This window comes from Pongo pygmaeus, chromosome 14 (genome assembly GCF_028885625.2).
Source record: "Pongo pygmaeus isolate AG05252 chromosome 14, NHGRI_mPonPyg2-v2.0_pri, whole genome shotgun sequence".
Lineage (NCBI taxonomy): Eukaryota > Metazoa > Chordata > Mammalia > Primates > Hominidae > Pongo > Pongo pygmaeus.
The window spans coordinates 38930567-39213909 of NC_072387.2; the positions used below are offsets into that span (position 1 = coordinate 38930567).

The 283343-nt window shown below is 41.9% G+C and overlaps 3 protein-coding genes, 1 long non-coding RNA gene, 1 other non-coding gene and 4 pseudogenes across 13 annotated transcripts; 6 read left to right on the top strand and 3 right to left on the bottom strand.

Annotated features, from left to right (window-relative positions):
* The first annotated feature begins 3889 nt into the window (after window positions 1-3889).
* Window positions 3890-7221, top strand: UBE2L5 (ubiquitin conjugating enzyme E2 L5). The gene is made up of 2 exons (XM_054446943.2): window positions 3890-3943; window positions 4475-7221. Exon 2 carries the CDS (start codon window positions 5159-5161, stop codon window positions 5621-5623), a length of 465 nt encoding a protein of 154 aa, XP_054302918.1. The 5' UTR covers window positions 3890-3943; window positions 4475-5158; the 3' UTR covers window positions 5624-7221.
* Window positions 7222-22770: 15549 nt separating this feature from the next.
* Window positions 22771-27896, top strand: LOC129011547 (uncharacterized). 2 transcript variants are annotated; one of them, XR_008493355.2, is made up of 3 exons: window positions 22771-23312; window positions 23420-23572; window positions 26792-27896. It is a non-coding gene; the product is annotated as an uncharacterized LOC129011547 (long non-coding RNA). The 2 variants fall into 2 exon arrangements; XR_008493354.2 differs by lacking the exon at window positions 26792-27896 and adding an exon at window positions 26115-26781 and having other exon boundaries at window positions 22821-23312.
* Window positions 27897-36815: 8919 nt separating this feature from the next.
* On the bottom strand, window positions 36816-190374 carry HMGB1 (high mobility group box 1). Of its 2 annotated transcripts, none has more exons than XM_054445894.2 (5): window positions 190230-190374; window positions 40510-40673; window positions 40186-40331; window positions 39515-39689; window positions 36816-38503 (listed from the first exon to the last, which is right to left on the bottom strand). In XM_054445894.2, the coding sequence occupies exons 2-5, from the start codon at window positions 40657-40659 to the stop codon at window positions 38327-38329; spliced, it is 648 nt and encodes a 215-aa protein (XP_054301869.1). In that variant the 5' UTR covers window positions 40660-40673; window positions 190230-190374; the 3' UTR covers window positions 36816-38326. The 2 variants fall into 2 exon arrangements, with proteins under 2 accessions (XP_054301869.1, XP_054301870.1); XM_054445895.2 differs by lacking the exon at window positions 190230-190374 and adding an exon at window positions 42786-42978.
* On the bottom strand, window positions 114040-117359 carry LOC129011187 (pre-mRNA-splicing factor RBM22-like; annotated as a pseudogene).
* Window positions 115557-117546, top strand: LOC134738015 (zinc finger protein ENSP00000375192-like; annotated as a pseudogene).
* On the top strand, window positions 130327-131459 carry LOC129011188 (tyrosine-protein phosphatase non-receptor type 2-like; annotated as a pseudogene).
* Window positions 190375-190631: 257 nt separating the features above from the next.
* Window positions 190632-232435, top strand: USPL1 (ubiquitin specific peptidase like 1). 7 transcript variants are annotated; one of them, XM_063650737.1, is made up of 10 exons: window positions 190919-191070; window positions 191464-193139; window positions 194085-194233; window positions 194769-194897; window positions 203815-204454; window positions 210706-210819; window positions 215533-215662; window positions 219828-219953; window positions 226052-226209; window positions 230358-232435. In XM_063650737.1, exons 3-10 carry the CDS (start codon window positions 194153-194155, stop codon window positions 232241-232243), a joined length of 3264 nt encoding a protein of 1087 aa, XP_063506807.1. In that variant the 5' UTR covers window positions 190919-191070; window positions 191464-193139; window positions 194085-194152; the 3' UTR covers window positions 232244-232435. The 7 variants fall into 7 exon arrangements, with proteins under 7 accessions (XP_054301862.2, XP_063506807.1, XP_054301861.2 ...); XM_054445886.2 differs by having other exon boundaries at window positions 191464-191534; window positions 194085-194251; XM_054445887.2 differs by lacking the exon at window positions 191464-193139 and having other exon boundaries at window positions 190632-191070; window positions 194085-194251.
* LOC129011190 (small nuclear ribonucleoprotein G-like) lies at window positions 217369-218087 on the top strand (annotated as a pseudogene).
* Window positions 232436-246208: 13773 nt separating the features above from the next.
* Window positions 246209-246282, bottom strand: TRNAN-GUU (transfer RNA asparagine (anticodon GUU)). The gene has a single exon. It is a non-coding gene; the product is annotated as a tRNA-Asn (tRNA).
* Window positions 246283-283343: the final 37061 nt, after the last annotated feature.

The window sequence follows — 283343 nt, forward strand, 5'->3', positions numbered from 1 at the left end:
TTGCAAAAATTAGGACACAGGAGAGGCACCTTTTTAACTCTGCCAAAAAATAGATAAGAAAATCTCTTCTAAAGTGATGCCAATATTGGGAAAATGGTTTATTATTTAGACTGTGAAGATATTAAAAACCACAACAAAACCTAATTAATTATTCCATAGCCATTCTACATGAAGTAACATGATAAAATCATTAAATAATAGCAATGACAAAACTCAATTTGTTGTTCTAAACTTACTGTTTTAGAATGTTGTTTATCATGTCATATGTAGTAAATCACATATCTAGTTTTTGTGCATGTGTGTCGGAGAGAGACAGACAGACATCGATAACTTCTGCTCTGAAACACAGCAGGTTTAAGGCTTCAGTACAGAGAAGTTCCATCTGGAAAATCTCCAAATACAATTACAATAAAGCAGATACAATATGGAGTGTTATTAAACTGGAGATTCTTCCCCCAGAGAGTTTACTCTATTTTCCTTTAAAATAAACTAGGGCCGGGTGTGGTGGCTCAACTCCTGTAATCCCAGCACTTTGGGAGCCTGAGGCAAGGGGATCATTTGAGTCCAGGAGTTCAAGAGCAGCCTGGGCAACATAGCGAAACTCCATCTCTAAAAAAATACAATATTAGCTGGGCGTGGTGGTGCACACCTGTAGTCTCAGCTATTAGGGAGGCTGAGACAGGAGGATGACATGAGCCTGGGAAGTGGAGGTTGCAGTGAGCCAAGATAGCACCACTGCACTCCAGCCAGACCTTGTCTCAAAAAAATAAAATAAACTGAAAGGCCGGGGAATCATACATTTAAAATTGGCCAGTGCTCATTAAAGATCACTCAAAAACCAGAATGAGGCATCCTTACGGTGGGAAGGTAGGGTAATAGAAAGACGCAATTCCAGTTTACAAAAATTTGGCCTTCAGGCCACATCTGATACACTTGCATAAAATTGAAAGACGATGCAATGCATGTTTTCCTAAATTAAACCAGAAATAGTGGTAGGGATATACCTTCATGCCAGCAGATGCACAGACAGGTTCTGATAGAAACCATTTTCACTAAACCAGGTCCCAGTTACTTTATGTAGCTTAATGCCATGGGATTTATATGTTCCCAACCAGAGGGTGCATGCTGGAGCTCCATGGGCCTGAACTTGTCTTCCAGACCTGTTTGTTTGGCCTGTGGGGTGTAGTTTAAACTTTTGAATTAGTTGTGGATATTTTGAAATTGTTGTGTTTCACATAGAAAGCTGGACTTTGGGCTTCTCTGAAACATGAGAAGACCGGGCCACCCTGGGTGGGACTGTTGGCTGGAGCCAACAGCAGTGTTAGGTGTGAGGGTGACAGTCTGTACCCCTCCAGCTGTCTTCCCCCACCTCTGCCTTCACTCTGTTAAGGCACTTGTCTACTCTGCACATGTGAATTTTCTAAAAATTAGTCCTGGTTCAGACAAACCACTACACCCAGTGCTTGGTCATCTTATTAGGATTATTAAAGTCACAGATGACTTTGACACTCTAGGATCTAGAATTATGTAATGTTAAAACCTCAAATCTCGATTTCTGGAGATTCATTTAGGCAGATTCAACCAAACAGAGGTTGACTGTACATTTCCTGAAGGCAGGCACAACATGATGTCCTAGTTTCCTGGATTCTGCATTCCCCTAAGGTGCCATGAGATGTAGGAGAGTGTGTGGTCTCTGAAATTAAGCTCAGGAATTTGGATCCCCAATAGTTACTTGCCATTCAGTGTAAAGCAAGTTATATACTATCCCTGAGCTTGTTTCCTCAAACACAGATAGTTACAATCAAACTACCTCTGTGGATTATTGCATATTAAATTACTATATATATGTCTGCTCAGAGTTTACAGCAAATTTAAAACTAAATAAATAAATAAAATTACTATATGTGAAAGCATCTTGAACGGTACCTGGCCCACAGTGACCACCCAAAATAGTTGTTTCTCTTGCTCTTGGGATTTCAGTTTCTAGAGTGCAGTCAATCATAGCTCACTGCAGCCTTGACCTCCTGGGCTCAGTGATCTTCCCGGTCCAGCCTCCTGAGTAGCTAGGATTACAGGTGTGTGCTACCATGCCCACCTAATTTTTAATGTTTTATTTGTAGACACCAGGTCTCACTGTGTTGCCCAGGCTGGTCTTGAACTCCTGGCCTCAAGCAATCCCCCTACCTTAGCCTCCCAAAGCGCTAGGATTACAGGCGTGAGCCACAGTGCCCAGTTCTTGGATACCTGCTTTACATTCCAGTTTCTGTTCTCTCCCTCAGGATTTTGATTCAAGAAGTCCCAGTGGGGCCTGAGGGTTAACATTTTAACATTTAATCCTCAGGGAGGAGTTTTAGACCACACTCTGACAGTGCCCATCCTGGATTGGCCACAGTTGTTCAAGTAGATGAGACAGAGAACAAAGAAATAGGCCCTGGCTGATTCCCAGGCTGGTCCTGGCCAGCATGCTGATCCTGCAGCTCCATTGGATGCACTGCCTGGGTCCCAATTGTCTACTTATCACTTCATGGGCATTTATTGAGCACCTACTAGAAACACAGTGAGGCAGGCACTTGGCATTCAAAGGTAGGTGAAGTGGTTCCTGTTCTCAGGGAGATTGGGAATGGAATACAAAGCCCAGGGCCTGGCATTGGGCTCCAGTCCCTGCCTTTCCTACTACTCACCATTCAATACCATCTCTAATGCCTTCTTCCCAAAGACAGTTGCTCCTCCCCACCCAGTGCCATGCATTCTCATGCCATATTACTGAGTCTTGGATAATAGTTACTTTTGCATTACACGCGGACACTTAACATAGTACTGTTTAGGGGTTCATCACATACTTGTGGGACTTAATTTCCTTGGACAAATCTGTCTTCTGAAACTTCAGCTTATGTTTATTCACTCATCAAATATTTATGGGCCAGGCGCAGTGTTTCACACCTGTAATCCCAGCACTTTGGGAGTCCAAGGCGGGCAGATCACCTGAGGTCATGAGTTTGAGACCAGCCTGGCCAACATGGTGAAACCCCGTCTCTGCTAAAAATAACAAAAATTAGCCAGGCGTGCCTGTAATCCCAGCTACTCGGGAGGCCGAGGCAGGAGAATCGCTTGAACCTGGGAGGCGGATGTTGCAGTGAGCCAAGATTGGGCCATTGAACTCCAGCCTGGGCGATGAGAACGAAACTTCGTCTCAAAAAAAAAAAAAGGCCAGGCACAGTGGCTCACACTTGTAATCCCAGCACTTTGGGAGGCCAAGGCAGGTGGATCACCTGAGGTCAGGAGTTTGAGACCAGCCTGGCCAACATGGCGAAACCCCATCTCTACTAAAAATACAAAAATTAGCCAGGGGTGGTGGTGGGTGCCTGTAATCCTAGCTACTCGGGAGGCTAAGGCAGGAGAATCACTTGAACCTGGGAGGCGGAGGTTGCAGTGAGCTGAGATCACACCATTGAACTCTAGCTTGGGAGACAAGAGTGAAACTCCTTCTCAAAAAAAAAAAAAGTATGGATTCGAGTCGAGGCTTACACAAAAGTGAGGGGTCGGGAGAGGGAATGTATGGAGCACCTCCTATAAGCCAGACACTAGCCCAGAAGCTGGGGATACAGCAATGGACAAAATTACAATCCCTGCCCACATGGAGCTTTTAGTTGGGGAAGATAGGTGATATAAACATACTATTTTGCATTACTTGTTCAATTGTTTTTTGTACCCTGACATCTGCTGCAATCTTATTTGCTCTCTAAATCCTACCTTATTTTCCTGCCAGATGGACTTCTTTCCTAGTCCTGGTCTACACAGCCTATGCTCAGGTGGTGATTTTATTATCTATAGCTAGAGAGCTCTCTGCGTATAGTTACATTTTGATTCAAAATGTCTGTGTTTCTTCCAGGCTTTGATCAAAATCAACCATTCCTTTCCAAAATTCAGAAGCTTCCACAACAAGGTAACTTTTAAAAATGCAACCTGTATATTCTTTTCTTACAGAATATTGCAGAGAAGGCTTATTGAAGCCAAGTGACTGCTGTCCCATTTTTTGTTGTTCTAATATTGCTTTTCTTTTTAAGCTCCTTAGCTCTTATGCCAAATATAAAAATAACTCTACTTTGCATTCATATTCCATAACTTATTTTGAGTAGTGCCATTAATAATTTATTGTAAAAGATAATCTTACCTTTAAAAATGTGATTTTAAAATAAGTTTTGCTGCCTTCTTACTGAGCTTTTCATGTCATTCTGGGTATACTTGTTCTACAGAAATTCAAGTCCAATTGTATAATTAAAATGACAGGTTTCAATATATTAAATATTCTACAAAGTGAGTTATATCTGAAAATTCAGGTAAACAAGTATAATTTACATTTGTACTCTAAAGTGATAACTTTTTGTGAAAATGCCCCAAAATGTATTATTTCTATCCCTTTGCATGAGTGTATTTGTATATTTGACCTCTATTCATTGTCTTCTTTGGCTCTCAGTTGATGCATTTTATCATTTCCCATGTCTGAATTACTTCCTGTTAAGAACATGAACTGGATTAATAGAAATTCCTCAAAAAAAAAAAAAAAAAAAATTCAAACACCAAGGATCTCACTTTGTGCTGTGAAATGCAAGATGAGCGATCTGATCTGGACATAATATCAGTCTTCAGTCAGGCAACAGGTGAATATGCAGGTAGAATTACAATGTGTAAAGCCGGGTGCGGTGGCTCACGTCTATAATCTGAGCACTTTGGGAGACTAATGCGGGCAGATCACTTGAGGTCAGGAGTTCGAGACTAGCCAGGCCAACATGGTGAAACCTCGTCTCTACTAAAAATACAAAAAAAGTGAGTTGTGCATGGTGGCGTGTGCCTGTAATCCCAGCCACTTGGGAGGCCAAGGCAAGAGGATGGCTTGAACCCAGCAGGCTGAGGTTGCAGTGTGCCGAGATGGTGCCACTGCATTCCAGCCTGGGCAACAGAGAGAGACTCTGGCTAAAAAAAAAAAATTATTGTATAGGATTGTGGATGATCACTCCAACTAACCAGTGGGCAAGTTACTTTGCTCAGCGTAAAGTTCAAACTGCCACATCAGAACGTTATTTGAGTGTGTGTATACGCAACCATTAAAAGTGGCCGTTACCATGATGCATTCTGGGAAAGAAGCAGCACCAAATCCAAGATGGCGGCCAGCAGGAGGCTGATGAAGGAGCTTGAAGAAATCCGCAAATGTGGAATGGAAAACTTCCGTAACATCCAGGTTGATGAAGCTAATTTATTGACTTGGCAAGGGCTTATTGTTCCTGACAACCCTCCGTATAATAAGGGGGCCTTCAGAATCGAAATCAACTTTCCAGCAGAGTACCCATTCAAACCACCGAGGATCACATTTAAAACAAAGATCTATCACCCGAACATCGACGAAAAGGGGCAGGTCTGTCTGCCAGTAATTAGTGCTGAAAACTGGAAGCCAGCAACCAAAACCGACCAAGTAATCCAGTCCCTCATAGCACTGGTGAATGACCCGCAGCCCGAGCATCCGCTTCGGGCTGACCTAGCTGAAGAATACTCTAAAGACCGTAAAAAATTCTGTAAGAATGCTGAAGAGTTTACAAAGAAATATGGGGAAAAGCGACCTGTGGACTAAAATCTGCCACGATTGGTTCCAGCAAGTGTGAGCAGAGACCTCGTGCAGTACATTCAGACACCCCGCAACGCAGGACTCTGTGGAAATTGATACGTGCCACCGCCTGGCGTTCGCTTGCAGCAGTTACTAACTTTCTACAGTTTTCTTAATTCAAAGTGGTCTAGGTAACCTGTAAAGAAAGGATTAAAAATTTAAGATGTTCTAAAAAAAAAAAAAGTGGCCATTAATAGACGGAACTGTACATTGGACTAGTTGGTGTTTTAAAAACATAAAATCTGGCTACCCTAATGGGTTAAGAGTTCAGACATCAGGATGTTGACACAGGGTCCTACCAGAACCCAGGGTTTACTTAGAGAACACAAAAGAAAAGAGATTGTATGCTCTATTTCTTACTTTTTTTTTTTTTTTTTTTTTTTTTGGTGGATGTAGATAGGAGATGGGATGAGAGTGGCCACAAGAATTCGTACTGGTCGTAGGAAATCCATTTTTGTTTCAATTGATGTTTCCCGTTGAACTGACATTTAGATTGAAATACCTGCGAGCCAGGTTTGGTGGCTCACACCTGTAATCCCATCACTTTGGGAAGCTGAGGTGGGTGGATCACCTGAGGTCAGGAGTTCGAGACCAGCCTGGCCAACGTGGTGAAACTCCATCTCTACTAAAAATAAAATAAATAAATAAATAAAAGTAGCCGGGCGTGGTGGCAGGCTCCTGTAATCCCAGCTACTCAGGAGGCTGAGGCAGGATAATCGTTTGAACCCTGGAGGCAGAGGCTGCAGTGAGCCCAGATTGTGACATTGCACTCCAGCCTAGGCAACAAGAGCAAAACTCTGTCTCTCCCCCCCAAAAAAAATTGATTGAAATACCTGGAATTCACACCATAATTGGGGTGTCTTTAGGCTGAAATGGAGACAACAGAAGGTGAGGTGGCTTGGACTCAGATGGCATTGGTAAAGGAAATGAAACGCATGCAAATTTCACAGACAAAAAAGTAGCTTTGCCACCTCTCATTTTGGCTGGGCTGCTCTGAGGTGCTGCATCTTTATCGTGTCTAGGCTCTCATCCTTAATGATGTTTTCATGTTCTCCATCCCCCATCCCCCACCGCCTCTCCAGTAAGGCGTTTTTGACAAGCTGCACTTCCCTGCTTTAGTAATTGGTGATAAGATTTGTCCTGTAGAACATTTACATAGAGGATTGTTCACTCTCCTCCTTTTATGAAATAATTTTTAGAAATTGAGCTGTTAAAGGTTGTGTTTGCACACATTTTTTGGAACAAGAACTTTAATTAAAGGATCAAAAAGCCCAAGCTCTTGCTTTTGAATAACTGAAGCCAGTGTCTATAATTTCTCATATCTAAAATCTGTAGAAACTAGTTGTGTGATTCCAGGGGTGCATGGGGCCACTTGGGTGTCTGAACAGAAGGGCGTGGGAGGGAGAGCCGCACCTCTGCACTCTTGCTCTGCTGGTGTAGTGAGCAGCTGCCCACCCCCACCCCACCCTGCACTGCAGGCTCTGGAGTCAGCAGATTAAGCATTTTATAAATTATATTTTAAGTATATATTTTAAACTTGTCAAAAAGATAAATAAATCTATACAAACTATTATCAATCTATCTTCTTTTACCTTTAACTTGTAAAGAAAGTTTGCCTTCTTGAGTTCTCTTTGTCATGGGCAGTAGGAGTAGCTCGCGTGAGTATCATCAGTGAAGGGAAACCCACACATCTTGGTGAGCAACGAGAAATCACCATGTTAAGTAAGATTCCAGGGATTTTCTTCTCTGGTCATTGTCATAGCCAGTGTCTTCATGGAAGACATATTTTCATTTCATTACCATATTTGATGCCTAAGTATTTAATAATCAGTTTATGACTACTAAACTTTTGAGGATCTTAGAATTTAACTGGCTCTAGAAAGTGGCAGAGAAACTTACACATGATTCCATGTCCTAATCCATAAGACATGAGTGATACATGCTGAGGAGGGAAGGTGAGTCACTCCCCCTGTTAGTCTGAGGGAATGTGTATGAGTCATTTTGTGCTTCTTTTTTTTCTTTATTTTATTTTATTTTTAGCATAATAAAGTACCAAACCAAGAGTTGTCTGGTTTTTGTTTTGGAGAGTGAGGGCTACTGGTGAGGGTAGATTTCTGAACTACCCCAGAGAACGTAGTCAGGAACCTCCCAGCAGGAGATGAGAGAGGAGCGATCAGCTGGAAGGAGAGGGGAAAGGATCAGGAGAGGTAAGGGAACTAGGATTGCTTAACATGCAAAGGGTAAAGTAGAACCAAAGAGAATTTTTATGCCCCAACAGGAGCAGGAAAATCTGAGAAGATGCCAACCAACTTCTAAGATTATTTTATTGATTCAGAGAATGCAGATTTCAACCACAGCTAAACAATAAAAAGGGAAACTTTTCATTTAGAACCAATAGTTATCATGAGTTGATTAAAAACATGAGCTGGACTAAAGGTGGTATCCTAAACTTCTGGAGTGTGGAAAGTGATTGTTAAATTGCCTTAATTCTCTACCTAACATTTTTCTACAATGCAAGCATCTAAGAAAAGACTGAAAAAGTGGTGACCCAGATATTTGAAAAGTCAGCTTTCACCCAAATATGAGAAAATTTTTAAGTGTCAGGTGGGCAATGATGTTGGTCTTGCTCTTCCAGGGTGTTTATCTTGCAGGGACACTGTTGGGGTACAGGTGGGGTGGTCATGAGGACACAGACCTGCTCTATGAAATCAATTTCCAAAGCTTGAGCTCACTTCCAAAAACACTTCTCAAGCATGATGATAACCAACTGTAGATTTATCCTGAGGGAATAATCTTTCTACGAGCTTTTATGTTCACTGTGTTGGCTTGTGGTAGCTAGTGAAAACTGGGTGATTTCCTCCCTTAATGTAGAGGTTGACCATTTAGAAACACAGCAGAAGAGAATGAATAAATATCTCCTGCTGTTTGAAAAGCGAACCTTCTAACAGATGAAGAAACTGCCCAGGCAGGTATTCTGAATCACTGTGTGATTCTGGACATGCCACTCGACCTTTCTCCAGGCTTAAGTGAAGTTAATGTTTTTCCTCCCACTGACTCATGATGGTGCCTTGGGGACAGAAGAAATGAATGTTAGAAGTCCAGTACAAATTTCTAAAATGCCACAGGAAAAATCAGGTAAAAAACACTTTTTTGTGAAATGTAGCTGCTGTGTAAAAGACACGTGGCACACAGCCTTCCTGGCTCAGGGACAAAAATATTCATCTTTCTATAATTCAAAACCAAAAGTGGAACAACACCATGGAAGGTTTTAAGAAGGGAAGCAGAGTGTCCTTTTTAGACCAATGAGGTGAGTCATGTTCTTTTCTGATGTCTCTGGGAAAGATGTGATCAACATAAAGATGTTTTATTGCCAATGCCTAGGTAAAGCAATCTCAGTATTCATGTCTCAGAAACATGTCTTCAGATGCAGTTTCACCTCTCTGAAAAGGAGCTCTCCTATGGGAAGGTTTGGTTACTAGCATAATTACAGGCTTCTGAGGGTGCCCTGGCTGTGTCTTTTGTCCATTCCCAACTGTTGCTCCTTCTTTAAAATATACATATGTCACGCCTCTGCCTGATCTCTTGACAGTGCTGACTAGAATGCCTTTTCCTACTAGTGGGCCACATGCATAAAATAGTTTCACAACACATGGTTGTCAGAAGGGCCATCTCTGATGCAGCATATATACCAGCACTTAATGCTAGCATCTCTCACCACTTAGTGAACAAATTTAGTCATAAGTCATGCTGGGATTCTAATTCTTTTATTATTTATTTATTTATTTATTTATTTTACAGACAGAGTCTCTGTTGCCCAGGCTGGAGTGCAGTGCAGTGGCATGATCATAGCTCATTGTAACCTTGAGCTCCTGGGTTCAAATGATCCTTCTGCCTCAGCCTCCAGAGTAGCTGGGACTACAGGCATGTGCCACCATGCTGGCTAATTTATTTTAAACATTTTTTGTAGAGACAGGGTCTCACTATATTGTCCAGGCTGGTCTCGAGCTTCGGCCTCAAGTGATCATCCCGCCTCAGCCTCCCAAAGCACTAGGATTACAGATGTGAGCCACCGTGCCTACCCCAGGTTGGGATTCTAAAGACAGGCAGGCAAGGGCCTTTGTTAGAAGGAAATTGTCTAAAATTTCAGCAAGCAAACGTGTTTTTTCTTGATGAGGACACCATACAACACACATCTCCACTAATGCAAGACACTTGGAAATGGGCTTTGCCAGCGATATGTCCAGAAGAGGTGAGGCGCTAAGACAGCTAGTTTACTGGCCTCAGTAGTGAGCAAGAGAAATAGGTCAACATTTCAGAATCACATAGAATTCTGAGGAATTCATGAGGTACAGAGACTCATGCCCACATCACCCGCTAAAGTTCAAAGGATACGCCTTTACACGTGGGAAGATGCTATGCAGTGACTACTAGAAAAGGATAGAAAAATTTAAAAGGGTTTTTTGTTCTCTGTTTTTTTGTTTGGTTGATTTTTCGGACTCACCAAAGTAGCCACTAGACCATCAAGTTTGAGAGACACAACTCCATAAAACACAAATGTCTGTAATCCCAGCACTTTGAGAAGCCAAGGTGGATGGATCACTTGAGCGTAGGAGTTCAAGACCAGCCTGGGCAACATAGTGAGACCCTCATCTCTACAAAAAATACAAAAAAAAGTTTGCCAGCTATGGTGGCACATGCCTGTGATCCCAGCTGCTTGAGAGACTGAGGTGAGAAGATCACTTGAGCCTGGGAGGTTGAGGCTGCAGCAAACTATGATTATGCCACTATATCCCAGCCTGGATGACAGAGCAAGACCTTATCTCAAAAAAGAAGAAAAAAGAAAACACAAATGCCTGTTTCTGTGTTAAGATACTCTTCTATTCCCATGAAAAGCTTGGAGAGGCCAGGTGGCTCATGCCTGTAATCCCAGCACTTTGGAAGTCTGAGGCAGGTGGATCACGAGGTCAGTAGTTCAAGACCAGCTTGGCCAAGATGGTGAAACCCCGTCTCTATTAAAAATACAATAATTAGCTGGGCGTGGTGGTAGGCACCTGTAGTCCCATCTACTCAGGAGGCTGAGGTAGGAGAATTACTTGAACCAGGGAGGCAGAGGTTGCAGTGAGCCGAGATCGCGCCATTGCACTCCAGCCTGGGCGACAGAGCAAGACTCCGTCTCAGAAAAAAAAAAAAAAAAAAGAAAAGGAAAGCTTGGAGAACCAGAAATTTAATTTGTTTACTCTTTCATTAAGTTGTCCAACAAACTTTATTGAACACCTCCAATGACCAAAAGCTGCACTTGGGTCTGGAGATACAACTGTAAAGGGGACCTACACCCTGCCTTTGAGGAGCCTCCAACCCTTACCCCATTTTAGGCTCTGCATATGTAGTTTCAGGCTAATTTGCACAACTGGACCACCTATTTGGAACATGAGAATCAGAGACAAGTGGTTTCTTGAACTCATCAATAACCAATTATCACTAAAAAGTCTATGCCTAGATATGAGAAAGTATTCCGTGACCTATTTCATAAACCTCATTTAAAAATATACTTGGTGGCCAGGTGCAGTGGCTTACGCCTGTAATCCCAGCACTTTGGGAGGCTGAGGTGGGAGGACCACTTGAGGTCAGGAGTTCAAGACCAGCCTGGACAACACAGCAAAACCTCATCTTTAAAAAAATTAAAAAAAATAGTTAGTGAGGCATAGTGGTGCATGCCTATAGTCCCAGCTACTCAGGAGGCCAAGGCAGGAGCATCACCGGAGCCCAGGAATTTGAGGCTGCATTGAACTATGATGGCACCACTGCACTCCAGCCTAGGCAAAAGAGAAAGACCTTGTCTCTGGAAAAAAACAAAAACAAAAACCACCACCACCACCACCACCACCACTGCCACCACCAACAACAAAAAGTTCAGAAAACAAAAGTAAAACAATGGACTTTTTAATCCTAAAGTGAGGTAATATACCTGAACACCCATATATTTTTGGATATCCACAACAGCAGAGCAGAAAAGGTGAGGTGAAGGAGAGATGCTTGTTGGGGCCCCTTCTTTTCCATCATTTTAGAATCAACTTGTTTTCTCTGTATTTGAGAAGTATTCTAGGCCATCACCCCCAAGAGGCCAATCCAACTGTAATGGAGTCACACAGACTCACATGATCAGATAGACTTGACTTGGTTGTGTTTTTTGGGTTTGTTGTTGTTGTTTGTTTGTTTGTTTGTTTTTTCAGGACTGAGTCTTGCTCTGTCACCCAGGCTGGAGTGCAGTGGCACGATCTTGGCTCACTGCAACTTCCACCTCTCAAGTTCAAGCGATTCTTACCTCAGCCTCCTGAGTAGCTGGGATTACAGGCGTAAGCCACCATGCCCAGCTAATTTTTCTATTTTTAGTAGAGGTGGGGGTTTGCCATGTTGGCCAGGCTGGTCTCAACCTCCTGACCTCAAGTGATCCACCTGCCTCGGCCTCCCAAAGTGCCGAGATTACAGATGTGAGTCACCATACCCAGCCAGACTTAGTTTTTATAGAAGGGTAAAAAGCCTTACAGATAATGTGACTGGCCAGAGCCTGGATATGGAGACAAAAGTCCAGATTTGGAATGACCCATCTGACATGTCCCCTTACTTGTTCGGGCCCCAGTTTACTCACTTGTGAAATGAAGGCATTATGCTGGATGATGTCTGAAGTCCCTTCGCACATTCCACTATTACATGGTAACAGTGGCATTCTTAGCATGTTTTGCGATTTTAATTCATTGATTAGGTATTTCATCAATGACCAAAGTTGCTTCAATGCTAAGATTATAACAATTTTGGTGAGGCTTCAAAGCTAATAATTAATGCAAATAAATGAGCCATTTCACACCCCTGCTAGTATGCTCTCCTTTCTAACTCTCTGTACAGAAGAACAAATAATAGCAAACAGCAATGAATTAATTCACAAGCAGAGATTACTTCTGGCAATTAGGAAAGACAGACTCTTTTCTGTTTATATATGCCTATTCTGTACATAAATGTGTGTTCACATTTACAAATATATATGTACCATTTTTCATTAAATACAAATATTCCCAAATAATATTATGATGCTAACACCTATAATATTTGTTGAGCACATACTGTGTGCCAAGCACTGTTGAGGACTTCATAGACATTATCAATGAGTTCTTATTTTCATTTATTTCTTCTATTTCCAGTCTTAATGCCACAAATGATTTCTCAAAATATGGAGATTTGCAAAGTTTATTGTAAACATTTTATCTAGCAGGCACAACTGTTAACAGAGTGTGAGGAAATGATAATTCTTTAAAAATACTCTCAATTTATCTGAACTTTTGATCATGAACTTTCTGGAAATGTATTCATTTGAGCATGTTTATCTGGGGACAGGGATTTTGTCTCCACCAAAACCTTCCTCTTTTGGACAGAGAAAAAATCTTGGAGATTATGGAGGATGGGAGACATTGCCATCCCTAGAGAGATCAGAAAATTAAAAAAATCTCAGTCAGCCTCAAGGAAAATTTCCTGGCAATGAGGTTTATATTTGAAAAGTTGTGATATTTGAACCACATGCTCTGGAAACAGTTATAAAATGAATTTTCACATAACTGAGACAATTTAGGTGTGGTTCTTTCAATCTGGACCGTATCAGAATTCATGCTGGAACTGAAATATCTTAGAACCACTAATTTCCATCTCCTTTGTTAATGCAGAACTCCCAGAGCAGTGATGAAACACTTAATAGCATAAGGGATGTGTTTCATATTATGATGATTATAAGGCTACATGTTTTCCCAAAATGTACAAATACAATGTGCCGTGTTTTCTTTACTCATATGCCTGCATACGGAAAACAGAAATAAAAATTGTTTACTTTGGTAACAACAAATGCCATCCTCTTGCTTAGTGGCTTTTGATATCCTTCAGCCAAACATGCAGCCTCTCAAGATACCAGAATCTGGCCGGGCACGGTGGCTCACGCCTGTAGTCCCCGCACATTGGGAAGCCAAGGTGGGCAGATCACCTGAGGTCAGGAGTTCCAGACCAGCCTGGCCAACATGCTGAAACCCCGTATCTTCTAAAAAAATACAAAAATTAGCCAGGCATGGTGGTGGGCTCCTGTAATCCCAGCTGCTTGGGAGGCTGAGGCAGGAGAATGGCTTGAACCTGGGAAGCAGAGGTTGCAGTGAGTGGCGATTGCACTGCTGCCCTCCAGCCTGGGTAACTGAATGAGACTTCATCTCAAAAAAAAAAAAGATACCAGAATCTGTGTTAAATACAATGAGTTTCTCACTCCCAGCCTCCTTTTTCTCTTTCTTTCCTTTTTTAATGACTCCATTGTTAAATAAGAAATGGATAATGTCAGCTTTCCCAATGGCACTAGTAGTATTTGTTGCTGTTTCGTAAGTAATTTAGGAAAGCAACTGAAGCGTAAAGAAGCTAATTATTTATACTGTCTTCTCCTCTACTGGGTATCACTATAATCTTTAATATTAATGTCTTTCTTACAAGTGTAAGGTTGGAAAATTGAAGTCAGTGAGTTTCATTGATAAATTAAGCAGCTATGAAATGTTATCAGGTGACTAGCTGATCCTGATTTTATCATCAAACTAAAACAGTGCTTTGCTTAAAGCATGCGTTATCTAAATATATAATCTAAGTGTGTGTTGATGTATTCTTAATTGTCGTAGCACCTTCTTTAAGTGACTCTCTTTTAGGGTCATAAGCAGTTTGAGCTGGTTCTCATAAGTCAAGTGCAAGCTTACCAATCAACAGTTCGACAACCAGTGTGGTACGGACAAGACAGACCGAGCCGGGACAGAACAACAGCCTGAGTGATAGTAGCTGTGCTCAGAAGCCAGCCTAGCCAGAGCTGGCAATTCAGGCAATTCACAGGATAACTCAAACGCCACAATCTGGGAGACTAGAATCAGCAGAAGGGTGTCTGATGTGGATATTGTCGGAAGCGTGTACATTGTACAGCCAGAGTATGTCAGAAGAAACATGGTTCTAGTATGTTGCTTTTCCAACTCTACAGGGTGTAGGCAGAGATCATTAAGCAAACAGATGTCAGAAAGGACAGGAAGCTCCTTACCTGGTTCAGCTACCACCTCTCTGTAAAGAAGAGTGCATAAAACCCACACAGATAACCCACCTCTACCCACCCATAGAGCATCCTCACTCTAGGAGCATGAAAATACCTAAAGGTTTTCAAGTCTCTCGATGGCCGTGTGAAAATTAGCCTAAAATCACATGTGCACAGGCTAAAGATGCAAACCATTTTCTCAAATGAGCACCACATCTTTTCAATTGTTCTGGAATTGGTGACACTACCATCATCCTCTTGATTCCTGTGGAATCTTCTTGGACCCTGACCTTAATGTCCATTTTGCCTGCCCCATGCTGACCCAGCCCCAGTGAGTGTTTTACCTCCAATGGCTGGGACACCACGGAACATGCTGCCTAAAGCACCATTTATTTTTTATTGTTTGAGACAGGGTGTCACTGTGTTGCCCAGGCTGGAGTGCAGTGGCATGATCTCAGTTCACTGCAGCCTTCACCTCAGGCTCAAAGGATTCTCCCACCTAAGCCTCCTGAGTAGCTGGTACTATAGGCGCACCACCACGCCTGGCTGATTTTTTTTTTTATGTTTTGTAGAGATGAGGTTTTGGCATGTTGCTCAGGATGGTCTTGAACTCGTGGGCTCAAGCGGTCAATCTGCCTTGGCCTCCCAAAGTTCTGCGACTACAGACATGAGCCACAGCACCCGGCATTTTTTTTTTTTTTTTTTTTTGAGACAGGGTCTTGCTCTGTTGCCCAGGCTAGAGTACAGTGGTATGAACTCAGCTCACTACAGCCTTGACCTCCTGGTCTCAGGCAATCTTCCCACCTCTGCCTCCCAACTACAGGTGTGAGCCACCACACCTGGCTAACTTATCACAGATGTGAGCCACTGCACCTGGCCAGGCACCATTTTTGTCACTATCAGTTTCCTGCTTGAGAAATTACAGTGGCTTTTGCGTTACTTTAATAATTGTGTCCTCCTTCTGACCCTTTGCAGTCTCCAAAGGCTGGGCTCCTCTTCTGTTCCTGAGCTAATCTATTTATTCTCCCCCTCCTGCGCTTGGTTTATTCCTGGGCCCAAGCCTCACCACTTGCTACTCTCCCTCTAAATTTGGATTTCTTCCCCTCTCTCGTCCTCAAACCCACTGTCACTTTTGAATTTGGAGTCATGTTGCTTTGCACGCTGCTCCTCTTTTGGGTACATCTGTGAGCACCTGCACGTCTAAGAGGGAGAGCTCAGTGAGCACCCAGTGAATGATGAAGGTGTATGTGAACGATGATTGGATGGGAGAGGCTGCCCAAGTGGAAAAGCGGTATTGCTTTTCAGTACAGGAAAATTTCCGTGATATTTTTCTGGCACACAATAAAGAAAATGCTATATTGAAGCAAATTAATATATTTTAACTTTGTGTAGATGCAATGGGAATTACTTTTTAAATGCTGTATGGAAATAAAAGAACTGGTTGAAAAGAACAATTTTTCAAATGAATGTGTCTAATGTCTCCCAACAGATAAGGAAGGGAATAGAAATTTGTGAAGAGGATCACACACCATCACTTTTACACACTCACACACTATGTGATTTTGCGGTAAAATTAGAAAAGTCAAATTCCATAGTCCAAATGTAGAAAACAGTAGGAATTAGGGCTGGGTGTGGTGGCTCACGCGTGTACTACCAGCAATTTGGAAGACCGAGGTGGGCGGATTGCTTGAGTCTGGGAGTGAGAGACCAGGCTGGGCAACATGGTGAAACCCTGTCTCTACAAAAAATATAAAAATTAGCTAGGTGTGGTGGCCGGCACCTGTAGTCCCAGCTACTTGGGAGGCTGAGACAGGAGAATCGCTTGAGCCCGGGAGGTCAAGGCTGCAGTGGGTGGTAATGGTGCCACTGCACTCCAGCCTGGGTGATAAAGTGAGACCCTGTCTCAAAAAAAAAAGAAAAGAAAATAGTAGGAATGGCTAATTGATGAATAGGTTAGTTCAAAAGAGAGCTCCCAACTGCCCACTGGCCATACCCCAATTAAAGTAACTTCCAGAAATAATTCTTCTTCAAAAATACATTATCTATGCAAAGGATTCCTTATTAATAACATACATCAGGGTTTGGCAAACTATCTGTGGGCCAAATCCAGCCCGCCTCCAGTTTGGGTAACTATAAGTTGCTTAGAGTACAGCCAGGCTCGCTCTTTTTGGATTGCCGATGGCTGCTTCCAACTACAATGGTGAAGCTGAGTAGTTGTGATAGAGACCCTACAACTCACAACACTGAAGATCTAAGTTGCAGACTGAAAATGAACCTTACAGGAAAGGTTTGCTGACCTTTGACCTACATGATCTAAGGATATAGTGCGTAATTTGGCTGGAAGTGCCATTAACTTGCTTTCTCCAGTGGGAATGTAGCATGGTTGGGTACATTAATCATGAAATAAGTGAGAGATCCAGACCTCCCATGTGTCCTTCCCGTCAGACACCGACGTAGGGCCTGGAATCTCCCTAGCTTGCTAAGGAAGCAGTAACCTCTGGTTACCAAGTAGAGGGATCAAGTCCTCCTGGCTTTCCAGGACTGTCATGGTTTAAAAACAAAGTCTCACCTTCCGGGAAATCCTTCAGTCCTAGGCAAACCAGGATGGTTGGTCACCCTGAGATATAACGGATAGATCACAGGGCCCAGGGCAGACTAACTTGAGCTCAAATCCTACTTTTGTGACTTCACACCATGCAAACTTGGGCAAATTACTTTATCTCCCTGAACCTCAGTTATCTTGTCTATGAATTGGGACTGAATCTATTTGAGGAGTTGTAAGGATTAAAGGAGATTATGGGCCAGGCACAGTGGCTCATGCCTCTAATCCCAACACTTTGGGAGGCCAAGGTGGGAGGATCAGATCACTTGAGGCCAGGAGTTCGAGACCAGCCTGAGCAATATGGCAAGACCTTGTCTCTACAAAAAAAGAAAGAAAGAAAATTATGCACTGAAAGAGCTTACTTGCACATAATAGACATTGACTAAATACTAGTTCCCTTTCTACCTTTTTGACCACCATTAGCTAAAGTTTTAAAAAACTCAATCTTTAGCCAAAACTCCTTTTCTCATAAAAGGAGAAAATTAGGCCAGGCATGGTGGCTCACGCCTGTAATCCCAGCACTTTGGGAGGCCGAGGTGGGCAAATCACTTGAGGTAAGGAGTTCAAGACCAGCCTAGCCAACATGGTGAAACCCCATCTCTACTAAAAATACAAAAAAATTAGCCAGGCATGGTGGTGCACACCTGTAGTCCCAGCTGGAGGCTGAGGCACAAGAATCTCTTGAACTGGGAGGCGGAGGTTGCAGTGAGCCGAGAACACGCCACTGCACTACAGTCTGGATGACAGAGAAAGACTGTTACAAAAAAAAAAAAAAAAAGAGGAAATTAAAATAACTTTTATATGCTCCCCATGTTCTAATGATGTCATTTTTTTGCCCCTTATAAATACATACCTAACAAACAACTTATTCTGCAGTGGAGAAAATAAACCATACACATATAATTGCCTGATTACTGTTTTATATTTTAGAGTCTGGAGACAAGTGGTTGCTTCTGTTTTGTCCAACTATGGATACATCGCAGAAAGGTTTGCTCTGCTCAACTAGTTAAAGTGGCCTGATGCCCCAGGTCCATGGCCAGATGCAGAACTCTGGGCAATAAGGGCTGGAGCCTTTTTCTAATCTAGCATTTCATGCCTCTAATGGAAAATGTTGACAGGAAATTGATAGAGCCTGAGAGTGCTACCTCACTTGTGATTCATCTGATGGATCAGTGTGACCTGAAGCACTAAGTTAACCAACAGGCTCATTAATTTTTAAAAGAGGTGGTTAGTAATAAACCAACAGTGGTGTACAAATCCAATAGCAACCTACACACCTTCAAAAGTCCCCAGAATGAGATCAAAGGACAAGGCAGCATCAGTTTCATTCCAACAATAGCATTTTGATTTAACATCCACTTTGTTGGCAAATGTGCAGGAATAAAATAATGCGTATTCCTATAGTAATTTATATTCTAAATTGCACTGAAAAGCCTAGGTGGTCCCCAACAAATTCAATTTCCTTTAGACTGTAGCTATGTTAGTTTGAAGAATCAAGTTTTTACTGGATGAACTCATCAAATAAATCTAAAACTATCAGCATTTTAATGGAATATCCATTACCTAAGGCCAGGCGTGGTGGCTCACACCTGTAATCCCAGCACTTTGGGAGGCTGAGGTGGGCAGATCACGAGGTCAGGAGACCAGCCTGGCCAACATGGTGAAACCCCATCTCTACTAAAAATACAAAAATTAGCCAGGCGTGGTGGTGCGTGTCTGTAATCCCAGCTACTCAGGAAGCTAAGGCAGTGAGAATCACTTGAACTTGGGAGGCAGAGGTTGCAGTAAGCTGAGATCACGCCATTGCACTCCAGCCTGGGCAATAGAGTGAGACTCCATCTCAAAAATAAAAATAAAAATAAAATAAATAATGCGTACTTAATGTATCATAATGGTTCAAAATACCTACAATCATAGCTGGTTCCCAATGAATTAAATTTACTTGAGCTTGCAGCCATATGATTTTAAGGAATCAAACTTTTTGCTTAATTAATTAGTCAAATCAGCCAAAACTTATAAATTCAGTGAAAAAAATAGTTGTTTGGCTAATTTGAGTGGTTAATGCAGTAAAGTGAGTCAAATTATTAGCTCAAAATACATACTGCCTTAATTTGATCTAAACTATAAACATCTGCTTTGCCTTTTTGGTTAGGACGACACCAAAAAGCATTAGTTTCCAAACTTGGCTGAGCATTAAGAATCCCCAGGAATGCTTTTAAAACTTCCAAAGCACAAGCCACACCCAGACCAAGTCAATCAGAATCCACTGGGTGAACCCAGGCATCAATCCCCTGGATGATTCCAATGTTCAGAATTCAAGAAATTCCTTGAGATCAGGAATTCAAGACCAGCCTGGGCAACACAGCGAGATCCCATCTCAAAAAAAAAAAAAAGAAAAGAAAAGAAAGCAATAGCTAACAATTTATTAAGCTGTTACCAAATGCCAAGCATAATGGCAGGCATTTTCCATGGATTATTTTATTAAATTCTCACACATACCAGTGAAACCTTATAAAGTCAGTAGGATTGTTGTGCCCATTTGACAGATGGAGAAATTGAGGCACAGGAGGTTGGGTACTTGCCCAAGGATACCCATACTAGCAAGTGGTCAAGTGAGAGTCATCACAAATGCAGTGACTCCAGAGCTTTAACTTGAATTATTTTTTAAAACCAGTGACTTAAAACTCAGTGCTTCTTTAGGTCTTTGTACTTCGTTATCTTATCTCTTGAGGGCATTGGTTTGTATCACTTTTCTTTGTTTCTTGGTTTTCTTTGTTTCTGGACGCCAAGGCCTCTCCAAATAGCACACGAAAGCAATTTCTCACACCTCTGGGAGAGAAGTAGGCGTGGCTTTATGGATGTGACAGGCAGAGGACTTAATATTCTGCGTTAAGATCTCCTTCTCTCTCAAGGGAATTTCTGGCAGACTTAAAGCACTGTAGGCAACAGAAAGGAAACCTGAAATGCAACATCCACCTGGAAGACACATACATATTTGGTGAAGTGTGTGTCAAATTTAATTGAAAAAGAAGAAGAATACAATTGTGCTTCTCATTCACTGCAAATCTTGTGATTTCATAGTCTTCAGTGTTGACCTGTCAACCTGTATGGGTTGTTTGTTTAAAAAGGTTGTATTTTTGTTTTTTTTTAGGCAGACCACTTAAGTATCATGTGTTACTGAATACCAGCTGAATTATTTTATTGTTGTTTTGACAGTCTGGCTCTGTTGCCCAGGCTGCAGTGCGGTGGCCTGATCATAGCTCACTGCAACCTCGACCTCCTGAGCTCAAACGATCCTCCCACCTCAGCCTCCTGAGTAGCTGGGACTACAGGCGTGCACCATCATGCCCAGCTATCTTTCAAAAAAATTTTTTGTAGAGATGGAGATCTGACTTTGTTGCCCAGGCTGGTCTCAAACTCCTAGCCTCAAGCAATCCTCCCACCTCAGCCTCCCAAGGTTCTGGGATGATAGGTGTGAGCCATTGCATCTGGCCCACCAGCTAAATTCTTAACATTTAAACTATAAACATTACAATTTTTTGTTGCAGAACAAAAATGAAAAGAAGAAAGATTAAAATACACTACAACGTCACGGTCATTTGCACCAGTTTCCTGTGTACAGCTCTGCTGCTCTACACTCATTTCTTCATCAGGTTTTGTCTCTCTTTTTTGCATTAAAAGCTGAGAGAGGAGCTAAATAAAACTGCCCTGAGAAGCTCCCCCAGGACCCTGGCTGATCATCAGGGGAATGGGGCCTACCTCAGCAGTCTACTTTCTTCATTCAGCCCTATAGCCTCAGGAGAGAAGTTTGTCTCACTCAGAGGAAGCAGTGGCCGCTCTGTCCCATACCCTGTCAGGCCATTTCCCATAGGAGACTGGACCTAGGATGTGTGCTGAGGGTCCCAGTTTCTGCGGCGTTGAGCGGGTCCAGTACTCCTTTCCACACCAGGCTGAACCCCAAGGAAGTGAATCCATGTCCTCGTGGAAGAATAGGCCCCAAAGTGCCAAGCATCAGCCCTGTCAGTGCTGCCTGGAGAGCCGCCTGTGTCCTGCAGAACTTACACCCATGCAAGAGTGCACCCACTCAGCAAATGCGGGACACCGTCGGGAAGAACAAGACATCCCCGCTTCAGCTTCCCTCCTGTCACCTTTCCACTTCCCTTTGGGGAAGGTGTGCCTGGGTTTGCACACGGACCGGGGCCCCATCCCTGTTCCCCCCTGTGTGTGGCAGGGCAAGGGAATGCATTTTTAAATACCTTTCAGGCTAGGATTCCTTTTTTTTTTTTTGATAGCATACTCTAACTCCAACATTTCTTCTGTAAGTATCACCAGTTATTTTACTAAAATCTAGATTTCCCAGTCCAAGTGTTAGGAAGGTACTATGCCGCTGCTGCTTTGGAGCTTTTTGTCTGGCAACATCTATAAACAATGCAATAGTGACTGTAGTCAGTTTCACGGTCTCATGTCTGAACCTTTTTTTTTTTTTTTTGACAGAGTCCCACTCTTTGTCTTAGCCTCCCAAGTAGCTGGGATTACAGGCGCCTGCCACCACGCCCAAATAATTTTTTATTTTTAGTAGAGACGGGGTTTCACCATATTGGCCAGGCTGGTCTCGAACTCCTGAGCTCAGGTGATCTGCCCGCCTCGGCCTCCCAAAGTGCTGGGATTACAGGCGTGAGCCACCGCGCCCAGCCCTTTTTTTTTTTTTTTGAGACAGAGTCTCGCTCTGTCCCCCAGGCTGGAGTGCAGTGGGGCGATATCTCGGCTCACTGCAACCTCCGCCCCACCAGTTCAAGTGATTCTCCTGTCTCAGCCTCCCGAGTAACTGGGATTACAGGTGTGCATCACCACACCCAGCTAATTTTTGTATTTTTAGTAGAGACAGGGTTTCACCTTGTTGGCCAGGCTGGTCTGGAATTCCTGACCTCAGGAGATCCACCCACCTCGGCCTCCCAAAGTGCTGGGATTACAGGCGTGAGCTACGACACCCGGCCTAGGCTTCCTTCTTTAAAGACAAATTTCCAGTGGGACTCTGTAAGTAATCCTCATATTTTCGCGTTGAGGAGTGTGGCCAGAGAAGGTGAGTCTTGTGCACGTAGCAGGGGGAAAAATGGTCAGGAGATACCATAAAAGCACTAAGAAAACCGGAAGGAAAAGGCCAGGCTCCAGGAGCACAGAGGCTGGATGGATTCCTGCTTCCCTGTCACTCGGCTCTGTTCAGGCGGTGCAGTCACTTCCTTCACCTCAGTGTCCCTGTCTCTGCAAATGAGGTGACTATTGGTGCCGACCTACTTCCCAGGCAGTTTTGAAGAGAAGTGGCAAACACTGAAGGGCGCACACTCTCCTTCCCCAAGCTCCCTCCCTCCCCACGTGTGCACCCAGAAGGAAATAAAAGCCGTAATTTGCACTGACGAGTCGGCCCGCCTCGTCGAGGGTTCCGCTGAGCTGCTCACAAGAGCGTGCGGAGGCCCGCGGCCGGCCCTGGCCCCTGTGGTGGCAGCAACTGGCTGGCTTCCCGGGCGGCTACCTCCAGCTGCAGCTGTCGGTGCTATTTGCAGCTCTCCACATCCTGAGAGCTGGACGCCGAGGACCGCTCCCTGGAGGGCGTGCGTAAAATGCAGCAGCGGAGCGGTGAGGACGAGATTACCGGAAAAACTGGGAGCGGAGTCAGGCTCGTTCTGGAGCAGGGAGAGGCCTGGGAAGTTGCGAAACGTTGACCTGCAGGGTCTTGAGGAACTGTCGGCCTGGGCTGCCCCCGTGGGTCATTGAACATTAATCAGCCACCAGTCCTCGTCCAAGCCAACCGAAATAGAGTCAGCAGGCAGAATGACGAATACAGTTTGAAAGGGAACGAACTTCCTCCTATTCTCTCCTTGGAAAGGCCTTTCCAGACTCTCGAACTCATCCCTGTCACATTACCCTGTTGTGTTATCTTTGTGGGCCTGCGCAGCACCTGAAATGATCTGTCTTAGGTATGTGTGTGCTTGTTCATTGTTTTGTCTTCTCCATGAAAATCTAAGCTCCTAGAAACTTTGTGAGGGAGGCAATGGGTCTGTTTTGTTTACCTCTGCATCTCCAGGGCCGAGTACAATGCCCAGCTCGTTTGTAAATGAGTGAAGAGTCCCCTACTAGCAGGCTGCCTACTCATCAATCAAGTAGTTGTTGGGTTTCTCAATTTTACCTTTGGAGATATTGTCTTCGACCTACGGGAAGGAACTGGATCTATTTGAGGGTAAGGAAATTCATCCTCCCTGGGTTTATGTATTTTCCAACCCATTGCATAGAGTCTGACAAAATATTAATGGTCTTCACTATTTCTTTTGATGATGTCTGCCACTTGTCACTATTTAATGTAATCTCATGTCATTTAAAGAAAGTAAAATTAGGGGCTGGGTGCAGTGGCTCATGCCTCTAATCCCAGCACTTTGGGAGGCTGAAGCGGGCAGATCACCTGAGGTCAGGAGTTCGAGACCAGTCTGGCCAACATCGTGAAGCCCCGTCTCTACTAAAAATACAGAAATTAGCCAGGCATGGTGGCGGGCACCTGTAATCCCAGCTACTCGGGAGGCTGAGGCAGGAGAATCGCTTGAACCCGGGAGGTGGAGGTTGCAGTGAGCCGAGACTGCGCCATTGCACTCAGCCTGGGCCACAAGAGTGAAACTCCGTCTCAAAAAGAAAAAAAGAAAGAAAAAAAAAGAAAGTAAAATTATAGAGTAACTAGAAAGTTACAGTAGTATAACAAGCATAATCATTTAGAAGATTTTCACCTGTGACGTGGTTAAGATAAGTTTGAGACTCAGTTCAATTCAACACGTTTGACTTTCGGACAGATCCAACGTAGCCTGTTGTATTTAGAAAGAATTCAGACCTTTATAAGGACGATTTCATGACATTAATGAAATTTATGTGTTAATGGAACTGAAGGACTTCACTCTGAAAACAAGTGTTCTCTAAACCTAAATATTTTAAGAAGAAAATTAGTTGAAAATTTAAAAGCTTGTCAAAAGTGACAGTCATTTCATTTTCTTTTTTTAGAGATGGGGTCTCACTATGTTGCCCAGGATGGAGTACAGTGGCTATTCACAGGCACAGTCATTGTGCACTACATCCTGGAACTCTGGGGCTCAAGCAATTCTTCTGCTTCAGCCTCCCAAGTAGCTGGGACTATAGACACACACCACCACACTCAGCAAAAGTGACAATCGTTTCTAATACAGACATCCACACCTGGACATACTATGAAAATTATATTCATTGGACATATTAGTGTCCGTTCTTTCCAAGATCTGAGTTCATAATGTTTTCTTCTATAATTGTAATGAAATATCACCATTTCTTGCTAGCATTATACCAAATCCCTCTAGGCAGCTGGGTAGCAGGGTATATGCCAAGCTAGGTTTTTGGAGATGACTTGTATCTTGTTTGCTATTAGAGCCAACATGTTAGAATTTGTGATTTGTCACAGAATAGAAGATGAGTTCACTCAAGAAGCACTTATTTATGAGCACCTACACAGGTGATACAACAGTCAAAAGACAGGAGTTCTGGACCTTCTGGAACTGACAGTCTTACTAGAAAAATAAATGTTACCACATCACTTGAACAAAGGCACAATTATGCAATTTGAGTTGTGTTTTGACTCCCTCCCCACTACCTTGTTTTTTGTTTGTTTTGTTTTGTTTTATGCTGGAGGTGTTGTGGGAGATGGAGTTTTGCTCTTGTCACCCAGGCTGGAGTGCGATGGCACGATCTCAGCTCACTGCAACCTCTGCCTCCCAGGTTCAAGTGATTCTCCTGCCCCAGCCTCCTGAGTAGCTGGGATTACAGGCATGCGCCACCACGCCCGGCTAATTTTTTGTGTTTTTAGTAGAGATGGGGCTTCACCATGTTAGTCAGGCTGGTCTCGAACTCCTGACCTCAGGTGATCTGCCTGCCTCAGCTTCCCAAAGTGCTGGGATTACAGGTGTGAGCCACCGCACCCGGCCCCTCCTTGCTGTCTTCATAGAAAGTGGAAAATAGAAATCTTCTGCACAAGGCCTTTGGTTTGAATGCAACGTGCCTAGAGATAGGGAACTGGAATGCAACACCATTGTCTACAGATCTTTGGAGACTAAAGGGGAAAAAATCCAGGAGAGAAAAAAACCAAAAAACAGCTGCCATAGCTATTGGCCTCATTGGACAGGCCTGGGGGATGTGCACAGACCCTAAAGGTGGCCGGAGCTGACCAGCTTCCTACTGCACTCTTCTGGGTGGCCCAGGCACCCAGTTGCATTGGCTGTGGCCAGTGAGAAAGGATCGAGTCAGGCTGAGCCATGGGCAATGACAGAGCAGAGGGGATCAGCAGAGCCTACCTGAAAGCAAAGGAGAAATGGGTCGGTCACCTCATTGCAGAATTTACAGATGAAGGGGACAAACTTGTTACCTGAGGGGTTCCTTCATGCCTTGGAGTTTCTCTGAAAGAAAAGACAGCTGAGCATTTGCCCTGTTTTTGTTTTACCATTTTTACACTTTCGAAGTCATGTCATCAAGTTTTAAGCTAGTAAGAGGACCATATACCGAACAATACAATATCATGTAGTTCTTGTAGCAGCCACATTTTGATGAATAAAATTTATTTTAAAATCTGTTTTTTAAAAATGAAGAAACTTCTTCTACCAGGCAGCAAATGTTTCTTTCCTATGTAAACTTAGCTTGCAAACATAATTTTAAACAGCTTTATCATGACTATATATCTTGCTAATTTATTATCTTCTTTTTTTCTTTCTTTCTTTCAGAGTCATGGTCTTGCTATATCACCCAAGCTGGAGTGCAGTGGCATGATCATAGCTCACTGCAACCTTGAACTCCTGGGCTGGAGCAAGCCTCCCAACTTGGCCTTCCAAAATGCTGAGATTGATTACAGGTGTGAGCCACCTCACTGGGCCTCTTGCTAGTTTATTGTTTAAAAATCTTCCTCAGGGCCGGGTGCAGTGGCTCATGCCTGTAATCCCAGGCCTTTGGGAGGCCGAGATGGGAGGATCACTTGATCCCAGGAGTTTGAGACCAGCCCAGGCAACATGGAGAGAGCCTGTCTCTACAAAAAATCAGAAATCAGCTGGGCGTGGTGGTGTGCACCTGTAGTCCTGCTACTCAAGAGGCTGAGGAGGGAGGATCACTTGAACTCAGAGGGTTGAGGCTATAGTGAACCATGATTGAGTCATCGCACTCCAGCCTGGGCGATAGAGTGAGACTTTGTCTCAAAAAAGAAGAATAAATAAATAAATAAATAATAAAAGCCTTCCTTAGACTTTTTCCTGGCACTTTCTGAAGTGATGGCAGATGGGTTTTATTCTGGTTTTTATAATAGCTAAAATTGGGTCGCAGAAAGGAATCTAGATTAGATGACAAGATTATTATTTTCATCTGATAATTTCCATTACTTGCCTAACTGCTGTCTTTCCTGGAATTAAAGAGAGAAGAAACTATGGAGGCCGGGAGCGGTGGCTCATGTCTGTAATCCTAGCACTTTGGGAGTCCGAGGTGGGTGGATCGCCTAATGTCAAGAGTTCAAGACCAGCCTGACCAACATGGTAAAATCCCGGCTCTACTAAGAATACAAAAAAAAAACTAGCCGGGCATGGTGGCGGGTGCCTGTAATCCTAGCTACCTACTCACGAGGCTGAGGCAGGAGAAACGCTTGAACCTGGGAGGCAGAGGTTGCAGTGAGCCGAGATCGCACCATTGCACTCCAGCCTGGGCAACAAGAGTGAAACTCCATCTCAAAAACAATCAAAGAAACAAACAAAAAAAAAACTATGGAGACCCAAGTTCCAGGGCCCTTGGGTGGAGAATAAATTTTAGGAATTCCCTTGGATATCTGACAGTAGAAGCTACTCTTTGTAAGTCTGTTGCTGTGAAATCACAACATAGCTCATTTAGCAGCGGGACAGCCCATCTCTGGAAAAAAATGATGTGAGGGTGGAATTACGCCTTGGGAGGCCAAGGAGGGAGGATTGCTTGAGGCCAGGAATTCAAGACCAGCCTGGACAACATAGCAAGACTCTGTCTCTACAAAAAAATAATTAAAAAAAAATTAGGCATGGTGGTGCATGCCTGTAGTCCTAACCTACTTGAGAGGCTGAGGTAGGAGGACTGCTTGAACCCAGGAAGTTTAGACTATAGTGAGCCATGATTGTGCCACTGCACTCCAGCCTGGGTGACAGAGCAAGACTCTGTCTCATAAAAAAAAAAAAATACAAAAAGAGATATTCATAATAAAATAAAATGGAAATATTTTGATGATTTCTTAGTGAGATTTTAAGAATTGTTATTAATAGCCTACTAAGACCTAGAGGTAAGAACAAATTAGATTTCGCCTAAAAATGAAGATGTAGCAAAAAATAATAAAGAAAAAAATGGCATCTCTGTTTTTTGTTTTTTTTGTTTGTTTGTTTTTTTCAGACGGAGTCTTGCTCTTTTGCCCAGGCTGGAGTGCAGTGGCGTGATTTCAGCTCTCTGCAACCTCTGCCTCCTGGGTTCAAGCAATTTTCCTGCCTCAGCCTCCCGAGTAGCTGGGATCACAGGCATGCACCACCACGCACTGCTAATTTTTAGTATTTTTAGTAGAGACAGGGTTTCATCACGTTGGCCAGGCTGGTCTCAGACAACTGGCCTCAAGTGATCTGCCTGCCTCGGCCTCCCAAAGTGCTGGGATTACAGGCGTGAGCCACTGCGCCCTGCCAAAATCAATATTATTTTGGTTTTTTAGTAGAGACTGGCCTGGGTCAGTTGATTCTTAAGTACAGTTATTTAAAAACCTTTAGGACCTTAATAATTTTTTTAAAAACTTCCAAGTTTTATTTATTTATTTATTTATTTATTTATTTATTTATTTATTTTTGAGACAATTTCACTCTTTTGTCCAGCCTGGAATGTAGTGGTGTGATCTTGGCTCACTGCAACCTCTGCCTCCCGGGTTCAAGCGATTCTCCTGCCTAAGCCTCCCAAGTAGCTGGGACTACAGGCGCATGCCACCATGCCGAGCTAATTTTTATATTTTTAGTAGAGATGGGGGTTTCACCATGTTGGACAGGATGGTCTCGATATCCTGACCTCGTGATCCGCCTGCCTTGGCCTCCCCAAGTGCTGGGATTACAGGTGTGAGCCACTGCGCCTGGCCAAAATCAGTATTATTTCTAATGGTACGCTGTAATTATCTATAGAAGCTCAATATATATAAATTCAGACATGAAAGTTTGCAATGCTGCCTTCTAAAAGTTAAGTTCTTATAAGAAACATGAGGCCAGGCATAGTGGCTAACGCCCATAATCCCAGCACTCTGGGAGGCCGAGGCGGGCGGATCACTTGAGGTCAGGAGGTTGAGACCAGCCTGGCCAACATGGTGAAACCCCGTATCTACTAAAAAATACAAAAATTAGCTGGGAGTGGTGCAGGCGCCTGTAATCCCAGCTACTCAGGAGGCTGAGACCGGAGAATCGCTTGAACCTAGGAGGCGGAGGTTGCGGTGAGCTGAGATTGTGCCACTGCACTCCAGCCTGGGTGACAGAGCGAGACTCCATCTCAGAAAAAAAACAAACACAAAAAACCATGAAATTTACACTGCTTTTCAGTGACCTATGTAGGGTAAAATCGATTACTCATCAATGTATGAAAAAGATCCCTATGGGATTGTCTAGAGGATAAATTATACATAATTAATTCAGTTTCATGTTGGCCTATTGGCCACTGTTAAATGAAACGTGTATGCCTTGAAAGAATGTTGATCTACGTCTTGGTTTTAAAACAGTACGTGAAAATGTTGTTATTTAACCTTATTTAAAGAAAAAATCTGATACAGTTACGAATTAGTAAATTTTGGAGATTATGTAGGTTTTTACAAAGTACAGTGACACAATGAAGTAAAAAGCAAAAAAGCTCTAATGCTCTTGCAAAATTTTCAAAGTTTTTCTACCAATTCCAATTGATCTAGGCATTCACTTTTTGCAGTTCTGCAATTACTTGAATATAAAAGCTCTTTCTGTTAATCTCCAACCTGAAAAGTAGTAAGGTAACAGAAGTATAAAGGGGAATGGACATTTCAATCCAATGGTTTTCCAAGTTTTTCAGGCTTTTTATCTGCTTGCTTTTGAAGGTTTACTCCTTTCACGATTCCCCCCACTGTTGTAGGCTTGAACCTTTATAAAATCTTAGAAACCATGACCCTATTTTGTATCCCTTATACGTAAAATTGTCTGAATAGCCTTTTAAAAAGTTGTTACATTTAGGTGAAAACTTTCCAAAGGTAGCTTGGTAAAATTCACCAAATTTGGCTCATCTTTTGATTCAGTGATTTCACTTTGAGGAGTATATTTATATCCTAAGAAAATAATTATGGGCAAAGGTGTGAGCATAAAGAAAGGATAGTCATGTTAACCTTATATGTAACAGTAAAAAATCATAAACTAAATGTCTAATAATATAGAATTGATTGAATAATTTATGGTATTTTACATTCAGGCACTAAAAATAATGCCCAGCAGAATAAGAATATATGATGACATAGACTTTTTTAATATTTATATTTATTTATTTATTTATTTTGAGATGGAGTTTTACTCTTGTCGCCCAGACTAGAGTGCAATGGTGCGACCTCGGCTCACTGCAACCTCCGACTCCTGGGTTCAAGCAATTCTCCTGCCTCAGGCTCCCAAGTAGCTGGGATTACAGGCACCCACCACCATGCCCAGTTTATTTTTGTATTTTAGTAGAGACGGGGTTTCACCATGTTGGCCAGGCTGGTCTCGAACTCCTGACCTCAGGTGATCCACCCGCTTCGGCCTCCCAAAGTGCTGGGATTACAGGCGTGAGCCACCACGTCCGGCCGACTTTTTAAATTTTTTTAAAGACAGGGTCTCACTCTGTTGCCCAGGCTGAAGTGTAGTGGCACCATCTCAGTTCACTGCAACCTCCACCTCCCAGGTTCAAGCAATTCTTGTGCTTCAGTCACCTGAGTAGCTGGCACTATAGGCGCGTGCCACCATACCCGGCTAATTTTTGTATTTATAGTAAAGACAAGCTTTCACCATGTTGCCCAGGCTGGTCTCAAACTCCTGGCCTGAAGTGATGCACCTGCCTTGGCCTCCCAAAGTACTGGGATCATAGGTGTGTGCCACTGTGCCCAGCTGACAAAGACTTTTGTTCAAGATAGACTGTGAAGTAGAAAAAGCAGCTTACAAATGCAGTATTTTAAAATTATTAACATTTTTTAAAACATATATGTATGTATATCTATATGCACACAACACTACAAAAAGATAACTCAATTTAAATATCGGTGAAGAACTTGAATTAGTTCTCCAAAGAATATAAATGGCCAATAAACACATGAAAAGACACTCAGTATCATCAGTCATTAGGGAGACACAAATCGAATCACAATGAGATTCGACTTCACACCTACTAGGATGGCTATAATTTAAAAAAATAGAAAATAGGAAGTGCTGGCAAGGTTGTAGAGAAATTGAAACCCTCATACATCATTGGTGGGAATGTGGAGTGGTGCAGCTGCTGTGGAGAACAGTTTGGCAGTTCCTCAAAAAGTTAGACATAAAGTTACCATATGACCCGACAATTCCACTCCTAGATATATACCCAAAGTGTTGAAAACAAGAACTCAAACAAATACATGTACACGCACGTTCATAGCAGCATTATTCACAATAGCCACAAGGTGGAAACAGCCTAAGACCTTATCACTGGATGAATGAATAAGGAATTATGGTATATACACACAATAGAATATTATTCAGCCTTAAAAAGGAATGAATGGGCCGGGAGCGATGGCTCAGGCCTGTAATCCCAGCACTTTGGGAGGCCGAGGCGGGCGGATCACAAGGTCAGGAGATCGGGACCACAGTGAAACCCCGTCTCTACTAAAAATACAAAAAATTAGCTGGGCGCAGTGGTGGGCACCTGTAGTCCCAGCTACTCGGGAGGCTGAGGCAGGAGAATGGCATGAACCCAGATGGCGGAGCTTGCAGTGAGCCGAGATCGCGCCACTGCACTCCAGCCTGGGCGACAGAGCGAGATTCCATCTCAGAAAAAAAAAAAAAAAAAAAGGTTAATTTTATGTTATATGAGTCTCACCTCAATTTTTAAAATCTATATCTATATATCTGTATCTATATATATTACATGTTATATATAGAAACTGGAAGGGCACATAATATGGTAATAGTCTTGCTGACTGGTAGAATTACAGGTTTTTGTTTTCTTATTTATTTTGTTTCAATAATGTAAGTTTCATTCATAATAAGGGCAACCGATTTTTCAAAAGTTATTGTCGTGTGTAGCATATTGCATCTTGCTTCTACTTCCAGAAGATCAGGCTACAGTCCTAAGCAGCATCCATTATATTAGTGATTACCAGCCCTTTAGAATCAGATAGCCTATAACTTTCTACATGACTGGGAGTATTTTTGTTTGGTTTGGTTTGGTTCAGTTTAGAAATGTTCTGTCCAAGTAAATCATAGGAGAAAGCCAGAGAAGAACCTCAGTGATGGCAGAATGTACTGGCTATCCTAGCGTAGCAAAAACTGTAGCCATAGCAGGAGAATCCAGGCCTGGAAGTGAGGGGCAGTGAGGAAGCTTTCCAGCCTCTTTGTTGCTGTCCTTAAGGGAAGGGGAAAGAGCTCACATCTTTTTTGCACCTACTGTGAGCCTGGCGCTGCTAGAGTGTTTTGATACTGCCATTTGTCCTTGAGCAAGCCTCTGAATCCCTATGGGCCTCTGTCCACTACTCTGTAAAAATGCACAGATTAGACTACAGTAGCCCTTACAGCCCCTTTGCCTGTAATGTGCTAGGACCCTACACTAGTGCTATGCCTTATTCTGTCCCTCCCTGAAAAGAGGCTCTCTGGTCAGCCTCTCTGCTTCTGAGACTAAGTGTGCCTAGCCCCATTCCCTGTGACCAAGCCCCAACCAGGCTGATTCCAGGTGGCAGAACAAGGCCTGGGGAAGTGAGGCTTGGGGTGTAGGGGTGGGGGAGCTGCACTATCTTTGCTCTGAGTAGCCTCCAAGTTCTTACTCTTCATCTCTTCCAGGGATTACAGTGGCACCTGAGGCTGTGGCAACTGAGCATCTTGTTTTTCTTTATCTTTAGGAGCACTCTCCCACACTCAACAGATCCTTATTTTATTTTAGGGCTTTTTATTCTCTTGGTTATGTTCAGATCACTTTATAAAATAAGCTCTAATTGAAACCCAATAAACAAAACCAGGGTACAGTCAACACCTGTGAAAAGGAGAAAAAAACCCCAAAAAGCGAAAGCTAACAAACAAAATACGGTAAAGCCTCTTAATGAGAGATTCTATGTAACTCTAAGGCACAAAGCTTAATTTCACTTTTTTTTTGAGACGGAGTCTCGCTCTGTCACCCAGGCTGGAGTGCAGTGGCGCGATCTTGGCTCACTGCAAGCTCCACCTCCCAGGTTCACGCTATTCTCCTGCCTCAGCCTCCCAAGTAGCTGGGACTACAGGCGCCCGCCACTATGCCCGGCTGATTTTTTTGTATTTTTAGTAGAGACGGGGTTTCACCGTGTTAGCCAGGATGGTCTTGATCTCCTGACCTCATGATCCACCTGCCTCGGCCTCCCAAAGTGCTGGGATTACAGGCGTGAGCCACTGCCCCCGGCCAGCTTAATTTCACTTTAAGCATATAAATACAATTTCGTTTATAAGCACATTTGGAGTATGTCCTTTGCCATAAAGTATCATCTCCAGCAAGGAACTGGTGAACTTTATTCCATTTAAGGCAAATCCTCAGAATGCATTCTGCTTTTCCAAATGCCTGTCTCCTAAAGGCTAGTATCTGGGCCACACATTTCTCCTTTTGCTACACCTTATTGAACGACTTGCGTTTACAAAACTGTTGGCTGCAGCTTCTGTAAGATTGACATATAATCTCTGCTAGAAAAGACCCTCCCCAGAATAAAACAAACCAACCAAAAAACTACCACATACTTCCATTTAGGACAGAGTATATCAAAATGAGAAAGAACCTCCTCATTTTCACACAGTGGATTACTTATTTACTTAGTGCAGTAACTTTAGAGAAATAGTTTAGCAGTTTAGGCCAGGAACTGTGGCTCTCACGCCTGTAATCTCAGCAACAAGGCCAAGGAGGGAGGGAGGATAGTTTGAGGCCAGGAGTTTGAGAAATAGTTTAGCAGTTGAAATAAAGCAGTGGCTTGTCCTAAGAGTCTTTCAGTTGATTCTGCCTGTGTTTCTTATTCTGGTCAGGTAGCTCTGGACAAATGACAGTATTTCAGTATTTTAATTTCTCGTTTTTAAAAATTGAGTTATAGAGCCAAAGAAAAACCAGTAAAAATCTTGATTAATTGCAAAATCATTGTTAAAATGTTTCACAGCATAAATAACAGCTTTTGTGGGCGGGGGGCGGGGGGGGTGCGGGTGGTGGTGGTGCAATTTATCAACATCTTCCAAAATGTTAAATGCAAATGTCTTTTGACTCAGCAGTTCTACTTTTGAGGTATCTGAAGACCCACACATGCCTGAGAGAAATGTACAGATGTTCAGTGCAGTACTGTTAAACAGCAAAAAATAAGAAACAATCTAAATGTCCATCAGTGAGGGAATGATGAAAAATATTATGGATCATATACAAGTGAGATCGAAAAAAGAAAAAATATATATTATGGAGCACCATACCGTGGAATGTCACTTACATGACTGAATTATGTGACTAAAGAGAACAATGAATATGAGTACATAATTTACAAGGATCTCTCTAATCCCTTTTCCACTTATTTTTAGAATGGTATTTAGTATATCCACAAAATTATTTATTTCTAGTAGACAAGGTCTCACTATGTTGCCCAGGCTAGTGTCAAACTCCTGGCCTCAAGTGATCCTCCCACCTTGGCCTCCCAAAGTGCTGGGATTATAAGTGTGAGCCACTGTGCCTGGCTTTCCACTGATTTTCTATTTCTGGATTCCAGAGTCTGCATACCCTTGCCCACCATTGTTCATGCTCACTTACAGGTTTATTCATATTATTGCAGATTTTATTCCTACTTCCTTCTTTTCAGTGGATGCCCAATAAATTCAACTATTTAAGGTAAGCACAGTGGTGTGTCCCTGTAATCCCAGCTACTTGAGAAGCTGAGGCGGGAGGATTGTTTGAGCAGATTTGGAGACCAACCTGAGCAACATAGAGATTCTATGTAATCTCTCATGTCAAAATAAGTAAGTAAAAATTCAACTAATTAGAAGGTCCAAACCAATGGACATGTCTAAAGTCATCTAGCATTTCTTCCTGGTAGAGATTACCTTAGACTGAAACCCCCTGGAAGACAAGCATTACATATTCTGGAGTGTGGCATATTATGTTTGTGTCATTCCATGTTGTATGGTGTTTCTGTCATGACGTATCGTGAAACAAGCAATTCTGTAACAGAGCACCATTGCCTCATTACTCTGGGAGCAATGTGGCGTAGACCCATGGAATTTCCCAAGTTGTGGCAAGTGTTAGCACTGCCTTGGTATTAAAAGAGGACAAGAAAACGAACCACCTTCCACCTTTTGCTGGATAGACAATCAAATCACCTCTGGCTTTTATCTAGTTTTAAAATACATTTCAAGGGTCATTTGAAAATGACACAAAGCACAAATATGAAAAAGAAATTCAAATATTATCACACTCCCTAATAAAACAGCCTAATTACTAGTCAAAGGCTCACATTTTAGCAAGTTAATTCTAAGACTTAAGCTGTGTACGGCGTGTGCAAATTTGCAGATACCTTACCATCATATGCAGGTGTCTTACTGGTACTGAAAGGTATCAGACCCTTTCGGGAGGCATGTTGTACCAAGCAGACCTAAATGTGAACTTTCATCAAGGACTATGTGATGTCAAGCAAGGTAGTGCCCATGTATTTCATTCAAAAACCTGTTGTCTCTCCTGTGGTTTTCTTTTTTTTTTGAGATGGAGTCTTGCTCTCTCACCCAGGCTGGAGTGCAGTGGCACAATCTCGGCTCACTGCAAGATCCGCCTCCCGGGTTCACGCCATCCTCCTGCCTCAGCCTCCTGAGTTGCTGGGACTACAGGCGCCCGCCACCACGCCCGGCTAATTTTTTGTATATTTAGTAGAGGCGGGGTTTCACCATGTTAGCCAGGATGGTCTCCAATCTCCTGACTTCGTGATCCGCCCGCCTCGGCCTCCCAAAGTGCTGGGATTACAGGCGTGAGCCACTGCGCCCGGCCTCTCCTGTGGTTTTCAACATAGTTAAATCCTACAATGTCTGGGCAATGGTTACAATTCCTTAGGTAGTAAGGGAAATACCTGTTGAATGGCAGTTTGTGTCACATGGGCGCTTTTCATATCTTTATCATTTAATCATTACCCCTCGGGTACACAGGACACACAAATTTCATTTTTCAGATTCCACTTTAAGAAAATTAATAAATACAGCAAACATTAACAACACTGATGGGACGATCATCAGAACTGTGGTAACTAATCAGCAATAGCTCTCAACCTTTGCACAGCAAAGTTAGGAAATTTGACTCGTTAATCAATATGCCATATGCCTATCTTTAAAATGCAAAAAAACTAAGATTTATACATCTTAGTTCGTTTTAAAAAGCATCCTCATTTTAAAAGTTGGCCCAATTAATTATAAATTGTTTAGTCTTTTCTTGATGTCAACAAAGTCTTTAAACCCCACAGCACTGTAACTATCTTGGCATTAAAATAGTTTCTATACACTTTCTAAAAAAAATCATCTTCAGTTACAAGGCTTTACACTTAATTATCTAAATTGCCTCCCACTTCCAATTACTTGAGTTTTAGACATCTAACTTCTAGGGTATACCGTTAGAACACCAAACCATACCAATCTTCAGATTGAAGAGGGTTTTTGTCCATTTTCTTAAGCTCTGTGGTCAAGAATAAACCCTAAAAAAACTGTTCCCATTCTCAACATCTTAAAAAAATGGTAGTTGTCATGACGTACCTACTAAAGTTACAAAGTCTCCTTGAGCCAGAATTCATTTTAAATGGATCAGAATTATTAATGTTGACAATGGTGACTTCTATACAGTAGAAACTTCCATCTAAATCAGATTGAGTCATTTGCTCCTAACAAAAAATCTCATGTTGACACAATTGCAGCCTATCACTAACCCTGCTGTTCACTTGCATGTATCTTGTTTTTAAAAATCTTGTTTAAATCATTCTGAAAGTAAAACTAGTTTTTCCTCATTTATATATAGCACCGAGTACTTGCAATGTTTGACAAAACCTTTTATCAGCCCATTAACCTATTTATAAGCATAAAGTGAGTATTTTTAAAGGGAAAAACTTTGCCATCCCTTATACTTATTTAAAAGGTACTGCTAAGAGGTATTATTAGAAACAAGATTTAAAAATATGTAACAAAATCTTAAGTTCTTAAGTGAAAGCCATTTAACTAATATTTAAAACCTCTGCAATTATTAGTTTATTAGTATCATCCAGGACTCAGATGTTCAGTATTCCTCCTGAAATTACATAAACAAATGCAAATGGAAAGAATCCAAGTCAAAATTATATAACAAAACAGCACTCCATCACAAAAGCGTGTAAAATTACAAGAACGCTATTTTAAAATACTGGCACTTTAAGAAAACGATAATCTCGAAAACCACAAAATTGCCAAATTGTTCCCTAAACTGCTAAGCAGATAAACATGACTAATGAATGAGTTTGTTTGGTAAAGAAAAATCATTCAAATAAATTGAATAATTCATACTGAGATGCAAAGTTTAAAGTGTCTTCTTTCCTCCTATCTACTTGGATTCATAAAGGGGCAAACCATAATATAGGAAAATATACCCTATTTTGAATGTGGCATCTTTGTTTTAAAAGCTGGCCCAATTAATTAAAAATATTTGTAATGGAAAGTCTCGTTTCCTGAGCAGTCCATATTTAGATAAATGAGAAAAGACATCTATAGCCAGCATTTTCATAGTCTTCACTGAGACTAATGTCAACAAAAAATTTAATATGGCAGTCTTGTATTTTAAGCTCACGCTTTTGGGGATACATTCTCAGGTCTTCTTTAATGTGGGAACTGCAAAATATAACTGCCATTACATGGTAATGGGAGTTAAAGAATAGAGTCCTCATGTAAAGGTTAGAACATACTTTTCTATTAGTCCTTCAAGGACAGACTTTCAAAATGTTTGATTCTAATAATCCCATGCTTTGAGTAGATTGATTACTCTTCAGTTTGTAAATATAAGTGGGCTATGTGAAATTTCTTAACTGATCAAGATTTTGGATGTTCAGTTATGGATGAAAACTATCTCAACTTAACTTTACCCCCATTATGATATGCAGGGTGTGTAGACAAAAGCTTTTTATTAGCTAACTATATGAAAGGATAAACGCTGTAATAATTCATGTGATTCAAAATGGGCAAAAGCAAAAGACTAGCTTCCCCTCAAGAAGAAAAATTTCAGACCTATGAAAAGGACAACAATACTAATAAAAAAAATTGTATTTACTTAGAAGCATTCAGAATGTCAACAAAACAGCTGCAACTTTTTTTTTTTTTTTGCAATTACAGAGTGGTATTCAGTTAACAGAACAACAATTATTTCGTATAAGCTGCATCAGAGACAACTGAAGATGAAAAAACTACCATCCCCATATATAACTAATTTGTGCTGTGCACCAACAAGAACCTGCTTTAAATTTCCATGCCAATTTACAACCCCCATACTGTACCAGGCAAGGTTAGTGGCTATTGAAAATACCACCAGGACAGGGCTATCTAAAGACACATTCGGTAGTGTGTTAACTATACAAAAAAAGACACTGTACAGTTTAAAAACAAATCTTACACAGCCTTACATTTCAATTTTTTTCTTTAAAAGGAGTGAGTTGTGTACAGGGGGGTTAAATGCTTTATAGACAAGAAAAAAAAACTGCGCTAGAACCAACTTATTCATCATCATCATCTTCTTCTTCATCTTCATCTTCTTCATCTTCCTCCTCCTCCTCATCCTCTTCATCTTCCTCATCTTCCTCCTCTTCCTTCTTTTTCTTGCTTTTTTCAGCCTTGACAACTCCCTTTTTTGCTGCATCAGGCTTTCCTTTAGCTCGATATGCAGCAATATCCTTCCAAAGCAAAGGGAGGATAAAACAGTAGGGAAGAAAAAACCATTAAGGAAAGAAGTAGAACATGGCAGAACTTTATGAAAGAAATCAAGATTCTAGTTATACCAAAATATCACGTATCTGTAGATCCACAGCAACTCCAGAAATAACTAGAACTTCAATAAATGAACATAAAAATACAAGATCATTATAACAATCTATAACTCATGAAATGGCATAGTCTAATATTTGCAAAGTTATGCCTCATTGAGGTGCAATTATGTACCACATCCTAACTCTATTAAAACCAGAATGTAGAGACTCTGATTAAAGGGTAGACACTGCCACCTTCTGAATGCAAAAAAGCACTCTACAGGTTTACACTGTCAGACCCTAATCCTTAGTAGAAAATGTGGTCTTAAAAAAAAAAGTAATTTGTCAATAAACATGCAATTAGGTTAAGAAACATCTAGAAATAAACACTTTTCAGAATGACTAAAGAAGCTGAAAATTAAGTATTTAATATTTCAATTTACTGAACTATAAGAGTTACAGACTTCCTTAATCTTATTTACTGGACAAAGCAGTAAATTCAAAATTACTTGAAATTTAACTTAGTGATGTGGTTTTTTGAGTATCTAAATGAAAAGAACATAAATGTTTCAGGATATGACTAAGAAAAATATAGCCTATATTACTTTGTCTAGCCTATTTTTGTACTGTATGCCAAGCCATTTGAAAATACTCATTTTTGACTTGAAGTGACTACCAACATTTTCATAAACTTCAAGATACTGGGGAATAACAAAACCAACTTAAATGTACACAGCCTTTGTCTGAGTCTGATTATGTTTTAGTCAAAAAAAAAACTAATTTATTCGGTCCTCTGCATTCTTTGAAGGATGAGGACTTATATCAGCACCATACTTAATGTAACTGTAAGGTGTAAAAACTTATTACACCTCAAACTAACTACAATCATACATCTGGCGCACTCGTCATCATTTTACCAAGCAAACCCACACTTCTTACCTTTTCGTATTTTTCCTTCAGCTTCGCAGCCTTCTTTTCATAAGGCTGCTTGTCATCTGCAGCAGTGTTATTCCACATCTCTCCCAGTTTCTTCGCAACATCACCAATGGACAGGCCAGGATGTTCTCCTTTGATTTTTGGGCGATACTCAGAGCAGAACAGGAAGAAGGCCGAACTAAAAAAAAAAAAAATTTTAGGATTTTAAGTTAACAGATCACAAAAACAAATACTATCAAGTGTACACTGCATTGCTATTTAAAGCTGCCTGTGAATTTCTGTGCTGCATTGGACAGGGTGCAAATACTATAATATGCTAAATATCCTTCACAACCAAAGCTTAATTTACAACTATTTAATTTATACTAGCTAGAACCCTAGATGAACATTCTACAATTACACTATTTCAAAGAGATAGTATTTTTCAAGAAATAAAAAGATCAAAAGGAGATAACACTGGGCAAAGGAGACCAAGTGTCTAATTCAAATGCTCTGGGAACACTCCCACCCAACAGGAATTTTATACTATTTAAATATAACCAGTATGAACCAAGTATTAGCTAAGAAACTTTGACTGTACACTCACACTCTAAACTGACAAAGTAGCTTGCTAAATTTCTCTCAGATTCTACTGTAAAACGTGTCTGGGAAGTAAAAACAGGCAAGATACTCACGGAGGCCTCTTGGGTGCATTGGGATCCTTGAACTTCTTTTTTGTCTCCCCTTTGGGAGGGATATAGGTTTTCATTTCTCTTTCATAACGGGCCTTATCCGCCTTTGCCATATCTTCAAATTTTCCTTTCTCTTTAGCAGACATGGTCTACAAAACAATTATTTGTAAGTTTAAGTTGTAACATTTAAGTAAATTATCCTCAAAACCAATGTCTTTTGCTATGTAATAGCGTCCCACTATGAGAACGCCAACTAGGCTTTTTTTTGTATCCTCAATTGGAAACTGTCTTTTAATTACCTTGTTAGCATGTTTTAAGCCCTCTTACCTTCCACCTCTCTGAGCACTTCTTAGAAAACTCTGAGAAGTTGACTGAAGCATCTGGGTGCTTCTTCTTATGCTCCTCCCGACAAGTTTGCACAAAAAATGCATATGATGACATTTTGCCTCTCGGCTTCTTAGGATCTCCTTTGCCCATGTTTAGTTATTTTTCTAAAAAATAAAATAAATATTTGATGTTAGCAATAAAATTATGACATATAAGAGCTTAAAGTACTTGGGAAGGGGGAATGAAAACCAAGGTACTAGTTATTTAACACAGTAGCGACATCAACCTCCGTAAAATCAGACAAGAATATGGCCGAGAGATTAAATTCCTTGAAGGGGCTATGCCAAGCAAACAAAACAAAAACGGTCCTTCAGGGCGATCTCAAAAAGTCTAGACACAAAGATATACCCATACAGTATTCCCTATCTATCCGCCTGAGTCTGCTCTGAATGAGTATCTAACTGGTCACTTAAACGATTTTAAAATCTAGAACACCATTTTAAACCAACCAAACCAAAGGTCAGAAAACATGCTGCCAATTCGTGGCTTTGCGCTAGATAGGGAATAAACAAGGGCCTAAGCGAGTCGACTCTTCCTAATTATGGGACCTTAAAAAAAAAAATCACCGTGCACCGAAAGTTTTAAAAAACACCCTCTTTGCATAAAACTTTGCTCCGAAGAGGGAGCAGCAGCCAGCTCCGGTGCTCGGAACCCGGCTGGGGGGTGGCGGTGCCACCGCGAGGCAGCCTCGTTTCCTATCGGTTTGGCCCTGAGATGTATTTCTGTTCTGACTAAACACGTCCGGTCTGAAGTTTCTCCGAGTAAACAAGGATGAGGGACAAAAGCCACTCCTGCTCGTGGCTCGGTGGCCCCCTCCCCCTACTCGGGGAGTATTTTTTGGAGCCGTGAAAGTTGGGGTGACTCCTGCGCGGGGCGAGCCCCCGGCCCCAGAACTTCGCCGGTGGCCGCGCGGCCGAGGAGAGGGGACGCGGCCCGGCTCCCGGGCCCGAGGCCGCCACGTGCGCTCGGCAGGCCCCGCAGGCCCGCGCCGCCGCCGCCGCCCCCATTTTGTCAGGCTCAGCGCAGGGAGAAGCCCCGCTCGAAATGGGGGCTGGCTCCGCCCGCGGCCGCCGGGGCCGGCGCGCACGGAATGGCCGCTGCGCGTCTTCCCCGCCTGCGCCGCCGCCGCCGCGAGGGCGAGCGCGAGCGAGAATATGGCTCCTTCCCTTTGTGTGTGTGTGTGTGTGTGTGTGTCTGTGTGTGTATGAGAGAGTGTGTGAGTGCGAGGGTGCGGGTGCGGCGGCGGCGGCGGCGGGCGGGGTGCGCGCCGCGCTCTGGTGCACACACTCGGCCATTACGGCCGGGGGAGGGGCGGGGGGCGCGCGGCCGGGCCCTCCCCTCCGCGCCGCTCCCCTCCCCCCCGCCGCGGTGGGGGCCACCCGAGGGCCCACCCGCCCGCCACTCCCCGTCTCCCTCCGCGCGGGCCGCGCGCCCCGCCGCCCCCGCACGGAGAACGCGGGGCTGTGAAAAGAGAGAGGAAAAAAAAAGTTGCCTCGGAACTGCTGCGCCCAGCTCCCCCGCCCGCCCGCCTTGTTTTCTCTCCAGCCAGCAGCGCCGGGCCCGAGTCAGCCATGTTCCAGCGAGCGCAGCGGCGCCGCTCCCCCCGCCGCCCGGCCGCCGCCGCCGCCGCCGCGCCCGGGCCGAGGCCGGCCGGGCCCGCACTGCCGCCCCCGGGCCCCCGCGCCGCCCTCGCCCGCCGCGGCGCCCCGCCCGCCCTGCCGCCCGCCCGGCTGGCCGCGCTCCCCGCCGGCGCCCGGCTCGCTGCGGCGGCGGCCAATGCAGCCCGGGGAAGCGCCGCCGCTGCCCTCCCGCCGCCCGCCGAGCCGCGCCGGCCCCGCCGCCCCGGCCGCGCTCCGCGCACGCCGCCCGCCCGAACGCCCGGCCCGAGGGCCCAAAACACGTTCAAAATTTTTTTAATTAAAAAATTTTTTTTTTTTTTTGCGCCAGTCAGCGCGGACGCCGCCGGGGGTGGAAACTCGCGGGGCGCGGGGCTCCCGGCGCCTCAGGCTGCCTGAGGGCCGGGGCTCCGGCGCGGGGCAGCGTTCCCGGCGCCCGGGCAGAGGCTCGCTCCGTGCGCAGTTCCCCCCACGGTCCCCCCTCATTTGCCTTTGTGTGGATCCTGACCCGCCGGCTCCCGGCCGCGGGGATCCGGCCGCCGCGCGGGCTGGGGAGCTGCCGGAGGCGCTCTCCCCGCCGCGGCGCTGCCCCAGACTCACCCTCAGCGAGGCACAGAATCGCCCAGTGCCCGTCCGGCTCTCACTTGCCCCGGCGCTGTCTCTATGGAGCTCAATGTACTGCAATGGCTGTGAGAGCGGGAGCCAGACGCAGCCTCCTCACTCTCTCCGCTCTGTAACATTACTCTCCAGCCAGCGCGGCTCCTATTGGCTACCGCCAACTCACGGGGCTCGCTCATTGGCCCGATACCTCCCATTGTCCTGACCAGAGCCCGTTTGCTATTGGCTGTCTCCGGGGACACGTCATCACGGATTGAAACAGCGCGCAAATCTGAATGTGTGTGTATGCCGGGCAAAGAGGCTGAGGCGGGAGAGGCAGAGGCAGAGGCAGCAGCTGCTACGGGAAAGCAGAGCTCTATGGTGTATGTGTGCATGTGTCTAACCCAAGCCAGCCCCACACCGGAGCGGCCGCCGGAGCGAAAAGGTCCTGACTTTTCCACAAGTGTCTCCAACTCCTCAGGCAAAAGAGACACCCACAGGTCTCCCCCCCCTTCTTGCCCCACATTCACGCCCAAAGCCGTTGAGATAAGAGGCCCCGGGCTTTTAATGGCCCTTCAAAAGTGAGGGCGACACTATGGGATCATGTCCCCTGAAAACTGGGGTATCTGCTGGTGCCGAGGGGCGGCAGCCGCCGAGCTTCCAGCCCCTCAAAGGTCTCTGATTGCGTTACACTTTAGGTCTCTGGAAAGGCAGGGCTTCTGTAAGAAAGTGACATGATCCAGCCAGCCGGGTTTAAAATACCCCTTTTCTGGGCTCATAAGCCGTCACGTCAGGCTCGCTGAGCAGCTGAAATCTTGAGTCAGTGAGTAGGCATTCAGTTTCACCCCTTTTCTTGGTTTGATCGAGTTTCACAGCATGTCTAGAACTTTTTATTTAAATACAAAGCACTGTCTTAACTTCCTGGAAATCAAATAATTATTCCATGTAATTAAAGAACAGCCACTTCGTTTTGATATGGGGTACTCTAGCAGGAAATGTTTGTGAGGCCCTGGTAGAATTAGCAAATTCATTAGAGACCACATTCTAAACTGTTTGGCTATTTTATTTGACTTGGTGTGGATTACTGTTATAATCAAACGAATCCTTGTGATGCTATCTTTCCCTCCCATCACACCCCTTAGTGCATCCATGTAAGTGCTCTAGGATTACAGGAGTTGTAGGTATATGGTTACCCGAAGGATTAGATGCAGGCAGAGAGTGCATGTGCCCAAATCCACAGGCTGTGGTTTCTCTAACTCACCAAGCTGGCTGGTATTAATAGACATACTTATGTCTGTAGAGAAAATGTGCTGGCTGTAGTGGCCAGTTCTGAAGACTCTACAGTTATATCAGTCCTTTATGAAACTACTATCTATTCCTTTTAGCCTGAGCAGACCACGCCCCTGTTCAGTTATAACAGACTTCCCTTTTTTTCACTCTCTAATGGTATTTTGTACACTTCTAAATCCAACAACCAATTCTTCCAAATGTAACAGGTCAAAGTTGGAATAAATCACCTACATCATGTTAATTTGATTTTTTTATATCACTTATAAGCATCCATAACCTAATTTATTTCCTCAAATGTATTAAACTACTTGAGAGTAAGCTTAAATAATCTTTCCTGTTTTAATGTTGATTTCTTTTTAAAAGAAAATATACTATTGGACTCAGGGATTATAGTCTTGGTGAATGGACAATATATCACACATGCATATGAAAAAGACTATAATATTAAAAAGGATATAAATTGGTATACTGCACATGCAGCGTTTAAAGATAATATATCTAAAGTTAACTTTTATGTTGTTATTTTCAGACATATTTACTATCCTCTGCTTCCCTCTACTAATCATTCAAATTTTATATTTCATTTAAATCTATATATTTATTTCAATACTGTCTTATCTTCTCAATGTCTCATATTACAAAATATTCATGAGAATGATTAAGATACTTTCAGTGGCATCCATGATATTAAAATTTGACGATTGGTTGAATATGGCACTATCAATATTTTGCAGGAGCAGTGTTGGCTTTGCACTGGCACGGCCATACACTTTACTGGTTGTCTATACCAGCTTGCTCCTGCCAGGGTGCATTTATTGCCACAGGACATCTCGAGAGCACTGGGCCCACACAAGGTTTCTATTTTGACAGGATGATATGGTGAGTAATAGGCACTGGAATTGAATAGACTTGGGTGCAAATCCCAGCTCTGCTACTTACTAGCTGTATGATCTTGGGCATGTTTTTAAACCTCCATGCTTCAATTCTTTCAGCTATAAAATGGAGGGGACCACAGGGTTGTAAAGATTAAACTTTTGTTAATGTTTAAAATTATATAGACCCCTTCAATCCCATAATTTAGAAAACCTCAAGTACAGTTAACCTTGAGTTTTTCTTCATATTTTAATCTTATATGAAGGCAGTGATTGCAAATCTAGTGAATTTTTTGTTGTTGTTGTTATTGTTGTTGTTTGAGACGGAGTTTTGCTCTTACTGCCCAGGCTGGAGTGCAATGGTGCAGTCTCGGCTCACTGCAACCTACACCTCCCGGTTCAATCGATTCTTCTGCCTCAGCCTCTCGAGTAGCTGGGAATACAGGCATGCGCCACCATGCCTGGCTGATTTTTTATTTTTAGTAGAGACAGGGTTTCACCATGTTGGTCAGGCTGGTCTTGAACTCCTGACCTCAGGTGATCTGCCCGCCTCGGCCTCCCAAAGTGCTGGGATTACAGGCATGAGCCACTGCACCTGGCCTTGTTTTGCTTTTTTTAAATCCTAACCTCAAACAATGCTAATCTTCCCCTAGTCTGGTGATGGTGCCTTTATTTATTCCCAAGTTTAACAGAGACTATGTCAGAGAGAAGAGTTTAAAAACCACCACTTGCAGGCAATTCATTTCTTATATTTGATTTTCTGTGATATAGGCAGGGAAGAACATAAAAAAGAAAGAAATTTTAAAATAAAACCAACACCTTCTAGCTCTAACCCCACAATCTTGATGTTCATTTATGATATTAGACCCTTTTCTTCTTCCACATGAATCCTTAGTCACAAGTTGACGTATTTTACTTTACAGTTATTGGGTTTTTGTTGTTGTTGTTTTTGTTTTTATGAGACAGGGTCTCACTCTGTTGCCCAGGCTGGAGTGGAATGGCACGATCTCAGCTCACTGCAACCTCCACCTCCCGGGTTCAAGCAATTCTCGTGCCTCAGCCTCCCGAGTAGCTGGGACTATAGGCATGCACCACAATGCCCGGGTAATTTTGTATTTTTGATAGAGACAGGGTTTCACCATGTTGGTCAGGCTGGTCTTGAACTCCTGACCTCAAGTGATCTGCCCGCCTCGGCCTTCCAAAGTGCTAGGATTACAGTCATGAGCCACGGTACTCGGCCAAGTTATTGGGTGTTTTATCCCAAATTACAAAGTCATCCAGTTGAAAAGGCCTGAACACCCTCTCCCATGCTCAATTTAAACAACTGAATTACAGATCGTCATTAATATACTTTATGCCCTTCCTCCATCCCCTCTAGGATAGGGGAAGTACCTCTTTTCTGTAATCCTGTAATATTGTGTATATTAATTACTGCAATCACAATTGTGGTTCTCCAGTTGTATCTGCTTGTCTCACTGCACCGTACACCTTAAAGGCAAGAACTCTGTATTTTTTTTTTTCTGAGACAGGGTATGGCTGTATTGCCCAGACTGGAGTGCAGTGCAGTGGCATGATTACGGCTCACTGCAGCCTTGACTTTCTGGGACTGAAGCCATCTTACCACCTCAGCATCCTGGGAAGCCAGGACTACAGGTGAGCGCCACCATGCCTGGCTTATTTATTTATTTGTTTATTTATTTTTTGAGACAGAGTCTCCCTCTTTCGCCAGGCTGGAGTGCAGTGGCACGATCTTGGATCACTGCAACCTCTGCCTCCTTGGTTTAAGCGATTCCCCTGCCTCAGCCTCCTGAACAGCTGTGACTACAGGCGCGTGCCACCACGCCCAGCTTATTTTTGTATTTTTAGTGGAGACGGGGTTTCACCATATTGGCCAGGATGGTCTCCATCTCTTGACCTTTTGATCCACCCGCCTTGGCCTCCCAAAGTGCTGGGATTACAGGCATGAGCCACCGCACCCAGCCCCAGCTAATTTATTTTTATTTTTATTTTTGTAGAGACAAGGTCTCTCCATGTTGCCCAGGCTGGTCTCAAACTCATGGGCTCAAGTGATCCTCCCACCTTGGCCTCCCAAAGTGCTGGAATGACAGGCATGAACCACCATGCCCAGTGCTGGCTATTTTTTTTTTTGTAGAGGCAGGGTCTCTCCATGTTGCTCAGGCTGGTCTCAAACTCCTTGGCCTCCCAAAATGTTGGGATTACAGGCATGAGAAACTGAGCCCAGCTCCTATCTTTGAATCCCAAGCACCTAGCAGAGTACTTGGCATACAGCAGGCATTAAATAAAGCCTGTTGCATAAATGAATTAATAGCTGAAGGAGTACGTATTGCAAATTATTGTTTTAACCTTCCTCTTCTATCTTTAGATCTAAAAGCATTTAGGTCTTTCTAAATCAAAAGGCAGGAAAATAGAATAAGAAGCGAATGTTAGGATACTAAGATTGAGGATAGGTGCCAATTACATCTCATTTGATGTAACTTAAAAAGGGGGAGGCACAGTTGGAGGGTGAGAGGGGATCTCAAATGTAGAGAAACACATATAGTCTAAGCATTTACCAGTTTCCAATTAGGCCAAGATTATTCCTTGGTGGATACAGTGAACTATGGCAAGCCAAATTAGACTTTATCACAGAAAACTGCGAGATTGTCTGCCCAAAGATTGTTACCAATTGGCTTTTTATTGTTTTATTTTATTTTATTTTATTTTTGAGACAGAGTCTTAGTCATCCAGGTTGGAGGGCAGTGGCGTGATCTTGGCTCACTGCAACCTCTGCCTCCTAGGTTCAAGTGATTCTCCTGCCTCAGCCTCCCAAGTAGCTAGGATCACAGGCGTGTGCCACCATGCCCAGCTAATTTTTGTATTTTTAGTAGAGATGGGGTTTCACCATGTTGGCCAGGCTGGTCTTGAACTCCTGACCTTAGGTGTTCCACCCGCCTCGGCCTCCCAAAGTGCTGGGATTACAGGTGTGAGCCACCATGCCCAGACTTATTTATTTATTTATTTATATTTAATTAATTAATTAATTAATTTTTTGAGACAGAGGCTCGCTCTATTGCCCAGGCTGGAGTACAGTGGTGTGGTCTCATCTCACTGCAACCTCCACCTCCCAGGTTCAAGCGATTCTTCTGCCTCAGCCTCCCGAGTAGCTGGGACTACAGGCACGTGCCATGGCTAATTTTTGTATTTTTAGTAGAGACGGGGTTTCACTATATTGGCCAGGCTGGTCTTGGACTCCTGACCTCGTGATCCACCTGCCTTGGCCTCCCAAAGTGCTGAGATTACAGGTGTGAGCCAGCGCGCCTGGCCTATTTTATTTTATCTTTAATTTAATGTTTGTCTCCCATGTTCGACCAAACCAATGGTTGGTTTTTTTGTTTTTTTGTTTTTTGTTTTTGTTTTTGTTTTTTGAGACGGAGTTTCACTCTTGTTGCCTAGGTTGGAGTGCAGTGGTGCGATCTCGGCTCACTGCAACCTCTACCTCCCAGGTTCAAGTGATTCTCCTGCCTTAGCCTCCCAAGTAGCAGAGATTATAGGCATGGGCCACCTGCCTGGCTAATTTTTTTTTGTGTATTTTTAGTAGAGACAGGGTTTCACCATGTTAGCCAGGCTGGTCTCGAACTCCTAACATCAGGTGATCCACCCGCTTTCGCCTCCCAAAGTGCTGGGATTACAGGCATGAGCCACCATGCCCGGCCTTTGGTTTTGTTTTGTTTTTTGTTTTTTGTTTTTGAGATGGAGTTTCGCTCTTGTTGCCCAGGCTGGAGTGCAGTGGCGCCATCTCGGCTCACTGCAACCTCCACCTCCCGGGTTCAAGAGATTCTCCTGCCTCAGCCTTCGGAGTAGCTGGGATTACAGGCGCGCACCACCACGCCTGGCTAATTTTTTGTAATTTTAGTAGAGATGGGGTTTCATCATGGCCAGGCTGGTCTTGAACTCCTGACCTCAGGTGATCCGCCCGCCCAGGGCCTCCCAGAGTGCTGGGATTACAGGCGTGAGCCACCGCGGCTGGCCACCAATGGGCTTTTAAAACTTAAAAGGTGACCAGATGTGGCAGCTTATGCCTGTAATCCCACTACTTTGGGAGGCAGATGTGGGCGGATCACTTGAAGCCAGGAGTTCAAGGCCAGCATGGCCAACACGGCAAAACCCTGTCTCTACTAAAAAGACCAAAATGAGTCCGGGTGTGATGGCGCATGCCTGTAGTCCCAGCTACCTGGGAGGCTGAGGCACAAGAATCACTTGAACCCAGGAGGCGGAAGTTGCAGTGAGTGGAGACTACACCAGAGTGCCACAGAGCGAGACTGTCTCAAAACAAACATACAAATAAAAAACTCTGACATAAAAAAAAATACAACATGCAAGGCCAGGCACAGTGGCTCACGCTTGTAATCCCAGCACTTTGGGAGGCCGAGGCAGGTGGATAACTTAAGGTCAGGCGTTCGAGACCAGCCTGGCCAACGTGTCGAAACCGCATCTCTACTAAAAATACAAAAATTAGCCAGGCATGGTGGCGCACACCTGTACTCCCAGCTACTCCGGGGGCTGAGGCATGAGAATCGCTTGAACCTGGGAGACGGAGGTTGTAGTGAGCTGAGATGGTGCCACTGCACTCCAGCCTGGGCTACAGAGAAAGACTCCGTTTCAAAACAAAACAATACAGAAAACAACAACAACAAAAATGCAGACTGGGAGCTGTAAATTTTTCATTGGTTGAAGAGTATTGATCTCTCCCAATGCAATGAGTCCTAAAGTCAAGCTATATGAATTCTCTTGTCTGCTTTGCAAAACAGGCCAGTTTCGGAAAAGGAGAGGAAACACTAACCCAAAATGTCTGATGAGGTCAACCATACAACCATACAACCATACTAAGGATCACACATACTGAAAACTTTTTTTTTTTTTAGGGCACTGAAAATAAAGGAATGAGGCATTCAGGAAAATAAGAGAGCACAGGTTTGTGAACTCCAGACTAGAAGCAAGGATACTGACATCCAATCCCCTCAATTCACTATGCACGGACCTCTCATAGTCACCGAGGTCTATGCTCAATTTCCTCAACATTTCCTTAGGGCTGTCGCTACCTTAGTCTAACTTGAAAGGATGTTTCGTGACTAAATGGAGAGGCAAGAAGAAAGACCAGAGGCAAAAGAGAGGGAGGTGGTGCTATATGTCTTCATGTATGGAGAAGGAGAACCTCTTCCCCAGCTGCTTAAGTACCTCCTGCCTCAGCCTGAGTTTTCCGGGGGAAATCAGCGGCTTCTCCGTGGGCAGCATTGATGGCTATGGCACAGAAAATTGTACCAAAGCTAATTTATATCAATAATTTCTCTAGAATTGGATTATTTTACTGGTTAGTAAGGGGAAAATATCAGACCTTTCCTTAAGAGGCCTGTCCTCTGGTTAGTCAAAGAATGGTACACATGACGAGTGGAAAACGCAATAGTAAAAGTTCTTACAGAAAGGTGATCTAAGTTCAGAAAAGATCCCTATATTAGGTCTTGATCTCAATAATCACATCAAACATCAAATTCAGCTGCTCTATTAAAACTGCCTTACACCTTCAGAATAAATGCTTATCACACACCCACGCAGATGGCTATATCAAGGAGATAGACAGTAGCAAGCATGGGTGAGCATGTGGAGAAAGAAACTGGAACCCTTATGCACGCTTGTGGAAATGTAAATGGGCAGGTGTTTTGGAAAACAAGCTGACAGTTCTTCAAAAGGTTAAACACAGATAGATACCAGTTGACCCAGCAATTCCACTCCTAGGTATATACCCAAAAGAAACAAAAACATGTCCACACACACTTGTACATGAATCTTCATAGCAGCATTATTTTTAACAGTCAAAAAGTGGAAAAAACCCAAATGCCCATCAACTGATGAGATGATTAAATCGAATGTGGTATATCCATACACATACATATATATTTGACATTATGCTAAGTGAAAGAGCTCAGACATAAGAAGGCCACATATTGTATGATTCCATGTATATAAAATATACAGAACAGGAAATATTATAGACAGGGAAGTAGATTAGTGGCTGCCAGGGTTTGGGGAAAAAGAGAGTGCCTGCTAATGGGTATGGAGTTTCTTTTAGGGGTACAAAAATGTTCCAGATTAAATTATAGTAATGGCAGCATGACCTGGTGAATATGCCCAAAACCATTGTACACTGTAAGTGGGTAAATTATATGGTGTATGAATCATATTTTGATAAAGCTATTTTTTAAAAAGCAATAAATGCCTTATGAGTGGTTTTGGTTAACTAAGGAAAGACAGGAACAATGGAACACTCCCTCCTTGCCAACTTTGCCCATTTCTTTCCTGCTGTTCATGGTGTTTAACACCTTGTGAAAAAGATGGTCCTCTTCATTAGGTAGAATTTTCATCTATTATTGGAGTTACATATTCTGTGCTTAAAGTATATTTTTGCTGCAAAATATTATAGTAATTTTAAACAAGTGCTTTTATAGGGATACCGTGGGAGGCTTTTCTGGAGAGCCAGGGGTGACCGTAATAAGTATGCCCAGCCATGAAGGGTTAGGACCGACAGCGTAAACTGGCCCCTCTCTGGCCTTATCTGACTCACAGATGTTTCATTTGGTCAAAGCGGTGTTTTAAAAAGGTAGACATTGGGCAGGTATGGTGGCTCACACTTGTAATCTCAGCACTTTGGGAGGCCGAGGCAGAAGAGGAGTTTGAGGATGCAGTAAGCAGTGATCGAACGGAACCACTGCACTCCGGCCTGGGCGACAGAGCGAGACCGTCTCTCTTTTTTTTTTTTTTTTGAGATGGTTTCACTCTGTCGCCTAGGCTGGAGTGCAATGGTGCAACCTTGCCACTCTCTCTCTCTCTTTTTTTTTTTTTTTTTTTTTTTGAGACAGGGTCTCGCTCTTTTGCCTAGGCTGGAGTGCAACCTTGGCTCACTCTCTCTCTCTCTCTTTTTTTTTTTCTTTTTTTGTTTTTTTTGTGTGACAGGGTCTCCCTTAGGCTGGAGTGCAGTGATGCAACCTCAGCTCACTCTCTCTCTCTTTTTTTTTTTTTGAGATGGTCTTGCTCTGTCACCTAGGCTGGAGTGCAATGGTGCAACCTTGGCTCACTGTCTCTCTCTTTTTTTTTTTTTTTTTTTTGAGACAGGGTCTCACCTAGGCTGGAGTGCAGTGATGCGACTTCAGCTCACTGTCTCTCTCTCTCTTTTTTTTTTTTTTTTTAAGATAGGGTCTTGCCTAGGCTAGAGTGCAGTGGCGTGACCTCGACTCACTGCAGTCTCTTCTCCCATCTCTCCCCTCCCCTCACCCCACCCCAGGTAGCTGGGACTACAGGCGCGCACCACCATGCCTGGTTAATTATGTTTTTGTATTTTTTGTAGAGATGGGGGTCTCTCCATGTTGCCTGGGCTGGTCTTGAACTCCTGGGCTCAAGTGATCTGCCTGTCTCGGCCTCCCAAAGTGCTGGGATTACAAGTGTGAGCCAATGTGCCCGGTTTGAGACCGTCTCAAAAAATAATAATAATAATAATTCCCTGAGTGTGGTGGTGGCGCTCACCTGTAGTTCCACCTACTCACTCAGAAGGCTGAGATAGGAGGATTGTTTGAGCCTGGGAGTTTGAGGCTGCAGTGAGCTATGATCCTGCCATCGCACTCCATCCAGCCTGGGCGACAGAGAGAGACCCTGTCTGTAAACAAACAAACAAAACCCAGAACACAGTAGAAATCTTCACAATAAAAAATCCAGATATTTGGCTTCTTTTGAAAAGTGAGAGATCTGATGAGGTTGGGTTCACATTTCCACATGGGAGGATGGTTGGAATGAAGAGTAGCTGCCTCCCTCAAAGGGGTCAGGGTTCTCCAGTTTACCACAGTCCCTGCCATTCCCTAAGTGGTTAGCCTGACTTTTCACCCAATCACATCACCTCCCTGGCCCCTGTAGACATTTGAGTTGGGGCCTAAGCATTTCATATGATTGTAAACTGTAATTCTGAAATTTTCTTGATCAGAGATTCTTTTTATAGGAAACACTTATTGTCATCATACAAACCATAGAGTGGGAAACTGAGAAACAGAACTGTTGTGATATCGCAGGTGGCATGTACTTTTTTTTTTTTTTTTTTTTTTGAGACGCAGGTAGCATGTACTCTCTCTCAATTTTTTTATTTTGAGACAGAGTCTTACTCTTGCGCCCAGGCTGGAGTGCAGTCTCATTGCAACTTCAGCCTCTCAGGCTCAAGCTCAGCCTCCCGAGTAGCTGGGATTACAGGCGCGAGCCACCACACTCAGCTAATTTTTTGTATTTTCAGTAGAGATGGGGTTTCACCATGTTGGCCAGACTGGTCTCGAACTCCTGACCTCAAGTGTTCTGCCCACCTCAGCCTCCCAAAGTGCTGGGATTACAGGCCTGAGCCATCCTGCCCAGCCAGCATGTACTCTTGAGATGAGGAAAAGAGTGGCTGTGCTGCCAAGAGAGGATGTCTTATGGCCCAGACAAAAGACTAGACAACAAGCTTTATTTAGCATGTGTCTCCCATGTGCTAAGCACTATACATAGATTATTTTGTTTATGGCTGGCATGATGGCTCAAGCTTGTAATCCCAGCATTTTGGGAGGCAGAGGTGGGTGGATCACTTGAGCCCAGGAGTTCAAGACCAGCCTGGCCAACATGGCAAAACCCCAGCTCTACTAAAAATACAAAAATGTTAGCTGAGTGTGGTGGCGCGTGCCTGTGATCCCAGATACTAGGGAGGTTGAGGCACGAGAATCACTTGAACCCAGGAGGTGAAGGTTAGAGAGAGCCAAGATCATACCACTGTGCTCCAGCCTGGGCAAAAGAGCGAGATTCTGTCCCAAAAAAAAGATTTTGTTTAATCCTAACAGTAATCCTATAAGGCCAGGATGCTTATCTGTCTCTTACAGGCAATACTAAGGGAGGCTCAGAGAGATTCATTGAATTGTCCAAGGTCACACAGCTAGTTAGCAACAATATTGACCCAGTTCTGAGTCCAAAGCCTTGTGTTTTCTCCACTAAAGCCATATGATCTTGCAGTTATTAGCCTAGCTAATAAAATAAAAATGGTATCACATTTCCCCACCTAAATATGCATCACAGCCCCGTGGGAATACTGACATACGTTTGAAATGCACAGTTCACATTCTTGGCTTTCAAGGTCTTTGAATAGGACCCTTACAGTTTGCATATATAAAATCTGAAAAAAGTTTAATGAAACAATACCTACCATTATTGCGATGGACTCCGATTTTTTTTTCTTCACATTTTAAATTTACTTCCCAATCCATCCATAGGCCCTGCAGTTTGTGAAACATGGAATTAGAGCAACAGTAAAGAAGTTCCATTTCCCATCCAGGGTAACATCAGGCCTAACTGACAAGTGCAGGTGCTGAGGCTGATTGAATAGGACAGAGAGGAGCAGCCAGGGGAGATGCCGAGCACCCAGGGCCTGCAGCCAAGCTCCCCAGCAGACCAAATGAGGCTTGTGCCAACACAGTGGGCCTGTCCCAAGCCCAGAGAAAGGCTCTGAAGACAGAAAAGGGGACTGCCTTGCTCTGCCAGGGAGGCCCAAGACAAAAAACAGCATTCCAGGCCAGAGAATGCCAGGAAATGCAAAGATGCTTGCAAATTTCTGAGGCCTAGGAGAGAAATCCTAGCAGACCTGACAAATATCTTCCTCACCTGAGTGAGGCTCTCCCCTTGGATTGCCTCTAACTAAAATCACAGGCTGGAAATGCAGAAGTCCCTCTGCCAGTGAGGAGCTGGACCAGTTGGGACAGACAGCCTTACCATCCAAGTTACCAGGCCTTTTTGTTTAAAAAACACTGAGTGCCCAAAGTGGCTTGTAAGGGTAAACAGAGGGTGACTGCTAACCCATACCTGAAGGTGTTAAAGAAAAAAAAATCAACAACAAAAAATGTGTATGCTTTTTCTGAAAGGTTGCTGTTGATCCTTGTTGTAAGGTTTCCTTTTGACTTACAAGAATGGAAATGAGGAAGTAGGAAAGAGATAGCATGGTTCACTATAGTCTAACATAAGGACTACCAGCAAATTGATAGTCATGTTCAGAAATGAACCCTGCATTGAACACACTGATGGCATTTGACCAGTGATTTTGCTTCTAGGAAATATTCAGAAATAAGTAAAAAGTGGCCAGGCATGGTGGCTCACTCTTGTATTCCCAGTACTTTGGGAGGCCAAGGCGGGAGGATCACTTGGGCCCGGGAGTTCAAGGCTGCAGTGAGCTGTCATTGTACCTGTGAATAGACACACTCCAGCCTGGGGACAGAGTGAGACCCTGTCTCTAAAAAGAATTATTTTTATTTAAAAAAATTATGAATTGCAGCATTATTTATAATGTGGAAACAATCTAGATGTCCAATGAGAGGTTTGGCTAAATGCATTTTAATCTGCCTTTATGATGCATTGTTATTATTATAACACTATCAAATTCTTATGAATACTAAACTGAATGCCTTGCAAAAATATACACAATATCTTGTGAGAAAAACTATTTTCAGAAGGATCCCTGCTTGAAAAAGAGTACGTATGAATCCAGAAAAGACTGAAAGAATATACTAATAAATGTTAATCATATTTATTTCTGATGGAAGATAATCTTTGCTTTCTTTTTCTTTTCTTTTTTGAGACAGGGTCTTGCTCTGTCGCCCAGGCTGGAGTGCATTGGCACAATCATAGCTCACTGCAGCCTCAAACTCTTAGGCTCAAGTGATCTTCCCACCTCAGCCTCCCAAAGTGCTGGGATTACAGGCATGAGCCACATGGTGCCCAGCCCCCAAATCCCAATTTCTTTTTTCTTTTCTTTTCTTTTTTTTTTTGAGACAGAGTCTCCCTCTGTCACCTAGGCCGGAGTGCAGTGGCGTGATCTCAGCTCACAGCAACCTCTGCCTCCCGGGTTCAAGCGATTCTCGTGCCTCAGCTTCCCAAATAGCTGGGCCAAATCCCAATTTCTAAGAGAAGAAATGTGCTACTAGAGGACTCAAAGATTCAGATAATTTTACAAATTCAGCATTACTCTAGAAACTGTTCCCTATGGGGAAATATTGCCTATAGAGATAAATATGCACATTTATCATAGCTCTAAACTTTTACCTCTTGTCACTATTGATGTATCTTCTCTAATAGCTATTCATTCTTTCCCTATAATTTGGACCTTAGTCCGAATCTTTGCTTCTCTTCTGCTCTCTTTAAGACCTCAGTGACCAACTCTCCTTAGAGGCGTTTTAAACACTGTCATTATGTAAATGACCCTTGGTTTCCATTCCAGCCCCAGGCTGTATCCTGGACTTCAGACTCCTATTCCCACCACTCACCAGTTTTGCAAGCTCTCCAGTTTGCCCTCTAAACCTTACCTCTTTCCGATTTCACTACCTGCAGAATTCCCACACTGGCTCAAATTCTAGCAGTTGTTTTTGACTCCCCTTTCTCCTCTCCCCTCACACCAACTTCAATAACATTTAAGTCACAAGACATTTTGAATTCTTTTTTTCACTTCTTTTGTTCTGGCATTTATTGTTTTGTGGTTAAGAATGGAGGCTTTGGAACCGGACACCTCTAAGTTTAAAATCCTGGTCCTGGTGCTTACTAGCTGTGTCACCTTGGGCAAAGTGAATAAACCTCTCTGAGCCTCAGCTGCTTCCATAAAATGATGATATCACCTTTGCAAGAGGGTTGTGAGTTTCAATGAGCTCATATACCTAAAGAGCTCAGCCTACAGTGTAAATCGCTTAGAACACTGTAAATGATCAACAGATGTTGGATGTTATTATAATTTTCCTAATGCATACAGCTCCACTGCTTTAAAAACTTTTTATCTAATTACAATGTTTTCTTCCAAATTAACTACAAAATCCTCTTCTGGCCCTGAGGGCCCTCCCTAATCTGGCAGTTTCTCTCTTGCTTTCCCTCCTGCTGCCCTCCTGATTTCTAATCAAACTGGACCTTGTACTTCCCCACCTTCGAGATTCTGGTCACACTGTTTCTCTGGCCTGTAATGTCCTTCCCCCTCCTCTGCTGCTAAAACCCAATCTCTCCTTTTAAATGTTTACTGTGTGACAATAAAGATGCTTTCGGAAGTTAAAGCATGTGATTTTCTACATATAACCAGAAATCATAGACATTCATAAACTCCTTCAAAATGTATTGCCTTGTGTGGAATATTTACTTTGACACCAAAATGTGTATTCATTAAATTCAATGAATTCAGTCTATGTTTCATTTATTTATATATTTGTTCGTTTATTTTAATTTTAGAGATGTGTAGAATATTCATTTTGACAACAAAATGTGTATTCACTAAATTCAATGACTTCAGTCTAGGTTTTCTTTAAATATATATTTGTTTGTTTATTTTAATTTTAGAGATGGGGTCTCACTATGTTGCCCAGGCTCAAGGGATCCTCCTGCCTCAGGCTCCTGAATAGCTGGAACTACAGGAGACCACTGCACTCTGCTCTAGGTTTTACATTTGGATGAAACCTATTTAGATTTGCATGAAATTAGCCCAGTTTCACGGGAGCAGTGTGGGTGATGTTGATGCCCTGGGTGAAGCTGGTAGAACTCAGGGAAGGAGAGCCAGGCCTCAGTGAGGACCTACTCCTTTCTATGTCGGTTGCTCTCACGCAGTGCTATGGTTCCTCTGGCACCTAGTACCGCCACTTTCCCTCCTTCCCTCGCTCCTTTTTCTGTCTCCTCCCCTCCCCGCCCTTCTCTCTCATGCTTAGCAAACACAGTGCCTAAAGTACCTAGTTCCTGGGATTTATACGTGCCAAGTGGCTTTGGGGAACAAGTTTTTCTCAAGTCCAAGCATCAAAAGGCACTTATTTCAACACTTCAGGGAAAAGTAGTAACTAAGGAAATCAATAATCTCATCCCAAGCAGAAGAATGGATTTTTGTGAGACTCTCCCTATGGTTTCCTGCTCAGCTTTTTAAAGAGGTGTAATATTAGTCTCCTGAATCTTTTTCCTCTTGTGTGTTTTTTTTCTTTAACCTTACCTTAAGAAATAAATGTAAACTTGCAGGTAGAAACTATGTCCTGACCTAAGTATTATATGATAACAAGTTGTTTTCAAGAACTATATGTTTGTTAAAGACAATTAGAAGACTCAAAAAAACGCTTTCATGTAGCCATACATTCTTCAGTGGCTAGAACTGAACTTTGGATCTTTTTCAGAGGGATTTTTTGATGGAGAAAAAAAAAACACACAGATGAGATTAGAAGAGGATCTGCTACAGCAACAGAAAGAGAATGCCAAGAAGGGGAAGAGTGAAGGCTGGAGAGCGGAAGCCAGTGCCAAAACATTCCGAAGCTACCCAACATCTAAGAAAGGTGGCCTGAGGGAGATTGCAAGCGCTAACCGCTAAACGCTAAACGAAGGGTTAGATCTTATCTATGTCCAGAAGGAATAATAAGAAAGAATGCGTATCTCCAAAAGCTGAAAGATTTGGACAGGACCCAAGGCGGAGGCCTGGCATTTTTCTAAATTGAGATGCCAATCCCATCATACCTTAGGACTATAAGATTCAAGGATGAAGACTGGCTCCCCCAGTGGGGCAAAATCAGTGGATGGGACACAACACATCTGCCATCGTGATGAAAACAGTAAACCTCTACTGAGGCTCCACTCTTGAAGCGTGCCTCTGTCAGACCCTAGTTATCCAAGGCTGGTGCTCAAGGGAAAAAGGACTCAGTCTTGGAAGGCCAGGAAGCTTCTGTCTTACTCATTAGCCTGATATGCCAGCTCCATGTAGGTATTCTTAAGTCTTTTTTTTTTTTTTTTTTTTGAAATGGAGTCTCGCTCTGTCACCAGTGCAATGGTGCCTCTTGGCTCACCACAACCTCTGCCTCCCAGGTTCAAGCGGTTCTCCTGCCTCAGCCTCCTATCTGGGACTACAGGTGTGTGCCACCACGCCCAGCTAATTTTTGTATTTTTAGAGAAACGGGGTTTCACCATATTGGCCAGGCTGGTCTCAAACTCCTGATCTCAAGTGATCCGCCTGCCTCGAGGTATTCTTAGTCTTAAATGTGCTACTGTAGATACATATTATTGTCACATAGGTTAATATTTTTCTTGGAGAAAGAACTGAGGCAGGACACCTGAAGGTACTCTTTCAGGCAACATTTTCACTTAGGAAAGTTCTAAATTGAGTTTGTCTCATTCCCTGTCCCTCCTCCTCTCCCTTTCTCTTTTCTCTTCCCTTCTCTCCATTGTCCGAAAGATTAAATAAAACAAAAACATACACGCAAAAGCAACAGGCAGATCAAGATGGTAAAGACCAAGCTCATGTTTTATTAGTTAGCAGATAGTGGTGCTCAGGCCGCAAGCGTCTACGGTGGGGCCAGGAGGGGGCAGAAACTAATATTTATTGGGCATTCGCCATCTGCTAGGATCAGAAATGCTTTACCTCATTGTAATTCTCACATCAAGCCTTTGGAGTGGGTGTTATTTTCCTTATTTTACAGGTGAGGAAATTAAGGTTGCCTAAGCTTACCCGGCTAGTGATCCAAACCCATCTTTCTGGCTCTGAAGCCAAGTCTGACCTGACACTTTCCATGTATGTCTCTTTCCCATTCTGGCCTTTGTCATTAAAACCAACAGTATCAGAAAGATGCACTCCAAAGGTAGCTAATGACATTGGTAGTGACTTCAAGGGTCTTTGCGGGAAATAAAAAAAATAAAATAAAAAATGAGGTCTTTACGAATTTTGTTGTTGTTGTTGTTTAAATAGAGACAGAGTCTTATTCTGTTGCCCAGGTTGGAGTACAGTGGTGTGATCATAGCTCACTGTAGCCTTGACCTCCCGGGCTCAAGCCATCCTCATGCCTCAACCTCCTCGGTGTCTAGGACTACAGGTGCACACCACCAACTCCAGCTTTTTTTTTTTTTTTTTTTTTTTCGTAGAGACAGGGCATAGCTATGTTGCCCAGGCTGGTTCTGAACTTCTGGCCTTAAGCACTCCTCCTGCCTCAGCCTCCCAAAGTGCTGGAATTATAGTGTGAGCCACCATGGCTGGTCCTTTACCAATTATTGAGGAGCAATTGTCCTAATGTTAAGATGACAGGTCAGAGAATATAGCCAAGGGTTAGCAGCCCAGCACTCCTCACCCACAGGTGAGTGAGCAAAGCAAACACAAGACCCCACTCCATTCTGCATCCACCAGGGCTTGGAAGCCTGGCACGGCCATAAGAATCACCTTTGTGCTCATCATTAAAACTTCCTCTGGGGGTCCTCTCACTCAGTTGCCTGGCCCAGAAACCTGAGTATCATCATTAACTCCTCCCTTTCCCTCACTCCCCGCAACCAGCAAACCCTCCAGTCCTAGGGATCCTACCTCTTTAATGTGTGTCTCTGATCCCTGTCACTTCCCTTCATTTCTGAGGCCACCTTCTCCTGCTCACTCTACGCCAACCCTGGGCCTTAGTGTTAGGAAACTCCGAGTGATGTTTCTAAGGTAAATTATGACATTATGATCATGATGTTCCTCTGCTTAAATAATTCCTGCATGACTCCCTGTTGCCCACAAGAGAACGTGCAAATTTCTTTTTTTTTTTTTTTAGAGTCAGGGTGTCTGTCACCCAGGCTGGAGGGCAGTGGCATCATCTGGGCTCACTGCAGCCTCTGCCTCCTGTACTCAAGCGATCCTCCCTCCTCAGCCTCCTGAGTAGTTGGGGCCACAGACACGCACCACCACACCCAACTAATTTTTAAACTTTTTGTAGAGATGGTGTCTCACCATGTTGCCCAGGCTGGTCTCAAACTCTTGGGCTGAAGCAATCCTCCTGCCTCAGCCTCTCAAAGTGCTGGGATTATAGGTTTGAGCTACTGCACTCCGTCGAATGTTCAGCTCTTAGCAGAGCATCCTAGGCCACTCACAGTCAGGCCCTGCTTCTCTGTCCTGCCCATGCTCAAGCTCCCATCCTGAGCCACTGGGAGGTCCTGGGATGGTCATGCTCCCTCAGGCCTTGATGTCTTTCCAGCAGGATAACCTTACACCTGTCCAACTCATGCTTGTCTTTCAGCTCTGAGAAGCTGCCCCTGACCATCCCATTCAGAGCCTCCCTTGGTACCCCCCATCCCAGCCTGAGCTGCCCCTCCTTGGCAATGTCTCCAGGGCCAGGGTCTGTACTACCCAGGCGTCTGTGGCCTTCTCCTCTGTAAGCCCCTCCAGGGCAGGGCGTGCTTTCTTCCCCATTTTCCCCAGCATCTAACCGCCACTCAATTCATAATTAAATGTCTCAAATGATAAAGTGGGGAAAGTAATGAAGGAATAAGAGTCTATTACCGGCTTTGTTACCAACTACTCTATACCTGCTACTAAAACTCAGTGAAGCAGGATGCTATTTTGCCATCCCTGAAGTAGGATCTTCACCGTGTTCTTCACCCTCCATCCCCCAACAACCGCTACTCTGTCTCAGGGATTGGGATGGGTATAAGAGGTTATTACATTGTTTTGTTTTTTGTTTTTACCATTAAGAAAAAATGGGCCAGGCGCAGTGGTTCACGCCTGTAATCTCAGCACTTTGGGAGGCCAAGGCAGGAGGACTGCTTGAGCCCAGGAGTTCAAAACTAGCCTAGGTAACATTGTCAGACCCTGTCTCAAAAAAAAGAAAGAAAGAGAAAAAGAGAGAGAGAGAGAAAAGAAGAAGGAAGAGGAGGAGGAGGAGGAAAGAGGAGAGGAGAAGAGAGGAGAGGAGAGGAGAGGAAAGAAGAAGAGAAGGGAAGATGACATGGAAGTGGAAATACACAGTGCAATCTTTTATTCTATAGATTACTCTTCTTCCAGGAGACAAAGAGCCAAGGGGATAAACAGCCAAAGGACCTCTCACAGCTGGGTAAATGTGCAAAAAATGGGAGATAAGTATTAATATAGCAAAGAGTAAAGCATTTCATGGAAAACATTCTTTTTTTCTTTTCTTTCTTTTTTTTTTTTTTTGAGACAGAGTCTCACTCTGTTGCCCAGGCTGGAGTGCCATGGTGCAATCTCGGCTTACTGCAATCTCCACCTGCTGGGTTCAAGTGGTTCTCCTGGCTCAGCCTCCCAAGTAGCTGGGACTACAGGTATGAGCCACCATGCCCAGTTAATTTTTGTATTTTTAGTAGAGAAGGGGTTTCACCATGTTGGTCAGGCTGGTCTCGAACTCCTGACCTCAAGGGATCCACCCATATTGGCCTCCCAAAGTGCTGGGATTACAGGTGTGAACCACTGTGCCCAGCGGGAAAACATTTCAAATGTACTTTTAAGATGAGAGACCCTAACTCCCATTTATAACATAGGAAGGCAACTTGGGAGACACTGGGGGCAGCCCCCAAAGGGCACCAGCTCAGCGTGCCGCAGCCATCACAAAGCCACCAAACTGTGCGGTGTCACCGGGAAACACAGAAAACACCACTGTCCTGCCTTGAGTACCTATGACTTTTTTCAGAGCGAGGGTCTCTCTAGAGATGGGCAACAAAAATAATCAAGTGCATGCTGAGACTTATAAATAAAAGTATATTTATAAAGAGAAGAAAAGACAGCAGATCTGCAATCACTAACGTCAAAGGAAAAGCGGGAGTATGAGGAAGGTAAGTCATGAAAAGCACAGGTAGGGTGAACCTACAAGACTAGAAATAGTGGAATTCCTTAAAGTTTGACCAAAGTAACTTAGAGACACTTATGGGGAAAATATTACAGTATCTTACAATAGTATTTTAAATACTATTTGCTATTCATTAGACTAGTAAGTAGTAGTTTAAGGAAGATTTATGGAATTTTAGAACACAGTTATAATAAAAATCCAGCATCCCTATGTCTTAGATGAAAGAAATTGGGTCTAGAGAAAGTCAGTGCCTTGCCCGGGGCCATACATCACCTTACAGCAGAGCTGAAGCTCGAACCCTTGATTCCTATTAATGCTTTTTCTATTAGATTATTTAATATGAAAACACTATGACTGATGAGAGAGGCCCAAGATAAAGATGTTGGAGACAAGGCCAGATAAATAAGGTATTGTTAAGGAAAACCAGGAATGTTGTGTGGCACTACCCTAAAAGTTTGAGGCTGACATGGTACAGAAACAATGTTCTCTCACAGAATGGCCCTTTGCCTCATGGTCAGAGGCAGGCATATAGTCTGGTCTGCTGATCTGAACCCATTTCAATTTCTTACCCCCTCAAGCTCGAATCACCCATATGGTCCCACATGGGCAGTGCACTGGCTAGTTCACTTTGCTGCATTCCCTTAAAGGTTGGATGTTCAAGTCAATTCCAGCCACTCTAGGAATGCTGAGGTCAATGGAATTCCACCAACACTTGCCGGCTCTGGGGGAGAGGAGACAGCTGCCAATGGCAGTGGTATGGATGATGGGAGGGCCGTCCATCCTGGAAAATCTACTGCTGCCACAGCCCAGAATCTGGTAGTCTGAATGCTTAGTATCCAGGAACGCTGGGAGTGGAAAATATCTTAAGTATTCCTCGCCTCTTGGCACCAGGGAAGCAAGAGAAAAATAAAGCAGGGGAACCTGTTGGACAGGACTGTCAAGGCCACTCTTGCTGGAGGCTGCCTGCTGCTAGAAGGAGCTGGATGGTTCTTCCTCCCCAGCAGAGAAGAGGGTAGGACCAGAGAGACTGGAGTGAACGGGATTCCTATTTGCCAAGACCTCCAGGGAAGTGCTGGGAAATGCTCTATCTCTGAGAAAGAGCAAGCTTGAGCTTTGTTGCTCTCGGTTGGGGTGACGTTTACAAATGCCTAAACAACATGATCATGGGAAGAAAGGGAAGCTGCTCCAACAGATACAGTCTGCTGCAGAGGAGTGCTGCCCGAGGGACTGCACCGCATTCCAAATGTTGGGTGCGGGAGGGGAATAAAAACCTCATTTCACCTTTTTCTTCATGCCGGTCTTATTTCCTCTGGGTCATTTTATTTTTATGAAAGAATTGTAACAGGAGAAAAAAGGATACAAGGGACATGATAGGGAGAGACCTGAGCCAGGGAGCTGAACAGCAGAGATCGATGCAGGTGAGTGTGAGAATGCAGTGAGTGTGGTCTTGTGCTTTGGGAAGAGATCCTGGTATCCTTTTCTCCAACACTTTGTGGATGGAAGTGGCTTTTTCCAACTACCTACAACATCTACACAGTAACCACCTATACTCTTCAGAGGCCAGTGCCCCTAGCTTGCCAGGCCTGAGCACTGCACCTAGTGAGTTCTGCTTTCAACACTTGGTGCCTTCATCTGCAAGGAGCGCCATGAAATACTTGGCAAAGAGAAGACTAGGAAGGATGGCTTTGTTAAACAGGCTTCTTTATGTGGTGATCGAATGGGATGCTGTTTCACATATCCTTTCCTCAGGAAGGTTCTGGGACTCATTTGCATTTATGCAGAGGGTTGCAGAAAAAATAAGCACCTGAACTGAATTCTGACTTGATGATTTCTACCAACCTATATATAAACTTTGTGTAATTCAATATCCAAGACATACAGTATGTCTTTTCCTTGTAAGAGGGAAGCAAGCTAAATGACTTTTTTCCCCCCTTACCATTTCCTCCCCTTTTTCTTTCAAAAAGCTGCTATATCTATTTTATTTTATGGGCTAAAAAAGGTTGCACCACATTTGGTATTCCACAAAGGGGAAATGGAAAAATTATTAAATAGTGAAGGAAAACAGTATTGCTTGCTTAGAATATAAGACATATGAACCCTTAAGAATGGGAAAACACCAGCTACTATGGCAGGGAGAAGACATTTTGCCAAATTTAGAACCCACTTGAAAATCACGGGTTCTAAGTTTAGAACTGAACTAAAAACTTGAGCTCACATTGCATTTGGCATTGGTTTAAAAAAAATTCTAAGCTACTAATTAAAGGGAAAAAAATTATACTCTTAGTAGTTCTAGAGGCTGGGAATTATTTTCAAACAAATTCTTTATTGGCTCAATGGAGGGGCCTGCACTTAGTCAGAAAAGAAACAATTTTTTTTCTACTTAAAATTTCGTTAACAAAACAATGATTTAAAATTGAGGGGAGAAAACATTTGCCAAAGTCTTTAAAGAGTTACAGAATTGTTGTGTAACCTTCTTTGAACCCATCCAAATACACCAGGTGGTCATGCAAACTTTATATACTAAATAGCGTGTAAAACAGACACCATTAATTATAGCCAACCAGTAAACTTCAAATAATAAAAATTCAATAAAAATTGAAACTATCACTAAACAAAACAAAAACACTTACCAGCATTTTTATTTTCTAATTTGGATATTATGATAGTTATTGTAACATCACTAAGAAATGGATCTGAATTGCTGCTATGGCAATAATTACAAAAATTTTAGACCCAAAAGATTCAAAGTAGTAAACAGACATCCACTGGCTTAATGTGATTACAGGTAGCTATCAACTTTTTCTTTTCTTTTCTTTTCTTTTTGAGACAGGGTCTCTCTCTGTTGCCCAGGCTGGAGTGCAGTGGCCCAAACCCAGCTCACTGCAGCCTTGCCCTCCCGGGCTCAAGTGATCCTCCCATCTGAGCCTCCTGAGTAACTGGGGCTACAAGCCTGGCTAATTTTTAATTTAATTTTTTTTTTTTTTTTTTTAGATACAGGGTCTCACTATGTTGCCCAGGCTGGTTTTGAACTCCTGGGCTCAAGAGATCCTCCTGCCTCAGCCTTCCAAAGTGCCAGGATTACAGGTATGAGCCACTGTGCCCAGACAACTTTTCAATTATAGGAAACTTAAAGACATCTTATGCTGTCCTCCACACACCTAACATACATACACACATATAGAAATGCATACACATACATATATACATATAATAATAATGGCCTAAGAGGAGGACCTGAAATGAAATAATTAGCCAAAAGGTTAAACATGAACATTCAGGGCAAATATTCAGCACAGCAAGCATTCAGAAACACAAATGTTGGGAAAAATAATTTTTCCTTTCTGTTGATTGCCTTGGAGTCTAAACATATTTTTGAGTGACTTTAAGGGAGCAGGCTTAGCAACTGGTGGATTTGACACTCTTTCTTCAGAAACACCATTAACTCAACAGTACAAAACCCTAGAACTTTAATTTCTAGGCACTTCTAAAAACTCTCGTTGAAGCCTGGTGCAGTAGTACGTGCCTGTAGTCCCAGCTACTCAGTAGGTTGAGGCAGGAGAGTCACTTGAGCCCAGGAATTTGAGACCAGCCTGGGCAATATAGTGAGACCCCCATCTCAAACACATGAACAAACAAAAAACTCTTATTGAAGGATATAAAATTAATTCCTAAGTTAACTATTTTCTTAACAAGAAGATGCAGTTGTACTGGTGGGAAGAGGATAGAAATTTAAAGTTGTAAAAACAAAAAATACAGCATGTGTAAGTGGAAAAGGATTTGTTTGGAACATATTTTTAACTTGCTCATTTTAAATAAGCATAGTTAAACAGTAGCTATGTATTTGACCTAATAGCACGTGTAGCTCTCACTAGGAGGAGGAACAGAGGTTAACACTGTTAATATGTGTGCCAAAGTCAGGATACAAATAGATTCCTTGGCCCACTGGGTCATTCACTTCTGAATGCATGTTCCTCAGCACAGTCTTCTATCCTTTTAAATGACCAATTCAAATGGATTTTTTTTTTTTTTCCTGAGACGGAGTCTCTCTCTGTCACCCAGGCTGGAGTGCAATGGCAAGATCTCAGCTCACTGCAATCTCTGCCTTCTGAGTTCCAGCAATTCTCCTGCCTCAGCCTCCTGAGTAGCTGGGATTACAGGTGCACACCACCATGCTTGGCTAATTTTTGTAATTTTAGTAGAGACAGGGTTTCACCATGTTGGCCAGGCTGGTCTCGAACTCCTGACCCCAAGTGATCCACCCGCCCCAGCCTCCCAAAATGTTGGGATTACAGGCGTCAGCCACCGCGCTGGTCTCAAAAAAAAAAAAAAAAAAAAAAAAGCTGGAGAGTTTGCTGATGTCCAGATCCTGACTGTCTGCCCCAAAAGCCTCCAGATCCTTCAGCTATCTTCCAGGCATTTTCAATTCTTTGACCTGTAAATTTTTTTCACAGAAATAATAAATATGTTTAGTGTTGCCAAGAATCAGGTATCCCAAATACTTTTTGCCATTATGGCTTCACCAAGTCTGAACCCAGGTTTTAATATTTCCCCTTGCCTTATCACTGTAGGTCTTGGCTCTAAAAAGAGTCATATGAGATAAGTATTTCAATTAAGAATTTAGGAATTTGGGCTGGGCATGGTGGTTCATGCCTGTAATCCCAGCACTTTGGGAGGCCGAGGTGGGCAGATCACTTGGGGCCAGGAGTTTGAGACCAGCCTGGCCAACATGGCAAAACCCCGTCTCTAATAGAAATACAAAAATTAGTCGGCGTGGTGGTGCTTGCCTATAATCCCAGCTACTTGGGAGGCTGAGGCATAAGAATCACTTGAGCCTGGGAGGCAGAGGTTGCAGTGAGCTGACATTTTGCTACGGCACTCCAGCCTGGGCAACAGAGTGAGACTCTGTCTGAACAGAAAAAAAAAAAATTAGGAATTCGGCGAATAAAAAAGAATTTAGGAATTTGGGAGGCTGAGGTGGGAGGATCGCTTAAGCCCAAGAATTTGAGGCTGCAATGAGCTATGATCACACCACTGCATTCCAGCTTGGGCAACAGAACAAGACCCTGTCTCTTAAAAAAAAAATCAGGAAATGATATGCAAACTTGATGTTGGTAGGTAGGCTTTCCTGAAGACAGGTGCTTTTCTCTGTGTGTAGGCAAAGGTACACTGCTGGTATTCAGCAAAAAAGTAGCTCTAATTCCCTCTGTCACACATTCCACTAGATATCTCCACCTGGAACTGAATAGACACCAGAAATAGTCCCAGAAATATATGTTCAATTCATTTTCAACAAAGTTGGTAAGACATTCAGCACGAAAAGGAAATACTTTTTTTTTTTTTTTTGAGAAGGAGTTTCATTCTTGTTGCCCAAGCCAGAATGCAAAGGTGCAGTCTTGGCTCACTGCAACCTCCGCTTCCCAGGTTCAAGCAATTCTCCTGCCTCAGCCTCCCGAGTAGCTGGGAATACAGGCGTGTGGCACCACGCCTGGCTAATTTTTTGTATTTTTAGTAGAAACGGGGTTTCACCATGTTAGCCAGGCTGGTCTCGAGCTCCTGACCCTAGATGATCTGCCTGCCTCGGCCTCCCAAAGTGCTGAGATTACAGGTATGAGCCACCGCACCCGGCCCATAGGAAAGACTTTTCAACAAATTTTACTAAAACAACTGGGTAGTCATATGGAAAAAGAAACAAACCTTGAGGCTGGGTGCGGTGGCTCATGCCTGTAATTCCAACACTTCGGGAGGCTGAGGCAGGCGGATCGCCAGCCTGGGCAACATGGCAAAACCCCATCTCTACAAAAAATATAAAAATTAGCTGTGTGTGGTGGTGCATGCCTGTAGTCCCAGCTATTCAGGAGGCTGAGGTGGGAGGATCACCTAAGCCTGGGAGGCAGAGGTTGCAGTGAGCCATGATGATGCCACTGGTCTAGCCTGGGTGACAAAGCAAGACCCTATCTCAAAAAAAAAAAAAAAAAAAAAAAAAAGTAAAGAAAAAAAAAGAAATGAACTTTGACTTTTACATCATGCTACATACAGAAATCAACTCAAAATGAATGCGAGACCTAAGGGTACAATCTAGAAAACTCCCAGAGTTAAACAGGAGAAGTCTTAGGACAAAAAAAGCAAACTTTCGTAAAAGAGAAAACTGATAAACTAAACCTTGTCAACACTTAAAAATTTGCTCTTAGAAAGGTATCGTTGGCCAGGCGCGGTGGCTCATGCCTGTAATCCCAGCACTTTGGGAGGCTGAGGCGGGCAGATCACGAGGTCAGGGGATCAAGACCATCCTGGCTAACAAGGTGAAACCCCGTTTCTACTAAACATACAAAAAATTAGCCAGGTGTGGTGGTATGCACCTGTAGTCCCAGCTACTCGGGAGGCTGAGGCAGGAGGATCACTTGAAGCCAGGAGGCGGAGGTTGCAGTGAGCCAAGACTGCGCCACTGCACTCCAGCCTGGGCGACCAGCAAGACTCCCTCTAAAAAAATAAATAAATAAATAAATAAAGATACTGTTAAGTAAATGAAAGGGCCAGGCCCAGTGGTTCATGCCTGTAATTCCAGCACTTTGGGAGGCCGAGGTGGGAGGGTTGCTTGAGCTCAGGAGTTTGAGAACACCCTGGGCAACACAGTCAGACCTCATCTCAAAAAAAATTTATTAATACATTAAAAAAATGAAAAAAGATAAAGCATAGAATGAAAAAATATTTGAAATACATATAATGGACTGGTATCTAGAATGTATGAAGGGCTATTAGAACTCAATAAGAAAGCAATGCAATTTTTTCAGTAGGCAAAAGACAAACAGATGCTTTATAAAAAGAAGTTACATGAAAAGATGCTCAATATTGTTAGTTATCTGGAAAACACAAATTAAAACCACAATGAAATGCCACTACACACCAATGAGAATGGCTCAAGATAAAATGATGACAATACCAAGTATTGGTGAAGATGTACAACTGCTGATATGAATGTAAAATGGTACAAGCACTTTGGAAAACTGATAGCTTCTTTAAAAGTTAAACATGGCCGGGCATGCTGGCTGACGCCTGTAATCATAGCACTTTGGGAGGCTGAGGCAGGCAGATCACCTGAGGTCAGGAGTTCGAGACCAGCTAGGCCAACATGGTGAATCCCTGTCTCTACTAAAAATACAAAAATTAGCTGGGCATGGTAGCGTGGGCCTGTAATCCCAGCTACTCAGGAGCCTGAGGCAGGAGAATTGCTTGAACCTGGGAGGGGGAGGTTGCAGTGAGCCGAGGTCTTGCCACTGCACTCCAGCCTGGCCAGGTGACAAAGTGAGACTCCGTCTCAAAAAAAAAAGTTAAACATACACCTGCCATTCAACCTTGTCATTCCACCTCTGGGTATTCAGCCAGGAAAAATAAAAATATATGTTCACGGAAAGACTTGTACAGCAATGTTCGTTGTAGGTTTATTTGTAATAGTTAAAAACTAGAAGCAAACCAAATGCTCAACAACTGGCATAAACCAATTTGTTTATGTCATAAACAAATTGTGGCATAGTCAAAAGGTGTGACATGAGTCAGTAATAAACAGGAATGAACTACTAATGCTCACAACATGGATGGCTCTCAAAATCTTTATGCTTAGTGAAATAATTCAGACCTACTCACAAAACTACATATTATATGTTTTCATTTATAGAAAATGCAAACTAATCAGTAAGTGGCAGAAAGCTCAGTTGTTTTTCGGGACAGGCGTGGAGAAGGATAAAGGAAACGAGAAAATCTGGGGGATGACAGGAATGTTCTGAACCTTGGTTGTGGTGGGTTCACAGATGTGTGCATTGAACTGGCTGGGTGCGGTGGCTCACGCCTGTAATCCTAGCACTTTGGAGGCCAAAGCAGGAGGATTACTTGAGGCCAGGAGTTTGAGACCAGCCTGGGCAAGATAGCAAGACCTCATCTCTACAAAAATAAAAATGAAAAAATTAGCCGGGTGAGGTGCACATGCCTGTGGTCCCAGCTACTTGTGAGGCTGAAGTGGGAGGATCTTTTGAGCCCAGGAGTTTGAGGCTGCATTGAGCTATGATCACACCCCAGCACTCCAGCCTGGGCATCAAAGCAAGGCACTCATCTCTTACACAGAACAAAACAAAAACTCTTTGAATTGAGCCAGGTGTGGTTGTGTGCACCTGTAATCCCAGCTGCTCAGGAGGCTGAGGTGGGGGAGGGTTGCTGAGCCCAGGATTTCAAGACCAGATTGGGCAACACAGTGAAATGTCATTTAAAAAAAAAATTGGGAAAATGGCTGTAATAAGCATCTAATAAATGTTAGCCATTATTTAAAAAAAAAAAAAACTCTTTCAATGGCACACTTTAAATAGGTGCAATTTATTGTATACGACTCAGTAAAGTTGTTATTTTAAAAATCTCCCATTGAATGTGTGGCAGGCCACTCAAACTTCACATTTCTCCAACTGAGCTCCTAATCATCTGTTTGTCTTCTTGGTTAATGTTCTCTTCATTGGCTAATGGCCTCATCATCTACCTAGTCAGCTAAGCTAGATAGCTTGGCAATCACCTTTACTCTACTTTCATTTGTATCTTTAAACTCTCTCTCAAATTTATTTCTAACCTTGTTTGTTTTAAATTTAGAAGTGTTTTTTACTGTGGTAAAATATACATAACATAAAAGTTACCATTTTAACCACTTTTTTTTTGAGATGGAGTTTCGCTCTTGTTGCCCAGGCTGGAGTGCAATGGCGTGATATCGGCTCACTGCATCCTCCGCCTCCTAGGTTCAAGCGATTCTCCTGCCTCAGCCTCCCGTGTAGCTGGGATTACAGGCATGCACCACCAAGCCCGGCTAATTTTGTATTTTTAGTAGAGACAGGGTTTCTCCACGTTGGTCAGGCTGGTCTCGAACTCCCACCTCAGGTGATCCGTCCGCCTTGGCCTTCCAAAGTGCTGGAATTACAGGCGTGAGCCACCGCTCGCGGCCTTAACCACTTTTAAGTGTATAGTTCAATTGCATTAAGTAAATTCACATGATTGTGCAACCAATAGTACCATCCATCTCCAGAACTTTTTCATCTTCTCCAATTAAAACTCTATATCCATTAAATACTAACTCCCACTCCCCTTTCCCTCCCCCTAACCCCTGTGCCAACTAACATTCTACTTCCTGTCTCTATGAATTTGACTACTCTAGGTGGTAGAGTATGTAAGAGTATACATTCCACCACATATAAGAGGAATCATGCAGTATTTGTCCTTCTGTGATTGGTTTATTTTATTTAACACAATGTCCTCAATGTTCATCCATGTTGTAGCCTGTGTGAGCATTTCCTTCACCTTTAAGATGGAATCATATTCCATGGTATGCAGAGACTACATTTTGTTTCTCCATTTATCCATCGATGGACAATTGGGTCATCTCTAATTCATGATGCCGACTGCTACTACCCCAGTTTAAGGTCTCATCATCTTCTGGCTGGACTATTTCAATGGGCTATTCACTGCCATCCTTACGTGCTTTTCTCATGCACCTTCTAGCTTGCCACCAATATCGTTTTTCTAAAGCAATGATCCTGTCTCTCCACTGTTCAAAGACTTTTGTGTGCAATTTCAAAGTCAAATGGGATTATACTTCCAATGCTGTTCTGCAGTTTGCTTTTTTCCACTCTCCTTTTGAACAACTCTAAGTAGTAGAAATTTCTTTCTTATTTTAATCCAATATATATTTCCTGGTCACTCTCTCCCATTGGTCCTAGCTCTGTCCTCCAGAGCAACACTGAATATTTCCCTTTTCTTTCTTTTTTTTTTTTGGAGACGGAGTTTCGCTCTGTCGCCCAGGCTGGAGTGCAGTGGCACCATCTCGCCTCACTGCAAGCTCTGCCTCCCGGGTTCACACCATTCTCCTGCCTCAGACTCCCGAATAGTTGGGACTACAGGCACATGCCGCCACGCCCGGCTAATTTTTTGTATTTTTAATAGAGACGGGGTTTCACCGTCTTAGCCAGGATGGTCTTGATCTCCTCACCTCCTGATCCACCCGCCTTGGCCTCCCAAAGTGCCAGGATTACAGGTGTGAGCCACCACGCCTGGCCAATATTTCCCTTTTCTATGTGGCAGACAACCCTTTAATATATACAGATAACCATCGGTCTTCTTTTTCTAGGCCTTGAGTCATTTCTCAGATAATGTGGTTCCCAGACCCTAGCTGCTTTTCTCTGATTGTGGTCCAGTTGGTCAGTGTCCTTATCAAAACAGGATGCCTAAAACAGAATATAATCATCTAGACTCTACAACCATCTAGAGTGGGACCATCGTGTCCTTTGCTCTGCTGTTTTACTACTATAACCCAGCCTAATATGCCTTTAACTTTTTTAGTTTTAATGTTGATATATATTAACTTAGAGTCAACTCAAACATTTAGGGTTTTTTAAGAAATACATTTTTATGACACTATTGGACACCTGAAGATGGGGTGGCCAAAGGAAGGAAAAGGAAAAGAATTGAAGTTAGGAGAGCATTTTTTTTCCTTAGCAAATTTGCATATTTATTCAATGTTTCTTGCTCCTGATAGCAGATACAGATCATCTCCACACCATTCCTCCCTCCAGGCTTCATATCAGTAATGTACCAAACACCAAGGCCTAGTAAACAACAGCCTTTCCAACAACCTGCCTAGACTCACAGCCTGGCACATGGGCCTCCCCCCTGCACCATCAGTTGTACCCCTGATAGCTATGGGACACCTGTGTCAAGTGATTAGAAGAAATGGTAGCAATTGCCATAAAACGTACCCACCCAGGAAATGCATTTTTGCAAAAGGACATGGCAGTTCAGATACTGCGCATCAAATAAAAACCTTACCTAAAAGTGTATAGGGGAATGGACCAAGAAAGCAGTGTCCTAGCTTGCCTTTTTCTAGGCAGCTAAAAATCTAAGCCATCAAAGGGGGAGATTCTTTATTAAAAAGGTGTTGCATCTTTGTCGTTGGCTTTTCAAAAGTAAAATGCAGTATCTTCAATGGGTGAGGAAGAGGATTGCTTTTCCAGGCAAATTTTCTTGAAACTTGGAGTCATTTAAGAGGATAAGACTCAGCTGAATGTGTTTTGGGACCTTTTTTTAATGGTCAACTTCAGGCTGGTGGCTATTTACTCTTCCACACAGACATTCCTTCCATCAGATCAATGCCCGCTCCCTGCAACACACACACCACACACACCACCCACCAATATTCCCGTCATGCCCGGAGTCTCACAAGTAGTGTCTCTTTTATTCTTCTCTTCTTAGAAATTCAGTGCTCATATTCCTCTACACACGAAAGCCAGCCCCTCCCCAGCCTTCAGTCTTTCTCCCCTTCAATTATAAACTGAGACCTTGATCCTCAGTCATCTCTTCATTTTCCAAAATGATCCCCGATCTCTTTCCGCTGGCTCCTTCCTCTTCACCTTTCACTATAACCAGGACCCTTCAATGCAGAAGACGTACTTGTCAATACTACTGCACCAACCCTGCCCTCTCTTCACTTACACTGAACACTTCGAATGATTATGCCACACTCATTCCATTTTTGGATCTACCACTGATTTTCTGTCACCCGGGCTGGAGTGCAGTGGTGCGATCTCGGCTCACTGCAACCTCCGCCTCCTGGGTTCAAGCGATTCTCCTGCCTCAGCCTCCCGAGTAGCTGGGATTACAGGTGCCAGCCACTACACCCAGCTAATTTTTTTTTTTGTATTTTTAGTAGAGATGGGATTTCACCATGTTGGCCAGGCTGTTTTTTTTTTAACTTTCATTTTAGGTTCGGGGATACACGTGCAGGTTTGTTATATAGGTATCTTTTTGTGTCATGGGGGCTTGGTGTACAGATTATTTTATCACCCAGTTAATAAGCATGTGCCTGACAGGTAGTTTTTTGATCCTCACCCTCCTCTCAGCCTCCACCCTCAAGTAGGCCCCAGTGTCTATTGTTCTCCTCTTTGTATCCATGTGTACCCACTGTTTAGCTCCCACTTATAGATGGGAACATGCACTATCTGACTTTCTGTTCCTGCATTAGTTCCCTCAGGGTAATGACCTCCAGCTCTATCCATGTTGCTGCAAAGGACATGATCTTATTCTTTCTTATGGCTGGGTAGTATTCCATGGCATATATGTTCCACATTTTCTTTATCCGGTTTACCACTGATGGGCATTTAGGTTCATTCCATGTCTTATGCTATTGGGAAGAGTGCTGCAATGAACATACACATGTGTGTGTGTCTTTATGGTAGAATGATTTCTAGTCCTTTGGGTATATACCCAGTGATGGAATTGCTGGGTGGAATGGTAGTTCTGTTTTAAGTTCTTTGAGGAATTGCCAAACTGCTTTCCACAGTGGCTGGACTAATTTACATTCCTACCAGCAGTGTGTAAACATTCCCTTCTCTCCACAACCTCACCAGCATCTGTTATTTTTTGACTTTTTAGTAATGGCCATTCTGACTAGTGTGGGATAGTATCTCATTGGGGTTTTGATTTGCATTTCTCTTGCCAGCTACTCGGGAGGCTGAAGCAGGACAATCACTTAAACTCAGGAGGTGGAGGTTGTAGTGAGCCGAGATTGCACCACTGCACTCCAGCCTGGCGAACACAGCGAGACTCCATCTCAAAATATATCTTCCTAAGGTCAATTAAGACTTTTTGTTGGACAAGTTTGATGGTCTTCTCTTGGAATTTATCTTCTCATTGACTTTTCCTTGTCCCACTGGGATGTAGCAGGAGCGGGAGGGGCTGGAGAGGGATAAGAGCTGTGGTGGGTATCAGGAGAGATGGCTAGGCTTGCTTCCTTTGCAAGGTCTACATCACTCACTCTATCCCTTTATGCCCCCCACCACCCCACGTCTAGCTATAGAGTAGGACACAATTTCAATGATTCTTGCCCCAAATACACAAATCTAGAAAAATAATCAGCAAATTATTATTATTATTATTATTATTATTATTATTATTGAGATGCAGTCTTGCTTTGTGGCCCAGGCTGGAGTACAGTGGTGTGACCTGGGCTCGCTGCAACCTCTGCCTCCTGCGTTCAAGAGATTCTCCTGCCTCAGCCTCCCAAGTAGCTGGGACTACAGGCATGAACCACCATACCCGGCTAATTTTTGTATTTCAAGAGATTCTCCTGCCTCAGCCTCCCAAGTAGCTGGGACTACAGGCATGAACCACCATATCCGGCTAATTTCTGTATTTTTAGTAGAGACAGGGTTTCACCATGTTGGCCAGACTGGTCTCGAACTCCTGACCTCAAGTGATCCACCTGCCTCGGCCTCCTAAAGTGCTGGGATTACAAGTGTGAGCCACTGCGCCCAGCCTCTTTTTTTTTTTTTTTTTTTGAGATAGAGTCTTGCTCTGTCGCCCAGGCTGGAATACACTGGTGCAATCTCGGCTCACTCCAACCTCCGCCTCCTGGGTTCAAGTGATTTTCCTGCCTCAGTCTCTTGAGTAGCTGGGATTACAGGTGTGCACTACCATGCCCAGCTAATTTTTGTATTTTTAGTAGAGACAAGGTTTTGCCATGTTGGCTAGGCTGGTCTCAAACTCCTGACCTCAGGTGATCCATCCGCCTCGGCCTCCCAACCTGCTGGGATTACAGGCGTGAGCCAACGTGTCCAGCCTGGAATCAGCAAATTCTTCACCCTAAAGATGGGTTCAGAAATCATCCCAAACCCTTTGGGTTTTCCTACTAACTACAACTGAATGATAGGTGTGCTTTGGCCTGAGATGGGTCTGTTGAATCTCTGATCTCCAGATTGGGTGGCTCTTCACCAGAAAGTCTCTCGATCATTACTTCTCAAAAATTGCAGCTCTCACCCTTCCTTCATTTTGTCCTTCCCATTTCTCTTTTTTCTTGTTTCAAACTGAGTTTCTCTTTGTATCAGGCAGCCTCACAGTCTGACCCAACACTGATCTTTCCATTGTCATGAACATTTCCCAAACCACATTTAAAAACCACAATACCCTTTTCTTGTTCTCGCAGAGGCACAAAGTATGAGAAATAAACCTTCATTAATTGTAGATTCCCTCTTCTTTAAAAACCATATTTGCTAGTCTTGGACTTCTTAGGATCATAAGACCAAAAAGGAACCTTGAAAAGTCAATCCATTAGTTACATCACATTTAAATAATTATGTGACTTTGTTTGAAGAATTAAGAAAACTGCTGAATTCAATTAAACAAAACTAAACCCTGCCCCAAACCACTGGGATTTGGTTAAAGTGAATCTGAAGGCTGTCTGTCAATCATCCTAGAGCCACCTGAGTTCCTCGGGCCTGGGGGAATGTGTCTCCCCAAAGTTCCTGTCTTGGAAGCTTAATTGCCAATGTAACAGTATTAAGAGATGGGGCCTTTAAGAGATGATTGGGACATGAGGGTAGAGCCCTCAGGTATAAATTAATGCCATCAGGTGAAGTGAGTTCTCGAGGGAGTGAATTGGCTCTCACAGGAGTGAGCCCTCTCAAGAGCAGGTTGTTATAAAAGTTAGCTTGGCTCACTCTTGCAGTCTCTTTTGCATGTCCTGCTTGTCCTTCTGCTTTTCCACCATGTTAAGATACAGTACGAAAGCCCGCACCAGAAGCTGCTGCTATGTCCTTGGACTACCTGGCCTCCTGAACCATAAGCCAAACAAACTTCTTTAATTTATAAATTACCGAGTCTCAGGTATTCTGTCTTAGCAACAGAAAATGAACTAAGACACCAGGAGATGCAAGTTGAGTATGATATTCTTGTGTGTGTGTTTTGAGAGACAGGGTCCCATTCTGTTGCTCAGGCTGGAGTGCAGTGGTGCAATTATGGCTCACCTCAGCCCTGAATTCCTGGGCTCAAGCAATCCTCCCCACTCAGCCTCCCAAACAGCTGGGACTACATGTGTGTGCTGCCTCGCCTGTGGCTAATTTTTTTTTTTTTTTTTTTTTTTGAGACAGAGTCTCATTCTGTTGCCCAGGCTGGAGAGCAGTGGCATGATCTCAGCTCAATTCAACCTCTGCCTCCTGGGTTCAAGCGATTCTCCTGCCTCAGCCTCCCAAGTAGCTGGGATCACAGGTGTGCGGCACCACACCCAGCTAACTTCTGTTTTTTAATTTCTTTTTTTTTTTGAGATGGATTCTTGTTCTGTCACCCAGGCTGGAGTGCAATGGCATGATCTCAGTGCACTGCAAGCTCCACCTCCTGGGTTCAAGGAATTCTCCTGCCTCAGCCTCCTGAGAAGCTGGGATGGGGTTTCGCCATGTTAGCCAGGCTGGTCTAGAACTCCTGGCCTCAAGTGATCTTCTTGCCTTGACCTCCCAAAGTGCTGGGATTACAGGTGTGAGCCACTGCACCCAGCCCACAACTGGCTAATTTTTTAAAAAATTTTTTTGCAGACATGGGGTCTTGCAGTGTTGCCCAGACTAGTCTTGAACTCCTCCTGAAGTGATCCTCCCACCTTGGCCTCCCAAAATGTGGGATTACAGATGTGAGCCACTGTGCCTGAGTATAATATGCTGATAAATGAATTGGATACCCTGAAGAGCCAGAGGTTAAATGTGAAAGTCACCATCAATATAAAAAGCTAGGAACCTTGGTCAAATTACATACTTTTAAGCTATATATATATGTAAAACTGGATGTGGAAGTATCTATGGATAGCTCCATGCATTTGAATGATTTTGAACAAGAGTTATTAACCTGAGGTTTGGAACCATCCTCAACTGTGTACATCTAGTTTAGTTTAGTTTAGTTTAGAGACAGCGTCTTGCTCTGTTGCCTGGGCTGGAGTGCAGTGGCTGGAGTTCACTGTAACCTAACTGTGTACATTTTTACAGTGCAAAGGCTCAGTGCTTTTATCAGATCCTTAAGGATCTCCAAAAGGCTTAAAAACCCCTGTTTTAGAAGAAAGGTAAGATTAAAATCAACATATTATTTTATATATTTATAAATGCATTAAATAGAAATAAAAAACTTCCATTTTAGCAATAGCAAGATAAAAGATTGATTGTTGTAAATAATCATCACATAATTAGTAATCACATTTAAACACTAATAGACAATATTATTTCAGCATTTCAGATATGTATCAACAAGTATTTACCTTAATATACATGCAAGTACATCAGGGAAGGAGATGTTCAGATACAGATTTTAACCTGGATTGCAAACTACTGGTAAATTTACTTTCACTATTGTTTAAAAAAATCATCAATCAGATAATGTAAAGGCAATACCAAATACAAATCAAGTCACTATGGAACATAGTTACAGCTATGTTCAGTTACAACACCTCATTTTCTCATATTAGATAAGAAAAATAAATGATTGTACATGCTTTATAGCAGACTGATTAAAAGATATACTGGGGAAACTCCTTTCATAGCCAAATTTTACAGCCAAAAATCAAATTCAGTGCTTGGATTTTTTAAGCCAGGACCCATTCAGAGTATTCCAAGAATAGTTCTCAAATTGCTAAAAAGCATTGGTTCCATAAATCTATTTTAGAAATGAATTTTAAAAATTAGAAAGTTTGAGTCAGCCATACACAAACCAATCAAGTTATTATGTACTTCATTTGGGTTTTTTTACGTTTAAAGGATAATTCACTTATTTATTCATTTAACAATATTTATTGAGCCCCTGCTATGTGTAGGCACTGATCTGGGTGCTAGGATTATAGCAGTGAATCAAACAGACCAAAAATATACAAGTTAACACATATGCTCACTGGAAAACATTCAGATACAGAAGTGCACAGATAAAAAAATCAAACTTGTTCTCCTTAAGGCCCATCCCCCATCTCAGTTCCTTCCTTTCAATTAACAGTTATTCTAGACCTTTTTAGTTCATTTACATAGAAAACCTTACATAGGATTTTAAAACCAATTTTATTGAGATATAATGTACATACTGCATGGATGTACAGGCACATCATAAAATTCACTTGCGTAACATGTACAGTTACATGTTTTACTGTATTTGCAGTGTTGCATTATAATCTAGGTATGCAGATTTTACTTTATTTTATTTTATTTTATTTTGAGACAGGGTCTCACTCTGTCACCCAGGCTGGGATACAGTGGCACAATCCCGGCTCACTGCAACCTCCGCCTCACTGCAACCTCTGCCTCCTGGGTTCAAGTGATTCACCTGCCTCAGCCTCCCGAGTAGCTGGGATTACAGGTGCCTGCCACCATACCCGGCTAATTATTATATTTTTAGTAGAGATGGGGTTTCACCATGCTGGCCAGGCTGTTCTCAAACTCCTGGTGTCAAGCAATCCACCCGTCTCCCAAAGTGCTGGGATTACAGGCGTGAGCCATGGCACCCAGCCTTAGTCTCCACACTCTTAACAGAGTTGATGAGATATAAAGCAGGTGAAGGAGAGGGAGTACATACAAACAGATAAAAGTTTAGGATAGGCCAGGTGCAGTGGCTCATACCTGTAATCCCAGCACTTTGGGAGGCCGAGGCGAGGGATCATGAGGCCAGGAGATCGAGACCATCCTGGCTGACATAGTGAAATCCTGTGTCTACTAAAAATACAAAAAAAAGAAAATTAGCTAGGCGTGGTGCCACATGCCTGTAGTTCCAGCTACTCAGGAGGCTGAGGCAGGAGAATGGCGTGAACCCGGGAGGTGGAGCTTGCAGTGAGCTTGCAGTGAGATCGCGCCACTGCATTCCAGCCTGGGTGACAGAGCAAGACTCTGTCACAAAAAAAAAAAAAAAAAAGTTTAGGATAAATGCAAATGAGGTAATGTAGATAAAGTGTTTAGCATAGAGGCTGACTCCTTAGTAAGCACACAATAAAAATATATGAATAAATAATAAAATAAATAATTTTATTAAATAATAAATCGTTATTATAGTCTGTACTATATCTTTTATGGAGAAGGTTCCTCTTCTATTAGGAAAGTAACATTTCTGTTGCCAGCCTATGGGTTTGTTTAATTAGCCATCTTCATTTGTGGCTGCTGTAATACAATTCTAGTAGTAGGGTCACTGATCCTACTCAGCTTCCTTTTTGAGAAACTCCTAGGTGCTAAGCTTAGGAACTGCACAGGTCAACAAGATTGTCTGAGCTCAAAGAACTTGTAGCAGGGAAAACAATAATAAAGGTATTGTAGGGCTGGGTGATACCGTAGCGTCTGTAATTCCAGCTACTGGAGAGGGAGGCCATGGAGGGAGGACTGCTTGAACCCAGGAGTTTAAGGCTGCAGTGTGCTATGATCACACCTGTGAATAGCCACTGCACTGCAGCCTGGGCAACATAGCAAGACCCTGCCTCCAAAATAAATAAAGACATACATACATACCTACATACATACAGAAATGTATTGTGTATTTTGGTGCTTTGGGAGCACCCATGGAGAAATCACCATTTTTTTTTTTTTTTTTTTTAAGGGGAAGTCAAGAAAGGCTTCCAAGAAGGAAATTTTGAGATACAAGATGGGAGAGAGGTAGAGTCATCTTAGATTCCCTTTAAGAAATTCAGGTTTTATCTTGAAGCTAATGAGGAGCACTGAAGAAGGTGGAATGAGATGGGTTGGGCCTGGAGGGAAGGACAGTTAGAAGGCTGGATGTGAATTACTCCACCCCAGCCTGTGACAAAGGCTCCACCCAAAACATCTGCTATTCTTGCTAGTTGGTTTCTTATCTTTTGACTCATGAAGTTACTTTGTCTTCAAGTTTCTCAATCACAATGTGGTTTCAATCCAAGATAATCTTTCATATCTGAAATTTGTTTTTCATGCTTAATATGGCTAAGCATCTTTTCAGTGCTCTGATACTTCTTTTGGTTTTGTTTTGCTTTTTTCCCCCCAACAGTTCTCTGGTTGGTTATCTAGATACTTCTTTTCAAAACATCAGAGACCTTTATGATAAAGCTAGACAAAAAAAGATTATTTATCCAAGAGGGGTAATTTAAAAACAAGTATGACAACCAGCAACTCCCTATCACATCAAAGTCATAGCTGCAGTGGAAAGAAAAGCTTAGATCAGGGGAAGGTTTAGGTGAGGTTGAAATCGAAGTTCCTTACACTAGGATTACCCTTACAGATGAAAAACAGATAAAGAAAGGTAAGCATGCTCAGACAGGAGGAATGAAGTTGAAGGGTAACTCTGATTAAAACCAAGGACGGGTAATACCAGATAATACTGGCCAAAGACTGGAGCTGGAGGTGAGAGAAGGAAGGAGAGCTCTAAACCAGCAGTGTCCCTACAAAACAGCTCTTGCTTTTTTCCCCCTACATTGGTAAATAATACGTTTATCACATGACTGGCAAAAATGAAGTATTAGTGTCAATTCACAGCATTTTCAAAATACCAACAATTTATTTTTCTATTTTTTTTTTTCCTTTTGAGACAGAGTCTCACTCTGTCACCCAGGCTGGAGTGCAGTGGTGTGATCTCGGCTCACTGCAACCTCTGCCTCCCGGGTTCAAGCAATTCTCTTACCTCATCTTCCCAAGTAGCTGGGACTACAGGTGCTGCCACCATGCCCTAGCTAATTTTTATATATATATATATATTTTGTTGTTGTTGTTGTTGTTGTTGTTGTTTTTGAGATGGAGTCTTGCCCTTGCTGCCCAGGCTGGAGTACAGTGGCGCCATCTCGGCTCACTGCAACCTCCGCCTCCTGGGTTCAAACGATTCTCCTGCCTCAGCCTCCCTAGTAGCTGGGATTACAGGCACATGCCACCAGGCCTGGCTAATTTTTTGTATTTTTAGTAGAGACAGGGTTTCACCATGTTAGCCAGGATGGTCTCGATCTCCTGACCTCGTGATCAGCCCACCTTGGCCTCCCAAAGTGCTGGGATTACAGGTGTAAGCCACCACGCCCAACCATTTTTATATTTTTTAATAGAGATGGGTTTCACCATATTGGTTAGGTTGGTCTCGAACTCCTGACCTCAGGTGATCCACCCACCTTGGCCTCCCAAAGTGCTGGGATTACAGGTGTGAGCCACCATGCCCAACCTATTTTTCAACTTTTTATTATGGAAAATTGCAAAAGTAGAGTACAATGAAACCCCCTGTACCCGTTATTCAACCTCAACAGTTCTCAACACAGGGCCCATCCTGTTTCCATCTTACTCCTATCTAGTGGATTAGTGTGAAGCAATGATTTCATCTGCACTTACCTCAGTGCACACAATCACCTTAGAGCCAAGCATGCTTTTTGGATCCCCCCTTTGTCTTCACTCACTCCCATCCTCTCAGGGGGCAGTCTGAGGACATCAAGTAGACAGTTTTTTTGTTTTTTTCTTGTATTTTTAGTAGAGACAGGGTTTTGTCATGTTCGCCAGGCTGGTCTTGAACCCCTGGCCTCTGGTGATCCACCTGCCTCGGCCTCCCAAAGTGCTGAGATTACAGGTGTGAGCCACCGCACCTGGCCTGGAGACAGATTTGAGAAGAGAGGAAAAGAGTCCCCACAGAAAGACTAAACTGGCTGACCAAGGCAGAGAGCTAGACCTTTTGAATCAGGATCGGATTAGGGGGAGGTGCAGCCAGGCCCCAAGCCCTTTCCATCCCCTTCCCAGGTGGCAGCATCAGGGGACCTGAACAGGTATTAGTGGGGCCTTGCAGGGAGGAATGAGCTGTGTGGGCAGGGGCGGCGTCTTGGGTGGATGCATTTGAGATCTGCTGACGTTCTTTCTGGCTTCTGGACTGAAGGGCATATTCTCCTCAGTTGTGGAGAAGGCTACAGCCAGAGGAAGCAGGAATCTGGCTGAGGAAAGGTCAGCTGCGTTCCCAGATCCACCCAAGTGTAGCACGGAGGCTACCCTCTTAACCAATGACTGAGCCAACATTTATTGAACCCTTCTCTATCACTGACCCCTCTGTACCCCAGCCTGTAGTCCCATCTGCCCTCACACTTCTCCTTCCATCTCACACGAAGACCAGTCCTTGTTGTTTCTGGCCCACGTGTCCACCTCCACCTTCTGTCGGTCATTCCGCCTCTCCACGGGCACTTTCTCTGCAGCACACCTAGCTAGGTGCCATTGATCCACCCACACTCGAGCTGTCCCTGTTGGCCTCCCCTTCTCTCCAGCTCTCTTGGCCTGGCTGGTTTGGCATTCTCAAAGCCTCACCTGCTTTAGGAAAGTGCCAGTGACACACACCTTCCTGCTGAGTGGGGTGTGCTCCTGCGGGCTCTGGGGTTACCTGGCACTTCTGTCCCCAGGTTGCACAGCTGTGTGGGTATCACCCTCTCCCAGTGGCAGAGGCTGTCTTATTTCTCCCACACCCCTAGTTCTCATGGTGCTCACTCTGAAGGTGCTCAGGAAATGTGTGTCAGAAAATAATGGGGCTACAAAGATTAATAAGACCATCCCCACTCTGAAGGCGACTCAGTCTATAGGGAGGCGATCCCCCCAAAGCAAAGCGATCAGGGTGCTTGCCTCCTTGTTGTTCATATTCAGGGCAAAATTCCAAATTCATCAGAATGGCATTCAAGGCCCTCCTGAGCCTGACTACCATTCCAGCTCAATCTTCTGTCACTCACTTATAAAAGTGCAGTCTTCCACTATAGCTCAAATGCCTCAACCCTTCACTAAGCTCTCTCCCTGTTGCCTGGAATTCCAACTCCCAATCTAATTTGGCCACTTCCTGCTCATCCCATAAGACTCAGCTTCAGCGTCACAACCTGTGTGAAGGGCAACCTGGCCCTAACCCTGGGTGGGCATTGCACCTCACACACGTATTCAGATAATACTGGAACCCAGTATTATCTTCTCCACTGGACTGGAAGATTCCTAGGAGCAACTATTACTCCATCCACCCCTCTCCAGCAATCACCACACTCTCTGGCACAAACGTTTGATGAATGACTGAATGAGGGAATAAAGTATCTGGTTTCTTTAGCTTCTGTCACTGCAGAAAGACAGACTGACTCTTCACAGTCACTCCTGTGGTCTGAGGAAGACTAGCACAGCAGAATTACTATTTCAAGAAACTACCCCACCTTATTTTCCTGAGAGCAGAGTAGGCAAATCTCCAGTTCTGGGATACCATTCTTCTTCCTCTAGTTAACTTCTGAGATTTGGTTACCTACACAGAAGACATCCCTATGTACCCATCAGTTACAAGAGCCAGAGTTGGAATCCCAGCTGCTTGGGAGGCTGGGGTGGGAAGAACATTTGAGCCTAGGAGTTCATGACCAGCCTAGAAAACATAGTGAGACTCCACCTCTACATAAAATTTTAAAAAATTAGCCAGGTGTGGTGGTGTGCACCTGTAGTCCCAGCTATTAAGGAAGGCTGAATCAGGAGGATCGCTTGAGCCCCAGAATTCAAGGCTGCAGCGAGCTATGACGGCACCACTACATTCCAGCCTGGGCCACAGGGTGAGACTCCCTCTCTAAAAAAGAACAAATAATGAATGAGAGCCAGAAAATTAAATGGAGTGGCTGGCCATGGCCTTGAACTGTTACTCCCATATCATACTGGATGAAAAATTTAAAACTGAGTATAAATATGTTCCTTATTTCCCCAGGCAGGTTCTAATTCATGGAGTTAGAGTAACATCATTCAAAAAATAGATTAATCTAAGAAAGTCGTTTTTATACCATGTCTTATGGAATTGAAAATGACATGCCAGGCGGCGTGGCATGTAATCTCAGCACTTTGGGAGGCTGAAGCAGGCAGATCCGCTGAGGCCAGGAGTTCAAGACCAGCCTGGCCAACATGGTGAAACCCCGTCTCTAATAAAAATACAAAAATTAGCTGGGCATGGGGGTGTATGCCTGTAGTCCCAGCTACTCGGGAGGCTGAGGCAGGATAATTGGTCGAACCTGGGAGGCAGAGGTTGCAGTGAGCCAAGATCACACCATTGCACTCCAGTCTGGTGACAGAGCAAGACTCCCTCTCAAGAAAAAAAGAAAAGAAAAGAAAATGACAAAAAAAAGTAGGCCTTTGAAAACATTCCTCGGTCACCTGTTTGATCCTTGTACTCAGTTAAAACAGTGCTCCTAAACCTAGTCTCCACCAATTTGCTTCGAATATTTTCCTAAAGGTATCCTGGTTTTCTCATCGCCTTTCATTTTGACAATCAGGGAGTCTAATCATAACCTGAATTTTTCTCTCAAATTTCTCTAAATTTCCCCTCCCCTTCATTTTTCAAGGGTCAGACTACGTGAAAACACTTTTTCACATTAATCACTCATTAGCTGTGCTTTTGGAAATCAAACTCAAGAACAGCACCGCCGTTCTGCCTTGCATAATTATCTTTCTGCCCCAGTTCCTGATCAGATACACCTTTCATATCTAAAATATATTCATGAATTAATCTAATATTTTTGTTTTGTTTTGAGACAGGGTCTTGCTCTGTCATCCAGGCTGGAGTGCAGTGGTGCTATCACAGCACACTGTAGCCTTGACTTCCTGGGTTCAAGCCATCCTTCTGCCTCAGCTGCTGGAGCAGCTGGAACCACAGATGTGCCACCATGCCCTGCTAATTAAAAAAAGTTTTTTTGTAGAGATGGGGGTCCCACCATTTTGCCCAGCATGGTCTCTAGCTCTTGGGTTTAAGGCATCATCCCTCCTCGGCCTCTCAAAATGCTGGAATTATAGGCATGAGTCACTGCGCCCAGCACCAATATTCTTTTTTTTTTTTTTTTTTTTTTTGAGATGGACTCTCACTCTGTCTCCCAGGCTGGAGTTCGGTGGTGCCATCTTGGCTCACTGCAACCTCTGCCTCCTGGGTTCATACGATTATCCTGTCTCAGCCTCCTGAGTAGCTGGGACTACAGACGTGTACCACCACACCCAGCTAATTTTTGTATTTTTAGTTGAAACGGGGTTTCACAATGTTGGCCAGCTGGTCTTAAACTCCTGCCCTCAAATGATTCACCTGCCTCAGCCTCCCAAAGTGCTGGGATTACAGGTGTGAGCCACCGCGCCTGGCCATGCCCCAATATTCTTAATTTCAATTCCAAAGCCCAGATGTCAGGACCTATTCATGTTTAACTCTTGACCTTTGCCTGGGGATATGAAGATAATGAGATAATGCAGGAATATGAGTGCAAAACTTTGGTTTTTGAGGAATTTACTAAACTGATGGGCGAGACAAGATGCAGATACTATAGTGGTAAAATATTGGCAATAATATTTTCTACATATATAATGCACTGCTGTATTCAAGGTCCATGCACATTCACTGGATCTAAAATAAACCCGAGGTGTAGATACTATCTTCTTCATTTCCTGTAGCAAGAAACTGAAGCTCTGAATTGTTAAGTATCTTAACCAAGATCTCTGGAGGTTACCTAATCCACTCTCAGTTTTAACTCTTACCTATAGGCTAATTAATAGTCTATTTCATATCCCAGACCTCTGTCCAGAGAAAGCTAAGCCTTTCTGTAAAATTGCCTACTTGTCAATTTCACCTGTGTGTCCCATAGCCCTCCCAAATCCACAGGGTGGAAACCCAAATCCCCTGGAACCTGAACAACCACCTGCATCCCATACTCTTCCTCCACCACCTCCTGCTCAGGCCCGGCACTGTAATTGACCTCATAGCCTCAGCCAGGTATCTGCAAGCCCAGTACCAGTGGACAGACAGGACACACAATATATCCTCAACAAGTATTTGTTGTATGAGTGATTTTATGAGTGAATGAGTGAGTGGGGGTAGGCATCTTTGACTCTCCCTCACCCTTAACCAGAAGATTAATTGGTCATAAAATCCTGCTGTTTCTACATCATAAATCTCTCTCAAATCCTTTCCCCATTTTTAATCCCCACCTTGCCTCCCTTGCTGGATTGTGTCAAAGCTAAAATGAGATTAATACACATAAAAGTGTTTTGCAAAGAATAAACCTCTGGGAAAAAAAGAAAGGATAAATCCCTCTGGAATCTGTTACTAAACTTACCAGCCCCAGTTTGCCTACTCCTTTCAAGCTATGGTTTTTTTTCCCGTCCTTCTGACCTTGTTGTTTTCTCTTCCATGGCTTCCAGAGGTTCATCACTCAGTTTGTACGAAAATACCACTGGTCTCTATGCTCTGGCTTAGCGGCGCGGTTCCATTTCCTTTTATGTTGCTTGCTTCTGGTTATTTCTCAGAGTAAGATCTAACTCGCGAGGAGGCTATGAAGTTCCTCATGAAAAGAAGCTGTTACATGGCTTTTGTAGCCTCCACAGCATCTCGCACAATCTTGGGCATATAGTAAGTGCTTAATAAACGCTTACTAATTGAGAGATCAATTCTCCTCCAGCCCTCCTCAATCAGCCCAGTATCCTGAGTTTCTCTCCAAATTCTATTCCTTATTCTTCAAAATGTATTGTGCATATCAGGAACATCTCTTCCTAAGATGTTTGAGAAGAGAGTCTAGCCAATAGATAGTTTTTTACAAGTTGCTCATTCTTTTAAATGTAATAAGTGAACCAGAGTGGAGGAGCCAGACCCTATTACTCATCACACTGAAGTAATATGGTTTTACACATACACAGTGCTTATAAACACACACCTAAAACCAAGTATAATGGTAATTAAAGATATCTGAAATGCTGCCAGTAATTATCATAGAACTAAAGAAAAACAGGGCATCAATGTTTTCCTTTTCGTTATCCACTACAGCCCATCAGTCACCAAATGATATGGTTTGGATACTGGTTCTCTCCAAATTTCATGTTGAAATGTCATCCCCAACGCTGGAGGCAGGGCCTGGTGGGAGGTGTTTGGGCCATGGGGGTGGATCCCTCATGAATGGTTTGGTGCCCTCCCTGAGGTAATGAGTGAGAGCTGGATGTTTAAAGGAGCCTGGCACCTCCTCATCTCTCTCTTGCTCTATCTTGCCATGTGACGTGCCTGCTCCCCCTTCATCTTCTTCCACGAGTGAAAGCTTCCTGAGACTGAGCAGATGCTGGTGGCATGCTTTTTATACAGCCTGCAGAATCGTGAGCCAAATAAACCTCTTTTCTTTATAAATTACCAGCCCCAGGCATTCCTTTATGGCAATGGAAAACAGACTAATACAGCAAGTCTTCTTGCTTCTCTCTGTGAAATGTCTATTGAACGTAGTTTTTCCTTTTGGGATTTTGGCACCATCTTAGGCTGGGCCTTGCATGTCCCATCTACCTCCCTTGCCCTGGCTTCTTATCTGGGCTCTCAGCCTTTGGTTTCTCCTTACTCTAGTGCAGTTTACCTGCAGGCCCCAAACACTGATTTCATCAAGCTGTCCCACTGCCCCAAACACACACCTCTAGAGGTTCCCTACTACTCAGAGGACAAGGCATAATCTCCTTAGCTACATCTTCAAGGCCTTTTCAACCTCAGCCTACCCTCCCGGTCTAACCTCTCTGATTCTTCTTTGTGGGGGCAACTGTGGCCTACCCTTTAAGAGCTAAAGTTGTCACCTGAGATGCACCTGATTAAATCCACACACCATAGACATAATTGGGGCCAGGCATGGTGACTCATGCCTGTAATCCTAGCACTTGGGGAGGCTGAGGCAGGAGGATCACTTGAGCTCAGGAGTTCGAGACCAGACTAGGCAACATAGTGAGAGCTTGTCTCTTAAAAAAAAAAAAAAAAATTGATTGGCCAGAGTAAATCAAGAGGATGCCTGCTCTGTAAATGAGTGACTGAGGAGCTCAAGATAACCCAAAACTCCAATCAAAATCTGGGAGTAATATCAGGGAAGTAGGATTTGAAGGTGATTGTAATTTAGGGAGTAGAGGCAAACACTGAACATGCTTAGGGGAGGAGTGTGACTAGAAGGGTCAGAAAAGGGAGCCCAAGGAGTGAAAAGTAGGCAACACCCATCTGTTAAGTCAATGAGAATGTCTACCCACATCTCCTGAAGAATGAACGTGACAGTTCAGGCTCTGATGCGTGAACACTGAAATCACCTAACAATGCCCTTCACTAGTTTGATTCCACAGCAATCCTGAAGCAGCTTGTTTTTCATGGCATGGGCCCTGATCAGACAGACAGGCTGCCAGTTGCAGATCCCCCTGCAGACCAAATGCATTGGCCTTCAGCTGTATACATATGTGTGGATAATCAGTTTTGATGAGCTTGGCTAAAGTAAGGCCACTGCTGAGAAATGGAGCTGCTTCCACTCAGTAGTAATAATGATAATTAACAAATAAATCACATGTCTGAGCCTGAGGAACAGCTCCAGGACCACGGTAAACTGACCGAGGTAAATGTGCTCTAAGGGGCCTCTGTGTGGACAGTCCATGCACCTTTCGAGCCAGTCTCCTGCATCCCTCAATACTGAGTGCACCATTATAAAACCACATGACTAGGGCTGGGCACGGTGGCTCACACCTGTAATCCCAGCACTTTGGGAGGCCAAGGTAGGTGAATCATTTGAGGTCAGGAGTTCAAGACCAGCCTGGCCAACATGGTGAAACCCCATCTCTAATACAAATACAAAAATTAGCCAGGCATGATGGTGGGCACCTGTAGTCCCAGCTACTCAGGAGGCTGAGGCAGGAGAATTGCTTGAACCTGGGAGGCAGAGGTTGTAGTGAGCTGAGATCACACCACTGCACTGCACTCCAGCCTGGGCATCAGAGTGAGACTGCATCTCAAAAAGAAACAAAAACAAAAACAAAAAACAAAAACCCAAAAAACCCCACATGACTAAACAACACGATTTTAACCTGGATTCCGTTTTGTCTCTGGCCACCCCAGTTTTTGGCTCTTTAGTCACTTTTCATGTGGTCTGCAGAAGGTCTCTTCAATTTTTCCCTCCTGGTTTTACTCTCATCTGCCTGGAGTCCTCTGCTTCAGGAAGTCACCCCATGTGAATGCTCTCATTGTATGCTATGCATGTGCTCACTGTAACACCAAAACATCTGCACAGGTGTGTGTGAGTTTACATCTTCTCCACGGCACGATCTGTATCTTCATATCTGTATTCCTAGGGCCTAGCAGAAGGTAGTGGGAACTTAAATACAACAGCGCTGAAATCATTCCAGAGCACTGAGATTCCAAAAATCTGCCTCTTAGGGCAGACTTCTCTGCTGAGCCTCAGGCCTGTATGTCCAAGTTTCTACTGGTCATCTCTACTTGGATGTAATACAGATAACTCAACCTTAATTTGGCCAATGCCAAGTTTTCTTGACCCACTCTCTTGATAACTAATCCACTCTCATGATAACCCATTAATCCATGTATGGATTAACCCATTCACAAGGCTTCTCATGATCCAATCACCTCCCAAAGGGCCCACTTCTCAATACTGTTACAATGGGGATCAAGTTTCAACATGAGTTTTGGAGGTGACAAACATTCAAACCATAGCAATACCATACATCTAGTGAGTCACCAGATTTCTTTATTTCTTTGTAGAAATGGGGTCTACGGGGTCTCTCTATGTTGCCCAGGCTGGTCTCAAACTCCTGGCCTCAAGTGATCCTCTCGCCTCAGGCTCCCAAAGTGCCGGGATTACAGGTGTGAACCACTGCATCTGGCCTTCCCAAATTTCATCCATCCACTGTCTCTTCATATCGTCCACCTCTCACCTAAGGCCCTTGATAGCTCTCATCTGGACTGTTATGGAAGTCACCTAACTGGTTCTTATCTATAAAATGGGAGTAATTGTAGGACTTTTGTAATGATTGAATGAGGATGCACATTACCTCATGATAATAATAGCATGGCTAGCATTGATTGAGTTATAAACCCCTAGTACTGAGCTGTACTGAGCTGTACTAGGGGTTTAGAGCTCAATCAATGCTAGCCATTGCTATTATTATCCCTCAGGGTCTAGTTCAATCTTTTTTTTTTTTTTTTTTTTTTTAAGAGATAGGGTCTCACTATGTTACCCAGGTTGGACTCAAACTCCTGGACTCAAGTGATCCTCCCACCTCAGCCTCCCATGTAGTTAGGACTACAGGCATGTGCCACTGTACCTGGCAATTTTTAAAAACTCTACGTGACCTTTCTAATCAATCTTTTTCCATTGATAATCACCTTTTTATAAATGACTGCAGCATTGATTGTAGTATTCATTTTAAATTGTACATTCTGGTCATATTTGTATATCTATTTCTCACTTTTTGTTTAGTTTTTTTTTTGAGAGAGGGTCTGGCTATGTTGCTCAGGCTGGAGTACAGTGGCTATTCATCAGCACCATCATAGCTCACTGCAGCCTCAAACTCCTAGGCTCAAGCCATCCTCCCGCCTCAGACTCCCAAGTAGCTGGGACTACAGGTGTGTGTCACAATGCCTGACTATCATCTTTTAACTGTTAAACTTGGGAGTACTGGGATGTGTATTACACTTTGTGGTAGGCAGAACTCTAAGATGATCCTCGATGACCTCCCCTAAGCCTCATCTTTAGAAAATCCTTTCTCCTTTGAACACAGGCCGAATAAGTGAATATGACGAGAGTTGACTCCCATGATTAGGTTGCGTTAGATGGCACAGCTGAAGTTAATGCTACAGGAGATTACCCAGGTGAGCCTGACCCTCATCATATTAAATCATTAAAAGCAGAGAGCTAGAGGGAGATGGGGGATCAGAGATTCAAAGCACAAGAAGACTAGGACTCGCCCTTGCTGGCTTGAAGGTGTTGGGGGTCACAGGAAAAGGACCTGAAAGCAGCTTTTAGAACCAGACAGCAGTGCCCTACTACGGATCAGCAAGAAAGTGGGACCTCAGTTATAGAGCCACAAGGAAGTGGATTCTGCCAACAGAACCTGAATGAGCTTGGAAGTGGATGTGAGCTCAATTTGGCCAACACCTTCATTTGGGCTTGTGTTCCCTTGAGCAGAGAACCTGACTATGCCAAACTGAACTTCTGACCTACAGAACTGTGTGCTAATACGTGGGTGCTGTTCGAAGCCTCTGTTTGTGATCACTTTTGTCATGCAACAATAGAAGACTAATAGTACTTCTCTTCAGTGCCTTCACTATTGAACAGAACGTAATTTAACATTACATTCAATCAACACTCACTGAGAAAACATTAATAATTGAAATAACTTTATCTTATCGCCAGTAAGGTCATAATGCCAGCTGGCCTTTTCTGCCTATTATCAACATTAAAAACAATTTTAACAAAGATTTTAATTTGAACAATATCTGTCATGCTCATTTTATATTTATTGAATTGCTAAAAAAAAAAAACCCACATTATTCTAGAAGGGATGTTTTTAGAAAACATGAAAGGAATTATTTAAAGCAGAGATGTACCTCGAAACATTTAATACACCCAGGGGCTACATTGTAGTTTCAGGACACCAAAAACCAGCTAGTAGAATGTTTTACAAACTAAGGTAATCATCGAAAGAGTTTACAGGTAAAATTTCTTTGCATGAATTACCATTACAAAGAAAGATTCTATATAACAAATCTACTTCCGAGGTCCTTAGAAACAATGGTTTGTTGGTTTCTAAAAATTTTTATTTAAAAAAGTCTGGCAAATGCTACGTACAACACTCCACCTTCCCCCCACACCCCCAGAGATTTACAGTCCATATTATAGTATTAAAAACTCTATGAAGTCATGAAGTGAATCTACACATTAAATTTTTTTAATACAGCATCTCCCAAATATACTTACGACAGAATCTTTCTTTGAGAAATAATTTTTGACCTCTTGCAGAAATGCAATTTGGGAAATGCTGGCCTGAACAAATTACCCCCTCCTGACCAAGTATTAAATCAAAATAGTAGGACTACAAGGAATATTTCAGAAGTTAAATTGATTCAAGATACTCAAGAGCTGGTAAAGTGTCTTCCTCCTTTCCTTATGGACTATAGTAACTTTTCGCTAATTTTTTTTTTACTTGAGTCAACAAATTTGAAAAGTGATTTTTAACAACTGTATTAATTTTAACAAAATACCCATACAGCAAAGTAAATGTTCCAAGAAATTTTCTAGAATAGTTTCAGCCATACCATATATCTATTTGTGCATTATCACAGTGAGTTTTTTTTTACATAAGAGGCTGTTTTGTCATCTAATACTTTACAATTTAATGCAGAAAACACTTAAAACTGACAAACTTTTAAATATATTTTTAGTTGATGTTAAGGAGGAGGTAGAAAAATAGGATCAGGGCTGGGCATAGTGCCTCATGCCTATAATCCCAGCACTTTGGGAGGCCGAGGCAGGAGGACTGCCTGAGTCTATGAGTTTGAGACCAGCCTGACACCATAGTGAGACCCTGTCTATACAAAAAATAAAAAATTAGCCAGGAGTGGTGGTTTACTCCTGTAGCCCCAGCTACTTGGAAGGCTAAGGTGAGAGGATCACTTGAGACTGGGAGATCGAGGCTGCAATGAGCTGTGATCACACCACTGCCCTCCAGCCTGGGTGACAGAACGAGACCCAGTCTCAAAATAATAATAGTAAGGTTCAGAATTTTAGGCTAGGGTTCTTGTGCTTTTAAATACATAAATGCAAAAAAAACTTCCAAGTATATAAAACATGAAAATAAGTATTTTGAATGTGAAGAAATTGAATTTGAAATAGAGCTGTGATGTACTTCCAAAAAGAAGGAATGACCTTAGACTCCTATCCAAATTCTTGGTCTAGTTCAGTGGTTCTCAAACTTTAGCAGGTTTTAGAACCTCCTGGAAGGCTTGGTAAAGCACAGGTTGCTGGGCCCTACCACCAGAATTTCTGATCCAATGGTCTGGGGTGAGACCCCCAAAATAGGCATTTCTAACAAGTTCCCAGGTGATGTGAAGCTGCTGTCCAGGAAGCCTATTTTGAGAACTACTGAGAATGTAGTTCTTATACCAACCTGCTCTGAGATTCTCATTCAACAGCTGTCTGGGAAAAGCTGCATAGGTGGTTTTAATGTGTACCAATTTCTCAGAGCCTTTTTGTTTGTATTTTGAGATGGAGTCTCGCTCTGTCACCCAGACTGGAGTGCAGTGGCACAATCTCAGCTCACTGCAATCTCCACCTCCAGGGTTCAAGCGATTCTCCTGCCTCAGCCTCCAGAGCAGCTGGGACTACACCATGCCTGGCTAATTTTTGTATTTTTAGTAGAGATGGGGTTTCACCATGTTGGCCAGGCTCTAACTCCTGACCTCAAATGATCTGCCCGCCTTGGCCTCTCAAAGTATTGGGATTACAGGCATGAGCCACTGCGCCTGGCCTCTGAGAGCCTTCTGCTCTGAAGTTCTGTGATTTGGGATTTTGCTGTAGGTTATGCTTGTTCTGGTTCTGCATCTCAAATCCTCTGTAGTTCTCTCCACGGGTATTTCAGCATACAAAAACCAAAAATCAAAAAACAAAAAAACCCGGAATGGTGGGACAATAAATGTGAAAGAAACTTTATTTTATACCTCACCAGCAGAATTTACAGGAGAACACTGGAAACTATAACTGTAGATTCTCACTTGTGTCTGCTTTGACTTCCATCAAGTAACATGGAAAACCCAGAGCTGGCCAAGTTGACCGTTAGTGTAGTCAGAGAAAGACCAGAAGTCTGCAACTCCCTAATAATTCCTATATCTGGCTGGGTGTGGTGGCTCACGCCTGTAATCCCAACACTTATGGGAGGCTGAGGTGAGAGGATTGCTTGAGCCTAGGAATTTAAGACCAGCCTCGGCAAGATAGCGAGACTTCATCTCTACTAAAAATAAAAAAAAAAAAAATAGCTGGGTGTGGTGGCACATGCCCACAGTCCCAACTACTTGAGATGCCAGGGCAGGAAGGTTACTTGAGCCCAGGAATTCAAAGCTGCCGTGAGCCGTGTTCGCGCTACTGTACTCCAGCCTGGGCAACTGAGACCTTGTCTGAAACAAGCAAAACAAGACACTTCTATATCCAACTGTCTTTTCCTATTTCCCTTTGTATTGAATTGTCTGTGATTTTCAAGACCCAATTTAGATCAGCCATAAAGGTGTCCTGGCAGAACATCAAGGGCATGATCTTTTGGAGTCAGACAGATCCAGGTCCTAGCTCTGTCATTTAGTTGCTGAAGGACTCTGGGAAAGTTATTTAATATTCCTTAAACTCAGTTTCCTCTTCTGTAAAATAGGAGAAATTGTATTATACCTTCTGCTATTATTAGTGTTAGGTGCCAATGAGAAATGCATGAAGAGCATTTAGCACAGTGCCTGACACAGAGTAAGGGAGCAATAGATAGCACACAGCTTTTAACATTCACAGAAACCTTTTTTTTTTTTTTTTTTTTTTTTTTGCTTCAGGGTCTCACTTTCTTGCCTGGGATGGAGCACAGTGTCCACAAGCATGGCTCACTGCAGCCTCAACTTCCCAGGCTCAAGCAAGCCTCCCACCTCAGCCTCCCAAGTAGCTGGGACCACAAAAAAAAAAAAAAAAAAAAAAAAAAAAGGTACATGCCACCACACCCAGCTAATTTTTTATTTTATTTAATTTTAATTTTAATTTTTGTAGCGATGGGGGCTGGTCTTGAATTCCTGGGCTCAAATGATCCTCCTGCCTTGGCCTCCCAAAGGGTTGGGATTATGGGTGTGAGCCACCGCACCCAGCCCAAATAAACATCCTCTAGACAGTCCTGGAATAATTGTCAACTAATTTCAATGCTTGAGTAGTGAGAACTATCCTACAATAATTTTCAGGCTGGATGTGGTGGCTCATGCCTGTAATCCCAGCACTTTGGGAGGCCGAGGCGGGTGGATCATTTGAGGCTAGCAGTTCAAGACCAGCCTGGCCAACATGGTGAAACCCTGTCTCTATTAAAAATATGAAAATCAGGCAGACGTGGTGGCACACATCTGCAGTCCCAGCTACTCGGGAGGCTGAGGCAGGAGAATCGCTTGAACCCAGGAGATGGAGGTTGCAGTGAGCCAAGATCACACCACTGCACTCTAGCTGGGTGACAGAGTGAGACTCTGTCTCAAAAAAAAAATTGAAAAAAAAAAGGCCGGGCGCGGTGGTTCACGCCTGTAATCCTAGCACTTTTGGAGGCTGAAGCGGGCAGATCATGAGGTCAGGAGATCAAGACCATCCTGGCTAACACAGTGAAACCCTGTCTCTACTAAAAATACAAAAAAATAATTAGCCAGGCGTGGTGGCGGGCGCCTGTAGTCCCAGCTACTCAGGAGGCTGAGGCAGGAGAATGGCGTGAACCCAGGAGACGGAGCTTGCAGTGAGCCGAGATTGTACTACTGCACTCCAGCCTGGGCGACAGAGCAAGACTCCATCAAAAAAAAAAAAAAATCAACATAGCAGCTAGAGATGTCACATTGAACTTAGAAAACAGTTCCTGCCACCCTCAAGAACTATCTTTCACAATAAATACTAAATATGATCAAATGTAAGCCCATTGATGCAGCATTATGTTATGCAGTCCTTAGAAAGGAAAAATGCTTTAATTAAACTAAACTATGAGATGATGCTTCCTTGTCACTTACCATTTTATACTTTTTGAAATTGCTCTTTTAGACTTAGATTTTTAAAATATTTAACACTCTTTTGCATACATAAAAAGGAAAATATAGGCAAAATAAATGGATTTAAAATATCCCTAAATTGTCTTCTTGGCCAGGCACAGTGGCTCATGCCCATAATCCCAGCACTTTGGGAGGCCGAGGCAGGAGGATCACTTGAGCCCAGGAATTCGAGACCAGCCTGGCCAACACGGTGAAACCCCATCTCTACCAAAAATACAAAAACTAGCTGGGCATGGTGGCACATGCCTGTAATCCCAGCTACTCTGGAGGCTGAGGCACGAGAATCACTTGAACCTGGGAGGTGGAGGTTGCAGTGAGCCGAGATCGGGCCACTACACTCCAGCCTGGGCAACAGGGTGAGACTCCGTCTCAAAAAAAATAAAAATAGGCTGGGTGCAGTGGCTCACACCTGTAATCCCAGCACACTGGGAGGCCGAGGTGGGCGGCTCGCTTGAGGCCAGGAGTTTGGCACCAGTCTGGCCAACATGGTGAAACCCTGTTTCCACTAAAAATAGTGGAAAAAAATTAGTCGGGTGTGGTGGCGTATGCCTGTAATCCCAGCTACTTGGGTGGCTGAGGCACGAGAATCACTTAAAGCTGGGAGGCGGAGGTTGCAGTGAGCTGTGATCAGGCCACTGCACTTCAGCCTGGGCCACAGAGTGAGACTCCGTCTCAATAAACAAATAAATAAAATAAAATAAAATAAAATTCCTAAATTGTCTTCTCATTCAGAATCTCAGCCTTGTGAATCACTTGTTTGACTCAGAATCTGCTTCACTGCTTTGCTTATTCACTCAGTATCGTCCTCTGTGCCACCAAGGGCACTGGTGATGCAGCATTTCTTAAGAGAATCCAACAGTACTAAAAGCTCTTGGGGCTGGGCTCTTTGCTTGCCTATTTTTGATTCCTGCTTCAAGATTATTGCCAAGCACGTGATGATTTATCATTCTCCCCACCTCTTTTCCCATAAACATTTGTTTCCCAGGAAGGAAAGGAGTGCTTCATTCTTCCTTCTGGGATTTTATTCCAGGCAACTGATACCCATTTTCTAAGTTTGGACACTAGTGCTTTTGATGTTCATGGACATGACGACTGTGGCCTGGCAAGCAGACTGTGAGACATCTTCCATTAGAAGATGTGTCCTGAATTTCAGACATGTTGGTAACAGGTTAATCAAGCCCAGACCTGATCTTTGCTGGGGTTCAGTTCCATTTGGTCATTTGCTGAAAACCCAGTATTATTATCAATGGCCTTTGTGTTGCCCTTATTTTTTCCCATAACAGTGTTATTGAAATGAAATTCACATACCATACAATCTACCCACTTAAAATGAAAAATTCAATGGAGTTTAGTATGTTGAGAATATACTGATAAATCCATTTTAGTACAATTTCATTATCCCAAAAAGAAATCCTGGACCAATTAGTAGTTAGTACCCATTCCTCCCCTGACCTCCAAGCCCCTGGCCACCATTAATCTACTTTTTATCTCTACAGATTTGCCTATTCTGGATGTTTTGTATAAGTGCAATTGCAATATGTGGTCTTTTGTGACTGGCTTCCTTTCCTTAGCATAATGTTGTCAAGGTTCATCCATGTTGTAGTATATGAGCACTTCATATCCTTTTATTGTTGAATAATATCAGTTGCATGGATATACCACATTTTGTTTATTCACTCATCAGTTGATGGACACATGAGTGGTTTCTGCCTTTGGCTGTTATGAATAACGCTGCTATAAGCATTCATGTACAAGGTTTTGTGTAGATACATGTTTTCACGTCTCTTGGGTACATCCCTAGAAGTAGAACTGCTGGATCATAGGGTAAGTCAATATTTACCTGTTTGAAGAACAGCCACCTTGTATTCCAAAGCAGAGGAACCATTTTACAATCCTACCAGCAGTATATGAGTGTTTCAATTGCTCTACATACTTGCTCAACACTTCCTGCATTTTCTCGTTTGATCCTCGCAACATCTATCAACATTCCTTATACACAGTCAATGAAACAAACATTAAGAGTAATTCACTGACTTGCTCAAGATAGCTTAGTGACTGAATGTGAGTTAAAACATAATTATGATACTTTTTTTTTTTTTTTGGCAAGACAAGGTCTTGCTCTGTCACCCAGGCTGAAGTGCAGTGGTATGATCATAGCTCACTGCAGTCTTGAACTCCTGGACTCAAGTGATCCTCTCACCTCAGCCTCTTGAGTAGCTGGGACCACAGGTAGATGCCATCATGCCCAGCTAACTTCTTTATTTTTTGTAGAGACTGGGTCTTGACATGTTGGTCTCAAACTTTTGGGCTCAAGTGATCCTCCCACCTCAGCCTCTTAAAGTGTTGGGATTATAGGTGTGAGCCACTGTGCCTGGCCATAATCTCGCTTCTAGTTTCTGAGACCATTGCCTTTTCACCCCTCTGGGCTGTTCCAACCCCAGGATAGCTACCTAACTGTGAAAGAGTAAGGTCAAGAGTGTTGACAAATTAGAGGTAAACTGGGGAGGGGGAGGACTGGGTGCAGAAATGCTGTCAAGACATAGTATGACAACACCGCTTTAGGTGATATGGCATGGCTGCTGGCATCTGCAAGACAGCAATAGCTAGTGAAACCATATTTTTGGTTTGCAGCAGCTCAGTAAGATGGATCTGATATTGGCAAAAGGCTCAGTTATAGCTTGGGTTATGGAGGCAAACAAGTCTAAAAGTCTTTTTTTTTTTTTTTTTTTTGAGACAAGGTCTTGCTCTATTGCCCTGGCTTTAGTGCAGTGGTGCAACCTCCACTTCCCAGGCACAAGCATTCTTCCCACTTCTGCCTCCTGAGTAGCTGGGACTACAAGCATGCACTGCCGTGCCTGGCTCATTTTTGTATTTTTAGTAGAGACAGGGTTTTGCCATGTTGCCCAGGGTGGTCTAGAATTCCTGGGTTCAAGCGATCCACCCGCCTTGGCCTCCCAAAGTGTTGGGATTACAGGCGTGAGCCACTGTGTCTGGCCCAACTTGCAACAAACTCTGTAGTCTTGCCTTCACAGCCTACAGGAAATGGCTGTACCATCCAGGTTGGTCTACTTTTGGTACAACAGTTCTTGTAGTTATAACATTGGGGAAGAATAATTTTCTAGCTCTGCCTATCTCCCAGCAGGTATGGTAGACATCAGCCTCAGTTGGTTACAGGATTCATTACTTTTTGTGTTTATGAACTGAGAGAACTGAAAAAATTTTGCTTACGCTTACATTTTCTATTCATGAACTATCTCCTTTTTGTGCATAAAAATCAATATTTTATGAAATAATCTCCTTGGAGGTTAAGTGCTACAGCACCACTCCTTCCTAGTCAAAGAAACTCTGCACATTGCTCAACACCAGCTGAGCAAGGGAAAAGGCCTCTAAATAAAGCTTTCCTACTTCACTAGGAAAAGTCAGCTTCGAATCACTGGACCATAAAATCTTATTGGAGTTACAGATTGAGATAGGTTAATCAGCATGTGGTATATCTACCGAAGCCAAGTATTTTTTTTTTCAGGATTTGTCCGAAAGACGTTACCACTCTTTGTACAACAAAATGATATTAGGATAGGGCCTGCTCTCTGCATATGCTGGTGTGGTTGAAAGAACCAGTGTCCTTTTCACACGTAAGCCATGCCCAGACTATCTCCTCATCTTGCTTACAGCAGCTGCTACTTGTACCATCTGGTGCTGCATTTGGCATTTGTTTTTGTTGGGCCCTTTTTTTTTTTTTTTTGCTTTGAGATGGGGCCTCACTCTATTGCCCAGGCTGGAATGCAGTGGTGCCATCTTGGCTCACTGCAGCCCCAACCTCCCAGACTCAAGCAATCTTCCTGCTTCAGCTTCCCATGTAATTGGGACTACAGGAGAGTGCCACCATTCCCCCGCCATTTTTTTTTTGTATCTTTTGTAGAGAGGGGTTGTATTAGTCCATTTTCACACTGCTATAAAGAACTGCTGGACACATATACACCATGGAATACTATGCAGCCATAAAAAGGGATGAGTCCATGTCCTTTGCAGGGACATGGATGAAGCTGGAAACCATCATTCTCAGCAAACTAACACAGGAACAGAAAACCAAACACCACATGCTCTCACTCGTAAGGGGGAGTTGAACAATGAGAACACATGGACACAGGGAGGGGAACATCACACACCAGGGCCTGTCAGGGGGTGGGGAGCAAGGGGAGGGAGAGCATTAGGAGAAATACCTAATGTTGATGATGGGCTGATGGGTGCAGCAAACCACCATGGCACATGTATACCTATGTAATAAAACCTGCACGTTCTGCACATGTATCCTAGAGCTTGAAGTATATTAAAAAAAAAAAAAAAAAAAAAAAAAAGAAGAAGAAGAAGAAAAAAAAAAGAACTGCCCGAGACTGGGTGGAAAGAGGTTTAATCGACTCACAGTTGAGCACGGCTGGGAAGGCTTCAGGAAACTTACAATCATGGTGGACGGTGAAGGGGAAGCAAGGTACCTTCTTTACAAGGCGGCAGTAGAGGGAATGAATGCAGGAGGAACTACCAAACACTTATGAAACCACCATCAGGTACCTGTAATCCCAGCTACTTGGGAGGCTGAGGCAGGAGAATCATTTGAACCCAGGATGTGGAGGTTGCAGTGAACCAAGATCGTGCCATTGCACTCCAGCCTGGGTGACAAGAGCAAGACTCTGTCTCAAAAATAAAATAAATAACAATAATAATAATAATGTGGTGAAATTCTTCAATAGACTTGGCTAACTGAAACTGGTATAGGAAGTTACCAATATTTATGTCTGTAACCATCTGCAGTTTATACACTTGACAAGATATATAAAGATTTGGTCACATTGTATTTCACCATAGGCCCCTCCTAAGATTTATTTCTTAATTGGAACCTTGCCTGTGGTTATATATGCGTTGTTTTTTTTTTTTTTATCACATAGTAGATATCCAACAAATAAGTATTAAACAAACAAATACATTCTTATTTGTAGGCCAGACAGAACAAATCGGCATAGTAAAATGGTTACAGATATGGCTTTGAAGTCTAACAGGATTGAGTTTAAATCTGAACTCTGCTAACTATTAAAATAATAGAAGTTTCTTAATCTCTCTAAGCTCAGACTCCATGTATAAAATGGCAAAAATAAGAGTAGAAACCTCAGAGAGTAGGTGGAAGAATTGGATGATCACTGAAAGCATCTGATCATTTAAAGATAAATGATCATTCAGCACAGTGCTTTGACATTGTATGTTCCTGATAAATGACAGGTGTAATTTTGTTGTCATCACCATTGTTGTTATTTAGAAATGGCCTTTAGGGATGCACAAAACATTGCAGCAAAATGTCTCAGTATTCTTGTTCTTTGGTGTACTCCCAGCCCCCACTGGTTTTTGTGACATCAGATCTGAACCGCAGCAAAGGAAGAGGTGAAAGAATGAAGTATCTCTCAAGACAGACTCAAAGATCCTTGACAGTAGGGCTCTGTCCTATGACTCTTTAGCCCAGTTGTTAGCCCAGTTATTCTTGAACAAGAATACTGAGGTTCTTAATTCTGTAAAAAAATTCAACATACTTAAAAGCTACTAAATGGCAAACTAATAACTTTTTGCAAAAGGAAACTAATACTTCGTTGAAAATTCTTATAAAACAAGTTATATTTCACAAGATTGCACAGAAACAAAATATTAAACTCCATTATTAACATAAAAAAAAAAAACCATCAGGTCTCACGGGAAGTCACTCGCTACCAAGAGAATAGCATGGGGAAATGGCCCCTGTGATTCAATTACCTCCACCTGGTCTCTCCCTTGACAGGTGGGGATTACAATTCAAGATGAGATTTGGGTGGGGACACAAAGCCTAACCATATAATGGGGGTTTTGTCATGTTGCCCAGGCTGGTCTGGAGCTTCTGAGCTCAAGCGATCTGTCCGCTTTGGCCTCCCAAAGTGTTGGGATTATAGGCATGAACCACTGTGCTCAGCCTGGCAATTTTTTTTTTAATTGGAAGGCAATATGCAACATTAAATACCCCACACCTAACAACTTTTATTTCTTTTTTTTGAGACAGGGTCTTGCTCTGATGCCCAGGCTGGAAGGCAGTAGCATGATATTGGCTCAATGCAACCACCACCTTCCAGGTTCAAGTGATTCTCATGCCTCAGTCTCCTGAGTAGCTGGGATTACAGGCATGCACCACCATGTCTGGCTCATTTTTCTATTTTTAGTAGAGACGGGGTTGCACCATGTTGGCCAGGCTGGTCTCAAACTCCTGACCTCAAGTGATCCACCTGCCTCGGCCTCCCAAAGTGCTGGGTTTATAGGCGTGAGCCACTACGCCCGGCCCAAACACCTATTATATACCACAGGCTTGTGAATTATTCATTATTTCTCTAACTCTATGAGATCGTATTTTTTATTCCCATTTTGCAGATGATAAATGAAGGCTGAGGGACATTAAGACAGAGAACAGTGAGACTGGTTCTGCCTGCATATCATTTCACCTCTGAGTCTGAGATTCTTCATCTAAACAGAGAGATCTGCAACCTCACCAGATAACCTAAAAAAAATTAAAATCAAATTGCTATAATCATAGTACCTACCTCATAGGGCTATTGGGACATGATGTCTACAAGGAACCTGACAGTGCTTGGCACACAGCAAGACCTTGATATGGGGAGACAGCAAGACTGCCACCATGAGCCCTAGCTCCACCACCACTAAATGACTTGTCCCAAGACAACCAGAAAGGGGCCTCCACCCTCCGTCGCCAAAGCTCCTGCTTCCCTCCATACCACAGAGCCTTCCTGTGAGAGAGTCTGTGTGTCTTTATCTCTCTTGCTGTTGTCCACAAGTGTTCTAAAGATTTAGCAGCACTTGGCACTGTTTTGTCTCAGATCACAATCAGCCTGAGGTCCATGCTCCATTAGGAATGTCTGCTCATTCCTAACCGCAGTGTTTTCCACACATCCTTCTGATGGCCTTTGGCTTTACATCCTGCAGCTACGCAGGCTCCTTGGCCAGGAGGAGCCTGGAGGGGCCGAGCCGCCTTTTAACAAGTAGCATGGGTCATTCCCCGCTAGAGGCTCAAGAGTCCTCACAGAGCAGGGGCCGCAGTGGCTGTGCATCCGGTGCTGAACCTTCTCTCTCCAGGGAGGCAGGTGAGAAAGCTGAGAAGGAGCAGTGATTTCAAAAACGGAACGGGACCTGCCTGGGGAGGCAGTTGCTGGGCCTAGGATTTAGGTCCGTAGTCTGTTTGCCAGAACTGAAGCTTCAGTTGCAAGAAACTTCAGGGAGAAGCTGGCCTGTCAGCTCACCAAGGAAGGAACCTCTCGGGATGGTGGGCCCCCTGACCTTTGTCCCCACCCTGAGACTGCCATGTAGCTCGGTGAGTAACCCCCGAGCTGGGGTGGTAGCTCCTACCTCTGAGCCTCTTCCCACCTTCCTCAGATGTCAGTGGTCCACAGTGGCCGGGGACTTGCTTCTATGAATGACATATGATTGCCTGTGTCTATGCCACCACTTCCCCTGAGGAAGTGGGTTGTCACTTCCTCAGGGTCAGCATCACCACGACATCCAGCGCTGCCCTTAACTGCAGAAACAGAAGGCGCCGATACAGTGTGACACAAAAAGAGATGGAGAGGAGATGAGCAAGCTCACCTTTACTCAGCCCTGACCCCACACCCAGCCCTATGCTGTGCTGAAGTTATTATTCATAAATGTCCACAAGACTCCAAAGGAGTCTTATTCCTACTCCCAGAGAAGGGAATCAAAGCTTAAAAATAACCTTCCCAAGGTCATATAGCCAAATGTTTAGTGAAGTCAGGGTTCAAAGTCAAACGCTGAAAGATGTGTGCTCTTTCCCCCATAGTAGAATGCCTTCCATAGCCCCCCAATCTATACCCTCCTGCTGCCCTGTCTTTTTTAAAATTGAAATTTTAAAAAGGCAAACTCGGTGTTATTTCAAAATTTTATTTAAAGTTGAGAACAACTGTTTGAAGAGAGCTGTCAGTGGATTTACGCACTCTGGTGAACCTAAATTGGAAAAAGCAGGCACTTTTACAGCAGCACATCCTCATGCGGCCTTAACAACCTGACCCAGAGCAGGGAACTCGGTGTGCTGCAGCGCCAGTGACCAGGCAACCCGTCTCCTGGGCTGTTTTCTACATACAGGTTTTGACTCAGGGCTCCCATCACCAGCAAAATGTGAATGTGAAATGTCTTTTTTCAGGTGGGGGATGCGGTGCGTGATCTTGAGCCATTCTTTTTTCAGGTGGGGGATGAGGTGCGTGATCTCGAGCCATTTACCTCCTTTCATGGCCAACCACAACCAACTGGGACCATCAGAGGGATGGGATGAAGGAGATTTGTACCATTCAGAAGGGATAACTGAAGGGATAACTGAAGGGGTTCCCAGCCCAGGGCCCTTCCCCTTTTAGGAACAGAAAGATCACTACTGTGGTGGGGGGAGGGTGAGATCATATTAACCCATAAAAGGACTACCGTATTGCATTCCCTTGCTTTTGACTGAGTTTACTCAAACTTGTGAGGTCACGTTTGTTGCCTCTGGTTGACCAGACGCCCGCATATGCAGTTATATACATATTTGCTTAATTTTCTAAAAAGAGAAACAGTGAGTTAGTTGTGTATGCTGTGTGTTTGGAAGAAAACATCTCAAGGCATGACATCCATAGAGAACAGCTGATAGGTTAAAAACAGAGAACTACTGGGACGTGGAAGCTGCGAAAGAATCAGGGGAAACATCCTCAACTGAAGTTTGCATAAGATTGAATTTTGGGGCCGGTTGCGGTGGCTCACTCCTGTAATCCCAGCACTTTGGGAGGCCGAGGCGGGCGGATCACAAGGTCAGGAGATTGAGACCATCCTGGCTAACACGGTGAAACCTGTCTCTACTAAAAATACAAAAAAATTAGCCAGGCGTGGTGGCAGGTGCCTGTCCCAGATCCTTGGGAGGCTGATGCAGGAGAATGGCGTGAACCCGAGAGGCGGAGCTTGCAGTAAGCCGAGATTGCACTACTGCACTCCAGCCTGGGCGACAGGGTGAGACTACATCTCAAAAAAAAAAAAAAAAAAAAAAAAAAAGATTGAATTTTGGATGTCTTGGGTAGTCAGAAAGAATCACATCCTTTATAATTTGGTATTTCTGGATGGTGAAATGAACAAATCAGTAAAGACATCCTAAATGATGGAAAAGACAATGGTGTCTGTGAGTTTCTTTACCCATATCTCCATCACAATGTGACCCTGCACAGTCTCTCTGTGTGCCCCCTTTAGTGACATTCCCTGCTTAGAGAGGTTTCACATCTGCCAAGGCCACTCATTCTGAAAGGGAGAAATAATGTGTATTGGAACAAACTTTATGATTGACTTATGCTGGGTCATGGATGTCCTATGCACCAAGGACAACTAATGAGGCAAGAAGTAACTGAGCTATCACCAAAAAGCTGTTTGCAAAGTTATCTGAACATTCTTCCTACATTTAAGGCCCTGTCTACATTTTGCCACATTTTAAAGTTTCTTTATAGGTGTTTGAAACATGACCATTTCAAACTATGATTTTGAAATGAAGTTCCATGAAATCCCTTAGGCATACGAGGCACTGCTGGGTGATGAACGCAAACTTGATTCACTTGTATTGGCTCCTCCAGATGCTGAATCATTATGATGCCAGATTTCAGGGAGAAAAAGCACATAGAGAATACTGGACACGATTTCTATCGTTGTGAACAAAGGTGAATAGATAGATGGCCCATTTCAGCCAGGCGAGGGATTCAGGGATGCTGAAACAGCAGCCATACAGCTAACAGATTTCTATGCAAAAAATATGCCACTATCCAATCTGTCTCCCACACACATCTTCTCTCTCTACTTTTCCTCAACATTCTATCCAGGACCACGTTTCTAAGCATATTATTTCCCCGCCACCATCTAACCAAACTCTAGGCCAGACTTCCAATTGGATTTGCAGAACGTGCACAACATTTCCAAATGGATGGTGGCAATAAAGAAATGATGTCTTCAGTCTGATGAAAAAAATTTAAATTCAACAATGACACCCATTTTTTCACATACTGAATTGCCAAAGATTTAAAAATAATAACAAATAAAAGCAATAATAAGACAATAATATATAATACACAATACAGTTGAGCATCCCTCATCTGAAAACCCAAAATCCAAAATTTTCTAAAATTTCTAAAACACCTGACTTCTTGTGATGGGTCACAAAAATTACTAAGAATATTGCATAAAATTACCTTCAGGCTACCTGTATAGAGTGTATATGAAACCATAAATGAATTTCATGTTTAGATTTGGGTCCCATGCCCACGAAATCTCTCATTATGTATATGCAAATATTCCAAAATCCTAAAAAGTCTGAAGTCTGAAATATGTCTGGTACTGAGCATTCTGTGTAAAGAATACTCAACTTGTGCAGGTAAAAGTGTGTAGGGGAAAAGGAACTCATACATGTACTGCTGGGAATGTAAGTCAGTGCAACATGATAACAATTATCCACATGGATACCCTTTGACCAATACTAGTTCCCCTGCAGGAATTTATCTTACAGATCTGCTCACTGAAGTGTGCAAAGATATAGGTAAAAGAATATTTTTGTGGCTCTGCTAACAATAGTGAAAATTATGTCAATAAGGGAATGGTGAAATAAATTACATCTACAAAGTAGAATATTATGCAGTTCTTAAAAAAGACATAGTATATATAAATCTCTGTTGTGGAAAGAAATTTTATATGCTTCATGATCATACTTGTGCAACAAGAACACAAGTGCAAACTGGGCATGGTGGCTCATGCCTGTAATCCTAGCACTTTGGGAGGTGGAGGCAGGCAGATTGCTTGAGCCCAGGAGTTCAAGACCAGCCTGGCCAACATAACGAAATCTTGTCTCTACAAAAAATACAAAAATCAGCTGGGTGTGGTGGCACATGTTTGTAGTCCCAGCTACTCAGAAGGCTGAGGTGAGAGGGTCACCTGAGGCCAGAAGGTTGAGGCTGCAGTGAGCTGATATTGTGCCACTGCACTCCAGACTGGGCAAGAGTGAGACCCTGTCTCAAAAGACAAAAAAACAAGTGCACACACACATTTGCATATGTATAGAAGCTGTGAAGCCCATACACTGAACCACTGCCATCTTTGGGTAGTGGGACTGAAAGGCATGGTGAAATTGGTGACTTTAAGGTTTTACTTTACTAACTGCAGATTTGTTTTTCATGTTTAGGATGAGCTTAAATTGCTACTATAATTTTAAAAATTAAAATGAATGATGGCATCCCCTGTGACAGGTGCCCCGAGCCTGCTGATTAAAGCTAATGAAGGAAAGGAGAACAAGGCCTCAACTAAAATAATGAATCTATCAAGAATAAAAAAAGAGGGTATGTATTCACACAGAAACCCTAGGCACAGTGGCTATTCATTGCTACAGGAATATTTAAAGATGTAGCGCACCCACGCTGGAAGTGGAACTCTCATAACAACCACTAACTACTTGGAACTGCTCTGCTAGGTAACATATACGTGTGTGAGTGTGTGTGTGTGTGTGTGTTTTCAGCGAAATTTTTTTCCTGAATATGAAAGTCACATATGCTCATTGTAAAATATTTTACAGCCGGTGCAGTGGCTCACGCCTGTAATCCCAGCACTTTGGCAGGCCGAGGTGGGCGGATCACCTGAGGTCAGGAGTTCAAGACCAGCCTGACCAACATGGTGAAACTCTACTACTAAAAATACAAAAATTAGCTGGGTGTGGTGGTGGGCACCTGTAATCCCAACTACTCGGGAGGCTGAAGCAGGAGAATGGCTTGAACCCGGGAGGTGGAGGTTGCAGTGAGTCGAGATCTCACCATTGCACTCTAGCCTGGGCAATAGGGTGAGACTCTATCTCAAAAATAAATACATAAAAAAATAAAAAATAAATAAAATAAATAATAAAACATTTTACAAAACAGAAATCTAAAGTCCTTCATAATTCTACTTCCCAAAGATGGCCATGTTTATGGTATTATAGCATTTCTTTATGCATGTCCAATAATCTATGTATTTTTTAAAAATCAGGCCAGGCGCAGTGGTTCACACCTGTAATCCCAGCACTTTGGGAGGCCGAGGCGAGCAGATCACAAGGTCAGGAGTTCGAGACCAGCCTGATCAACACGGTGAAACCCGTCTCTACTAAAAGTACAAAAATTAGCCGGCATGGTGGTGTGCACCTGTAATCCCAGCTACTCAGGAGGCTGAGGCAGGAAAATCACTTGAACCCAGGAGGCGGAGGTTGCCGTGAGCTGAGATCTCACCACTGCACTCCAGCCTGGGCGACAGAGCAAGACTCCATCTCAAAAAAAAAAAAAAAAAAAAAAAATGGGGTCAGGATTTTGCAACTTGTTTTTTTTTCCACCAAGCAGTGAGGCAGGTATCTTTCCATATAAGTAGACCTAGGTATACTTCATTCTTTTAAATAGCTCCATAGTATTCCATTATATTGCTATGTCATAATTAAAAATAAATCAATCCTTTATTTTTTATATATATTTTTTGAGATGGAGTCTCACTCTGTCGCCCAGGCTGGAGTGCAGTAGCGCAATCTCAGCTCACTGCAACCTCCGCCTCCCAGGTTCAAGTGATTCTCCTGCCTCAACCTCCCAAGTAGCTGGGACTACAGGCATGCACCACCATGCCCAGCTAATTTTTATATTTTTAGTAGAGATGGGCTTTTGCCATGTTAACCAGGCTGGTCTCAAACTCCTGACCTCAAGTGATCCACCTGCCTCGGCTGGGAATACAGGGGTGAGCCACCATGCCTGCCCCTTATTAGATTTTTAATCTCCTTCCAGATGTTTGGTTTTATAAGACTGCAATCAACCATCCATGTATGGGAATCTGTGCACATGAGTACTTCCACAGATGAGCTCCTAGAAGTAGAATACAGCTTGATTGGAGGTGACATATATTCTTTAAATCCTCATTACAACCCTATGAAATAGGTATTATTTCCCCCACTATTACAGAAGAGGCAACAGAGTATCATAATGGCTCCATAACTTCACCTGTAAAGTGAGGGGCTGAACTAAGCTTCAGACCCAGGTCCAGCTGAGCCCAAAACACACATTTTTTCCACCATGAGACCCAGATTCACACGCAGCAGGGGAGACAGAAGGATTCAGCAGCAGTGGGCAGTGGGGCCAAGCAAAGGGCCCTTGAGCCAATGTACCATGCAGGGAGGCACTGGGATTGGAGCATGGGGACATTTGTGAAACCACAGCCCAGAGACTTCACATTCTGGTGCTGTTCTCCAACGTGACTCAGTTAGGGCTTCTGGGGTTCTCATCTATAACAGAACCATAACGCTTCCTCTATATCAGTGTCTTTCAAACTTTGTTTTTTGTTGTTTTTGAGACAGAGTCTCACTCTGTCACCCAGGCTGGAGTGCAGAGGTGTGATCTCGGGTCATTGCAACCTTCACCTCCTGGGTTCAAGTGATTCTCCTGCCTTAGCCTCCCGAGTAGCTGGGATTACAGGTGTGCACCACCAGGTCCAGCTAATTTTTGTATTTTTAGTGGAGACGAGATTTCACCACGTTGGCCAGGCTAATCTCGAACTCCTGACCTCGAGTGATCCACCAGCCTCGGCCTCCTGAAGTGCTAGGATTACAGGTATGAGCCACTGTACCCAGCCCAAATTTTGGATTACATGACACTCAGTAAGACCAATATTTGCCTTGTGACACAGGTATACACATGTATAAAACTGAAATAGAAATGTCATAAAATAATAATTCTATTAGCTAATTGCAATGTATTGTAAATTTTTCCCTTACATAATTAAAAAAAAAATCCCCAATTTGAAAATTCTGTAGTAAATCCTGGTAAAGACTATCTTTTTTTTTTTTTTTTTTTTTTTAGATGGAGTTTTGCTCTTGTTGCCCAGGCTGGAGTGCAATGGTGTGATCTTGGCTCACCGCAACCTCCGCCTCCCAGGTTCAAGCAATTCTCCTGCCTCAGCCTCCCAAGTAGCTGGGATTATAGGCATGCACCACCACATCCAGCTAATTTTGTATTTTTAGTGGAGACAGGGTTTCTCCATTGGTAAGGCTGGTCTCGAACTCCCAACCTCAGGTGATCCGCCTGCCTCGGCCTCCCAAAGTGCTGGGATTATAGGCGTGAGCCACCACGCCCGGCCCTGGGACTATCTTTATCTCCCCAGGTTGGTGAACATGTGACAAAGATGACCGTCCAAATTCCTCATTCTGATTCAAGTTCCTTCCTAAGCTGGTCCCATTTCCCCTGCTCACTCAGCCAGTTCGGTCATACTCCATGGCCCAGGCCAAACTCAGTCTCGTCTCTCACTTTAGCCTCCCATGGCTCCCTTCTTTGGGGGAAAGCTCTGTTCTACAAAAATGGATGCTAGCACAATATAATATGCTTCATGTTGGACTTGTATAGCTTGATCATTAAAATGGTCATTTTTTTCCCCACAAATATTTAAGGAGAGGCTTGTCAATTTTCTAAGGGCTGCCCTTAAATTTTTAAATATTCTTGTCATTCTTTTTGGAAGCACCTATTATGTTATCATCCTTATCTTACTCTTTTTTTCTATATTGTTTATTAGTCTAACTCTAGCCTATGGTTCAAGCTGTTTTTGTTTTTTTTTGACACCATCTTGGCTCATTGCAACCTCCGCCTCCAGGTTCGAACTATTCTCCCGCCTCAGCCTCCCGAGCAGCTGGAATTATGGGCATGCGCCACCACACCAGTTAACTTTTGTATTTTTAGTAGAGATGGGGTTTCACCATGTTGGCCAGGCTGGTCTTGAACTCCTGGCCTCAGGTGATCCGCCTGCCCTGGCCTCCCAAAGTGCTAGGATTACAGGTTTGAGCCACCATGCCCAGCCAGTTCAAGCTGTTTTCTAACATCACTTTCATAGGCTCCGTGACATTTTCCACCTTCTAGATTAGCATTTTCACTGTGCTATCCATTTGCTTTGCTTTAATGTTTACAGCACTGGAGAGACTGTTCAATGACTTAGAGATGCTAAGAGGAGAGAGATGCCTGAATGAGGACTAATTTCACAAGTTGGTATTAGATTATTTGTTAATCTTTTCTGCAGGGACTCTCATAATGCATCTTAAGATAAGGAGGGTCCTCTGTACAACCTTCCCCACTCAGCCTTTCTCTTTCTGCCCTATCATAGAATCGTAGCCTCTGTCTTGACAAGCCAGCCAGCAGCACTTGATGGAGTTCATCCAAAGCTGTGCTTTGCCAGCACTTTGAAAAGGAGGGAACTCCAGTGTTTGCTTAGTTCATTCTCAAGTTTCTTGTCAAGATTTGGAAACAACAAAAATAGTTATCATGAGAATGATTGAGAACTTCTGAAATTCAATATTTTGGGGAAAAAACTGTGTGTTTGCGTATGTATGTATTGCTACTTTCTCTAAGCTGGAAAAATGATTGATACTAGTAACTCACAAAAAAGGTAAACATCTTTTCCTCCATGCTTCTCTTTACCATTTGAAATTCTGGAAGTTTCTAGGATTAACTGCTTCAGTAGGAAAACTGCAAAGATACCATACGTATTGTATCTTACCATTCCACTTATTTGAATTAATGTGCACTTTTTAAAAATTGGCTGGGAACAGTGGCTCACGCCTGTAATCCCAGCACTTTGGGAAGCTGAGGAGGGCAGATCTCCTAAGGTCAGGAGTTTGAGACCAGCCTGGCCAACACGGCAAAACCACATCTCTACTAAAAATACAAAAATTAGCCAGGCGTGGTGCCACGCACCTGTAATCCCAGCTACTTGGGAGGCTGAGGCAGGAAAATCACTTGAATCCAGGAGGCGGAGTTTGCAGGGAGTTGAGATTGTGCACTCCAGCCTGGGCAACGAGAGCAAAACTCTGTCTCAAAACAAAAACTGAAACAAAAATAAACCTATTTTCGGCTCACAATTAAGACAGGAATATAGGCAAAAGCTAAGCAACACACTCAAATAATCTAAGTCCATTTTTGTAATTATTACCAATAACATAATTCAGAAAATTGAAGCATGTTTTAAATTTGATTTTCTTACCTTGTACACTACAGAACTAGATAAAAAATTAAAGTGTACTTAAAGGTTTCCTTCAGAAGGGATAGAAAAATGTTTTATTTTCTCAAATTAAATAGAAGTTACTGCAATAAATAATTCTGTGTTGCAGATGAACCAATTATTTTTCTCCTCATACTGTTTCTAAAATTATCAAAATAACATATATGCATCGTATATAAAACATAATATTGACTTCCTATGATAGGGTATTAGGATTCAGACTTTTTTTTAACTTTTTCCTCACAATGCAATGTACTTTCCCCCTTCTCCTCCTCCTAATTTCCCAATACGTACATTTTTAAAAACTAATTTTGTTTTTGAACTGGAGTGCAGTGGTGCGATCTCGGCTCACTGCAAGCTCTGTCTCCTGGGTTCAAGTGATTCTCCTGCTTCAGCCTCCAGAGTAGCTGGGACTACAGGCACATGCCACCACACCCAGCTAATTTTTGTACTTTTAGTGGAGAAAGGGTTTCACCATGTTGGCCAGGCTGGTCTCGAACTCCTGACTTCAGGTGATCTGCCCACCTCAGCCTCCCAAAGTGCTGGGATTACAGGCGTGAGCCACCATGCCCGGCCTAAAAATTAAATTAACATTCATATTATTCAACAACTGTGTAAATATTTTTCACTGTAGTGGACCCTCATTGCATTTCCTTTCTTGGACATCTTTTTGTTTTCTGGTAGCTAGTAATTATCTTTTTTGTTTCCATTTGCTTAGCTTTCTAGGTTCCTATCACTATTTGTCACCATACTCTCCAACAGAACTTTAAAACTTCCTCTCATACCACTTGGGCTACTGACTTCTTGGCAGCATCCTCGATCCTGCTCCACAGGGCCTGGATTCATCTCCAAGCCTGCAGCTCTACAGCTGCTTCCAACCATCATTTTGGAAATTATCTTCCCTTCTTCTCTGTTCCCTGGGTCCTCTGTCTTCCCTGTTCGTGTATTTGTGATGTCTTCTAGAAACTTCCTGAGAAAGGATGCATAGGCAGAAAATTTTTTGAGACTACGTTTTATGAAATGTCTTTATTTTACCTTCTCACTTGATTGACAGTTTGGACATAATTTCCCCTTAGAATGTTACAGGCATTTCTCCATTGTTGTTTAGTTCCCAGTAATACTTTTAAGAAGTCTTAAGTTATTCTGTCCTGATCCTTTTATCTCCCCACCGTCACCCAGCCACAACCAAAGCTTTTTGCATCTCCTCTTTATCCCCACAAATTTCACTATGGTGTGTTTTGATATGGAACTTAGAAAAACGTTGTTTTTACTGAAGTATAACATACGGAACAGTACAAATCGTTTTACAAAATGAACAAACATTTTGTGTAACTAATACCTAGATTAAGAAACAGCGCTACCAAGAGCCACTACCTGCCCCTCATGAGAACCGCTATTGTAATTTCCAGTACCGTAGATCAGTTTGCCTGTTTTTGAATTTTTACAGACATGAAATCATTATAAAATATGTATTTTTTTTTTAAATGTACTCTTTTGCTCCTGGTCTCTTTCATTCACCATTAATTTTGTCTGATTCACCCACGTCGCTGCATGTGGTAGCAATTCATTCATTCTTGTTCCAATATATATATAATTGATGTATCCAATTTTAATGAGGATGGACTTGTGACTACTTCCATTCTGGGGATACTAGAGATAGGGCTGTCATAAATGTTTCTGTACATGCCCTCTGCTGAATAGATATAGTTCTGTTGGATGGCATATGACATTTTTCATTTTCAATCTGAATTCTTTCTTCAGTTTGGTGAAAATTGCTGGAATTAATTCTTTCATGATTTCTCCCTTCTTCTCTTTTTTAAAATTTATTTTTTAACACAACATCAAGTTTCCTTTATCATCTATAATACAGTTATACCCAAACTTTCTAAGACCAAACAGACAGTCCCCTGCCCAGAGCAGGAAATTCCAATGAGCCCCTGAAGACACACAAAGGTGAATGTGGAAGATCACAGTTCCAGCTGCAGGTCACAAGTCTTCCATTCAAACAATCCATGCTTTTCATTTCCGTTTGTTAAAGAAAGCGTCTTACAGGACGTCGTTGAAAAGAATTTCATCCCAGACACCAGGTTTCTTCAATAATACACAGCTCCATGAAATTTGTGTTTCCATCCGACTGACAGGAATACAAAGTAATTTTTATTTTTTTATTTTATTTTTTGGTGGTATAGAGAAGTAAAACTATCAGTCCGATTCCCTTAGTAATAAAGAAAAGGAGAGGAAAGAAAGCATTTGGGCTTTGCTGGATGCTGGTTTCTACTTGTCTGAGGGTGTGACTTCAAAGGAGTTAAATCACCCTGACACCACTGCAGTGATTAGTACTAGCAATTTTTTCTTTCTTTCTCTTTTCTTTCTTTCCTTTCTCTTTTTTTTTCTTTCTTTCTCTCTTTCTTTCTTTCCCTCTCTCTTTCTATTTCTTTCCTTCTTTCTTTCTTTCATTCAAAGATGATACAAAGAAAAATACCCCCATGGACATAAAAATGGCCCAAAGGTGTTTTGTTTTGTTTTATTTGAGATATCGTCTCACTCTGTCATCCAGGCTGGAGTGCAGCGGCACGATCTCGGCTCACTGCAACCTCCACCTCCCGGGTTCAAGAGATTCTCCTGCCTCAGCCTCCCTAGTAGCTGGGATTACAGGCGCCTGCCACCATGCCCGGCTAAGTTTTGTATTTTTAGTAGAGATGCAGTTTCACCATGTTGGCCCAGCTGGCCTCAAATTCCTGACCTTAAGTGATCCACCCACCTCAGCCTCCCAAAGTGCTGGGATTATAGCTGTGAGCCACCATGCCCAGCCGGCCCAAAAGTTTTTTACTGAAGATCAATTCTCCCTCTGCCCACCCCCACCGAAAAGGTACAAAATGAACATGTAATTGAGATGGCAGCTCCATCGGGCATTCCAATTCACCCAGCCACTTATTCCCACAGAGGTGAGGGGATCAGGCATTAGGTTTTATTAGTCATGTATTTGTAACCAGATGTGTCCTCAGCAGCTTACTTGAAGGCCATTGTTCCTTTGAACACGTGTAGAGAAGCATGGCCGTCGTTCACCGACTGTCCGTATCTGAGCATATTCAGCTACCATGGAAACTACAAAGGAAGGAAAAATATATTTACTCCAAAATTCATTTACTGGGAGTTTTAAGTGCCCTCTCTTCCACAGAGCCCCAGAGTAGTGCTAATGTGCTCGGGGCTGCTGTATTTTCCAGCATGAGCTCCCATCCTCTGAGGGTCCTGAAAAGGATTGGTCCTAGAGTCTTCATGAAAGGAATGAGGTGGAACACGTGTGGCCCCAAACCTGATGGTACGGGGAGTGGTGGGGGTGGCAGGGCAATGTTCACCGCAGTGGTGGAGGATCACTTAGGGGTAGGCTGAAGTAGCTGGCCGCTGCATCCTCTGCTGCAACAGGAGGAAGAGCTCATGGCAGTTCTGGAAAAGGCTCTAGTTTCATCCCAGAGTACGTGGTTCCGTCTATTTTTTTCTTTTCCTCTGGCTGCTTGAGATCTTCTTGATTTCACGTTGAGTCTGTGGCCATTACAATCAACTTACTAAAGGACTTCTCAGCAGCCATGTCTGTAGCCTGCCTTGTGGAAAACTGGGTGAAAGCACCCTGCTGCTTCTGCATTAGAGTGATCGTCAATCTCTCCAAACTGGTAGAAATGATTTCTCTGATCTGTTTCACCCAGACCATCCACTTCTAATGTGGTGAGAGTCTTGTCCTCTGGAGGGTCCAGGTGAGGCATGGTTGAAGTCTGCTTTAGAAGCTTATCTGCTACAGGGTCACTGATTCCATAATATGAGTCTTCAACATTTTGATCAGCAAGGGGATCATCCAGATCTGTAGACTTCTTGTGTCTGTAGGGACGCTCCTCTTTTCTCTGACACTTTCCTTTCACCCAGCAGGAGCAAATGTGAGGCCGATTCCTTTGATAGTAGGGTATGGTCCAGGCCAGTTTGAGCAGCACGACACTGGGGGATGTGTCATTCCCCAGCATGCTAATTGGACGTGTTCCATCAGAGTTACAGATCTCTCTCCAAATTCTGTGTGTAGAACCCTCGGTTGACATCTGACTTTGGCACATTACTTTCAAAAGACAATGCTGTGTCATGAACCTGGATGTGCAGGCCACACTCTAGGTCTAAGAGGCAGTTCTGACATTCTCCAATTTACTGCAGATTTGGCACACTTTAGTCTCTTTTTTTTTTTTTTTTTTCTTTGAGATGGAGTTTCGCTCTTGTTGCCCAAGCTGGAGTGCAATGGCGCAATCTTGGCTCATCACAACCTCCGCCTCCCAGGTTCAAGCGATTCTCCTGCCTCAGCCTCCTGAGTAGCTGGGATTACAGGCGCCTGCCACCACGCCCAGCTAATTTTGTATTTTTAGTAGAGACAGGGTTTCTCCATGTTGGTCAGGCTGGTCTCGAACTCCCGACCTCAGGTGATCCACCCGCCTCAGCCTCCCAAAGTGCTGGGACTACAGGCGTGAGCCACTGTGCTCGGCTTAGTCTTCTTTAAAAAAGCATGTGGACCCCAGGGCACCAGTGAAACACTGGGAATGGCCTGGCACAGAGACTGCATTCCTTCTTGTATGTTTTTTTCTCTTTTGGGGTGTGTGTGTGCATTTCTTTTATTTCTTGATACAAACACATAAATGGATCAAAAAGTACGTTCATCTAGAAAAATGGACTTCATCCAAAAATGAAAAACAAGTTTCAATGAATTTAGATTTCCTGGCATTTTACCCCTAACCCTAAGGGTTAAATTTATTGTCCACTTACATGCCCATGTTTCTGACCCAAGCTAAGGGGCTGGAAAACGAAACTCAGAGCTAGGTGTGGTGGCACATGCCTGTAATCCCAGCTACTTAGGAGGCTGAGACAGGAGGATCACTTGAGCCCAGGAGTTCAAATCCAACATGGGCAATGTAGCAAGACTCCATCTCTAAAATTAAAAATCAGAACAATCTCATGTAAATATGGGAAGTCTTAGCATTGATAAAACCTAAGATTTCCTGGAAATAAGTGGGAAACCTCTAATCCTACCTGGATAGTGCTTTTCTGGGGGGTTTTTCAGCACAAGTGTAAATTTCACAAAGCACCTTCAAAAACTGGGCTACGCAGTATCACAGGCATGGCAGTGGGTCCAAAGGCTGGATTCAGGGGCCATGTAAATAACAGGAAAAGCAAATCAAGGACCAGATGCTGAGACTTCCCCCTGAGTTCCACATTTGGGAGAACAAGGAGTTGACTCCTACGTAGTCTTCTGCTTCTTGGCAAATGGTGGCTCAACTACATCTTGTGCTTCAGTTGCCTTTCGTTTGAAGAACTTTGTGTTCTGGGTATTCTCTTGGCCCCATGTTGGGTAGAAAGAGGTGGTGTCTCAATCCCCACCATGGGTGTATTTGGTATAACCAGAGTGCCCAAAGTTCTTGCATGACTTTAGGAAGCATGGCTTTGTTGAAATGATCCTGCAGGGTGGGGGCACTGAAATCTCTTTCGTATATTTCTCATATTTGCCCTGAATGGCTTTGCTGGTAATGACCTTGCCATATGCCTGAAGCTCAGCTTGCTGCTCTTCCTCAGCCAGGTTCCGCAGGTGCTCAATTTCTGCTTCCTCCTTCTCAAGCTCTTCTTCCTCATCTCTGCCCCCTTGTTTGTTTTAGCTTCTGAACTTTCCATGCCTCCTGCTGCTCCTGACTCTCCTCTTGGTGTTGAGCGCATCCAGAGTAGTGCGGACCCGCCTGCTCTCCGCCGGCTCTTCCTTGGTCTCCTACAGTCTGGAGGGGGCACCATGCCTCCTCAGCGTGACTTTTGCCTCCTACTCCGGCTCCTTCTGGTTCAATGCTTCAGCCTCAGGTTCTGGAACTGTCACTCAGCCCTTCTTCCTTCTCAGTGAGGGCCTGCATCAGGCAAGGCTCTGTCTGATCCTCACTGTCTGTGGACTCTCCATACTCAGATCTGCTCTGAGCTCCCCAGGACGACCCTCCTCACCCCCCCACCTCCCACCCCCATGCCCCCCACCTTCCTGTCTCCTCTCCTGTGCTCCCTGACACAGGGTGCTGCACTGCCGTCCCATCTCCTCATCCTCGGTTTCTTCCTCTTCTTCTTCACTGACATCCGCTCATTCCAGGTGCCAGGCACCTCCTTCTCTTCTGAAGCTGCCTGCTTCTATCACTCCAGGCTCCACTGCTTTCCAATGCCGGCCAATCTCTCTTCCTCTTGTCACTCACCTGGTCCTGAAAATGCCACAGCCTGGCTGGCTGGCTGGCTGAGCCCTCCTCCTGTTCCTCAGGCTCTGCCTCCTGTTCCTTGGGTTTCCCAATGAATGAAAATTCTTCATCTGCCTCATCAGAGGACTCCACAGGGGCACAGTCTGGCCTTTTTCTGGACACACAACGTTGGACCTTGGACCTTCACTTTCTCTGTGGAAGTCTCCCGTTTCTCACTGTGATGCAGGACGGCCCCGGGGCCGATGCAATGGGCGATTGCTTCATGAGTGCCCTTGGGACTGACAAGTTGATGGGTGGCGACTCCCCAAACTGACTGATTCCAAACTGAACACCTACAATGTCAATGGACAGAAAAATTCCTTTCTGCCAAGGTACATGGGGCACTGCTACATGGCTGATCCCTTCCCGTGCTTGACTTTAGTCATTCAGCTATGTGGGTTTTCTCCAAGGCACATTTGGCACAGATGGGAAGTCCAAATGCATCCTCCAGGCTCTGCCTGTTCCAGGCGCTTTTTTTTTTTTTTAAGACAGAGTCTCGCTCTGTTGCCCAGGCTAGAGTGCAATGGTGCAATCTCAGCTCACTGCAACCTCCACCTCCCAGGTTCAAGCAATTTTCATGCCTCAGCCTCCAGAGTAGCTGGGATTACAGGCGTGCACCACCATGCCCGGCTAATTTTTGTATTTTTAATAGAGATGGGGTTTCACCACGTTGGCCAGGCTGGTCTCAAACTCCCAACCTCAGCTGATCTTCCCATCTTGGCCTCCCAAAGTGCTGGAATGGACAGGCGTGAGCCACCGCACCCAGCCTGTTCCAGGTGTTAAAACCCAGAGAGGTCACCATCTTGAGAGCGTCTGAGGTGGGAAGTGGGACTCTCCAAGTCCTGGTGTCTTCCCCTGTAAAGGAGAACTTACATACCACTCACCTGATCAAATCAGGCCCATCCAGGAAGTACTCCTGTTGATTAATTTAAGGACTTGGGACTTCACATCAACCAAATCCCTTCAGGGCAACACCTGAACTAGCTTTGTTTGGATACCAGGGAGAGGGTGTGTCTGATTTCAACTAGGGCAGGGATGCTAAAAGATTCTGGGCCCTGAAGGCCCAACTGCAAAATAAGTCTGTCAACGTCTCTAAAAATGCACACCCATGATTTCTGATTTATTTCCCTACCTTATTGAGAGTTTACAGTCAAACAGGAATGCCCAAAACTCCAGCCTCTATAAAACTAACTGAAATTAGCAGTTTTTCCTTCAATCTGGAATCAAAATAATTCAGGCATAAAGGGTCTTACCCATGGACAACAGCAATAGCATCCTTAAAGCAACTCTGCTTATATTGTCCTTGGTATTCAGATCAAACCTCCATTCAGAGCTTTACTGGTCTGAGATTTTCTTTCTGGGGATGGGCATCTGGAATGGTAGCACTCAACTCTCAGCTAGATGTGTCTGCACCCACACCTGCAGGTGACTGCCATGTGGGCAGATTACCCACCCCGGCAGGTCCTAGCGATGTCTCTCTGTCTGGGATTGAACATGCAAGTCAGAGGTTCTGAACCAACCACTCCCCACCTCAGAATGTCCACTTCTGCCCCAAAAGTGAGATAGTGGGAGCCCTCCAGTGATCCACTGGCCTTCATCTCTGTTTCCTAGCCAAAGCTCCTCAAGCCCTAGGAATGGCCAGACCGATAAGGGTATCTTGCTTTGCTAATGAGATGACTAATGACTGGGGATCCCTAGGTAGCGTCAGGATGGAGGCTGGCACCAGAAAGACCAAGGCAAGATTGGAGAGTTAGAATTTCAGCCTCACTCCCCCAACCCCCAGGGAGGGAAGAAGGGCTGAAGGTTGAGTTGATCAGCAATAGGCAATGATGTAGTCCATCAAGCCTATGTAATGACGCTTCCATAAAACCCTCAAAGGACTGGGTTCGCAGAGCTTCTGGACAGCTGAAAATGCGGAGGTTCCTGGAACGTGGTGCCCCTGAAAAGGGCATGGAAGCTCTGCACCCTTCCCCCACACCTGGCCCTATGCATCTTTCCCATCTGTTCCTCTGTATCCACTATAATAAATAGGTCAACGTAAGTAAAATGTTTCCCTGAGCTCTGTAAGCTGCTCTGTCAAATCAATCGAACCTGAGGAGAAGGTGGTGGGAATGCCTGATTTGTAGCCGGTGGGTCAGGAGAACAGGTAATCACTTAAAGATTTACCTCCATTTTTATTCCTGAGCTTTCTCTGCAACTGCAGGGCCCAATCCAGGGCAGGCAGAGAACTGGCGCTTACTGTGCTCTGTTGGAATTCAGGTGAGTCAGGAGGCGCCTGGATGTAGAAACGTGTTCCTCTGCACTCCTGGCCTCCAATCTTTTATATAGCCTCTGATCTTGTTTTAGGTTGCAATATCTTCTCTCTTAAAAAAAGTATTTTTCTTTTCTTATGTTCCCTCCCATGTCTTGTTTCAGTTCTTTTTCTTCCGTTTGCATTGATTTCCATTTCAGCTGGGCAGCTTTCCCCAAATGCATGGTGATCCTTGGCTACCTAGTCGCATTTGAGAGCAAGGCATTTAAAATGCTGATGGATGTGAGGCTGAGGATGGAGGACTGCTTGAGCCAGGAGTTCAAGGCCAACCTGGGCAATACAGTGAGACCCTATCTCAAAACAAAACGACAGTAACAAATGCTGACTCTGTGTGAGGGTGCTGTCACTGGGTGATGAATTAGAGTGCTGGCTGCTCTACTGGGAATAACTGAACATTATTCTTATTAATATATTAATAATATTAATATTATTCTGTTATTCATATAAATTTGGCAGCATAGTTTTGTCAGAAAGGAATCCTCCAACCTGGGCCCCATGTAATAGAAGAGGTTGACAGATCTCAGCAGTCACTTGAAGAATTCTACTCACTTCCTGTTTTTCTACAAGAGAATCCATCCCATTCTCAGCAGTGCCCAGTATTCCTGAGTCTAGAGCTTCACTGTCCAATATGTCAGCCACTAGCCATATGTGGCTATTTGAATCAAAATTAAAACTAAACTTCATTTCCTCAGTCACACTGGCCATATTTCGTGTATTTTTGTTTGTTTGTGGGTTTTTCTTGAGACAAGGTCTCACTCTGTATCCCAGGCTGGAGTGCAGTGGTGCAATCATGGATCACTGTAGCCTCAACCTCCTGGGCTCAAGATATCCTCCTGCCTCAGCTTCAACTTCCTGAGTAGCTAGGACTGCAAGTGTGTGCCACCATGCCCAGCAAATTTTTGTGTTTTTTATAGAGACAGGTTTTCACCGTGTTGCCCAGGCTGGTCTTGAACTCCTGGGCTCAAGTGAACCACCCACCTCGGCCTCCCAAAGTGTTGGGATAACAGGTATGAGCCACCACGTGCAGCCACACTGGCTACGTTTCAGGTGACTATTGAGCCACTAGTTGTTGGACAATGCAGATATAAAGCACTTCCATCATCACGGAAAGTTCTATGGCACACTGCTGGAGACTAAACCTCACGTTTTGTTTGTCTGTTTGTTTTGAGACAGAGTCTTGCTCTGTTGCCAGGCTGGAGTGCAGTAGCGCGATCTCAGCTCACTTCAATCTCTGCCTCCCGGGTTCAAGCAATTCCCCTGCTTCAGCCTCCCGAGTAGCTGGGACTATAGGTGTGCACCACCACGCCTGCCTACTTTTTTGTATTTTAGTAGAGACAAGGTTTCACCATGTTGGCCAGGATGGTGTCGGTCTCCTGACCTCATAGTCTGCCTGCCTTGGCCTCCCAAAATGCTGGGATTACAGGCATGAGCCACTGCGCCCGGCCAACCTCACGTTTTATACTTGGAGAGAAGTGGTTTCCTAACTACACTCTTGAGGAGGGAATCTGGAAGTGTGATTTTCCTTTTTTTTTAGAGACTGGGTCTTGCTCTGTTGCCCAAGCTATAGTTCAGTGGAACAATTAAAGCTCACTGCTGCCTTAACCTACTGGGCTCACGTGGTGCTCCCAGTTTAGCCTTCTGAGTAACTGGAACTACAGGTGGGTGCCACCATGCCCAGCTAATTTTTGTATTTCTTCTTAGAGATGGGGTCTTGCTATGTTGTCCAGGCTTGTCTTGAACTCCTGGCCCCAACTGATCCTCCTACCTCAGCCTTTCAAACTGCCAGGATTACAGGTATGAGCCACCATGCCCAGTACAGTTTAATTATTCTTTATACAATATTTCATTAATTATTGAATTTTCAGTCCCACCATGAATCCACCTTAAGGGGTACCTGAAGGCTCCCCTTTCTTGAAAGTTGACTCTTAACTAACCCCCAACAACACACACATTTGTAGGTGTAAGTTTTGTGCTGTTAATTACCACTGATCCATGTGTCTCCCATCTTTCAAAACATTCTTTATCCCTATCCTACTCCTTCAGCATTACTGATGGGTTTTCGGCAAGGAGCAGAGATAATGTGTGTGGGCCATGCCAAGCCTGAAGTCCTCCTGAGATGTTATTCACATAACTGATGACAAAGGCAATGGGGAAAAAGCGTTCTGCTGCTTAGCTTTGTCAGGTTTTGTCCAAGGTTTGCTTAGTTACAGTTTTAAGAAAATTTTATCATCTCTGATTTCTTTATATTCCATTGTTTTATTCTTTTCCCAAATATTATTTGAGAACTTACTACAGGTAAGGCACTGCTCCAGTTGTAAGTTTTCTCACTTTACCCTCCCATTTCATAAAAAATATTGTTGCTAAACATTTTCAGTGAAAGTTTAATAATTACGTATGTTGGCAAAACCTCATGAACCAAACACAGGGCAAGCTTATTTTCAACTGACTAAAGACTGGTTTCCTCTACCCACAGCCTTAAGCAGAGTCAAGAGCTGAGCCCATTCCATAGATGCTAAACCTCAGCCAACCTTAAGACCTGTAAGTATGAGAACAGATATGTGTTGATACAAACCACTGAGTTTGGGGTGGTTTGCTATAGAGCATTATGTTGTCTGTCTAACACCATGGGAAAAGAGTCCTTACAAACAGGACTTTAGATTTTTTTTTTTTTAATATAAAGATATGTCTAGGCACAGTGGCTCACTTCGGGAGGCCAAGGCTGGTGGATCACTTGAAGTCAGGAGTTTGAGACCAGCCTGGCCAATGTGGTGAAACCCCATCTCTACTAAAAATACAAAAAGTAGCCAGGCATGGTGGCACACACTTGTGATCCCAGCTACCTGGGAGGCTGAAGCAGGAGGATTGCTTGAACGCAGGAGGCAGAGGCTGCAGTGAGCCAAGATTGTGCCACTGGACTCCAGCCTGAGCAACAGAGTGAGTGAGACTCTGTCTCAAAAAAAGATATGGGTTAGTCAATATGTTTAGGAGAAAATAAAAGTTATCATTCTACAATATAAAATGCTATTTTATTGCTTGTTGCATTTTATCTAACGGTGTTTTTCTAAGAAAATTTGCAATAGGAATACCACTGTTTCAGGTTTTAAAATGGTCATAAGCACCTGATAGAGTTTGGCTGTGTCCTCACCCAAATCTCATCTTGAATTGTAGTTCCCATAATCCCCACGTGTTGTGGGAGGGACCCAGTGGGAGGTAATTGAATCATAGGGGCGGTTACCCTCATGCTGTTCTTGTGATACTGAGTGAATTCTCATGAGATCTGATGGTTTTATAAGAGGCTTTCCCGCTTTTGCTCGGCACTTCTCCTTCCTGTCGCCATGTAAAGAAAGACCTGTTTGGTTCCCCTTCCACCATGATTGTAAGTTTCCTGAGGCCTCCCCAGCCATGCTGAACTGTGAGTCAATTAAATCTCTTTCCTTTATAAATTACCCAGTCTTGGGTATATCTTTATTAGCGGCATGAGAATGGACTAATACAGCACCTGATGTAGGAAACTAATATTTTCCTTTCATTTGAAAAGGATATTTCATTAGTGAACAGTGTCTATTACACAAGTTACATCAAGATCTGTGTGCCTCTTTCCAAAAGATAAATTACAAGCATTGTTACAAAATAAAAGAGTATGCGGTCTGCAAAACTCTTATGATGGGAGCCCTTCTCTGCCCAGAATTATGCTTGCTTGCCTCTGAATGCTTCCACTAATTATGATGAGATGTCACTCAGAACCTACAGTTTCTGCCTTGGGGGATGTATACCAATGTCAGAACACCTCTCCATGGTATCAGGTGCCTACAGAGCTTTGCTGTGGATTATGGACCAACTCCTCAGTATCTGTTCCTAAGACCAAATGAACCACACTATCTTGGAAGTGCTGGTCTTGGACAGTAAAGGGCATTGTGCAGACAGCTGGAAGCGGTCCCTATTAACATTGTCCCTGATAGCGAATAAAGGGACAGTGTGAGTTCCTTTGGGCTGCTTTCTTTCTTGATGTACTGAAACTTTAGTTTCAATGGAATCAAAAGAATCAGAGACGCGGGGTGCAATGGCTCACACCTGCTATCTCAACACTTTGGGAGGCCAAGTAGAAGGATCTCTTGTGCCCAGGAGTTTAACACCAGCCTGGGCAACAGAGTGAGACCCCATCTCCACAAAAAATAAGAAAAGTAGCTGGTCATGCTAGCATACACCTGTGGTCCCAGCTACTCAGGTGCTCACTTGGGTCCAGGAGGTCAAGGCTGCAGTGAGCCGTAATTGCGCCACTGAACTCCAGCCTAGATGACAGAGTGAGATACTGTCTGAATGAATAAATAAATAAATAAATAAATAAATAAAATCAGAAACATCTGACCAGATTGGGGCAGCATCTCTGTATTTGACAGATCCTAAACAACAACTTAGTAATAAACTCTGTCACTCTTATAGTAATAGTGATAGTGTTTAGAGTAATAAACAGATTCTCACACTGTTGCCCAGGCTGAGAGCAGTACACAATCACAGCTCACTGCAGCTCTTGGGCTCAAGCGGTCCTCCTGCGTCAGCCTCCTGAGTAGCTAGGACTACAGGTGCAGGCCACCATGTCTGAGTAATTTTTGTACTTTTTTTTTTTTTTTTTTGTAGAGACAGAGCTTCACTATGTTGCCCGGGCTAGTCTTGAACTCCTGGCCTCAACAGACCCTCCTGCTTCGGCCTCCCAAAGTACTGGGATTACAGGCATGAGCCACTGTGCCTGGCACAAACACTAATTGTTTTTTTTTTTTGAGATGGAGTCTTGCTCCATCTCAATCTGCACACCAGGCTGGAATGTAGTGGCATGATCTCAACTCACTGCAACCTCCGCCTCCCGGGTTCAAGCAATTCTCCTGCCTCAGCTTCCCGAGTAGCTGGGATTATAAGCACCCGCCATCATGCCCGGCTAATTTTTGTATTTTTAGTAGAGACAGGGTTTTGCCATGTTGGCCAGGCTGGTCTCGAACTCCTGACCCCAGGTAATCCGCTTGCCTCAGCCTCCCAAAGTGCTGGGGTTACAGGCATGAGCCACCACACCTGGCCACAAACACTATTTTTTAAAGCATGTGATGTTAGATTCTTTTATAAATTAATATTCAAACTCACTAGAAAGACTCTGGAATATGTGTATGTGTGTGTATTAGTTTTTAAAATCCTGTACTTTCCTTAACAACATTAAATTGAAACTCATTACAAAACAAAGGTTAATACTAGTGCTGTCATGACTATCAAGAGCTATGACATCCTTTTAGGAAGTCATGTATGTTCATTTGTCCATTTGTTCATTCGTGTATGTAAAAGTTACAGAACACTGACATTGTGCTAGGGACCAATCTAAACACTGGGAACACAAAGGTGGGTGGCTTTCAGGGGGCTATCTAAAGTCCAGAGGAAAGCAGACAATGAGAAGCTATTACCAGTGTGAGCAGTGCTAACGACTGAATGCAATGAGAGTACATAGCCTCCCTGACATGGTGGGGAGGGATGTCAAAGGAAGGCTCTTAGACATAGAAGCTAAATCGAGTCCTCGTGTTTGTCATATTTCCTTAATGTAGGGATTCTCTCTCTGTAACTATCTATCATTCATTTGCCTCTTTGCTCAGTTCACCACCCGCCAAAGGAACTGCTCCCATGCCAAGGGACCCTCGGATGACACACTCGGGCCACCTCCTCTTTTGCCTGTGTGTTTGCAATATCTAGGTGAGCTTGGCTTTGGTACCATATCTGTTCTGTCATTCCTGCTCCAAAGCATAAGACTCACTCCCAAGAGGAAATTTTTGCATTTGAAAATTCAAGTTGTATGAAATATAAATGTTTCCTACTTTGTACGTTCTTTAAATTCACGTGTCATATATTACATTTACTAAGAAGTAGAAATACATGTACTTTCTAAACTGAGAATACTAGCTGGTGGAAGACAAAAATGATTCTAAACACATCTGATAGATTCTAAAAAATGAAGGTACCTTAAGTGGCACTACCCTGGCACATGTTCACTTTAGACTGCCAGGTAAACCAGTCCAACAGGTGTTAGGAGACAGATGTTCACCAAATGCTTAGCCCTCAGGGAGAAAACATTAACAAAATATACAACATATTTCCCCCAAGTATCAGCAACTGAAGAAAGCATTTTACCATCTACTATCATGATTTCTAAACACAGTTTAAAAAATTTTATCGAATACCTACTATACTGCAAGCAGTACTAGTTACGGTGATAAAAGATAAATAAACCCCTGATGTATAAACTAAGCACCTTAATTCATTATTTCATGGTTAAATACATTCTAAAACTAAATTTTTTCCTCCGCAAGTCTTCCTTCTCTTTGGGGTTTAAAAGACTCATCACTGAACTGACCAAGTCCATCTTAGGAACTCACTGAGTGTAGGGGATTGCCAAGTCCTGTTGACTCTTCTGCCCTCTGCAGTTTCAAAGCTGTCTTCACTTTATCTTGGCACCATTTTCCTGTAGGTCTATAGAATCTGTAACCTTAAATACCGTAATAACATAAAAACTAATCTTCTTGCCACAGTTTTGGCCTTTTCTAATCCATTCTTGTTAAACTGCTGCTAAAGTGACCATCTAAAACACAAAAGATGCATGAAATTATTCAATGTTGCCCAGGCCTCTAGGATGCAGCCCAACACTCTAGCACAGATCACTCCCTTTTCTTGTCTCATTTTTGTTGTTTCTCTATCATGAGCATTTATGTCCCATGATGTCCCACTAACCACTGCAATTTATTTATTTTTCTTAGAGACAGGGTCTTCCTCTGTTGCCCAGGCTGGAGTGCAGTGGTGCGATCATAGTTCATTGCAGCCTCGAACTCCTGGGCTTAATCAATCCTCCCACCTCAGCCTCCTGAGTAGCTGGGACCACAGGCATGTGCCACCACGCCTGGCTATTTAATATCGTATTTTCTGTAGAGATGGGGTCTTGCTCTGCTGCCCAGACTGGTCTCAAATGATCCTCCTGCCTTGGCCTCCAAAGTGCTGGGATTCCAGGTGTGAGCCGCTGCACCTGGCCAACTGCTGCAATTTTAAAAATGTCCCAAGTGTCCTCAGGTATTGGTGTCCCTCTCACAAGCCCATCTCAGACTGCTCCTCCCCAACCCCTACCCATGGCCCTCAATTAATTAACTTTCCCCCCTCCTTTATTTCAGGAAATTTAAAAAAGTTGTAAGATTAGTGCAATAAACTACACACATATCCTTTACTTGTATTCATCAGTTATTAACATTTTGCTACATTTGTGTTCACTTGCTTTTCCCCATCCCCAAATATTTACTTTGCTGAATCATTTGAGAGTAAGTTGCAGACATTATGACACTTTACTCTTAAATTTTTCAGCAAGTATCTCCTAAAAATAGGACACTCTCTTACATAACCACAGTGATCATACTTAGGATATTTAATATTGAAATACTAAATTTTAATTTGAATATAGAGTCGATGCTCATATTTCTCCTCAGTTGGCTGACTTCTATTTATCTTTCAAGAGTAAGCTCTAGGAAAATGACCTCCCTTCTCCCCACATCCCCTCTCTGTCCACACACAGAATACACTGGGTATCTCTCTTCTATACTTTTACTACCTTTTTGTATACTTCTATTGAAGCACGTAGCACACACACTATCACATAGTCTCTTTTCTGTCGTATCTGAAACTCAGCTAGACTCATTTTAATTCTTCTATCTCTTCATATACTACCCAGCATTCGTTGGTGACTGAATGGATAAATGAATGAATGAATGCATGATAAGACATTGAAGATTCTCATTCCACTCTCTCACTGTAACTGGTCATGTGTCTCTAAACATTCTGGGCAATATATCATGTGTTCTCAATTTCACCTCTTATTTCAAACACTGCTATGGTGCCCAGGTCTGTGTGGGCTTCTTCTACTTTGTGCGGATGCAACCTCACAGCACCTGCTTTTGGCCTCTGCCCCTGGTTTCTGGCCCCAGGGCTAGGTTGGAGCTGTGACACAGGAGTCCCATGGGAACCACTTGGCACTTGGATATGGACAATCTGGAAACGGGGGACAGTTAAGGCCTGTAAGCTTGCCCTTGACCACTGAGGGACAGGAGCTCATAGAAAAATGCTTGTCTCATTTTTAGCCCAGGGTGGCCAATTCTGAGATGCATGTTAAAAGGTTCCTCAGAAGCTCCCACATGATCAAGTAGCAGATATTCATAATGGTTGCCAACTTGAAAGGGACCCTTGGGTTGGCTTTCTCTCCTTCCGGGGGGTCATTCTTCTGTCTTATCACAGTCTATTCCTTGGTGTCACATTCCCAGATAAACTCATTACCTACCTCCAAGTTGTTTGTACAGGCTTTGCTTTCGGGAGAGCCCAGACCAAGACAATGTGGTAACGTAAAAGACCAGCGGCTTGGGAGCCAGACAGACCTGACTTCGAAACCAAGTTTGCTTATTCACTAGCCATGACCTTGGGCACATAATTTAACTTCTCTTAGCCTCACTTTCTTCACTTTATAATGAAGATAATACTTTATAGGAGTATGGTAATTAGAAATTTACCATATATATATATATGAATAGAATATATACAACTTCCTTGAGTAATGATTGACTATAATAAACCACATTGGGTGTCTGTCCAGCTTAGGAGCCATCCTCACTCTTCCATTTCTCTTAAGATTTACTATTTGTCCCAGCCATGCCCACCATCATAGAGCGGGAGTTCGAGGAGTTGGATGCTCAGCATTGCTGGCAGCCGCCATACTTGGAAATTCGAAATGAGTCCCATGACTATCTTCATAGAGTGGCCAAGTTTCCAGAAAACAGAAAGCGAAATAGATACAGAGATGTAAGCCCATATGATCACAGTCGTGTTAAACTGCAAAATGCTGAGAATGATTATATTAATGCCAGCTTAGTTGACATAGAAGAGGCACAAAGGAGTTATATCTTAACACAGGGTCCACTTCCTAACATGTGCTGCCATTTCTGGCTTACGGTTTGGCAGCAGAAGACCAAAGCAGTTGTTGTGCTGAACTGCATTGTGGAGAAAGAATCGGTTAAATGTGCACAGTACTGGCCAACAGATGACCAAAAGATGCTGTTTAAAGAAACAGGATTCAGTGTGAAGCTCTTTCAGAAGATGTGAAGTCATATTACACAGTACATCTACTACGATTAGAAAATATCAATAGTGGTGAAACCAGAAAATATCTCACTTTCATTATACTACCTGGCCAGATTTTGGAGTCCCTGAATCACCAGCTTCATTTCTCAATTTCTTGTTTAAAGGGAGAGATTCTGGCTCCACTGATCATGGGCCTGCAGTGATCCATTGTAATGAAGGCACTGGGTGCTCGGGCACCTTCTCTTTGGTAGACACTTGTCTTGTTTTGATGGGAAAAGGAGATTATATTAACATTAAACAAGTGTTGTTGAACAAGAGAAAATACCGAATGGGTCTTATTCAGACCCCAGATCAACTGAGATTCTCATACATGGCTATAATAGAAGGAGCAAAATGTATAAAGGTAGATTCTAGTATACAGAAACGGTGGAAAGAATTTTCTAAGGAAAACTTAGCTCCTGCTTTTGATCATTAACCAAACAAAATAATGACTGAAAAATACAATGGGAACAGAATTGGTCTAGAAGAAGAAAAACTGACAGGTGACCGATGTACAGTAAATGCAAGATACAATGGAAGAGAACAGTGAGAATGCTCTACGGAAACATATTCTAGAGGACAGAAAGGCCACCACAGCTCAGAAGGTGCAGCAGATGAAACAGAGGCTAAATGAGAACGAACGAAAAAGAAAAAGGCCAAGATAGACACCTAATATTCATGACTTGAGAATATTCTGGAGCTATAAATTTTGAACCATTGATGTGCAAAACAAGACCTGAAGCCCACTCTGGAAACTAAAGTGAGGCTTGCTAACCTTCTAGATTGCCTCACAGTTGTTTGTTTACAAAGTAAACTTTACATACAGGGTATGAGGAGCACCCACCAGCAGAAGACTTTGCAGAACCTTACATTGGATGTGTTGTTGTGGTTTGTTTTTTTTTTTTTTTTTTGAGACAGAGTCTTGCTCTGTTGCCCAGGCTGGAGTGCAGTGGCACGATCTCGGCTCACTGCAAGCTCCACCTCCCAGGTTCATGCCATTCTCCTGCCTCAGCCTCCCGAGTAGCTGGGAATACAGGCGCCCACCACCACGCCCAGCTAATTTTTTGTATTTTTAGTAGAGATGGGGTTTCACCGTGTTAGCCAGGATGGTCTTGATCTCCTGACCTCGTGATCTGCCCGCCTCAGCCTCCCAAAGTGCTGGGATTACAGGCGTGAGCCACTGCGCCTGGCCTGTTAAGTGTTTTTAATGGGTGTATGAAATGTAGAAATATGTAAAAGAAATAAATTAGGAGAGATTAATTTGTATTGTACTGCCATTCCTACTATATTTTTATACTTCTTGGCAGCATTAAATATTTTTGTTAAAGAGTCAACAAAAATTTACTACTCGTCTCATCAGTTTCCTGGGGATGGGTTCGTGTACTCCCAATTTTACTAGATTTTGTGACTATTAGTAATCACAATTCTAGCTACTGCATTGACTATTACACTAATATACAGAATAAACAATGCCTATAATTATTTTTAAAAATAATCATCCTAAATTTACAAAAAGACAAACCGCATTTCCATAATCTATTGTCTAAATTTCAGGAAGAAATTCTCAACCTTTGAATGACAGATTTAAGAAAACTAGTTTAGATATCAATATCTCATTGGAATATGTTGTTTTGTTTATACCTCAGATTTTCAAAGCTTTGGGACCTCAAAAGTAGTCCTTATTTAAAGACTTCTACTCGTAACCATAGTCTCCATCATCAAAAAGGAATGTATAAGGATTATTATGCTTGAAATATTAATCTGTATGGATCTTACAAGATACTTCAGGTTGCTTATATGCTTAGTGGGAAATGAGAATTATTCAAAAGAAAAATTCTATTTTCCCAATGGGAGAAGTGTCCAAAAGTTTCAAAGACCTCAGAAAAATCAGCCTTTGGAAGCTGCTGCCACAGTTGTCAATAAGCAGGAGATACCAGTATGTCTTCAAAGAGAGAATTCATTAAAACAAGTCATTGAGGCTGGGCGTGGTGGCTCACGCCTGTAATCCCAACACTTTGGGAGGCCGAGATGGGCAGATCACCTGAGACTGGGAGTTCGAGACCAGCCTGACCAACACAGTGAAACCTTGTCTCTACTAAAAACACAAAAATTAGCCAGGTGTGGTGGCGAGCAACTGTGATCCCAGCTACTCTAGAGCTGAGGCAGGAGAATTGCTTGAGCCCGAGAAGTGGAGGCTGCAGTGAGCCGAGATCCTGCCACTGCACTCTAGCCCAGGCAATAAGAGAGAAACTCTGTCTCAAAAAACAAAACAAAACAAGTCATTGATAGTATAACGAAGAGACATCTGCATCCCATGTCTATTGCAGCACTATTCTCAATAACCAAGATATGGAGTCAACCTAGGTGTCCAACAACAGATGAATGAATGAAGAAAATGTGATATATACACATTATGGAGTATTATTCAGCCATAAAAAAGAGTGAAATCCCATCGTTGATGGACTATAGATGAAACTGGAGGACATTATTTTAAGTGAAAAAGCCAGGAACAGAAAGTTAAACAGTGCATGTTCTCACTCATATGTGAAAGCTAAAAAAAGTTGATCTCATAGAAGTAAAAAGTAGGACAGAGGATACCAGAGGCTGGGATGGGAGAGTGACAGAGAGATTTGTTAAAAGACACAAAATTATAGCTAGATAGAAGAAGTAAGTTCTAGTGTTCTACAGCCCTGTAGAATGACTATAGTTAATAATAATACAATATATAGTTTCAAATAGCTAGAAGGATATTGCACATTCTCAACATAAAGAAATGATAAACATATGAGATGGTGGATGTGCTAATTACCCTGATCTGATAACCATAAATTATATGTATGGAAATATAATTATGTGCTCTCAAGAATATGTACAATTGGTATTTGTCAATTTAAAAAATAAATTTAAAAACCGTATCATTGAATCCTTAAGATGCTAAAGTTCATTTACTTATATAACAAATTAAAAAAAATATTTCTTATGCTAATGTTTTTCAAAAATCATAGCTTGTATGACTTTATATAAATATATCTAAAATAATAATTGTATGATATGTTTTTGTAGTCTAGTAAAATTTGCACTGAATTCCAATTTTTTAAGGATATCTTTTTCCATGTTTTCATCTTTATTTTTATATGGGAAGTTCTAACTGAAATAAGTTACTCCTCAGTTCTAGGAGTTAACCCTAAAAGTAATCAATGTGATCCTCAATGCGAGTTCCAGAGCTAAAAAGAATGCCTAGTCTATGCTCCTTTGCATTTTTGTTTTATTTTATTTAAATGTCTGTCTACCTGGTCCCCTTGATTAGGGAGCAAGCCTCCGAGGGTCAAGACCATGTTTCATGTCTTTGCGGCCCAGTGCCTAGCACAGAGCTCTGTCCATATCTGCACTCCAATAAATGTTGACCTAAGACTCTTAGACTTATAGATTCACCTTGTAGATAAAAGGGCTTTGCTTTGGAGGTCATCTAACCCATTCCCTTAACTCTCCATCCTACTTCACCAGCAACCAGCTTTTGCAAGACACTTCCAGGGAAAGAGTCTATGTGGAGACAAATGATTTCATTAACCATCGCAAAGCTAATTGTTACCCGATTCTTAAACTTGGTCCAACCTTGCCTCTTTTTAGTCTTTGACTGAATAGCTCTAGTTCTCACCTAAAGAGTTATATGAAACACAGTTCCAGAAAGAGAAGCGGACGTTGAGGAGAGAGCGAGACAGGGCACAGAATAGACTTGAACCTCATGTCTATCAATTCAGTATGTGTTCATGTGGTTTCTGACTCTAGAACAGTTATGCCAGTGTCCCTGAGGTTCCTGTGCTTGGCTCCCTCCTTTTTTCACATGTCTGGCATCTCTTGTGTATGCCTGAGAAGGATCCATGCTAAAATTGTAATGACATATATACCTAAATTAGCAGCATACAACTTCCAAAAACCGAGCCTATGCAAGAGCTATTAAAAAAAAGGATAATGAAGAGAACAGGATTTGAGTTGCTGCTTCTTGTGTTTCCCTTGGAGCCTTCCCAGGCAAATATGGATCAGAAAGCTTTTCTTGTCAATTCTAATTTGTGGTAGTCTAGAAATTTAACCCTTGCTACTTTGATCGCCTGATTTCCTCTTTCAATGGAAAGGTAAAAATGATAAAAGAAAACAATATTCTAGATGCTCTGTTCTCTGTAATTTGATGCAATTCAGTTTATATTCACTTGGCAAAAGTGAACAGTGATGAATTTTAAGAACTAGTGTCTATATCTTACATCTCATTCTTAGCCAAAAGTGTGGAGTTTAAAACCATTTGCTCACCAAGACCTCAGCAGAAATTTTTTTAAAAAAATAATTGAAATGAAAACATAAGTCATGTAAAAAAGATTTTTTTTTTTTTTTTTAGGATGAAAAAATGTTCAACCTTGCTGGCTTTAGAGAAATAGGCATTAAAATGTCTGGGCTTTTTAGCAATAATCCTAGTTGTTAGTGAAACACCAAGTCTGTCTCTAACAGCCATGGGCTATGAAATCTTCCTTTTTCCAAACATATTCTGACAGATACAATCAAACCCTTCAAGTGTCCCACAGATACTGAAAATGTTGATCCTCAAAAACCCCAGGAGCTTTATTTCCTTATTCTCCTAGAGCAATGGTTTTCAAGTGTGATCTTGAACTTGTTAGAAATGCAAATTCTTGGGCCCCACCCCAGACCCACTGAATCAGAAACTCTGGGAGTAGGGCCCAGAAATGAGTTTTTCACAAGCCTCCAAGGGATTCCGATGCACGGTAAAATTTGAGGACCACCAATGCAGATGGATTATAATCTCCTTCAGGGCAAGGACCAAACTTGTTGAAGGTTAACCCTGGCTCATGACTCACAGTTGGTGTTCAGAATGTGTTGAATGAATAAATGATCTGTACACTTTTCCAGAAAACTCTGAATCTATAGTTACTTTTAATTTTTAAAAATATCTTTTGAGGACTTCTCTAGAAATAGGTGAGTCTGTTTCTTACATTGCCAAATGTACCTGGGGTGGGGGATGGGGGTGGAGGAAGAATAGCCCCTGTTGAGAAGCACTGCCACTGCCTTAGATCATTCCTTACCGAGGTAGGTTAGGCACTGGCCTCACTCCAAGGCCAGTGCTTCCTGTGCTTCTAGAGTCGCTAGGGAAGCACACTGTGGGAGAACCTTTCCTCACCATTGACAATGGTCATTTACAAGACCATGGCTTATTTTACAGGGTGAACTCCCAATCCCGGTAAGATGGCCCGAGTTCCAATGCTGGTTTACTAGTTTTGCTTCCTTGGGCAGTGAATTTAAATAACCTGTCAAAAGAATGAAGTGATGGAGGCCAGACTCAAACCAACTGTGTACTCTGTCCACACCTCTTCAGCAATATGGCATATGGCAAAGTAGTGTTCAGAGATGTGCGTGTAGTAGGCTGCCTGCTCTAACACATGAGATTAAATTTAGATAGCCACATAGGGAAATCAGTTTTTAAGAAAGCGGATGGAATTCAGCTGCAAATAGATGGACACCTGGAATTCTGGGAAGTTCTAGCTGCTGCTGCTCAACTAAGGCATAACTGAACTCAAGATTTACAAAAATGTATTTCAGCCCAAGTCTCTCCATAACTACTAACAAGGGACTGAGGAGGAGAATTTATATTAAAAGGATAAAAATATCTACACTTGGAAACAGCAGATTGTGAAAGGGTATGTGACTGACAATTATTAAATAATTAAGGGTATGACTAAGATGAATATGCATTCATTCACCAAAATCTCATATTCCCAAAAAGCAGGAAAGGTAGTACAGTGAGATGGATGATGCCTTCACATGACTCAGATGTCATGTGTTTCTCACCATTGAGACCCCCAAGGCACCCCCTCCCAGCATTTACCAGAATGTGTGTGTGTGTGTGTGTAACTATTTACAGTGATTTGTGTAATTATTTGATTGTTTCTCTCGTACCCTGTAGCAATGAGGGAAGAGATTATATCCCACCTACCACTGCAGCTCCAGGATCCAGTTTCATAAACATTTGTTGAATGAATGAACAAGAAAAGAGGACACCCCCAAAGAGGCTGCAAGGGAAAAAGCTAACAAGACAGAAGCACCAGGAAAAAGTAGGGTCATGTAAGTCAAAGGAGGAAAAAAGTTCCATGGTGGGGTGGTCAGCAGTGTCTAATACCACGAAGGCACGAAGTAGGATAAAGGTTAAAAATTAGCCTTTGGTTTCGGCAAATATGAAGCTTATTGGTAACCTTAGCAAGAACAATTCCATCAGGGAACAGAAGCTAATTGCAGTGGGTTGAGTCATCAAGCAGGCATAAGGAAGTAGGGATACCCAATTACAAGCTACTCTTTCAAGAAGCTCAAATCTGAAGGTTAGGAGAATTAGGTCAGTAGCTAGAAGGAAATGTGGAGTCGAGGGGCTGTTTTTCCTCCCAAGGAGTATAAAGGTGTAACATTGGATGAAACCACTTCAGACAAAGGCCAATATCAATAGAGAAGTTAAAACGCATGCCTCAAGATTTGGGAAGGGATGGGGTTGGGCTTAAAGAGGTAGGAGCATATTTCCTACCTTAGGACAGAGAATAAAGAAGAAAGGATAGGTTCCCATGGAGATAAATTTCTAAGTGTTAAAGAAGAGGCTCAGAAAATGCTAGTATGATACGCTCACTTTTTTCTTTTTCCATGAAGGAGATGGCAAAGTCAACTGACATGAGAAAGGTGACAATACTGATGGGTTGAAGAGTGATGGACATTTGAAATAACTTCTTAGACCAGTAGAGGCTGGAGTTCATAAATCAGAACTGGCTTCAGGTTATATACGGTTTTTTTCTCCAACAGCATAAGATAACAGAACGAAGTCTGCAGAAATGAAAGAAGAGTCAGATGAGGACAGCTGGAGCTAGTGCAAGGAGGGAAGCACCACAGTGGGAGCCAGGTACCCCCTGGGTTTATAATTCATACTGAATTCCAACAACAGAAGGGCTCTAAGCAGGAGAGTGACAGATTTCAGAAGACTGAGACACATTTGGTAAAAAAAAAAAAGTAGGAGGAAAACCTGATTCTGGAATTAGGGCAGCCAATAGACGGCAGTTTTTCAGAAAGGAGGGAATGGTCAACAGTGACTTTCTACTCTGGAGCTCAGGAGGAAGAGGCAACTCTACCTGACGGTATTAAGATCATGGAGGTAGCTGAGATCACCTAGCCTGTGTGTGTCGAATGAGAAGAGAAGAAAGACTAGGAGAAGTTCCCCAGGAGCACAGACATTAAGTGGGGCTGTGGTGACAACACAAGAAGAGAGGCTTGCAAAGGAGACTGAGCAGCTGTCATGAGAGGTAGGATGGTGGACTCGGAGAAGAGGCAGAAGATGTTCTTAAAGGAAGGACACTGCTGCAAAGTAGTCAGCCAATTGGTGACAAAGAAAGACCCTGTTGCGAGAAAAAAAGTCAGTGAAGTGATAGGAACGATGACAGATGACACTGGGTTGAAAACTGAGGAGACAGAAGTGTAAGAGTGGAAGCAGAGGGCAGACGACTCTTCTGAGACACCGAAGAGGCATAGTTAGAAATAAAGGGGAGTCGCCAGAAAGGAATTTGTGGCTAAGCAAGAGGTGTTAAGATTGAAATACATAAGCATGATTTAAATGCTGCTGGGATGGAGTTCACAGACCTGGAAGACAGAAGACAAAATGGATCATCAAGATAGTGGAATTTACTGAAATGAGAGAGGAAAATCCCATCCACAGGAAACGCAGATATGAGGGAGGGGCCAGAAGGACAGTGAAACATCAGCAACTGGTCCCCCAACTTCTGAGTGAATGTGGAGATATAATCAGGTAAAGGACTGCATCATCTCCCTGGTTAACAATGGAGTCAGAGAAAAGAGTGTCTTATACAGAAGTTGTGATACACTTGGCAGGGCACAGTGGCTCACGCCTGTAATCTAAGCACTTTGGGAGGCCAAGCAGGCGGATCACCTGAGGTCAGGAGTTCATGACCGGCCTGGTCAACATGGCAAAATCCCGCCTCTATTAAAAATAAAAGCCTGTAATCCCAGCTACTAGGGAGGCTGAGGCAGGAGAATCGCTTGAACCCAGGAGGCAGAGGTTGCAGTGAGCCAAGATCGCACCACTGCACTCCACCCTGGGCAACAGAGCTAGACTCAGTCTCAAAAAAAAAAAAAAAAAGGTGTATTTATTGTCACTGTATAAATTTCTGTATAAGAAATACTCTCTAATATAGAAGTAAATTTATATATAAAATTATATAGAACCACTATAAAATATTCAGAGGTTTATAAAATTTATATATAAACTTATGTTTACACATAAAATTCCATGTAAATGACTATAAAGTACTCTTATATGAAAAGTATATGAATTAAATTATATATCAACTTACTCTTATATTACAGTATTTTTGTTATACAGAAGTTTATATAGTGACAATAAATATTTCTCAAGAACGATTTCACATAATAGAAGTATAAGTTATTCCAATAGTTAAAAAGAAAAGCAGTCCCACACCAGTGACAGGGCTACGAATCTAAGAGGGACAAAGACTTCATTCTTAGAGACACTGAGGTCAGGGTATGGCCAACACATCTAAAGTTGATAGGATTGGCGCTGGGTTGGTTGGAGGAGGTACGGTATTACTATTACAATGGCAGATGCTTGGCCTTGATAACTAGCAAATCAGGGGGAAAGATTCTGGTTTCCTCTGTTATTATCTGAACTAGTGTGTTCCCAAAGGGCTGTGGTTAATATGGTTTATGGAAGGCACAAGATCAGCAAACCACAAAGGATTAGCTCTAAGAAGGAAGCAAGCAGACCAAGTGTTAATGGCGATGCCATGTAAGAGCCAGGTCTGGGATGTATGTTCTACATGGTTTGGGGGGTAAAAAAAAATGTCAGTCTCCAGAGCACAGGGCTTTAAGCCTCAAGGACTGTTAACAGTAGAGTTTACTAGTCTACAGCAGGAATTACAACTAGTAATTCTAAGGACAATTACTCAGGCAAGTTTTACTAGAACAAGGAAGCTCTGCTTCAAGGTCAAATCGATTTCTGCATTTATAGAAGCATCTAGATGTTCTCTGTTCAAACAATGGGGTGAAATCCCCACACATTTTATTTCTGATAGAGTGTTCCCTATATTGCCTGGCCAGGAGTGATAATATTGCTTGGCTATTATTAATAAAACATTGCTGTGGCTTGGCGCAGTGGCTCACACCTGTAATCCTGGCACTTTGGGAGGCTGAGGCAGGAGGATCACTTAACTCCAGGAGTTTGACAGCAGCCTGGGCAACATAGCAAGATCCCATCTCTCTAAAAAAATTTTAAAATTAGCTGGGTGTGCTGGCAGACACCTGTAGTCCCAGCTCCTCAGGAAGCTGAGGTGGGAGGATCACTTGAGCCCAAGCAGGTTGAGGCTGCAGTGTGCCGTGACTGTGCCACTGCATTCCAGCCTGCGCAACACAGTGAGAGAGACTCTGTCTCAAAAAAATACATAAAATAAAAATTAAAAGCCCATTTCTTTCTTTTGGTACATTATAGCCATGCACTTCAAAGGCTAGTACAATTATTTTTTGCAGTTCTATATTTAGATTCTAGTTAAAAGTAATCTAGGACCTTCATGTTAGAGGAGTCTTTGGCAAAACTGTTATGTGAGTGAAACGTTTAATCAATTGAGGATAAAGATGCCTCACTGCTAATGAAGATGTGGTTTAAGGATTTTATGTACCCAGTTCATTTATTAACAACTTGTTTAAACTTTATTAGCTGGGTCTCTACTTTATAACTGTGTTCTTTAATTTACAAGACAATAAAAATTAAAATGGTAAATGGAAAACCTATCTTGCTTTTCAATAAATAATTTATTTTAATAACTTCATGGGCACAGTGGCCAAAACATTTTAGCTGTGAAAATAATTTCAATTCATATTTTTTTGGAATCAATGTTAAAAGGTGATATATTCTCAAAGGAAAAGCGGACAAATGATCAGTTATAGGACATGATTAAGAAACTAACCTCGGGCCAGGTGCAGTGGCTCATGCCTGTAATCCCAGCACTTTGGGAGGCCGTGGTGAGCGGATTTCTTGAGCCCAGGAGTTCAAGACCAGGCTGGGCAACATGGCAAAAACCCGGCTCTACTAAAAATGCAAAAAAAAAAAAAACAGCTAGGTGTTGGTGGCTTATGCCTGCAGTCCCAGCTACTCAGGAGGCTGACTCGGGAGGCTGAGGCACAAGAATCATTTGAACCCAGGAGGCAGAGCTTGCAATGAGCCGAGATCACACCACTGCACTCCAGCCTGGGCAACAGAGAGAGAGACTCAGTCTCAAAAAACAAACAAACAAACAAAAAAAGGAACCAACCACTGCCCTGTGCTTGGAGAGATCTGTTTATCTTTACCACTAAAGACTGTTGGAAGTAAATTTTAGAAGGTTTTTAATACCTAAAAGTAATCACTTCTGTCTTATGAAAGGTTCTGCTGAGACTTTTCTATTGTGGCCAGTGGTGGCAATATTCCAGAAGTCATATTTAAAGAACATCTTTAGTGGACTCAGCAGTTTTTCAAATATGTACTTTTATCTCTCCAACATTCATGATTGCAATTTTTCAAATTGATCTCATGATATAAACAACTGTACTCTATGATGCCTCATAGTACAGAAACTGGAGGCAGAAAGAGAAGTTGAATGTCTAAGAATCTGTAATTCTAAAACTCAACACAGACCATTCAGCATTAGTGGTTCTAACAATCCCATTGCAAAATGAGTTGATAACGTGTAACACTTTAGTGAACTAAAGCATAAAGAACCATGGTCTCCTAATGCAGCAAATTAAAACACATGATAGCTACAATTAATGAAGTACATAGTCCTGGCTGGGCACTATGGTACGTCCTTTACATAGATTATCTCTTAAATTATTAACCCCGTTTTAGAGATGAGAACACTCAGGCTCAGGAAGATTATGTAAGTTATATAAAAATCACAAAATAAGAGACAGAACTAAGATTTGAATCCAAGCGTGACCAGGTTCATATTAAGCTTCCATTTTTGAATTTATATTAGAGGTCAGTAACTCACCTTAGTCCTTTTAAAATAATTTTTGGCTCTGTGACCTACACAGGCAAGGTGTTATTTACAAACAACCCACCCATCTAGATGGCCACTGTCTCACCATCCACTTTTACCATCAGGACTCCTAGTGAGCTGTCAAGGGGAATGCTATAATTTTGGAGGTTCTAAATCTGAGGGCTTAAGTAAGAAAGAAATTGTAAAAAGCAGGCATTACTCAGGGGCATAGATTGCCAGGCAGATCTGTCATGCTTATAGGTAACCTCCCAGGGCCAAAAATATATGTGCCCAAACTGCCTAAATATTTCCTTTCACTTCATAATACTGCCTGAAATCCTGCCAAATTAGAACTTCATGTGTATTGCTTGTCAATTTTTAACGCATAAGCAAATCACCTGGAGATCTTGTTAAAATGCAAATTCTGATTAGGTTAGGTCTGGGTCTGCATGTCTGATATGCTTCCAGAGGGCACTGATGCTGCTGGTCCGTGGACCACACTTAGAGAAGCAAAAAAGATGTCTGATATTTACTCTCCGGCTGCCTAGCAGGGCTTCTCATTTAGGTGAGATCTCTTTGTGCATCATAATGGGAGGGATGAACTGAAAAGCAGCAAATTAAGAGTGAGTTAAGTGTCTACCTCACTTCCCTACTATCTGTAACAAGTAGGTTTGGGCACTGTGGTCAACCAGAAAATTCTTTCCAGGACCATGACCCTTGAGATTATGTTGCAAAGATGCAAAGACAACTTAGAAATAATTTCCAGCACTGGTGGCACTGGATGTCTGTCAGTGGTGCTGGTGGCAGGGTCCTATTCAGACTGTGGCTTACCTGCCTGGCCCGTTTGGTTATGGGCCATTTTCTGAGTACCATGGAGCATCGCCCAGCTGACAAGGGCTTGTACTCCACCCTTGGTGCACAGAACGGAAGCTTGGCTGCTAGTAAGTTTGGTGCAAAGTAATTGTGGTTTTGCCATTAATATTTGATACAGTGAGACCCTACTTTCCTCAGGTGAAACTAGAACTTGAGGGGACACACTCAAGTTCTCATTATACAGTACTAAGTTTCAAAAATCAGCAATTTTATCAAACACATGCTCTACAGCAGTGGTCGGCAAACTTTTTCTGTAAGGGGCCAGAGGGTAAATGTTTTAGAGTTTCTGGGCCACATATGGTTTCTGTTCCAGCTATAAACTCTGCCACTGTAGGGCAAAAGCAACCCTCCACAATACATACATGAATAGGTGTGTTCCAATAAAACTTTATTTGTGGACCCTGAAATTTGAATTTCATAAACTTTTCATGTGTCATGAAATATTCTTCTTTTGATTTTTTCCCAACCTTTTAAAGATGTAACAACCACTTTTAGCCTGTAGGCCATATAGAAACAGGCAGTGGGCTGGGTTTGCTGACCCTTGCTCTGAAGCAATGATATCTTGATCCAATTTATACCCACAAATTTTTCTCCTTGAAACCATGCATTTAATTCTCATCTCTTCTTACCATGACAAGAAGAAGTTATTCTATACAACAAAGAGATTGTACCCACCCAAGCCAGCATTTAGATCATGTCATTTGCTTCCTCAAAATTTTGATCTTTATAAAAATCAATTAAAGTACCTTAAAAGGTAAGCAGTGATGAAATATTTGAAATAATTAGCTAATTAAACATCACCTAAATAGAAACTGTGATAAGAACCACAGATGCGAAAAGGAATCATGTAGTAACTAATGTGGAGGATATCTTGGTTTAGAGATTTGATGAACACGAGTTTTTATTTCAAAAAATGTGTGCAACACTCACTGCTTTGGTGGGCAGCTTGCTATGCAAGTTGGTAGAAAAATTTATCCTAAAGTCACAGTTCTCTACCACTCTGGATTTTCTTGAACTAATTACCATTTCAAACCATTTTAGGTAGATTTACTAGTTCTAAGTCTCAGGCAAATTGCCCTGGTATTAGCACTGTTCTTTCTGTGGTCACAAGTCAGACTACTGTGGTGAATAAAATTAGATGATTTCTTTAGTCTTTCCTTTTTCAGCCCCTGTAGTCAATTTCCAGTGCTCCATTCAAAGAAAAACCAAAAATGTCCAGACTATAACCTTATTTTAAAACTTGTTAACCACTGATTTCACTTGTTAACCAAATTTCTTTTTTTTTTTTTTTTTGAGACTGAGTCTCACTGTCACCAGGCTGGAGTGCAGTGGCATGATCTTGGTTCACTGCAACCTCCGCCTCCTGGGTACTGGTTCAAGCAATTCTCCTGCCTCAGTCTCCTGAGTAGCTGGGATTACAGGTGTGCACCCCCACACCCAGCTAGTTTTTTTGTATTTTTAGTACAGATGGGGTTTCACCATGTTGGCCAGGCTAGTCTTGAACTCCTGACCTCGTGATCCACCCGCCTCGGCCTCCCAAAGTGCTGGATTACAGGCATGAACCACTGCACCCAGCCTGTTAACCAAATTTCTAATCACACACACTTGGGACCCAGTAAATGCCTGCTGAAAAGAGGGTGCTGGTGGTGAGGCAACTGAGGTGCTAACATACTGATAGCTGCTGAAATCTTCTACAGCTCTTTCTTGTTAGAATACTCCATCACGGCTCCCAGGCCCACACTACATGAAGGTACTTCTACCTCCCTTGCTTGCTCTTTACCCAAATGTAGTTAGCAAGCCCTGGGAACTAAATAGCATTGACACACTTGAAAAAGACAATTGAGCAAATCCCAACTGCTGTGCTCCTGAAGCTAAAGATGAAGACTCGTCCATTGGGCAGGTGCTTAATTGTACCTAGAAAATTAATTTCAATGGTCCCATGACAACATACGGGCAGTGAAGCTCTAGTGTTCCCCCTGGGTGGAATCTTCCAGGATGTATAGTCTCCCATACCAGCTCATCCTCCCATTCTTCCAGATTCCGGTTCTTCTCTCTTACCTAGTGTGTAGTGGGCCAAATGGTGGCCCCCCCCAAAAAAAGATATGTCCATGTGTTAACCCTGGAAACTGTGGATGTAACCTTATTTGGAAAAATGGGGCCAGGTGCAGTGGTGTGCACCTGCAGTCCCAGAACTTTGAGAGGCCAAGGTGGGAGAATCGTTGGAGCCCAGGAGTTCAAGAACAGCCCAGGCAACATATTGAGACCCCTGTCTCTATAAACAATAAAAAATTAGCTAGGTGTGGTGGCATGCACCTGAAGTTCCAGCTACTTGAGAGGCTGAGGCAGAAGGACTGCTCAAGCCCAAGGAGTTCAAGGCTGCAGTGAGCTATGATCATGTCACCCCACTCCAGCCTGGGTGACAGAGTGAGACTCTCTCTCTCGGGAGAAAAGAAGAAAAGGTCTTTGCAAATGTAATAAAGAATCTTGAGATAAGATCATCCCGATTTAGGATGGACCCTAAATCCAATGACATTTGTCCTTACAAAAGAAAGGTAGTGGGAACTGTGAGACAGACACAGACGGGAGGGCCTTGTGAAGCAGGAAGCATAGATGCAGTTACAAGTCAAGGAATGCCAAGGACTGTCTACAACCAGAAGCCAGGAGAGATGCATGGGATGATTTCTCCCTCACAGCCTCCAGAACTTCTGGCCTCCAGGACTGTGAAGAATCAATTTCTGTTGTTTTAAGCCACCAAGTTTGTGTGTCATTTGTTATGGCAGTGGCAGTATTAGGATTCTAATACACAGTATAAAAGAATAAAAATAGGGCCAGGCGTGGTGGCTCAGATCTGTAACCCCAGCACCTTGGGAGGCCAGGGCGGGCAGATCACTTGAGGTCAGGAGTTTGAGACCAACCAGGCCAACATGGTGAAACACCATCTCTATTAAAAATAAAAATTAGTTGGGCATGGTGGTATGCACCTCTAATCCCAGCTACTCAGGAGGCTGAGGCAGAAGAATCGCTTGAACCTGGGAAGTGGAGGTTGTAGTGAATGCCACTGCACTCCAGCCTGGGTGACAGAGCTAGACTCCTTCATCCTAGGACACAGCCAAGTCTTAAGTAGCAAAAAGAAGTTGTTAAAAGTCTAGTTCTGCATTAAGCAACACAGGCATGTACCTATGAGGTATATGATTATAAAAGTGCTCGGACAGGCCCATTTCAAACATGGCCTCTTTCTACCAACTGTGTACCATATTTCTCATTCCATAACTAGAGATTATGTCTTTATATCCTGTCAAAAAAGTGGGATAAGACATTATCACTGTGTTAAACGCACCAGTCTTAGTGTAAACAAGCCTAGTTCCTTTTTCATTTTGGCTGTCTAGTGTGCATTTGTATATGCTAGGCAGTGTACTAGGCACCTTAAATACATTACCTTGTTTAACCTCTACAGGATTCTGGGAGGTAGGCATTATCCCCATTTTATAGATGAAAATACTGAGAAAACAATGTTCATAAGTGCCTCACTTGTCTGAGATGACATATTTACTAAGTGGCAGAACCAGGCCTCGAGCTACTCTGAGTCTGATTTCCAAAGCCCCTGCTCTTAATCACATCAACTTCTTTCCTATATCACCTTTCCCAGAGTGCGCTCTCATGGATAAAGAGCAGAAGTATAAGTTACTAGGCAGCAGAAAACTGTAGAGGCGGGAAGGTTAGATAAAAAATGTAAATAAGAAGGCTTTAAGACACCAAAATCAAATGTAAATACTTTACAACCTGAATCAGTGCTTGTGTTCATGAGGCTAGAGGTCATGCATTTTATCTCTAGGTCTGGTGATGCCAATCCTGATCTACAGCCAGCAGCAACAGTTCCCTAGCCTGCCTAGAAGTTTGTAAATGCATGGGCTTTGGTAGGAGGAAGACGAGAGAAAGCAGAACAGATTATTACAAACCCAGTGCATTCCCCCTTGATGGGTCAACAGCGATTTCTTTGTAAGTGAAGGACAGCACACTGGTTTTGATGACTCACGAGAGAGTAGGAGGGAAAAAGAAGTCTGAGGCATTGCCTGGAAGCCTCGCTCTGCTTAAACAAGTACACTAATGGCTCATGCCTGTTACTCCCAGCACTCTGGAAGGCCAAGATGGGTGGATCACTTGAGGCCAAGAGTTTAAGCCCAGCCTGGTCAACACAGCGAGACCTTTTCTCTATTAAAAATAAAGAAGAAAGCAAGTAATAATGATTCAAGTTCTCATTCTCTACAAAATTCACTTATGAATTTCCAAACGCTAGTGAAAACTTTTAGATATTGCAAAACTGCCTTAATGCATAACTGGATTCTCATTTTATTTAGTCTAAGATGACTTTTTCACTTTGAACTTCTGCATCTTTATGATCACTTAGCTTTCTGACAAGCAATTTCGGTAAGTGTTTATCAATTTGCATCCACACGCTGACACATAGGGGTCTACTTACATATCCTTCATGTAATTGAGCTTTTGTAAATCATCTTTCTACATGGTACACTTCTGATTTTGTGTGCAGCTTTCTTGTTTAAGCACTGTATTAAATGCCCTGCTTCCTACACCCTTAGGAACAATGAGAATAAAAGCACAATGTTGGTTACTTCTTCATATCAAAGGAAGTTCATCTCCTGGTTATTAAAAGCTATTATTAAATGGCCATCTTTTTGTGCCCCTGTGTTAAGCACTCTACCAAGACACCATTAAATAGATAAGGGCCACACTCCACAGAGATGATGGTTCTATATTCTGTATTTTCTGGGGGAGTTCTAATTTCATGCAATTCCTCCTTCTTAAATAAAGGCAATTCTCTAAATATATTACCTAATGTGCTTTCATTTTCATATTCTTGTTAAGATTTTTCACATAAATCAATTCTCAAAAAATAGTATCATAGGCCTTTTAAAAATAGTCATGTTCAAAAGTCAGGCTCATGAATAAATGTGTGCATTCATTATATATATTTTCATAAATTCAAATTTAAAAGAATAAGAGTAGCTAGAAGGTGGAAGAAAAATCTTATACTGATTAGGAATGCACAATCACAAGAAAATTTTTGATATATATAGTCATTTTATTCTGTATTGTTTTATTTTGATTTTGGTAAGACAAGAAACAACGTAGAAAGTTTGACAACTTAAAAAAGTAATATGAGTGTGAGAAAGCCCTCTTCCAGGATTAGCAAAAAAAATAACTTTTTTTTTTTGAGATGGAGTCTCACTCTGTCGCCCAGGCTGGAGTGCAGTGGCGCAATCTCGGCTCACTGCAACCTCCGCCTCCCGGGTTCAAGTGATTCTCTTGCCTCGGCTTCCCAAGTAGCTGGGACTACAGGCATGCGCCACCATGCGCGGCTAATTTTTTTATTTTTAGTAGAGACGGGGTTTCACCACGCTGGCCAGGCTGGTCTCGAACTCCTGACCTTGTGATCCGCCCGCCTCAGCCTCCCAAAGTACTGGGATTACAGGCGTGAGCCACCGCACCCGGCCTAAATGGCCAAGTTTTATTATGGACAATTAAGCTGTGGAATAAAAATCTACTTTTAATAGCTGGCATAGTGCCTGGTGGTTTTGAAGCCACAAGCAGGTTTACAAAAAACATTTAAATCTATCTGAATCTACAGAAACCTAAGATAACCTAAGATTACCTAAGCAGAAAATGAAAATAGTTCAGGATTAAGGAAGATTAACAAATGAAGAGTATATGTATTTTAAAAGTATTACTTTATATTTTTATAGTATCATAATAATATTTACATTCCTACACTTTGAATGAGTTTCGTATATATATTAAAATAATTTAATGGATTAGTATGTTTATATTTGCTTTTAGTAAATTTAGTGTATGATAAACTCAGCTGTCTACATTGTGAGACTACACCTGAGGCAATTTATGTGTTGATATATACCTGAATAGCAGATATTACTTGGGAGGAAATAAAATAGCTTCAGGCCTAATTTTGCAAGTTTATGATGGGAGAGTAAGCATGACTTCAAAGAACTGACTTTGAGTTAAAACTTGAAGAATGAATGTGACGACAGCAAGTATAAAACAATGCCAGGCAGAGGTGGGACTGTTAATGGGTATTAGGGTAAGTGTGCTGATAAATGCTCAAAGTAGGAAATACCTTTCTTCCCCCACACATGTCAGAAAATAACTGCAATAGAATGCAAGGACATCTCAGAGATAAAGTGTTCAACTTAGCTCTTAGAGACCGTTCAGTTACATTTTGTAATGACATTGGAATTGACTGCATTTTGAAGGCAATTCTAAATGCAAAGTCTTCATCTTGTTGATAGAAGCTGGGTTATTTATTATGAAAATTCAAAAATTAAGTAAAATATCTAATTAGGATTATACCAGCAAAGGCAAATTTAGAATTCAAGACTTCATGATCATGCTAGGATTATTTTAATGCAACTCTGCTAATTAACTGAAATTTCCTTTAACTCTCACATCTGCCTTTTACTTCTTAAGACATTTTTCTAGTATTTCACCAGAGCAAGATATCAGAAGGGTAAATCTCTTACCAATGAACTTTGCTAATTCTTAGTGACTCCGTTGACCCTGGTGTAAGGATCAGGAAAAAAGTGAATGAAATACATTTTAATACATTTCTGCTCTCTCTAATTCCAAAGACCACTCTAAAGAATAAGTTATTTGTGGGTATTATTTAAAACTTGGGATTAAAAGAGACCGTGATTACCCTTCATGGATTTTGGCAAAACTTAAGCCATTTCATTTGAAGAGCAAAGCAAGCTTCCCACACTCTTGGCTTATTCTCACAATTATCTAGATATCTAGCAACAAAACTCTTGAGTAGTTTGTTAACTACAGATGCCAAGGGCTGACAGTTTCACTTTCAGTTTTCAGAATATCTTTTGTTTCAGTGGTGTAAGCACACCATCAGAATCTCTACAAAATAATTAAGGTATAATTGTAACTTCCATTAGATGTAGTACTTGAAGGAATCTAGAAGACACAATTCATTAATTATAGGAATTTGACTACAAATTCTTCTGGGGGGTCTGAATTTCAAAGGAGGCATCTTTGTAAGTCAGACTCAACTCATTACTCTGTGATGCAGGCTCCTCCAAATGGCAGCAGAAACGTATTACTCTCTAGAAACACTACAGTAGTGCTACAATTTCAGGGTTCTGCAGAGATAAGGACAAATGAACAGAAACACATTCTTAGAAGGACAGTATCATTTAAAATAAAAATACTGTCATAACTGTACACCAGGATAGCTTCTCCATAATAAATTCTTTATGATTTTCTGATTTTTAGGAATCAGAATTGAACTTTTTAATGTGAAAAAAATGAGTGAGTTGTTTCAAAATAGGTCTACATTTCTGTGTATAATTTTAAAAGTTTAAAAATATTTGATTAGTAAACTGATAAACATTTTTGATAAGCTTTTCATTACGTACAAACCATATAAATTGTAAAAAATTGGAAATTATTCAAAACTCCACATAACTATAGTGACCAAATAAATACTGGAGGGGAAAGAAAAAGAGTCAAATCAATCTAGCATTTTCTTTTTTTTTTCTTTCTTTTCTTTTTTTTTTTTTTTTGGAGAAAGAGTCTCACTGTGCCACCCAGGTGGGAGTGCAATGGCACGATCATGGCTCACTGCAGCCTCGACCTTATGGGCTTAGGTGATCCTCCTACCTCAGCCTCCCAAGTAGCAGGGACTACAGGCATGCGCCAACACGTCCAGCTAATTTTTTTGGTATTTTTTGTAGAGACGAGGTTTCACCACGTTGCCGGGGCTGATCTGGAACTCCTGGTCTCAAGTGATCTACCCAACTCAGCCTCCCAAAGTGCTGGGATTACAGACGTGAGCCACCGCACCTGGCCTAATCTAGCATTTTCTAAAAGGAAGGACCCAGCAGTGAACGGCAATATCAGTAATCATGTTCAAGACTATCAGACATGCAAGCTGGGGATGAATGGGTGGAAGGGGAAAATGATGAATAAATGATGAATACAAGTATGGACCCAGTGGATTTGAGACGCCCAAGATGCCAGTGAGATATTCAAAGTTTAACTCAAAAGCCACTTCCCATATGAAATCTTGACAAACACTCTTACCTCCAACTGGAATTAATTTCTCTTCTGGGCTCCCACAGCACTCTGTATTTTTCTAATAGCATAACACTATTTTGTTTGTAGATATTTCTCTGATAGCATTACTATCTTTCCCCTTTATCACAGCTATTTGAAGTTCTTTTGCCTCTTCCATCCACTGTTGCCCAATCCCACTGCTTGAAGGCTCATCTTATTAAGTTTTGTATTCCTAGTGCTAACACACTGTCTACACACAGATGATGTTCAATAAACGGTTGCTAAATGAATTCTCTTGTGATAATAGCACTATGGCAACATAATCGACAGTCAAAATTTCTTCTCAATGTTTACTATTAGCAGAATGCATTCATTTATAAACTTTCATTGAGAGTATGCTAATTTCCATGACCCTGCTAGGAAATAGGAAAATAAAGATGAATGTAATAAGGTGCTCATTCTACTGAAAGTCTTGACTAGTGGAGAATTATGGATCAAACTTTTCATGAAATGCCTTCAGTGGTAAGAATTCTCATATTTGGAATAAAAAATGTTATGCGTTGTGCCACGATACCTACATACTTCATAATTTTGTAGAGGGCTGTCCTTAATGCAGAAATGTATACTACTATAGTCATATGTGGAAATTCTTTTTATGATGCTAACTGTATGCTAACCAGACTTCTTTATTTAATACTTGCATTAAATAAGCCACGCTAGGAATCCAGGAATCTAGCTTGGTTTATTTTCCATATAATGTACTCTTTGCGATATGCATATACTACATAAAAATTCTATTAATGGCCTCGTACTAAAGATGTGTCTGTTGGGGAATCAGTTATTCTGTATAATTTTATCTTAATTGATATATTAAAATCTATCAAAAATATAAACTCCGAGTAAAAGTATCTGCATGGTGTGCATATGTTTATTATTTTAAGTGTCAGCGTATACATTTTCATGCCATAAAGTTATAAAATAAAAAAATAATAGCCTTTTATATTAAGTTCATGCTTATTTAGTTAGTAAAAACAAGAAAGCAATTAACATACAAACCATGATGGTATTTTTTAAAATTTGAAAGTTAGAAATATAGCTCGAAGTCAGCTCATATTTTCAGTAAGTACTGACAAGGATGTACTGGCCCTATTGACTATGCTGACCCCATTAAAATATTTGTGAGTCTAAAGGTTCATATGACGTTGTTCCTTCACTCTAGCAACAGGCCATACGTATCTTACATAGGGACTCTGTTCAATTCATTAATACCTCCTGAAGTGCTCAACATCGTGGTTCATTTATAGTAGATACTCAATATATACTCCATTAACTGAATTCTAAGATAAACTGTCTGTTACAGACAGAAATTTTCACTTAAGGGAGTCTCTGTGGCTGAAGGCAATTTTGAAATCCTGTAAAAGAACCTACTCTTCTCCCCAAGTAATGAAGTTTGTCAGTTTCAAGCCTGTAATAAGGTACTGACTTAAAATTAATTTTCTAATAATACAGTACTGCTATATATCTAATGAAGGGTTAGTCAATGATAGGAAAAAAACATAAGACGGAGTCACATTTAAAAATGTGTGCTCAGGTGCATGGTGACGCCTGCCTGTAGTCCGGCTATTCCAGGGGCTGAGGCAGGAGGATCCCTTGAGCTCAGGAGTTTGAGGCTGCAGTAAGCCATTGCACTCAGCCTGGGTAACACAGTGAGACCCTGTCTCTAAAAAAAATCGTTTTAAGTGTGCTCAGGACATAACAGGAGCCACTGGTAACATGCCATTTCCACTGTGAATATGGTAAGGACAGAATCCCTGTCTCTAGGCCCTCTTCCACTAGTCAATCTCATCATCACTATCAAGGCCAACATTGGTATTCTCTCCTCTTAGACAAAGTCTTTGACATTTTCTATACTATACTATATCTTCCTCTCCCCAAATGCATGTACAAATAAAATTTGAACGCTTCTTTCTCCATTTAGTGTAATTTTTTTTTATAAGATAGACCCAATTTTCAAACCCCACAATGGTGGATTTTATTTGATGTATTGTAAAAAGCACTGGATTGAAGTCAAATGGCTTGGGAGACCTAAATTCTAGTCCTGTCTCTACCATGAAAGAGACAAATCCCAAGGCTTTGCAGGGCTTCAGCTTCCTTGTTTGTAGAATAAAGAATTATAAAATCATCTCTTTGGTCCTATAGGGCAATAAAAAGCTATGATTCTAAGCCTGTTCCCTTTTCTCACCTAAGAGTACAAATCTGATACAAAGAGCGCAGAATGTGTCAAACACTCCCTATTGCCTGGAATTCTCTCTTCCTTTGGGTTCAGGGGTAAAGGTATGTTATTTCTTAAGTCTCCCTTTGCTTTCTTCTGCTTGCCTTGTAAATATTTTTCCATCTTGGCAGTCCTGCATGTCTTTTCACTCTACATGTTTTCCCTAGGTGATGTGACCCAGCCTGTGGCTTCCACTGCCATCCACACACGTCACTGCCTCTCTTCACATCAGCATCGCAACTATCTTCTGGAAGCTTTCCAAGTGCTGAGCTACAGTAACCTCAACCGAACTGCTGTTCATTCACCCCACAGGCTTGCCCCCTCCTCTGCATCTTTGTGAGAAACCTGAGAGTCATCCTAAACTCCTCCTTCCACCTCACTCCCCACATCAAATCGATTACCAACTTGTGCTGATTTTATCTTCAAATATTCTCCAGAATTGTCGCTGTCATGAACGGAATATTTGTGTCCCCCCAAATTCATATGTCCTAATCCCTGATGTGACTGTATTTAGAGACGTGACCTCTAAGGAGTAATTAAGGTTCAGTGAGGTCAAAGGTGGAGCCCTGATCTGATAGGATCAGTGTCCTTATAAGAAGAGACTAGAGCTGGGCACAGGGGCTCACACCTGTAATCCCAGTATTTTGGGAGGCTGAGGTGGGAGGATCACTCGAGGACAGGAGTCTGAGACCAGCCTGGGCAACAGAGTGAGACCCCACCTCTACAAGAAAATAAAATAGTCAGACACAATGGTACACACCTGTGGTCCCAGCTCCTCAGGAGGCTGAGGCAGGAGGATGGCTTGAGCCTGGGAATTTGAGGCTGCAGCAAGCTATGATCACACCACTGCACTCCAGCCTGGGTGACAGCATGAGACCAAGTCTCTTAAAAAAAAAAAAAAGGCCATATATAGCCCAGAAGAACATCCTCACCAGAACCCAATCCTGATAGCACGTGGAGAACTTCCAGCCTCCAGAGCTGTGAGAAAATTTCTGTTGCTTGCGCCACCCAGTCTGTGGTATTTTGCTGTGGCAGCCCAAGCTGACTCATCAGTGACCTTCTCTCTGTTACCGCAGGGTAGCTCATCATCCTCTCTTCCCTAGAGTCCAGCCACTCTCTCACATCTATCTACCTAGCAGTATTGCTGTGGGTTAGAGTCAGATCACTGGGGATTAAGTCCTCATTCTGCCACTGCCTGTGTAAATTTGAGCAAGTTACTTAATCTCTCTGTGTGTCAGTAACCCCCCTGTGAAATGAGGCTAATAATGGCAGGGTTGTTTCAACAAGGCGATACATGTATAATGCTTACAACAGAGCTTGGAACATTATAAGCATTCAACGAAAAGTGAGCTACTATTATCTCATCTGTTATCAGAATAAACCACCTAAGCCACAAGTCTGCCCATATCATTCTCATGTTTTAAAACACTTCAGTGGGCTCCCCACCATCAACAGGATAAAGTCCAAGCTTCCTTAGCATTTCTAAGAGGCTCCATATGAATCTGCAAGTTCCACTACGGGAACACAGGTGAACTTTCCACTCCAACTTCAGGTTCCTTCATGTCACTCCTCATCCACATGGAGGTCAGCAGCAAGAGACTCCGTGCAGTTCCTGGTGGTTCCCTGACCCTCAGGCAGACTCTCCCCAGCCCTCTGCCTGCAACGTCCTTGCCCTTTGCTTCCCCCATTGGCCAGCTCCCATTCATTCTCCTCAATTCTGCTTGGAAGTTTCCCTCCCAGGAAGCCTTTATGAACCTTAGTGTGGGTTATGAACCCATCTTTGCTCCTTTCATACCTTTTCCAAGCCTTTATTATGACACTTAACCATTATCATACTGAAGTGACCTGTTGGTGTGTCTTTGTTCCCCACTAGACAGAAAACTCAAGATCAGAGACCAGTTCTTGTTCTTTTTTTTTTTTTTTTTTTTTTTTTTTGTATCACAGTGTTTAGTAGCCTGCTACATGGTAAATGTCAGTAAATGTTTCACAAACTGAATGGAGTTGAGCTCTGGAATCTAGACCATCTTTTCCATACCCATCACTCCTGTCTTAGTTGAAGTCCTTATTTCCCATTTGAAGCAATGCAAAGGATTTCCCAACTCTAATCTCTCTTTTCTTCACACCATCCTTTAAACAGCCGACAGAATGGTCATCCTAAAGCACATATATCCTATCTTACATATCCTAGATTCGGAACCTCTCTGGGCTTCTCACCATATAAGAAGAAAGTCTAACCTCCTTAGCAAGGTGCATAGGTCTTCAATGGGCTCCACCTCACTTCTCTACATACACCTATATTCTTGCTACACTAAACTTCTTTCTTACTGTTGCTGGAACAAGTTCAACGCTTTCAAACCTCCCTGACTTTGCATATGCAGTTCACTCTGTCAGGAATGCCCTTCTCTCTCACGCCTGGGATATTCTCATTCATTCCACATGACCTATTTCATAAATCACTCCTTAATGAAGCCTTTCTTAGATATCCACTGGGGCAATCACCTGCTTGCTCCTCTCTGTTTCCACAGCACATTGTTCATACAGATAGCACAGGACTTACCACAAGTTATTATAATTTTGTCTGTCTTGCCCATTTGAATCCAAGGGCAAGGACGGAATCATTCTTGTCTTTGTATGTCCTGGGAACTAGAACTGTACCTGAGACATAATAAACACTCTATATGTTTGTAGTTTTTAAATAAGTTAATGAACAGAATGGCTAGAAAAAGTGAGAAGAAACTCTGGCTTACTGTATATCACACTGTCATACTAAGAATATATACTGAGGACAGAATCACATTATATCATCACTTTTCACGCTATAGGCCATGATCCATTATGAAAAAGAGAATAGTAAAAAAATCACAGGGCACAATTTTTGTTTCTGTCACACACATGTGTACGTGTATATTGGATTGAAATGTAAAACGCATGTTCCGCTGTAGAACGTGGCTTTAAAAGAGGCTTGGAAAACACTGCATATGGTCATTTCTTAGTTTAGTACAATTTATTATTTTTGTAATAACCTCAACTACAATATAAGTCTACCATGAAGCATTTTGGGAAGATTAAATGAGATGTGAAAAGTAAATGTGTTAGACAGACTGAGTTCATATCATAGCTTGCTCTGATACTTTACAAAACATTTAACCTTACCCATAAGTTTTAGTTTCCTCACTGAAGTCACCCTGAGGACAGTAATGGGATCTTCCTCACAGAGTATTGTGAGGAATATATAAGAGAACGTATGTAAATGCCTGGCACTTAGTATTTATTCAATAAATCTTAGCAATGATGATGATAACAACATGGTACCTGGCACATAAGACAGTTAAAAATTAGTTTCTTCAGTCAAATGTGCTTACATTGATAGTTGATACTAACTGGGGTTAAAAGGTCATTGCTGGCATCTTAGAAAGATAGATTACAGTGAAATAAAAAATGACTACTGTTTAAAATGAATGAAGACTTATTTACAAAGTCACTTTCATCTGGTACAATAGTGAAGTGGCTCAATTGGGAGAAAATGACAAATAATACAAGTGAATATACAATCTTACTTAAGACGAGAGAAATAGAACACCAGACTAACTATCAGTCTCCTAAACCACAACTTTATTTCTGATACAAAGAGATAGTGAGACAACCAGGGCTTCCCTCAAATAAATTACTTAATCTCTCTTCAATTCAGTTTTGCATCTGTAAATATAAATAACTACAATTTCACAGTATTTCCATTTAAAAAGTTCTAGTGCAACATCAGAAAGAAGAACTTAGTAGGTGTTCAAAAAAAATATATATAAGTTCTGCTTTGTTAGCCAGCAAATAGTTGCCTGTTTCTAGCCCTCAAATTAGCCCTCACTTCTTTTCTCCTAAATCCCTATATTGCATTTATTTAACTTAAAGTGCTGGATGTGGCACTATGAGAAAGAAAAAGATATTTGGTAATCTTGTTAAAATCATTAGACATCCCAGGCTATCTGGAATCACCTTGGGCTCACAGTTAGACATCAGCTATGGCTTGTTTTATTTATAAATTCATCCACCGATGCATGATAATGGAATTCACAAGACAGCAATTTACCAAAAAAAGAAACTTATTGATTTATAATGTGAGATATTAATTTAGCCACAAATATTTATTGAGCATCTCCTACATACCAGGGAATGGACTATATATGGCAGGAAAACAGATACCAATCATTTATATCAGGCGTTTTTTTCTAATAGAAGGATATTCTCAGGAGACAATGCATAGCAGCATGCCTTGCACGTAACAGACATTTAATAACTATTAGTTGAATAACATTAGAGACTAGAATGACACATAAAGAGGCAAGAAAGAGCAAAGATAAGCCTTTCTGAGAATTTCTATCATGTTTTGCTCAATAGCTTGTCTTTATCCACTGCTTGTATTTTTCCATGTAGCTAATCCTCATTGGTCGTTAGAATTGAGACACCCTTTCCTTGAAATCAGGAGCTATAGGAGGCCATTCTTCCTACTAGGCATTTTCTTTCTGGGACAGAGTCTCACTCTGTCACCTAGGCTGGAGTGCCTCATAGCTCACTATAACCTTGAATTCCTGGGCTCAAGGAATCCTCTTGCCAAAGACGTGGGATTACAGGCACGAGCCACCATGCCAGCCTATTTGGCATTTCTACTGTAGACAAAGCAGACTTACAGCAGTAGGTCTACCTGCCTAATACAAAAAGAAAAAAAGAATTTTAACAAACGAGGGAATCAGATCCAGAAAGTGATTCTTATAACTTAGATTACTTAGAGGAGTAGATCTATAATCTGCTCTAGATCCACTGCATACAGGGGCCCTTCTTATCATATTCCATAATTAGCACTTTTCTCAGCCCAGCTTTTGATGATAGCTGAACAGACTAACAGTTTGTCTAACAAAGGCTAGAGAAGGGGATAGCAAACAATGGCCCACAGGCTGAATCCTGCCTGCTGCTCATTTTTGCAAAGTTTTATTAGAATACGGTCATTTCCACTCATCTTCACACTGTCAACGGCTGCTTTTGCGCTACAGCAGCAGAGCTGGGTGGTTGGGGCAGGGTTCACATGGCTAACAAAGACTAAAATACTTATCATCTGACCTTTTACAGCAAGTTTGCTGATCCTTGGAGTGTACAAGTATTCTATATTGCTGATTAAGAACAGAACCACAAGTATTAGAAGTTAGACTAGCAGGTGGTAAAGCTGATCATCTATTAATATAATGGAAATTGGGGTTCCCAATCAGGACTCTTGCTTTGATAGAAGGCCATCTTAACGAGGAGGGAGACACCTGCAGGCAAAGTCAGAATTTTCTGCAGGAAAAGTTTTGAGTCCATTTCCCCTTATGAACAAGTGCTCAGCTATGCATTTCATCTTTAGTAACCATGCTTCTATACCTGGTTCTCCTTGGCAAAGATTTCTTTCTTCAGTAAGTCTCAATACTTTCTGGGAAGGTAGGGAGATATGGGGGTAAAAGTGTCCCAGGACTTACTGAAGGAAGTGTTTTATGATTATCTGACAGAATCACTGTATCATGGTAGAGAAGGCAAACAGAATATAATCTGAAAATAGAGGTGAGGGTGAACAAATGGGCACTAAAACTGAACTCAGCATCAGGAAGGTAGCAAAACAAGACATCAGTCAAAGACATGGGGTGATTCAGACCTAAGGAAGATTTAATGTGGGATGTTTCTGCGTGTCAGGAGCTGGACACTTAAGCAAGAGGAGATCTAGGAATGTTGCTAAAACCATGGCCTCCATACTTTATTGGAATTAGCACAACTTATCCTTGTTTCTTTCATTTTGTAATCAAAATCTTTAAAAACATATTATTTAAAAATACATTATTTTAAAAGCTAGAATGAAAATTATGATATCATTAAGGTGGTTTAAAAAACATCCACCAGCTGGGCGTGGTGGCTCACGCCTGTAATCCCAGCACTTTGGGAGTCCGAGGCGGGCAGATCATGAGGTCAGGAGATTGAGACCATCCTGGCTGACACAGTGAAACCCCATCTCTACTAAAAATACAAAAGATTAGCCAGACATGGTGGTGGATGCCTGTGGTCCCAGCTACTCGGGAGGCTGAGGCAGGAGAATGGCATGAACCCGGGAGGTGGAGGTTGCAGTGAGCTGAGATCGTGCCACTGCACTCCAGCCTGGGCGACAGAGCAAGACTCCATCTAAAAAAAAAAAAAAAAAAAAAAAAACCATCCACCAAAATGGGAAGAAGTGATGAAAAATTACAGTCCAAGAAGAAGGGGCATAGCTGTTTAAATCAATTGGTATATTTGTTATCTAATATAACCCCACATAAGGACAGGTATTTAACAAATGTTTCAGCTGAATTTGACGATTCTATTTCCCTTACACCCCATATGCAATCCATCAGTACCCCACATCCAACCCATCAGTACATCGTGTCAGCACTGGTTCCCAAATATAACCTGAATCTAACACATATCCTACTATCTCTGCTGCTACAACTTTAGTCTGAAATCTCATAATCTCTCACTTGTACTACTGTAGATGACTCCGAATGAGTCTTCTTGCTTCCATTCCACACAGCATCCATACTGATCTATTTTTTTTTTTCAATTTTTTGTAGAGACGGGGTCTTGCCATGTTGCGCAGGCTGCTCTTGAACTCCTGGCTTCAAGGGATCCTCCCACCTCCACCTCCCAAAGTGATAAGATTACAAGGGTGAGCCACTGTGCCTAACCCTGACTGATCTTTCTAAGCATAAATCTAATAATGCCCCTTCCTTGATTAAACCCTTCAATGAATTCACATTAAGCAAACAACCTGGCCAGGTGTGATGGCTCATGCCTGTAATCTCAGCACTTTGGGAGACCAAGATGGGAGGATCACTTGAGGCCAGGAGCTCGACACCAGCTTGGACAACATGGTGAAACTCCATCTCTACAAAAAATACAAGAATTAGCTGGGCATGGTGGTGCACCTGTAGTCCCAGCTACTCGGGAGGCTGAGCTGGGAGGATCACTTGAGCCCTGGAGGTCAAGGCAGCAGTGAGATGTGATTATGCCACTACACTTCAGCCTGGATGAAGTGAGACCTGGTCTCCAAAAACAAAAAAGAGGCAGGGCAAGGTGGCTCACGCCTGTAATCCCATCACTTTGGGAGGCCAAGGCAGGCCTCCTGGATCATGAGGTCAAGAGATCGAGACCATCTTGGCCAACATGGTGAAACCCCGTCTCTATTAAAAATACAAAAATTAGCTGGGCATGGTGGCACGCACCTGTAGTCTCAGGTACTTGGGAGGCTGAGGCAGGAGAATCGCTTGAACCCGGGAGGCAAAGGTTGCAGTGAGCCAAGATTGCACTACTGCACTCCAGCCTGGTGACAGAGCGAGCTAGACTCCGTCTCGAAAAAAAAAAAAGAAATAAATAAAAAAGTTAGTCCTGTCTTAACTACTTGAGAGGCTGAGGGAGGAGGATCACTTGAACCTAGGAATTTGAGGCTCCAGTGAGCTATGACAGCACCACTGTGCTCTGGTCTGGAGAGAGTGAGACCTTGTCTCTAAAGAAGAAAAAAGAAAAGAAAGAATAAATGAATGAACAAAAAGAAAGAAGGAAAGGAAAAGAAGAGAGAGAGAGGAAGAAAGGAAGGAAGGAAACGAAATAAAATAATAAATAAATAAACCCAAATCCAACTTCTTTACTCTAATCAACACGGCTCAAATAATCTCATGCCAACTAACTCTCTGAACAGCTCCTTCCATTCTATTCCCAGATTACTCCATCTTTCAGCCACAAGACCTTTTTACCTTCCTTTTACCAGCCAAACACAACCCTACCTCAGAACATGTGCACTTTTTCTTTTCTCTGACTTGAATCTCCTCCACCCATTATATAATCTTAGCCCAAAGAGGCTTGACTACTTAGCAAAAGTATTTATCCCAGTCATTCTCTGCTACATTATTCCAATTTATTTTCTTCATAGTACATTTCAGCACATAAACATTTCCTTAGTATGTGCTTGTTGCCTTTCCCCAACCTCCTAAAATGTCAGCATTCCTTGAGGGCAGAGACTGTTTCATTCCTGTATCATCAGCACCTAAGACAGTTCCTGGAACATACCAAGTACTTAATAAAAATTTGTTTATTGACTAGCTATGACACATTTTACTTATATAATTTCATTTTCTCAGCAAAATGAACACTTTGAAATGTAATTGATTACTGATTTTTGCAGGTATTTTCTAATTATTTAAATAAAATATTCACTATTTTGGTCAACCAGAATTCTTACATTGTTTTAGCACCCAGATAGCTTCTAAAAATGTTACAATAAACACAATTTTATCTAGCAATATGTATTCATCACTAGACAGAATGCACTGAACTCTTCTTCATTAATAAAAAGCAATCCAGGCTGGGTGCAGTGGTTCACGCCTGTAATCCTAGCATAGTGGAAGGCAGAGGAGGGAGGATCACTTGACACCAGGAATTCGAGACCAGCCTGGCCAACATGGCAAAACCCCATCTCTATAAAAAACACAAAAATTAGCTGGGTATAACAGCAGACATCTATAGTCCCAGCTACTCAGGAGGCTGAGAGGTGGGAGGACTGCTTGACCCCAGGAGATTGAGGTTGCGGTGAGCCCTGATTGTGTCACTGCACTCCAGCCTGGGCTACAGAATGATACCTTGTCTAAAAAAAAAAAAATTAGCCAGGCATGGTGGCATGCACCTGTAGTCCCAGCTACTCAGGAGGCTAAGGTGGGAGGGTCACCTGAGCCTGGGAGGTAGAGACTGCAGTGAGCCCTGGATAGCCCGCGCCACTGCACTCCAGCCCTGTGTGACAGAGACCCAGTTTCAAAAAAACACAAAAAACAGAAAACAAAACAAACAAAACAAAAAAACCCAATGCATTGCTGAAATGTTTAATCCATTATAAAGAAAAGAACAGGGGCTGGGCGTGGTGGTTCATGCCTGTAATCCCAGCACTTTGGGAGGCCAAGGTGGGCAGATCACTTAAGGTCAGGAATTCAAGAACAGCCTGGCTAACATGGTGAAAAATGCAAAATACAAAATAAGCCGGGAGTGGTGGCACATGCCTGTAATCCCAGCTACTCGGGAGGCTGAAGGGGGAGAATCGCTTGAACCTGGGAGGTGGAGGTTGCAGTCAGCCAAGATCGAACTCCAGCCTGGGTAACGGAGACTCTATCTCAAAAAAAGAAAAAAGTAAAAAGTATACAGTTGATTCTGCAGGGACTTAAAAAAGTATAAATATCTTTTTTAACATCACAAAGCTCTGATATCTGCAGGTTTATGACTAACTGCTAGCTCACTCCCATGAATACACGTATGTAAACAGGCTCTATACAATCTACAATCCCAGACTAAGGGGAAAAAACTGTCCTGTCACTGTGGTCTCCAACCCTTGGCCCATTTCTTTCCTCTTGACCACAACACTTCTCTGGAGTTGCCTGTTTCCTCTTGATCCACTTATCTTTAGCCCACTCCAATCTGGCATCAGTTCTCAGTACTCTCCACTAAAACTGCTTTTATGAAGGCCATCAATGACGTTCATGTTGCCAAATCCAGCAGACACCTCCTGTTTTCTAATTTTTTTATTTTTATTTTTTAACAGACTGGGTCTTGCTCTGTCACCCAGGCTGGAATGCAGTGATGCGATCATTCCTCACTGCAGCCTTAACCTCCCTGAGTTCAAGAGATCCTTCTACCTCAGCTGGGACTACAGGCATGCACAGTATGCCTGGCTAATTACTCAATCTTTAACATAGCTAATAATTCCCTCCTTGAAACACTCTCAACTTTTATGAAACCCTATTATTTTCCTCCTACATTTTTAGCCAATTCTTCTATCGGCTTCTCCTTATCTGACCTCTAAATGTTAAGAACATTAACAAAGACTGAACCTAATTTTTTTCTCCCCTTACTGTACTGCTCCTGGGCGATGTCAATCAGTCCCATTGCTTTAGATACTATCTGTTGAAACACTGAAATCACTATTTTTTTTTTTTTTTTTTTTGAGATGGAGTTTTGCTCTGTCACCCAGGCTGGAGTGCAGTGGTGCAATCTCGGCTCACTGCAAGCTCCACCTCCTGGGCTCAAGCGATTTTCCTGCCTCAGTCTCCCGAGTAGCTGGGATTACAAGTGCGTGCCCCCATACCCAGCTAATTTTTCTATTTTAGTAGAGACGGGGTTTCACCATGTGGCCAGGCTGGTCTTAAACTCCTGACCTCAGGTGATCTGCCCACCTTGGCCTCCCAAAGATTGGGAAAAGATATCCCAATCTTTTCCCTATGATTTCTTAATTGATCTACTTGACATATCCACTTGGACTTTTAATAGGCATCTCAAACTTAATGTGTTCAAAATAAACCTCGTGACTTTCCCTCCCAAACCTGTCCCTACCTCCCTTAATAACTAATATTATCATTCTTATATTCATATATTGAATAAATGTTTGTTCCCCCAAGTATTTGCTGCTATAAATTTATGCAGAATTCTTTTCTCACTAGTTATTGTAATTAAAATGTAATATTTATTTTCTTTAAAAACTTTACTTTGTAGGATTATTATTTTTTAAACAGAGACCAACAATAAATAACTTCTCTACTTGATTAAAACTAGGGCTTCCTCTTGTGCTCCCTCAGGACTATTTCTTTGTAAAAACAATAGGCTAAATCAGTACTGGTGTCAAAGAAATCATAATCTCATAACTTTATAAATATAGCATGTGGCAAGGGATTTTCCCATCTTACATAGTAATAAAATTTTCAGCTGTGCCATGGCTAAAAGTTTACCATCAAAGTTGGAATTTTAAATTAGAGGTAGTCATCTTTCTTTCTTTTTAAAGAAATGGAGTCTCACTATGTTGCCCAGGCTGGAGTGCAGTGGCTTTTTGCAGGCATGACCACAGCACGCTACAGCATCCTGGCCTCAAGAAATTCTCCTGCCTCAGCTTGCCAAGTAGCTGGGACTACAGGTCCCTGCCACCACACCCAGCAGAAATATTTAGCTTTCTGAATTTCTCAAGTGTGTGTACGAATGAGACTAGTGGGGTCCTTAACCAAGATTCACAGTATTTTTAGTGATTAAATAACTTGGATTTATATCTGCCAGAATGTTCTTTGAGGTACAGGTATATCTTTTATATCTCCTAATATAGTTCATTACAATGCTAAATACTAAGGTGTGATGCACACACTCTACAGAATAGCCAAGCAAATGAACTACTTATTCTCATAGGGCTATTATAATTAACAAATTCTTGTATCACCCCATGATTATCAACAACAACATGATAGGATTTCCTTTTATCTTGAAGAGTCTGGAAAAAGAGTAACAGAGAGATATTTCTGAGGAACAAACTGGTAATGAGGGAGCTACTGTGTCCATTACAATACTCCTTCTAGAAGCTCAATACATAATGACTAATCTCTTGAAAAAAGCAAGTGTGAGAATGGAAGGCTCTTCTCCAAACTATGCAAAATGAATCAATCAGCAGTGAACAAATTTATGAGCAAAACAAATTCCTACAAAAATTACCATCATATGCTGTCATGCATGTCTGCCAGTCTATTTATCATTTTGTTTAAGAAACAAACATTTATTGAAGATTTATCATGTGCTCAGCACTGCCAAAGAGGAAATAAAAAGCATAATATCTATTCTTACAAAATAACATTAACACAAATAATAGAAAACAAGAAACCATAATGTTAAAAATATTACATAGCAACACAGAAAGACAATGTATAATTATACATACACACTAAAGCAGATAACATAATTTATAAATTATGAGGTACAGAATAGTTAGATTCTGAAAATTAAAATAATCAGGAAAATCTTCATGAAGGAGATGAGATCTGGGCTGGATCCCAAAGGATAGGCAGGTGGATCATGTAGAACAGGGGAAAGGAGTTCCTGATCGGGGATACAATACATGTAAAAACTAGGAGATAGGACTGAGCGTGAAATGTTAATGGGACAGCAAAGAAATCTTCCTCTGTAGCGGGGGGAAAAAACAAAATAATGGGAAACTGCATGGTTAAAAGGTTTGATGTTAAGACAGTGCTTGGACACAAAAGGTCTTAAAGTTGAGTCAAAAGAGTACAATGAAAGCATTAGAAATAGAAGATAAAACACAATTAGGCCGGATGCAGTGGCTCATGCCTGTAATCCCAGCACTTTGGGAGGCCAGGGTGGGTAGATCACTTGAGGTCAAGAGTTTGAGACCAGCCTGGCCAACATGGTGAAACCCCGTCTCTACTAAAAATACAGAAATTAGCTGGGTATGATGGCTCATGCCTGTAGTCCCAGCTATTTGGGAGGCTGAGGCAGGAGAATCGCTTGAACTCGGGAGGTGGAGGTTGCAGTGAGCCGACATCGCGCCACTGCACTCCAGCCTGGGTGACACAGCAAGCCTCCATTTAAAAAAAATGGTAAAAATAAATAACATTTACTATTGTTTTCTGATGATATATATGGCCTCTAATTGTAAAGCTGAATGCCTAGTTTACCACTTTTTTTTTTTTTTTGAGACGGAGTCTTGCTCTTGTTGCCCAGGCTGGAGGGCAATGGCATGATCTCGGCTCACCACAATCTCTGTCTCCCAGGTTTAAGCGATTCTCCAGTCTCAGCCTCCCGAGTAGCTGGAATCACAGGCATGTGCCATCATGCTCAGCTAATTTTTTATTTTTAGTAGAGACGGGGTTTCTCCATGTTGGTCAGGCTGGTCTCAAACTCCCAACCTCAGGTGATCCGCCCACCTCAGCCTCCCAAAGGGCTGGGATTACAGGAGTGAGCCACCGTGCCCGGCCTATCGTTCTTATTTTATGCATTAGGAAACTAAGGCTCAACAAGATTAAAGCTGTCTAAGGTCACAAAGATTGTAAGTGGAGGGGCTAGAATTCAAAATGAGACCTGCTTGACTCCTAAGCCTGTACCATTTCCACTATATTTAGAGTGAAGTAGATGGGTTGAAGAAATATTTACGAGGTGAAATTTCAAAAGTGTACAGTCAGAAGAGAAGACATGTAAGTAAACCTAAATTTTCACACAGTAAAGTGTCAATAATAAAGGCATAATGCCAAAATGACAGAGGCCGTGCATGGTGGCTCATGCCTGTAATCCCAGCACTCTGGGAGGCCGAGGCAGGAAGATCACTTGAGCCCAGGAGTTTGAGACCAACCTGGCCAACACAGCGAAACCCCATCTCTACTAAAAATACAAAAAATTAGCTGGTAATGGTGGTACACACCTGTAATCCCAGCTACTCAGGAGGCTGAGGCATTAGAGTCACTTGAACCTGGGAGGCAGAGGTTGCCATGAGCCAAGATTGTGCCACTGCACTCTAGCCTGGGCAACAGAGTGAGACTCCGTCTGAAAAAAAAAAAAAAGGAAGACTCCAGGGCTAGAACCCTGAAATTGGGAATGAACAGGACTGGCTGAAAATGTTCTTGCACCTGATAAAAATCTTGAAGAAGAATGCTTTAAATAGATAAGAAAGGAGAGAGAGCGGTGGGCAGTGAGAGGAGACCACCCTAAGTAATCAGAGATTACTTAGGTTGGTTACTCAGGCTGGTCTCTGAATCTGATTATAAATGAAATAGAGATTACTTAGAACAAAGGGCTGTAAGGTAGCACTGTCCAGCAGCACTTTCTATGATGGAAGTTTTCTATATCTGCATTGTCCAATAAGCTGTAGCTGCTAGCACATGTGGCCACTGAGTACTTGGAATATAGCTAGTACAACTCAGAGGCTAAATTTTAAATTTAATTTAATGAATTCAAACAAATTTATTTTTAATACAGCATTTAAAATTTTATTTTTAAATTTTAATCTATTATTTATTTAGAGACTGGGTTATGAGACTGGCTAATTTTTGTACTTTTGGTAGAGATGGCGTTTCACCATGTTGCCCAAGCTAGTCTCAAACTCCTGGGCTCAAGTGATCCACCCGCCTTGGTCTCCCCGCAAAGTGCTGGGATTACAGGTATGAGTCACCATGCCCAGCCTAAACTTAAATTTAAATAGCCACGTGCGGGTAGTGGCTACCATACTGCACATGCAACTGTAAGATGTGAAAGTCAGATCTGAGCAAACAAATGACAAGCCGTTCAATGCTGTTAGAGGATGAAATTCAAGGTTGAAATGATCTGAACTTCTGTGTCCCCTCAAATTCGTATGTTGAAATCTTAATCCCCAATGCAACAGTATTAAAAATTTGGGGCTTTAGGAGTTAATTTGGTTTTGAGGGTGGAGCCCTCATGAATAGGATGAGCACCTGAGGTAGCCTCTTTGACCCTTCCACCATGTGAGGACACACCACGAAGCACCATGTTGGAAGCAGCGAGTGAGCACTCACCAGACACTGAATCTGCCACATCTTGATCTTGGACTTCCCAGCCTACAGAACTGTGAGCAATAAATATCTGCTGTTTATAAATTATCCAGTGTAAAGTATTTTGTTATAGCAGCCTGAATAGACTAAGACAAAGGTGAACTAAGGCAGGATAGCAGGTTAGAAAAGGAAGCAGAACTTTTTTTTTTTTTTTTTGAGACAAAGCCTCACTCTGTCACCCAGGCTGGAGTGCAATGGCATGATCTTGGCTCACTGCAACCTCCACCTTCCAGGTTCAAGGAATTCTCCTGTCTCAGCCTCCCAAGTAGTTAGGATTACAGGCATGCACCATCACACCCAGCTAATTTTTTGTATTTTTAGTAGAGACGGGGTTTCATCATGTTGGCCAGGCTAGTCTTGAACTCTTGACCTTAAATGATCCACCCGCCTCGGCCTCCCAAAGTGCTGGGATTACAGGTGTGAACCACCGTGCCTGGCTGAGGCAGAGTCTTTTTACAGAGAAGCCTGTTTAAGGTTGAATCATATAAAATGTATGATATCCAGTAAGTTTCGACATAAAAAAGAAACATCTGGCAATTTCATATAATATATTGTGCTAAAGAATTTTAAGCACTCTACATTCTGCTCTCTAAGCTCTGTAAAGAGCATCAGGGATTTTTTTTTTTTCTTTTTGAACAGGGTCTTGCTCTGTCAGCCAGCCTGGAGTGCAGTGGTACAATTTTGGCTCACTGCAACCTCTGCCTCTTGGGCTCAGCGATTTTCCCACCTCAGCCTCCCGAGTGGTTGGGACCACAGGCGCGTGCCCCTACATCTGGCTAATTTTTTGTAGAGATGGGGTTTTGCCATGTTGCCCAGGCTGGTCTTTAACTCCTGGGCTCAAGCAATCCTCCTACCTTGACCTACCACACGTGCCCGGCCGCAACAGGGATTTTTAAATGTAAGACAACCTAGTCAACTCTTATTCTATATTAACAATATAGACAAGAAATAACCTCTAAGTAATCTCTATTTCATTTATAATCAGATTCAGAGGTTCTCTTATGCTTTACAATATTGTCCTACTGTGGGTAGCGCAATAACTAAGGTAATCTGAAAGACCAGTTATATTATATACTATAGTTAAATGCATTTCAACTGCATGGGAGAAAGCAACTGTGTTCTTTCCTCTCAATTTTAACAGAAGGAAAATTGTCAAAATTAACTTATTTAGAATGTCCTATCAGAGAATTATTTTGATTAAAATATATTTTTAATCAATAAAATATTTCTCTTTGGTCAATACTTGTCAATATAGAAGTAAATAATATCTAGCCACAAAATTAAAAAAAAACATTTTCCCCTATATTGCATTAATGGATCTTCTTGAATTTCTGTTATCTAGGTGCTTTTAAAAGTCATATTTCTGATAACATGAAATCACAGCTCCTTTTCTTTGGCATATTTAGTTACTGTATTAAGAAAATGTACAACACAGCATTTAGAATGGGTAACTATTATATTCTCTTTATTCTTATATTGAGAATGACATGAAAATTACCAGTCTTCCCAGGTAATACAATTTAAGTTAAAGAACATCTACCTAGTACAACCAATACCCATTCCCCTATGTTATGTTTGGAAAAACAGAAGTATCTTTAGTAATACTCTTAGAAATTATCCCAGGTTCAGCATATTGGTATTTTATATCCAGGTTTAACTTACAGTATTTTGGGTACCCCAAGTTTAATAAACTATTCCCTGCAGAAATCTGACAAGTGAAGTTGTGGCTGAGAATATGTTAGTCTTCAGATAAAATGAATTGTTTAAGACTTTGCTAAAGATCTTAAAGCATCTTTCTTAAATCTAAAGAAAGTCAGGAACAAAGCCACAACTAGGGTCATAGCATCAGAAGACGCAAAGTTGCTTTGTCTTCAAACTTAAAAAACATTTTCCATTTTAAAATAATTTTACTATTTACCTGTGATACTGTTGGAAATGATGAAAAAATAGATAATTTAAAATTTAGTTTTTTTTTTTTTAAAAAAAGCGAATCCCTGGGACACTTCATATAGTGCAAAACAACAATTCAAGAACTCAAGCATTGAAAGAAATACACTTGCAAGGTGGCTCACTCACATACTAGGCAAGTTACTGCTGGGTGCTGGGAGGAGACCTTAGTTTCTTATCACATGGACCTCTCCACAGGGCTGCTAGAATGTCCTCATGACCTTCCCCATAGTGAGTATTCCAAGACAGGAAAGTGAAAGCCACAATGTCTTTCATGACCTAGCCTCAAAAGTGACATACTGTCATTTACACAATATTCTACTGGTTGTACAAGTTAATCCTATGTAGTCTGGGAGGGGACTTCATAAGGGCATGAATAACAAGAGGCAAGAATCCTTGGCGGCCATCTTGGAATCCTTGGAAGCTGGCTACACAGAAGAGAAAACACCAGCAGAGTGCGAAGAAGGTGCAGTTAAACTCTATTCCTTGGTATGCCAATGGTAAGAAATATTAGATGATCTCTGGGGTGCAATCTTTTTAGTTTAGTTCTTCATTGAATAATCTGGCCAGTAATTGTAATACAAAATATGACACTCTGACAATATTCTCTCCCTCTTATAATCAATTATACACCAGAATATATATATAAAAAAAGACTTACAAAGTCACAAGTAATTGTTTGGTATTTTTTTGTAATCAGATACTAGGGCCCTACAATTAGCATTCACAAACATCACTCCATATTGGCCAGATAAGTCTGTCTTTATAGTGGTTTACCATACGCGCCTTAGCATGAAGTTACATGTACTTTCCTTAGCCATCAGATGGTCCAAATGCAAAAATGTCTCACCACAGTTACAGAATCATAGAATCCTAAAGTTACCTGGGGTTTCTGAAAATCTCATGGAAACAACTCATGAGAATTAAGGCTTAAGAAAGTGATTTATGAAAGGGCAAAACCAGCAAGACTTGAGTTTAGAACTTGTAGCAGAGTTGTGACTAGAACCTGTTGAAATAGGCAATGTAGAAACCCAGACTAAGGCACATTCTCTACAACTTTACTATGCAAGTATGCTTAGACACTCCTTAGCAAACAGCAGGCCTTGAGTAAATTCTTTCAGAACTGAATACACAAAGGATACAGAACGGAATACACTAAGAATAGTACATGATGTGCTCATTTCTGTAATGGAAATGAATTAATTCTGATCCATCTATAATTTATTATTGCTCCATGATTAACGGAAGGCATAGGAAAGATGACTGGAATAGTGTAACTAGTATAAACAAGTATTACACTTGACTGAACCTCATTACACTGCAATTGCGTATTATGAAATATGTAGGTGAACAAATACTGGGTCAGTCAGCGGACCTACATTTTAATACTGGTTCTGCTCCTAGATAGCTGTACGATTTGAATGACTTCTTTATACTTTCATAGTTTCTCTGTTCTTCTCTGTAAAACAAAGGCTTAGAAGACACTATGGGTTAGATTATGCCCCTTACAAAAGATGCTGAAGTCCTAAACTACAATACCTGGGAATATGACTTTATTTGGAAATAGGGTCTTTGCAAGTGATAAAGATGAGGTCATGGAGTGACCTAATCCAATATGACCAGTGTCCTTGTAAAAAAAAGGAAATTTGGATACAGATACACACAAACAAGGAGAATATCAAATGAAAATGAAGGCAGAGACCGGGGTGATACATCTACAAGCCAAAGGACACCAAAGATTTTCAGCAAATCACCAGAAGTTAGGAAGAGACATGGGACAGATTCTCATAGTCCTCAGAAGAAACCCACTATGTCAATACATCATTTTGGACTTCTAGTCTTCAGAACCGTGAGACAATAAATTTTTGTTGTTCAGGCTACCCAATTTGTGGTACTTTGTTACAGCAGTCCTAGCAAACTAATACAAATGAGCTCTTAACACTGGTCTAAAATAGGATAATTCTATGAAACGCTACAAATGTTTGGGAAGATTTCTCATACTCAAATGTTCACAGTATACCACAAGCCTGTCAGTTGAAGATACAAACAGACCCTCTATAATCCTCTATACTTATATGCAAGGAACAGCACACCTTTTCTGCAAAAGGTCAGAGAGTAAACATTTTAGGCTTTGTGGGCCAAACAAGGTTTCTGTTACTTTTTTTTACAACTCTTTAAAAATGTAAAAATCACTCTCATCCCAAGGGACTACAGGAACAGACCTCAGGCCACATTTGACCCATAGCCTGACCCCTGGTGTGTAGGGTTAACAAGCCTCCTTTCCCCGGGCTCCTTTTTTTTTCAGCATTCCAAGCCAAAGGAAACTATCTTTTTCAAATCCTTTTCTCTCCTAGGTGGGACATCTTACACCAGCCCAGGCATGCTTCTGATAGCCTTAGAGTAGCTGTCCCTTCCTCAGAATTACTGTCTAATTGTCTAGAAGTTAGCAACTTTTTCCATTTTTCCTTCAATTCCTTTCCATTAAGAAGGCATGCACCGGCAAATTACTTGTGACTATAAATGACATACTCTCAGAAGCACCAGTACCCCTGTGTTGTTTCTAAACCCATTCTAATAGACACATACCCCAAGGTTATGCTGTTTGTCATCTCACAAAATGACTTACATCTAGAGATTTAAATAATTAAAGTACTTTTCATAACTAACAGGTACAGTAGATCTGATAATGGCAGAGCTAAGCACATATACAGAAAGTAGGGCAATGGCCAGAGACTCACTTTAAAGCAATGTTACAAGATCGTCACTATTGCTTTTCATTTTTCTAAATGTGGCCACTGCTGTTTTCTCACTAAAGGAAATGTTTTATGTAAAGTGAATAATAGTACCTGGCATAAAATAGGTACTCAATAAACGTTAAGGCCTTCTCTCCCTCTTCAACTGGCCTCCTCATTTTTCACAAAGTGAAACAGAAAAACAACATGGAAGATCATCCTGTTGCTTAGGAAAAATAACTAAAGCTTGCTAGACAAAATACACCTGAAAATATAGGAAGTGAGGATAAAAGGGCCAGCTATAGCTGGCTCATATGCATGTATGTTGGAACAGGACAGGATAGTGTAGGGTGGGGTGAAGAGGACAGAGAAATGGAAGGAAAGGGGCTACAGCCTTGGTGGCAAAATAAAGGATAAGACGACTGTTTTAAAATGGTCTATTTCAAATGCCGGGTTGTGAAACTTAATTTGATTACTTCATGAGAAACAGCATCTATAATCCATCCCTGATTTTTCTACAACAAAAATTTATTATTTATTTTATATGTTTGTGTGTAGATCTTTTATATATATACATGTATACATGTATATGTATATATTATATATGTATATGCATATATATGTGTATATACATATACAATATATTGTATGTGTATGTGTGTGTATATATAATTTTTTAAAGGAATGGGGTCTCACTATGTTGCCCAGGCTGGACTTGAACTCCTGGGCTCAAGCAATCCTCCACCTCAGCCTCCCAAGTAGCTACCAACAGTTTTGGTTTTGAAAAAATAACAAATATTAAACACCCACGTGTAAGGGTTGGTACTGGGCCCTGTGTTAGTTTGCATGGGCTGTCACGACATAACACTACAGGCCAGGCACAACGGTTCACGCCTGTAATCCTAGCACTTTATGGGGCCGAGGTGGGCGGATCATCTGAGGTCAGGAGTTTGAGACCAGTCTGACCAACATGGAGAAACCCCGTCTCTACTAAAAATACAAAATTAGCCATGTGTGGTGGCTCATGCCTGTAATCCCAGCTACTTGGGAGACTGAGGCAGCAGAATCGCTTGAACCTGGGAGGCAGAGGTTGTGGTGAGCTGAGATCAGGCCATCGTACTCCAGCCTGGGCAACAAGAGCAAAACTCTGTCTCAAAAACACAAAAACAAAAAAAACCCCGATAACACTACAGACTGGGTAGCTGGACCAACAGAAATTTTATTTTCTCACAGTTCTGGAGGCTGGAAATCTAAGATAAAGTTGTTGGCTGGTTTGGTTTCTGAGGCCTCTCTCCTTAACTTGCAGATGGCTGCTTTCTTGAAATGTCCTCACATAGCTGTCCCTCTGTCTGTTTCTGGTGTCTCCCCACGTATCCAAATTTCCTCTTCTTATAAAGATATTAATCATATTGGATTAGGGTCCATCATAAAGACCTCATTTAAACTTAATCACCTTTTTACGGCCCTGTGTCCAAATACAGTCACATTCCGAGGTCCAGGGGATTAGGGCTTCAACATATGAATTGGGGGTGGGGCACAATTCAGCCCATAACAGGCCTAGACCTTAATTTGTCAACACTACAGTTGGATTTATAGTATAGTAACTGCATCTGTGCTCATCTAAATGTCATACCCAAATGAAATAATATAGCATGATGATCTGAATTTATTAAAAGGCATTTTTTTCTATAGAAACCCAAATCTATAAATTATATACAAACTGTGGTGAGTTACTCGATACCTTGCCAGGACTCCTCTATGGTGGTAGATAGACCACAAAGAGTACCACTGAAAGATCCCTTTCCTAATCACAGTTTCCTCACTGGCTTGCCACAAAACCTAAAATTCTTCTATTCTATTCTTTCATTGGCATTTTATTTCCCCTGAAAATGTAAATAATCTCCGGGAGAGCAATCTATTAAGTAATCATCAGCCACTAACACCTTAGGGTAGAACAGCCCAGATCACAGTCTTAAAATAAATTCCATCAGTATGAAATTTTCTTTATTACTGCTCTGCTACTGGAATGTTAAATCACTGTCTCCTTTAATAATAATTCTGGTGTAGGTCATTCAAATTTTGTTTAAGATAATGAGACAAATAGCAGGTATAAAAACATTCCGTCATCTAATAAAGCAACCCGAGAACAGTAAGAAGAACGTGATGAAATTAACATTTTTGAGTACCTGCTAGGAATCAAGTATTCTGCTAGATATTTTAGAAATCATCTCAATTCAATCCTAAAAATTATTCTGTATAATAGTATAGGATGAGTATCCCTAATCCGAAAATCTGAAGTTTTTTTTTTTCTGAGACGGAGTTTCGCTCTTGTTGCCCGGGCTGGAGTGCAATGGTGCAATCTTGACTCACTGCAACCTCCGCCTCCTGGGTTCAAGTGATAAGGGATACTCAACTGGCTAAATATAATGCAAATATTTCAAAATCTGAAAAAACCCAAATCCGAAACACTTCTGGTCCCAAACATTTCAGGCAAGGGACACTAAGTTGTGTTAATCCCATTTTACAGAAGAAGAAACAGGCTCAGATAAATGAACATCTCAGAGCTTGTTGATAGCAAAGGAGAGATTGAAACCCCACCAGGTTCTGTGGCTTACCTGTTGGTGGCCTGTGGTCAAACTACTAGTACGGAGTTTTAGTGTCCTCACTTTAAAAATGAGGGTTGTAAGGTACCTACCTACTTTTTATAGCATTGTAGTGAGATTGAAATGAATTAATCCACATATATTATAGTGTGGTAGAATGCAGCAGAACTGATGATGTGTGACTTCTAAGACTAGTCCTTAAGAGACCTGCAGTTTTTGCTTTTGCCCTCTTGGAACACTCCTGTTGCCATGTTAAGAAAAACTCTGGGGAGACTATGAAGGAAGAGAGCATACTCAGGGCAGGGGGGTGAACAGGACGTGCACATGTACGAGCGTACAAGCCAGGTGACACCAGTACCACAGCCTCAGACGTGTCACCGGGGACACCAGCACCACAGCCTCAGACATGTCACCGGGGACACCAGCACCACGGCCTCAGACATGTCACCGGGGACACCAGCACCAGCACCACAGCCTCAGACATGTCGTCGGGGACACCAGTCCCACAGTCACAGACATGTCCCTGAGGCCCACTTAGACCCTTCAGCCCCAGCCCAGCTGCTAACTGACTACAGCCACATGAACAGAACCAGGTGAGACCAGAGGAAACTTCCAGTCACCTACTAGATCATGACAAATAATAAATGATGTTTTTTAAACCACAAAGATTTGGAGCAGCATTTGTTACACAAAATTAGACAACTATTACAGTTCGACTAAAAACATGTTCATTTACAATACTAAATTAGAAGTGTAAGAATGGGAGAAAAACTTCATACTTTAAAAGTTATTTTTTCCTCCAAAAACTTCCAACTTTGAAAAACTGATTTTTATAATGCATAAAAATTAAAATAACCTTAGAATTTATATGAGTAGCATAGCCAGCTGGCTTTATTATCTGTTGTACTCAACACTTCAATAACCACTGATGTTTTAGAACTCTTCAGATTTAGAACTCTTTCCCTTGCTTTAGTCTGGTTTAAGCTAAATAATTGTTCTTCCTCAAGAACAAATGACCTTACCTCGTTTTTTCCTTGTCTGAGAGAAACACATTAGCAGTCTCCCATCTTGTTTTTCCTTTTTCTGTCGCCCAGGCCAGAGGGCAGTGGTGTGATCACAGCTCTGCAGCCACGACTTCCCCAGGTTCAGGTGATCCTCCCACCTCAGCCTCCCAAGGTGCTGAGACCACAGGCACGTGCCACCACGTCCAGCTAATTTTTGTATTTTTTTGGTAGAGATCAGGTTTTGCCTTATTGCCCCAAGCTGATCTTGAATTCCTGGGCTGAAGCAATCTGCCTGCCCTGGCCTCTCCAAGTGCTAGGATTACAGGTATGAGCCACCGTGCAGCCTTCTATTTTGTTTTAAATTTTCCTCTATATTTTCTCTCTGGCAAATTGTTTAGGGAGTTTCTTTAGTTTATCAGACTAAATCTCAAGGCTTTCCTTCCAATTTTGACATGTAAACAGTCCCTCATTTCTGCTTATCTAGTGATTATTCCCAAATCTGTGTTTACAGTCTAGCTGTCTCTCCTAAGATCAAGACTTGTTTCTCTAACTACCTGACGGCAGAATCTCCTCTTGGAAGTATCTCTCCTCTTGGAAGTATCAAGGAGGCAGTTCAAAACTGAACTGGGCATTGGCTCCACTCCTTCTCCTTCTCTTTACTATTAATACCCTTTCTCTCCTTCTACATGACCACACTAAGTCTTATTTAGGCATCGTTTTTTCTGGGAGACCTTTGTAGAATCTCTGAGGTTATGTTATGTGCTAAGCTTTTCTTGACATTCTCAGATTGGGCTGGGTGAACTTTTAGCAACTTATCTTTTTACTAAAAACAGTCATCCCTCAGTATCTGTGGGGAATTGGTTCTAGGACTCCCTAAAGATACCAAAATCTGCATGAGCAGCCCAGGTGAGCCTAGCAGAAGCACTTTACAGTTACCTACAGGATCATGATAAATAATAAATCATGTTTAAGCCACAAAGTCCTTTACATAAAATGGTATAGTATTTGCATATAACCTACACATCTTCCTGTATACTTTAAATTATCTCTAGTTTATAATACCTAATACAATGAAAATACTACGTAAATAGTTGTTATACTGTATTGTTTAGGGAATAATGACAAGAAAAAAACTCCACACGTGTTCAGAATAGATGCTTTTTTTCTCCTCTAATATTATGGATCCACAGTTGGTTGAATCCATAGATGTGGAACCCATGGATACCAAGGGACGACTGTATACATTTTGACAATTATACTTCTCATCTTACCATGCATTCAACAAACAGAACATGTAAAGTGGTGATAATGCTGTGATGAAAAATAAAGCAGGGGAAGAGGCTGCATCCATCTAGTGGGAACGATGCCCTTTTCAATCTGCACAAAGAGAAAAAGCTGCTCTCCAAGTTGGGGGGTGGGTGGGTCAGGTATGTATATTGGTCAGGAAAGGATCTGTAGGCACTTACAGATTTGACGCTAATGACATGGGAAGCCACAGGAAGGTTGTGAAGAAAAGACAAGACACGATCTGATTCATGTTTTGATCTGATACACTGGTTGCTAGATGGAGAATAAGCTGTATGGAGGCAAGAGAGGAAGCAGAGACGATAGGAGGGTATTGCTATAATCCAGTGGTCCATAATCCAATGTCCCCTCAAGGAACAGTTCGGCAATGCCTGGTGACATTTCTGGCTGTCACAACTGTTGGGGCGGAGTACTACTTGCATCTAGCAGGTAGAAGTTAGGGATGCTGCTAAACATCCTACAATGCACAAGACAGCCCTTCCCGCCAACATTGCTGGCCCAAAATGTTGATAGTACCAAGGCTGAGAAACTCTGTTATAATCTGTCCTAGAATGTAGGTTGGATTGAGATGGTAGTGGTGAGAGCTGGAGAAGTGCTTAGCTTCCGAATGTTTTTTTGTTTGTTTGTTTGTTTTTGAGACGGAGTCTCGCTCTGTCGCCCAGGCTGGAGTGCAGTGGTGTGATCTCGGGTCACTGCAAGCTCTGCCTCCTGGGTTCACGCCATTCTCCCACCTCAGCCTCCTGAGTAGCTGGGACTACAAGTGCATGCCACCACACCCAGCTAATTTTTTTGTATTTTTAGTAGAGACCAGGTTTCACTGTGTTATCCAGGATGGTCTCGATCTCCTGACCCCAGGATCCGCCCACCTCGGCCTCCCAAAGTGCTGGGATTACAGGCGTGAGCCACCGCGCCTGGCCTGAATATGTTTTTAAAGTATGGGTGACCATATTCGCTGAGGGATTAAATGTAAGGTATGAGGGGAAAATGGGAATCAGACACCAGGGTTTACTGCCTGAGCAATTAGAAGAACGACGTTCCTCATACAGAGATGAGGAAGAATGTGGAATAGCAGGTAAATAGCATGTGCTTGCTTTGTTTGGGGCTGTGCAGAAGAGACTGATGGGACCAACGTGCTCAGTTCTGGATATATTAAACTTGGAATGCCTATTTGGCACCAAGTGAATGTATCAGGTAGGCAGATGGATAAATGAGTCTGAAGTTCAGGGGAGAGGCTGGGGTGGCAATATGAACTTGGGAGTCTCCACATCTAAATAGTATTTAAAGCTACAGAACAGGATAAGGTGATTTAGGAACTAAACACAAATTGAGATGAGATCCGAGCCCAGAGGCACTCCGATGTTTAAAAAAGAGGAGGAACCACCAAAAGATATTAAGGAGAAGCCAAGAAGTAGGAGAACTGAGAGTGTGAGAGAATCATTATACTCATTTGATCGACTGCAACAAACACTGCTTAGAGGTCAAGCAAAATGAGGACTAAGCAAGGACCACCAGATCTGGCAACATGGAGGCCAATGCTGATGTGGAAATGAGTTTTGGTGGGAACACAGGAATAAGTCTCACAGGTTTGAATTCAAGAGAGAGAACAGCAGAGGAAGGGTAGAGGTGGTAGCCATAAACAATGATACATTCTCTTGAAGCCTTTTCTTACAAAGCTGAGTGAAGAAACAGGGTTCCAGAGAGGGATTTTTTTTCTCTCATTTTACATATGCAAACATATAAAAAAGCTGAAAGAATTGTTTGACAACCACCCTTATTCTTAACACAGATTCAACATTTAATGCCATATTTGTTTTCCCTGTATGTACTGTGTATTGTTTGAAGATAACTTCCCCTCTAAATATACCTCGGCTATATCTCCTAAAATAAGTCCATTCTCCTACATAGCCATAGTAACCATGAACACACCTAGGAAAATTAAAAATATATTCTCGAATATATTCTGTAGCTGCGTATATTACAATTTCCCTAACATGTGATTTGCAAACCAGGATCAAGTCAAAGTCCATGCACAGCATTTCGTTGTCATGTGTCTTTGGTCTCTATTAATAATGATGACTGTTTGAAAAGACCTGTCCTATAGAATAAATTTGACTGATTATGTCATGTCATTGAACTTGTTTTTCTATTCTAGAAGGATAGTTTTTTAGGGTAGTGAATACATTTACTACTCTTGGCACAACAGTCTAACATTTCCCAATTTCCTTATATCTCTCTGACCTTTCATTTTCAGAAAATCAATTATTCCAAGATTTGTTTTTCATTTAACATAACTTATTAACTCTGAAGACTCAAGTGAGCAACTTTCAGGGTTTATATACCCTATATTCAGAAAAAAACTACTACCATCTCTCATTTACCCTAAGAATTCATAGGAGAGCATGTCTTAAAGCTGATCAATAACCAAACCAAACATTTTATTGATCATGACAAATTACATTTGAAAAGCAAAATGAATTTCCTAAAATTTCTTCCCTGATTAGCAAAATAGTGCCTCCTAACACTTGAGGGTGAAAGTTGCTGTCAAATATGCCTACATGACTGGAAATTATGACATCCAAATGAGTTCACTGGGTCTGGTAATAATATGCTCTACATGCTTATGTCTATGTAATAAACAGCTTACATCTGGATGAGAAAATTGATTACACAAATATTTGGGCTTTTACAACTGGTCATTCATCTGTAAGTACTTAAAGCAACTTAAAATGCAAACTGACCTAACAATGCTTATGGTTAGAATTCCAAAGAATGTTTAGGCATTGTCAGGTTATGTTAAAACATCTTCTGCCACAATCTTCAAGTGATTATCTTTTCTATTGTGTTGAATAGCTATAGAGGACAAATGAATCGTGCACTCCTGAATTCAACGAACATTTCAAGTTTCCTCACTTACACTGTAATATTTTTTGCGATCTTACAAAACCTAAGATTACCTAGCATATTTTAAGAAATAAATTATATTCTTAATCATTTTATTTCACTTATTGAACTTCTTTTAAGCTTTCGCATTAGAATTTTAATCCAAGCACTGCCACTTGCTTACAGTGATGGTTTTCAGGTTCTTTGGGCCTATGGACTATTTCAATGACCTTCACTAGCCATCTAGTCCACCTTATTCTAATTATTACCACTGCAAAAGAAACCCTCACTTGAATAAATCAGTAGATGGGAATGAGGCACCTCCCAGGAGACTAGAAGTGAATTATTAACTCATACTAAAATCAAAATTGTAGCTATTATCACTGATATGGTTTGGTTCTGTGTCCCCACCCAAATCTCATCTTGAATTGTAATCCCCACGTGTCAAAGGAGAAGCCTGGTGCAAAGGGACTGGATCATGGGGGCGGCCTTCCCCCTTGCTGTTCTTGTGATAGAGTTCTCTGATGGTTTAAATGTGTGGGACTTCCTCCTGCTCGCTCTCTCTTCTGCCACCATGTAAGACGTGACTTGCTTCCCCTTCGCCTTCTGCCATGATTTTAAGTTTCCTAAGGCCTCCCCAGCCATGCAGAACTGTGAGTCAATTAAACCTCTTTTCTTTGTAAATTACCCAGTCTCAGGTAGTTCTTTACAGCAGTGTGAAAATAGACTAATACAATCACCTTATGATAAGTCTGTCTATAAATCACCTGAACTTTCACAGACTATCTAGAAGAACATGCAACCAGAGTAGTTCTTGATCATGCTATATAAATTACTGATTCAGAAACAGAACTAGACAGGAAGGGGCTGGTAGTAGAGAATCATCCTCTGGACATATTCTCACAGCCTAATCTCTAGCTAGCAAATTTTATAATACATATAAAAATACAATTATTTCACAAATAAAAATACAATTATTTCACAAAATTACCATTAAATGACTTTATTGGGATATTAGACATTACTGAATTACTTGTTCTGTGAGGTATAAAGTGAAACCAACATGTTATAAAATTGTGGTAGTCGGCCCCCAAGATGGCCTCCAATGAATCCTTCACATCTTGGTATTCATACCCTTGTGTAGGTAGGTCTGTGTAACCCATAGAATACAGCACAGTGACAGTAGGTCACTTCTGAGGTTTGGTTGTAAAAGACACTGTGGTTTCTGCCTCTCTCTCAGATCACATGCTCTGGGGGGAAAGCCAGGTGCCATTTTGTGAACACTCAAGCAGCCTTTAGATGACTGCAACCACATGAGAGGCTCCGAACTGGAGCCACTCAGCTAAACCACTCCCAGATTCCTGACCAGGTATCATTTCATACACCATGTATGAAATGACAAATGTCTGCGTTTTAAGCTGTTTGGGGAATAATTTGTTACATAACAAAATATAACTAATACAATAATATATACTGATTTAACTGAAGTCGTAACTTCATAACTTATTTAGGTACTAAAAATCACAGCAACCCGATGCAAAGTACTAAAAAAAAAATCCATTAATACCTATTGAGTACTGCTGACGGCATGAGGAAAGCTCTTTCATACTCCACACAAAACTTCCTTACTGTAATATTCATGGCTGACCTCTACTCTTAACTCCTTTCTAGGATAGGAGGGGCTAACTGATCTGAGAGCAAGTTTGGGAGAAAAAATTCTGAGGCTCGCCAACTTCCTCTCTCCTTTCCATTTGGGAGTTGGCTGACTGAAGAGGGTCATTTGTTTTGGCCTGCTCTGTTACACAGTAAATGTAGTGGGACAAGCTCTATTCTTGTTGATAGAAAAACTCGAATTTTAAATCTGCCTAGTTCTTTGCAGCTTGTTGTTGCTCCAAATATCAGCTACCTTTTGAAACAACTTTTTTCAGTAAACTTACACTTCAATCTTCATCTGATTTAACTGGATCCAAACACAAGCAGATAAAAAAGGTGGGGCATTACTTATCAACCTCTAAACTAAGTTTAATTTTGTGCCCTCATGGAGTTTATAGTATATTTGAGGTTTAAACAAAAACACCTGAATGGTTTTAAATATAAACTATAAAAAACACATGATTAACAAATAGGTGAAAGACCGTGATCATTGGTAAGCATAAGAAAATCTGAGGGAGAAAAAAATATAGATGCCCAGGTCCCATGCCAAACTCATGGAATCATGCATGAGACCCAAGCAGCTGCAGTTTTAGCAAGTTCCCAATATATAGTTGACCCCTGAACAATGCAGGTTTGAACTGCCTGGGTCCACTTATAAATGGATTTGATTTTTTTCAATAAAAGTTACACCGGGTGTGCCTGCCTCTCCTCCCTCCCTCCCCACATGCTCCTGCTCTTAAGCCTCTGCCATGAGGCTTAAGACAGCAAGAACAACCCGTCCTGTTTATTTCAATAGTTTTGGGGGGTGCAGGTAGTTTCTGGTTACATGGATAAGTTCTTTAGTGGTGATTTATGAGATTTTAGTGCAAATGTCACACCTGAGCAGTGTACACTGTATCCAATATGTAGTCTTTTAACCCCCTTCCAACCTTCTTCCCCAACCCGAATCCCCAAAGTCCATTGTATGATTCTTATGCCTCTGTGTTTTCATAGCTTAGCTCCCACTTTTAAGTGAGAACATACCATTTTTGGTTTCCCATTCCTGAGTTATTTCACTTAGAATACTGGCCTCCAGCTCCATTCAAGTTGCTGCAAAAGATATTATTTCATTCCTTTGTATGGCTGAATAGTATTCCATAATGTACATAAACATTTTCTTTATCCACTCGGCTCCTCTTCAGTCTACTCAATGTGAAGGTGACAAGGACGAAGATCTTTATGATGATCCATTTCCACTTAATGATTAGTAAATATATTTACTTTTCCTTATGATTTTCCTAGTAACTTTTTTTCTCTAACTTTTTTCAGTAAACTTACATTTCAATCTTCATCTGATTTAACTGGATCCAAACACAGGCAGATAAAAAAGGTGGGGCATTACTTATCAACCTCTAAACTAAGTTTAATTTTGTGCCCTCATGGAGTTTATAGTATATTTGAGGTTTAAACTAAACCTGAATGGTGTTTTATTGTACACAACAATACTTTAAGAATACAGTATATAACACATATGACATACAAAATACGTTAGTCAACAATATATGCTATCAGTAAGCTTCCAGCCATCAGTGGGCTATTAGCAGCTACGTTTTTTGGGCAGTCAAAAGCATGGGGAAGGAGAGGGTGGTCCCTAACCCCTGTTTTGCTCAAGGGTCAATTGTAATAATACCCATTTAAGAATCCATGGTATATATGGTAAGTGCAACAACTCTAGAAGAGAGTGCTAGGAGTTGGCAAAGGAAAGAGAAAACAGAATTTAAAGCAATCTGTAAAGGACATGCAGGGTTTAGATGAGGTGGAAGGGTGAGGGAAAACCAACATCTGCTGTGAGGGCATATTAACTGCCAGACATTGTTCTATGTCTTACCTCATTTAAGAGAATTTCATATCATACATGGAAAAACTGAAGCCCAGAGAGGTTAAATAATTTGCCTGAAGCCAAAATTAGTTAAATAACAGAAGTGGGATTAGTAGATGTTTTCATTTCATCAGTGAAACTGAGCCTCAGGGAGGTTAAAAATTTTGTATGAAGTAACAAAACTGAGATTAATATATGGCCAAGTTTAAATCAGATCTGTAAATCTAATGCCTACACTAAAAAAAAAAAAAAAAATAAGAGCGGGAAGAAAAGGTCTATATTGCTTAGCAAAACAGAGGTAGGGAAGCAAAAATAAACTTACAAAATCAGATTAGACCACCAAAAAACAGTCCCCATTTTAACTTATGTGGTCAGAGAACCATATATTAAAGACCACCAGTGGCTTAAAAATCTCTTTTTAAAAAATGAATCTGTTTTCATTATTCATTAGTTTTTGTCTTAATTGATACATTTACTAAACAATTACCAGCTCCAATTAGCACTCAGTTACAATTCAATCATTAAATTGAACCTCAATTTAGCTGTCAACCTAGTCAAAACAGTTAAGTGATTTTACGGTCATCCTCAGTTGCAGAAGTATAATGTTTATGGCTGGAGTAATTTTATTTTTAACTAATATTTTTTAAAAAGATTGCTTTGTAACAATGTGTTATAAGAGTCCTTTGTGGCAAATACTGCTTTTTTTTTTGAGACAGAGTCTCGCTCTGTTGCCCAGGCTGGAGGGCAGTGGTGTGATCTTGGATCTGAGGCTCCTGCCTCAGCCTCCTGAGTAGCTGGGACTACAGGCACATGCCAAAGTGCCCAGCTAATTTTTTGTATTTTTAGTAGAGATGGGGTTTCACCATGCTGGCCAGGCTGGTCTCGAACTCCTGACCTCGTGATCTGCCCACCTCGGCTTTCCAAAGTGCTGAGATTACAGCTATTTTAAGGACTTTTTAAAAAGTGAAGCTAAACATTTATTCATCCCTATTCCTCATCTATAGGGACTTGTGCTCTATTTTTCTTTGAAGACCGAGGTAAAAATTCACCTTTGTGAGGGTCTTCCTATAATTAAAATTAATCACTTTTTCCTCCATAGCTTCTACAAAACATTGCTTGTACAACTCTATTTAGCACTTATTTCATCCCGCCTTGTATGAAAACTATTCGTTTACAAACGTTTCTACTTCTCTTTAGGAATAAGGACTATGCATTAGTCACTGTTGTATTCTCCCTGCATTTATGGCAGTCCTTTGCACATTCAATACAAGCTTTTCGGCCCTGTGCATCTCTTCCTCTAGCTGTTCATCTGTACCCTTTAAAATATCCTTTATTAAAAAAACAGTAAATGTAAAAAAAAAAAAGCCATTGATGAAAAAGTTAATAGCTTTCTCAATAAGAAAAGAGTATCAATTACGCATACATCTGAGCTAACAAACATGAAGGAAATAGGCTATTTAATACATTCTGTTTTAAAAGTAGGTTTGGTCAGCCATGTAAATTGAAAATTGGGAGCCACCAAGATAACCCATCAACAAATATGCACTATGTACTAGGCACTATATAGATGATGGTGAACCAAACAGATGTAGTCCTTGCTCTTACAGATCTCACAACCTACTATGGGGCCAAAAATATATGTGTATGTGTGTGTGTTATACATATAGATACACACGCATACATGTATATATACATATACACATAGACATATACATATATACACATGCACACATACACATATATACACACACATACATATGCTATGAGGAAAACAAACAGGTGGTGAGAAAGAATTGGAGTAGGGGTAGAGGACAGAGGCCTCCTCAAATAGGGTGGACAGCTTGACACAAGACACTTGAGCTAAGACTCCAAGGATGAGAAGAGTCAGTTACGTAAAGAGAAGGGGACTAGCATTGTCAGCAGGTAGCTACGGCCCTAAAGCAGACGGTCATGTGCTGCAATGTCAGCTTCAAGCGAATACAGTTACTAAAGCATATCTAACCTTCTATGTGAATGTAGTTACTAAAGCACATCCTCCAACTTTCTATTTTTCTTTTGCTATTGTTTCTACAACCACTTCTCCTTTTCTGGTGATAATTATTTTAAATTTCCTGGCTAAATTAAATGATGGCATGAACTCTGGGGAAAGTAAGACTACCTATTTCCAAATAATCCTAAATTCCTTCTAGTCCTTATGACCGATCAATTCACCTTGAAGTGACAACTATGTCCCAATTAGGAAAGAGTGTTTCTTTATCTGCACTTAATTTTTTGATTTGGAGGCTTCCTGATTGCTAATCAGCATGTTGTGTGATTACTTCAACAAGTACTTATAGAATGTTATTTTGCCACTGGAAAAACGTTCTGCTGCTTTCTGAACTTCAGGTTGCTCTAGAGTCTAGGAAGAGTGACTGTACCTAAAGCAGTTCCTAATTACTGGACATTCTCAAATCTGCTAGAGCTACATGTCCAATTACGAGAATACACTGGAAAAAACCCTGGATTAGAAATGATAGGATGTAGGTTTTAGTACCAGGTCAGCTACCTTGTTAATGCAAATTTGAGTAAATTGTTACTTCTTTTAGGCCTTGTTTTTGTTGTTTTGTTTTTTTGACAGAGTCTTGTCTCTGTGGTCCAGGCTGGAGTGCAGAGGCACGATATCAGGTCCCTGCAGTCTCTACCTCCCAGGATCAAGCCATTTTCGTGCCTCATCCTCCTGAGTAGCTGGGATTACAGGCATGTGCCACCACACCCTCGAACTCCTGACCTCAAGTGATCCGCTTGCCTCAGCCTCCCGAAGTGCTGAGATTACAGGTGTGAGCCACCGTGCCTAACCTTACACCTTGTTTTCTTACTGGTAAAGTGGGAATATCTAGAAGTTGCATGCTACACAAATTCAACCATATATTCTTGGCAAAAAATTTTAAAGAAAAACATCAGCTTAAGAGTACTAATTGAGTACATGCCTTGGAATGAGCATGAGCTGGAAAGAACAAACCTGTTGTTACATCACTCATTGCTGTTTTCATATGCCGCTCACTGTAAATCTTGCTCAGTGGCATGATTTTAGTGTTTAAAGATTTGTTTGTTTGTTTGTTTAGGACAAAGTCCCTATACATAATCTACTTGCTTCATATATACATACTTATGCATATTATGTATGTACATACATGCTCTCAGGGCTCACATGAAAAAACAGCCATTCAGGTGATGTGATTTATCTCATATGCTTACTTTAGAGTCAATAGGGTATTGACTCCACTATACAATACTGGCATAGAGAACACATAAGTCAAAGTAGACAGGACCCAGCTGTACCATTGGCTAGGGCACAAATATATTCACATATGTGGAGAATGATGTACGTAGAAAGGTCTTCATTGCACAATGCTCTTTAATAAAGATCTGAAAAAAAAACATCTAAATGTTCAAGAGGATAGGGTAGATGAAATAATGGTACATTATAAAATGGAAGATTATGCAGCCATAAAAATAACGAAATACCTTAAATAATAACAAAACAACTTTTAAGGTAAGTGAACAAATAAAGTACATAATCACTATGCATGGTATGTACCATTTGCATAGAAAAAGGGAAGAAAAATATATATAGTAATTATTTGCTCTTACACGTGTAAAATATTTCTGAAAAATATACCAGAAACTGGTAGCACTGGTTGCTTCCTAGGCAGAAAACGACTGAGTATCCTTTTGTACCTTTTGAATTTCGAACCACGTGAATGAATGTGTTACCTATGAACAAAATGACAAGTTTAGATCAGCAAGACAGCAGTTTGAGATGAAATGGGATCACACCCTTAGTAAGAAAAACTTCTCAAAGCAGGCGGTACTTCTAAGAGTAAATACCCGCACACGGAATGTTGAAACTGTAAGGAACTCTCCTTAAGAGATCCATCTATTCCAAACTTCTCATTTTATAGATCTGTAAACTGAGACCTTAAAAATTCAGTGACTTGCATAAGGTCACACAGCAGAAGAGATGGGATTAGATGCCAGATATTCCAATATCAAGTTTAGACTATTAAAAATTCAGTGACTTGTGTAAGGTCACACAGCAGAAGAGATGGGATTAGATGTCAGATATTCCAATATCAACTTTAGACTATTATCATAACATCTTCTCATTTTCTGTGGGCAAAACAGAACCAAGTAAGTTTGGGCTACATTACCAGTTGTCATGTTTATGTTTTTGTTTTTGTTTTTTTGAGACGGAGTCTTGCTCTGTCGCCCAGGCTGCAGTGCAGTGGTGTAATCTCAGCTCATTGCAATCTCTGACCCCCGGGGTTCAAGCAATTCTCCCTGCCTTAGCCTCCCGAGAAGCTGGGATTACAGGCGCCTCCCACCGCGCCCGGTTAATTTTTGTATTTTTTTTTTTTTTTTTTTTTTTTAGTAGAGACGGGGTTTCACCATCTTGGCCAGGCTGGTCTTGAACTCCTGACCTCGTGATCCACCCGCCTCAGCCTCCCAAAGTGCTGGGATTACAGGTGTGAGCCACCGCGCCTGGCCGAGTTGTCATGTTTTACCTAAATTTTAGAGCCTAATGTATAAACTAATCTTAAGCCCTGAAACTACTAATTTATTGTTTGGATCACTATACAGCTACACTTACAAATATGCTGTGCATACCTCTATCATTGCATGTATACAATATGATAGATGCATGATATGACAGACACACAATATGATACACGTATTTTTTTCTATCCTAACACATCTGAATTTACTGAAATAACTAAAGTGTCTTAAGTTACTTTAATTTTTTAAATATACACATGCATAGCACAAGTGTGTTGCCAAAAATATGAATACAGGTTTACAATTCCTTAACTAAAACCCAAGGGTTGGATGTGTTTTAGAAATAAGAATTTCATACAATTTTTAAGTTACAAGGTATATAAACCATTACATAACATCCCACATACCAGGGGCCAAGGGCAGCACCCCATAATCAAACGTATTAATATAGTTTCAGCAAAACACATGGGATAAAGACTATATACAGCTTCTCAATAGTTCAGGTCATATTTTGCTACCAAATGAATTTTGTTGCCAAGCTTAAGAAGTTTTCGGTTTTCAGCGCTTTCTGAATATTAGATTGAGATGTGGGATTACAGACTGTACTCATAGAGTGCTTCTAGAAAGCAGTCAGTCACTTCAACTCTCATTTTTTTTTTATGAGACTAGAAAAAGAAATCATAGCAAGTAGCTTTTATATCCCAGGTGTGGGCCAAAGACTTGTATTGCGGTTAAGGAATCTAACTTAGCAGAAGGTGCACGAGCTGACATCGTGAGTGGCTAAAATGAGGGAAAAAAAAATCCTAATCATACAGCAGCACTGAACTACTGCAGCTGTTCGTTAGTTATTAATTTAATAAAAGCTTCCTCCCTTTAAATCATGTGAGTTTATAACTGGAAATAGGTCAATAAAATTTCTGTCCCACACTGCTGACAAGCGGATAGACGCAATGAGCTTTAATCCCACTGGAAGATACTGCACTCTCTCTGGGACCAGGATATGTAGAAAAAAGCATTTCAAATATATAGGAATAAGCAGAAATGTACACAGTATTCTCAACTTGGGACCGTCACTCTATAATATAAACGAAAGGGGTTTTCTAGTCAATCTCTGCTGATCTCCTGTATCAAAGTTCTTCCCTTTATAAGTCTTGTACTACCTTTTACAAGGGGAAAAAACTCTAGAGCGAAAACACAGAACACACTAAAATCCCTTCCTTTCTCTTTACAACTCAAGCCCCGCCTCCATTTTGTTTCTGTTACTAATTTTTTTCTGAAAAAATATTAAATTTACACTGAAAGACTAAAATTCAACTTTGCAGACAACAACGTTTTAAAAAATACAGTTTGATGATGTTTTGCAGTCTTATAATTTTAGCTACATTTTAACTGAACCAATTTTTTGTTCAATTTATGAGTTACTACTCAGCAAGTTCGTTTGTTTTTACAAATAGTGTATTCCATTCTAAAAATGGAAGTAGCAGTGGTGAGCAAGAAAACAACCCTCTGAGTTTTGGCTATTTCAGGAGGAAGTACTACTTTCTCCAATTTTAATCACAATTCATAAAAAAGAAAAACCTAACTAGCTAGATCTTAAATATACAAATACATTAATAATCTAGTAAAGCAACAGAAAAAGGTAAACAAACTAACCAGCTATTTTTGTCTGGAGAAACCCCAACAAACTGCTGGATTCCTTGGCCATTTGCATTCAGAAGTACCAAAAACTAAAATCCTTTTTACTAAATAATTTCTTCTACACAAGACTTGTTTCCTCCATACCACCCTATCCAAATTGTCAGCATTATTCCAGAATATAATCATTTAGTTTGAGACCACTAAAAAACCCCAGTCCAAAACACCAATTGTGGTTATTCTATAAAGAAATGGTCAGAAACTACAAATTGTTATCCTAGGACACAGAACCCATCGACCAAAAGGACTTCTGGAATATGCTGCCCCCAAGATTTAGAACGCACAGGCAGAAATAGCATACGCGGTCACGATGTCCCTTAAGCCACATGACCTTCCTACGAAAGCAGAGGCTTAAACTTATCAAATGAGAACTCCCCCTTTCTCTGAAGTTAAAACAAGGCAGGGCAGCTGGAATTAGTGCAGCAGGGACAGATCGGCTGCTGACTAGTCAGAACGGGTCGTGGAATGCAAAGTCCCTGTGCTTTCGCTGCTCCCCTTACCGTGAGAAGATCTGGGAGGGAGGAAAGGAGGAGAAACACCCCAGAATCCTGGTAGAAAAGCCCCTGGCCTCGAAGATGGGCTCTAGGGAGACAGGGAGGGGCAGCTCCGTGTGTGATGACCCTTTGTGAACATGCACTCTGTGGCAGCTTCGGCTCCACCGAGGCTTTGGGAGAGCGGACTACGGATACCCGGCGCGGCCCAGCTGTGAAGGCCGCGCCGGCGTAGAGGGTCCATGGCACCCCCGCCGGCTTCGGAAGCCCTTCCCTCTCCCACCTCCGCGGGTCACCCCAGGAACCAGCGGCTCCCGACCACGCTCGCGCGGACCACGGAACAGCAAGGCACAAGCAGGTCTCTTTCCTCAGCGTAATCCCTCCGCAGCAAGCCGCGCACTAGTTTTAATCACGCCCCACCCCCTGGCCGCTGGCGCCACCTCCGCCACTCGGGCGCTTTCCAGCAGCTTCCAGAAACGTCGCCTCCCAAAACCCAGCCACTCACACATGGCGGGCTCAGCAGCCACCGGCCCCGCCCCTCCTCGTCGCCGCAGTCGCAACTGCGTCTGCGGCCACAGGGCGGACAGCCACGCCTCTGCGGGGCGCGACCGGAAGTGCTCACGTCTTCACCTTCCCCGCCACGCCTCCGTCCTTTCAGGCCCTGCGTGCAGCAGGAAGGAGGACTCTTTTGCCGCGGACTTAAGCCGGAAGCCGCCTTCCTAGTGGAGACGCGAGTGGGGGAGGAGCAGTCCGAGGAGAACGTGGGTTGAACGTTGCAACTAGGGTGGAGATCAAGCTGGAACAGGAGTTCCGAGCGACCCGGTACCAAGAAGGGGAGTGCCCGCGGCAGGTAAGGGAGAAGAGGAAGGGGTTTCTTTCCGCTCTCGAAATTGGGAAAAGAGACAGAGCTGGGATGACCTATGGGGTAGTCGGCGCGCTGAAAGGATGGGCTGGGCTGGGACGGGGTTCAAGTGGGAAAGGTTGATGATTAAGGTATAGAGTTGAACTTACAGATCCGTTTGGGCGCAGAGAGGTGAACGCTGAAGAGAAACCAGAGTTTGTTTTCGTTTTCCAAGGAGCGTGGAGATGGGCAGGGTTAACGGACCCTGCGCCTCCTTGGGCTTCTTAGTTTGGGTGTTGAAACTCACCTCCTTTGGTCCTGTTCGTCTCTGATTCAGGACAGTTGGGTTTGGTACCAGACAGGGCTGGGTGCAGAAAGCCGACCCTGTTCCTCGTCTTCCAGGTCGGTTGTGGCCTCGCTTTTGACAGTTCACCTGCCGAGCGTACTCGCTCTCGGAGGGCAAGCTCAAATGGGTAGGTTTAAGGCCCCCTCTTCGAACAGCTGTTTCCCTGGGTTTCTCCATTTTGCACACAGGAGCGTGAATTAAGTTTAATTGCATACTTTTTGCGATTCCCAGGGCCAGCTTGACACGTTCATTGTGCTATTTAACTGGGTTCGTGCTGGGCTAATAATTCACATTAAGGCTTCTGGAGTGTAAGTGACCCACAGAAGTATGAAAAGGGTATGTTAGAAGAAAGATGCTGGGGGTGAAGTAGAGTTGAGGAAGACAGAACTGGAAAGCTAGCTTGGTTTCATAGTACAATGAGCCTTAGGTCATACGTAATACTACCTTTAGGTTATATTGGGCTGTTTGGACGGAGTTTGGTGTAATCAGGCTGGAGTAAATAGAAAATTTTAAACTAAGCATTGACAGGCTCAGACTTATAGGGGCATCATTTTGACAGTGATATGGAAGGGAAAGAGGTAGAGATTTGAGACCTTTCCAAAGAACTGTCCACAGAATTTGGTGACTTACTGTGCGAAGAGGGAAGTAAAGAGTAGGGAACAACTCAGACTTTCTAGTCTGTGTGTTTGGAAGGATGGAGACGCCCACATTTAAGTGAGCTATGGGAAGGAGGAGCAGATTGTTTTTGAAGGGAGGAAGAGCAGTTACTTAGGGTCAAATTAAGTTGTAAAATCCACTCCGGGATTTTGTATGTAAGTCAAAGTGAATTGTATTTGGAAGAAGACCTGGGGAGCCCACCTCTGGTATTTTTTTTATGTCCCTCATATGGACAAATAAACCCTGGTATTAAATGAATTTTCTTTTGGGGGTTCTCTATATTCAGGATTTCAATCACCAACCTATCTGGTTTTTCCTGCTGAAATGTTGGGTGATGGAATCAGGAGAGCAGATTTGGAGGCTCTTTATATTTTATAATTGAGAGAGACAAAGAGAAAACCGTTTGATTTGAAAAAGTTTTCTAGGTTCCCTCAGGTAGATGGAAATTTTCATCAAAAACAGTTTATTCAAGGTACATAGCCTACTAGTTTCCCATTTGAGAGTACCGCAGAATGATACAACCTGTACTGCTTCTCTAGGCAGGATGAAGTATAAAATTAGCACCAAATAGTAACTTTGTCAGGTGCTAAACTTTTTACATGCTTTATCTCATTTAATTCTTAGAAGAAACTAATTTTACAAGTAAGTTTCTGGACCAGGATCCGCAGGTACAAAGCCTGAAAAGCGTAAGTTTGAGTCCCACATAGTTCCCTTTTGTAAGTAGATTATAAATAGAACCAGCCAAAAGTAATAAGTTGTCTGTGCCTTAAAAGAAAGAAAAAACTTAGCATCAGTAGTTCTCACCAGAAGGGGTGATTTTGCCTACCAGGGGACATTTGGCAAGTCAGGAAATTTTTGGCTGTTGGATCTAGAGGGTAAAGGTCAGTGACGCTGCTAAACATCGTCAGTGCGTAGAACAGCCTTCACAAACAATTGTTTGGTCAAAGATATTTGTAGTGCTGCAGTTGAGAAATTTCTGTCTTACGGTTATTTCTTCAGGAATAGGAAATTAAGATTCGCTGATACTTTCTTTAAAAAGCAGTTTTATTTTTGAAGTTATTCCTTGGCTTGAAAGGTTTGTGAAGTTTATATAGCTGAACCAGAATAGCGTAATTAGTTTAAAGTGAATTGTGAGCCATCGATTCCCAGGAGATGGGTGTCATAGAATCATGGATTCTTGGATTTGGGAAAGACTTATGCCTGGAATTATTTTACAACATTTCTGCTAAGTGGTAATTCTCCTCTGCACGAAAGGTCTCCTGTATTTGATTTTCCTATAATTGTAAACCCACAATTAAAATGCTCTTAATTATTTTTTGTTTACACTGAACTCCGGGGTCTCGTAATTTTTACTCTATTAGATGTAATTCTACACCACGGGACTACACTCAAAACAAGCTTGCCACATATGTAATTTGTACTAGGACAGTGTTTATATTTTTGTTCAGATAACAAAATAAGTTAAATGTGGTGTAAATTAGATCATTTACAAATAATAATTTGTTAGCAGCTTTTAATAAGTAGTATTTTTCCCAACTGGTGAAGTATTAATGTTCTTGGTAGTTGAAAACAATAGGAATGTATGGAATATATGGTTCATTGGTTCTTTTGTCCCTGTCAAATAGTGGCACAATGGATCTGGGGTTTTTCTCAGTATAATGCTGGCATATTTGTTTCAAATTGTACATAGACTCTAAAAAGTTAGGTTTTCAAATTCTGGTCAATATAGTTTGCTTTAAATAGTAGCTACCTGTACTACAAGTTTTATTTAATTTGTTCACAAATGAGTCTGCTATGAAAACTGGTCATGTTGCCAGTCACTGCCCTCTGTTCACAAATTTGCTGGGTTTATAAATATAGGTATCATTTTCACTTCAAGATTAAAATTTTAGAATATGTTTATTCTGGAACATATAGCCCTCAAAATCTACTTAATATATATGTTTTATAAAATAGCATGGTTCTTTTTTATAGTAAATAGAATTTTTATTTAATTGTCTATTGACTTTTTTTTTTCCAGGGTTCATTGAAAAAATCCTTAGTGATATTGACATGTCTCAAGTGACATAAATTAGCCAATGACTCGGAATGATGGATTCTCCGAAGATTGGAAATGGTTTGCCAGTGATTGGACCAGGGACTGATATAGGGATATCTTCACTCCACATGGTGGGGTATTTGGGAAAAGTTAGTGAACTTATTTTTTGCCTGAGTGCGAAGTTTTTTTTTTTTCTCTATTTTTGAGACTTAAATTCAATTTTGATGTTACCAGTTAACTTCTAAAAAATTGTGTCTTCCACGGAAATCTTACAGTAATGGCGAAAGATTGTTTTAATGTGTTTACCTCTCTGTGTTTTATTGATACATGAAAGTGGAAATAAAACATAGACCTTATGATTTACTGTTCTTTGAAAATATGGTACATAAATTCTCCCGAGTAGTTGATGTTACTTTTTTTCTTGCAAATAAAATTGATGCTATTCTTAACACTTAATATTTAAAACTATAACATAATTCTTTTTGAAATAATAGCTGTATTTAAAGACTTATATGCATTTCTTTTGTTTGCCATGTTTAAAATATCTTGCCAGGATACTTGTAATTGAAAATTATAAATTTTTCTGGTTACCTTTCCATTTAACTTTTAATATTTTGATATATTCTAGGAATGTCTATATTTTAATTTGTTTTATTTCTCTTTTAGAATTATGATTCAGCTAAAGTTCCATCAGATGGGTATTGTCCTGCTTGTAGAGAGAAGGGAAAGTTAAAAGCCTTAAAGACTTACCGAATTAGTTTTCAAGAATCTGTCTTTTTGTGTGAGGATCTGCAGGTAAAGTATTAATCTTAATAGTTATATATAAGATTTTTCTTTTTTCTTTTGCTTTTTTCCTGTTTTAAAAGTTTACTCATTTTTTGTTTTTTAGACTAGATTTTTAATATGTAATCTCAGTTTGTAAGTCAGTCTGGTATACAATGTTATTTTTCCACCTACGTTTCCTCGGTTGCATAAAGATGTTCGTTTTTATTGCCATTTGACTTGCGAGAGGAGAAAATACATTTCAAGGTTTTTTTCTTTTTTTTAACCTTTTGGAGGTCTTTGTTAGCTATTAGCATATAGTAGTTATTCTCTCATCTCTTTGGTTTATCTTTGCAACTGATGGGAAAAGTTATGAATCTCTAATGTACCTGGAAGAGTATTTTGGAAACTGGTTAGTCCAAAACCAGTATATATACTCTGAACTAAAGAGAGCATAGAATCTTGTAAATTCTAAAAGATCCTTTTAGAAGCTCTAAATAGCTCTTAGAGTTATAGTAATTTGTACCCATTGGTACGGCTTTTATATAGCAGCTCATTAAATTCCGTAATACTCCACATTTTATTGTATTTGACAGTTTATGAGACTGTCTCATATACGTTTAATTCTCAGAACTTTGCAAGATTTGTATTCCTATTTCATGAATAAGAAAATAAATGGATTTCAGAGGGTTTAGGAACATAAGATCCTGATACAGTGGCAGAGCTGTGGTTGGAATACAGACTTCTAATTTCAGATCTGTTTATTCCAGCAAAAAATTAGCAGTTCATCAGAATTACCTGGAGTGCTTTTAATAAATTTCTGAGTATCACCCCCAGATGCTGATTCAGTAGAGTTGGCCCAGAATTCTGTGGTTTTGTAACATTTGAGGATGAGTCTGATCATCAGACAGGTTTCGAAAATACTAGACTAAATCACATGGTTGTTAATAGATACTTATGCTGGGTATAATTTGAAGTAAAGTAATCCCAGGCGTGTCTACAAATATAAATTTCTTTATGTGTATATTCAGTAATTTTTTTTATGAGTGTCACTGTTTGGCACTGTTCCAGATAACAATGTTAGGATACAATAATAAAACAAAAATTTCTTGCCCTTAAGGAAGTTATGTCGTAGAGTGGGAAAGACAGTGAACAAGTATGTCTTTTTGTGTCAGGTGATAGAAAGTGCTGTGGAGAAAAATAAGGCAGTAGGGACTGGAATGCCAAAGTAGGGGGAGTTTGCAATTTTAAATAGGGTGGTGAGGGGAATGCTTCAATGAGAAAGTGAAATTCGAGCAAAAGCCTGAAAGAGGTGAAGAGCAGTGAGCTTTCTAGGCAGGGGAAGCAAGTTGCAGAAAGGCCCTGAGAGAATGGAGGCTGCCTGTCATGTTTGTGCTACTGCAATGAAACCAGCAGAGCGATAGAAGGTGGATCAGAAAAATAATGGGAGAGCTGGACCAAGTAGGGTCTTACAAGCCATTGTAAGCTTTCTGGCTTTTACTATGGGTGAAACCAGGAACCATGGCAGAGATGTTGGCAGAGGAGTGACATAAGTTGACTTCAGTGTTAAAAGCCATTACTGTGGCTGCACTGTTGAAAAAATCTGTAATGGGAAAGACCTGAAGCAGGGAGATTAGTTATAGTATAATATGAATTATATTTGGTCCTTTTCTCTGGTTTCCATTACAGAGCTAAAAGTCTTGGAATTTCCTGAGTGATAAGAGTGTCCTGTTATTCAGAATGAGCCTGTTTGCCAACACCGGGGTTCATACTAATGTGGTGACTTAGGATGGAGCCGTAGATAGCCTCAGATGGGGCAAGTAGCAGGAAAGACCACATGATTAGAGAATTAATGGGTTAGAACTTTTAACCCCACCTACAGGCCTCCAGGAAAGGAGTGGAGGGGCTGGAGATCAAGCTGTATAAAAGTATCAAGATTTGGATTTAATGAGTGTCTGGGTTGCTGGAGGGGCTGGTGCCGTGTGGGGGGTGGTATGCCTAGAGGAAGTGGAAGCTTCATACCTCTTCTGTCCCATACCTTGCCCTACTCATTTCTTCATCTATATCCTTTATAATATCCTTTAGGATAAACCAATAAACATAAGGAAGTGTTTGAGTTCTGCGAGCTGTCCTTGCAAACTAGTTATGCCCAAGAAGGGGGAGTGGGAACCTTTGTAGAGTCAGTCAGATGTACTGGTGGCCTGGATGTGGGATTGGCATCTGAAGTGGAGGGAGTCACGGGACTGAGCCCTCAACCTGTAGGATCTGACATGGTCTCTAGGTAGATAACATCCAAATGGAATTGGATTATAGGATACCCATTTGGTGTCCTCTGGAGAATTGCTTGGTGTGGGGAAAAAGCCCCCACACATCTGGTCACAAAAGTGTGCTGGGAGGATAGAATATGTGAAAATTGTCATAATCAAAATGGAGTCACTTGTGTTAAAAAAAAAAAAAAAAAAATCCTGACTGGCCAGGCACAGTGGCTGACAACTATAATCCCAACACTTTGGGAGGCGGAGGCAGGAGGATTGCTTGATCCCAGGAATTGGAGACCAGCCCATGCAACATAGTGTGGCCTTGTCTCTACAAAAAAAAATTTTTTAATTAGCTGGGCATGGTGGTGTGAGTCTGTAGTCCCAGCTACCTGGGAGGGGGACTACAGGTGCACAGCACCATGCCCAGGAGGTCCAGGCTGCAGTGAGCTATGATTGTGCCACTGCATTCCAGCCAGGATGAGAGAGTGTGAGACCCTGTCTCTATTTAAAAAAAAAAAAAAAAAAAAAGACAAATAGAGCCAGGAAAGGCTATGAAGAGAGAGCTTTCATGCATAAATACCAAAATATCTCAAAAGACTCTGCAAACACCACAACCTTGCACAAAGGCCATCATGAAATACTTCTGAAATACACAGAAAATACATCATGAAATACACAGAAAATACTTCTGCAAGGACATCTGCCCAGCAACTGCCTGGTCCATCGGTGGACGGGTGTCATCCTTGTTATTGATCCTTGTAGCCAAAGGTAATTATCTCGAAACAAGTATGTGATCCTCCGTATTTTCCTTTAAAAACCTTTTGTCTTCCCTTACCTCCCTGAACACACACAGTTTACTATGGCATGTGTATTCCCATTGGAATACTTTATTCCTGAATAAATGCCACTTTCTTTTTAAAAGCTTCTCTTTCTTTTTATTTAGATTGATAAGTAGAAAGGAAAAAAAGCCTTTTTCCCTTTGGACTAGTTGAAGGTAGTTGCAGTATTCTGGGGGAGAGGGTGGTGGCAGAGGTGTTGAGGCATGGTTGGAGTTTATTTATACTTTGAAGGTAAAGCCAACAGGATTTGCTGAAAGATTGGGATATGGGGTTGGAAAGAGGAATCAAGGATAGTTCCAAGATTTTTGGCTTGAAAAATTAGAAGAATGGAATTGTGAATTACTGAGCTGGGAAGACTTGGAAGAGCAGGGTTTTGGGGAGAAGATCAGGACCATAAGAATAGAGAAGTCCTTGTCCTCAGGAGATAGGTTTTTGGCTATTAAAGTTAGATGTACTACATAGATTTTTAGTTTTGTTTTTTTTTTTTGAGACGGAGTCTCGCTCTGTCACCAGGCTGGAGTGCAGTGGCGCGATCTCGGCTCACCGCAACCTCCGACTCTCTGGTTCAAGGGATTCTCCTGCCTCAGCCTCCTCAGTAGGTGAGATTACAGGCATGCGCCACCATGCCCAGCTAATTTTTGTATTTTTAGTAGAGACGGGGTTTCACTATGGCCAGGATGGGCTTGATCTCCTGACCTCAGGTGATCCACCCACCTCGGCCTCCCAAAATGCTGGGGTTACAGGTGTGAGCCACCACGCCCAGCCCGGATTTTTGATTTTTGAAGCATTCTTTTTGAAGTGATAAAGCAAAAAATATATAATCAAGAATTTTAAGTATATACTTTGGAAATGTTAAAAAGGAACATGAGTAATTTATTATTATTTTTTAATTTCTAGTCAGCAATGAGAGCCCAGTGTACTTTATGAAGTAGATTGGTTTACACCAGGAGTGAGCAGACATTTTGTATGATGCACAAGCAAGGAATGATTTTTATGTTTTTTAAATGGTTAGGAAAATATCAAAAGAAAAAATGCCAGAAAAAATCAAAAGAAGGGCCAGGTGCAGTGGCTCACACCTGTAATCCCAGCACTTTGGGAGGCCGAGGAAGGTGGATTCTCTTGAGATCAGGAGTTCGAGACCAGCCTGGCCAACATGGTGAAACCCGGTCTCTACTAAAAATACAAAATAGCCAGGTGTGGTGGCATGTGCCTATAATCCCAGCTACTTGGGAGGCTGAGGCAGGAGAGTCGCTTGAAGCCAGAGGCAGAGGTTGCAGTGAGCCAAGATTTGAGCCACTGCACTCCAGCCTGGGCGACAGAGGAGACTCTGTCTCAAAAATAAATAAATAATCAATCAAAAGAAGAATACCTTTTCATAATATGTGAAAATTAAATGAAATTCAAATTTCAGTGTTCATAAATAAAGTTTTACTGGAACATAGCCATGCTCAATCATTTATGTATTGTTCATGGCTTCTTTTGCATACAACAACAGAGTTGGGTAGTTGTGACAGACTATGTAGCTCATAAAATCTAAATATTTATTATCTAGCCCTTTATCAGTAAACTTTGCTGATCCCTGTATAAGTCCTCTGAATCAAATTATTTCCAAAGAGTTCTGTTATAAAATTTGGAGTTTACTCTGCTGTAAATTGCAAAGAACCATTTGGAAAACCCGTTTTAGTCAGGTATTTACATTAAAATGTTCCTTGATTTGTAAAAAAACACTAATATTCAAGACTGGTCCAAAATTATACCAAATTGAAACTCTCAAGTGTTTTTAAACAGTAGAAAGTTTTAACTTTTTTTTTTTTCGTGGAGTAGTCTATCATTCAGCGTTTACTTTGGAACATTTAATTAGTCTTTTTTAAAAACCCATGAAATTTATAATAAAAATTTTAAATCATTAATGTTAAGTAATCAAAGAAAACTTTGTTTTCTCCATTTGTAAAATGAATACATTATTATTATAATTTGTCTTTGGCCATACCTTGTTGATAATTACTTATACAAGTATAAGAAGACATGGTATGTTTTCCTTTTTCTTATTTCACAAGAATAAGTATAGGAATTTACTTAAGCTGCTGCAAAACTCAATGAAAGAGACAGGATTAGGTTTTTTTCAGCATTGGATTTTAAATGATACTAGATGGTTGCGCTGGGCTAAAATACTAATGCTTTGTGTATATTTTTATGACTGTTTTGAAGACAGCTTAAAAGCTTTATTCTAGTTATAAAAATGATACATGTTCAGTGTAAATAGAAACAAGTCAGGTATAAAGAGATACAAATATTTAGAACATGTGGAAAGAGGCAACAAAATTTTATAAAAAGAAAAAAGATAAAAATCTGAAATCACTAATTTATAAGGGAAAAATCAGGGCAAGGACAAATTATATTACAGATTGGCCTATGTTGGGAGCACAGATTATATGAAGAAAAGTCAGTGAAGACACTTGGGAAGAGTGTGGGTGGAAATCACTACGTTTTGCAGTCCCGGGGCCTCCTATGGTTTATTACTGTTTTGTTCTTTTTTTTTTTAATATGCATTCCTTTGGAACCAAAGGTTTATTACATTTTGAATAAAGTAGAGGTGTAAGTAGGATGCATATACCATGATCTTGACTACTTGAGATTCACAAAGGGTTTTCGTCTCAGGATTTTTTTTTCTCTTAAAAAATTTGTTTTAATTCTTAAATTGTAAAAAAATTCATCATCTTAACCATTTTTAAGTATAGAGTTCAGGAGTATTAGGTATATTCACTTGTGCAGCAGATCTCTAGAACTTTTTTCATCTTGCAAAACTGAAACTCTGTACCCATTAAACAACCACTTCCCATTTTCCTCTCCCCCAGCTTCTGGCAACCATTCTAGTTTCTGTTTCTTTGTTTTCTTTTTCTTTCTTTTTAGATGGAGTCTCGCTCTGTTGCCCAGGCTGGAGTGCAGTGGCGTGATCTCGGCTCACTGCAACTTCTGCCTGCGGGTTCAAGCAGTTCTCCTCACTCAGCCTCCTGAGTAGCTGGGACTACAGGGGCGCACCACCATGCCTGGCTGATTTTTGTTTGTTTGTTTGTTTGTATTTTTAGTAGAGACGGGAGTTTCACCATGTTGGCCAGGCTGGTCTTGAACTCCTGACCTCAGGTGTTCTGCCTGCCTCAGCCTCCCAAAGTGCTGGGATTACAGGCTTGAGCCACTGTACCTGGCCTCTAGTTTATGTTTCTATGAATCTGAGTCAGTACCTCATATAAACGGAATCATACAGTATTTGCCTTTTTTGTGACTGGCTTATTTCACTTGGCATAATGGCCTCAAAATTCATCCGTGTTGTAGCATGGATGAATGTACAGTTAGGAGTTCCTAACTTTTTTTTTTTTAAGTCTTAATCTCCAGTTTATTTCTGTTTATTTGTTTATTTTATTATACTTTAAGTTCTGGGATACATGTGCAGAACGTGCAGGCTTGTTACATAGGTGTACACGTGCCATGGTGGTTTGCTGCACCTATCAGCCTGTCATCTACATTAGGTATTTCTCCTGATGCTATCCCTCCCCTAGCTCCCTACCCCCCGACAGGCCCCAGTGTATGATGTTCCCCTCCCTGTGTCCATGTGTTCTCATTGTTCAGCTCCCACTTATGAGTGAGAACATGCGGTGTTTGGTTTTCTGTTCCTGTGTTAGTTTGCTGAGAATGATGGTTTGCAACTTCATCCATGTCCCTGCAAAGGACATGAGGAGTTTCTTACTTTTAAGGTTGAGTAATATTCCACTGTACGTGTATGCCACATTTTCTTTATCCATTTACCTATCTGCAGATGTTTGAGTTGCTTTTACTTTTTGGGAATTGCGAATAATACTGCAGTGAATGTGGGTGTGCAGGTGTCTCTTCAAGATTCTGCTTTTGAGTTTTTTTGGATACGTACCTTTTTATGACACTTTATATATGTGCTATTTTTAAAGGATTCTCAGTTTTCTGACATATGGTAGGACTTAGGAAGTAATCTCAAAGCATAATGTTGACAGGTTGTTAGTTGGTGACTGCAGCTAGTTGGAAAGTCAGAAGAATCTAGAACTTGTCCATTTATACTAAAGAATTTCATAGTAAGTGCAGTATTATGAGTGTAATGTTCAATTGGTAGAAGAGGCTATCTGAGGGGATTTAGTGCATTTCAGTTACCTGTTGGTGTGAAATGAATCACCTTGAAACTTAGTTGCTCAAAAATTTTAATGGTGGCTGGGCATGGTGGCTCACATCTGGAACTCCAGCACTTTGGGAGGCCGAGGCAGGCAGATTGCTTGAACCCAGAAGTTTGAGAGCGGCCTGGGCAACGTGGTGAAACCTTGTCTCTACAGAAAATACCGTGGCAGGTGCCTTTAGCACCAGCTACTTGGGAGGCTAAGGTTGTAGGATCTCTTGATCCCAGGAGGCAGAGGTTGCAGTGAGCTGGGATTGTGCCACTATACTCCAGCCTGGATAACAGAGCCAGACCCTGTCTCAAAAAAAAATTTTAATGGCTTCATTTATTATTTCACATGATTACGTGAGTTGACTAGGGGATTCTTACACATCACACCATGTCAGCTGGGACAGCTGAAATGTCCACATGGCTGGCAGTTGGTACTAGCTGCTAGCTGGCAGTTGAGTTCAAATAGTCAGCCAGGGGTCTCAGTTATTTTCCATGATGTTCTCTCCATGAGGCCAGCTGGGCTCTTCACAGTGTGATAGCTAGGACTAAGAAGGAGTGTTCCAGAAGAAGGGCTTGTCCTCTTGAGTCAGTGCTTATCAGGCCTCTATGTATATCATGTGTGCTAATGTTCCATCAAAGCTAGTCACGGGGCCAAGCCAACTCTGTACAGCATAGGGACTGGCTGCCGGAGGGCATGAATTACCAGGAGGTGTAGTTCTCTAGTTCATAGGAGGGCCGTCAAGATAGTAGTCTACCATACTTGTGTAAAAGAAGGCATTAATTATTATTGTTGTTGTTATTATTATTATTATTATTATTATTTTAGAGACAGGGTCTTGCCCTGTTGCCCAGGCTGGAGCAATAGAGTGGGGCAATCATAGCTCATTGCAGCCTCCAACTTCTGGGCTTAAGCAGTCCTCCCACCTCAGCCTCCCAAGTAGCTGGGAATACAGGAGTGTACTGCCATGCCCACCTGAAAAAGAAGGCATATTTTAAAAGCAGACCTTTAGTGTAGAGGGTTCTTGAATTTGTTATTTAAAATATTCTGGTAGTTTTGAAACTTAGGAAAGATCCACTGACTCTTTTAGTGATATGTTTACATTGTTGTTATTTGGCGTAAATTGTGTTAATGCACAGTAAGATTTGATGAAGTCATTAAAATTCAGCCAGTTGGACTGTAAACCCAATAAAGATGTAAAACAGCAGTGCTATGAGATGCATATGCAGTTTCAGAATATAGGAAACACAGAAATTACTCTGTGCACTTTTAATTTGAAAATACTTTTAAAATGTGTAGTGTAATGTAGTGTCTGTCCCAAAAGAGTAACATTCATTATAGAGTGTTTCTTTACATTGTTGAAAATTTTAAATTCACTTAACATTAGATTTTTATTAAAGCAAAAATATGTTTTCCTTATTAGCTTACCCTTTTGTAACTCAGATTAAACCCTTGATTGTTCAAATTAACCTGAAAAAAATTATTCTTTTGGAGGCCAAATTTTTGATTAAGTAGTTGTTTGTCTCTAATTTTTTCAAATTTATGTGTATAAATATAACCTGTCATCAAATCAATGCTAATATTCTATACATGTTTTTCATGATATGAAAACTATAAAACATGAAGTTATTTGAATTTGTGTAGTTTTTATCATTTTATTTTTACTTTCCAGTGTATCTATCCTTTGGGCTCTAAATCACTTAATAACCTAATTTCTGCTGATTTGGAAGAATGTCACACTCCACATAAGCCTCAGAAAAGGAAGAGCTTGGAAAGCAGCTATAAGGATTCACTTCTTTTAGCAAATTCCAAAAAGACTAGAAATTATATTGCTATTGATGGTGAAAAAGTTTTGAACAGCAAACATAATGGAGAACTCTATGACGAAACCTCATCAAACTTACCTGATAGTAGTGGTCAACAGAATCCAATTAGGACAGCTGATTCCTTGGAGCGAAATGAGATTTTGGAAGCTGATACTGTTGACATGGCTACTACAAAAGATCCTGCTACAGTTGATGTCTCTGGAACTGGCGGACCTTCCCCTCAAAATGAAGGATGTACATCTAAACTGGAAATGCCACTGGAGAGCAAATGTACATCATTTCCCCAGACTTTATGTGTCCAGTGGAAAAATGCTTATGCTCTCTGTTGGTTAGACTGTATCCTGTCAGCTTTGGTGCACTCGGAAGAGTTAAAGAACACCGTGACTGGACTGTGCTCGAAGGAGGAATCTATATTCTGGCGGTTGCTTACAAAATATAATCAAGCAAATACACTTCTGTATGCCAATCAATTGAGTGGTGTTAAAGGTTGGTACTAATATTTTATTTTTATTTACTTATTTATTTATTTGGAGTCAGGGTCTCACTCTGTCACCCAGGCTGGAGTGCAATGGCGTGATCATGTCTCCTTGCAGCTTTGACTTCCCCGGCTCAAGTGGGCCTCCCACCTCAGTCTCCCAAGTAGCTGGAACTACAGTCATGCACCACCATAGCCAGCTAAGATAGTGAGATGGCAGCCTCACTATCTTGCCCAGGCTGGACTCGATTTCCTGGGCACAAGCACCCTTCCCGCCTCAGCCTCCCAAAGTGCTGGGATTACAGGCATGAGCCACCATTCCAGCCTACTTGTCTTTAATTCTTAAAAATATTAATGTTGAGTTTTGTCTCCCAGCATGTGGGAAAGATGTCATCCATTGCTTCTGTTTCCTGGAGACCTGGGAGCAAGGAGCCCAGGAACAGTATCACGAAGCTTGAGATAATACCGGTTACATTATCCTGACTGCCCAAAAGGCAGTTTTTTTTTTTTTAATACTTTAAGTTCTGGGGTACATGTGCAGAACGTGCAGTTTTGTTACATAGGTATACATGTGCCATGGTGGTTTGTTGCACCCATCAACTCGTCACCTATATTAGGTATTTCTCCTAATGCTATCCCTCCTCAACCCCTCCATTCCCCAGCAGGCCCCAGTGTGTGATGTTCCCCTCCCTGTGTCCATGTGTTCTCATTGTTCAACTGTCACTTATGAGTGAGAATATATGATGTTTGGTTTTTTGTTCTTGTGTTAGTTTGCTGAGAATGAAGGTTTCCAGCTTCATCCATGTCCCTGCAAAGGACATGAACTCATCCTTTTTTATGGCTGCATAGTATTCTATGGTGTATATGTGCATTTTCTTTATCCAGTCTATCATTGATGGGCATTTGGGTTGGTTCCAAGTCTTTGCTATTGTTATTATTTTTTTTTTTTTAGACAGAGTCTCACTGTATTGCCCAGGCTGGAGTGCAATGGCGTGATCTCAGCTCACTGCAACCTCCGCCTCTCAGGTTCAAGCAATTCTCCTGCCTCAGCCTCCCAAGTAGCTGGGACTACAGGTGCCCACCACGAGGCCCAGCTAATTTTTGTATTTTTAGTAGAGACAGGGTTTCACCATGTTGGCCAGGCTGGTCTTGAACTCCAGACCTCATGATCTGCCTGCCTTGGCCTCCCAAAATGCTGAAATTACAGGCGTGAGCCACCATACCTGGCCTAGGCAGTCTTTTTCAAAACTGTAAGACTGTGCTTGTGTCTTACTTAGGGTGTCAGGATAATAGTGGTTAGTTTTAAGTGTTTAAACTACTGAAAAGCAGAATGAAGAAGTGAGTAAAAATCACCCATAATCACAGAACCTCATAAGATCTCTTGTCACGATAAGGGATATTTTATTCTCTGTAAAATAGGATACTTATGAACCCACCTCCCAACATAGGAAGAATTAAAACATTCCCAATAACTTGCATTTACCTATGTGTTTCCTCCCATCCCATTCTCTACCTCCCCCCATAAGTAATCATTATCTTCAGTGTGTTTTATCATTTCATCTTTTCTTAGTTTTTCTTACGTATGTATATCTAAACAGTATACAGTAGTCTCCCCTTATCCTAGTTGTACTTTTCTTGGTTTCATTTAACCCGAGGTCTGAAAGTAGATGAGTATAGTACAGTAATATATTTTGAAAGACAGACCACATTCACATAACTTTCATTACAGCATATTGTTATAATTGTTTTTATTATTAGTTGTTAATCTTACTATGCTTAATTATAAAACTTGATCATAGGTATGTAGTTATAGGAAAAAGCATAATATGTAAAATGTTTAGTTACTATCCAAGGTTTTAGGCATCCACTGGGGTCTTGGAAGTTATCCCTCTCAGATAATGGGGGATGGATGGTACTGAACCCTATATATACAATGTTTTTCCCTATACATACATAATTATGATCAAGTTTAATTAAGAATAAATTAAATGTGGGCCAGGTGCAGTGACGCACATCTGTAATCCCAGCACTTTAGGAAGCTGAAGCGGGCAGATCTCATGAGGTCAAGAGTTCAAGACCAGCCTGGCCAACATGGTGAAACTCCATCTCTACTAAAAAATACAAAAATTGGCTGAGTATGGTGGCACATGCCTGTAGTCCCAGCTACTGTGGGAGGTTGAAGCAGGAGAATTGCTTGAACCCAGGAGGCGGAAGTTGAACAATCACTTGAACCTGGGATCACGCCACTGCACTCCAGCCTGCCTGGGTGACAGATGAGACTCCGTCTCAAAAAAAAAAAAAAGTAAAGTAAATGTGGCTCAACATGTTGCTGTCAATTGGAACATTTGTTTCTGATCATGTCTTCCACCCACAAATTGAATGCTTTTTCCATCTTAACACTTATCAGGCACTGTGGCCATAACTTGAGCCGTTGAGATGCAACAGCAAAATTGGCACAAATTTCTTTTTCCTTCTTCACGGTTTCATGGATAAGAGATTTGTTCTTAGATCTCAGCAACTTCAGCGTATGATTTTTTTCTTTAAGTTGAGAACTTTGACCTTTTCACTTAAAGAAGCATTTTACAGCTTCTCTTTGGCATATCTGAATTGCCAGCATCACTATGCTCGTGCTTTGGGGCCATTATTAAGTCAAATAAGGGTTCCTTGAACACAAGCACTGCAATACCATGGCAATAGATCGCATCACCAAGATGGCTGCTAAGTGAACCACAGGCAGGAGTGTAGACAGCATGGACACACGAGACGAAGGGAAGATTCACGTTGCCAGTGGAACACAGCAGGACAGCAAGAGAGTTCATGATGCTACTCAGAATGGCATGAAATATAAAGCTTATGAATTGTTTCTGGAATTTTCCATTTAATATTTTCAGACCATGGTTGAGTTCAGGTAATTGAAACCATAGGAAACAAAACCACGGATGAAGAGGGACCACTTTGTATTGCCTAATTTAGTTTGTTTTGATCTTCTGGGACCTTTTTTTCTTATTGTAAAAATTTATGGGGCTGCTTATAGTTGTGGCTCATTGATTTTTCATTGCTATATAATACTTCCATTTTGTAAATGTAACAATATTCATCTGCCTGTCAGTGGACAGTGGGTTTTTTTTTGCCATTATAAATGCTGCTGCTGTGACCATTTGGGGGCAAGTCTCCTGGGGCACAGTATAAGAGTTTCCCTTCTGTATAACAAAGGAATGGAAAATTATAGACTTTCGTGTCCAAATTTACAAGATAATGACAATTGTTTTCCAAAATGGTTGTACCAATCAATTCTCCCATTAATAGTGTATATCAGAGCTCTTCCTGATCCATATATTCTCCTTGGTTTATTTTCACACTTTCGAGATTTTTGCTATTTGAGTGGTATAAAATTGTCTGTGATCTTGATTTGCCGTTTCCACATTTTGAAGAGGTTGTCGGCTCTATGTGTATATATTGCTCATATTTGTTCCCTCTTCTGTGAAATGCCTTTTGTGTCTTATCCCTATTTGTTCTGTTCTGTTGATTGTCACGTTTTAATTGATTTGTATGAGTTTGTTCCTTGTATCATTGTTGCTAGAGTTACATCAGATATGTTGCTGAATCTGCTCCCAATTTGCAGCTTGTGTTTTTACTTTTTAAAAACTATCTTGATTTATAGGGAAGTCTTTATCTTTTCATTTGGAGCTAGTAATGTTTGTGGCTTTTTAAAGAAATTATTACTATTCTCAAGGTCAGAAAATCATTCACCTATATTTTCACTGAAAAGTTATAGTTTTGCTTTTGACATTGAAATTCCTCATTCAGTTGGAATTCATATTGATGTGTGGTTGAGGTAAGGATCCATTTTTTTTCCATTTGCATAGCCAGTTTTTGTAGTTCCACCTTATTTTCTCACTTGATCTGCCATGCCACCTCTAGCATGTATCAACATTTCATGTATGTGTGCAGCTGTTCCTTAACTCTCAATTTTATTCTCTTGGTTACTTTGTCTAACCCAGCCCTCATACTTTTTAAATTATTACGGCTACCTTGTAGGGCAAGAATCCTCACTTTTATTCAACTTCTTTTGAAGTGTCTTGATACATATTTTTCTAATCTTACTTGGCCATATATATTTTGGGGACAGATGTGACATCATACCAAGCTTTCTTTGCTTGACATTGTAGATATTTTCTTATTCATTAATGTGCTAAAAATTTTGAGTTTGGTCATACAGTCTTTTATATGGATCTTTTACATTGTTTCCCTGTTGTTAACCATTCAGGCTGTTACTAGTTTTTGCTGTTGTGAATTAACACCAGGACAAATATCCATATATCTTTTGAATTCATTACTGACTAGTTTCCTAGGAAAGATTTTAGAATATGAATATTAAAGGTCTTGCTGAATACAGTTTTCCAGAATGGTTGTACCAATATATAATTCCATTTTCATTATGTAGAAAAAAATACCTCAGTGTTTTCTAACCACCTTTGGTTAGATCATTTAAGACGTTACGGTTTTGTTAGGTAAGAAATATTTTGTTTCAGTGTAGGTTTTCTTTGAGACTGAACTTTTTTGTGTGTGTCAGTCATTTACAGTTTTTTGCAATTTTTAAAATTCAGTTTCTCACAAGCATTTTGCCTTTGACTTTTCTTCTATTTCTGCTTTCTCTAATTACAGAAACCCCAGTGTTAAGTAGGTGACAGTTCAGTTGTTTGTTGCAGAAGAGCAGCAGTTCAGTATTGGAATTAACTTTAATTTTATGTTTTTATCTGTTACTAATTTTTTACAGAATAATTTTAGTTTTTATAATCTGGTTAATTATCGTTTGAGCTGCATTACTTTGCAATGTAAGTTTTTTTTTTTTTTTGGCATGGTCAAATAACAAAAATTCTGGTTAATGCTTATTTCATATTACAGGAGAATCCAGATATTTCATTAGGGAAACATATAAGCAGAGTGTGATCAGGCTGTATGAATTATTTATAAGAGATGTGAGTGAAAAGATCTATTTGTAACTTAAGAGTAAGTAGAGTCAGACGCATGTGGAGTCTTTTATTCAAAATAATTTTCTTATTAATCTTGGATGGTTTCTTGTCACAGTAATTCCATTTTGAAGATAATAAATATTACCATAAAGAAGTGATCAAAAACATAGATATGTGCCCAAAGGTATTTATCACAATAGTATTTATAATAGTGAAAAAAGAAACAACTAAAATGTCTGGCAACAGGAGAATGATTAATAAAGCGATGTTTCAGCTGAATATAGTGGCATGCGCCTGTAAGCCCAGCTACTCAGGAGGTTGAGGCTGCAAGATGGCTTGAGCCCAGGAGTTCATGACCAGCCCAGGCAACATAGCAAGACCCTGTCTCCAAACACATACACACACACACACACACAAACACACACACAAGTGCTATGTTTCAGTCACTGTATAATAACTAGCCAGTTTTTTTGTTGTTGTTTTGTGTTTTTGTTTTTGTTTTTTGAGAGAGCATCTCACTTGCCCAGGCTGGAGCGCAGTAGTACGATCACAGCTCACTGCAGCTTGTAGAACCCTAACCCTCCTGAGCTCAAATGATCCTCCTACCTCAGCCTCCTGAGTAGCTGGGACTACGGGTGTGTAGCACCATACCCAGCTTTTTTTTTCTAAGAGATAGGGGTTTCACTATGTTGCCCAGGCTGGTCAGTTTTTAATGAAGCAAACTTGTGTAGACAAAGCAGGATGTGGAACCGAATAAACACTATGTTGCCACTGAAGACCCCTTCGAACCCCTCAAAAATGACATAGAAGGGAAATATATGAGATATTAGTTTGGGAAATAATTATAACTTTATTAAGACTCCTTATAAATTTATCTGTTCCTATGACCTGGCTAAGTTCAATAAAAGTTACACAGAGTGGAATAAATGGTTAGACATCATTTCTAATATAAGTAATTGCACATAAGGAGGTAACTTCTTTAGCTGTTTTACAGATAGACATAGTATCTGAAAGGTTAGTTATTTTACTAGACCTGTGATTATTTGGGTGAGAAAGGCTTTCACTGAGATTTTACCCGTTCAGTAAGTACTAACGATATTGTGCTGATAACATATATTAAGGGAATATATGGTATACCACAGAGAAAGAATTAAGGAAATTTTGTGTTTTGCTTTTTGTCTCTGTTTGCAAAACTTACTGACTCAGCTTTCATTCTTGGGAATGTGTCAGTTTTCTGTGGGAAGATATACATTGTTGAGGAATTGATAATGTTCTCTGTATTTTCTTAGATGGAGATTGTAAAAAACTTACCTCAGAAATATTTGCAGAGATAGAGACCTGTCTGAATAAAGTTAGAGATGAAATTTTTATTAGCCTTCAGCCCCAGCTGAGATGCACATTAGGTAAGTAATTGGTAAAACTTACTTGTATTATACTCATCTACCATATAGAAATAGGTACCTCATAAGGAAATATAACACTGTTTGATTACCTTGGATGATCATATTCTTGGGAGACAGAATCTGAGTAGTTTGACTTAGGAATCTACCACTGGGTAAGTTATTGTAGGGCAGAGCTATTCCATATAAATATGCAGGCTGGTGTTCCACCTCTTGAGAGTGGGTGCAGTTCTCAGAACCAGGAGAATTTTAGGGGACATATCATTAGTTGCTTCTCTAGTACATTTCCTAGTAGACAGATCTAGCATTTTTAACCTCAGTTGTGCATTAAAAAGCACCGAGGGAATTTAAAAGTAAATGCCAATGCTGGGGCATTTGAATTAGGATCTCAGGGACGGGGCTCAGGAAATCAGTAATTTTTAGAAACCCCACATGATTGTTATATGTACACAGGGTTTAGAATCTCATCTAAACCAACCATAGTAATTCTATTTCCCTACCAGTGATTGGTTTAGGAATGGACATGTGGTAGAGTTTTGGCCAGTGGATATTAAGAGAAATATGCTGATGGCCTTTTGGGAAAGCTTCCTTGCCTTTAGAAAGGGCACAAGGATGGGACCTGTTTGTTCTCTGTGACTTGGTTTTTGGCCTGTAGGAGTGGCATGCAGCAAGTGAGCTAGAGAGTCTGTCCAAACCTTTCTAAATTTTTTTAGTATTGCAAAAAGGAGCTGCGGGGTTTTTTTGTTTTTGTTTTGAAAGGGCTATCTTTTTGTTTTATTTTCCTTTTATCCTTGTATTAACTCTTCTATTAATGTTATAGTAGCAGAATACGATACTCCCTATTAGTAATACCCCATATTATGTAAAATATCAGTGCCTTCTAGTTTTTCTCTCAATGAGTGACATTTAACTTATATTAAAAAATGATATTTATATTGTATAATAAAATCAGTTGTTGCTACTGATTTGTCTAGCATGTACAAAAGACACCATGCTTCCAGATCATTATAAAATATGATATTTTATAATATATTTACAATATATTTATAACATATTTATATACTTAGAATATATTTTATAAGGCCGGGCTTGGTGGCTCACGCTTGTAATCCCAGCACTTTGGGAGGCCAAGGCAGGTGGATCACAAGGTCAAGAGATTGAGACCATCCTGGCCAACATGGTGAAACCCTGTCTCTACTAAAAATGCAAAAATTAGCCGGGCGTGGTGGTGTGTGCCTGTAGTTCCATCTACTCGAGAGGCTGAGGCAGGAGAATCGCTTGAACCCGGGAGACAGAGGTTGCAGTGAGCTGAGATCACGCCATTGCATTCCAGCCTGGGGACAGAGTGAGACTCCGTCTCAAAAAAAATATATATATATGTGTGTGTGTGTGTGTGTGTATATATGTATATATATATGTATATATATATTTTATAATATATTGGGAAGCATGGCATCTTTTGTACATGCTAGACAGCTTTTGACATACTTCTTTGACTCATGCTTCTGCCCCCTAATTTTCACTTTTTTTCCTACATTTTATTAAAATTAGTATATAATAGTTGTATATCTGCTTTGTTTTTCATGGACTTCTACATACATATTTATTCTGTTCTTATAAAAATCTGATTTTTCGTATGCCAGATTTCTGACATTTCCTCCTCTAGGCCTAAAGAACTGTTGTAATTTATGCATCAGATAGGCTCTCAGATGGAATGAATATTCTTTTTTCTTTATATCAAGGTATAATTTACATATAGTAAGACCCTTTTTAAGTGTGTACAGCTCTGTAACCCTCACTACAATCAAGATATAGGACTCTGTCACTCTAAAACTTCTCACCAGGTTCCTTGTGGTTAACCAGGTTCATCACCCCCAGCCACTGATCTGTTGAGCGAATACTCATTTCAAAGGAGCCTTTTCTGTAAGATCCCTAGAGTTTAGATGGAAGGGCTTTCGTGGTGCATTTAGCAGGTACCATTTCCCTTCTAGAGTCCCTACTTCAGTTCCCAGTTGAATTAAAGAATGGTTTCTCCCCCAGCCTGAATCACTACCTTTCTTATCCCTGATAATTATTTTTGGAACGAAGTTACATCTTTTGCTCCACCTCCACCATGGGCCTGGTTTTCTATGTAACAGAAGGAATTTTTAAATTATTGTTTTGTGTAATCGTAGTAATTGGACAAGCATACAGCTCTTTTCAATGCAGGAGGATTCCTCTCTTGTTTTACTGCCCATTCAAGGATAGGTGCTATATTTTAGCTGAAGATCTTACTAATGAAATGCTCTGTAATCGTATAACTTATTTAACCATGTGTTTTGAGCTCTTTCATGATATTTTAATTCATGGAGAACTTTATGTATTTTAGACCTGAAGATTTTATATTGTCATTATGAAATGTAAATTGTTTGCTTTTTCAGTTAATATTTACTTACAATAGAATACGGATTTAAAGGCTGATAATGAATTACAAAATTGTGCTATATGACATACTGTTTATGCATACAGTGTTGCATATTTTCATTTCTAGGAGATTGATTTGTATTTCTACTTACAAAAAAAACTTTTTAAAACTTATTTTATGGCTGGGCCCGGTGGCTCACACCTGTAATCCCAGCACTTTGGGAGGCCGAGGCGGGCGGATCATGAGGTCCGGAGTTCAAGACCAGCCTGGCTAACATGGTGAAACCCTGTCTCTACTAAAAATACAAAAAATTAGGTGGGCGTGGTGTAGGTGCCTGTAATCCCAGCTACTCAGGAGGCTGAGGAGGAAAATTGCTTGAAACCAGGAGGCAGTGGTTGTAGTGAGCAGAGATTGTGCCATTGCACTCCAACCTGAGCAACAAGTGCGAAACTCCTTCTCAAAAAGAAACAAAAAAGCAAAAAAACTTTTTTTTTATGTTTTTGTTCAAAAGTAGCAGTGAGACTATCCCACAAAGGTGACTACTAAAATAGCCTTTGTAACTACTGATATTTGTAGAATATGCTTAGGGTTAGGGTATAACTCGCTTGTATTATAGTCATCTACCATGTAGAAATATGTACATCATAAGGAAATATAATACTGTTTGATTGCCTTGGATGATCATATTCCTGGGAGAGAGAATCTGAGTAGTTTGACTTAGGAATCTACCACTGGGTAAGTTATTGTAGGGCAGAGCTATTCCATATAAATATGTAGGCTGGTGTTCCACCTCTTGAGAGTGGGTGCAGTTCTCAGAAACAGGAGAATATTTAGGGGACATATTGTCAGTTGCTTCTCTAGTACTTTTCCCAATAGACAGATCTAGCATTTTTAACCTCAATTGTGCATTAAAAAGCACCAAGGGAATTTAAAAGTAAATACCAGTCATAGAGACATTTGAATTAGAATCTCAGGGATGGGGCTCAGGAAATCAGGAATTTTTAGAAACCCCACATGATTGTTATTGCTTAGGTAATAACACCTACTGTCTACCTTGTGGTCCTGCCAGGGTGACTGTTCTGGCCGTGTTCCAGGCAACTGTAGTTCCAGGCTAGGGGGAGAACTGGACTGTGGAAGTGAGGCTCTGTCCAGGGTAGGGGAAGGGATGGAAGGACTCAGTCTCTTGGGCCAAATCGGTAAGGCAGCATCTAAGCTCCTCTGAGAATAGGAAGGAGAGAAACCAATTGGAAAAAGAATGGGAAACATGTAGATTCTCCTGGTTACCTTACTTTCCAGTCTCAAAGCTGGAAGCCAGCATTCACTGTTCAGTTATTTTCAATGACAAGATTCAAATCTTCAGTTGTAAAGTTGTTAAAGGAAAGGATTAGACTGAAAAGTTAAGAAGAACGGTAGATGAAGAGTCCAAAGAGTTGAGGCTGGTCATTTAACCATTGTGTGGCCACGCCCTCTCCACAGGTGGAACAAGATGATCAGAATAGAAATGGCCAATTCTGATGTGTTTCTACAGTGTTTCACTGGTTACATTTTTTAACATCTGTGGTAAACCATTTCCATAATTTTTTTTTTTTTTTTTTTTTTTTTTTTTTTTAAGAGACGGGGTCTCGCTCTGTCACCCAGGCTGGTATGCAGCGGCATGATCATAGCTCACTGCAGCCTCAAATTCCTGGGCTCAAATGAGCCTCCTGCCTTAGCCTCCCAAGTAGCTTGGACTACAGGTGTGTAGCACCACTCTCAGCTAATTTATTTCATTTTATTTTTTGTAGAGACAATGCCTTGCTGTATTGGCCAGGCTGGTCTCAAACGTCATAGAAACTGGTTTTAGGTTCCTAGAGGCTGGCGGCAATTCTCAGAGGTAACGCAAGCAGTCTTCCTGCCTTGGCCTCCCAGTGTGCTGGGATTGCAAGGTGTGAGCCACCACACCTCATCAATTTTTGTTTTAATATACTCTAAGGCTATCATAGTTCTGAGATCTTTTTTTTTTTCCTGAGAAATCTAGAAAGATGGAAGACAGTATGGGTCTTTTGTGGTTTTTTTGTCCTAAGAAATTTTCATAAATGTCTGCCAAGGAAAAGGAAAGAGATCAAAGTGGTAATTAAATCTTTAGGATGGACATTTTTAGAAAAATGCTGTATAAACTTCCCCTCTCCCAACTCTTAGTGACTTATTGTGTCATACTGTGTTAACACATATTCATGCTGTAAATATAGTAAGAAAAGACAATAGTTCACAATTTTGGTTTAGTTTTTGCCATTATTGATTATGAGCAGTAATTTTTCCTTTTCTTTTTGAAGGTGATATGGAAAGCCCTGTGTTTGCATTTCCCCTGCTCTTAAAACTAGAACCCCACATTGAAAAGCTCTTCCTATATTCTTTTTCTTGGGACTTTGAATGTTCGCAGTGTGGACACCAATATCAAAACAGGTTAGTTTCTTTTGTTTTTTAAAATGGGTTCTTCTAGTTTCTCCACCACTAAGGTTAAGAGAACAATTTGAGCACCAGACACTGCAGTTTGCTTGCTTCTTTAAACTGGAAGGGTCAAAACCTCAACATTTGATAGACTGCTAGTAGGAGATTTCCTAAGGAGTTCTTCAGTGGGAAATAGGGACGATGAGAGGAATAATACACCTCCCTTCTCCAGAGTCCTTGCTGAGTAGAATACCTCTCAGAATGCCATGAAACTATAGGCGTTTTTGTTTATTCCTCTATTAGAGATGAGGGGTTTTGCTTGTTTACTTTAGGTTTCTAACGTTATAGACACTGGTTTTAGGCTCTTGGAGGCTAGCAGCAATTCTCAGAGGTAATGCAAGCTTCCCCATTTCTTCCCGTAGTCCTGTGAAAGACCAGCCACCTCCAGAAGTCTACACGTGAGCCTTCTCAGCCTTACTTTCTGCTTTTCCTAATGCCTCTTAGCGGCATATTAGAAAGGCCATGATCGATGTACCTGTTACCTTCAGGCTTTGCATAAGGTGTATATGAAACATAATGAATTTCGTGTTTAGGCTCAGGTCCCATCCCCAGGTTACCTCTTTATGTTGGAGACCCTTACATTTCAGATAAGAGATATTCAACCTGTACCCACCATGTAAGGAGAGGAATAGGTTTTAGAAGGGGAGTCAGGGAGGCAAGGTATTACCAGAGGGATACTCTCACTTGGTCCATACCTGAGAAAGTTGCTGGCTGGCAGTTAGGAAGATGACCAGACTGGCTCAATTGTTCATGCATTCAAATTATTACAATAGAAATAACTCTTTTCCACTTTTTTTTTTTTTTTTTTTTGAGATGGAGTCTCGCTCCCGTCGCACAGGCTGGAGTGCAGCAGTGCGATCTCGGCTCACTGCAGCCTCCACCTCCTGGGTTAAAGCGATTCTCCTTCCTCAGCTTCCTGAGTAGCTGGGATTACGGGTGTGTGCCACCACGCCCGGCTGATTTTTGTATTTTTAGTAGAGACAGGGTTTCGCCATGTTGGCCAGGCTGGTCTTGAACTCCTGACCTCAGGTGATCCAGCCACCTGAGCCTCCCACAGTGCTGGGATTACAGGTGTGAGCCACCATGCCCAGCCACATTTTTCTTTAGCTTAACTGCTTAAGTTAGAAAACTTGAAGTCTCTCTAAGTTACTAAAGTAAAATGTGAGATAAAAATATTACTTTTGAATGCCAGGTGCATTGGCACACGTCTGTAATCCCAGCACTTTGGTTGGCCAAGGCGGGTGGATCACGAGGTCAGGAGTTTGAGACCAGCCTGGCCAACATGGTGAAACCCTGTCTCTACTAAAAATACAAAAATTAGCTGGGCATGGTGGCGGACACCTGTGGTCCCTGTAGTCCCAGCTACTCGGGAGGCTGAGGCAGGAGAATAACTTGAAATCCGAAGGTGGAGGTTGCAGTGAGCTGAGATTGCACCACTGCACTCCAGCCTGTTCAACAAGAGCAACACTCTGTCTCCAAAAAAAAAAAAAAAAATTACTTAGATATTCATTACCTAAATATGAAATCCTTTTTAGGTATTTAAGGAGTAGTCAAGGAGAGTTCAGTCTGGGAGGATGCTCCAGGGAATGCAGGCAACAAAGTTTTTGTTTTTTTTTTTTTAACTGGTTAATTCAGATCTACTAGAACAGGGTAAGGGAGGCCACAGAGTAGACACCATGAGCAAAGCTAACCCTCCTGAGTTGAAAAAAATTATGGACAAGAAGTTATCATTGAAATTAACTGTTGGCAGACATATCCAAGGAATATCGCAAGGATTTGGTCCCTTTATGCATCCTGAGATAGGTGAATGTGTGAAATGGCAGCTGGTGGGCAACAGAGCGATATTGGCATGGTGGTGATACAGGGAAATAGTTTCATCGTGTTAAAAGCCATGGAACAAAGATACATAATGGCTGCTCCACAGAAAAATCCATGTCCCCTCTCCTAAGGGCCTGTTTTACTCTGATGTAAAAACTGGGTCAGATACACTTTCATATTAAGCTTTTTGTTGAGTAAACTTTTGTAATAGTCCCCAAAACCCCCACTAGAACAGGGTGAGAATTAACGTTTTATTCATACCTAGGACTTAAATAATTTAGTGTAAGCAAGTGAGTATGAGAACACATCTGTTTCCAATCTTCTATCATTGATTTATATAAATTATCTGGTTTTCTCCTCACAGTAACTTAGTGAGGAAGATCCTAGTGTCCTCATTTGGCACTTATGGATATGACAGCTTGAAAGGGGTTAGATTGATTCCCAAGATGGCACACTGTAAGTGGCAGAGTGAGGAGACACACTTATGCTTTTCTGGCCTCTAAGACTTTCTTGCTCACTGTGGTATACTCCTTAATCACTACCTGAGTTTTAAATAATATAAATAACCTTGCTGATTAAAATCAGCTTAATTGTAGCTTCTCTGGAATCCATATCTTAGTTGTTTGACAGTTTTCGGTTGAGTATGTTCTGTGTGTTAGGAACTCAGGCACTGGAAATAGTGTATCTTTGCCAAATTTACTAATTAGGTAGAGAGATAATATATGAACACTTAATAGAGGTCCAGTGACTTCGTAATTAATCTGATCTTTGGGCTGCTTAACGTTAGCTTTGAATGTAAGATGTTAAATGCGTTTTAGAGATATATAGCACAAACTGTGAGAGCTCAAGGGAGGGAAGCCACTAGCCGCTTTTGTTTGCTTTTCTGTTTTTTAAAAATAATCTTACTTTGTTCTAAAAATAAAAGTAGTTATAGAGGGAAAGCTAAAATGAAGTGACGTTTTCTTAAATATGTTTTAATATGTCATAACTTAAAACTTATTTCCACTTAATCTGAAGGAGAACTATCCAGCAAATTCCTTTGTTTTTGTGAAGCTGGTTTTAGTGCCAGCATAAGGGCTTTTTACTCAACTTGGAAAGTGTAACCCAGAGTCAGTTAAAAACATAGTTTTCAGAGGCAGATCTCAGGTCTGTTATTTATCACTGTACTCTGTGTGTCACTTTCCCCATCTGTAAAATGGGTATAAGAATAGCACCTGCCTCTGAGAGTTGTTTGGAAGATGAGTGTCCAGTGCCATGCCCTTTGCACATAGTAAGTGTTCAGAAATGTCAGATGTCATATGGAGAATTAACACTTACTTGCTCAGACAGTCTCCTTTTTATAATCTAAACAATAGGAACCTTTACATAACAATTATCTTTGAAAATTTGAGAATTTAGCAGAAATCAGTGCATTTGTTGATATCTTTATGTTGCTTTGCTTTTAAAATGTTAACTTCTCTGAGTACTGATGTTTTTAACAGACAGTGCTTTCTCACAAGATTTGTAAGTATTTGCTATTGTTTAGAAAGGAAGCTTGTATCTCTAAGTAACTGCTCTTTAAATTACAAATATTTTTATTAAAGTGGATGCAGTTGAGGTTTGGTGTACATCTTTAAAGATCATCTTTTTAGATGGCGTTGCTCTCAAGTATTCAGACTAAAGTGCAAATTTAGAACTTGTATAACCTGTGAAAACAAAATTTGTTCACAATTAATGCTGTGTGGTTTTTTTTTTTTTTTTAAGGATTAAAAAAAGTTAAGTTGTATGTATTCCTGATTTTACGTTTGGAAACAATCCCCTTTTCATTTTTGGTTGTCTGTAATGGCTAGCAAGTTTGAGTTATTTGAGTAAGGGGTGAGCTCTTAATAAATTTGACAACCTTAGAACAGTGGTTCTTCACTAAGGCTATTTAGTCCCCCTCGGGACATTTGGCAACATCTAGAGACAACTGGATGCTGTTACTGGCATCTGGTGAGGAGAGGCTAGGGATGATGCTTAACATCCTACAGTGCACAGGACAGCGCTTCACAGCAAAGACTGGTGAAAAATGTCAGTGATATTGTTGAGGAACCCTGTCTTTTTTTCTTGCTTCATCTCAGATTTGAAAGCTATGGGAAATTAACATGGAGCATCTTCACAGAGCTTCTTTACTAGGGGTAGGGAAGAACATTGCCATATTAACATGATTTGGAGAAATAAGAAAGTATGAATCACGAAAAAGGGGAGGAATACTTTTAGACATTGGTTTAAATTAATGTAAATGCATTTAATGTTAATGAATTTATTATGTCATTTTTTATAGGCATATGAAGAGTCTGGTCACCTTTACAAATGTCATCCCTGAGTGGCACCCACTTAATGCTGCCCATTTTGGTCCATGTAACAATTGCAACAGTAAATCACAAATAAGAAAAATGGTATTGGAAAAGTGAGTTAAAATTGTCTTATAATTTTTAGTACAAAATGAAGGTGGATTTACATTTTTCTTAATGTGTAGGATTGAAAATGGTGACAGCAACCTACCTTTCTGAAATTTGAGTTAACATATATTTCTGGGTTGCCAACTGCCTCGCTCTGTCTGGCCAGTGAGCCTACTGTCACGGTGAAGCCACTGAAAAGCCAACTTAGGCTGACTCTCTGGCCCCACTCTCCTAGTGTCTTTCCTTCTTTTTGCCTTTTTTCTCCCTTTAAGGATATTAAGCTTCAGTTTTTCTCTCCTCTGCCAAGTGTATGGAGTTTCTAGAATTCTGGGATTTCCTTAATCAGATTTCAAGAACTAAGATGATTCAAAGATGAGCCACAGGCTCATCTCTCTGAATTTCCATCTTCTCCTAGATCTCAGCATGCTAATTCCTCATCATCTTGAAAGCTATCTAGTGGCCTTGAGCAGATATATTTTCATTATATTTTGCCAGCTTTTCTGTTTGTCCTCAGTTGGGGAAGTTGGTCAGCATTACCTTTTCCAGTGTTACCAGAGAACCATCTCTTTAAACTCGCAGGTCAGTTCCATCTCAGGCAGTTTCCCTCTGTCTCATTAATGCACTCACACATGTACACATCCTCTTTACTCTTCATTTTCAGTCTAATTATACATTAAGGAAATGTTTTGAGGTCTAATTTGATGTAATAAAGAACCGGGAACATTAACCTTTATGCCCTTGAATGTTCCAGAAACTCCTCAGAATCTTTCCTAAAGGTTTATTCTCATTGAATTAAAAAATTCTCAGTTTATCAGTGCTCACAGGCTCAAAAGGGAAAAAGGGCAGTAGTCCCCTGTTCCCTCCTCCAGATATCTACTTTAAACCTTCAAATTAAGGTAGTATTTACTTTGACTTTTCAAATTGATGTGCCTATTCTACCGTAATGCAGTCTATTCTCCTTTTATAGTAATTGAGACTAGGGTTCTCACACCAACACCTGGACCCCATCTCTGTTTAGCCTTTCCCTGTCCTTCCAATGCAATTGCGTATTTGGCTAACTCAGTACTCGGTGTTTGCATTGTTATTAATATACATGTGTTATTCTCTCTTCAGCCAAGCAGTATACATAGTTAGGTTTCACTTTTACAATTCTTTATTTTTCCGGGAATTGTTATTTGCCTTGTTTTCATTTGTTTTATTATGTACTGTGAGTTTTTGCCAAATACTTTAAAGACTTATTAATAAATTTCCAGTACTCAGATGCTTCACAGTTTTTTACTCTGTTCCCCTCCCCTTTTTTTCCTGGAACTCTTTCCTGCCACCTTTCACTCTTTGCTGCAGTCTGCGCTGGTTCCTCTCTGGGCCTGCAGCATAGGGTGCTCTTTATGATGTACACACTTCCAGTCACTATGCTAGTTTTTAGCCCAAGGCCTCATCCCCACATTCTACCACATCTGTTGCCCATAAATATCCAGTCCTTTAGGGGTTCTCTGGGAAAAACAAGCTCTTCTTTGTCGTCAACATACGCACACCCCAGTACTCATGTCTTCACTTTGCCCGTTCTGCTGGGTAAGGTGCCACTTCTCTGTTGGCTTTCTGTCCTCTAAATATTTGACTTCTTATTTGCTTATTTTCCTTTCTTTGTCCTTTTGGACTCATATCTTTTTTGCCCCTCAATCTTATTTGATAGCATTTGTGTAGGAGGGCAAAGTGGGAAGGAAGAGGAGGTGTCTGTATCTGTCTGAAGATTACAGAAGTCTGTAATCTGTCTTGGCTGCCAGGTGTCAGTTTTGAGATGTAAATGTTGATGATGAGGTGAGGAGAAGAGCAGCAGAGCATGGGGTCTGCCATCCTGCCCTGGACCATGGGCCTGCTTTAGGCTGCTTGGTATGTATGATTTCATCTAGCTGTTCATACCTGCTTTTTCCCATGCCCCGGCACTGAACATAGACTCGTACCATTGTTTTGTGTAATCTGTTAATTGGTTGCATTGCAGCATATATATTTTTTAACTATACAAATAAGTTGCTTCCCTTAAAGATTCATGCTCTGATCTGGAAATGGATTCATTAGGTAAAACAGTCTTTTAATGGAAAATGTGTTTTGAGTTCCAGTGGGCCAATTTATGAGCAGAATTTATAATGTGGACATTTCCTGTTTTCTTCAAAAGTAAATTGAACTAGTGTATGAAGTTTCACTTAAATTTGAAATGCCAAGGTCTTTATATAAGTCCTTTGTGTTTTTTTATTTTGAAATTTGTATAACTTGATTTGTTTGTGTCTAATGGAATTTAGAAACAAATTTAATATAGTTTTTAGAGCTAACCTAAAAGTAATTGGGTTCATCGTGGTATCATATGTAATTAAAACATACAGGATCCTAAAAACTAATTAAGTTCCTTGGACACCTTATGTCAGATAACCCACATCTCTAATGTCTCCCCATTGGGAAAAGAGTCCATTGATAAATCAGGTGAATTATGCCTAGCGGGCCCAAATCTGCTACTTTTCTTTAAGTAAGTTGTTTAGGAGTTACATTCAGACCGTGGTGACATGGAGCACCAAGAACTTAGAATCAGATTTCATTTTACTTGACAAACTCTTGAAAGGTCACTGCCACAGTCTCTCTGAGTGCAAGGCTATGGCTATGCTTTGTGGCACAGGGACGCAATATTTCTCTGCTATCTTTGGGTAGCAGAGGTTAACACAGCTTCCTTGTGCTTTCTTTCTCTCTTTTCTATTTTCTTTTCCTGAGGGTAGATCTTTAAATAGGAGGAGTTTAATCCCATGTTAGGTGAATGCAGATGGATATTAGCCTGATGTCTCTTGTTCACTCTTGGTTCCAGTTTGGTTAATTCCTTTCATCCAATTTTCCAGTGGTTGAGGGAGAACCTAATTTGCTCTCCTCGACTCTGAGCATCATCCTTCACTGACAGTTCAGGCATTGTGGGTAGGAAGAAGTCTGAGAACAAAACCTAGGGATAAAGTTTAGTAGAGATGGGGTTTCACCATGTTGGCCAGGTTGGTCTCGAACTCCTGACCTCAGGTAATCCACCTGCCTTGGCCTCCCAAAGTGAGGCTGGAAATAAGACACGCTGGAATTGTAAGTAGGACACTAGAGTCTAGGGAATCAAAGAGGAAAATGAACAGAAAAGGGAAGGGGAAGGATATTATTTGATTGACTCCAAGATGCTACTGTTTGTAAGTTGCACCATTTTAAAAATATGCCATTAAGAAAGAAATGCTGGCCGGGCGTGGTGGCTCATGCCTGTAGTCCCAGCACTTTGGGAGGCCCAGGCGGGCAGATCACCTGAGACTAGGAATTTGAGACCATCCTGGCCAACGTGGTGAAACCGCATCTCTACTAAAAATACAAAAATCAGCTGGATATGGTGGCACATGCCTATTGTCCCAGCTACTCAGGAGGCTGAGACATTAGTACTGCTTGAACTGGGGAGGCAAAGGTTGCAGTGAGCAGAGATTGTGCCACTGCACTCCAGCCTGGGCAACAGAGTGAGACTGTTTTAAAAAAAAAAAAAAAAAAAAAGACAGAAATGCTGATTATTTAACTGTATTCTGTCAATGATAAGGTGTATCCCAACTTCAGAGATGTTAACATATGGGAAAAAAATTGGAATTCATTAGGCATTTGGAACTTAACAAAGTTTTGGCCGGGCACAGTGGCTCATGCCTGTAGTCACTTTGGGAGGCCAAGGTGGGTGGATTACCTGAGGTCAGGAGTTCGAGACCAATCTGGCCAACATGGTGAAACCCCATCTCTACTAAAAATACAAAAATTAGCTGGGTGTGGTGGCATGCGCCTGTAGTCCCAGCTACTCAGGAGGCTAAGGCAGGAGAATCGCTTGAACCCAGCGGGCGGAGGTTGCAGTGAGCTGAGATCATGCCCTGCACTCCAACTTGGGCAACAGAGTGAGACGCCATCTCAAAAACAAACAAACCAAAAAAAAAAAAAAGTTTCATAGTTACAGAAAGTAGTATGGAGGCCATACTGAGATTTTCGACATGGTAGTAAAACTCTACATTATGGCTCTGTTCTACATCATCTCTGTTCTGCATCGTTTCACTCCACATCAGGCCCTGGATAACTTTGGTGTACTGGTTGATCTTGTGGCAGGAAGGCTAGTGTAATTAAGAGGATATTTTAAAACTTAACGTTTAATTGCTCCAGTTGTTGTCTTTTTTTTTGCTGGTTAAGAAAATCAAATTTCTATCCTATCTGAATCTCATAGCAGACTTTGGAGGTTTCTGACAAGTCATTTCTTACTACCTAGGGGAATGTACTTGTACTCAGCTAGAGTCTGAGTATCTTCTACATCCAGGGAATTGGGCTGAGTGTGGATTTTGGTCTTGGCAGTTTTTACTTTTGTTAATTTGCAAAAGAATAGAAGACTTGGAATGTACAAGAAGTATAAAAATGTGTCAGGTGGTTTTACATGCGTTATTTATCACGTTAATATGTCTTAAAATATTTTCCACGTGTAAACTTATGTAAAGGCAGGAAACTAGTGAGATTTCATATTCTAGGGATCAAGAGATTGTTTTAGTAACTAGCCTCAGAAAGTATCTTGAAAGGTATTATATAAGGTCAAGGAACTAAATATTAGTAAAGAGTCAGGCCAGGCATGGTGGCTTAGGCCTGTAATCCCAGCACTTTGGGAGGCCAAGGCAGGCAGATCACTTGAAGTCAGCAGTTCGAGACCAGCCTGGCCAACATGGTGAAACCCTGTCTCTACTAAAAAATAGTAGTGTGTGGTATGGTGGCGCATGCCTGTAATCCAGCTCCTCAGGAGGCTGTGGTGGGAGAATCGCTTGAGCCCAGGAGGTGGAGATTGCAGTGAGCTCAGATCGCGCCACTGCACTCCAACCTGGGTGACAGAGCTAGTGTCTGTCTCAAAAAAAAAAAAAAAAAAAAAAAGAAGAAGATCAGATAGGTGCCTAAAGCCTGCATGTCCCGCTATGAGAATACATCTCAAGTTTTACTGTGGTTCATTGATTCAGACGTGTAGTTCACATTTTAACCTGTCTGAAATGGTAATATGTGAAATTGATGTCATGATATAGTTTAATTGGCAGCACGTTTTCATAGTGGTACATTTTATAATTAGTGAAATCTTAGATTTGATGAAATAGATATGATTTTTTAAAGTGGGAAAGTTTAGTGTTATAGACAGTTTGCAGGACTTTTTATTTTGTAGGTACTTAAATTTTGAGGACTTGATTATTCTCTAACAAAGTGATTGACAAGGATCAATTTATAAATTATACCTTGTCAGTCTGAATAATCTGCAGTTTGGACATTGATTCAAGTTCATTTAGGCTGAATAAATTTTGATAAACTAAGTTTTGACAGCTGTTTAAATATTGGGAAAGGGGATATCCAACATTTTTCTTACATCCTGAGAGCTTTGTTAAATTTAGTTATTTGAGACCCATTGGGTTCTGTTTTCTGGTTCAGCATGTTGCTGTAATGGTAAAATACAATTTTGAAATTATAGTTGTCTTGAAGTTAATAATAAATTGACCAATATGTTGTATTTTTTTCTCTACTTAGTTACAAATTGAACTTTTCCTGAGTAGAACTTTTAATTTGACAGGCCCCCTTTGCTTCCTGAGATAACTGAAATAGGCCAAATTAATGCTTATTTGAATATCTTAGGTTTGTTGCTTTCTTTCACATGTTACCTACCCCACTTAACAAAAGCAATTAATCTCAGCACTTGATGCCAAAGAAAGTTCTAAAAGGTCTGGATTTTTTCCTTGGATTTTACAAAGTAGCTACGATGAGACTTTTAAGCCAAAGCTGCATTGCTGCTTACAGAGCAATTTTTGTTTAATGGTCTGTGTTAGAGTCGTACTGCCTGATGACTTCCAACTGTCTGGGATACCATTCTGAAAAGGGTTTAGTGTTACATACTTCTTAGAGAGAGTTCTCCATTGCTAATTAAGGCACACATCTGGAGGTGCTCAAGGAAAATTAGTGCAGTTAGCCTTGAAAGTGTTATGTGTGACTAGTTCACTTCAGACATCTTTTGTATAACCAGACACATGGCATTAAATTTAACTTCTCTCGCTTTTCTCTCCCACAGAGTATCTCCCATATTCATGTTGCACTTTGTAGAAGGCTTACCACAGAATGACTTGCAGCACTACGCATTTCATTTTGAAGGCTGTCTTTATCAGATAACTTCTGTAATTCAGTATCAAGCAAATAATCATTTTATAACATGGATTTTAGATGCTGATGGTAAGTGTTTAGAGGTTTTCTTTTAAGATAATTGGCATGGAAACTAAATTCTAGCATGTGGGGACTTTCTGGTTTTTGTTTTATAAAAAAAAGACAAACTTTGCCCTGACTCTTTCTCTCTCCATTCTCGCCTTTGCCTTCTGCCCCTCCTTGCACCTATTAAAAGTGGTGGTTTTAGTATCCTTTCTCATTTTTTCCTTTCCTTACATCATGTATTATAGGTAAACACATGTGCATGTGCATATTTCTTTTTTAGACAAAGGATGAGATTACTACTGTTCGCTTAGTTTTTTTTCCTACTTAACATCTTTGCTTTTATTTTTTAGACATATATTTCTAAGACTATTAAACATTAGACTTATGTAGCCCTTCTGTCATTGTGAAATACATAGTTTACTAACAGCTACTGTCAAGATAAAGCCTTTATTTAAATAATTAAACTTCTTAGTAGAAAGCTAAGTGAGCACAGTTTATGGATTTTGGGAATTTTTGCCTTGCATTTGTCTGATGTGGTAAAATATTGAGTTTGTTTTTCTCATAATGTTCACTTGGTCTTAGACAAGATAACTCAATCCCTTTAAACGGTTGTATCAAACCATTAATAAGGACTCACTTTGATATAACCATTTTCTGTTATTTGGACACTCTTTCACACTTGCTGTTTTCCTCCTGGGAATGGTTTGAATGGATGACACAATACCATATTATAAAAGCACTTTACAAACTGTAACTTATATTATAAATGTAATTATTACCTTAAGGTTTTACCCTGTTTCAGATTTGAGTAGAAGTAGTTCTTCATAATACAAATCAACTTATTTTAACTTTTTTTGCATTTCAAAGAATGATCAATCCACTTCAGGTGCAGCATGGTTTTCAACCCTGACAGCATGGAAGAATCATCTAGTTAGCTTCTAAAAATGTCCAGGCTGTACCCTAGACCAGCCTTGGGGATTAGGCCCAAATATCAATATTGGGTGTTTTTGGTATTGGTTTTTGGCCCTCCCGCTCTCCCTCCCTCCCTTTCTTCCTCCCTTCCTCCCTTCCTCCCTCCCTCCCTCCCTCCCTTCCTCCCTTCCTTCCTCCCTCCCTTCCTTCCTTCCTTCCTTCCTTCCTCTCTCTCATTCTGTCTCTCTCTCCTTCTTTGCTCCTTCTTTCCTTCTCTCCTTCTTTCCTTCTTTCTTTTTTTTTTGAGACAACGTCTCACTATATTGCCCAGGCAGTTCTCAAACTCCTGGGCTGAAGTGATCTTCCTGCCTCAGCCTCCTGAGTAGCTAGGACTACAGGCACATGCTATGGCAATACTGTTTTAAACATTGTTTTCAAGACTCCCCAGGTGATTCCAGTGTGGGTCATGTGGTAGAGAACCGCTGACACAGGCAAACAAAAGATACATAAAGTTTTCTATTTAATGGGTAGGTGCAGGTAGTAGACAAGAGTTTAGCCACATAAACCACATGCTTAATGAACAGTTTTGTTTTGTGTGTATGTGAGGGATTAGCAGATCTCTGAGTATATTTTGTTTTCCCTTTTGAAACTTATCAGAGAATTCATATATCTGTTATGTGACTAATGCTCTCGATTTACTTTTTTTATATCAGATCATATGTATATGTTTTTTTTTGAGATGGAGTTTTGCTCTTGTTGCCCAGGCTGGAGTGCATTGGCGCAGTCTTGACTCACCGCCACCTCTGCCTTCTGGGTTTAAGTGATTCTCCTGCCTCAGCCTCCTGAGTAGCTGGAATACAGGCATGCACCACCATGCCCGGCTAGTTTTGTATTTTTAGTAGAGACGGGGTTTCTCCATGTTGGTCAGGTTGGTCTCGAGCTCCCGATCTCAGGTGAGCCACCCGCCTCGGCCTCCCAAAGTGCTGGGATTACAGACATGAGCCACCACGCCTGGCCATATCTTATATTTTAATAAATATTTTAATTTGGTCTGTAAATTTTTCTCTTTGGGGAATGTGTTTTAAGTCTGTGTTGAGTCCTAGACCTTTGTTGTTCTCAGATAGTCACTAGTGATACCTTAACATTAACCAGCCTGTTGGCAACTAAATTGGCCTGAGGTGACAACTAAGGAAAGGTCTCTCCTTTCTTAATCTTCACATTCCTTAAGATTAGTTCTTTGTAGGAAGCCTTTGAAGCCTGGTGGCAAGTACCCTTTTTCCCTCACAATCTTAAGATAAGGTCTTTCTCAGCATTAAAAAGTGACTATGAGAAATTTGTCAAATGAGTTTTCTATGTGTGCTCTGAGAAATCTTTTTTCAAAAAAGGATAGATGCACGTGTATAAGGAAAAGAGAAACTGAGCGCACTTTCAATATTTAAGTGTCTCTAAACATGTTTTGCAACATACAATGATGACCACTGTGTTGGTCATTACTTCTCTACTGCTAAAACAATGTCTTCTAAAATAATATACTCCTTAGAAAAAATACAGTGCTTTGGGTACGCACTATTGTAATCCAAAGAATAGGAAATGTTTTGTGGGATGTATGATGGTGTTTGACATCATTATTTATTAATTTATCACATTCGGTTTCATAGAAATAGAGTAAGCTACATATTTGCTGTGCTGCAATTACCATGACATTACACTTCTTGTATCTACTTCTGTTTCATAGATGTGTAGATATTGATATATACAGTGGGAGTATGGATTGTTTTGTTAAGTTTCTAATGAAAGTACAGATATTTGTTGATTATTTATTAAGAAAGGTTGTTACTCATCCAAGCCTGTGGTTAGCTTTTCCCAAATTATCATGTGGTAGTAAGTAAAATGTAAAGAAATATACCCTCCCTTAACCCCACACCATCTGTTAGCACCTAGCCACCTTCCTTTACTTCTCAGCCGTACTTTTTGTATTTTTTTGTTGTAGTGGTAAAATATATATAACATAAAATTTACCATTTTCACATTTGTAAGTGTACAGTTCCTTGGCAGTGAACACATTGTGTGCAACCGCAATGCTGTGCAACCACCATCACCATCAGGACTTTTTCATCAACCCAAACAGAAACTACTCATTAAACAATAACTCCGCATCCTCCTACCCCAAAGCCCTGGTAACCAGTATTCTACTTTCTGTCTCTGTGAATCTGTCTATTCTAGATACCTCATAGAAGTGGAATCGTACATTATTTGTCCTTTTGTGTCTGGCTTATTTTACTCAGCATATTTTCAAGATTCATTTGTGTTGTGAGATGTAGCAGAATGTCATTCCTTTCTAAGGCTGAATAGCATTGTATGCATTATCTATTTATCTGTTATGGACATTTGACTATTGTGAATAATGCTGTTCTGAACATTGGTGGACAAGGAACTGAAAGTCCCTGCTTTTCATTCTTTTTGGCATATACCTACAAGAGGAATTGCTGGGTCTTAATTGTAATTCTGTGTTTAATTTTTGGACGAACTGCCAGACTGTTTCTACAGCAGTTGTACCATTTTACATCCCCACCGGCGTTACACAAGGATTTCAATTTCTCTACATCCTTGCCAACATTTGCTATTTTCTATTTTTTTTTTATAATATCCATCCTAATGGGTGTCTTTTTTTTTTTTTGAAGGAATGGTTTAAACAGGTTACCTTCTTACTCCTCATTCATGCTTTAGTTGACTACATAAGGACTCCTGTCCCTACGGCACCATTGAAATTGTGCAGGCAAAAATAACTGCCAGCGACCACACTGCTTTAAGTAATGGACTTTTCCCAAGTTTTGTATTAATATTTCAGTATTTGGCAGTGCATCCTACTCCTAGTTTTTAAACTCTTCCCTTGTCATCTATCATCTCATTCTCTCTTGACAAATGTGAAAATGGAAGCTCAGAAATAAAACAAGAATTAAAACGAATATTGATCCTTCAGGTAACAAGCTTCATTTATCATGAAAATGTATATGTATGAAACATTCTGTTTTCTGATGTTATTGGATAAATCAGGTGATAACCAAATTCTAAGTTCCAAAAATTAAATATACTCTAAGGACTTTAACATGGCAGACAATGGTGACAAGGTCAATAACATGTTTTAGAGTCTTCTCCTTTGGTGGGTATTCAATGATACAACAGTTGAAAAGGCCAGAAGAAAGTTAACCTAGGATGGTGGTTTTTGAGTATCTAACTTTCACTTCTTTCCCATCTTCCAGGAAGTTGGCTGGAATGTGATGACTTAAAAGGCCCATGTTCTGAAAGGCACAAGAAATTTGAAGTTCCTGCTTCAGAGATACATATTGTTATTTGGGAAAGAAAAACATCCCAAGTGACAGATAAAGAAGCTGCCTGCCTTCCACTTAAAAAGTCTAATGACCAACACGCTCTCAGTAATGAGAAACCAGTATCTTCAACATCGTGTTCTGTGGGTGATGCTGCCTCAGCTGAAACAGCCTCAGTAACTCACCCTAAAGATACATCAGTTGCCCCTCGTACTCTTTCACAGGACACAGCTGTAACTCGTGGAGATCATTTACTTTCAGGTCCAAAAGGTTTGGTTGACAATAATATTTTACCTCTGACACTTGAAGAAACTATCCAGAAAACAGCCTCAGTTTCACAGTTAAATTCTGAAGCTTTCGTGTTAGAAAATAAACCTGTAGCAGAAAATACAGGAATTCTCAAAACCAATACTTCGCAATCACAAGAATCACTAATGACTTCTTCAGTATCAGCTCCATGTAATGAAAAGCTTATTCAAGACCAATTTGTGGACATAAGTTTTCCATCCCAAGTTGTAAATACAAACATGCAGTCAGTACAGCTGATTACAGAAGATACTGTAAATACTAAATCTGTGAATAATACTGATGCTACTGGTCTCATACAGGGAGTGAAGTCAGTAGAAATTGAAAAGGACGCTCAGTTAAAACAATTCCTTACACCAAAAACTGAACAACTAAAACCAGAACATGTCACATCTCAGGTATCTAATTTGAAGAAAAAAGAAACTACAGCAGATTCTCAAACCACAACATCTAAGTCATTACAGAATCAGTCTCTGAAAGAAAATCAGAAGAAACCATTTGTGGGAAGTTGGGTTAAAGGCTTAATAAGCAGGGGTGCTTCTTTTATGCCACTCTGTGTTTCAGCTCATAATAGAAACACTATAACTGATTTACAACCTTCAGTTAAAGGGGTAAATAATTTTGGTGGCTTTAAAACTAAAGGTATAAACCAGAAGGCCAGCCATGTATCCAAGAAAGCTCGTAAGAGTGCAAGTAAGCCTCCTCCCATCAGTAAGCCACCAGCAGGCCCTCCATCGTCTAACGGCACAGCTGCCCACCCACATGCTCATGCTGCTTCAGAAGTTTTGGAAAAGTCTGGAAGCACCTCATGTGGAGCTCAACTCAACCACAGTTCTCATGGAAATGGTATTTCTTCAGCAAACCATGAAGACTTGGTGGAAGGTCAGATTCATAAACTTCGTCTAAAACTTCGTAAAAAGCTAAAGGCAGAAAAGAAGAAATTAGCTGCTCTTATGTCTTCCCCGCAAAGCAGAACAGTTCCAAGTGAAAATCTAGAACAGGTGCCCCAGGGTGGGTCTCCAAATGATTGTGAATCAATAGAGGACTTGTTAAATGAGCTACCATATCCAATTGATATTGCCAATGAGTCTGCGTGCACCACTGTTCCTGGTGTTTCCCTGTACAGTAGTCAAACTCATGAAGAAATTTTAGCGGAATTACTGTCTCCTACACCTGTTTCAACAGAGCTGTCAGAAAATGGGGAAGGTGACTTTCTGTATTTGGGAATGGGAGATAGTCATATCCCACCACCAGTACCAAGTGAATTAAATGATGTTTCCCAGAACACACATCTGAGACAGGACCATAATTATTGTAGCCCCACCAAGAAGAATCCATGTGAAGTTCAGCCAGACTCTCTGACAAATAATGCCTGCGTTAGAACATTAAACTTGGAGAGTCCGATGAAGACTGATATTTTCGATGAGTTTTTTTCCTCCTCAGCATTAAATGCTTTAGCAAATGACACATTAGACCTACCTCATTTCGATGAATATCTGTTTGAGAATTATTGAATTAATACTTAACTTTTTTTCATATAATATTTATTATTAGAAGAACTTACTATGTGTTCAGGTAGTGTTTATACACTGGACTTGTGTAATTACTTGTGTAATAACCATGAACAAAATGTAAGGTTTGACCTTTGGTTCTGCCCATGAAGCATGTAATCTTTCTTACACATTAAAATCATTTAATGTGTTGTCCTTTTTGGTTTCATTTTGTTCTTGTGAGAGTATGAGGATTTCAAAATGTTAAAGATGAAAAGTGGCGTCTAGTTTCTGACAGTTTGTACAGTTGGATGCATTAAATTTTTAGATTTGAAGTTTTGGTTATGTTAGTGTTATGAGTGATCTTTGGGGTGGCTTTCTTCCCCTGGAAAATTGTTGCTCGTGGCGCTTTGCCCACAGTGCCCGAGTTCTTGTCCTGTGTCCAGATATGCAGACAAACGAAGGGTGAAGAAGAAGAAGAGGAGCTTTATTTAGTGTTAGAACAGCTCAGAAGGAGACCCACAGTGGGTAGCTCCCCTCTGTAGGCAGGCAGGTCATCCCTCAAGTGTTCAGCTCTCAGCAGAGAAAAGGCCCTGGAGAGGGTGACTCCTCTCAGCTCTCAGCAGAGAAGCAGCCCTGGAGAAGGTAGCTTCTGTTCGCAGGCAGATTGTCCAGAGGTCTGCTGCTCTCAGAGGGAGCCCTGGAGAGGATAGCTTCTCTCCATAGGCAGGTTCTGCCGTCTCTACAGGTCTCTGAAGCTCTTAGCAGAGAGGGTTGCTCCTCCCTGTTGCTGGTCATCCCACCCTCTGCTCAGTTCTGGCTGAGCCTGGGGCTTTTTACGGGCTTCAGAGGGGAGGAAGTGCATAGTTACTGGCCCATGGGTGGCCACAGGCAGGTCTGGAAAAGGCACCAGCTCCCACTCCTACAGGTGGGACTGGCAGCCTGGCCCCCAGCCTTCAGGTCCTCCCTGTTCATGGCTTCCAGGCTTACCCCACTGCTTTGATCTGAGAGCCGGTGCCAATGGCAGGGAGAAGCCAAGCTGCAGGGGCAAGCACTTCCGAGCCTGCAAAAGCAGGCCCCCAAAAGTGCAGGGATGCCTGAGTCTGCACCCGCACCCAGGAGGGTGGGGATCCTGCCTGCTCCAAGGAACAGGCAGCCCCAGCCATGCCTGGCTGCTGCAGCCAGAATGATAGCAGGCTGACTGGAGCACCTGCCACCATCATTAGTTCAAGAGTTTATGCAGATTTAAGTTGTATACGGTATATGAATGTATGACAGTTTTCCTTATGGTTGTGTGGTCTTCTGTAAGAGCCTGCGCCTGTTTGTTACACCAGTAGAGTGCTGTGGAATGTAAACTTTCCCTATATCACTTATCTCCTTTATCTCTCCATACGGAGGAGGTCAAGAAACTTTATTACTTGAACTTTAGTAATGTTAAATGATCAATAAATCTATAAATAAATCGATAACAGAAAAGTTACCTATTTTTCTGATGATGTATAAACTTTACATGTTATCACAAATACCATCTTTCTTCCCAAGACATTTACTTCTGTAACCAAAGTGGGACACCATCTAACAGTTCTGTTTTAGGAGAGAATAATAACCAGTGCTTATAAGGCTTGTTAGATGTTGGTTGTTATATATGAGATAGATGTTATTTCATTTAGACCTCAACATTCCTGTGAGTGAGATACTTGTATCACATCTTACAGATAAGGAGACTGTACTTATTCAGTTGTGGAGCTGAGATTGAGTAGAGTGGCTACTATAGCAGTTGAGTGCTGAGCTTATCAATATATGTTCCACTCCTTAGGCTTCATTTAAAGTAGGATGCCCAAACAGCACCACTGCCGTAGAGATTTGAGTTAACAGCAGTACTTACTGAGGTTTAAGGCTGGCAGCCAGTGTCCTTGCAGTAAAATTCTTTGCCTAGGGACTCAGTACTTCATAATTTATTTGTCAGATTTACTCCTAAGCTTCTGTGTTGTTTTATTTTTTTTCTGACAAAAGTAGTGCATATTGTCAAGGAAAAACTAGGAAAATACAAAAAAAAAGATATTTGGCCATGCATTTTAATACTTAGTGACTACAAACATTTTCTTATTTTATGCATATAGATTTTAAATAAATGTGAGATCCTATTGTATCTGTTTTAATGGATAACCATTGTTTCACTGTTTTAAGATTCTGAGGTGATTTATACTGTCTTGCCATTGTTAATTGCAGCAGTTAGCCTTGTTGATAAATTTTTGCATGGATCCAAGTTTTGTTTTCCAGGAGTGGAGTTGCTTGGTCAAAGGAAATGCACAGTTAAGGTTTTTTGATGATTGCATGACTGACTTCTCTGGGCCCTCGCCAACACTAGGTAGTAATATTGGGAGGAAGTGGGGAACCAACCCTGGCCGCTCCAAGATTACTAGTGAGCCTGAACATTTTCTATAACTTGTCCACTTGAGTTGTTTTTTTTTTTTTTTTTTTTTTTTTTTGGTGGAGGCGGGGGTGGGTTTAAGAATTGCTCATCCTTTGCTTGTACTAATTATCTTTTCAACAAATATTTCTAGATTCCTGCTAAGGACCAAGCACTGTTATAAGCCTGAGATAAGGCAGTACACTAGAAGGAAATCCTTGCTCCTTTTGAGTTTGCCTTCCAAACATGGAGATCAATTTATAATGTTAGGTAGTAATAGGAGATACATACAGTTGATTCATGTCATTTGTAGTAGTTATGGTCAATAAAGTTGCCTTGAACACTGAATTAGTATAAACTGAAATACTGTTCCTAGGGGAAATAGGTTCCTAGCCTGTGGTCATGAGATTTTTGTCAAACAATCACTATATAACCTTTTCTGTTCCTGTTTAAAGACATGTTATTTGATCTATATGGTTGATTCTTTACATCAACGTGGCCAACAGCACTGTAACTCAGCCTGAATGAAGCTTATCTAACACAGGCTCCATAAGGTACATCATAGCTACCTGTGCTTAGGAACACTAGACGGCACTTCAGCACTGCACTTGAGGACGTTTTAAACAGTGAAATCAACAAAAAGCACAAAAAAATGCAACAATAACAAAAAAAGACACTAGCCCCCCCAAAAATACACTTGTTTACAGTGTGAACTGAAAGAGGAAGGTGGAGTATTGACTTGTTTGACCTCAGCTGGAAATGTGCACGTCATGTGACTCAAATTTTTCTCTGTTTTGTGCATGCGTGTCCACGAATGACCACAAGAAGCACGGAAAGCATTGATTTTTAGGGTTACAAATTAATTTTAGCAAGTAAATTAATTCACAAATACAGAATCTGTGAGTAATGAGGACTGATTCTTATGTCAGATGGCACTAAATGCTATGGAGAAGAGGAGTGGATGAGAGGGAGAATTATTTTAGACCAGGTAGACTTAGAAGGTTTCTTGGAGGTGGGTGACGTTTGAGAAGAGGCTTCAATAATAGGGAGTTCGCCATGTGATTGCAGGAAGAGCGTTCCAGGAGAACAAAAGTCATGAAGAGTGAAGTGCTAGGCATGTGTCTGGTCTGTTTGGGCTGCTACAACAAAATACCTTAGACTGGGTAAAATGTATAAATAATAGAAGTGTATTGCTTATAGTTCTGGAAGCTGGGAAGTCCAAGATCAAGGTATCAGCACATTCTGGTGAAAGCTGCTCTGCTTCATGGCTGGTTCCTCTCACTGTCCTCACATGGCATAAGAGGGGCACAGAGCCCTCAACCGTCTCTCCAGTGGCCCCATCTCTTAGTACTGTTGGATTGGGGATTTAGACTTCACTAATTTTGGGGGGACACAAACATTGAGACCACAGCAGCATGACTGAGGACAAGGAAGAGGCCAGTGTGGTTGAGCAGAGTGATCAGTGAAGGAGAGTTAGGACATGAGTAAAGAGGCTGGCAGACACCAGATCTCATATGGCTTTGTAGGCCATAGTGAGGACTTTGTCTAAGCTGAGAATAATAGATAACCTCAGGAAAGTTTCAGGCAAGAGGGTAACATGATCTGGTCTGGGTTTTAAAAGGATCACTGAAGTGGGGAGACTGTCTACAGGTGGTCTGAATAGGAGTCCTAGTCTATTACAATCTCCTTGGAGTTTAGGGTGGTAACTGGAGGTGTTCGAGAGTAGTTGGATTATTGTAGCATTTCAAAAGTAGAGCCAACACGATGTGTGCATTGGCTGTGAGGTAGAAGAGGAGTCAAAATGAACTCCAGGTTTTATTGACTGAGCAAATGTGCTATTTCCTGAGATGGGTCAGATTTGGGAAGGAAAGAATTTAAAGGGGATAAGATAATCCCATTTGGAGTGTGTTAGGTGTGAGATTCCTATGAGACTTCCAAGTGGAAATGATTTAATAGGAAGATAGATCTGCAACACTGGAGCTCAGCGGAGAGGGACACACTGGAGATAGCCGTTTGGGAATTAGGAATGTGTGGATCATGGTATAGGATGGGGTCAATTAGGGACTTAAAACAGCTCTGGAGAACAAAAATGTTGCCTTGATCTTGGACTTCCTGGTTTATAGAACTGTAAGCAAAATATTTTTTTTTTTTTCAAGACACAGTCTTGCTCTGTCATCCAGGCTAGAGTGCAGTGGCATGATCTCGGCTCACTGCAACCTCCATTTCCTGGTTCAAGCAATTCTGGTGCCTAAGCTTCCCAAGTGGTTGGGACTACAGGCGTATGACACCATGCCCGGCTAATTTTTGTATTTTTTGTAGAGATGGGGTTTTGCCATGTTGGCCAGGCTGGTCTCAAACTCCTGACCTCAAGTGATCTGCCCGCCTTGGCCTCCCAAAGTGCTTGGATTATAGGCGTGAGCCACCATGCCCAGCCTAAATTTCTAATATTTATAAATTATCCATTCTAAGATATTTTGTGATAGCAGCCCAAGCAGACCAAGGCAAAGGCCAAGCACACTTGCTCCTCCTGACTTTTGCTCTTCCTGGAATGTTCTTCCTTTAGTCACATGGTTGCCTGCCTAGCTTCATTCAATAGGAGTGTGGTGCCCTGAAAATACAAGGAAGAATGCTTTCCTTTTTTTTTAAAAAAAGGAAGGGATGATTATCTGTCAGATGCTGCTGAAAAAGAGTAATAGAGTAATTGGCCACTGGCTCTGGCAATAGGGAAGTTAGCTCTGCTAACGCCACATGAACAGTTTCACATGAACAAATGTGAGTGGGCTCAAGAGAAGGGACGGTGAGACTGGAGCTATGGACTCACTCTTGAAACATTTTCTGGTGCCTCGTGGTGCAATGTGAGGTCAAGGTTTTTGTTACTGTTCTGAAGATGGGAGAGGCTAACACATGGATGTTGTAGGTGAGAGAAGGGGCGCTTGCGGGAGCAAACTTCTCCAGAGATGGGATCCAGTGTCTAAGAGGAGGCGGTGTGACCCTAAGAGCTAGAAAAATTATTTTATTAATAGGAAAGACAAAGTACTTAGGCGTAGATGCTAAGAGATTTGCTGGTAAAAGAATGAGAATGGTCTCTTCTGATTATTTTCTTAGGGAAATAAATAGATCATCAGCTGAGGGTGTGAGGGGAGGAGGAGTTGAACATGGAGGAAGACAGGTGTGAAATATTGGTCTCAGAATGGACAGCTAATTGAATAGGGACATGCAGTGGGCTTGCTAAGCTGTGTGGAGAGCCCATGGGAAGTTTATGGTCATCAATTTAATGGAGACCAGCTAAGATGGTGGTTTATTTTTCTCCAGTCGTATTTAACTGCTCAGGTGCAGGACAGAGAGAGTAAGTGTGAAGTTAGTTTCAGCCAATGTAGAGGAATTGTCAGGCAAGTGGGACAAGGAGATAGAGGAGAAAAGGAAGGCTGCCTGCAAGGGTAATGATTGTAGGGATGGATAAGTAAGGAACACAGGAAGTGGCTGTCTGCTGAGTGGTGGCAGAGCTCAGTGGATCAGAGCAAGGTTCAAAGAATGGCAGAGAGGCACTCGTGGAGGAAGTAAGCTGGCTAGAAAGTAGTGTGCTTGAAATTAAGCTTCTGGAGATAGCAAGGTTACAGGTGATGACAAAGTCTGAGTATGACAAGGAAACTGCAGGGCCAGAGTTGGCAAGAATTCATGAAAAATGAGGAGAAAGAGGCACCAAGAGGCTAGGATCGCACATGGATTGTCTCTGTGCGAGGCAAAGTCATCTAAATGGCAGCAGTGGCCCTAGCAGAAAGAAATATACAGTGAGCCGGAGCAAAAATCCTCAAGGACAGGCAGAACGCCATGAAAACGGCAGATGACAGCCAAAGGAGCAGGGGCAGGGGCTCAGTCCAAAGTGCTTCAGAGTCACTGGAGGGTTGAGTGGGCAGGGGAGGGAGTGGCTGAAATGGCAACAAGGAAGAACCTCTCTCATCTCCAGGCCCAGTAGTATGTGGAATGTGGGAGATAAGACAGCCACCACTGGCCAGGGCTGTAGAGGGACATTCAGCGAATATTCAGGTTCCACTTAGCACGACGGCAGGGAAGGGACTGTTGGCAGAAAAAAACTGGGGCAGTGGGATTAAGGACAGACCACACATTCCAAAAGGCACTGTGGGAGGGTCAGGGGGCGAGGTTAGGTCTAGGCTTCAGTGTCCTGGGAGGCTCAGTCTTCACAGGGTGACAGCAATCAACAAGGGTGCAGCTTAGGCTGGGTGCGGTGGCTCATGCCTGTAGTCCCAGCACTTTGGGAGGCCGAGGCGGGCGGATTGCTTGAAGCCAGGAGTTTGAGACCAGTCTGACCAACATGGCAAAACCTCATCTCTACTAAAAGTACAAAAATCAACCGGGCATGGTGGCGTGTGCCTGTAGTCCCAGCTACTTGGGAGGCTGAGGCAAGAGAATCACTTGAACCTGGGAGGCGGAGGTTGCAGTGAGCTGAGATCGTGCTGCTGCACTCCAGCCTGGGCGACAGAGTGAGACCCTGTCTCAAAACAACAAAAAAGAAAAGAGTGCAACTTATGAAGGGGTCTCCTGGGGAGAGGGTTTTTGGGCTTCTCCCACCTCGCAAAGTGCTGGGATTATGGGCGTGAGCCACCACACCCAGCCGAGGGAGGCTAAATTCTAATTGCTGTATCTTTCTTGGGATTGGCCTCCTGGGCAGTTTAAAAGACAAGGCAAGGAATCTTTTGGAGAGAGACTGAGGGCAGGGTGTGTCTGAACAAGAAGTGTGAGAAGCTCTGTGGGCCTCCCTTCAGACTTGCAGTCGTTGAATTGGGATTTCATTTATATCAGCTCTAAGTGTAACGATATTAAATCTTCTCTGTCATTTGGCAATTTTGGTTTATGCTTGATCATCATTTTTAATGTTTCAACATGTAGAAGTTTAACATTATTTTACATTCTTTTCCTTCTGGCATCATGTTTTAGCAAGATTGTTTCCACCAAAGAAATATACATATCTTCTAATGAAACTACATTTCTTTTTTTTTTCCTTTGCTTTCTCTTTTGGTATATGAATCTTTAATTATTTGTAATGTATTTTGATGTGTAACATTGAAGTTTCTATTTTGTACTATTTTTTCCCCAAACAGTAAACTTATTGTTCAAATACTTATTGAACAACCTTCACTATTCTTTAACCATTTAGAATACACCATTCACATATCTTTCATACTACATTTAATAACATTTTTTAATTAAAAAATATTCTACTGATTTATTTATTTTGAGACCAGGTTATGAAACTGGCTAATTTTTGTATTTTTGGTAAATACCGAAATTCACTGTGTTGCCAAGGCTGGTCTCGAACTCCTGGGCTCAAGCAATCTGCCCACCTTGGCCTCTCAAAGTGCTGGGATTACAGGTATGAGCCACCACACCCAGCCACACCCGGCCAACACATGTTATTTGTTATTACATTTAATTCCTATAGTACGTTGAAATTATCAGGGAAAACTTTTCAGTGAAATATTACTGAATGCCAAATTAAAAGTGTAAATTACAATGATTTAATGCCAATTTTTCAGAAGAAAAAAGGCCAGGAGGAAGGTCTATTAAGTTTTAGCCAGTCTTTCATCCACCTAACATTTCACAATCATGCACTGTGTAAGTCAGGAAAAGAGTAAGAAAAGTGAAAGATACAATTGATTAGAGAGTTTTGCTGGATACTATAGAAGAAAAGAACACAAAATGGAACAGCCTCTTCAAGCTTAGAGTCAGCGGCTGTAGTCCAAAAGACTGTAGTCAGAGGCCATAGGGTCAAAAAACATGACTTACGGCATTGGAGGAAGAGGATGCTTTGGGAGTTCATGGTAGAAGAGGCGGAACAAATCTGGTGGACTAAAGAAAGCATCCCAAAGTGACATTAAACTAATGACTAAATTCTGAGCTGTTTTCAGAGGCAAAGCCTGTTTGGGCACCCCTGCCACACGTAAAGAGTTACCTATGTATGGTTCGTGGGCTCTGAACAGGCCTGCTCAGTGAACATATTTGCGACTGTTTCTCTGGCCCTTTTAGCTGTATTGAATAAAATTTAAAGAGACCATTGTTTTGGCCTAAGCTCCTGCCCTAGGCCCAAAGAACAGACCAAACCTGAATGGCTTCACTTGTCCTAGGTGCTATGTATTCAAACTGAACTTTGAAACAGGTCGGTTTTTCAAAAAAAGCAAAAGATTCACAGCAACCAATTAGAAGAGGCCCGGTCAACCTGAGCCAGCATGATGAGGCTCTTCTGCTTTAATCCTACAAGGAAAGAAACTTTGAAATGACCAATCTGCTTTCATTCTTGGTTTCTGCTTTCTTTGGTCTATTTCTGCCTGTAAAACCTATCTTCTCTGCTCAGCTTATTGAAGTACCCTTCTATTTATAGATGGGATGCTGCCTGACTCATGTATCGCTAGTAAAAGCCAATTAAATTATTACACTCGATTTGTTGGAATTTTGCTATTTTGACAGCTTTTCAATAACACCAAGAGGTTCACATCCCTAATTCCCCAGCCAGTGTTCCCTCAAGGAACCATGGAAGAAGCAAGAGTGGCTGAAAGGCGCCTCAGGATGCTTCTAAGTACGGCATATCCATGAAAAGGCACTTACTAATATTTGCAGGATAGCAAAGCACAGCGGTGACGATAAATCCAGTATTGGAGAAGTTCAAAATAATCAGTAGATTAACACAGAAGCCAGAGCTTATAGGGAGAAAAGGAACCCTATGAAATACTTCAAATCTGAAAACGAACATGCATTTCCTGTTTAGTTAGTGCAGACATGTAAAAGCTTGGTAAAGTACCCTTCTTGCCAGCTTTCTCTTTGTTACAAGCCTTTTCACTGGGCTGGGAGGCTGATATTATCTAAATATGCTGAGGAGGTTCAAGTGTCTCCACAACTCACCTGAGAGTGAATGCTCCCCTCGGCCCTAAGGCAATATAAACCAGCCCTGTTTAGCAGGATGGCAAAATGTTTGCAGTTGTAAACTGGTGTCCCATTGACTGTGGCGCTTGTGGTGTAAAAAATCCCTGTGCTTGGTAATTAATAGAGAAATTCTATATTTTAAACTTCAGTTGTATATTGGCTCTTATCCATGGCAGATTTTCTCGTATGTGTTATTTATTTATTTAGAGCTGGAGTCTCGCTTTGTCGCCCAGGCTGGAGTGCAGTGGCGTGATCTTGGCTCACTGCAGCCTCTGCCTCTTGGGCTCAAGCAATTCTTCTGCCTCAGCCTCCCAAGTAGCTGGGACTACAGGTGCATGCCACCACGCCCGGCTAATTTTTTGTATTTTAGTAGAGACGGGGTTTCACCGTGTTGCTCAGGATGGTCTTGAATTTCTGAGCTCAGGCAATCCGCCCGCCTTGGCCTCCCAAAGTGCTGGGATTATAGGTGTGAGCCACCATGCCCAGCCCTATGTGATATTTATTACAATGAATTCCAATGATCAGACCTGTACTCAAGTATAAGTGAATATATCATTCAATGAAGTATAAATGATCATTATGCTCATATTCACACATACAATAATGTACTCAGTTTATTGCTAAGGTAATTCAGAATCTCCTTATTTTGAAGTGTGCATTTGATATACCTGTTTGGGAATAACTAGTTTGTTATCTTAGACAATAATTTTGTTGTTTTGTTTTTACTAAAAAAGCATGGTGAAAAATGGCTCCATTTCTATGAGAGGTGACTAAAATATGGCAATTTTCTGGGTGTCATTAAAGTAACTCACAAGGGAAAAAATGCAAATTGGTATCTGCTGATGGAGTAAATCTCCATAGAAGTGACCCTGAAAGGTTCAGTATATTAAAGCCCCTCCCAACTGATCATTCCAGATTGCAACAATAAAGCATTAAGTGTTAAAACCTCAAGGCAGCTTTTTTTTTTGTCTCAAGTCCTTTATTATTAATTTTATAGAACTACTTAATTACTAAGCCAAAAAAAATCAAACTTGTTTCTCTTTGTGACTTGTCAATAGTATTAAACTATTCTGGTTTTTTATTTTTGTGTTACCTTAAAGTCTCCAGTTTAGTAGTTTTTCTGTACCTAAACACTTTGGATTTGACATGCTTTGTGGCCTTTATCAGTAGTTAGAATGTAAATCCAATAAATAAAGTAAAAGCCAGGTCTTCAAAACCTGGGGGCCAAGAACTCTGTTTTGGAGGGCCTGTGACTCTCTTGGACACTGAACAAAATCTCATCTCCGAATATGGATATTTTAGGGAGAGGGTCTTTAGGTTGTCATTTGGATTTTCACAGGGCTCCATGTACCTGTAAGGTAGTCTCTTGGGAAGTTTGACTTCAATAAATGAAGTTTAACTTAAATCTAAAATGAAATTTAACTGAAAAACAAAAAACAATGAAAAATGCTTTCTTATGCAAAAAAACAAAAAAAATTAAAAACCCAAAGCCAAAGATTGTTTCTGAAATTAGGTTCTAGGTTCCAGAGCAACTCCATGGTAGGGAATCAGCCACATGTAAGGTAAGCTAAGAGTCTGGACAATTTGTAATATTTATTCCTAAGTTTCTTTAAGACTCTTTCAGATTTTGAATTCCTGTTAGTAGCATCAGCCAGGCTCTAAATGTAGGCATCACCATAGACACTTCCCCACTGCTGCAGTCCCCAACACTTGCCCAGTTTTCCCTTGAATTGCACCCACGCTGCCTTCTCCAGGCCCATTTGAACCCACAGCCTCGTTGTGCCTCGTTTGAAATATAATTTCCTCCTAACTAGCCTCTGATCTACTATTTTCCCTACACTGTTGCCACACCAATCACCTAAAATAGATTTCATTCTACCCTGAAACGGAAATCTCTAATAAGTTACTCCCTTCCTTTACGGGGTAAAGTTAGCCGCATCCTAGGTATTCAAGGACCTTCCAGGAGCTAAGAACATTTCCCCTGCACCTTCTTGAAGTAAACTTGTCCTATGTACTGGTTATGTTCATTTCTTACCCTTGCTCTCGTTTTGTCTGGAATCTTCCTTGGCCTTAAATGCCTGTCACCTGCCTGTCCACATCTCTCAGGGTTGTTTCAAATCCTCAATAAAGGCTCACAGCCCCAGTCTATGTTGGCCGCTTACTTCGCGGCCTGGGAACATTTTTCTTTAGCTGACTTGCTGACACTCCATCAGATGCATTTTTATCTGGTTGTCCATCTGTGAACCATACCCTGAGAAGGCAGAGAGTGCCTCTGCACTGAACATGTGCTAAGGGACAGGACTGTGCTAGAGGGGCAAGCACTGGGAATGAAGAACTGGTCCCTACTCTCAAGGAGTTCATATCTCAGTGGAGATGACAAGCAACTCATTGTTTCCGGGGGTTGTGGTGACTGCTGGGAGAAGGGGTGTCTATATCAGATCGAAGCAGCATCAGGGGAGGTTCCCTGAGAAGGTGATGCGTCAGCGGATGTCTCCCAGGTAAGTGGGGTGGAGGTGGAGAAGGGCAGAGCAGGGAGAGGCATCTAGGTGGGGTGTGTAAGGCTGCATGGGTAACTCAGGGAACCCTTGGTAACTGCATGTAACTGTGTGAAGCTTTCATGAAGGAACATGGTAGGAGACTAGGGTATGGACCATAGAAGCCCTTTTGCTAAGCTCAAGAATTTGAGGCCGGGCGCAGTGGCTCACGCCTGAAATCCCAGCACTTTGGGAGGCCGAGGCGGGCAGATCACGAGGTCAGGAGATGGAAACCATCCTGGCTAACATGGTGAAACCCCGTCTCTGCTAAAAAAAAAAGTACAAAAAATTAGCCGGGCGTGGTGGTGGGCGCCCATAGTCCCAGCTACTCGGGGGGCTGAGGCAGGAGAATGGCATGAACCCGGGAGGCGGAGCTTGCAGTGGGCCGAGATTGCGCCACTGCACTCCAGCCTGGGCAATAGTGCAAGACTCCGTCTCAAAAAAAAAAAAAAAAAAAAGAATTTGAAGTGTATCTTGAAGGAAATCCCTTGGAGCCTAAAAATGATCATTTATAACAGAAAATGATCTCTGCCCTCGCCTAGGGTAATATATTCAGCTTCAAAGTGGAAGGGCATGTTTTCTAAGGGCATGTTTTCTAAGTCCCTGTAATTGTAGTGATAGCAAATATATGCCCTGCATCTTGAAATGTGAGACTAGGTTTGAACAGTATATAAATTATCTTGTGGTCTAATTTCCCCTCATTTTGTTGTTTCTACTATAAGCTACCCAGAAGTGTAGATAGGACGTTTGGAATTTGATGGGCATCAGAAAGATTCCTACCTAAGAACATTTTTTTTGTTCTGAGACGGAGCCTTGCTCTGTCACCCAGGCTGGAGTGCAGTGGCACGATCTCAGCTCACTGCAACCTCCACCTCCCAGGTTCAAGTGATTCTCCTGCCTCAGCCTCCTGAGTAGCTGGGACTATAGGTGTGCACCACCATGCCTAGTTAATTTTTATATTTTTAATAGAGGCAGGGTTTCACTATGTTAGCCAGGCTGGTCTTGAACTCCGGACCTCATGATCCGCCCACCTCGGCCTCCCAAAGTGCTGGGATTACAGGTGTGAGCCACTGCACCCGGCCTCTAAGAACATTTTTGAGAGCTACTTGTTCTGTTGCCTGGAATTCCACCGTAAGTACAACGTTGTGTCTTCTTTTCCAGGGCTGCTAACTAAACAACAGAGGGTATTGTGTTATCGACAATTATTTGATTGATAACTATCAGCAAACATTTGCCAAGGCATTCCTTTAAAGACAGCCTAGTGACTCTATTAACTACTCCTTCTTCCAGGCCTCTAAGTTCTGTTGGAGGTAAGTAGATCCTAGAGACAAAGCACCTACCATAAGACCTGAATCTTGGTAGAAATAAATTATATTATCATGTTATTATATTATCATGTGTTTTTCTATCTTTACTTAAAGTCTTATGTGAATATTCTGCTTGAAAAATATGTGTCCTCTGTTAGACCAGAGTTGAAAATATGTTATTCAAGAGCTTGTAACAGGAACCCGCACAATTTCTGCTGGCGTTTAATTTCAGGGTTAATTCTGTCAGTAATCCAAGGTAAACACTAACATTTTTCCCTAGATTCAAGTCCGTTGTCCAAAAGCTGTAACAGAACTTAACTGAATAAATACTTTCTTAAGATGGTAAGCTTCCATATGCTTTAAAATGACTCCTCTACACGTTTTCATCTGGAAGGCTGCTCAGGTTTTTGGAAGCAAAGAAGGCAATCTTAAATAACTACATTTGCTTTTTGGTGGTGCCAGATTTTTCTGAGAAACACCAGTGGAATTTATAAATTCACCAGTCAATGGGCAATTGAGTTGCTGTTTTGCTATTACCACTGCCGTTTGTGAGCATTGTTGGGAAGGTCTCCTGAAGCACACGTGCAAGTTTCCCTTGGATAAGTAGTAGGAATAGAATTGCCAAACCATGGCTTCCAGTGCAGACACAGCTTCTCCCTTGGGTCCAGCCACTAGGCACCACACATTAATGGGATATTGTCTGTCCTTGTCCTAGAAACGTAGCATCATGCTCCTATTCGATTAAAAATCTCATTATTAAAATGAACCATCTGGTAAATGTTGTCTCGGAAAAATAAGCGCTGACCGTCCCTGGGTGGGCTCGAACCACCAACCTTTCGGTTAACAGCCGAACGCGCTAACCGATTGCGCCACAGAGACCCAGTTACTCAGGCCGCTCTGCGGTGTGTACAGATTTCCGCGGCGCCGGCAGCCGCTCTAGCCGCCCTGGGCGTCGCCACCCCAGGCACGGGCTGAGAAGCCGCGGGGCGCGCCGAGGAGGCAGCGGAAGCAGCCGAGGTGCCCAGCGGGCGCCGCGGGGGGAAAGGGTGTGCCCCGGCGCGCGGGAGGGGACGGGCGAGGTCGCGTGACTCCGGGCTTCTCTGGGGACGAAGCGCGCCCCTCGTGGCGGCAGCGGCCAGTGGTCCGCAGCCGGCCCGGACTCGGGGTAGGAAAGATCCTCTCAGCAATGGCTGCGCGCCATGCGTGCTCTGCGGCGGGGACCGTGCGGGCCGGGCGCGCCACCAGTAACCGGGGACCCAGGGGAGAACCTGCCAAGGGGGCAGGTCGCACGGAGAGAATACGACACGCTTGGAGGGAAGAACCACGTGCTGTACAGGTTTAAAGGATGGAGAGTCACGTGCGCTTAGGCCCCAAACTTCAGGGACCTAACCCTTTTTCTGGGTTGCCGCTATTGCCCCTTCTCCTTAGACAGTTCTTCATCTCATCACCTCTCACCCCATAAGATGCAACGAACGTGGATAGGCTGTGTATCAATGTAGACTGTATGTATATCTGTGCTTCGTACATAAAAAGAATACGATTTTTGCCACCTCCTAAGAACCAATTTGCACCCCATTTTGAGGCATATGGCCTCTGTTGAGAACGCATGGTTTAGGGGACATCAAAAAAGCCTTATAGAGGGACTGGCAATTAAGATAGCCTTGCAGTTTGAAATGGCCATTGAAGGCTTCTCCCTTTCCCTGACTTCTGAATTTTTTTTTTTTTTTTGAGATGGAGTCTTGCCCTGTTGCTGGAGTGCAATGGCGCTATCTCGGCTCACTGCAACCTCCGCCTCCCGGGTTCAAGCGATTCCTGCCTCAACCTCCCGAGTAGCTGGAATTACAGGCGCCTGCCACCACGCCCAGCTAATTTTTGTATTTTTAGTAGAGACGGGGTTTCGCCATGCTAGCCGGGCTGGGCTCGAACTCCTGACCTCGTGATCCGCCCGCCTCGGTCTCCCAAAGTGCTGGGATGACATTACAGGCGTGAGCCACCGTGCCTGGCCAATTTTTTTAGGCGCACAGTTCAGTGGCACTAAGTACATTCACATTGTTACGCAACTATCACCGCCATCCATTTCCAGAACCTTTTCATCTTCCGAAACAGAAACGCCCTACCCATTACACAGTAACTCACGATTCCCCTCCTCTAGCCGGAACAATCACCATTCTACTTTCTGTCCCTTTGAATTTGACTACTCTTAGAGACCTCATGTAAATGGAGTCATGTGGTGTTTGCCTGTCGCTGGCTTATTTCACTTACCATATGTCTTCAAGGTCCATCCATGTTGTAGCCTGTGTCAGGATTTCCTTCCTGGATAAGGCTGAGTAAGCTGCATTTTATGCAGGTATCGCATTTTGCTTTTCCATTAATCTCTCCATGAACATTTCGGTTGCTTCCATCTGCAGCTATGAACATGGGTCTACAAATAACTGAGTCCCCGCTTTCAATTCTTTTGGGAATATACCCAGAGATGGAATAGCTGGATCACATGGTTTTCCATTGGCTGTACCATTTTACATTCTCACCAACAGTGTACAAGGGTCCCTATTTCTCCTCATCTTTTTTTTTTTTTTTTTTTTTTTTTAAATAATGGGCATCCTAATGGGTATGAAGTATCATCTCATTGTGGTTTTGCTCTGCATTTCTCTAACGATTAGTGGTGTTGGGCATGTTTTCCAGACACCACCAATCTGAATTCTATGGCCCTTCGTTTACTCACATCCTCCCAGCAAGAGCCAGCTCTGCTTCAGCGAGGAGGAAGCTGCGACTGATAGAGGGAAAGGGCTCAAGGGGCTTGCAGAGTGGGGCCTGTGCCATGCAAGGAGAGGAGAAGAAGGCGGGATCTTTGAGTAGGACTATCTGGAGATCCTGGTTTCACAAGGTCCTTGCTTGTGTGCTGGGTAACTTTTGGAGCTAGTTATCTTTATTTTAGCCCTTGAGGGATATTTAGGCATGTGGTGCTTGTGAGCAGCCAATCCATGAAGAAGGAGCTGATGATCTCCACCTTGGAAATATTGGAACAGATAATGCCGTCCAAATTGCAGTTTTAGAAGTTAACTTAAAATTATGCTATTTTAATGGAATTTTGGATGCATTTCCAGTTTCTTCTTAAGAACTGCTGGAATTTCTTATGTTAAGTGTTTAGGTGATGATCTCATTTTGTGATTCCTTTTTAAAAAACAACAACAAAATCTTTCAAATACATAAGAAAGAGGCCGGGCGCGGTGGCGTAATCCCACTACTTTGGGAGGCCGAGGCAGGCGGATCATGAGGTCAGGAGATCGACACCATACTGGCTAACACGGTGAAACCACATCTCTACTAAAAAATACAAAAAATTAGCCGGGCGTGGTGGCGGGCGCCTGTAGTCCTAGCTACTTGGGAGGCTGAGGCAGGAGAATGGCATGAACCCGGGAGGCGAAGCTTGCAGTGAGCCTAGATCGCGCCACTGTATTCTAGCCTGGGCGACAGAGCAAGACTGTGTCTCAAAAAAAAAAAAAAAAAGAAATAGACCTTTATTTTTCTGTAACTCCACAAAATTTCTATTTTGATTCCCTATTCTTTTGCTACTGTAAACACAATCTCAGTCAATTTAAGATTCTGTTTGTGCCTTTCCCTGGAGTCATTTCCAAGTGCTAAGGCTTTGGTCCATGAGTCGCATGTGCACACTCATGGCTGTAGAGGGAGTTTTGCTCCCGGTGAACGTTTTGGTGGCTCTTCTATACCTTGATCGAGGGAAAGGAATCTTACGTGAAGTTAGCTTTGTTGTATCAGATATTCCATAAAGCCATTTCTGGGACAGTCCCCTCTGTTTATCGGACCACAAGCTTCTCTGTCCTCATCAAGCCCACCTTTATGCTCCATTTCTCCAGACTTCATGTCCAGACTGTGGGATGAACAAGTGGTTATAAGGTTTTAGAGGCTCCTGTAGGACTAGATGGAAGGCAAAAAAAGGAAATAACCTTTAAGCATGCTCTTGATTCCTTAAATCCCATCTGAAAGTCTTAAGGATGTCTTCTCAGTCATACTTATTTGACAGTATTACCTAATTTTCTCCATTAGCCCAAGCTCAGGGGTCTTTCTTCTTCCATATTCACATGGGTGCAATGGTTTTCTGAAAGGAAAATGGCATTACTAGGGCAGTAACATTTAAGTAATCACAGGTACTTATCAAACTACAAAACAGGCATTCCAGGAACTGGGTGTTTCTGTTTGTAAAATTACACTCTCGTGTACACGCTCCCACTAAAATGTAAGTTCGCTGAGGGTGGAGGTTTTGGTCTCTTTGCTCCCTACTGTAACCCCAACACTGCAGCAGGGCCCGGCACATAGCAGGCATGCAGGGACTATGCACTGAATCAATGAGCAAATGAAAACCAGGACCATGAAGTAAACTGGACAAAATAAAATGTGATAGAAAATCTAAATTCCTAATACATAAGGAGCACTTATCAATTGATATTTACAAAGTCTTTTTACAATTCAATTAAAGACAACATAAAACAAATAATGGGGACAGGAACAGAAAATTCCCCCAAATAAAAAAAATATGTATACATGGCACAGCCATTGTGGAAAGCAGTATGGAGTTCTCAAAAATATTAAAATAGAGCTATCATATAATCCGGCAATCCCACCCCTGGGTATATATCTAAAGAAAATGAAATCAGTACCCCAAAGAGATGTCTGCACTCCCATGTTTATTGCAGAATTAGTTACAACAGCCAAGATATGGAATCAACCCATCAGCAGAAGAAAGGATAAAGGACATGTGATACATATACACAATGGAGTAGTATTAGCCTTAAAAAAGAAGAAAATCTTGTCGTTTGCAAGAACATGGATGAGCCTAGAGAACATACTCAATGAAATAAGCCAGGCCATAGACAGACAAATGCTGCATAGTCTCACTTATGTGTGGAATCTTAAAAAGTCAAATTAAAAAAAATGTTAAGCAGAGAATAGAATGGTGGTTGCCAGGGACTCTGGGAAGCAGCGGCGGGGGCAGGGTGGAGCGGAGGGGATGGGGAGAAGTTGGTCAAAAGGTACAAAGTTTCAGGTAGACAGGTACACAGGTGTAAGTTCTGGGGATCTATTGTACAGCGTGATGACTGTAGTTAATACTGTATTGTGTACTTAAAAATTGCTCACCAAAAATGTTCTCACCAAAAAAAATGATGTTTGGATATGTTAAACAGTTTGATTTAATCATTTTGATGTGTGTGTGTGTGTGTGTGTCTGTGTGTGTGTGTATACACCAAAACGTCACATTATATACCATATACAATTAATATATACAATTTTTGTCAAATAAAAAATGCACATGACCACTATGATAAAAGTTTAGTCTCACTAGTAATAAAAATCAAAATTAAATGAAATAAAAATTTCTTTCCCCAAATCGCAAAAGAGAGAGAAAGGTAATACTAAAACACAGTCATGGTGTAGTGAGAGGGCCGCTCTCACACAGAACTGATGAGAATAAAATTGGAGAGCAATGTGGTAATATGCATATTAAACAACGTGTATACCCTCTCATTTTAGAAATTCTATGTTAGAAATCCATCCTAAGAAAATAACCAGGGATGTGATCAAAATTTTAAATGCAGCATCAGACTATTATTTATAATAGTTATAAATAAGAAACAACCTGAATGTCCAGCAACAGGCAAAAATGGTAAATAAATTGTGGCATATTTAAGCTGGTGGCTCATGCCTGTAATCCCAGCACTTTGGGAGGCTGAGGCAGGAGGATCTCTTGAGGCCAGGAGTTTGAAACCAGTCTGGGCAACATAACGAGACCCAGTCTCTACAACATATTTTTAAAAATTAGGTGGGGCATGGTAGCTGATGCCTGTAATCCCAGCACTTTGGGAGGCCGAGGTGAGCAGATCACCTGAGGTGAGGAGTTCGAAACTAGCCTGGCCAACATGGTGTAACCCCATCTCTACAAAAAATACAAAAATTAGCCAGGGTGGATGGTACATGTCTGTAGTCCCAGCTACTCAGGAGACTGAGGCAGGAGAATCACTTGAACCCGGGAGACGGAGGTTGCATTGAGCTGATATCATGCCACTGCACTCCAGCCTGGGCGAGACCCTGTCTCAAAAAAAAAAAAAAAAAAAAAATTAGCTGGGTGTGGTGCTGTACGCCTGTAGTCCCAGCTATTCCGGAGGCTGAAGTGGGGGGATTGCTTGAGCCCAGGAATTTAAGGCTGCAGTGGGCTATGATTGTGCCACTCCACTCCAGCCTGAGTGAGAAAGCAAGACCCTGTCTCTTAAAAAAAAAAGTGATATATTTAAAAAATAGAATATATTACTTATATAGACATCAAAAACAATATTTTCAAGGGATATTTAAAAACATAGGATCATGATAAAATGTAAAGTTCAAAGGTAAGATGGAGAACGGAGAACTGTGGGGAACTGTATAATCTGACAATTCGTAGTTGCATACATCTTTCTGTGTGCTGGTGCTGTTAGAACGCTTTGTACGCATCACCTCATTTAAGTTCAGCATCCCTAGGTGGCAGATACTATTATTATATTCCAGTTTTGTCTCACGTTGTATATGCAGTGTGAGCCCCAATATGGGATGTGTGTGTGCACATGTGCAGTATTTGGAAAGTTCTATGAAATATTATTAGTGGTTATCTCTGGGAGGTGATTTTTATTCCTTTTCCAGTATGTTCTCAAGCATTTGCTGCAAGCAGTCTTTTGCGGGGCCAGGGTTGAGAGGCAGCAGCAGTTTCCCTAAATTACAGATAGAGGGAGGTAGGTAGTTATGCTTGGCCAGATCTCTGTCTAGGGGTAGAGGAGTGCCTGTGTGTGGGTAGGGACACCGGCGGGGGGCTTTGCCAAACACAGTGGAACTGTCACGCTGGTCTCTCCTCTCAACTCTTTCACTCACCTGAGAAAAGGGTGTCTATGGACCATGCACACTTCTGTGGGGAATTTTACAAGGTGTGAATCATCAGTGATGAAGATGCTTTCATTTAAAAAGAATTGGAGTACCTGAGATTAGAGATAACTTCCACCCTTTTAAAACATTTTTAAAAATCTCTTTGCACTGATTTTTTTCTTCCTTTTTATGAGTTGTTTTCATTTGGGTGGGATAACTCAATCTACAGGAGAGTATTAAGACTTTTTAAATTTTAAAAAATATACTTTCAAATACTTAATACATTTTGTGTTAAATGACAGCCAGCAGATATTGACTGAATTGGGCTAGATGCTTCAGGGATCTCCCTTCCATTTAAGACTCTCCGAGAGGCCATTCCTGACTGCAGGTCACTGTATTATTTTTAAATTTAAAATTTTTACTTACTTATTTTATTTTATTTTTTGAGACAGAGTCTCGCTCTGTCGCCCAGGTTGGAGTGCAGTGGCACAATCTCAGCTCACTGCAACCTCTACCTCCCGGGCTCAAGCGATTCTCCTGCCTCAGCCTCCTGACTAGCTGGGGTTACAGGTGCAGGCCACCACACCCGGTTAATTTTTGTATATTTAGTGGAGTCAGGGATTCGCCATGTTGGCCAGGCTGGTCTCAAACTCCTGACCTCAAGTGATCCTTCCACCTTGCCCTCCCAAAATGCTGGGATTACAGGCCTGAGCCACCCCACTCCGCCTACTTTATTAATCCACTTGCGGAAACAGGATAGACACAAAAACGTTTTAAGGCTGTAAGTGCCACTGCATGGCACCGATGGTAAACATTTTACAAATTTGAGTTGGGAACAATCATTAGTTCACTAGTAATAAAAATCAAAATTAAATGAAATAAAAAATTTCTTTCCCCAAATGGCAAAGGAGAAAGAAAGGTAATACTGACAACGCAGTCAGGGTGTAGTGAGAGGGCCGCTCTCACGCAGGACTGGTAAGTCCAGAGCCATGGAGTAAGCAGGTCTTGAGCTGACACTGGACAGGATCCTTTTTTTTTCTTTTTCTTTTTTTAGAGTCAGGGTCTTGCTTTTTTACCCAGGCTGGAGTACAGTGGTGCCATCACAGCTCACTGCAGCTTCAAACTCCTGGGCTCAAGAGATCCTCCTGCCTCCGCATCCCGAGTAGCAGGGACCACAAGTGAGAGGATCCTTTAGTGTTGTCGAGGAGAAGGAACAGAGGCGTGGATGGGTGGGCACAGGCGCAGGAGCACAGCGGAAGCAGAGGATTACAAAGGGTGGAGCCTGATGTAAAGAAACCTAATAGGTGACAGAGCATGGAGGCTCTTGAATACCAGGCTGGAAACTGCATTAGGAACAGTGCTCATAATTGCAGAAAATTTTACATGGCCTAGATAGTCATCAAAGGATGATGTATAAACAACTATGGCATATTTATACAATGTGCCGACAGGATGCACTGAACATTTTGAACAACAGAGAGACTTGATAATGGCGAGGTTTTGAGGAGGTGAATCAGGATGGAAAAAAAGCAAACAACTAATAAAGTTGATTGATGACAAACACTGTCAAAAGGCACCCAGAAGAAAAGCTACTGGTTACCTCCAGGGAGCTGGTGAGGGAGGCTGGGTGGGAGGATCTACCCTTCTGAATTCTGAGGGCACCTCCAGTGTGGCCCTCAGAAAGCAGGAGCTTCCAGGCTAGAATCAGATCCCGACATCTCTGTTAATTCCACCGATTCCACACCGAGTCAGACTTATGATTTACTATAGGGTTTTAAAAACCAAATTGCAGGGATGCTAACCTATCACAGCTTATCTCAGACATTGTCCACTAAGGTATACAGAGTGCTGCCTGTTCCTTTGGTACCCTAATCAGGAAACCCCATCAGATCTGCTCCTTCCTACAGGGTAGTGAGTAACACGAAGGCTTACCATCTCACACAGATAGCTGGTCATAGGTCCAGCAGAAGTTTAAAACAGAAAATGAGGAAAGCCATGTGATTAACCGCTGCCAGACTGTTTGTGTTACAAACAGCAGTTTCTTAGGCATTGCCTCGGACATGCAATAATTTCTGTTACACAATCTGTGGTAGTTAAAATGCTGCACGATGAAAGCTATCTGATTTGGATTCATTATTAGGTGAGCCATCTCGTCTGCAATTTGGTTCTACCATTTTCATTTAACAAATGTAAAAAAGTTTATTAAGCTCTTACAAAGTTATGCTGGGCAAATATGCAAAAGTCCAGATCACCTACTGCAGGAACTAATCTAGCCACCTCTCTGGGCACCCTGTTGTTTTGGGCTGGGCAGTTCTTTCCTGTGTAGAATCATCTAGGGCTGTATAGGTCATTCTGACACCTGGGCACCTCTCCCCACTCGTAAATGGGACAATCAGAAAGGGCCCTTACGTTTCCAAACTCTCTTTAAAGTAGCTGTTCTGAAAACATGGTCCAGGGACCCCTGATTGTCCCTGAGACCTTTGAGGGGATCTTCAAGGTTAAAATTAATGTCATAATAATACTAAGATGTTATCTGTCTTTTTTCACTCTCACTTTCTCACATGTGAACAGTGGCATTTTCCAGGTGACAGAGTGTGTGATAATGAACCTAACTGAATGCAGAAGCAAACATGAGAACCTAGTTTTTTCAATCAAACCAGACGTGAAAGAGATTTGCAAAAATGAAAAAACAATGTTATCCTCCTCACAATATTTTTGTTTTAGAAAATAAAGTTATTTTTCCTAGAAATGTTTTCGAGTTTATCAGTAATAGGTTTATTATTATAATTTTAAAATGAAATATACATACACAGACATATTTTTTAAAGTTCTCAGTTTTAATTTCTAATACAGTAAGTATTGATCAGTGTGCCCTGCATTAGTAAAAGCTCTTGGGGTCCTCAGTACTCTTTTTTAAGAGTTGTCAAGGAGTCCTGTGACCAAAAATAGGAGAGCCACTGCCCTAGAAGGACAGCCCCAGCCTGGGTGAGGAACAACTGGGGCAGAACCTACTGTCCCTAGTGGATTGCAGTATGGTAGGATTTAACCTTCAAGGTTTCAACTCTTGGCAAGAGTCCATGAGGGGCCATGGTTTGTCCTGAGCATTGCTTGCTGTTAACAGGAGCAAGTTCCTTAGGCTGGTGAGCCAAGCCAGCCTGACGCTGGCCATGGACCTCTTAGTGGGCTGCTTGTTCTAGTGTGGGTTTTCATTTTATGGGAAATGTAATCTGCTCTAAGGCTCTTCTCATTTTGGGAAATCACAAGTTCTCAGAATGTTTGTCTCTCTTGGTTGGGGCCTCTACAATTAAATTATAAAACAGAGACAACGGTTAAATAATGCAAGATTTGACAGAAACCACAGAGGATTGAGAGTTTAATTTGAGTGAGGCAAAGGGGGGATGAAGATGAGCAATCCTGGAGACAAGAAAAAGATTGGATGAAGCTGGGCACGGTGGCCCACACCTGTAATCCCAGTACTTTGGGAGGCCAAGGTGGGCGGATCACTTGAGGCCAGGAGTTTAAGACCAGCCTGGCTAACATGATGAAACCCTGTCTCTACTAAAAATACAAAAATTAACTGGGCATGTTGGTGTGTGCCTGTAGTCACAGCTACTTGGGAGGCTGAGGCATGAGAATTGCTTGAATCCGGGAGGCAGAGGTTGCATTGAGCAGAGATCATGCCACTGCACTTCAGCCTAGGCAGCAACAGGGTGAGACTCCGTCTTCTTTTTTTTTTTTTTTGAGATGGAGTCTGTCACCCAGGCTGGAGTGCAGTGGCATGATCTCGGCTCACTGCAACCTCCGCCTCCCAGCTTCAAGCGAGTCTACTGCCTCAGCCTCCTGAGAAGCTGGGATTACAGGCATGTGCCACCACACCCAGCTAATTTTTATATTTTTAGTAGAGACGGGGTTTCACCATGTTGGTCAGGCTGGTCTCGAACTCCTGACCTCGTGATCTGCCCGCCGCTGCCTCTCAAAGTGCTGGGATTACAGGTGTGAGCCACCATGCCTGGCTGAGACTCTGTCTTTAAAAAAAAAGAGAGAGAGAGAAAGATTGGATGAAACAACAGAGTGGGAGGACCTGTGAAGCTTGGTAGCTTAGTGAAGGTAGGGCTTTATTGGGGGCCTTAGAGGGGATCCAATAAAGGTTCCCAATCATGGTAGTGACCTAAAGAAAACAGCATTTTAACATCTTTCATTTCGTAATAGACAGTCACAGTTTACAAGACCCTTTCCATACATTCCTTATGACATCCATACTACAGCCCAGAGGCAAGTTGTGCACTCTCTCCTCTCACAAATACAAAAACTCAGCCTCTAGAGGCCGGTGACCTGCTCAGGGTGATGTGCAATTCAGGGATGACAGAGTTGAGGCTCCCAGCCCAATGCTTATCCCTCACAGGCACGTTGCCTCTCAGTGTGCAGTATAAAACTTTGTACAAGAAATCAAGTTGCATAAGTCAGTGGAATTCCCCAAATGATCACATTGTAGATGGTGTATGCTGTGGGCAGAGCAAGGGCTGCTGTTTCTTGGGCAAAACAATCAGTCCCCCTCCCCCCCCAAAATAAATGAATGCCAATGATGTGACTTTATTTTATTTATTTTATTATTATTATTATTATTTTTGAAACAGAGCCTCACTCTGTCACCCAGGCTGGAGTGCAATGGCATGGTCTCGGCTCACTGCAACCTCTGCCTCCTGGGTTCAAGCGATTCTCCCTCCTCACCCTCCCGAGTAGCTGGGACTACAAGTGCACGCCACTGCACCCGGCTAATTTTTGTATTTTTTTTAAGTAGAGACAGGGTTTCACTATGTTGGCCAGGCTGGTCTTGAACTCCTGACCTCGTGATCCACCTGCCTCAGCCTCCCAAAGTGCTGGGATTACAGGCATGAGCCACCGCGACTGGCAATGTGACTTTATAATTACAGAATGTTATTCTGTAATAACTATTACAATAACTATTGTTATGACTCAGTATTCTCTTACATAATGTTTGGGGCACTAGCTTACAGGCAACATTGCCCAGCGGTTAACGTTGTAGCTTTGCAGGCAGACTGACCATATTAAAATTCGATCACACCATTTGCTAAGCCTGTGGACTCGGGCACACTTCTTTCTCTGCTTTAGTTTCCTCCTCTGTAAAACACTGATGATGCTGTAAACACACCCAAGTCCTAGAGTTGTTATATGAATTAGAAAAGATATGCAAATACAACTCTCACAAGAGAGACTGGCATCCAGTAAGCGCCACTGAGTGTTTGCTCTTATTGTACAGTGGCTCCAAGTGCTTCTGTCTTGGATTATTTCTGACCAGGTGGCTATGTCTTCTAGTAACTTACCAATCCTGTTGAGTCTTAATAATCACGTCTTTGATGCCTACAGTGTGACTGAATTTCGAGGCCTCATTACTGGAGACACAATCATCCTATATGCTTTTTTCCATTTGTTTTTAATAAAGTAGTACATGTGTATGGCACCAGATCAAACAGTACAGAATAAGTTACAATGGAAGAGAATGGCCTCCCAGCTTTCCTGAAATCCTCAACTCAGAGACAACTTTTTTTTTTTTTCTAATGGTTTCTTTATACAGCCCTTTCTGTGGTTACCTTCCTAACTCCAGAAAAACTATTCTTACCTCTGTTTATTTACTTAGAAACATTAGACGTTACCTTTCAACTCCTCAGTATGAAGCTTTAGTTTTCAGCACCCCAGGCCACCACCCTCTTTCCAGGACTTACTGCTTATACTGGTGGTAGGTGGAATTTTAAAATTCATCAGCATTCTTTTGTGATTCTCCGTGTCTTCCAGTTTTACAGCAACCCCTACTTGTTGCATGAGTACAGTAGAACTGGGAAGCTCATAACTTAGCCTGCAGGACTTTTCACTTAAAGCCTGGCCCTCAGGGTGATGTCACCAACCTCATTGTGCCTCCAAATCTCACGTTGAAATGTGATCTCCAATGTTGGACGTGGGGCCTGGTGGGAGGTGTCTGGGTCATCCGGTGGGTCCCTCTTGAATGGCTTGGTGCCATCCCCATCATAACGAGTGAGTTCTTGCTCTGGCAGTTCACACAAGAGCTGGTTTTTTAAAGGAGCCTGACATCTTCCGCTCTTTCTCTTGCTCCTCCTCTTCCCTTCTTTTGTCACTAAAAGCTTCCTGAGGCCTCACCAGAAGCCGTGCAGATGCTGGTGCCATGCTTGGACCTCCTGTAGAACTGTGAGCCAAATAAACTCTTTCCTATAAATTACCCAGTTTCAGGTATTCCTTTATAGCAATGCAAAACAGACTCACACATCTGGTAAGCCCCAGTTGTTTGCTTCTAGGTAAGACAGGAGGAGTGGGGAGCTGGTGAGGGTTTCCACTGTATTGTCTATTTTCAGGCAAAGTGTCTCCACTGAGTAGGCTTCACATTCAGAGCTCTGGGTAAGGTGGGCAGGAAGAGGGTTGCAAGCTGCCCAAAGAAGGGACAGAAGAAGGCTGAATCCTTCAGTGCCAACCTGTGAACCAGAGTCTTAGCTCTTTTTGAATATTTTGTTCAGTATCTTTGGGTTTTGTTTTATTTTGCCTAGGGGTAAATGCTGACTGCCTGTTCTCTGGACAGGAATGGAGAAGATGGTGCTAGCAGGGTTGCTGTTCATATGTAGACATTCATGCAGTCACTCTCTTTTCAGCACACTTCTTACTTCTGCCCTGGGTTCAGTTGCTGACTCTGAGCCCAGAAACCTTCTAGGGTTCTGTTAGGTAGATTGGCTTCCACCGTCTTTGCAACAACCACAGAAAATTCTAGACTGTTTTCTCTTCGGGCTTCATTAGTCAACTTGCTTCAGTCTGTCTTGCATCTTCTAAATATTTATAGATCTCTCTCTTTTGTTGGAGTGGCAGAAAATGCTAGTGGACCACCCAATATTCAAATTATCCTGCCTCCCTAATAACAGAATATCATTGGATGTGGTGGGTAAATAATATACCCTAACTTTCCTTGCAGAGAGGGGTGGCCAATGAGATGGAAATAAAAGTCATTGGGAAAGACTCCCAAGACATCTCTTTAAACAAGACAGACTGAAGCAAGTTGACTAATGAAGCCCAAAGCTAGCAGTTGTTTTTGTTTATCTTTGCCTCTTCTTCTTCCTGTGGGGACAAAGGGCAGTGATGTCTGGAGCTGCAGCAGCCATTTTGGCACAATGTCGGAAAAGCCAAGAGACTCTCAGAGACCGCAGCTCCAGCATTTTTTTATTTTTTCCAAATATTTGCTCCCCTGCAGGAGGATAAGATATTCATGCTTGTTGCCTTGTGACTGTAGGAGGACTATACTTCCCTGCCTTGTTGTCAAGTTTTCCCATGTGGTCTGCTTTGGCAGTAAAACATGAGTGGGAGAAGCTTGGTGAACCATTGCATGTCTACCAGCTTTTTTGCTCTCTTCCCTTTGCCATTAAAAAGGCATGTCCAGGATGGAGTTGTTCCTTCAGCCTAGATTGGGTTATGAGAAGCTAGCTGGGGGAGTCTAGTAACATATAAAGCAAGTTAGAAATAAAACTTTGTTGTTGTAAGCTATATATATATATATATATATATACACACACACATATATGTACACATATATATGTATATATGTATATATATATGTATATATAAAATACATATTATACTTTAAGTTCTAGGGTACATTTGCACAATGTGCAGGTTTGTTACATAGGTATACATGTGCCATGTTGGTTTGCTGCACCCATCAACTGGTCATTTACATTAGGTATTTCTCCTAATGCTATCCCTTCCCCAGCCCCCCACCCCCCTACAAGCCCCGGTGTGTGATGTTCCCCTTCCTGTGTCCAAGTGTTCTCATTGTTCAATTCCCACCTGTGAGTGAGAACATGTGGTGTTTGGTTTTCTGTCCTTGTGATAGTTTGCTGAGAATGATGGTTTCCAGCTTCATTCATGTCCCTGCAAAGGACATGAACTCATCCTTTTTTATGGCTGCATAGTATTCCATGGTGTATATGTGCCACGTTTTCTTAATCTAGTCTATCATTGATGGACATTTGGGTTGGCTCCAAGTCTTTGCTATTGTGAATAGTGCCGCAATAAACATATGTGTGCATGTGTCTTTATAGTAGCATGATTTATAATCCTTTGGGTATATACCCAGTAATGGGATCACTGGGTCAAATGGTATTTCTAGTTCTAGATCCTTGAGGAATTGCCACACTGTCTTCCACAGTGGTTGAACTAATTTACACTCCCACCATTAGTGTAAAAGCATTCCTATGTCTCCACATCCTCTCCAGAATCTGTTGTTTCCTGACTTTTTAATGATCGCCATTCTAACTGGCCTGAGAGGGTACCTCATTGTGGTTTTGATTTGTATTTCTCTGATGACCAGTGATGATGAGCATTTTTTCATGTGTCTGTTGGCTGCACAAATGTCTTCTTTTGAGAAGTGTCTGTTCATATCCTTTGCCCATTTTTTGATGGGGTTGTTTGTTTTTTTCTTGTAAATTTGTTTAAGTTCTTTGTAGATTCTGGATATTAGCCCTTTGTCAGATGGGTAGGTTGCAAAAATTATCTCCCATTCTGTAGGTTGCATGTTCACTCTGATGATAGTTTGTTTTGCTGTGCAGAAGCTCTTTAGTTTAATTAGATCCCATTTATCTATTTTGGGTTTTGTTGCCATTGCTTTTGGTGTTTTAGACATGAAGTCCTTGCCCATACCTATGTCCTGAATGGTATTGCCTAGGTTATCTTCTAGGGTTTTTATGCTTTTAGGTCTAACATTTAAGTCTTTAATCCATCTTGAATTAATTTTTGTATAAGGTGTAAGGATGGTTTCCAGTTTCAGCTTTCTAGATATGGCTAGCCAGTTTTCCCAGCACCATTTATTAAATAGGGAATCTTTTCCCCATTTCTTGAGCTACGGATATTTTGAGTTTGGTTACCACAGTATTATCTAGTGGAAGTTGACTTATACAGTATGTAATAGGATAAATATATGTGTGTAACAGAATATTAAGTGTTCGTGTTTCAAAGCTGAGGGGAAAATGTTAAAAGTATTCACATACTCTAAAAAGAGATTAGCTAAAACTGCTTCATTAACCACACTTTGGGGAAACCAGTTCTGAGATTCTTCTCCATTACTCTGACAGGTTGGACCCTCTGGGGAGCAGACCTCAAGATGAAGTTATGAGTGCAAGAGGTAGGTTGGGAAGCGATGGTTGTAAAAGAATCCTGCAGTAGCACCAGGCACATGTCTGTCCAGGGAGAGGAGGACTCTTACTCTCTACCAGCATCTCTCCTAAGTCCCCTTTTGATAGGGGAGGGGGGCAAGGAAGTGCTGGGAAGGGCAGGGCATGGTCCCTGGCTAGGACTCCACCCCCTGGGGCCTGTACCCACAGACCTAGGCGAAGACAGGCACTCCTGCCTTCCCACCCAACGGTTGCATTTCCCAAGATCATCCTGGCCTGCCACGCCCCCATCTGCCTATTAAACTCCCCCACCTTCCCCAAACCCTAGCAGGCAGACACACATCGGTGGAAGAAGACAGGAGCGGCTGGACATTGAAAGGACATCTAGGGGAGCACACCTGCACACCATCGACCAGCGGAACGAGGCAGAGTGTGTCTGGAGCAGTCGGAGGGAAGCCTGGGCCGCTGACTCCAGGGGAAAACCATCTCCTTTCTGGCTCCCCCCACTGCTGGGAGATACTTTCACTCAATAAAATCTTGCACTCATTCTCCAAGCCCACGTGTGATCCGATTCTTCCCGTACACCAAGGCAAGAACCCGGGATACAGAAATCCCTCTGTCCTTGTGATAAGGTAGAGGGTCTAACTGAGCTAGTTAACATAAGCTGCCTATAGACAGCGAAACTAAAAGAGCACACAGTAGCACACACCCACTGGGGTTTCAGGAGCTGTAAACATCCACCCCTAGACGCTGCCATGGGGCAGGAGCCCCACAGCCTGCCCGTCTAGAGGTTTAAGCAAGGGGACACTGAAGAAGAGAGCCACACCCTCATCGCACGTCCTGCGAGGGGGACAAGGGAACTTTTCTGGTTTCACTTCTACTTGGCTTGAGCTGGCACTGAAGCACCCTTTTCCCTCCTCACTGAGGGAGCAGAGGGGAAAAGCGATAGAACTAACAGGCTAACAATGCTCCTCCGAAAATATATCCCATTTTTGGATCCCTAGAGATAGGTGATCATGGCAGCCACGGAGTGCATTCGGGTCTCCTTTCAAGAAAGAACTTGCTGCTCAGCGTTGAAGAATGCAGTTGGCCAACAGCCTCCAGCTGCTCTGTCTTCAACATCTGCCATGGCATCTGAGCTGAGGTCATGCTCTTCCTGGGAGGTCCCCAGCAGAAGGATCACGTGGAATCTCCACAAGCTCCACAGATGTTCCAGGAGAGAAATAGGCAGCATTTGGAAGACATATCCTGCCATAACAGAGGGCATTTGCTAGTAGAGACAACAAACAGCAACAGCCAAGTAAACAAACACACAAGCACAAAGCACTTTCTCCCATTTCCCCTCATTGATCCTGTCCAGGTAGAAGTTGGGGAGGAAGTAGAATAGGGTGAGGCGGGATGGGGCTGGGGGGCGTACACCTTCTTCCTTCCCCCACAGGTCCTGTCCCTGGTCAAGGCTTGAACTAGGGGAAGGGGAAAAGCTGTGAAGTGAATGAGAATTAGGAGTTTTTATTTAGACTGGACTTGAATATTTTATTTTTTTTGTTTGTTTTTTGTTTTTTTTTTTGAGACAGAGTCTTGCTCTGTCACCCAGGCTGGAGTCCCGTGGTGCCATCTTGGCTCACTGCAGCCTCTGCCTCCCAGGTTCAAGCGATCCTCCCACCACAGTCTCCTGAGTAGCTGGGATTACAGGTGCCTGCCACCATGCCCAGCTATTTTTTTTTTTTTTTGTATTTTTAGTAGAGACGGGGTGCCACCGTGTTGGCCAGGCTGGTCTCGAACTCCTGGCCTCAAGTGATCTGCCCACCTCCACCTCCCAAAGTGCTAGGATTACAGGAGTGAGCCACCACGCCTGGCCTGGACTTGAATTTTTAATTCCTAAAAATAAACTATCAGTTAAAATTTAAAAATGACCAAAAAAGCTATGGGATATGCTGATGTTTTGCTTTGGGGATAAGGAAAAGATATCTGGTTGAGCGGCGCTGAAAACAGTGTAGGGAGAGAAAAACTCATTCCTGGCTCACCCTTTTGAGTCCCATTATCTCAATAATCTGGTGCTATATGTCACACACACACACACACACACACATACACACACACACACGGAGGAATCCTGGAAGACTCCATATCAAGGTGGTGATGAAGGTGATCAGTGGGTGATAGGATTATAGGTGTGTGTTTATTTATTTATTTTAATTACTTTGTTTTAGAGACAGGGTCTCTGTCATCCAGGCTGGCGTGCAGTGGTGTGATCATGGCTCACTGCAGTCTTGCACTCCGGGGCTCAATCCTCCTGCCTCAGTCTCCTGAGTAGCTGGAGCTGCAGTCATGCACCAACGTGCCCAACTAATTTATTTTATTTTATTTTTTATTTTTTGTTAAGATGGAGTCTCACTTTATTGCTTATGCTGGTCTTAAACTCCTGGTTTCAAGCAATCCTCCTACCTCAGCCTCTCAAAGTGCTGGAATTACAAGTGTGAGCCACTGCACTTGACCCTATTTTATTTTTAAAAAATTTTAATAGTTTTAGGGGTACAAGTGTCTTTGGTTACATAGATGAATTGTATAGTGATGAAGTCTGGACTTTTAGTGTACCCATCACCCAAATAGTGTACATTGTACCCAATGAGTAATTTTTCATTCCTCACCCCCACACTGTCCCCACTTCTGAGTCTCCTGATGTCCATTATAGCACCCTGCCTTTGCGCACTTATAGCTTACCTCCCACTTAGAAGTGAGAACATGTGGTAGTTGGTTTTCCCTTCCTGAGTTACTTCACTTAGGTCAGTGGCCTCCAGTTTCATCTGAGTTGCTGCAAATAACATGATTTCATTCTTTTTTTGGCTGAGTAGTATTCCATCTCTCTCTCTCTCTCTCTCTCACACACACACACACACACACACACACACACACACACACATTTTCTTTATCTATTCATCCATTGATGGGCACTTAGGTTGGTTCTATATCTTTGCAATTGTGAATTGTGCTCCAATAAACATACATGTGCAAGTGTTGTTTTTTCTCCCTTTTATCCTTCTTTTCTTCCCTATGCTTCCATAGGTACTGAGGAAGAGTCTTTTTTATATAATTATTTCTTTTCCTTTGGGAAGATACCCAGTAGTGGGACGGCTTGATCCAATGGTAGATCTGTTTTTAGTTCTTTGAGAAATCTCCATATTATCTCCATATTGTTTTCCATAGAGATTGTACTAATTTACATTCCCACTCACAATGTATGTGTTCCCTTTTCACTGCATCGGCAACAACAACGGTTGTTTTTTGACTTTTTAATAATGGCCATTCTGGCTGGGGTAAGGTGGTATCTCATTGTGGTTTTAACTTGTATTTCCCTGATAATTAGTGATGTTGAGCATTTAAAAAATATATTTGTTGGCCATTTGTATATCTTCTTTTAAGAAATATCTCTTCAAGTTGTTTGCCCACTTTTTAATGTGATTATTTGTTTTTTTCTTGCTGATTTGTTTGAGTTCCTTGTAGCTTCTGAATATTAGTCCTTTATCAGAGGTATAGTTTGCAAATACTTTCTCCCATTCTGTAGGTTGTCTCTTTACTCTGTTGGTTATTTCTTTTGCTATGCAGAAGCTTTTTTAGATTAATTAGGTCCCATTTACTTATTTCTGTTATTTTGTTGCATTTGTTTTTGGGGTGTTAGTCACAAATTCTTTGCCTAGGCCAATGTCCAGAAGAGTTTTTCCTAGGTTTTCTTCTAGAATTTTTATGGTTTCAGGTCTTAGATTTATGTCTTTAATCCATCTTGAATTAATTTTCATATATGGTGAGAGATAGGAACTCGGTTTCATTCTTTTACACTACATGTGGCTATCCAATTTTCCCAGCACTATTTATTGAGTAGGGTTTCCTTTCCCCAGTGTGTGTTTTTGTTTGTTTGGCTGAAGATCAGTTGGTGGTAGGTATTTGGTTTTATTTCTGGGTTCTCTATTCTATTCTACTTTTATACCAGTTCCATGCTGTTTTGATTACAATAGCCTCATAGTATAATTTGAAGTTGGGTAATGTGATGCCTCCAGATTTGCTCTTTTTTTGCTTAGGATTGCTTTGGCTATTTGGACTCTTTTTTGGTCTCATATAAATTTTAGGATTGGTTTTTCTAATTCTGTGAAAAATGACACTGGTATTTTGATAAGAGTTGCACTGAATCTGTGGATTGCTTTGGGCAGTATAGTCATTTTTACAATATTGATTCTCCTAATCCATGAGCATGGTATGTTTCTCCATTTGCTTGTGTCATCTATTATTTCTCTCATTAGTGTTTTGTAATTCTCCTTGTAGGGGTCTTTCACCTCCTTGGTTAAGTATATTCCTATGTATTTTATTTTTATTTTTTGCCGCTATTGTAAATGGGATTGAGTTCTTGATTTGATTTTGAGCTTGGCCATCGTTGGTGTATAGCAGTGCTAGTGATTTGTGTACATTGATTTTGTAACCTAACACTACTAAATTCACTTATCAAATCTGGGAGATTTTTGAGGATTCCTTAGGATTTTCTAGGTATGAGATTATATCATTGGTAGAGGTAGTTTGAGTTTCTCTTTTCCAGTTTGGATGCCCTTTATTTCTTTCTCTTGCCTGATTGCTCTGACTAGGGCTTCTAGTACTATGTTGAATAGAAATGGTGAAAAGTGGGCATCCTTGTCTCGTTCTAATTTTTAGGGGGAAATGCTTTCAACTTTTCCCCATTCATTTTGATGTTGGCTGTGAGTTTGTCATAGATGATTCTTACTATTTTGAGATATATTCATTTGATGCCTAGTTTGTTGAGGGATTTTATCATAAAAGGATGCTGGATTTTATTGAATGCTTTTTCTGCATCTATTAAAATGATTACGTTTTTCATTTTTAATTCTGTTTATGTCATGAATCACATTTATTGACTTATGTTTATTTGTTGCTTACACCTACTTTCTAATTTTACTATAATAAACGTGTATAATTTTGTTATCAGAAAAGTAAATGTAAAAGTGAGTTTTAATTTTAAAACTTGGGCCTAAGTCTTCCTGCCTCCCAAGCCCATTCCCTTCCCGATATCTGGGGCTTCCCTCCTCAAGCCTGCTCTGCAGGATAAGGGGATACCGTTCACATGCCTGCTGCTGGTTTGGCCCATGAGAACCTCCATGGGCAATGTCTGAGCCTCTGCTGTTGAGTTTTGCTTTACACACTCCTGGCAAGGAAAGGATGGCCAACGTGGCTTGGACATGGGTTGCTGATAATTGGTGAAGTCTCATGACTGGTTCTGCCTGGAGGGCTTGCTGTAAGTCCCTGATAGGAGGAACATGGGCCTGCACAAGAGCAGAACTTATCTGACACTGAAGAGGACTGAAGAGGACACTTCAAGAACAGATTATCAAAGTCTAGCTCAGGGAGAAATATACTTTAGAGCATACGGTGATGCAGCTGAGCTTAGACACAAGCAGAAGGAAATCCACGGTGAGGGCACAGGCAAGGAAAGGGGCTGGGAGAGCATTAGTGGGGGCAGTCAGGGGCAGTGGTCAGGATGCTCGGATGCCAGTGTGAACAATCGCATCAAGATTAAACACCATGAGGATCGTTAAACTTCCTGTCATATGTCTCCAGGTGGTGCTCCAAATATCCTAAACCAGATGACAGCACCCCTCCACCCTCTGCTATATAAGCACATCTGCTCTCCTATAATCATTCCCACATAGTAATTTATCATTTTTATTGATTTTTCTTCATTTAATACACGTATAAGCATGTCTTTTATTTTTAAAAATTTGCATTCCTTTAATTGCTTTGGAGGTTGTGCATTTTTCTCTCTGTTGATTTACTCTGCCAATAAACATGTAATCCTACCGTAAGCATGTTTTACTTGTGTAATCAACCAAAATAAAAATTTAAAAAGGAATCACTGACTATGAATTAGATATGTAGATAGGCACCAGGGTTGCAGACATAGCCCGCGTTCTTGCATTAACTTGCACTGCGGTTTGGGTACATTAAAAGGATTAAAGTAATATAAGGCAGCATTTATTAAGTATTGAGCGAGCGCTACAGAACCCAAGTGCTGAGGGAGTTTCATGCAGGAAGAGATCAAGAGTAACACAGAGAAGAAGAATAGATCGATTTAGCGCATTCATTTAAAAATTCACCCTTTGCATAAGGGGATGTGTCTTTTGTGGGGAGGAGGGGAGTTCTGATTGGCAGTTTGTTCTCAGAGAGCTTGAAGAAGAGATCTTGGAGAGGAGACGCACAGAGAACAAATGAAGAAAATGTCAAAATGGAAGGGGTTGGCCTGGCTATGCATACCTTAGTTAGCTTAGGTAGAGTCTACAATTTTACAAGTGGTTTCTATAGATGTGTTTGGTCTGGGTTCTTTAGGAGGTATTATAGGAGAATGAAGGCAGGGAGGACGTTTCCAGCACCAAAATTCAAAGGAAAATGTATTTTACATGCATAGCATTGTTTTACTCTCTTTCCATTTGGAGCATATCTTTAAAAACCCATTTCTCTGACAATGGTTCTAAAAGGGGGAAACATCCTTTGCAACAGAATCATTCATTCTCTCATTCATCAACCACTGATTGTGTACTGTCAGACCTGATCTCCATCCTGCCTAGTATGGCACTTGCTTCTCTCTTGAGACAAGCATTGTGATAAACCATGACCAAAAAAAGGGCAGTTTTATAAAGACAAGTCTGCCAGGCTTTCAGCAATTCTAATTTTCCTTTTGCAAGTCAGGCTGGGGTTAATGGCTCTTTCCTGCAGCGGCGGAGATGACAGGGCTCTCCCACAGTGCTGAGCAGGCAGTTTGAAAGCCCCACTTCCTGTCTCTGCATGGGCAAGTGTCCACTGGAAGCCACTGAGAGGAAGGAGGGAAACCTCAGAAACCGGCCCCTGCCTGGCTGCTTCACCCTGGAGAGCCCAGGCAGAGGAGGGAAAGGTGAAGTGCTGAAAAAGAATAAAAAAAGGGGAACATGAAAAAAAGCAAGAGCAGGAGGCAGGGACGGGAAAAGAGGGGAAGCACGGAAACAGCCAATGTCAAGGAGAAGAAAAGATGGCTGATGGAAAGGAGCTTCCAGGAATTGGGACACAGCCCTGTCGTATTGCAAAAGATGGAAACCCTGAAGGAGAACAGGAAGGAAAAAAAAACAAGTCCGTCTGAGCTGGCAGGGTCCACTTTCTCATTCTACAGATGAGGAAACGGAGGCACAGAGAGGAAGTGGCTTGCCCAAGGGGGCAGATTCTTGAAAGGATCATCTGCACTCTCTCTCCCCAATACATTCTTACCTCCTCTTTACTCGTGAGTCAGTCCTGAAGGACAAGCTGCCTGAAGTCCCACACAGATGGGCCCAGGGCAAGCGTCAAACATCCTGGGGGCCCTGGGTGTGGTTTGCTTTTAAATTCCAGGTCAGGGAAAGGAAGGTCTTTAAGTTGTCTGCTCTAAGCTTAGTAATCCCTCTCAGAGCTGTGGGTGCGGTGTCTGGGGTAGCCTTTACATCTCCTGGCAAATACCCTGGAGAATGCAATGTTGGTTGTCTGAGCTGGGGACAGAGTGACAGCACAGTTGCAAGCAGAGCTGGAGGCTCCTGCAGCTGTACAGGTAAGGTGCTGAAATTCTCCACCAACCCTTCCTCTTTGCCCCCAGCATCATGAAGATAGCCCTCTTTGAATATGTGGAAGTCTGTTCTCCAAACTTTCTAACATTCTCATGTCAGCCTTAATAGATTCAGCTCAGTTACTACCTCCTCCAGGAAGTCCTCCTTGTCTGCAAATCGGCTGCTCACCATGCCTGCTCACTCATAGTTTTAACTGTATCTTTCTAATATGCCTTAGCCCACTCTGTCAGGATTCCAGTCAGCTTCCTTCTTCTAGACTAGGAGTTGCCTCAGGCCAGGAGGACCAGTCTTGTTGATATCTGTACCCTGCAAACCTGTCAATGCCCAAACCTGCTCAGTGCTTTGGAGTGTGGAACCAGCCGTCAATGCAGGAATGTTACACTCTAAGAGTTCCCAAAGGTAGAGAGATGAGAGATTGGTGCTGGAAGTGGAAGGTTATTCTAAGGATGGGTGTGGCAGGAAACACAATTATAGTTCAGGGAGTGGAGTGTCCAGGAGTGAGAGGAGAGGAACTGGGAGAAAGAGCAGAGAGTGAAAGTGAGAGCGAGCACAAAGAAAGGGAAAAAGAGTCAGGGATCAACCAAAGTGCATGCTTCCTTTTCAGCCCTGCCAGGATGTGCAGGGCGGCTGCTGTGTGTGGACCCGTCAAGGCTCAGCCTCAAACATGTCTCCTTCCTTGACTTTTGTCTATCATTCGAAAGCTAGGTCATTTAAAAAGTTCTTTTGTTTTCTTTCCACCGATACTCTGATTTCTGACATTCGCCAAAAAGAGGTCAAGACCCTGGCATACCGCCCTACTAAGATTAAAATAAATATTATCCATTGAAACTGTTATTTTTTCCTTAACTGTTATTTGTAGAGTTAAAGATTTCCATGATCGCGCTGGCTCTAACATCATTTTTGGCTCTTTTGAGATCAAATTTGCAATTTGATGCAAAAATAGCTGTGACGCATATGTGTCTGTACGTGTGTGGTTAGGAGATTTTTTATCATCACATCTTCTTTTGCCCTGCCTTTCTGCCTTTCTGTCCTTTTAATTTGTGGGCTTTTGGCAACCACAGCATGGGTCTGGTTTCCTAGGAGTTTCTTTTGTAGGATCAAACCGCTGGTTGGCTTTTGGCCCTGTGATAGGGCCCTGGGCTAACTTATTGGGAAAATGTTGCTGTAACCCCTGCCCAGAGGTGCCTGTGACACGGGCTGCCATTTTCTTCCGTTCCCTTGGCTTCAGCCCCACCTAGAAACCTGAACAAACATTTTCCTTGACATTTCATAAAGTGCCAGTGACTCCTCATTTAGCAAAATACATCCCAGGGAAGTTTAAAAGTAAAAAAAGGCCGTAACTTCTTCTTCTTCTCAGGGACCTACAGAAAATATGTGGCACCTTGGCAGCCTGGCCTGCAGCTCTCCCCTCCCCACCGGCGAGTCCTGCTACAGCGGGTCCAGGTGTCTGGACGCCCGGCACGCACGGCTCTCTGCAGACCTCTGGACAGTAGTACCATGGGAGCCGCACAGTCCCTGCCTGTTCTGTCCGGCAGTTCTTGTTTCCCAGCGCCCTCTCTCAGGTGAGAGCTTACCTCTTCTGCTGGGCTTCTCCTCCCTGCTGTGAACCCCAAATATCTGAGGCAGGTCAATTTAGGAACTTTATTTTGCCAAAGTTGAGGATGTGCCCATGACACAGCCTCAGGAGGTCCTGATGACACGTGCCCAAGGTGATCGGGGCAGAGCTTGGTTTTATACATTTATACAGACATCAGTCAATACATGTAAGATAAACATTGGTTCGGTCCCGAAAGGCCGGACAACTCCAAGTGGAGAGGGGGCTCCCAGTTCACAGGTAGATAAGAGACAAAATGTTGCATTCTTTTGAGTTTCTGATTAGCTTTTCCAAAGGAGGCAATCAGATATGCATTTATCTCAGTGAGCAGAGGGGTGACTTGGAATGGAATGGAAGGCAGTTCTCAGTTTAAATTTTCCCTTTAGCTTAGTGATTTTGGGGTCCCAAGATTTATTTTCCATTCACTCTGCAGACAGGGGCTTCTGTGCATCCAGGGAGCCCCTCCTCACAGAAGGGAGCAGGCCATTAATGAGACCCAATCCAGCTCCAACTGCCTGGTAACAATTAGGACATCACTTCTCTGAGCAACAGCTTCCTGCCTGTCCATGAGTTATCAAGACATTCCAATTGTTCCTCCACATCATTGGCATGAAGACTTGAGGGGGTCAGATTTTCCATGGGGCTTGATGGCAAGTTCTCTTCACTGTTCCCTGCCCTGGTCACCCAAGGGACCCTTGGCAGGGAAGAGGCCCCGAATTGCAGAATCTCTGTTCTTGCAAGCCATTGCCACCCTGGAGAGCGGCTTTGCCACTATTCCTAGGATGCCGTTGGCTATCTCAGGAATGGAATTATTTGACTTTTCCCTTTGCGGTGATTGCTGCAAGGAGAGGAATTGAGAGACTCAAGTCCCTGAGATAAATATTTATCAACTATTACTGAAAGGGAGTATGTCAAAGAAAAAATGTGGAGAAACTTCAGCTTGAACACATAGTTTAAATCCAGCTTGGGTGTACTCCAGTGGGCATGGATGTATTATTGTTTTGCAGTGCATTCTTCTGTGATCAATACATAGAAGCAAACAGGCCACATGGGCAAACAGTAATTTTCATTTACCAGGGTGAATATGGAAGTCCTCTTGTTCCCATGTCATGATGAGGGAAAGCAAGGACCATCCTTTGCCAAGGGATAGTGGCTGTGGGGGAACTGAGGAGATGGAAGGACAAGGCAGTCAAAAGCTTTGGAACAACTTTTTTTTGAGACGGAGTTTTGCTCTTGTTGTCCAGGCTGGAGTGCAATGGCGCGACCTCGGCTCACCACAACCTCTGCCTCCCAGGTTCAAGTGATTCTCCTGCCTCAGCCTCCCGAGCAGCTGGGATTACAGGCATGCACCACCATGCCTAGCTAATTTTGTATTTTTAATAGAGACGGGATTTCTCCATGTTGGTCAGCTGGTCTTGAACTCCCGACCCCAGGTGATCCACCCACCTCTGCCTCCCAAAGTGCTGGATTACAGGCGTGAGCCATCGCACCCGACCCTTTTTTGGAATAACTTTTACAGGTTTTCGAACTATTACACTTACCTTTTTATAAGAGACAGGACATAGTCACTGAACAATTGCTCCAGATTTTAAGTAAGTCCAGGATGGGATGACAATGGAACAACCATGAAACGAAAGGAAGAATGTGTCACTGATATGTCCACACATCTCCAAATCTCTCACCTCTGTCAGCTGCAAACAGAGCCTGAAATAAATGTTTCCTCTGTGCACAACCTCCACAACTTCCTCCCTCCACGTTTCTCACTCACTCCTCTCCAGCACTTCTCTCCTGGTTCTGCTTGCAAACTTGAAACCGGCTTTGCAAAAATTATAACTGTGGAAATTATGACAGTGAAAGAGATCAGACCTAACCGACTCCATCTTGCTTCTAACCTTTAAGCTGTCCTTGTTCATTTTTGGGCTGAACTAACTTTGGGAAGGAATTCAGTTCATGGTAGAACTCTGAAACAAAATTGATAATAGCCTTTCCTGAAAAGACCCCCTTCTTGCTTGGGGACAAGTCTGCCTTTGCAGGACTAACAAATTAACTATAAGATTAGAAATTAAGGTTTAGGGGTCATGCAGCCTCTTGCTCCAAGAGTCTGAACCTCCCCAAATTGCTCCTGGGGGTAGCATCACTATTGTAAAACCTAAGACCAGTGCTTGAGATATTTTGTAGACCCTGCCCTGGATGGATCAGCTGACACCATCCAGACTGGTAATTTGGCTCAACCAGCTCTGCCATCCCACCCAGGAACAGAAGAAAAACTCACTTCATCACCCTATGAGTCCATCTCTAACCTGACCAATCAGCACTCCCTACTTCCCGGGCCCCTACTCGCCAAATGTGCCTTTGGAGGCAGATAACAACTTATCTTTAAAAACCCTGATCCCTGAATGCTCAAGAGACTGATTTGAGTAATAATAAAACTCCAGTCTTCTGCATAGCCGGCTCTGCGTGAATTATTCCTTTTCCATTGCAATTCTCTTGTCTTGATAAATCTATTCTGTCTAGGCAGCGGGCAAGGCGAACCCTTTGGGCGGTTACAAACTCATCCTCTGTGGAAGAGTAGAAGAAGTTCATGGAGAAATTGGTTTCAAATTACAAAATTTCATTGTAAGGTCAACTTGTCCCAGTGTCTATTGGTGCAGCGAAGGGCCTCTGTATGGTTTAGTGATTGCAAGTTGGGCCTCAAGGGTCAGGTTGTCTAGGTTTCCATCCCAGCTCATTCACTTATTATCTGTGTGTTCTTGAGCAAGCTTCTTAATCAACTGAGGCCTTGTCCTTCTGTCTGTATAATGACAAGAATAATAACCTCCACAATAACCTCATCATAAGGTTGTTGTGAAGATGGATCAGATTATATATATGTAGAGTGCTTATAACAGTGCCTGGCACATAAAAAATGCTCAAAAATATTAAGTGTTATTAATAATAAACTGACATATATTTCTTGAGCAGGGTGGTGGGTAAATGGGTGTTCTTTTTATTAAGATTTAAAGTGTGCATAGATCATATAAATTCTTTTTATGCATATGATATATTGCACATGCATGAAAATACATGCATTAAAAATAAATGAGCATTTATGAGATTTAGTTTAGCAGTCACATGTTCCAGGATTACAAGCCAGCAATGATGGGTTGGAAAACATTCCAACCCATTATTGGACCCATGTGCCAAACAATGGAACTGCCCACAGGTTCTGATTCTTGGTTAAAAAAATATGATTATTATGGGAATAACTCTGATTCCCTAAGAATTAATATCTGAGCAAGTTTCTTTTTTTTCCTGTCTGTTTGGAAGATCAGCAGGTTCTAGATTCAATGGAATCACTAGGATTGAGCCACCAGTATATGCCAGTCCGCTCCAGAACGGCCACCTGGTGGTGGGCACTAAGGCAGTCTCAGATGAGAACTGATTGACTTTTGAGTGAACTCAAACTGCCAAAGTCCCCTCCCTCATCTTGCAAACTTCAAAGCACAACTTTCAAAGCACTACTTTCTTTCTTGGCTCTCAATTCTCTGCTTAGAAAGAGGGAGGTGTTGGCAAGGATGTTTGTTTACTTCTGGGCATCAGTCAATGGTACCCAGATCTTGCTGAACAGGAAAGACACAGCTTTGTTTCTCTGATGCAGTTGGTAGTGCTTATTGTTTATTGCTCTCAGGGGCTTCTGCAGCAGTAGAAGGGCCCTCTTCCCCTTCCCTGACACACTGAGAGGAGCATCCTCGGAGTCATGGTTGGAATCTGTTGTTGTTATGCTAGTCCTCTTCTTTGTGCTAGCTGTTGCATTGCAGGGATATGTGTACCTGTTTATCTTCTCCACTAGGCTCTAAGAAGCCAGGTTTCTTAAAGGAAGGAACCTGATCTTGTTTATCTTGGTGACATTGCTCAGTCAATGTTGAGTGCATGAATGAATAAATGGGAACCATCACGAAAAAGCCGAAAATAAAGTGGAAAGACTGGATCATAAAATCTTCTAATAATTTTTTTCCCTCTTACACTCCATTTCCAAATAGGTAAAATATTTTTTAAAATCATATCAGGATATTCTAACACACTGAGTTGACAGAATAGAGATTTTTAAATGCAGTGTCATTTGGCCAGCCATTTGTGAGAATTTATAAATGTTTCAGTAGGTTGAAAACACTATAAAAGCAAGGACTATGTTCATACCCAACAGCTGGTACTCAGTATAAATGCTAAATGAAACATTCTCTTCTCTTTCCAGAGTCAGTCCAACCAGTGACCCTGACAAGAAGGAAGGCACATTTAACTCAATTTAATGAACTCTTATAGAGCATCTCCTTCTCCAAGTGCTTTGCTAAGGATGGGGTAAAAACATGAATAAGTCTTGGATTCTGTCCTTCAGGAGTTTTCAGTCTTTGGAGGCAGATACATTTGCACCCAACTGTTATCCTAGGCAGAGTGTGATAAGTACGATAATAGCAGTAAAAGCTCTAAGTGAGGCAGGAGAGGAGGAGCTCATTAAAGCTTATGGGGCCTGGGAGGCTTTCGGCAGAGTAAACTCCAGGGGGACAGCTAGGTGTCTGGCTGCTGGAATTGGGAGGAGGATCACTTTAAGTGGCTACAACTCTGGGTGCACAGGATGAGAGGGTGAGGGCCAAGATGGGAAATTGTGGCAGCCATCCTCCACACTGGCGCCCACCGACCCTTGCTTCCTGGTATTCTCATTATTGTGTAGTGTCCTCTAACATTGCATCAGGGTTGGCCTGTGTGACCAATTGCATGTGGTAGGAATGATGGTGTGTGACTTCTAAGACCAGTTCATAGAAGATGTGGCCACTTCCCTTACTGTTTTTTTTTGGCCCCGTGGGGGGGGGGGGTGCCGAGTTTCACCCTTGTTGCCCAGGCTGAAGTGCAATGGTGCGATCTCTGCTCACTGCAACCTCTGCCTCCCAGGTTCAAGTGATTCTCCTGCCTCAGCCTCCCAAGTAGCTGTGATTACAGGTATGCACCACCATGCCTGGCTAATTTTGTATTTTTAGTAGAGACGGGGTGAGATCAACGAGGCAGTCAATTGGCCAGGCTGGTTTTGAACTCCTGACCTCAGGTGATCCACCCGCCTCGGCCTCCCAAAGTGCTGGGATTACAGGCATGCACCAACCGCGCCTGGCCCTTACTGTCCTTTGGATCAGCTGCTCTGGGACTAGGTCAATCCTTCACGTGACTGCAGCCCCAGCCAACATCTGGACTGAAACCCATGAGACACCCTGAGCCAAAAAAAGCCCAGCTAAGATCTTCCTGCATTTCTGACCCACAGAAGCTGAGAAAAGAAATGTTTTGTTGTTGCTTTAAGCCACTGACTTCTGGGGTCATTTGTTTTGCAGAAATAGATAGCAGATACAGAAAAGCAGGCTGGTGGAACAGTGTGGGAAACGCCTTGATTTTCAGGGAGTTGCACTTTGTTTATGTGCAATGGGGCACTGTTTTTAGAAAGACACAAAGATGATAATACTGGTGATGGGCATAATATGGGTTGTCAAGAGGAGTGACTGAGGCGGGGATAATTTAAGAGGCCACTGCAGTAGTGTGGCAAGAGGTAATGAGGGAATGGAGCTTGGTGAGAATGGGTGAGATCAACGAGGCAGTCAACATGAGCAGTGAGTGTGAAAGAGCTGCGAAGGGTGATTCTTTGGTTTTGAGCTTAGGAACATGAGAGAACCAAGATCTCATTTATCCAAAGAGGAAACACAGAAGTGAGCCCCTGTTTGGGGGCAGGGCTGGGTAGGAGGAAAAGAGTGGAGACGTCTATCTCCCCAGGGAGAGAGCCCCCTGCTTCCAGATCCCAGTGGACGGCAGGGCACTCGGCTCATTCACAGACTGGGCTCGTTGAGAAACCTTTCCCTGGAGGGCAGGGCTGCTCTGTTTCACAGCCCATATCCCTCACAGCCAAGTGTTCCTTGAGTGACAGTCTCTGCCATCAATATTTTTAGCATGTGGCCTTTCAGAGACTAAAGAGCGGCATCCATCTCCTGAAACTCCTTCCCCAGCTGACAGCTGGTGACCCGTGGAGGAGCGAGCTTCAGGGAGCTTGATGGGCGAGAGTCTGTTCCAATGCCAATCCATTGGAAGAGATGAAGTCAGACCCGAGTTTGATAGAAAGCCTACTTCCTCCCTTGTATCCAGCTGTGGAGACCTACCAAAGTCAATGCAAACCAGAAGCTAACACCCAGTTTATATATCCCAAGTGGAAGGAAGCTTCTCATGGAATTGTCTTACATGACAGTAACATAAATCCTGAAGGTAATACTTGGCCAGGTAATGTTAGAAAAGAACCCGAACATAGGCATTGCTATTATAGATCCTAGGATAGGCCTGAGCAAAAACTCTCTGGGGTTCATAACATGCTTTGTTGCAGTCTGATAGAGGGAGTGAGATCCACTCCAAATGGAGTCTGATTTGGGGCAAAGGAAAAGAGTATGGAAGGAAACTTGAGAAAGGGGGACAGCTTCTCAAATGGAGTCTGGCCACGGCTGGGGCTGGAAAAGAGACATGACTGCACTTGCAGAGTGGTGAGAATTTGCTGCCAGAATTTTTAAGTTGTGTGTTTTCATTTTTATGATAATGTAAACTGAGATAAGCATATTCTCTGCTATCTCAATGAGCCCCTCCTCTAGGAGGACTACCTTGCCACCTTATCCATAAATGTGTTTATAAATTATTTTGATGCCAGCTTGTATTTTTTAAAAAGTGGTTTTGGACTCACAAAAAAAAGCCAAGATGGATTTAATACATAACAAAGCATTTGTGTCAAGTGAAGGCCAAGTGACATCTTAGCGCCCTGTGTGAGCAAAGGTGTCGCGGCAGTTCAAACAAGAATGCCGATGAAGCTGCCCAGGACGGCCAAGGCCACCTTGGTGTGTTTGAGGGGAATTAGAGTTTAGAAAGAAAAAAAAAAAGGCACCTGACACTCTGAACTAATGTGGTTACCTGGAATTTTGGGGTTTTGAAGCTTTGCATTTAATTTGCAGCTTATGGCCTGAAGGAAAAGACAGGTGAAATGCATATCCTGGGATGAGTCAGCTGGAGGAGAGGGCTGGGAAGGGGCTGAGCTGCACATGCTCAGATCTTCTCCCAGGCTTATCGACCCAGTGAGTCAAGTCGTCTTCCAACGGGATAGAGTGTGAGAGAGAGCAGGGAACAGAAGCCAGAGTCTCTGTTAAATTTCTCGGTACATTTCTGTTGGAGAATGGAAGTTTCTCTATTGTAGGAGACCTTGAGAGCCTAGGATAGAAATTACCACTTTGTCATGTATTTTCCTCCCAGAAATAGCATGGCCACTGTCACTGCTAAGTTGGAGTATCGTGAGCACAATTTCTCTCACTTTCTAAACCCATGCCTTTCTAGGAGATCAGTGGCTCCACCAAAAAGGAGTTAAAAAGAAGCAGCACTATTTGGTGGAATACAATCATCACCATTATCACTATCAGCACCACCAACCACCACCACCATTATCAAAAGCATTCACCTGGTGTCTGCCTTACAAACTGCAAACTGCAGTAGGTATTTGTAACAGAATGTTTGTTTCTTTTCCCCGTTGGGATCTGCAGAAAAGCTGGAGAATGTTTTGGTATCAACACACTAGGTTGCATTGCTAATAATGTGAAGACCCCATGAGAGTCTCTGTTGGCGGTGTAGTTCAGGTGGACGACTGTAGGATTTTGTTCTTGGAGCCTCAGTTCTGGCTGGGCTTGGGGTGTAAAAGGTTTGGGAGCCAGATGACAAGAGTATTTGATGGGTAAAATAATGGGTTCATCCAAAAGATCACCAGGATGGTTATTAAATAGTACAAAGGGGGAATTTACTGGTAATACCAGTTTGCAAACAGAGAAGAGAGTCTCCAATGTGGACTGAAAGTGCTCTCTCTTTGAAGAGAGGAAGGACAGGTTGGGTTTTATGCCTCACAGGGCCAGTACCATACATATTCAGCAGGTTTTTGGAGAAAATCTATACATATTTATGAGGTGAGCTGATGCCTGCATATTAGATAAACATATATGTAACATACTTTTCATATTCATTTTGGGACTGGGTTTCGGCACTAAAATTGGTGGAATTTGGCTCTTTATGTTAAAAGGTGAACTAGAGGACCCAAAGACGGTTTGTGTGCACCCTCTATAAACTGGCTGAAACTGGCTTAAGGTCTGCAACTGCTTATCCAAAAAGAATGTTTGTAAGGTCAGGCCTCTGTCCAATCAGAGTTGTAGTGCTCCAGGTTGTAAATCAAAGTTTATAGCTCTTTTTGTTAGAGTTCAGCTGTAGGAATTTAGAAATTTGCCATGCCTGCCAGGCCCTGAACCTTTGACCCACAGGTGACTTTACTTCCTTAACCTTAGGGTCAGTCTTAGTTGATATGGGGCATCTATTTTGGTATCTGAGATCCTATGGTCAAGAGAAAAGATCTTCCACAAGAGGGTCCTATGTGGCTGCAAAAACTGCTCTGAGCTAAATCCACTCAAAATCACTGCAGGACGTCACTACTAGAAAATAGGGCAGGGATAGGGAGGGATCCCCTTCCCGTGCTGCCTGAAAATGCCTGATAGCTTACCTCCCCCGGCCCTTGAGGCCCCCTTGGAATAGGCACATGCAATCCCATCTCCACCCAATAGGGCTTGTCCTAGAGCTCAGTTTTTTCGCATAGTTTTCCCACCCACTTGCACCAGAAAATCTAATAAAATCATGTGATTAATACAATTCATTTTATCATGCTTCTGAAGATTTAAGAGGGAGTGGTCACATTGTATTCCACACTACCGACCTTCTGACGATTCTTCATTTCACCTTTTTTTTTTTTTTTGAGACAGGGTCTCACTCTGTCGCCCAGGCTGGAGTGCAGTGGGGCAATCACGGCTCACTGCAACCTCTGCCTTCTGTGCTCAAGCAATCCTCCCACCTCAGCCTCCCAAGTAGCTGGGATCATAGGTGCACATCACCAAGCCTGGCTAATTTTTTGTATTTTTGGTAGAGACGGGGTTTCACCATGTTGCCCAGGCTGGTCTTGAATTTCTGAGCTCAAGTGATCTGCCCACCATAGCCTCCCAAAGTGCTGGGATTACACACGTGAGCCACCTCGCCTGGTCCCTTTCATCTTTATTATCTTTGCCTTTAACTCTAGTGCTTCCTCCCTGAATCAGGGATTTCATTTGGCTGCATTAATAGAAACCTGACTGCAGAAGCTTAACCAAATAGGGTAGTTTTTTAAGAGAGATTGTTTACATCATGCAAATTGCACAAATTTTAAGTGCATAGTTCAATGAGTTTTGACAAATGTAGAATAACATAGCTATATAAAACCATTCCATCAAAAAAAATATTATCACCATAGGAAATTGTGTCCTGTCCCTTTCTTGTCAATCCCAACTCCTCCCGCCAAGGCAACCTTCATTCTCATTCCTCTCACCATAGCTTAGTTTTACATGTTTCTATAATAGAGCATCATATAAATGGAATAATACAGAATGCAATCTTTTGTATGAAGCTTCCTTTGGCTCAATGTAATGTTTATGAGATTCATCCATGTTATTGAATGTATCAGTAGTGTTTTCCTTTATATTTCCTAGTGTTCTATTGAATAAATATACTACAATTTGTTTATCCATTTATTTGTTGATGAACATTTGGACTGTTGGCAATTTTTGCCTATTATGCATAAAGCTGTTAAAAAACAGTCTTGTACAAGTCTTTCACTTCATATGTTTTTCTTTTTCTGGGGTAAATAACTACAAGTAGAATTGCTGGGTAATAAATAGGCACCCATCTAATATTATAAGCAACTGCACAACAGTTTTTCAGCGTGGCTGTACTATTTCACTCTCCCAATAGCAACGTATGTGTTTTCCAGCTACTCCACACGCTCCCTGGCATTTCCTGTTGCCAGTTTAAACATTTCAGCCATTCCAGTGGATGTGAAATCTCCATGGTTGTAATAATTTTATTCTCTGATGACTAATTATGTCAAGCCCCTTTTCAAATGCTTATCAGCCACTTCTATACTGTCCTCTGTGACATGTCCATTCAACTCTTTTTGCTCATTCTTTAAAAACATTGGGTTGTTTGTCTTTTTCTTTGTCTTTTGCTTTTCATTTATAGGACTACATATCTTCGGAATACAAGCCGTTTGTCAGATAAATGTATTGTGAATAATTATCTCCTAGTTTGTGGTTTGCCTTTTCGTGTTCTTAATATCTTTTGATGAGTGGAAACTTTAACTTTCAAATTATGTTCAGTAGATCAACTTGGTTTTTTTGCTTTTTTGTTTTTGACACTGGGTCTCACTTGTTGCCCAGGCTGGAGTGTAGTGGCACCATCATGGCTCACTGCAACCTCTGCCTCCAGGGCTCAAGGGATCCTCCTACCTCAGCCTCCCAAGTAGCTGGGACCACAAGCATGCACCACTACGCTTGGCTAATTTCTTGTATTTTTGGTAGACACAGGATTTCGCCATGTTGCTCAGGCTGGTCTGGAGCTCCTGAGCTCAAGCGATTCACCCACCTCAGCCTACCAAAGTGCTGGGATTACAGGCGTGAGCCTCCACACCCGGCCAAGTAGATCAAGTTTTAATTTTATAGCCAGTAGAGATCTATTTCAAGGCTCTCTATTTTGTTCTATTGCTCTATTTATCTACCTTTATGCCAATTTTCTTCTCTTTTTATTCAGGTAGGGTTATAATAATAATTATTTTTTTCCAGGGATAGATGGACCGGGGCTGGTGAAGTTGTTCAAGACCCTGGCTCCTTTCATCCTTCTGTTCCATCTCCTTTGGCTCGTGGATTTTGTTTTCCAGGTGGCAAGATGGCGCCTCCACGTTTGGTATCTTATTTTAGCTCCTGGCAGAAAGAAAGGAACAGGCTAATGCCCCTGATGAGTCTATCCCCTTTTAACAGGAGAAAATTTAAAAAACAAAAACCATGAAACTCTTTCCCAGAGGCAACAACCAGAATTCCATTTATCTTTCATTGACCAGAACAGACCACATGGTCACTGGTGGTGGCAATGGAGACTGGGGAGATGAATATTTTTAAGGTGGCACGTTCCAGAAGAACACTGTGCACTGATTGCATTAATGAACCCATTAATGTGCCAAGGGGAGGTTTACCTATTAGCATGGGCAAATTAGAACCCACTCTTGGAGCTGCAGGTGAGCCAATCCCACCTGAACAGTGTGGATGCTACAAGATGGAGAAGTAAATTGATTCTATTCCATACCCTAACCTGTCTCCAAGATGTAGTCTTAAAATAGAAGAGGGAAGACAGAAGAAAACATCCAGAATATATTTTTATTGTCTTTTACTTCTTCAGGGCACTTTAGATCAGTGCTTCTCAATCTGGCAAGGGGCATGCAGGAGGATGTGAGTTTTATCAGGGAAAGCCACACAACCCCCCATCCACAATGCTACCCCCGCTGCTGTGGACCTTCTTTAAGAGAGACTCACTATTACAGACGGAGTTGGTACGATTTTAAGAGAGGCCATATATTATTTGCTTTCTGTCTTGAAAAACTTGTGATTTTTCTGTATTGTGCTACTGCCAAAGAGAATAGAAACCTGACTGAGGTGTCAATGTTTATGTAACTGATTTCATGTACTTTCTGTAGTTCTACCATTTCCGACGGTTACAAATTTCTTGTGTGTGTGCAGTTGGGGAGTGTGTCCTCCTCCTTCTGCTCTTATACCACACATTAGCACATCAAAATGCTCTATTCTTTGTATGATTATGTGGCATGTGGTGATGCAGCCTCACAGTGGAAAGCCTTTTCTTGGGCCATTACAAATGTAACATTTCTTTCAATCAGATAGTGCCATTAAGGATTTCATTACGGCCGTCACATCCCGTGACATCTCTAAATGTGCAGTATTAGGGTGTAAGTGCAGCCCTGCAGGTAGGGTTGGCAGGTATAACAAATAAAAATTACATGCTGGCCAGGCAGGGTGGCTCATGCCTGTAATCCCAGCACTTTGGGAGGCCGAGGCAGCTGGATCATTTGAGGTCAGGAGTTCAAAACCAGCCTGACCAACATGGTGAAACCCTGTCTCTACTAAAAATACAAAAATTAGCCAGGCATGGTGGCAAGTGCCTGTAATCCCAGCTACTTGTGGGGCTGAGGCAGGAGAATCACTTGAGCCCTGGAGACGGAGGTTGCAGTGAGCAGAGATCACACCATTGCACTCCAGCCTGCGTGGCAGAGTGAGATTCTGTCTAAAAAACAACACCGTATTTGCGGCATGCTGATACTAAAAAATTATTCATTGTTTGTCTGAAATTAAAATTTAAATTGGGGGCCCTGTATTTTACTGGGCAACCCATTTGCAATATCAGCAACAATCCCTTATTCAGACCACTGATTAAATGTGCAAAATTTGAATCTCTGAACAGTACCTATGTCCTTGATACTTTAAATTAATGAATGTCTAAGCCACTCAAAGCAGGAGGAAGCATTATGGCAGATGTTTGAGCCCCAGAGATGTCCATGAGCACAACATGGAGCTCAGAGCCTTCTCTGTTATTTGCTTCACAACACAGCAAAGGACTGCAGCAGGTTGACTGATATAAAAGTTTTGCCATGTCTCACAGCAGGCCTTTTGCTCAAGTTTCCAGTAAAGATATTGTATCATTTCTTGCCTG

What these genes read in the sequence shown, in the direction of transcription:
- UBE2L5 (XM_054446943.2), top strand. Translation starts at nt 5,159, where the DNA reads ATGGCGGCCAGCAGGAGGCTGATGAAGGAGCTTGAAGAAATCCGCAAA.
- HMGB1 (XM_054445894.2), bottom strand. Translation starts at nt 40,659, where the DNA reads ATGGGCAAAGGAGATCCTAAGAAGCCGAGAGGCAAAATGTCATCATAT. An exon ending in AGTGCTCAGAGAGGTGGAAG is followed by an intron (nt 40,332 to 40,509) that starts GTAAGAGGGCTT and finishes ATTGTTTTGTAG; the next exon opens with ACCATGTCTGCTAAAGAGAA. An exon ending in TGAAGGAAAAATACGAAAAG is followed by an intron (nt 38,504 to 39,514) that starts GTAAGAAGTGTG and finishes TTGCTTTGGAAG; the next exon opens with GATATTGCTGCATATCGAGC.
- USPL1 (XM_054445887.2), top strand. Translation starts at nt 194,153, where the DNA reads ATGATGGATTCTCCGAAGATTGGAAATGGTTTGCCAGTGATTGGACCA. An exon ending in TCAATTGAGTGGTGTTAAAG is followed by an intron (nt 204,455 to 210,705) that starts GTTGGTACTAAT and finishes GTATTTTCTTAG; the next exon opens with ATGGAGATTGTAAAAAACTT. An exon ending in AGAAAAATGGTATTGGAAAA is followed by an intron (nt 219,954 to 226,051) that starts GTGAGTTAAAAT and finishes TCTCTCCCACAG; the next exon opens with AGTATCTCCCATATTCATGT.